General features: G+C 38.7%; 2 protein-coding genes, 1 long non-coding RNA gene and 1 pseudogene across 10 annotated transcripts; 1 reads left to right on the forward strand and 3 right to left on the reverse strand.

Annotated features, from left to right (window-relative positions):
• Window positions 1-727: 727 nt before the first annotated feature.
• Window positions 728-118,668, reverse strand: GAB1 (GRB2 associated binding protein 1). 5 transcript variants are annotated; one of them, XM_014780174.2, is made up of 12 exons: window positions 117,753-118,668; window positions 41,128-41,422; window positions 31,311-31,536; window positions 30,867-30,947; window positions 27,184-27,785; window positions 25,842-25,927; window positions 25,348-25,651; window positions 16,119-16,208; window positions 14,322-14,415; window positions 13,080-13,203; window positions 7,657-7,779; window positions 728-5,377 (listed from the first exon to the last, which is right to left on the reverse strand). In XM_014780174.2, exons 1-12 carry the CDS (start codon window positions 117,822-117,824, stop codon window positions 5,219-5,221), a joined length of 2,256 nt encoding a protein of 751 aa, XP_014635660.1. In that variant the 5' UTR covers window positions 117,825-118,668; the 3' UTR covers window positions 728-5,218. The 5 variants fall into 5 exon arrangements, with proteins under 5 accessions (XP_014635660.1, XP_087293702.1, XP_014635661.1 ...); XM_087437576.1 differs by lacking the exon at window positions 117,753-118,668 and adding an exon at window positions 61,874-61,924; XM_014780175.2 differs by lacking the exon at window positions 16,119-16,208 and having other exon boundaries at window positions 117,753-118,667.
• A 48,824-nt stretch (window positions 118,669-167,492) lies between these two features.
• LOC147915839 (uncharacterized) lies at window positions 167,493-198,099 on the forward strand. The gene is made up of 3 exons (XR_015553744.1): window positions 167,493-167,582; window positions 177,246-177,307; window positions 197,657-198,099. It is a non-coding gene; the product is annotated as an uncharacterized LOC147915839 (long non-coding RNA).
• A 17,993-nt stretch (window positions 198,100-216,092) lies between these two features.
• USP38 (ubiquitin specific peptidase 38) lies at window positions 216,093-245,585 on the reverse strand. Of its 4 annotated transcripts, none has more exons than XM_087437578.1 (10): window positions 244,400-245,585; window positions 242,690-242,801; window positions 238,991-239,120; window positions 237,138-237,239; window positions 233,217-233,375; window positions 231,132-231,325; window positions 227,684-227,777; window positions 224,983-225,089; window positions 222,177-223,539; window positions 216,093-216,926 (listed from the first exon to the last, which is right to left on the reverse strand). In XM_087437578.1, the coding sequence occupies exons 1-10, from the start codon at window positions 245,079-245,081 to the stop codon at window positions 216,765-216,767; spliced, it is 3,105 nt and encodes a 1,034-aa protein (XP_087293704.1). In that variant the 5' UTR covers window positions 245,082-245,585; the 3' UTR covers window positions 216,093-216,764. The 4 variants fall into 4 exon arrangements, with proteins under 4 accessions (XP_087293704.1, XP_087293703.1, XP_087293705.1 ...); XM_087437577.1 differs by having other exon boundaries at window positions 242,690-242,825; XM_087437579.1 differs by lacking the exon at window positions 237,138-237,239 and having other exon boundaries at window positions 242,690-242,825.
• Window positions 245,586-254,063: 8,478 nt separating this feature from the next.
• Window positions 254,064-263,996, reverse strand: LOC147915840 (uncharacterized; annotated as a pseudogene).
• Between the last annotated feature and the right edge of the window lie 19,863 nt (window positions 263,997-283,859).

The raw sequence follows: 283,859 nt of genomic DNA on the forward strand, positions 1-283,859 counted from the left end.
ATTCTCCAGTAAACTCTCCAAAAAAAACTATAATTCAAAAAGTGTTTCTATATTGGAGAAAGAAGCTTTTTCCCAGAGAAGTTATATGCAAATATCCAGAAGTTTTACCATTTACAAGGTGACAGAAAGACAGATGAGGAGAGAATGATCTCCAGGAATATAACCTTCCCCTTCCCAAACTTCCCAAATATGACTTAATGAGAGTCAGTCACGAAAAGCTGGGCTGAGCAGGCCAGAAGACTGACTGACAGTAATTCTTGAGGTTTTATGAACTAGTGGAGATGTTTGAAAACTCTCAGAGAAATGAAAAAGCCCAGCCAGTTACCATTTCCCAAGTGATGTTTTATGTATAAAACATATTTCCAACTGTAAAGGTTGCACACAGCCCCTTATTTATCGGCCTTTTATTGAACAAAAGGCTGGTAGCATGGGCTACATGGACTAACAAGGGCATATGCATACGGCAACAGTCTCAGAAGCTTTTCCTACTTAAGAGCGTGACTATTCTATTTTAGCATGATTTAGTGAGATCTTTGTTGCAGAAAATTAGTGACCCTATAAAAGCAGGGCTGGGAAGACTGGCTGGGACTGTCTTCCCACAATTGCAGAATTGGGTTTTTGACTTAGATAAAGACTCTAAGGAAGGGTTGGAAATATAAATTCATATGTCCCTATTGGTTCACAAACTCAGGATCCAAATCGACTGTTTAAGGTCTTGAAACCAAACTGTTTGAAAAGTTTTATTTGGTAGCAGAAAATGTCCACAATTGGATCTTCACAAAAGAAAATGTGCAAGAGGGGAGAAATAAATTGATAACACAAGATTTTGCTGTTGAAATTTGGGATGATGATCACCAATTGATTCAGGTTACAACAACTCACACAAAGCGATGTCTTTTTATGTAAAGGAAGCAGAAGCTGTGATAATCTCTTGACTAAACATTTTCTTGAAATTCATAATAGATATTATACCGAACCTAAAGAAAGATAAGTCTGTGGAAGAGAACACAAACTAAATTATTTCAAGCTGTAGTAATATACAAACATATTTAGTCAGACTAAAACCAATTATCTCCACAACCTGACAAGTGATTTTTCATCCCATCAAGCCCATGAGGTCAACATTCATTTACACCATAGCTTTTCATCTCATAGTTGTCAATATTTTAAATTATATACAGATTTACACATATCAAGATGTTATTGACAATAATTCTTATCTTAGGATCTCTTTGTGTTTCCACTTGATTTGGTCATATGTACAATCCCTGTCATGGACCTGATTGCTTATCTGACAGTGGAGGACAAGACCCACCGAAATGACCCAAAGATAAGAACTGGAAGTATTGGCCCACCTAATTGTTTCTAAAATTCTAAAGGCTGTGTATTCATTCAAAATACTAATACTAGTACAAAGTACTGACACAATACTTCCAATGGGCCCCATAAAGAGGCACTAAGAGTGTTTGGGAGCATCCAAGAATTATGTTCAATGTCTACGGTATAGTGTACTGACATACAATAGTTAACATTTTTAAAAAATTTATACTGTTTTCACTAAAAGGGGAAAACAGACAACTTTCCACTAGTAGGAAAAACAAAACAAAACAAACACTGGTGTTCAATTTTCACTGTAAATGCATTTATGAATATAAAGATAGTGACCCACATTAGTTAAATGTAAGAGTTCAGAAGAAATTATGACTTATGACCTTAATGTACAAGTATAGCAGTATTTCTATATCAAATTAAATTTAGTTTATGATTAAATACAATGCTATACACACACACAACACACACACACACACACACACACACTCATAGTACCTTTATGGAATTCTCTAAAATGCTCATAGTAGCTTACAAAGTATTGATTTAAAAAAGATGAAAATGTATAAACTAGAGTGTAGATAAACACAACATTCTATAGCTTACTAAATGATACCTTCTGTGGGCTAAATAGCTTAAATTATTCAAGTTTGAATTTTGATTTTTGAAAGCAGAACTGTGCTTTGGTATTCAAACCTTCATAAAATTTTACAGTTTTTCAAAATAAGGAATAAAAGGCAGAGAACATCCAACATGTGGGAGAAAAAGACTTCTAATTTATAACATAACTATCACATGCTTAACCAGTGGTTTTCGACCAAACCAGTGGTTTCTGGCCAAAACTCAGCTTCTTGGAGGTAATTAAGGTTATTAAAAGGGTTTGACTCAAATTTCGTTTCTATAAGTGCATATTTTAAATAAAACAATAAAAATACACATTCTAATGTGCTACATACCCCTTTTTTTATCATTCTGGAGACTGATTATGTATTAACTTCTACTACCAGGATCATTTATTTTTGTATGAACCTTAGACTATAACTTCAGCTATCTCTAATTAAAGAACCTCCTAAGACGTGTGTTTAAAACCTGTTATTATTTGCACTTATGTTTGTGTGAATCACAATTTTCTTAATAGTATGAAAATAAAACAAGGTATAGAAATAAATGGGTTGCTGAGGTTTTTCGCTATCTATAACCCCAATTTCACATTTGTGTTATTCAGAAATTTTATTCTTAGTAATGGACTAAGATAAGTAAACATAAGTGTGAACTCAAAGTGCATTTATACGTATAAAATGGACTTTTCAGGCTTTATGTACTGGAGTTACACAAAATTTCATTTAAAAAAGATTTTAGTGCTAAAAAATGTTTGGAAAATACTTCTCTATAAGAAACTGTCTTTAGGGCCGGCCCCGTGGCTTGGTGGTTGAGTGAGCGCGCTCCACTGCTGGCGACCCGGGTTCGGATCCCGGGCTCGCACCGACGCGCTGCTTCTCTGGCCATGCTGAGGCCGCGTCCCACATACAGCAACTAGAAGGATGTGCAGCTGTGACACACAACTATCTACTGGGGCTTTGGGGGGAAAAAATAAATAAAAATAAAATCTTTAAAAAAAAAAAAAAAAAAAAAGAAACTGTCTTTAAATTTAACTTAATATAACATTTAATGTGATTTTGTGTTCAAATGAACTGCCTAATACATTTCAATTCTTAAATTACTCTGCATAATGGGAAAATGTCTACAAATTAGAGTGTTGCCTGTCTTAAAAAATAGTAACTTGTAAAAAATTAAGGAGAAATTATACTAAAAAATTCATAATTGCCTTAGACTCTTCTGATAGGCAGCTTTAAACAAGATTTCTATATTTGAATTAATATATTTATTGTTGTGTTTTATTTTTTAATCTCAAAATTCGTGTGTCCTCCATATAACACAATTTAGCATCTTTACACATCAACTGGTTTGTGTGTTTTGGTAGTTTAGGCACATTTCAATGATTTCAGATTTTGTGGCTTCATTATAAAGCAGCTTGCACACACCAAACTCAAACAATCTTTTTTATTTAAAAATCCACCTCAAAATTCACTTCCGGGTTTTAGTTTTTGTTTAAAAAGAAGCAAACATTTAAAAGTATCAAATGTTATATGAGTGTACAATTCCTCTTGTTATGAACATGTTCAGTCTGTGGAGTGGGGAAATAAACCCATTACCCAGATTAGGCACAGCACTACGGCCAAGAGGCCAGACATCAGGGCATATCTGTGTACTCAGGCAACAGTTAGAGGTCTGAATGAGGAACTGCTGCCTCAGTGCTGGGCACTCCTATCTCTACGCCCCCTCCAACTCTGTTAGTAAGTCTCAAATCCATACATGAGAGATCGTATGTAGTTAACAAATAAACAAACACACACACAAACTACTATACCTGCTTTCTAAATTACATTGCAAAGCCGAGACAGATCAATATAATCGTAGCCTCACTATATGTAATTTGTGGTCTTGATATCCATGTCACAGGACCATGTTACAGGTGAGACAGAATTATACGATTCCTCTGGTGGTTTCAGAAATCTGGCTGGAAGAGGTCCATGACTCTAAGATTTCACATTACAGTAAGGCTCCAATATTTTCTTGAATTGGGGCAGTGAATATAAATCACAGTACAAAATTCTTAATTCTTTTACTGGAAAAGCAATAGGTGCTACATATGAGAATCATTTATATAACATCTATTTTGTTTAAAAAAGACAGATATAAAATATTAATTGCATAGGGATTTAAATATAAGGCCGAGAAGAATATGAAGTAAAGTTAAAAAAAATCATAGGGCACTATGGTGTCAAAAGATTAAATTTCATTCTGAGAGTAATAAATCTGAGTTACTGTCTAATTAAAAAATCACAGTATGTTGCTATAACTAACAGTGAATGTCAACTGTTCCATTAATTCCAAACTGGAAACCAACATTAGGACCAACAGGAAAACAACTAAAGCTTGATGTCTAAACCTGATCAGTGTATTAGCACATCAGTGCCTGGTACGTACCTGACTAGTTATATAATCTACGTTTTGCAAATAATGTAAAGTTTCATACACGTTAATAAGTGTGACAGCACATATCACCCCATGCCATCAGTTTCGTAGGCTTACTTGAGAGCATAATTATTCAGTCTTTCCAAGGTGCAAGATTCCACCTGCCAGAATCTTCATTCAATGAATCAAAAACACTGTAATTAACAAAATATAATAAAGACCCACCACTGAAAATTAAATGTACATGAATCAGAGAACTAGGTCCTGACACAAGTACACACATTATCCTCAGCACTTTGTAAGGCAATGAATCATGAGGCCAACTATATTCTCTGGTCGTAAGCTAATAGTTTCCATTCACCTGAAGTTTCAGGTAGAAAGGTAAACTGTGAATTTACTTCTCACTTTAATGTTGTTAGACTGCAGTTTAAAGAGCAATTTCCCAATCTAAAAGTAGCTTAGTTAACTTAACATTGTTATATAGAGTAGTGTGAGGAAAAAAAGAACTCCCAAAGGAATTATGTTAAGGTACATTTGGGAATACCCAAACCAATGTTGTAAATGAAAAAGTGCATAAATACAGTAATACTAACAAGTGTGTTAACTATGAAACAAATGTTTCTCTGGGAGCTAAACATTACTATTTTCCCACATTATTTACATGTTATGAATCGTTCAGATACCACAAAGCACCATTTACAGTCAGAATTGCTTGATTATGTCTGGAAGGTCCTTTGACTTCCACTCTACTCAGTTGAGGATCTACCTAGAGTAGAAGTGTCAAATTATCTTCAAACAAGGTTTATCTTTACAATTCAGTTCTCTTTTGTTCAGAGACGGCAAAACAATATTTTCATTTCACACTCTTGGTTGGTGTCTCAGACTCTGTGGACTGTCTCCCATCTGTCCAGGCTTCCCGGGTGCTCTTTAGAGCCAGGGTCTTCTGTTGGTCAACCACGACATAATCCACTCTCTCATCTGCCACACTGCTGCCTGAGCCACTGCTCTTTTGCTAAAAAGCAAAGGAAAAAAACCCATAAAGTCCCACATATAAAGAGGTGCTTTTGAGTGAAATTCAGTCAAAACACAGACACACATGCACTGTGAATAATTCTTGAAACTCTATTGGGTCACAAAAAAATAACATTAACTACCTCAGTTGAACAATACTGTCTCTCTTCTAATTATACTTTTTTTTCCCCTTAAATTAAAAATTATTATACATAAGAATGCAAACTAACATAAACTAACGCATCTCAGATGAAATTCTCATAAAATAGGGATAGCAGATGACACCTGGTTCATCTTAAGATACACAACTGGCTTCTCCCTTCAGCCTTCAGCTTAAGCTTGACTTTTCCAAGTCCTGAGAACATGTATCAGTGTTGACTTTCAGAGCTAAGAAATGTGTTTTGAAAAGCAGTATTTCAAGAATGGCCAACTACATAGGCTGATGGGCCCTCTTAACTCCTAAAATACAACTAGATAGCAGCTAACTTAAAACAAATATAATTATTAATACATTGATGGGCTCACTAGAAAGTAAGAGAAGTACCCAAGGCATGAGGGGAACAGAGGGAGCAGAGAGCTGCTAAATGGTAAAGGCAGTATTGTCTTTAGGATGAATGTCACTCTCAGCAATGCAATCAGAAGGCCCTGGGTGGGAGGTCAGGCCAAACCCAAGACCATCCTGTTAAGCTAGGGGCCCTTGAAGGCAACTGAGGTGGTCCTTGGGTGGTAGCACAGCCTGCTTCCTAGCAGAAGCAAATGCAAGTTCTTTCTGAAGGAAATTGAGGTCTGCAGGATTCCCACAGACATGCTCAGCAAAATGAATTCACAATAAAAACGTATAAAACATAGAAGGAAACAAGCCATCAAGGATGTGAGTTAGCAGAACAGTAAACACAGTTTCAGACCTCCAAGGACTTCATATATTGAAATTATTGCATAAACAGTATAAAATATATATGTATAAAATGTTTAAAGGAATTAAAAAATAAAACTAAATAAAAAGAATAAAATAACATGAAAGAAATACAAAATTATTCAAATCAGCTGGCATATTTGGAAAAAAAAGCAGAACTTCATTTTAGAAATGAAAAATAAAATAACTGAAATTAAAAATTAAACAAGTGCATTAAACGGAAGAATTGAGAATTTGTGAACTTGGTAATGGATCTTCAGAAATTATCCAAGTAAGCACAAAGAGACAATAGGATAGAAAATATGTAAGAGTGATAAGAAATATGGGAAATAGAATGAGATGTTCTAACTAAAGTTTAATCAGAAACCTCAAGGAAGAAAATAAAAAGAATAGAGGAAATGCAATATTTAGAGAGATATTGACTGAGACTTTTCTAGAATTGATTAAAAAAATAGGAATCCAGAAATGAAGACAGCACAACTTCTACCAAGCAGGATAAATAAAAAGAAATCTATGTTTAGATGTCTAGACACATTGTCATGAACCTGAAGAATACCAAAGAAACAGAAAAGACCTTAACATCAGCCAGACAGAAAAGACAGATTACCTACAAAGGAACTGCAGTTAGACTGACAGCATACTTTTCAACAGGAACAATGGAAGCTGGATGATAGCAAACAGTATCTTCTACATGTTGAGAGAAGCTTATTGTCAATCAAGAATTGTGAACTCAAAAAAACTCTTTTTCAAGGATGCAGGCAAAATAAAGACATTTCAGTTAAACAAAAACTGCAAGAATTTGCCATTAACAGACCCCACCACCCCCCCGGAAAAGGAACTTCTAAAGGATGTATTTCAGGAGGAAGGAAAATGATTATAAAGGAAGGTCTAAGATACAAGAAGGAACGATAACAAAACAAGTTGGCTAAGGAAGGAAAATGCAAATAAACACTGTCTATATAATGAGAATAGTACTACTACTAATGTTCAATTTGTGGGTTTAACAAAAGGAAAAAACTAAAATTCCGGACAAAAATAGCACAGAAGTCAGAAGGGCAGTAATTTTGAGCTAACGCAGGAAAGCGAGTGAAGACAATGATTAACATTAGAATTTGTTAAGTAAGCATTTCAATGGGAACTGCTAAAAGAGTAGAAAGTATATAACTTTCATACCATTAGAAAGGAAAAAATTAATTTATTAGTTTCCATAACTAATAAATAGTTTGTTTACTTGTGATTTATGAAACAGCATTAAGTAATAGACTTTATTCTATTTAAACATACTAATAAAATTTCCCCAAGGGAGATACGATTCTTCAGGTTTAAAATGTGAGCGAATTGTACTTATAGAATGAGGCTTCACTTACCTTACGTGGTGGTGTGGATTTCCCAGAATCTAAATCTAGATCTAGGTATTCCACTTGTTTGTCTCCTTTGGGCTTGATCATAGGACTGCTTCCTCCATCAAGACTGTTACTGCCAAAAAGATTCTGGAAGCATAAAACAACAAAATCGACTGTCAAGTATTTGCGAGACATACTGCTTATCTTGTTTGTCATCTACTGAAGCCTAAATATTTATTTCAAGAGGACATAGCTTGAAGAAATGTCTGCTTAGAAATTAAATAATCTTTTAGGATGGGGGGAAAATAAGTAATATTAAAAAAAATTGATTAAGACAGCTTAGAGCGGGGCCGGCCCCGTGGCTTGGTGGTTAAGTGCGCGTGCTCCGATGCTAGTGGCCCGGGTTCGGATCCCGGGCGTGCACCGAGGCACCGCTTCTCTGTCCATCCTGAGGCCGAGTTCCACATGCAGCAACTAGAAGGATGTGCAGCTATGACATGCAACTATCTACTGGGGCTTTGGGGGGAAAAAATAAAAATAAATAAAATCTTAAAAAAAAAAAAAGACAGCTTAGAGCAAGCTAAAAGTAGTTTCAAAAGTCAAACTTGGTTCAAACTAAGACTGGGACATCAAGCTACAGTTAGTTGCAACAGCTCAACATGAACATTACTAAAATACTATCTCAATTACATTTTTTAACTACAGGATCCTTATACTTCTTGCTTTCAAATTAAATTTTTAAAGAAGTTCTATATTTCATTTAAAGGCTTTCACACTAAAATTAGTTTGGAATAAGTACGTTAAGTAAAGGCTATGAATAATCTCTATTGGCAAAGTCTGTTTTGTTTCAACCATCTGGAATTTTTACCACTTAATTTCCTGTCTTCTCTTAGCCTTATCCGTTCTTTCCTAACAGAACTTGCACAATAGAAGGACTATTCTCTAAAAACAGATAAAGAAAAAAGGAAGATAAAGGACGGGAATAAATAACAAGAACGAAAAAGCTTGGGGCAGAAAAACGAGAAACTGGCTACTAGGAACTCGAAGATCAATGCTAAACAAAAAGGAAAGGACAACACGAACTTACATCCCTACATACACTCACTACCCTAATTATGACAATCTCCTAAATGTGTTCCAACAAATGGCTTGTTTCCATGTCTTGCTTTTTTTCTTTTTTTGGGTGAGGAAGATTGGCCCTGGGCTAACATCCATGCCCATCTTCCTCTATTTTATATGTGGGACGCCTGCCACAGCATGGCTTGATGAGTGGTGTGTAGGTCCGCGCCAGGACACACCTACCTGTGACCCTCAGGCTACCGAAGTGGAGCGTATGAACCCAACCACTATACCACCGGGCTTGCCCCTTTGCCTTGCTGCTTTTAACCTCATCTAGAAATGTTCCTGACTTCTCATAGGCAAGACTATATATTCATTAGGGACTTTCATCCTTGTGCCCTCTATTGTGAAGATGTTAATGTTCACACATTATTGCAAACTTTTGAAGAAAACCATAATAATGTAATGAACTTAAAAATTTATACTTACTATGATGATGAACAAAACAATTTGGAAACTGCGTAAGTCTGATTTGTTGATTCTTTTATATTGCTACTCCATTTCATTTTGCTCAAGTTCAACAGAGTAAGCTGTGGTTTAGGGAAAGGAGAATTGCTAGAAAAATATTGAGTTTATTCCCCCATTTGTAAGCAGGGCTGCTGAGAGCCCGTGTGAAACATTTTTGTGAATTAGAAAAAGGTGTTCCTTCCTCTTGGGTGACACAGCTCTGTGCCAGGGCCCACGGCCTGGTGAGCAGGACATGGTCTGGATTGCACATACTCACGAATGCAGTACGTGTGCAGCCTACTGTACATAGATACTGTATGCAGTATGATTATGCACTAAACGACCCACACAACTGAGTGTGATGGCCCTATTTCTAGGAACAGATTTTTAAACCAAACGTATCAACTACTGCTAACAAAACATCAAAAAAAAATTGAAAAAAAATATTGACAGAAACAAGTAGGGCACAAAAAAATGAAAGCAAGTTTTGGTGCTCAACTAGTACAAGAAGCCATTCTCAGGCCAGCCCCGTGGCTTAGCGGTTAAGTGTGTGCGCTCCGCTGCTGGCGGCCCGGGTTCGGATCCCGGGCACGCACCGACGCAATGCTTCTCCGGCCATGCTGAGGCGGCGTCCCACATACAGCAACTAGAAGGAAGTGCAGCTATGACATACAACTATCTACTGGGGCTTTGGGGGAAAAAATAAATAAAATTAAAAAAAAAAAAAGCCATTCTCCTCCCCTGCTTTTTTTCTAATTCATGAAGAAACTAAAACTTTTTCTCTGAATGACTCCATATTTCATTCTCATAAAAAAAATCAAGCAGGAGTGTATGTGTGTGTGTGTAAAATTTTGTATTTAAATGTGACCAACAAAAAGAACCCATACCTGGAATTTCCCTAATTGGAAACGCCCAGAATTGTTCATAGTATTGCAAGGCTATGAAAGGAACCCATGAGTTATATGATGTACACATTCAATCTCAATAAGTTGTTCCTAAAGAGAATTTCTCAGAATTGCTAGTTACTGTTTTCTGTTTAATTATTATTAGAATTGGAAATATTTTCATCTTTAAGTATTGTTAAAATTTGTGTCCCTACGAGGAAGTCTATTTGCTCTTGATCTAATCTCAACTGGGAACAGCCTGTCTCTGTGTTGTAGCCTTTAACCCAATGTTTTCCCAGAACAGTTCAGAAAAACCCTAAGATTCCAGGAGTTATTATAAGCGCTTTGTGAATTAAAAAAAACAAAACACTAGTGCTTTGTTTTTCTAAAATTCTTTTTAAAATATGTGAAATTATGGAACATATTTTTGTTGTTACGTCATTGTTATATAACAATATTTATGTTTTTAGTAATGATGTCCCATCACTCGAATTTCAGGTATCACATTAAGGGTTCACTTCACAAATGCTTTACTTCAGATCTCTGTGTAAAGGAATAGGCAGCATCACCAGTTCACTGTTAGACTGTGCCTACTCCATGATCACCAGTACAGGAAATGCACCATGCTTCAAAATTTCAATGCATAGAATTCAATCTTCATTGTATAAACCAGATTGGATTGGATTGGATCCTGTCTCAACTTCTCTAAGACGACTTTTTTACTGACTTCATCAATCCAAGCAGATTAGATCTTGTGAATTTCTGTGGTATTCCATTAATACACTAAGTTTCAAGAGGTGGGGAAAATATTGCTGTACCTGTCACACTCTTTTGTAAGGAAGAGTTGTCTGGACTTTGAGGAGCCCTGGCAGTTGGTAGCATGAGGAGACAGAAATGACACAGTTGACTTTTCTACTGTGAATGGTAGACGGCTATTTGCACCTAGGACATTTTTGCTTATTTCTAACACTTAATGACCTAAGTACTTTAGAAATTCACCAGCTGGTGGTTATTTAGACACCTCTACTGGCAGGTAAAAGCATCTTTCTGGCTTAATGTTATAAAGTATAAAAGAACAATTTTATATTTTTATTTCCTTTGACTTTCTGATTGTAACATTTTTCTTTCTAGTCTTTTCCCTTCACCTAACACTTACTCATGACAAATCATATGTTCAAATTTTCCTATGATACGTCCTTTCCAAAAATTTTATGGTTATTTACTATTTTGGGCAAAAGGATAGACTCTTTAGTATCTCAGAAAATAATTACTTTTGTAATAAAAGAATTTATTCAACCACCTAAAGATGAAAATTGATGACAATACATACTCTGATGTAGCACTGAGGATTTACTTAGACTCTTACTAGAGACTATTTACTGTAATGAAGAAAAAAAATAAAGTTAATAAAAATAAAACACCACTCATCAAGTTGAAAAACAGTGACTCCAAAAGCAGAAGTCAATTAATAAAAACTACCCTGCCTTGAAAAATTAGTGAAAACATTATTGATATAGTTTGTATTCTAAGTCAGGGCTGAGACAAATATTTTAAATTATCTTATTCATTTTTGAACACTTTATAAACTTGATAAGATTTTAAAGTTAAATTAGTTTAAGCACCAAATCGAGCTTTTCAAATCACTTAGTTTTGTTCCCTGACAACATATGGTTGTGAGGAATGGGTTTTTGCCTAAAGTCCATTAAACGTGTAAAATAAAGTCGTTGATAGAATTAGACTTTATATTTTGAATCTCTAAATAGGACTGTTTTAAAGAAAATAAAGTCACTAAAACGTTACTCCTTCCAAATTTTGACATTAGATACTTGCTTATCCTGGCAGACACTGCCCGGTTGTGCCCCAATATCTGTTCTCCCCACTCCCATGTGAATGGGATTTCTAGCCAGGCCCACTGTCCCTCAGAACAAAGGCTATGTTTTCCAGCCCCCTTCGTGTCTGTGTGGCCACAGAGACTAAGTTCTGGTCAACAGTTTGTATACGGCAGTTCTGAGAACCTTCTTGATGTGGAAGTTAGGCTGTACCCTTTGCTTCTTTTCCCTTTCCTCCACTCTGCAGCTTGGAATGTGAGTATGCTGGCTGGAGCATCATTTGTTCTATGAGCATGTGAGCCATACCCAGGGGACAGCAGATTGGAAAGCTGGAAGGGCCGGAATCCCTGAGGGCTCTGTAGAACAGTGCTGCCATAACAACCCTGGATTGACTCTCTCTAGACTTTTACATGAGAAAGAAAGAAAGGTCTGTCTTAGGTCGCTGCTAATTTGTTTATTTTCTGTTACTCAGAGGGTGAACCTAATCCTAACTGATATACTTATCTACTAAAATACAAATAACAGAGCAAGCATTGGATCTGATTTAAGGAAAAGTAAAAGCAAAATATTTTAAGAAATTGAAATTGGCTTGCACTCTTAAACATCTGAAGTACTTTCTGGCAACCATCTGATTTCTGGGAAACAGAATGCTTGCTACTACTATAAAATTCTTGTGCCTTGTGGTAACACAGCTAGTCTGAAACAAATTAGGTTTGTAACAGGTCTTCTTTAACCATTAAGCCTCATCTACGGGCGCATTATTGAAAGATTATCAAAAGGTCTTCCGTATATGATCATTTCACCCTAAGAGTGCCCTGACGTGGGCCTGGAGAACTGTATTATAAAATGCTTCCAGGATAAAGTATTTTCTTGAATAGTTTCAAAAATCAAGTACATCTTAAAAGAAATATAACTGGAAAACTTAGGATTTTTAACCAATTTATATCTACTTTATAAATATTGATATTACACTTTGACCCTTACTGGTTTTAGACTTTGTGGTACTATTTTTAAAAAGCATTTTAAAAAGCTGTCTTTTATCCTTTTTCCTTAAGTATATAAAGAAAGATGTAAGGGTATAATTTATGGACTGGAAGAAAGGTTCTCGCGTGAATGATTTAGGAGGGCTGCCCAGGAAGAGAGAAGTTAAGCTGAAGACGTCACATACCGAGTCTTCACTGGACAGGTTTGGGTTCATGGGAACATAATTCTCTTCACTGTCGTGCGAGTCACTGCTTGAAGTTGTGCTGTGCACTGAATCCGGCCGGGGGGACAGGGGAAACCTAGAGGAGCTAATTACAGAAATAATCATTACAAACATAAACCTTGACAAAAATTTCTAAAATCACTTCCAAAATAAAAATGAGCGATAGTTCACACTTTCAGAAATATTCAAGTTTACAGTCATTTATTGTAGACATTTATTATAAAACAATTTATTGCACACATTCAAATGTACAACTAATATTTACAGCTATATTGTAAAAGTATATTTGTGGGCATCAAATTACCTTGAGTAGAACAAAAAAAAGTATTGCTAGTGATTTGAGGGATAAGTAGAAAGTCACAGATATAAAAAGGAAGATTTAAGAATTCCTACTAATAAAAACCTAGCTATATGTATACACAAAACATGAACACATATTCAACACAGGTTTATAACTTTATATATTCTTTTCATTCCTCTATATACATATAAATAAATCTTGATTAAATAACCCCCACAAAAAACTACTATATTTTCCATATCAGTAGTTTTCAGAAATTTCTATCCTCATGAACTCTTTACATTCTTAAGAATTATTGAGAACCCCAAGGAACTTTATTTATATGAGTTATATGTGTTGATATTTACCATTATAAATAATAGAAATTTTTTAAAAACAAAAGAAACACAAATACACATTCTATTAGGTGTCACAACAATATCATGAAATATTACGTAGCCTGTGGAAAACTCCAGTGTATGCTCCTGGGAAAGGAGAATGGAAGAGGCAAATGACATCTTACTATCCTAATGAAAATAGTTTTGACTTCACAGAACTCCAAAGAGGGGGGCTCCTGAGACTATCCTTTGGGAACCAACATTGTAGATATTTTCCACTATAATGAACAATCAACCTACATTATTTTATTTATTTATTTGTTTATTTTGTGAGGAAGATTGGCCCTGAGCTAACATCTGCCAATCCTCCTCTTTTTGCTGAGGAAGACTGGCCCTGGGCTAACAACCCTGCCCATCTTCCTCCACTGTGTATGGGACGCCGCCACAGCATGGCCTGACAAGTGGTGCGTCAGTGCGCGCCCGGGATCAGAACTGGCGAACCCCGGGCCGCCACAGCAGAGCTCGCGCACTTAACCACTTGCGCCACCGGGCCGGCACCCAACCTACGTTATTTTAAAGACTTACTCTCGAGCAAAACTCCTAGTGATGGGAGATCTAACCGGGGCTTGTAATTCTTCCCATTCTGGCAAAGGTTTTATTTCTAAAGGTGCTGGCTTGGCTGAAACAAGAGAGAAAAAGAGATTTTAGCATACAGAAATTTGGAAAACAAAACAAGATCCTCTCTCTATATGTCTATTTCTATGTTACAGCCAGAGTACACCTAAGATCAGCTAACTTCACACATGAAATGAGGTTCATGGATGTTATGTGATTTGTCCAAGGTTACATAGCTAAATAATTAGCGGCAAAAGCTAAATCAGATAATGTTTCATGACTGTTGACTCAAAGTCTAAAGCTCTACTATAACATGTTGCTTCTTAATTTAAGTAAATATTTTATGAATATAAACTAAATGAGAAAAAGAAAGAGTAATATGACCCAATTCTTTTACAATTACTTGATTTACACTTTTCATTATTTCCTTATTTCCACTAATTTTATCCTCACATATGGAGATTTAATCTTCTTTTTAAAAACATTCCTATTCTTCAATATCGAAGCCTCAGTTATACAACTATACATATAAAATCATGTATGGAAAGTATTAAATGCAAAACTTTAACCAAACCAAAAACCGAAAAAAGAATTAATGACCAAATCTTTTAAATTAATTCATGCCAAGTCTGGAAACAAATAAAACAAAGCAATAAATTATCTTTAGATTCAAACTCAGTTCTGTGAAAAGGTCATAATTAAACAATTACCTCAAATTTTTAGCTTGATTTAACCAACAATATCCTTTACCAAATTAAAGAAAAATAAATGCTAATATTTTATTAGCTTTATTTAATAATGGTCTTTACTTATTTACCTCATTATTGTAGTAGACAATTACTATGCTAGTACATAACCACAGAGCTCTCAGCCCTTTTCTTAAAGTCAAGACAGACATTTTTCAGAAATTTATGAAATGTGCAAAAGAACTAAAACAATATTATTTCTTAATATTCATTATATATTAGGAGACTATTTAAATACATTAGATAAATATTTTAGTTACATTTCATCCTGCCGTTCTAAAAAATTTGTTTTCATTTTTCCAGGTTTCCTCCAAGTCTTTGTCCATATGCGTGTAATTTTAATCAACTATGTTAGAATTACCAACAAACTATAAAATAGGTAGTCATTTTAAAGGACTATGTAGATTCACTGAGGCTTATAACTATTTTTTGTCAACTCAAATACAAAAAGCTCAATGTGATTTTCTGAAGACTAGATTGATTTATTTAAGTTCGAGTTAATTTTGCCCATCTGTACACTTAAAATGGACATATATAGAATATTGTGCTGACAGAAAGTATTTCTTTATGTTTTACTTTTTTGAAACCCAAAGGCTAATGGCAGTTTAGCTGTCAAATTCTAAGTAATGGCATAAAATAATTAATCCATGGAAATGATTCTGTATTCTGTCTCAGAATAAAATACATACACTATATAAGTACAGGAGACAACTGGAACTCACAAGCAGTTCACAAGCTTAAAGAAAACAATGTATTGATGTGTAAAAGGTTAAAAGAATAATGCAAAAAGACAAGACTCAATATCACATATTATCAAATATTTAACATGCTGCTGTTAATGGGCATAACAAGCAGATTCACCATGTATTATGGAAAGCATTCACTTTAGAAATAACGTGCTGGGAAGCTTTATTCACAACAGTAGTATTTAAGACTCTTCTCCTTTACTTTTTAAGAAAAAACATCACAAAACAAATAAATTCCCAACGCCCCATCCAGCATGCGGTGCTAAAGTACATACCCTTTCTTCTTGTAGCAAAGTCACCTATGGTTTGTGAATCAGTTCGCTCTAAACCATGGGGTTTGGGTCTTAAAATTTTAGGACTTTGACCTAATTGGTAAAAAGAAGACTCTCTTAATATAATGTTATTTTTTAATTGGAAAGATGGATTCTGTAAAAAAGCAACAGAGCCCTGAGCAGAAATGTTACATTTCAAAAGCATAAACAAAAGTTCGTGGAGAATATTTCAATCCTGTTACATATCACTCATGCTCAGTACAATGGAAAGGAGGAAGCCGCATGCAACAATGTAATAAGCAAAGTGTTATAAAAGATGGTAGGGTTTTAGTGGGATAACCAGCCTGGTTAGTTGTTATCTTTATTTGGGAGAAGGGAGAAAAAACACGTGCCATGTTAATTATTCTTCTAACATGTCTTAGAAAACTGGACCAAATAAAAAATTATAAAACCCCTCAGTCAGATCTCAATTAACATCTTTTCTTTGAAGTTTGGCGTCTCAAAAGAAAGTACCAAGGCCCACTTCCTTACAATATTACTTTCTTAATTTGATAATTTGTTTTAAAAACCTTAATCAGACTATTCCCTCACCTCATAACCTAAGCCCTTCTAGAGGAGCAGGTGGATGTTACAATGTTTACTAATCCAAGACCAAAAACAGGACCAACATTTGTTTCCTCTGGATACTCAGTTGCTGCCTGGTGACATCACTTGGCAAGGATTAGATGTCTAGATTCTCAAACTGTTGACTGTCTAGTTTCAATTTAAGTATTTGAAAGCATAAATTCAGTTGGCATCATTTTCTTTTCATTTACTCTCTGCCACATACAAGTACTGCTGAAAGCCTATGAGAAGTACAGGGTTAACACCCACCAGTTGGCCTCCGACTTTTTCCCATAGGAAGCCTGGATGCCAGAGTAGCAATATCATTTGAATCAGTAATTCAAGCTACTCTACTCACAACGGCACCAAATTTTCTTTTTTCTTGGCATTTACAAAGTTGAGTCGACATCTACTAGATGGCAAAATTAGAATTTGCTGATTAAATGCTGACATCTAGCTCTTGACCCAAATCTAAAAGTTTCTTATAATGTGATTCTCCAAGTTATAAAAAAAAATGAAAATTCTCTAATTAACCAACTTTCTAAGTTAGACAATTAATACACTGAGTTTATTAAGAAGTGAGGCAGGCCTAGGTTAAAATGTCAGTGCTAAAATTTGGGGCCATGATCCTACCCTAAGGCTGACCTACCCACGGCCCATGCCGCAGGGCACTTTTCTAAAATAAAAGAGGATGTCAGCTTCTTAAACTCCTCAAAGTAGTGTACCTCCTTTTGTTTTACTATAGAAAAATACATTTATCGTAGAGGTGAAAGGTCCTTTCAGACCAAATCCAGTTCTTGGTTTTATGGATGAGAAATCCCTGGAAACAAAAAAGGTTAAGTGACTTGCTCAGGTTACAGCATCGGTCAGAGGCCAAATTAAGGCTTCCTCTTGCCTCCTACCTGCTGGTGTCATGCTCCTGTGCTATATACCACGTTACCTTACCTCTCTTTCCATTTGGGAAATAGAGAATCTTAGGAAATCAGCGTTCAGAGCTCACTTTTGAACTCCTCAGTTCACTTTGGGATCTCACATCTGCGTGAATGCCACAGACGGTTGATATGTGAGTGATGTGATATTTAATAATTGCAAACTGCTTTTATTTTTTTATATTTTTATTTTTGTGAGGAAAGTCAGCCCTGAGCTAATATCCATGCTAATCCTCCTCTTTTTGCTGAGGAAGACTGGCTCTGAGCTAACATCTATTGCCAATCCTCCTCCTTTTTTTTTTTCCCCAAAGCCCCAGTAGATAGTTGTATGTCATAGCTGCACATCCTTCTAGTTGCTGTATGTGGGACGCGGCCTCAGCATGGCTGGACAAGCAGTGCGTCGGTACGCGCCCGGGATCCGAACCCGGGCCGCCAGCAGCGGAGCGCGCGCACTCAACCGCTAAGCCACGGGGCCAGGCCGCAAACTGCTTTTAGAACTACTTTTGGTTTGCTGGTGTTTACTCAGTGTGTCCTCTGGCTTCTTCCTTTTCTGAAAGACCCACTTTCATGAGCTCTCAGCTTCCTCCTAATTTTTCACCGTGGTTACACCAGTGGTCCCTCTCGGCATTTCTCAACTTTGCGCCCTCAGTATCTTATCTGTGTTTGTGGTTAAATAACCAAGGTCACGTGACTGCTAAATCTACCTCCTTAGGAGCTAGTTCCATACTTCAGTTGTCTGACAGGTCATTTCCAATTATCCTTCCAATACTTCACAATGAACTGATCATCTTTCCTCCAAACCAATGCCATCTCTCAAGCACTCTCAAGGGGACTCCTTGGTTTTCTTAATAGAAAAATATTGTATTAAGTGAGATTTTTAAAGTGTATTTTTAAAATTTACATGTATTTTTCTACTCCATGCAAAGCTTAGGTTGATTTTTTTTTTTTTTTAAAGATTTTATTTATTTTATTTTTTCCCCCCAAAGCCCCAGTAGATAGTTGTATGTCATAGCTGCACATCCTTCTAGTTGCTGTATGTGGGACTCGGCCTCAGGATGGACGGAGAAGTGGTGCCTCAATGCGCACCCGGGATCCGAACCCGGGCCACCAGCATTGCAGCGCGCGCACTTAACCACCAAGCCACAGCGCTGGCCCTTAGGTTGATTTAAAGTTGTAACGTGGAAATGTTGCACCGAATTGTACTGAGTCACTCGGTCATTTTGTTAGCTTTATTTCTTTATATCCTTTCAAATTCAATTCGACATTTATGTTCCAGACAGAAATGAAAGTCATACCCAAATGACAGCTCAGTATTACTTAAGAGGAGAGAAAGGTGAAAAAGAAGTGCAAGGTGTAAGCACCCTTGTCTGAGCCCTGTCTTCTCCTCTACTGCCTGTAGGCAAATACTTGAACGAACGTTTTTCTGACTGTTGAAGAAAAGTGTGAAAATAAAGAGCAAGAAATAAGAATACCAAAGTAAAAGGCAAAAATGAACCAATTCTAGAGACAGACTGATTCTCAAATTCTGAGAGTAAATGAACTAACTCATTTGAGCTGTTGAAGAAAAGTGTGAAAATAAAGAGGAAGAACTAAGAATACCAAAGTAAAAGGCAAAAATGAACCAATTCTAGAGACAGACTGATTCTCAAATTCTGAGAGTAAACGAACTAACTCATCTGAGCCTCAACTTTTAAATCCAAGGTAGTTACAACTTGTTTTAGCTAGGCTAGAAAGTAACATTATTTCATTTAGCAAGGAGCTCGGACTATTGGTGAAACTCCTATTGTGCTTTAACCTTTATGCATTAAAACAATCTCACCCAGGATTGTCAATCTCTGGATCATGTGATCTGCTCCCTAATCTGGAGCACAATTTGGTAAATCTTAATCTCTGGTTCAGATCTCTCCCCTCAAACCCTAATCTACAGTCTACAAAATCACCCCACATGGATGCCCTGCAGGTGTTCACACGACATGTTCAAAATAGAATTCACCCTCTTTGACCCACCCGCTTCGTTTCCTATATTACCAGTTGCCATAGTAGATCTCCGAAATTATTCTAGATTCTACTTTCTCTCTAATCTCCCTATATAATTTTTCTTTATATTTATAATGACAATATAATAGTTTGTTTTCATTCACCCAAGAAAATAAAAAATCTGCAAGCCTGAAGTCCTTCCCTCCTTCCTTTTTTAATGTGAATGTCACTTACCTGGTTTCTTTTTTTGAGAGTGATGAACTCACACTGTATGGCTAAATGACCTCCACCTGTGCTCCAAGGGCCCTCAAAACTTCTAAAAATCACTGTAAGTCCCCAAGCTGAGGGAACAACTGAGAGCCAGGTAAGGGACTTTGGTTATGCCTTTCCCGTTTGATCACCTCTAAACCAAGGCTTCAAGAATTCTGGATTTGGAGAACAGGGCAAGGCACTCTCTCAGTAAGATGCTGAAAAAGGTTTGATTTTTAACATTTTACACTAAAGAATACAATTGTTTTTTCTATCATATCCTTAAATCTTAGAAAGAGCTTTCTAGAGGCCAACCTGATTGTCAGTGGCTTGCATAAAACCCTTAAAAAGTGTACTCAGAATAAAGCCCAAACTCATTAGCGTGGATTATAATGCCCTCAGGGTCAGGCCCTGCAAGGCATTTGGCATTGTTCCTCCATTCATACTTTCCTCCCTCCTTCCTTTCCTCATTCCTTCCTTCCCACTCACAACTCTGAGCCATCTCCTCTTTTTAAAGGATCTGGGTACGCTGTTTATTCTGACTAGATCCTCTGCCATCCTCCCCTCCTCTACCATCATGTAATTGCCACTCACCCTCTTAAGACTCTCCTCAGGGGAGTTTAGCTCATAGTGCCAAGAGCTTACCTCAACCACAGCCAATTCCATGCTAATTATGATAATGTGTTTACTTTTCTACCTCCTCCCCTGGACTGTGAGCTTCTTCAGGGAAGCCACCTTTTCTTCCTTGTGTCTGGAGACCCAAGACCTAGCAGAGGGGATATCCTACCACCGGTAGGCACTTAAATCTGTGTTGATGAACTGCAGTTCCCTTAAAGCTGGTGGTGTTTAACTGGATCAATGGCATATTTTTTTGTTCTTTAAGAGGAAACTGAATCTTGTTCCCTCTTTAAGAGGGAACTGAATCTTGTTTCAAAAGCCCATCATCTCATGGTCAATACAGTCACACAAGGGCATGTTTCAAATAAGCAGATGCAATCCTCTTTGAAAAGTCCATACACTATTAAGTATTATTTCAATAGGTACTGCTTACATAAATTCAACTCAGAGTGGAAAATTTATTTTCTGTATTATTACAGGTTTAACTTTGCCTAAATTACTTACTCTTCCAAAGTTTTAAAGATTATGCTACTATTTCCAGGAGGCATCTCAAAAATCAAGAAAGAAAAAGAATAATGCACAACATTATTATCCTCTGCTAATTCCAAAACATAATCCAGATAGCATACCGAAAAATTTTTATGCTTGTTTTAAGGTCTCATTGTATAAAGAGGAATAGAATAACGATGATTATTTTGGAAGGTCAAGAATATTTAGGGAAAAAAATCCTGCATGTAAAGGCTATGCCACAAAAATGCACTCCATGCTCGCTTCCTTTAAACTAACATTGAATCAAAAATCTGACTTGAGGTTCAAACTTTAATACTTGTTTATTAAAATCCAGTTATATTTACTGGTATCATTCATCCATATTCCAAACATTTATTACAGTATAAAAGTAGTTTTTGAAAAGCATGTTAATTTTTAAACACATTCAAACACTTCTTTAGAAGCTCTCCTGAAAAAAATGTTTAGAGCAAATGTATCACTGTGCCAAAAAAGACCCACCTAGGGAAGCTCCTCAGAATTGGCCTTCTGGATGCTTCCCACACCAAAGTGAAGACCGGACCTGAAGATGCTTGAACCAAACAAATGTACGAAAACGTCGGAGGTAACCTTGCACTGCTTTTTCAAAATCAATACAATAACTAATGGTCAGAACTACTGCAGAAAGCCATAAATGGACAAAGCCAAACAAAACAAAATATAAAGACAGCATTGGAGGCTCCAACAGCTGCCACATCATGTTAGAAGGAGACTGGATGGGGGTGGGGGCCTAGGTAAGGGCAGTGATTAAATATGGTGGATTTATGTAACGACTTACTTTAAGAGAAGCCACAACAGATATCTTATCAAAATTTCCCATACTTTATAAGATTTCTTTTCCATTAAAATATAAAAGTTAAAATTAAAGCAATCAAAACATAATTTGTCCTGCATTTCCAATGACTCATCTGCTTTCCTAATATTTAATACAATACACGTAAATTATGTTTTTCTTCTCTATTAATATACACAAAACTTGGTTCAAAACAATACTATGGTGACGGAAATAGTATGGGTGAAAATAGAGCTACCACAAGTTGGGTGATGGGCAAAGGGTCCATGAAAATGCATTAAACCTAAGTGTTTAGAACATCTATGTATTTCTGCAGCTTCAATTACTCAGAAGTATTTGAAAAACTCATCTGTACTACTAACTACAGCAGCTGACATCTATAATTGGGGGTATAAACAAGACTAGAATGTTACTCATTTATTATAGATCCTTCCAAAGACGACAACCACGGAAACCAGTTATACTGGGTGTTGAACTAGTTATACTGGGCTTTGAAACTAATCAAGTCATATTTGATAGAATTAGGTTTGCTTATTATGAAGTTTAGTTGATAAGAAATACTAGAATAATAAATGGAGTCACGTATCTGACGTCACAAAATTTGAAATTAAAATCGACTCATCTGATGCTATATACAGTAAGAAGAATTTCATGACCAAATAAGACATTTGTTTTACAGTTTAAGTCTTTCTTAAACTTTGCTCCAAGATCTGAATTTGGGTTTTAAAATGTGTGTTTCTTGAATAGTTACAAGTGAGTTGGCAAAGTTTGTCCTGCAACATTAAATACTTTCTCATGCCTCCTCTCTTGTATCATACTTATTTAAAAAGCAGAATAGTACTAAAGAAAAGCAAAAATCTTTTTTTATTACCATGATTTTAGTAACCTCTTTACTGTTTTGCTAACTATTCTCCTTGATTTTGCCAAAAACTATATGGGTATTTTATTCTGGGTGCTTTCATTTTGTATTTAAGCAAAGATATCAAATAAATTATCTGGCCAATGAGCTCAGGATTGTCTCTCAACAGTTCAGTTAATTTTTAAAAGACTGAACACAACCTCCAGAAGTAACCAAGAACCTACTTTGTTCTGTTCTACTGTAAAGTCACTGTAGGTTGGTTTAGGGGACTAGGACAATTAATCTGTCATGTACTAGAATATATAGTACTTTCACTATATACAGAGGGAGGGATAATTATACATACATGTAATATATAGTATATATACTATACATGCCATGTATTAGGATACAAACATAAAATAATATATAACATAATATGAGGTACATGAGCTCTGTCAGACATAGATGATAAAAGCATATCATTATGATCTTAAAACTTTTCAACATATAAATAGGGATCTTTTCTGATTCTGCATTACGCTTACCATGTGGAATCATTAACTGTGAAATATACTGGGAATTTTCAAACTGTTCTGCAGAGCCTGAGGGGGGAGGAAGGAGCAGGCAGGAGAACAAAGCAGGCAGGACTCAGTTTTGTACGCTTACCCAAACTACATCACCTCCACTTTTACGTGGGCCCTCAAGATATGAAACTGTTATGTATAGGGTTAAAAAGTAGAGATTTGCTGCTAACATGCACTAATTACAGGAAAATAAGGAAAGAACCAGTTTAGCATTAAAATGAATATTTCAATATTTCAAACAGTTCACAGCACTTGTATCTCAATCCTTCAGCGATATGTGAACTCAATTATAAATCTATACATGTCCAAATGTACTTTTGCATATTGCACGCAAAGAAGAAAATGACTAATAACGGCTAAATAGATTTAAAGACAAATGAGGACAAGGAGAATCAAAAGGAAAAGTTACCAAATAAAAAGCCTGTGACACTCACACCCTTTCTAAGACAACCATCCCTGATTATGGCTCTGCTGCCTGCACTGTCTGGGTGGCCGTGGGTGTTACACATGAGGACCTTTCCAGCTGTCGGACCAAGGTGGGCACTTGAACCAACAGCAGCCAATCTATGGGCTGGCCTACAGTCTATCATGTGGCCTGGTGCGAAAAGACAAATGAGACCAATCAAATTCTCTCTGCACAACCTGAAGTGAGTAAATAATGAACAAGGAGATTAGCCGAAGATCTGGAAGCTGCAAGGGCACATAAAAAGGAGCCACAAGGCAGAATCAAGGCCACAGAGGGGCGTTGTGGGCCAAAGCTCTCAGAAAGCAGAAACCACATAAAGTAGAGGATACACAGTAGAAAAAAACAGAGAAGAAGAAAAGAACATGAGAGAGAACCAAGCAGATGCAAAGACTTCCCTTAGGACAGAAATGCAGAGAGAGCAGGACAAAGTGACAGTCCCCACAGTGTGCCTCAGTTCCACACAACTTTCTCATTTCAGCGCGAGGGTATCATTACTTAAAAGCAAAACAAAACAAAACTCATTTTCTTAAGATATTGTAAGTCTCAGTCTCTGTTCCTCCCAGCTGGAACTTAATTAGAATGAATATTAATGATCCAAGCCCAGGTTGATGAGAAATTTACATGCTCTTAAAAAGCTATACACAGCACGAGACTTTTCAAATGTGCTGAATTCCCCAGAAATTGTGCTGCCCATCGCACAGCCAATATACTAACTTATTTGGTTGTGAAGATGAAATCACACTAACAGCAGGCTACAACACAGCTAGTTATCTGGGTTTTAACCACTCAAACCCAAATTTTAAAAACTTGGGTACATATTGCCAATTGGGCTGAAAAGTTTCTTTCACACGGAGTTCCTAACAAATCATGTTACCTTAGAATTTAATGTTACTTATGAAGGCCAGTGTGAAAGAATAGACTAGAAGCATTTATTTATACCCCAGCAAAGGCGGAAGCATCTTTAAGAAGTTGTTATATGGACAGAATGGAAAGATTACACAAGCAACCTCAATATCCTTCAAGAATTATGTCAAGTGCATTAATAATCTCAAGTCTGATTTGATATTATAAACTCTGGAGAAGAGGTTACAAATAGCTGCCAAAGACCACATCCAGCTTGTAGAAGTGTTTGGTTTGGTCTGCAATATTTTTTTTTAAATAATTAAATTATCTGACAGAACTTAAAAATCAAAAGATAATACATAAAAACCCTGAAATTTCTGGCTTCTCTCGACACAACAGAAGGTTTGCCTGTACAGGCCTATATCATTTTCACAAGTCAACAAAGGATTGTAGCCAAGAAGCAGTTAGTTACTCCATTTAGATGGGGCAAAGGCATTCCAGTTTCTTCTAATTCTCTCCGGTTGCCTGCCAATCCTTTTGAGTATTTCAGTTTGTAACCTCTGCTCTAGAGAAAGGAGACTTAAAAGTCTCACCTGGGCATCAACATATAATAAGTATTAATCTATAAATAGCAATACTGCTTTACTTAAAGAAGTTGATAACTAAGGTAATATGAAATACTTAAGAATTTCTAGTCCCAATTCTGTTTTGGATTTAATGACAGTTCAATGCAGATCTAAACTGGCAACCCGTGACTCTTTTGCTATGCCAGGCCCTCCTTACCTTTTCTGTCTGGCTTGAGGTTCCTATCCACGGGGGGTGGTTCACAGTCTGCAACAGGAACTGGCCTTCTGGGAGGGGTCTTTGGGCTGGACCTGAAGCCCATGTGAGCAGGAGGAGGAACTTGCATTCCAAATGAAGAAAAATCAAACGTCCCTGGAGTCATTGGCACATAATTTGCTTCCTGAATTGGTTCCGTAAAACTGCTGGAATGTTGTCGTGGCGGAGAGTTGGGATTCATTGGGACATAATTTTCATCCAGTTCTTCACTTGATACACTTCCCACTGTCAATACATTTTTGATTTTCTAAAACACACATACATTTCTTTTAATAAACAAAACTATTGTCAAACAGGAAAACACAATTGTAAGTCACACCTATTCATATGGATCTGAAGGGACTTTTATTTCATGACCTCATTTAGTCTCAGGGCACTAAGTGGGAAGATTTTGACAATGAAATACACTCGATGATACCAAGGTCAATTATACTTACAAAGTGGTTATGGAAGCCTTCAAGTGAACTAGATCTATCACTTGGAAATGTTCGTGGAATATCATAGCAGTCTTGGGAACTAGCATCTAAAATAGAGAACAAACTATCAACATTTCTTCCCATCTTTGCCAGTTCTCAGGGTAATCAGGATTGACCTATCCTCTCTCTCTCTTTACACACATGCACGCAGGTACGCATGCACACACACAGATTTCAAAAAGGATGCTCACAGAATAATATCTTGAATTGGCACATTAAACCACTAGAAAATGCAGACACTCACTCATATGCTAACAAGTACCAATAACTGATTATGACAATGAGTGAACGTCTAAGCCTGGGATGAGATAAATTATCTAAAGACAGAGAAAAGAAATACTTCTATTTTCTCATGTTTTGCATCACCTTGGGCCTAACTTATATCTCAGTAACTTATAACCAGATTATACAGCCACTTCAAGAAGGGAGTTAGAAATTGGTATTGAATGGCTTAATAAGTATTGATAAAGTACTATTTACGAAGCATTAACTCTTTATCTTCTCTAAGACAGATGGATAACTCTACCACAAAATACAGAAATGTTAGCACACAGTTTTTAGGGTATGTGCATTTTAAACTTTGGCTTTGTGTTTTTTGGACTTTAAGAATCTCAAGAGTATAAACCAGATTCAATTTTTCTCTTCTTAAGGTCTGTAACTTTTGGTGGGCTCTAGTATGGGTGTATACGGGATGGTACAGGAATAAGTGAAGTGGTTAGGGATAAAGGGAGAGAAGATTCAGAGCTTTAAAAAGAAATAAAACCAAGCAAAAAAAGGCAGAATGGCTTGACTGGAACTGAATATCACCTGTTAGACACAACATAAAAATTGCTTATCTAAGAAGGAAGGAAAGGGAGCCCAACAGATGGGACACAGAAGCGGCCATAATGGCACATATACAGGAAAAGGGAAGACTCGGAGAGGCTTTGTGGCTGGGTCCATTTCCTGCTCCTCTGCCCTATCAGAGGGTCTACCCGCCCAGGATATATAGAAAGTGGGAGAGAGGGGTACACACTTCCTGAGGCAGGAAGGTATTACTAAGGCCATACTTCTTCAGGTATGAAAACTCCAACTCTTTCTCCCTTCCAGCAGAACACGCATACAGGCACACGTTGCATGCACAAACACCCAGCCAGGGATCTACTGAGACTCTGATATCTTCGCTACATGAGTAGGTAACCGCAGAGCTGAAGAAAAAAAGGACTCTCATTTAACATCATAGTATGTTTAAAAGAACAAATATGTAGAAAAACAGATTTTCTATCATTAACCTCTAACACAGTAGGAGCCAACTAGAGCTGACCTTTTCGCAATTTGTTCAGATCCACAGTGGAGATGGTATTACTACGAGACGGTGGCACCCCTGCTGTGGGGATACAGTAACTACTGTCAGTGTCTGAGGCCGTGCGTGTGACACTACACGTTTCCACAGGAGATCGGTCATGAGCCGGATGTGGTTTTGGTGGCCGAGGTGGAGGGATATCTGGAATAGTGTCTAGCTTTGACGTCTGTCCCAAGGTTCCTTCTGGAAATGTTCGTGGAATCTGATAAGTATTACCAGGTGTTGGAGGAATGTCATAACTAATAGATACATGCCTCATTTGAGTCTCTACACTCGATGTCCCAGATGGGGTATTAAAAACATACAGTTCTCCATCTGCTTCGGTACTTGATGGAGACACCTTCGGCAAAACATCGTGGGAATAACTCCTGGGCAGGTTATAGAGGCTAGAGTCTACAGAAACAGATGCAGCACGAGGCGGTGGGGAGTCATACATCATTTGCTGCTGAAAAAAGCCATTTACTCCATGTTTGCTCTGGGAGGAAGCAGGATTTTTATGAGAAGGGACGTTATCATTGCAGTCTGTTTCAGAAGAGGTGGATTTTGCAGAATCAGCGTGTGTTCTAAATAAAAATTGTTAATGACAGAAAATAAAACATGGTAAAGACATACGACTACATTTTAATAAATATACTTATAGCTTAGCAATCAAAACACATGACTTTTTTCATTAGATTTTTTTGTGTGATCCATAAGATTTAAAGCACAAATCTTTCTTAGTCTTTATGATTATACACCAGACAACAAAACCGCCACCACAAAACCACCAAAAGTATTCTCCCTAATTCCTGTCCTGTACCTGCCCACACCCCCAACTCCACCTATTAAATCCACACATAAAACCACAATCCCTGAAGCACTGGAATTAGAAGGGTACACAACTCTGAGAAAGGTAAATGATTAAGGCATAGACACAAGGAAAAGCATTTCCTCTGAAGAGCATGCAAAACCCTCGAGCCAACACAGTTTATCACATTGATCCATTGCTCTCAAGCCCACCTGTGGCAAATGGGTTGTTCCATAAAACTAAAAGTCCAATGACTACCTGGTATTGAATAAATCCAGTGTGATCTATAAGGAGGTGGCAATTTGACAGGTTTTGTGTATCTTGCTTTCTACTAATTTTCTTTAACAAACATTTAGCCAACACTGTAAAGAGGATCAAAATACAAGCCACAGAGTAAGCCAACTCCAAACAATTAACCTTGAGAAATCTCATTAGAGTCTATTTTACGCTTTGGGTACATTTTCAGTCTCTGCATTTTGTGGTAACACAAAATTTGGCTATACGCCAAAATGAAGTTAACGATACCAGCATACTTGCACTTCCTTAATGCTAAACAAGATATCTCAACTACTACGTGTGGGTTGTCCAAAGTCCTGTAGGAACTTAATATTTTAAAAAATAACTTGTGGTGTTTTTTTTTAAGGGCTTATCTTCCCTGACTTATTAGTAACATCTGGCACTGTGTATGACATTTATTCATCGAAACTTTCCCCCTCTCGTATCAGAGAACCCATACTGCCATATCCTGACTTTCCTTTTCCCTCACGGATTATTTCCTTGTTTCATTGACTGGCTCCTTCTTCCTGCCTCTCCATCTGGGAATGGCCAACAGAATTCAGTCCTCCAATTCTTTGCCACACACACCATTAAAAAATCCTCCTTTCTCATAACCTTACCTTCCACTGAATGCTGACAACTCCCATCTTCTCACCAAACTCTCAGTCCCACATTTTCAAACGGCTGTGGGAACTACAAAAAGCCCACAAACTACTTCACTTGGCATTGAGGCTACTAATAACCTGGCCCCACCTTATAAGTCCTATGTTATGTCCTACTAGTCTCCAAAGCAAAGCCTTTACTCTGAGAAGCCTCTACTCCTCTTTTTCTTCCTCTCACCACTCTCATTCTCACCTCTCCCTTCCCTCAAGCTGTTTTTATACAAATTACTAATGATGTCTCCTTTTCTCTAACCAATCAGGTGTCTCCTCCTATGAAGCATCTCACCCTCCATCTTAAAAACACTTGCACTGTCCCTTCTCCGAATTTCTAACGCACCTACACATATTCTAAAATTTGCACTTCATGAGTCAAACAATATTAAGAGAATCTAGAAGTACGAGTAATAAGTTCCCTGCCTTTGACTATGTTATAGTTTAGTGGAGAATAAATAAAAATATCAAGCTATTTCCAATTCTGCGATAAGACAGAGACACGGAGGCACAACCAGGATGCTATGAAAACCCAGAAAGGCATTTAACCCAGGCTGGGAGTTTGGGGGGAATGTTTGCTAGAGGAGTACATGTCTGAGCTGAGTCTTGCAGGATGAACAAGAGTTTGCAAGGTAGTTCTCATATCTTGCCTTCATCTATAAACACTTAGTGCTTGCATGTTGTGACTTCCTCACAAGCTTTACTTGTAAACTCTGAAGGCGACTAGATCTGCGGGGGCTGGATCTTATGTAATTAGTTTGTACCTTCACAGCAACTGGCAAAATAGTGAGCACACAGTGGGTACTTCACAAATATTTACTTAACTGTCACTTTTGCAAAATATAGACACACAAAAATATCTGAGCAATGATTTTGAGCATAATTTCTACTACCACAGGAAAGCTGTGATACCACTGAGATCAGTGAAAAATACTATACAAAAAGAAAATGTACTGAAAACTGTCACCTAGCTGTCGGCTTTTAAAAAGTTGATACTGAAAAATAGTTGTGAATTGTTGTAAAATAAAAAGTTAGTAGCATGGGTAACAAAGTTGCGAGTGTGTAATTTTAAATACTCACAGCAAACAAGCAAAATCAAGTTAGAATTTGATATTATTAACTAGTGTTGATTTATAAAATTTTCTTTGCTCTCACAGGTAAAATCCCATTACAACAAATATACAGAAACCCATCTTTGGAATGTTTGTGAGTTGTTTTCATCATCTCAGGGAATGGTTCACAGAAACTAATTTGTGGATCTTAACACATTCTATATAAAAATTTTTGAACAAGTGCTTTGTATGATCCTAGCCCAGTAACAGTCACTTTCTACATGAAAAAAAAAAAACACTTTTTTTGTTATAAAAAATGTTTAATATCTAATAACCCTGTTTAAAAAATATCTTTCACATCTACTATGCAATTCATTCCCACTTTCAAACTGCAAATTAAGACAATAAATATACCCCAAATCACTTCTTGTTATGTAGCTGTTAATGGCAGAGAGAGGCCTCCTGATCAGCATTTTCTGGCTCCAACTCGCACTGTTACCTCAAGCCTTCCAACATCAAATGACAAGAATGATCAAATTAAAATATCCTATAGCTTAGAAGAGAGGGGTGTGAGAGCAGAGATGGAGACGACAGGAAAACTGAGGACTTGGGAAAGGCTTTTATGACACTTCAGGTGAAGCACTAACATCCATATACTTCCTTCTACTTAAAAATTTGTCAAGTCAGGCCTTGGGGTGAGCTCTACTTCACAGCTAGGTATGAAGATTCGAAAGTTTCATGGTTTTTAGCAATATATCTGATTTCATCAAATTTCACTAAAACCCAATTTGTATGTTCCATAGAATTTGCTATACTGGGATTTTACCTGTATGATTAATTTATCACACAGATCCAAAGCAACCACAACACACTCACTGCAATGGAATCGTTTTGCTTTCAAAATCTTCTAGGAGTAGATATTCCTCTCCTTCTTCAGAAACAAAAGATGACCCTTGGCTGGTTTACAATCACATAAGAAATGGAGCAAGATCACCATTTATAAATCAGTGAAATCTGTTAAGCAAGTAACACTGTGAGTCTGTAACAAAGACTATGCAACAGGAGACAGATTCCAAAAGAGCCTTGTAGGTGCAAGTGTTCTTTGCCAAAGACAGTAGGCAATGCTTTTCTTCAATAAAATCTCCTGAATATCAGAAATCATTAGTGGAGGAATATAAACCTGAAATATAAGCCTATATAGATGGTTTCTTTTAAGCTTCCAAATTTGGGTTAAAAAAGTTTAAAGGTAAAATTCCTAAATGTACATATATACACACACACACACACAGATACACACACACGCAGGCATATTCGATTTACCTGGTGGGTTCAGGCTTCTTGCTTTGACAGTTGATTAGCAAGAGGTAGTCTTGAGGATCCTCCTGGATGCCAAGAGTTTCCAGGTGTGGCGGAAGGTTAATGAGCTGATATGGAGGAGGTGGCACAGCCGAGGATGAATCCACTTGGGTGGATGGTGGTGCTGTATTTATAGCTAAAGGTAAATCAGCTGGTGCTTGTAAGGAGCTGCCAGATGGCTTCACAGGATCTGCAACACCAAAGTATAATTATCATGGTCTATCCCATTTTAAGAATTTTGTTCTTAAACAAAGCTACTTGAAAGTTTGGAGATAAATTGTTTAAATACACAAAAACAGGATAAACCATGACTGTGTCACTTAAGACAAATAGTACCTAAATGGCAACATTTATACAGGAAACAATTGGTTCTTGAGATGTGAAGAGTAGGACTCTTTCTTCCAGAGGCTCTGAATAAGTCATGGTTAACCTTGCCTTGAACAGTCTTTAGTTCTGAGGCTAATGGGAATGAAGATGTTCTATAATCTTGGCGTAAGAGGCAGATTTTTTTCCATGACAATAAACAAGTGCTTCATAAGCCAAGCCAAGCTTCCCAGGAGACCCATTTTATTACATGTCATCTGTAGGCCCATGGTGCTGGGAACACCAAAGTCAGCTCTTTATCCCATGTTTATTTCACTGTTGATTCTTTTCTTTCCATGTCTCAGCAGACTAGGGAGAAATATTTCTAATTCTGTGATTTATGTCCACAGAAAGAGCTTTTCTTTAAGGCATCACCTCTCCCCTTAGCTCATAGCCTCATTTGTCATTTATTGGATTTCTGTACTATTTTCAAGCAAAAGTGGTCATCAAGTAAAGAAGTAATTTATTAAGCACATAACTATGCTCTGAGAAGACATACCAAAATAGTAAAATTGTGTAGAATGAAGTAATTTGAAAACAAGTTGAAAACCTAGAAATAAAATCCCACTGTAATCATTGACACAACCAAGTAAATTTTTAAGGGCCCAGAAGAAAAATTCTCTGTGAGTTTGGTTAGGAATACAAGGCTATAAATCCAGGAAAAGGTAAATGCTCGTATATGAATAAACAAATTGGAACAGAAAAGGCTGGGTTGAAACTGGGGTTTTGACAACAAAACATTACCTAAAAGATGCTAAAAAATGGTAAGGGAGTTAGTATGTTCTACCAAGTGGAATCAAACACAGGACATTTGGCCTGTTAATTCACCAGGGAGGAGCTACATGTCAGCTCTGTCTTCTCTAGATACTATGGAAGAAGTTTAGGAGCTTTATTTAACATTCATACATGCACCACAGCGAAGGTTACCTAGTTCATTTTACAACTCTTTTTTCTAGGCATAGAAGTTCATATCCTAACTGTAAAACCTGAATAGTAACACACTAATATGGCTAAATATAACAGTTTATCTTTAATTGTGGGTCCCCAAAACAAACAAAAAGGATCAGAACTCCTATGCTTCACTGAGCCTTACATGTGGGAGACGCTCAAACATGTTTCATGTATCCAGCAGAAACTCACTTAGCACTTTATGTCAGATTGGAAGAAATTAAAGCAAGAGGCACTCTCACATCTGCAAGACCCATTCACCCACATGTGTGGCTTGGAATTTGCTCTTCAAGAAATTTGTGAGCCCTACTAGACGTTAATTAAATTTGAAAACTTCTTTCACCTGGAAAATCTGGCTTGAGTAAACAGCAGTTGAGCTCATTGCTAATGTTTTATTTTTGTCATGCAATGTAGAGTCTTCATACAAGCTCATCTAACAAAATCTAACACTTTATGCCAGGAGTTAATTAATTAACTCTTTCTTATTTATTGAAAGACGAGAACAGAAAATAGTGAGAATAAAAAAATGAATTTTTGGACATTTATACAACATAAATCCATAATTTCAGTGGAAACTCAAACACCTCATGTCTAATAGATGTTGATTATAAAGTGTATATAAGGTACCCTATGAAATGTTTTACTGTTTTGATTCAGTTGCAAATATACAGAGATTTATTTAAGGGGATTTAAAATGCCATAGATCAAGCAGTGACTCAGAGTAAATCTTGGTAGATTGTTAAACTTTAGAAAACTATGAAAAATATTTATCTTTTAAAGAAGAGCTTAAAAACAATATATACAACATTGAGGAAAAAAAATCAGAGAGATCAGAAAGCAGTTAATGTATCCGACAGGTTGTACTTACAAGCATACTGCATATTTTATAGACTTCTCATTTCCTCTACCATAGAGGCACTGTAAAATTGTATAATCTAGTTCAGTTTTTAGTTCTGACCAAAACAAAATGAAACTAAATAGTGGAAATATATCACTATGTAAAATAGTATAAATTCTAGTTTTCTACTCTAACTCCTAATAACTTCTCCAGGTGGTTGTTTTTAGAGATACACTTTTCCTTTAATATTTTTTCTAAACTTGATGGCAAGAACTAAATGAACTGAGCGATCCATCTTAAGTGGGAAAAAAAATCACCCAGCCAGGCAATCATGTCTGTCTGATCTTGTTTTAACACAACGGGACCATCTCATTTTAACCTTCCATTTCTCCCACCTGTGAATGGTGAAACTGTTTTACCCTCTTTATAGCTGCAAGATCCTCTCAATTTTCTCAAGAGGCCTGGGATTCAAAGCTTCTTTAAAAAAATAAAATAAAAACATCTCATTCACAATATGGGAAGAAATATGCACTTCTAAGAGGTAAGAACTAGAGAAAAATTTCCGTTATGTTCACTAGCAACCTCACGAAAGAACAGTTCTTCGAACAGCCGTGAAAAGCAAACCCAACCATTCCAAACAACACGGCACACAGAGGACTTTAAAGGGAAACGGACACTGCTTTTCCACTTTGGCTCAGGTAATGCACTTCTTCAAAGCCGCAGTCTTTGGGATTATTCTACTCATGTTAATTTGACTATATACTCAGCTCTGCATATTTTAATGCAAGTATTTGCACTGGGTCTAAATACTCTCTAACATAAAATTTCCGGCCAAAAGTTAACCAACTGTTCCACCTTATAAAGACGTGATTTGCCCCTATTCTACCCTACAAGTAGTTGAGCAGACCATGCTGGCTGCTCTCTGCCTCACTTGGGTTTCTAACTTACTGCTCTTTCTAAGTAACACTGGTATCAAGTTTCTGAGAACTCAACATCAGTTTAGGGTTTTCTTCTGTGTGTAAAATGATTTCCTGTCTCTTAATTCAGAAGGCATGAGGAGGACAATTAGCATCTATTAAAGGTCTAATGAGCTGCTGGAGCAAACTCTGAATTGAATTTTACTTAGAAAGCCAGTAAGTCCTGCTAAGGAAAGCCTTCATGATCTTTCAGTGAAGAGAAGTAGTTTATTACGAGGAGAACCACAAATAAGAAACTGGTCCACACGATCCGTAGCATCATGCCCAGTTTTATCCTATTTGGAACCATAATGCCCTGGTGGTAGTGTCCCTCACAGAAGGTGAAGTGCCCAGACGATGTCTCTAAACATTTGGAATAATTTTTTTTTTTAACCAAATGGCACAAGAGCTTAAGCGCAGGGAAGCAATTCTACTCTTTCTTATTGGTAAGGCAGAATATTTCAAAGTTGATGGGATAAGTCCTCTGATTTTGTGACTAACAACATACTGCCATCTGAGCATGTGGTAATAAAACTGTCTTATTGCTCACGTCCTTGTCAGGGGACCAGATGAGAGCCTCTTTTTTGAGGATGGGCTACATTTGCTGATAGAATATTTGTTGGTTTCTATTGCAAAAGTTTTACCTTTATGTTCACAATGAAAGGTAAATTGGTCAAGTTTATTCTGTTTCCACTGGTTACTGATTTAGCTAGTCTGTTGTAGATTTTTTTTTCTGTAATGAGAAGCATTTCAAATAGATCTATATCTAATTAATTTACCAAATAAGAGTCCGCAAAGAGTATGCGTTATCATTAATGCTAAAATAACCATCTTCTCACTTCTGAACACATCATTTTTTTATGGAAGAACATTTTATAAAGGTAAGTCTACCAAGTGGATACAAACAAGAAACAGCAGTAGTTGCAATTTTCAGTGAAGCAACCTGCACAGTTTCTTCAATTTATTTAATCAAATATCGAAGTCCTTTAATCATAGACCAATCTACTTAATGTGTTTCAAGTAGAAAATTTATCTTCTTATTTGTCATGACTATCTCTTTAACAGGCTGTGAAAATATTCTTGGAGACTTTTAAAATAAACCCTTAGGAAGTGCTGACTAATGCCTTAATTCTTATCCAGAGATGTCATAGCATCAGAATCACACCTAGAAATCTAGGTGCCTGGGCCCCACTTCAGGAGACTCAGTGAATCAAGATCTCAAGGGTAATTGCTTGAAAATGTGTAATAAAACAAAACAAAACAAAATAGAACAAATTCTCTGGTTGAACTGGTCCTCAGGAAAATGCAAATTAAAACCACAATGGGGGCCGGCTCAGTGGCTTAGTGGTTAAGTGAGCGCGCTGCGCTGCTGGCGGCCCCGGGTTCGGATCCCGGCGTTCACAGACGCACCGCTTCTCCGGCCATGCTGAGGCCGCGTCCCACATACAGCAACTAGAAGGATGTGCAACTATGACACACAACTATCTACTGGGACTTCGGGGGAAAAATAAAAAAAGGAGGAGGATTGGCAATAGATGTTAGCTCAGAGCCAGTCTTCCTCAGCAAAAAAAGAGGAGGATTGGCACGGATGTTAGCTCAGGGCTGATCTTCCTCACAAAAAAAAAAAAAAAAAACCACAATGGGATACCACTACACACTTACTAGAATGGCTAAAATTAATGACCAACCATATCAAATGTTGATGAGAATGTAGAGTAACTGGAAGTCTCATACATTGCTGGTAGGAAAGCAACTGGTACAATAACTTTGGAAAACTAAAGAGACTAAATCTACTAAAGCTAAACATATACATATATATCCTATGATTAGCAATTCCACTCATGGGTATATACCCGAAAGAACTAACTGTTCATGTCCATCAAAAGACATATAACAATGTTCACAGCAGCTTTATTTGCATTAACTAAAAACTGGAAACAACACAAATGTCCATCAGGATTCAAACAGATCAATAATTTGTGATACAGTCACACAATGGAATGCTACCTAGGATGAGGAAGAACTCTTGCTACATGCTACATGCATGAATCTCACAGACTTAATACCAAAAAAAGAAGCCAAACTCAATAGTTTTACTTATATATAAGTTCAAGTATAGGTGAAACTAATCTATGGTGACAGAAGCAAAATAATGGTTACATTTGGGCTTTTTTCTGGTTTTTTTACTAGGGAGAAGCATGAGAAAACCTTCTGGGGGACTGGAAATGTTCCATTTCTTGATTTGAGTGGCGGTTACACAGATTTCTATTTCTATGTATAGATATAGATAGATATATAAAACTATATTGAACTGTACGCTTAAGATCTGTGCCTTTCAAAATAGTAAGTTATACCTGAATTAAAAAGTAAATAAGAGAAATTTAAAAGTTCTCTAATTAAGAAGCATTTCTTTACAGGAAAGGGAGCATATGTATATTCTTACATGTTAGTTTATCTACTTTTCTAAAGGGAAGAATATCAAACACAGAATCACGATGTTTTTGTAAAGGCACTATTATCTGGGATTTTGAGAAAAGTAACTCCTCTGATGATAAGAGGCAACTTGCTAATCTTGCCTCCTGAAATTAGACCAGAAGCCTTTGCGCGAAGTCAGTCAGCTGCTACGGCCCTCAGGCTGTGCTTCCCGGCGCTTATTTAGCAAATTTAACAGCTTCCACCTCGGTGTAGAAACAAAAATAAATCTGCACATTTCCAAGAAAAACAAAAGAAATTAGTTTCTACCTTCAAATCTACTAAATAAAAGCATTCATAGGAACGGCACACAGTTCAATGAGCTAGAATTTAAAAACAGATTCCGCCTGCCAGCATTCTGAGTATTCAATAATAGCAGTGGTCACCTGGGGCAGCGGAAATAACATGGTAACGATATTTTGAGAGGTTCCTGGAATCAAAACACAGGTCAGATTTTTCCCCTTTCCTTTTGTTTTCAGGAGAAAATTAGTTATTCTCATAGGGATTGGGATAGTTATTTTCTCAGACTGCAGTATCCGATCATAGCCTATTTCTTCCTACGTCTAGCCTGACACTAGTGTAGTGAAAAATCATTTCGTGTTATTAGTTTTAAGCCAAGAGTGGGAGCACATTCAGCTCTCTGAAATGGGAAGGGCACAGGGCTCAGGGGACAGATCTAGGTAAAAACAAAAACACCTATTATTTAGTGATTGACGTGAGATCTATTTGGAAGCAAGAGAATATAAAGCAAGTAGTAAAGTTAATGGAAGAGCAAAGACTTTTTGGTATCTACCTTGTCTTATTAAACTGTATGAATGTGATCACAAAGGATAATAGCAGTTCTCTGCAGTTTAGAATTTGATGCAAATCTTTAAATGTGCAGATTTAAAAAAAGGGCATCTAACAAAGTCAGCTACTATAAGTGAATAAGCAAATACAGAGGTAGACTTCAAAGCCTTTTTGCACGTTTGTTACTATGCATCAAAAACCTAAATTACAGAGTAAAATAAAATATTTTTGTGGCTCCCTGATACTACACAATGAAGGACTGCTTATCTTTAACTGATTTATTCCAAGAAACTCAAGTCTTCGACATAGCATAGTAAGACATTTCTAACTGTGGCTATTTGGGAGATGGCCAGGATGAACTTGTGAAAAATCTAAATTGTAGAATTTAAAAAATAAACGCAGTTGCATTTAGATATAGCTCATGAACTAAATTTAGAAAGCACTGGCAAATTGAGGTCCATAGGGGCTTGCTGTAATGAACACATAAAAATGATTTGTGATTAGCATAGCTGTTCTTGGTAGCTAACTCAGATTATATATATCAAATTTGATTAACCATTCTATTAATTTTCTTACAGTCTCTCATTTTATGGATATTGTGAAGATAATAAGTTCATAAATTGAGAGTTTCACTCAAGGCAAAAACACTTCTAATCCATTTTATAAGGATTTGGGAGTTTTGCCACTGAAAAAGTCACTGTAGCTTTCAAGTTTTGAAACTTCCTCCCCTCCCTATACCAGTAACTTTATAAAGTGAAAACAGACACGGCCGGCCGATTCTGACTACCGATATCAACGAAAATGTTCTGCTAAGTATAAGAATAAAGTTCTCAGTGCATTATCAGTTATAGCCACAGAGCCATTTACTACCACCTAGGCTTTTCCTAACCCTCTTAAGACTAAATCAACTGCTATCTATGCTTATTTATCTTTTCTTTAGCCAAGCACTTATCAAGCGGTATTTGCCTGTCTCTCCTATTAGTCTGACTGTAAGCTCTAAGAACTGTATTTACAAACTCCCACAGTATCATACTTAATACATTAAAGTATGATTATTATATATGTGGATACACACACACACACATATATATAACTTGCAATCATCAACGACTGTAATGAATTATTTTGGGTGTGAATCCTCTCCCTCTAGATGCTCAGTTTCATGTCTGTAATGTTTGCCATTTGTCTCCCTACCTAGTCACCTAATATATACTGGTTGAATGAATCTCTAAAGCCTGGTAGAGTGCTGGCAAACTCAAATTTTGGTAAATTAATGAATCAATTTTCTGAAGTAGACACAACTTTTCTTCTTCCCAGAGCTGAGGAGAATGTCCACCCATTCTAAGGTGGACAAATGGACCAGACTCCATGTCTTAACATTTGCAAAATTAATCTGGGATGCTTGAGCATTAGATATTCTTACTTTGGGGGTTCTCAACTCTACCCACCCCTAAATGGGCTTCCAAAAATTAGACATTCATATTCCTTGACTGGAGAATGTGCCTCCTCTCAGAGAGCATCTCATTTCCTTTGTTAAATATATTTAGAAGAATTACAAAGAAAACAGACCGGCAGAGGAACACCTACTACTTAGTCTTTCAGATCAGTCTTTCGGATCAGCTGAAGCTATACAGGCAACCAATGGGGACAGATTATGTCCCCCCAAAACAAATTCTAAATTGAAAAGGTAGCACGCAAAAGTACATCAAGAAAAAGATTACACAGCTTATATTTTTTTAACTGAAAATCCATCACATAATGAAACTAATGTGGTGTCTAAACCCAATAATTATCATTACCGAGTGGCTGTTAAATAACCATTAAAAAGAGAGCTATCTGGTTTGTGACTTTAAAATCTTCCACTGCACTCAAATATAGACTTTATATGCAAACAAGAAAGGAAAGAAGTTTAACTGGAGTTAGAAATAATACCCCTGTGCCCACTTAAAATGTGAACATATTTAGTAACTTCACAGAAACAACTGAAGCCTTAATTCCACACATGAAGCAATTTCTTGAGGCTTTTAATCACCAGAGCTCTGTTGACAAACTCTAGCTCATTAGGCACCTCCTGTCTAAACTGGATGTCTCCTTCCCTCTTAGGCCCGCCCCCTTGGGGGCATTCTGGATTCCCTCACCAAGGGGTTTCCCCCACCCCACTGGGCCCATCCCAGCCCTGGAAGGCTCCTTCTCCTGGGCTGCTGACTGGCCAGAAAGGAAACAGCATGCTGACGTGAGCTAATTAGAGATGATTACTGTTTCACTTCAATCCAAAACTGGATGTTGATGGCTAATACAATTTTTCCACCCCTCACTGAATCGCGGGGACTCCTAAATATAGATATTTGGAAATGCACACTTGTAAACATGAGTATAACCATGAAAACAATAAGGTCAAAGACTTCAGGCTGCCTTTATTTCTGACTCTTGGCTCCACAAACCTAAATTTGTATTGGAGTGGCCTACATAGGTTCTTAGTGTTTGTTTAAAAAGGAAGAAAAGTAGAGAAGTGGACAGGGAACAGGTGGTCAGGACAGCTATATAAAAGCATCTAAAGAGGAATTCCACTTATAAAACTCTTCTGGAGACCTCTAATCACTCAGCTCTTCCCAGGATAGGCGCCCCAAATATCAGATCCTCAAGCAACTCTCCCCTTGCCTTTGTCATTCATAGCCCTCTGCTCCAGTGAAGTAGAATTCTAGTCTACCTCTGGGTCCTTTCTCTCCCTGGCCCCTAAGCCTGGAGGCTTCTGCATCCTTCCTTTCATTTGTGCAGAAGTACTACTTCTTTCAGAAGCCTGCAATTTACAATTTGTCTTCCTCCAAGAAGCTTTTCTTCACTACTTCTTATCCAAACCTTGAGCCCCCTCTTCCTCCATGCTCTTTTCAGAACTTCTATGTTAAGTAAACTCATTTGTTTGTCACTTTTTCATCACATTTCGTGACTGATTCTCATTTCTTTTCATATGTACTGATAGTTGCCTTGGCAGTTTCATGACTTCATAATCCAATATAGTTTTAAAAGTAACACCTAAAGAATTAAGTTGAGCCACATGAAAGTGCTGTTTTTCATAGGACAAAAATAGTCAAATATCAGCAGTGTTGTAAGGTTCAACTTAATATCTAGATAGGAACTCAAGAAATGCTCTTAAATAAGTATGTCTTCGTGTTACCTTCTTCTCCAGGACATTTATTCAGACATTGCCTCCTAATGGTTAAGTTTCTCTTTCTAAAACCTATAAAAAGTTTTTCCCCAAACTGATTAAAGAGTTTAGTGCTTTTTCCAAATGCTGTTACTATTATAAAAAAATAAAACAAATATTATATTGTATAACTGAAATAAAGAATTTTATAACAGGTCTAAAAAAGTAGTAATAAAGGAGAACTCGGGTTGAAAAACAAAGTCTTGAACTTACCTTCTTCCGTAGGATTAAACCCACAGATGTCACAAATACAACGAACCCACTTATTCATTTCCTCTTCACTGTCTGCTACCAAGTAGAAAATTCGGTCAATGGTGTTGATATCGAAAATGTAGCTGTTTTCAAACTCTTTTTTGTTAAATGTCAATCCAGCATCAACTTGCTGACACAAATTTAAATCAATAATACGGATGGGCTTCTTGGCATGATCATTTTTGTAATATTCCAAGACATCTGGATCTCCAGTTAAACGGCCACTGCGTAACACAAACCATCTCCTCTTCCAGGCCTAGGAACAAAACAAAAATATCTATCTAGTATTCATTTGAGAGAAATTTTTCAGGAAGATGCACATTTCTCAAACCAATTTTACAAATGCATTGTCGAGAGAAATTCACATACAATGTTTTGTTTCCATAGAATAACCTACCACTCCAGCACAGTTTACTGATGCCTCAATTAATTTAACAGTGTGTAGATATGCATATTTAGTATTTTCTATTAGATCTTGTAATAGAATATTAGAAGATATTAACTGATTATGAGAAGATATTACACTGATATGGAATATCAAGTCAGCAAACCAAAAAAGATTTAGTTTTTACTAATCATAAAAAAACAGTGGTTTCAACACACGGTGCTGGGAAAACTAGATATCCATATGCAAAAAAATGAAGTTGGACTCTGACCTCACACCGTACAAAAATTAACTCAAAATGGATCAAAGACCTCAATGTAAGAACTAAAATTACAAAACTCTTAGAAGAAAACATAGGGGAAAGCTTCATGATATTAGATTTGGCAATGATTTCTTGGATATGACAGTAAGAGCACAGGAAACAAAAGAAAAAATAGGTAAACTGGACTACATCAAAATTTAAAACTTTAATACACTGAAGGACATAATCAACAGAGTGAAAAAGCAAATCACATAATAAGAGAAAATATTGCAAATCATATATCCGATAAGACATTAATGTCCAGAATACATAAAGAACACCTACAACTCAGGAACAACAACAAAAATAAACCACCCAATTAAAAAAATGGGCAAAGGACTTGAACAGACTCTCCAAAGAAGTTAAGCACATGAAAAGATGCTCAACTTCACTATCATTAGAGAAATGCAAATTGAAACCACAATGGGATACCACTTCATATGCATTAGAATGGCTATTACCAAAAAAAGCAGAAAATAACAAGTGTTGGCCAAGATGTGAAGAAACTGGAAACTCTGTGCACTGGGAATGTAAAATGGTGCAACTGCTGTGGAAAAATGGTATGGCAGTTCCTCAAAAAATTCCAGTTGTGGATATATATTCAAAAGAATTGACAGCAAGGTCTCAAACAGGTATTTATACACCCATGTTCAGAGCAGCATTATTCACAACAGTCAAAAGGTGGAAGCAACCCAAGTGTCCACTGATGAATGAAGAGAGAAACAAAATGTGGTGTATACATACAATGGAATATTATTCAACCTTAAAAGGGAAGAAGATTCTGACACGTGCTATAACATGGATGAACCTTGAGACATTATGCTAAGCAAAATAAACCAGTCACAAAAAGGATACAAATTGTGTGATTCCACTAATATGAGGTACCTACAGTAAACAAATTCATAGAGACAGCAAGCAGAATGGTAGTTGCCAGGGGTTGGGGGAGGGGGGGTGGGGAGTCAGTATTTAAAGGGTAGAGTTTCAGTTTGGGAAGATGAAAAAGTTCTTGAGATGGATCGTAATGATGATTGCACAACAACATAAATGTACTTAATGCCACTGAACTGTACACTTAAAAATGATTAAAATGGTAAATTTTTGAGCTGGCCCCGTGGCTTAGCGGTTAAGTGCGCGTGCTCCGCTGCTAGCGGCCCGGGTTCAGATCCCGGCGCGAACCCACGCACCGCTTCTCTGGCCATGCTAAGGCCGCGTCCCACATAACAGCAAGTAGAAGGTTGTGCAACTATGACACACAACTATCTACTGGGGCTTTGGGGGAAAAAATAAATAAATAAATAAATAATTATTAAATTAAAAAAAAAAAAAAAGGTAAATTTTTTTTTTTTCGGTGAGTAAGGTTAGCCCTGAGCTAATACCTGTAGCCAATCCTCCTCTTTTTGCTGAGGAAGATTGGCCTTGGGCTAACATCCATGCCCATCTTCCTCCGTTTTATGTGGGACGCCTGCCAGAGCATGGCTTGATACGTGGTACATAGGTCCGCACCTGGGATCCGAACCTGCGAACCCCAGGCCGCCGAAGCTGAGCGAACTTAACTACTACGCCACCAGACCGGCCCCTAAAATGGTAAATTTTAGTTATGTATGTTTTACGACAATTTTTTTTAAAAGCAATGTTTTTTCACACCTTAGTATCATGCCATAAAGAATACACATAAAGTGCTTCTTCAAAAGACTCCTTTATATTTTAAGCTATAGGTTTCTCTCTCCTTTTTTTTTGGTGTGGAAGCAAGGAGTAGGGAGGAGAAACAGAGATTTAGAAGCTTTCCTGGTTTCCCATCTGGATAGTAAGCAAAGAAATGGACTGTGTCTTTCTTTTGGCCAGACTGTTGTTCAAAGACTACATGGAAAAGATCTGTATTCTTCAGTATGCGATAACTTTTTTTTAGTCTTTCTCCTTCTCTTCCCAACAAACATATATTGGCATCTGGACCTATACTCACCATGCACTCCAGAAGTTTTGGTAAATTCTGAGTTTCATACTATGCCTAAAGAAGGCTAAAATTCTTTTCCTATTACCCTCCCTAAAATCTACATTGATCAAATAATAAAAGCAGAACCAAATGACTGAACCAGTCAGCTTAGGCAGTCTTTAAATCCAACATCTCTGCTCAGAAACAAAATTAGGCCTTATTCCTCTCTGAAGTTCTTCCTCAGCTGGCAGTCAGCTAGATCGAAAAGAGGCCGATTTTAGCAAGTCTTGGTCACCTACTAAGAGACATTTTGTACTCTAGACTGAACGTGTGAAGTAAGATCACCTGGAGAACGCTCCAGGAAGTAGAAAGACTGAGAAACATGACAATTTATGATCCTCAATGGAATCAAACATTCTTTTTTTTTTTTTAATTTATTTATTTTTTCCCCCCAAAGCCCCAGTAGATCATAGCTACACATCCTTCTAGTTGCTGTATATGGGACACGGCCTCAGCATGGCCGGACAAGCAGTGCGTCGATGCGCGTCCGGCATCCGAACCCGGGGCCGCCAGCAGCGCAGCGCGCGCACTTAACCGCTAAGCCACGGGGCCGGCCCGAATCAAACATTCTTAATGGTCACTGTACACTTCTGTTCATTTGGAGACCACGATGAGCACCAGTCACAACAGCCCAATCCTTTAGTTCTGGAAAGGTATAACCTGACAAAGTATGTCTCTTTTGGAGTAATGACAGTCTTACACTTACGGTGTTTTCAGAAATGTTATAGTAGTATATGAGTTTGGTGTTCTGCATACAGTCTAATCAGACCAAGAATGCTCACGATGTTGGTACGTAACATAGGCCAATTTCCTCAAAGCATTATTTCTATGTCTTCATGAACAAACATATCAGTCTATAAAAAAAACACTACTAAATTTATAATCACCAAAAGCAATATGAATGTGATATGATGGGATCTCTACATTTTTTATGCTTTACAAAATTTGGCATATGTAACACAAAAGGCATTGTAGCGTCAACTAAAAACTGCTTCATTTTACCCTGAAAAATACATGTGAACAGAGAGAAAAGAGGATTAACTACAATCCACATATACTTCTCCAACAGATGTTTAGTCTTCACCTCCATCTTCACCAAATTTTATAATAAATTCTGACATGAATCTATATTCACTTGTATTGTTCACTGATGGAGGTGCTAGGAAACTATGACAATGGTCTGAGGAAGAGATAGAGAAAATGAAAACTAAGGGGACTGAGCGGTCCATAAACCAGCTCATTTGGTCTTTAATAACTTGGACAACTGTACCGATAACTGCATTAACTTGGGTGATAACTTTAGGTTTAATATTTTAATAGATTCTTTAAACTGTATCCGTTCAAGAAAATTTAGATACATTAAGAAGTAAACCAATGAGTTAAGCAGTCAATAAATTATTGAATATACTGTAAATACCATGCTAGGTACTTGTGGGAAGAAATACAAGTAGGTAATCCATGATTCCTACCCTCAAGGAGTTTACTAATTATGAAGAAAATACTGTAAATGAAACTATTTGAGAATATAGCAACCCTAGCAAAGTATCTGCAGAACTATTGCTAAATGGATAGGCAAAAATCACTAGGGCCTAAAAATATTATGTAGTGCTTTAATACCATCAAGATTTTAAATTAACGTCTCAGTCTGACTGCAGCTTAAAGGAAAAAAGTAAACGATTGAGGGGCTGGCTCGGGGGTATAGTGGTTAAGTTTGCACACTCTGCTTCAGTGGCCCGGGGTTTCAGGGTTCGAATCCTAGGTGCGGACCAACGCACCACTCATCAAGCCATGCTGTGGCGGCATCCCACACACAAAACAGAAGAAGATGGGCACAGATGTTAGCTCAGGGACAATCTTCCTCACCAAAAAAAAAAAAAAAGTAAACGATTGGTGTCCAGTAGAGAAGGCAGTGTAGAGTTCTGTTGATAATATTGAAAAGCCGTAAACCATTAACTTCACATTTATTTAGCACTGGTTTTTGGATTATAAAAACCCATTCAGTTAACATATAAGACATCTATTTACTTCAAAATAAATAAAGATCATCTCTTAGTAAAATTATGACTTTACAAATACCTCCCTATCAAGCAGTAAGCTTGAAAAAGTAATAAACAAGTAAAGAGAAAAGAAAAAACACTCTTCTGTCATCTATCCAGGGCCATCAAGGAATCATATCTTTTAGTAAGTGATTTCTCCAGATGGTGAAGGTTCTGTCTTTAAATACAGAAATGACTTTTTAAAACTTTAATGTCTTGCATGGAAATCTTTCTAAAATGCCTTACTACATAATTCATCAAACATAATTCATCCACTCCCCAGTGACTCAAGACCAAGTATTATAGACATCAATTTCTATACTGCACTTCAGTGAGGCTCTTAGAGGCTGTTGGGCTGCACGAAGGCTCATTTGCCCTTATACTAAATAATGCCATACTGCTGTGCTTGTATAGTTCATCTTCTTAATACAGCTTTCTGTCTTTTCTCTCTTAAATTTTATCAATTGTCACTTCTCCCTCCTAATAACATGGTTTATAGGATGCCAAACTTGTTTCCTGCCTCAGGGACTTTGCACATGCTGTTTCCTAAGTCAGGTATGTTTCTTCCCCCAGTCTTTGTCAGGCCGACTCTGACCTTCAGGCCTTCCTTTCCCTGACCACCCTCAAACCAACCACCCCTGATGTAAAGTAGGGCATAGTTTTAGGGACCCTATTTTACCTAGGTAGTGATTTTTGTAATTCTGCAATTCAATTTTTCTTTGTATTTGTTTATTTAGTATTTAACTCCCTTAGTGGACTGTCAAGTCCATGAAGATAGTGACCATGTCTGCTTTATTTGCCATTACATACTCAATGTAGCACAGTGCCTAGTACGTAGAAATATTTGTACAGTAAATAAACAGAATTTCCTTCAGTTGTAAAATTTTTGAGAATATTAGATTAGATATATGGGTGACACTGAATAGAAAGGTGTGCTTTCAAAACATCTTGCACTTGAGAAAAAGAGCTCCAATACTGAAGATATACATAATAAACATAACTAAGACAGCTTTACCAAAACACACGCACAAAACACTTTTGGAAAATGACAAAAACAGAAAAGAACAGAACGTGTCCTTTTGCTATAGTTTAAGTGTCACTCTTTGTCTTCTGGTTAACCGTGGCTCCCCAACCACTTCATTGCTTCCCTGTTGAAATGATATTGTTAAAATTTCAAAGGCCTTTGGAAACTAAAATAAAGAGCCAAGAAATGAACAGCAATGAAGTGAGGTGCACTAGATAGACTGGGCTAGCGATCACAGAGGCTGAGTAGACATTATCTAAGAGATGAACCCTTACAGCAGGAAATTACAGCATTAAAACACAGAATTTAGCCAAGCAGCACCTGCCACTTATTTATTTATTTTTAACATGATCCAAATGTGAATGTTTGTCTCAGCCACAAAATGAGTCACTCTCATTGAATCTGGCACAGATTAAACTGGAAAACAAAAGCAATTACATAAACTACACACTTTAATAAGGCAGATACAAAGGTTCTCTGGATTAGGGTACAAAGCACAATTTAGCCACAGAATAAAGCTTGATGCTCGACAAGAGAACTGACATCAGCACCCTTGCTAATCGCAGCACAAAAGCTTCTCTATGTTTTGTCAGAGCATAAAATGGGCCCAAATAAATCAGTCTTTGTTATCTGAAAATATCTGGGATTCTTAAAGTTTGTCCTATTTTTATCCCTGCTGCCTTGGTAGCCCCAGAGAAAGCTGTACACTGCCTCAGCAACCCTGCAGAGCAGCAAGAGGCAAAAAGAACAAGTTCTCTAGAAACCTTCAAAACCAAATACTCAAAGCAATTTTAAACGAAATTCTTGTGAAAAATCACTTTAACTACTGGACTCCCATTACGAGCAGGTAGGCTTGAGAAGAGCTATGCAAAATTTATTTTGTTGTCGTTTCTTATATGCACTAGTCACTTCTATTTTCAGTTGAATAAAGGATGCAGTCATAAGACTTCAGCAGCAGGTCTGCATTTTGAAGTAGCTTAAAAGCACCAGACTCTGATTCCAGTGTCTCATCTCAGGGTTTCAAGATTAACTTCGGCTCTTACATTAACACCAAAAGAGGACAGCCTGTATAGTCCCTGGATTCCAATTTAGATTAGACGCATTTAGGTTAGACTGCCAAACTAAATATCCATAATGCTTGGGGTATCTGGGTTGCCCTTTACCCATTCCCTATGTTCAGTGACTGCCTACTGCCCACAGGATAAAGCCCAAACTCTCTAGCAGGGCATTTGGGGCCCTCCAAGCCTCTCCCTATCTCTCCAGCCTCACTTCTTGCCTCTCTGCCTTCCAATTACATCCGTATCAGAAATGCTTGCAGTTCCCCTAACACTCTGCTTCTGTCCTGCCTCTGGCCCTGACACACGCTGTTTCTGGCACATAATCCACCCCCTGGGTTCAGCTCAGACCTCTTTGGGGCACCATCGCTGAGCGGGCCCCTCCAAGCTCTCCATTCCCACCTTGTTCCTAGTTACGTGCCTGACGTCTCTACAAGTGAGTTTCTTGAGGGCTGGAGCCACGTCTTTCCACCTTTCATCTTTCTTTTCCCATTGCCTGGTCCCAAGGAGGTGCTCAGTCAATGTCTGCTGAATATTCCAATCACAGGAGGCAAGGAGAAAAATATGGAAGCTCGCAAACTATTTACGTGCTATGGGGATGTTGACATGACTGCAACCTGCCCAGCCCGCTGGCAAGCTGGCTGACATGAATTGTCAGGTAAGGCAGAGGCATATAAACAATAAACCTGTTTTAAAAACTCGATAGATACGACAGATATTTTTAAACTTCCTTTCAAAAGAACTATTCTTTTAAACGCTTTCTGTATTTAAGCAAATTGCACATGTTAAATTGACGACAGACTTGTCACACTGAAGCAAGGTCTTAAGATAAAGTTTATCACACCTTATGGAGTATGGCTATGTGCATGTTGGCAAGAAGTATAGACGGAGTCCCATTATCAAGTGGGGGAAAAACATTCAATCTGGATTAGCCCTAAACCATTACCTGCAATAACATTATTAACAAATTCACAAAATATGACTAATTTGCCTAAATGGCAAACGAGCTTAGTTTTAAAGAAAACATGGCAACTGCTGCACACTTGTTTTCTGAGTCCTCTGTGGTATAACTGACAGAGTATATGCCTGATATAATGCTCCCAAGACTCCCTAATCCCTTCCCTGTACCTTTACTGGAAGAGATAACTTTTGAGGAAATAGCCAATATACAGGTGGGCAAAAGGGAAGAGGTCAGGGTGGTCCAGTGATTCTCAACCTTAAGGACACATAAGAAATATCTGGAGGGGGGGCCAGCCCGGTGGTGTAGTGGTTAAGTTCGCGTGCTCTGCTTCAGCAGCCCTGGGTTTGCAGGTTTGGATGCCGGGTGTGGACCCATGCACCACTCATCAAGCCATGCTGTGCAGGCGTCCCACATACAAAATAGAGGAAGATGGGCACAGATGTTAGCTCAGGGCCAATCTTCCTCAGCAAAAAGAGGAGGATTGGCAACGGATGTTAACTCATGGCCAAGCTTCCTCACAAAAATATTTTAAAAAATTAAAAAAAAAGAAATATCTGGAGAACTTTACTTCAAACAAAAATTGATGTCTGGGGCCTCACCTCAGACCAACTAAATCGCAGTCTGGGATGTCAGCCTTGCACTGGCATAGGTAGTTTTAAACACTCAACAGGTGATTCTAACATGCCGTCAAGACTGAGAATCACCAGTCCAACCAAGAGACAGAATTAGGTTGCTTCTTAAAATAGAATTAAAAAAAAAATCTTTCTTTTCAAGCTTATGTCTAATTCCTTATCTTCTCATGCCTTCTGCTCTTACCAATGTGGTTAAATATATCTCCCTCCTTGTTTTTGTTCACAATATTTATCCCACTGGCGAATGTTTAAACTCCTTTCTACCGTTGGAAACCTAATCCATTCTTCAAGATTCTGTCCAAACTCTCCCCTTTTCTTGCCACATCTTCCCTCTGGACTGTTGGCAACCCGACAGTTACTGTCCTGAAATTGCCATGGGACAGTTTGGAACCATCTGTAATTTTACTATGTACATTTCCAGCTGTGCCAAATGCTTGTGAATTATTTTTCCAACTAGACATCAAGTTCCTTGAAAGCCGAGACCATTCTTTAAATATTTTTGTATCCGTAACAGTGCTTTACATATTGTGAAGCCCTCAAAACCTTGATGGGATGCTCTTAAAGATTTCTGTTCATCAGAATGATTGCAGAGAGCCAGTGAACTTAAATGAAAAGATCTCAGGGAAAGAAAAAAGAAGTCTAAAGTTGTTATCCTCAGGGTCAAGTCCAAACTCCTTTCACAGGATGGCACACAAGGTTCTTCACAACCACACTTACCCGCATTGCCTCTCCAATCTCTCACCTCTACAGACAACCTCAGTGAGCACCCACACAGCTTGTTCACTCCTCTATGGCTTTACATTTTGTTGTTTTTGAGTCTAACACACCCTATCTCTCTCATTCAATGAGCTCCTACTCCTTCGAGACCTAGCTCAAGACCTCTTCTTTGAAGCTTTCCTCAACTTCCCCCCAGTTTAGGCACCTACTCATCCCGCTCCTCCGAGCTCTCAGCACAAGAGCTGAGGTCTCAAGTAGCCAGTAACAAGCTCATTCCCTTAGAGCACTTCAGAAAGAACTCTGATGACTGCATGTAGGTCTCTCGGTAGTTGCTGAATCCTCAAGTTCACCTGGACCCCAAAGCTGCAGAAGAACAGCACTTTCGACCTTCTTGAGCCAACTGCCCTTCCATCGTGAAACATCACCACTGTAATTTACTAACCCTCTATTACCCTCGAAAACTGGGGACTAAAGTGCAGTGGAACTTTCTTATTTTGAAATCTCTTACAAGGTATATCACAACTGATATTTAACGAAAGGGGATCATTACTGTGAATTCTTTGGTAGAATTCAAAATTTATGTATAATCTCAGAAATCCGTAAAATGTTTGAGTTGAAGATACGTGTATCACAAGATGAAAATGCTATTTTTCATAAGATAGGTTTTATCTAAATTTCACTGGCAAGGTAATGGTTAAATAAATTATGGGAAATCTATACAATAATAAATCTATGCGAAACATTTAAAAAGTGAGATAAATCTATATATATTTGAAAAATGCCTACAAGGTAATTGTTAAATGAAAAAAAGCAAGTTGCAGAATTGTACACATAGTATGACTGCATTTGTCCGAAATGATCATGTGTTTGTATACACACAACACACATAAACTATGTTTAGAGAACAGGTCTCTGGTCTCTGTCGGAATTTTTAACTGTTGGAATATAGGGATGGGAGGATCAGACAAGTTTCATATTTTTATTTTATATACTTTTGTATAGTCTTATTTTTTTCAAGGAACTTCCACTTATTACTCTTATAATTTAAAAAATATTACATGTTTAAAGAGCTTATGCCTAAAAATGCCCTAAAAAAGAAAGTCTATTAATTTTTTAAAAATCTAGGAATGATGCACCCAAAACAAAAAAGTGTATGGATGTATGGAAATGCATACTCTCTTCTTACTCTGCAATTAGTGAATGAATTCAACCTTTCTTTTAAATATAGAATTCCAGGATACATCTGGAAGGAGTCTTAGTCAGGAAATAGCTTAGACAAATAAAGTATAACTACTTTGTTTTAAAGACTGAAATTCTAGGGTTAAAAAAAGGAAAGTTGGGAGCACTTAAGATAGAGGAACAAATTTCACCGTCTCTTCTTCCCATGAAGTCTCATTGTTATAATATTCATACTATTTTAAATTTCTTTAAAAACATGTCAGTAAATGGTAATATACTAAGGTATTTAAATATCTAAAATAAGCACTTTGGGAATTACTTTACCTACTAAAAATATTAAATTTCTATAATACTACTACCAGGGTAAATAAAATAAAGAAAAACAAATTAACCACGAAGCAGGGACAAAAGAAAACCATTTGCTTTAAAATACTTGAGTTGTTTTCCAGGAAGCACCATCTTTTCTCATAGAGCAAAATAAGGAAAAAACAGGCTCAGTGGAAGTTTCCACTCCACTGGCTCTATCATTATGATCATCTGTTCCAAACACACACAAGCCTAAAATTTCCTGTTTTCAAACCATTGTCACCATTTTCTAGCCTAGTGCTATCTGTGCTAACTTTAGCTTAGTAATATAAACAAAAGAATACACCAAAAATAATGCAGAACAATGCCTAGATGTAGGCTAACAACTGTTCCACAAACCTTTTAAATGAGAGTTTACATACATTGCCTGGACAAAAACAAATTAGCTGGACCTGAAACAATTTCATAATAGCAAAACTAACAAAAAATCAAATTTAACTTAGAAATACTACAGTAGCTGTACAGTAGTACAATTTCATAATAGCAAAACAAACAAAAAAAATCAAATTTAACTTAGAAATACTACAGGGGATCTTAAAATATTAATTAATAGTGTATATAATTTATTTGTTGAAATCATTGCTAAACTGATGCCTACCTCAAAGCCCTGGCACAAGTCCCACATAAAACAAACAAACAGAGCAACAACAAAAACTCCTTAGTATTTAATATACACAAAGTCGTTCTTACACCTTTTCTGGGTCATAGACCTCTTTGAGAACCTGATAAAAGCACCTTTTCTTAGAAAAAGGCACATAAATAATATTGTACACAGTTTCAGGGGTTCACAGGTTTCCTGTGGCACCTGTTAAGAACACATGAAATAGGACTACACTTTAACACTTCTTACTACAAAGAACAGTCTGGTATGAGACCTTGGACCCCAACCAGGGAAATTTAGTTACTAAAGTTCCACAGGAAAGTAGGTCACCTGACGGCCTTAACTCTCAATACAGCATTATGGGGCAGGTCGAGTATATTTTTACTTGTAAATATTAGTTCATATCTCATCATATTTCCAAGTGTCAGGTCTGTGGGACACACTGTAACTCAGGGGGTTTTCAGGCTTCCTTACCCTGCCTAGGAGGAGGCTGAAGAGAGGCAAGAGTTTGGCTTGCAACATCTTGTGTGACTGGGGATGAAGGCCTGGGGTGATAGTATAGCTGAGTCTGTAATGGGAAGACCACCTGCCTTGGGTTTCATCTGATCTCACCCTTTTCTTACTACCGTGTGCAGTAAGAGTCAGTGAGTTCATATTAAGGTGTGGTCGGGGGAAATGGGGTCAGGGAGTCCACTCCATCTTTTGGAATCAGCTTTGGCCCACCTCGGGCCTGGACAAAAGGTAGTTGGAGTCATAAGCAATCTGGCCAGTTAGAGATTTAGAAGCGGAGCCCCAGCTAGTGATAGAGCAAGCATGTACGTGGCTCTGTCTTCTGCGTATCTCCCTAAGAACCCATGGAGACAGAGGTAGCACAAATGTCCAGGCAGACTCCACCAATCTAGCAGAAGACAGCGAAAGTGCAATAAAGAGCTGTGAGCGTTACCATGAGCTCCAAACATGCCCAGAATCATTGAGCCATTAATTCCATTTCTAGGAATCTCACCCAAAGAAATAATGCAAAATGCAGCTAAATACAGAGGCATCAAAATACTCCACATAGTGTTGTTTATATGAGCGAATATTTGAAACAACCTACATCTTCAATAACAGGGTGACCAACCAGCCCAGTTTTCCCAGGACTGTCCAACCAGCCCAGTTTTCCCAGGACTGTCCCAGTTTTAGAACTGCAAGTTCCACAACCTGGGAAACCCTTTAGTCCTGAGCAAACCAGGAAGGTTGGTGAGATTAGGGAATTGAGTAAAGAAATCATGATACATCTCCATAAGGGAGTCTTACATAGTCATTAAAATGACACTTTTGAATGTCATTTTTAAGATTTTTTTCCCCATGGTTTGCAAAATTTCCCAAATACTGAGAGATCTTGGCAAGCAACTAATCTTTTCCATTTGTAGTAGTGGAATCTGCTGTGAAGGAATACTGGCAACACTTTCCTTTCTACCTTTTCTGACTCCCCCATCACTTGTGCCAGGTAGAGCTGACTGCTCCAGGGTGTCCACAGCACCTGGTGCAAACTTCTAGCAGAGTCCTCTTCTCTGGCATGTCCATCAGTCCTTTGCACAGCTTCTTTTCTCCCCAAGACCCTGTCTTATTCCTCTTCTAAGAACTTAGCATAGTGCATAGCACGCAAGGACTTGGCGGCTTAAAAACCATGTCTGATAACCGTTACCTGAACAAACAAACGAATGAATGTCTCCTGGTGACCCTGATGATGTCTCTGTTCTTCACTAACTTGTTTTTCACGTAAATGAAGGATATGCCAAACCAACAGGGGGCCTCCTTATTGCTCTAAGAGTGCAGCCATAAATCCTATCAAATCTCCACCTCCACAAGGCTCAGTCCACAAAAAGTGAAACTAACTTAATCAAGGAACAAGTCAATATGAAATCATGCCAATATGCTAAAATTAGGAATCTACAACTTCAGACAGTGCCTATAGTATTATGAGAATGTCTACATATTTTAGTTATAAAACATTATTTATGTTAGTATGCTTATTCATATATACATGGTTATATTCTCTCTCTATATATATTCAACATTGTTGTGTGTATGCGTGTGTAATGACATTCCAGTCTGAGGGTAGAACGTAACGTCATTAGAGAATAAGGGCAAAATCCATGTGCTATGAAGCATAGTGTCAATGAACATGTTTACATGAAGAACAAGATGTGAGAACTTTATATTGTTGTTTAAGTAGTAGGAAATTATTTTCACATCTTAAATTAAAGTCACAGAATTTTCCAGCACAGATACAAATTCTAATTGCAGTTTTAGAGCAGTGCTGTCCTACAAAACTTTCTGCAATGGCAACGGCTGCCCTGACCCTCCCAGTAGCCACCAGCTACATGTGGCCATAGAGAACTGGAAAGGTAGCTAGTGTAACTGAGGAACTGATTTTCTAGTTCATTAATTTAATTTGGCCACATGTGGCTAGTAGCTATCCTACGGACAGTGCAGTTTTAAAGTCCATTTCATTGACTTGAGGGAGAGGCAATACCAACTGCTAAAGAGGCTGCAGCTCTAAATAATAAAACCCACAACAAATGTTTAAATTGTGTAGTGCTACTGTAAGCTGTTGTGCCTGAGATGCTAACAATTATGTGACCCTATTTCCTGATTTTACTGTGTTCCACAAACTTACTTTGTCCCACAAATGCATGTCATCTATGTTATTATTTTTTTGAAAAGAATATGCTTGCTTAAATAGAGATTTTTAAAAAAATAATAGAACACCAATAACAAACTTCATCTTCCATAAAACCAACAAATTTCTAAACTCTATTTCTTGCTTAGCTATCCAATCCAAAATAATTAGTGCTGGAATAGAGTTAGTGTTGTGAGTTTCCAGCAAAATATACAAAAACTTCCTCATTTTCTCCTCTCAGTTCCTTATTGAACAATCACAATTTATAATCAAGTCAAACACTGATACATTGCGATTTGGATCGCAGTTCAAAAACAACACTTGCACCTTAAGCACTAGAGGAAAAGCAATGAAGTGTTACAAAAACAAATTTCAAATTTTCATAATTACATTTATACGTAATAAGCCAAAATAATGGTTAGTATAATTTTCTTCTAAACATAAAACTCAAGTCTAAAGCTTTCAGAACAAGAGATGTGGCAATGAAAGGTTTCCTTAGAAAGATACTTCCAAAGAGATAAATTATGCATTCTGGAGTCACTCACTATAAAACACATTAAGTTTAAGATGCAAGGAAGAATAACCTCATCCAAAGAGGAGAATTAAGTACAAAGTTGAACATGATACAAAAATTACTCCACTGATAACGAAATCAAGATGATCTCTGATGCGAATGTGGAAGACTCAGGCCAAGTACTGTGCCCCATGACAGAGGGGGGTACGCCTTTTTGTAAAACCTGATTTTTGCGGGGAAAACACTTTTTCAACCATGTAACATGCAGATAATGATCTCATCATATAAGAAAAGCTGTTGATCATTTACCTCTTTTTGTTTTCAACCAATCAGTGCTATCTTGCCCATTCTATGGTATGTCAGCCCTAAAATGAGCCCAGCTTTCTTTTTCCTGTCAACTTTCCATCTCCCTCTACACCACCCAAGCCTCATAACCTTTGACCAACAGGAAGTAGATACAATGGACTGAAAATAACAGTGACTGTAAGGATTTGTGTATGTGTGATTTAATGCTTGAGGACTAGGAGACAAGGGTTAGGGGAAAAAGAGAAAATGTCTAGCTATTTCTGCCAGAGGAATAACAGTGGCATTTGGCAGGACCCGACTCATCTTGAACTCCAAGCAAAACTGTTACCCAAGTTATGCAGTTCAGAAAAGCTAAAAAAAAAACATGTACAGTATGTACAATAATACCTATGTAGATATACCACATGCAGTTGATGCAAGATAACTTATACTCTTATCTGCTTTAAACATGTTAGGAACCCTGTGGACAATCAGAGTCATTCACCAAGTGCTGGCATCCGAGGTAAGAGGACAACTGACTGCGTCTGACTTGCCAACTTGGAAGTTCACTTAAAGTCTGCAAGAGCTAAAAATAACCACACAAACATGTTTACAGCATTTAAAAAATACAGGATCCACACTGTCTTCTAAATATAAACCTTGAGTTTGGAGTACAGGGATTGGCTTTGGGTTTTCAAAGATGTCATCAGGACATCCCCCACTTCACCACAGAAGTTCACATTTCTGTATTTTACTTTAAATATACAATTGGTGGTATTTAGCTAGAGTGGAGGAGGAGTGGGTTTGGAATAGAGAAGGCGAGCAGGAAAGGAAAAGATGGTACCTCTTTCTCCATTTAATAAGAGGGCTTCAGAATACCACAAACCCCCTACCTCTTTGTGGTGGGACCTGACCTTCTTGAAATTCTGACAGGGATATCCTGCCTGTATTTTTCCGCTCCACACATCCACTCCCCAGTTCAGCAGTCCCCTCCCCCTGCCTCATTCCTAAATCTGTAGCCGCTGCTGCAACAGACAAATGCAGACAAGAAGTCAAGTGCAACGTATATACATATATGCAAAAGTCTCCACATCCCAACTGGTACATGAGTGTCTGAATTTTGAAGACAACAATTCTAACTCTTTTCCTGTTCCTGAAAACTGAGATAAGTCTAAGTCAAACACAGGGAAAATCTTCCAACTGAAAACCATAATGCTCATATCAGTTGGGACAGCCTGGGGCGGCTGTGGTAAGACTATTAAAGATTCTAAGGAGTATTTTATGAATGGAGAAAAAAATGTCTACTTGGTCTCTATAAGTTATGTAAATTTATTTTTTGGTATTAATTTTTGCATAGGATTGGTTTAAGTTTTATCTTCTGCCTTTAATTCTAAGAAATCTTAAAAATTTAACAGCTGTTAAAAAAAATTAAAAGAAAGAAAAACCTGCACCAACAGACTTAGCCCTATGCTTGTACGTCATAAACTTCAAATGTCTGTGTCTTTTAATTTAAAGTACTATGGTGGAATCTATATTTCTGGAGGTTATCCAATATCCAAGCAAAGTGTTCTCCAGAATAAAATCATCTAAGTCGTACGGGCATTTTCTTAACAAATTTATTCTTAATAAATTACTAGCAACAACAAATTCAACTGAAAAATTATGAAAAAATAATATATAATCCCACCATCAAAAAGTATTTTTTCCATATTTTCATCTAATTTTTATTCATATATATATACACATACTTTTTAAGTCATTAATTTTTTAAAGATGAACGAATGTATCCTTGGTTTCATGAGCTACACTTCTAATTTTCTGAGATTTAAAATTCTCAGGTTTAAAATTTTAATTCATTAATATTTCACTTATTGTGACTTTTTCGAAGTCTTACTTAGCACGCTACGATTATGCAAATGAAGGTGAAGACCTCACTGGAATGCTTTCTGAAACCCGATTAAAAAAATACATTTAATGATTGTAAAAACACAAGACATTTATTTACCATGGGCTTTCTTATTTAGCACAGCATTCCACACACATTCTAGCAATTAAGCTATTTAATTATAACTCAAAGAACGTCCTGTTAAGCCTTGTCCAATTTGGTACAGTATGCAGTTGAAGCTCTAAGCAAATAATGACTAAAACAAATATGTATAATCCTCTCGACAGAAATGCTATCACCTTGTTTACCAACAATTGCAATCTCATACTGTATAGAATGATTTACTAAATCTAAAAGATGAAAAATTTATTCCAGAAAAAGATCTTTTGATACTCCAACTTATGTTAGGCATTGTAACCTGAAGACATTCTCAGAGTAAATCTCTCTACTTCTTGGCCATTTATATGTTTATACCTTAAAAATTAAAAGATTAGGCCATCTACTTATAGATTATCTACAATGAACACAGGATAATTTGTTCCAAAAAAGGGGGAAGTTGAGGAGACATAAACTATCTCTAGTTAAAATTTAAGTTTTAAAAAAGAAATAAAAACAAAATCACTACTCTCTATTTTGTTAAATAATTGACCAAGAAAGGCAAAGCAATGAGATTTTCATTTAAAGATTAAGATTATGTAACCCCAAATTGGCTGAGGTAAATGACTTTTTGGTAACTAGATCCAATTCTTGGTGGAGCAAAGACAGAGGAAGAATAAAAAACACATCTTTAGCTAGCCTCCTAGACATGGCACAGATTAAGAGGAGGGGCTTGTTCCCCACACCAACTCCATATGGCATTCTAATCTTTACGAGAAGTTTTAAAAGAATAATCAGAAATAAAAACTAGCCAGTGCTGTGGCCACTAAGAATGCCATCTGGTTCCTCTCAGCCTAGTCCTTTCACCATGTCTTAGAGGGAACTATTAACTAACCATTCATTTATACTCAATCTTCTAGGCTCTTTCTCTTAAGTGCACTGTCCTCAAAACTTAACACACGGGGCCAGCCCAGTGGTGTAGTGGCTAAGTTCGAGTGCTCCACTTCAGCGGTCCCAGATTTGTGAATTCAGATTCCGGGCATGGACCTATACACCACTCATCAAACCATGCTGTGGCGGCATCCCACATACAAAATAGAGGAAGACTGGCACGGATGTTAGCTCAGGGACGATCTTCCTCAAGCAAAAAAGAGGAAGATTGGCAACGGATGTTAGCTCAGGGCCACTATTCCTCACCAAAAAAACCCCCAGAAAACCTTAACATACACCACGCCTGACAAAAAGTAGGGTCTGAGCAAGTAGTGACTGAGTGAATGAATGAATGAGAGTCCTGATTCACAGTGTAAGGCAAACCTTAGAGGGATCATTACAGTCATCCATAAACAATTATTAAGTGGTTAGATGGTAGAAATATGCCAGAAAAGCAAAAGAAATACTATGACAATGAATTAATTGAAAAATTACCATTAAACTTGTATAAATATGTTTACACTTTAAATGTAGAAATAAGCATACTAAAAACCACTTTTGGTGCTATTATACAAAATACAACTAAATAGAAAAACTTTCCCCCAATCTATGCAGAAGGAGAAGCAAAACATAAGGCATCAAGTTATAGTGAACGCAATGCACTGATATGGGTCTCCTTTCTTCTCCATTCTTTTGTCTGCCCCCTAGTGGAGTCCTTAAGAGCAGAGAAAACATAAAAAAGGCAGGCACTACAAAAATCAGGAAAAACAAACAAAAACAGAACAGAACAAAACAAAACACAAAGCACAAAGAGCTTACTTTGGACTTCCACAAATCAGTCACTCAAGAATAGAAAGTTAACTTACGAATTCCTATTAAACACTTTTTTCCCCACAGACAAAACTTTCTTATCAACTTAGGTAGGTTCACTATTTCCTTGTGGACCTTTGGACTTTTGCTCATTGCCTTTTAAGGAAAAGTCTGCATCTGCATCTAGGTAGTATATGGCTTTCTCGATATTTAAAAAGACAAATATTTTACTGCTAGTTTCTAAGTTGACATGCTCTGGCCACTTTATTTTTGGTTTTCAGGTGTCTTAGACATGAATAGCTAAAACAAAATCGTTTCGATAAAGAAGATTCTGGAAATCTATGGATTCATTTCCACAGTACATCAAGTCAAGGAACAGGTAAAGTGAAACGGAGACACTGGTTCAGTGATGGCAGGCGTGGTTGAGTGACTCCTTTTGGAAAGCACGCTTATCTCCATGGGGATCTTTCTGTCTAGAAAGGACTGTGGGTTTTGTCTATGATCTCATCATCAGCAACAGCCGACTCTCCTCTAAATCAGCTGCCCATTTTATACCAGAGTTTTGCACTAACATGTACAGTTCCTTAAGTACGAAGATGACAGACACTGCTAGTGACTTACGTAAACAACGAATCATGTGACACCCCCTCGCCTTGTGACTGGTGACACACATTTGCAAGACAGCCAGCCAGGGTTATACAAACTACACTCACTGAACAAAAAACATCAGAAAATGATCCCTGAAGGGGAAATACAAGTATTAGACACAGTTTCTGGGCATCAATGATTCAGTGGTTCCACTTCTTCCAGAGCAATCAGAATGCATCATAACTCACGATTATTATAAACAAAATGATTTCTAGAGAGGTGATTCTAGATTTTCACCCATATTTAAGGACTTGAACATATAAAACTCCTCCTGCATTGGTAGGAATTCTGTTTCCCAGAACTATATAAAAATCAAAGGAGAGAATCCAAACAAAAAACATTCTGAGATGAATAAAGGTACTAAAATAAACAGTTGACTTAATTACCATTTTTAACACCCTTTGTAGAAGTGCATTAGTATGATAATTCTGGCAGGTTCTAAAAGCAGTTAGTTTCCAGTGATTTATGACTACATCTTACATCTATGCAGTATCAGCTTAAAACACCCTCACCAGCTTTTTCGTGGAGGAAACAGTAGCCTATATCAGGGGAGATAAAGTGTTCAATGGTTTATTTTAATAAGCAAATGCTCAGGATATAGAACATAAGACTTAAATTTTTCTGTTCTCAGACGGTTGTGAATGCTATGAAAGGTGGGAGGGATGAGGAGACAGTTGACACTCATCTTCCTCTTCATTTATCTTTTCCTTTTGGACAAAACCCTCAGTGACAGGAAGTATCAAAGACGACAGAATAAAACTCCTATGCTTGTAATACTTTTCCCAGTTTCTCTGTTGTTGCTCAGATCTCTACTAGAAAAGCAAGGAAAGGCAAATTTTAACCAAGGACCTCAAAAGATTTATTGCAATCATCAAGGTTCATATGTCAGGAAGAAGGAAGGTGGGGGGAATTCTCCCAGCTCTCTATACTTGGACATGGATCCTGGGGTTAATTTTTAAGTCTTGTCTGTTTTACTGCCAAATTATTTATAGAGGGTAAAAGCAGCTCCAATAATTGACTTCCTTAAAATTTACTATATTTAGACAATGATATCACTACTAAGTTTTAAATACACTAACGTTATGACATAATTCTTAAAGCATGCTTATACATCTAATTTAACATTTTGGAGTCTGTTCAAATTATTCACTGAAATGAGTAACAACGGAACAAAACAACGAAGAGGCAGCTGTTTCGTTTGTGTATCTGATTTGCAGCAAGTAGCGTATTTATAGTTAAACAGAGCAAAAGAGGCTGCTCAGGAAAGAATTGTTCCCACTCCCAAAGAAGCATACGTATTTTAAAAATTAGTGCAACACCATTATTAAAGATTTAAGTTTATACAAGCAACACTAACTTTTTTGTGTGCTAAGAAATTAAACTTATAGCATTAATCACAATTTGTAATCATATTTATTATGTGGTTTTGCTGGTTTATTTAGCATCTTCTCTCTCTAAGCACACTGTAAGCAATTTCAGGGCAGAAATTCTGAGTCTCTCCTGTCCACCAGGCTCCTAGCACATTACATGGAATAACAGGTGCTGAATAAAAGTATTTATATTAAAAAGTTCTATTAAATTCCTACCTGCAGGAGGTTAAAACATTAAACTATACAGAAGAACTTACAGGCAACACGATAATCCCCACCCAAGGCATCTTCATTCCCAGTTCCACTCTAAAGAGAAGCCTGTCCTGGTTTTGGCTTGTCTTGTTGGTTATCCCCTGCTGGTTATTCTTGGTTCACCCCTCCCCTGCCCTCATCCCCTCCCATACTCTGCCTTTCTCTGGGTTTGGGGAGGGCTGAGTGTATTTATTTCCCTATCTCCTGGCTTTAACTCCCGGTTTCCAGTAGTGGCTGCCTAATTCCTGACCACAGTGCCCCTAGGTGGTCGCTCCTCACTCCTCCATTGTTTCAGGGCTCAATGGTCTTGTGTACACTTATTATTTCCTCCTGTCCTTCCAGTCCTAAGGGTGTAGGGGCCCTCATGTAAACTCAGCCCACAGCACCGTAAGTAGTCCCTTCATTAAGGTCTGCATTTCTTACCAGGACACTAAACGAGACACCTCATATTTCCAAATACTATGCTTATGCGTGACTTATCACTTTTAGATATTATCTATTCAAGTCCAGCCTTGACAGTCAGCTCACTTTCTACCTGCCTCTCCCCTCCTTCCTCCCAAGGTAGTGACACCACCCATTCCAGTCCCTCAACCAGAGGGACTTCAAGCCACATACTTAAGCACTGTTTTAGTTTATCAGTCATAGAGGGTAACTTTCTTACAGTAATTAGTTTTCATCCTCTCCCTCCATCTTCCCTCATACCCTTCCACTGCCTAATTTTCATCTGCTATACATATATACTTTTACATTGTCAAAGTTGATAACATTTACGTCCTATAACCACCTCAATTTTCTATGGTCTTTTACTCTAAAGGTTGAGTCTAAGAGTTTAAAATCAATAAAGGGGATTTACACTATCATGATCATGGATGTGTTGTTCCCCATAGTCCCAAGTAGGGGCTAGGACTGCATTGGCTTCCCTGCTTGTCCAGTGTCAGTACCACTACCCCCATGTCACCCAACAGAGAATGCTCCTAGGGTCAAGGTCTAATGGATTTTGTTTTTCACCTCACCAATTACCCTTATCAGAGCTTCAACTTTTTCTAAGCCTCCCATTATAATTCCTATTTTATCATCCTCTCCCCTTTCCTAGGTCCATTCTGCTGGAATCCTCCCCCACCTCGCCCTTCTCCTTCACCAGGAATGGGTGCTGAGAGGCCTGGTTCTGGCTTTCATCCTGCGATTTCCTGTACTGCTGTCCCAGGGTGGGTCCACCAACCCCTGCAAGACACACCTTCCTCTTTCTTCTTTTACTCCTCATTTTGTTACATTCAAATCCTAAGAAAGAGTATATGGGAGGCATGCTTTAAAGGAGGCAGCATAGCATAGTGGTTAACAATGTTTTATAATTCACTTCTTTGAAAGAACACAGTTCAAAAAAATTGGTATTTATTATGTTACTCTCTTAGAATAAAGGGAACGTTAATATTTTAAAAGCCCTCTGAAACATTTTGGGGGGTTGAGAGTTGCAGCTAAAGGCCTTAACTGCCTGAGTCATGTGCATCTCACAACCTTATCGTTCACCATTTAAGTTACAATAATATTAATCAATGGATTAATATTGATTAACATGGATTTCATGTTCAATTTCCCTTTTATGTACTCAATTGTATATCTGTTAAACAGAATTCATTCAAAATTTAAACTATTCTTGAGCCAGCTCTGATGGCCTAGTGGTTAAAGTTTGGCACGCTTACTGATTCAGTGGCCCGGTTGCAGAATCACACCACCCATCTGTCAGTTGCCATGCTGTGGTGGTGGCTCACACAGAAGAACTAGAAGGACTTACAACTAGGATATACAACCATGCACCGGGGCTTTGGGGAGGCGGGGAAAAAAAAGAGGAAGATTGGCAACAGATGTTAGCTCAGGAGAATCTTTCGCTGCAAAAAAGAAAAAAAATTTAAACTATTCTTAGCACAGAAACATCTAAAATGACATCAACTGGCAACTAGATGCATCTGAGGAGGATACTTCAGTGCAAATAATGAGTAGCTATATTTAATGTATTCATTCATTCACTCATCCAAAAATATTTATTGAGCACCTACATATGCCACTGATCTAGCTGCTGGAGGAATAGTGGTTCAAGAAACAAACATTCATCTACTTTCAGTGAACTTATAGTGGAAGACAATGAAAACAAGTAAGCAAGTAAACAAGCAGGATTGATTTTAGAATTCTGTAATTGCTACGAAGGAAAATGCAAATTGATCTGAAAGTCTTAACCTTGCCTAAACAATCCAAAGGATGTGGGGAATTGTTATAACACTCTTATAAAATGTATTTTAGTACACTAAGCCACCGCTCTTCTTAACACAGTCGCACTGGGCAGTGACAATTATCAAGCTCTTAGGATCAGGTCCTGGGAGCAGCAGGCTTGAAAGCTCTGCCATCTTGGCGTCTGAGAGGTCTCCATCAGCTAATCAGATGAGGTAATCAATGTGCGGCTTCACTGTGTAATCTCCACGCAAGGCCATTACTTCAGTCCCTTGACATCATCAAATACCAGTCCTGGAACACTCATCTCTCTAGTCCAATATCCATAAACAGAATAAACAACTTGAGTAGAAGAGAAGGAAAAAGAGAGAATGAATTACATTTCATTAAAAAAATTTTTTTTAACATTTTCTACATTTTGTAAATAACTAAGCTTGTTCTTCCCCTACTTAAAAAAGCAAGTGAAGCAAATAAAGAGGTATTAGAAACGATGAAGAAACATATTTAGGAATCCAGCAAATATTTGATGATGATGATGATGATGATGATGATGATGAAGGCGAGTGGCTAAAGGTAATAAAATTACTTGGCCTAAAAAATAAATATACAAAAAAAAATATATATATACAAAATACGATGATTTTGTATATACGTGACAGGTTTTCTGAGGGAACACACCTTACATACAACGTATGTTCAGTAAACATTACTTGACTTGATGCTGAAAACTGATTTCTGCAATGGAAAATAATAAAACAAAAAGGAGACACCCTTTCCTTCAAATGGGAGCAATTAAATTGAACACACAGAATAACTGAGGTGGGCTCTCGAGGGAAGGAGGGAGGTTAACACTGGATATCCAGGAGAAACCTCCAGCCTCCCCTTTGATCTAAATCTTTCTCCTCTTCTGCTGACTACCTTTCTTATTCTTGTTTCCTCTCTTTTCTCTTTCTGATCATTATCCTCTCTTCTCTATCTCTCATTTCCACTTTATTTCTTCTTATGCGTTATCATAAGAACATCAAAGAATTTGCATTTGCTTTAAGTGTCACATCTAATGTCCTTTTCTTAAAAAGCAAGTCTCTTTATATTTCCTTTTATGCTCTCAAGCATTTTTTTACATTTGACTATGGGTCATCTTGACTTTTCTTTTTTCATTAAAGCAGGCACTATTAAAAAGAAAACGGGCCTTCATTCTTGACGCAGAAAACAGAAAATGGTATTCGATAATTTGGACATTCACCAGTTGAAAGCAAGGACTGGTTTAGAGGATCTCTAAAGCCTTTTTCCACCACAATAACAATAATCATTAACATTTATTGAGTACTCACTAAGTACCAGGCATTGTTCTAAGCACTTTATACATTAACATAGGCCTCACCACAATCCTATGAGGCAGGCACTATAATTATTCCCATTTATAGATGAGAAAACAAGTCACAGAGAGATTAATTTACCCAAGGTCATACTCGAGGTGGTAAGGCCAGGACTGCAACCAATGCAGCCTGGCCTCAGAGCCCGTGCCGTTAACTTAACATTACACTTAACATTACACTGTCTGTGACACGGGGCAGCAAACTTTTTTGTAAGCGGCCAGATGGTAAATATTTTAGGCCTTGCAGGCTACATATGGTATCTATCTCATATTCTTCTTCTTCTTTTTTTTTTAAACAATCTTTTAAAAATGTAAAGAAACTTCTTAGACACAATCAGGTCTACAGGCTGTAGTTTGCCAAACCCTGGACTATGATTTTGTTATTTAATATGAGCCAGTCCACTTTTTTTTCATTTAGACAAATTTAGACAGAAGCAAAGGCAAAAGATTCCAGACAGGGAGGCTTACAAACCGTAGTCCATGAACGCCCAGGAGCTATCAGTTGTGGGTTGCCAATAAAACAATGAAAGAAAAGAAAATGCAAACATCAAAATCAAAGAATCTAGGTGGTTTGTAGACGCTCCTAAGGACATAAAGTTTAGAGATATGAACCAGGTGCAAATTATCACTAATGGGAATTAATAAAAACCAAAAATCTAAGAGAGCGTCAACAACCTAGTATTTCACAAGTAGAAAACTCTGGATGTTCATCTTCCTTACCTTCTCTGTTGGACAGAACAACAATTGTAATCTGCTAAGTGAAATCCAATAACAGCATCTGCGTTTTAAAGAAATGCCTTCTTTTTCAAAGTCCCTCATAAACAGTAATTTATTGCTGCATTATCATCTTCAGTGTTAGAAACTCAGTAAGAGTAGTCATTAACTACTAGCTCAAGACTCCTGAGAATTTGGAAATCATAACAACATGAACTTCATCAATCATTGTTCCTTCAATGTTTTATGTCCTACTCACATAAAACATTCACATGTCACCACAACTTACCGCCCTCTTAAGATTTCAGAATTTTTGACATAAATTTTTGTAGGCTCCATATATTTTACCACAACTTAATTTTCTTATAGAAATCAAAATCTCTATGGCAACAATGCAGCAGTCATTTTTAATGAACTCAATCAGAAAGTGGGAATTTAAGCACTTTATCTTGGCTTTCAACTCTACAAAGTCGAATGGCTCAATCTACAAATCCCAATTCTCAGCAACTCACACCTTAGAGGTAAATAAACATTTAGATCAAGTTTGGTTCAGAAAACTTACTATTAATTACTTTTGCCATTTCAGTAGGGGAAAAACAAAAATTGAGAAACACTTCTACTTTACTGTCAACTTTGCACCACCTGTTTAAAATAACAGGAGCTATTTTCAGCAGCTAGGCAATGCTTACTTATAAAAACAAAAACAGACACCTTCTCTTTAAGATCACCCCGTTACCAAACATCTGAGCATTACTTGCATACTGAAGAGTCCAGTGCACATTACTTGTCAAGCCTAAAATTGTAGATTTTTTGAAACACTATAGAGCAACTCAGGATATCATTTCATTCCTTCTAACTGTTTCTTACAATTGCTAGATACACGAGAATAAAATAACTTGAGGAGGTAATTTTTATAAGCACTTAAAAATATCTGCTGTTACTAGATCTTTACCTCCAACTTGGTCATCCTTAAGAATTTGTGCATTTCTTCTGTTGAGAAAAGTTGCTTACTTAATAGTTAATTTTTACCTGAAGTACTTTCTTCTAAATGCAGAAACTTGTGTATTTCATCTTTGTTTCTTCTTTGGCGACAGTGACAAGTCATAGATAATCTCAATGAATATTTATATAATTTTCTCCTTTACAGAGTGCAAAGTATAGCTTTTAAAGAGAAAAATCAAGATGAATGTTTTCCCTGTATAATTCCCTTCTTCTGGCCTTCTTTTCTGTGCTTTGAAATAACAACCTTACTCCTAGAAAAAGTTTCTTTAGAAGCCAGTGTACTTTGTCCTTGCCAGGTCAGATAAGGGATTAAGTTTAATTTATAAAGCAGGCCTTTCTTGTTAGTGGCTGGCTGAGAAGAAGGAAGAGCATAGCTAATCAGTGTTCACTCATTTTATTGCATTCCCACTCCTTCGACTGCTTTTTATCTACCCTTTCTATTCTCCCTCGAGGTTTACCTGGATTTGTGGTTCAATACTTAAAGGACCCCCTGCCTCCAAAACAACTAACATCTTATGGGAGACACAAATTCTGTGCTGTAGCAGCTCTTTAATTCCTCTTCCCCCAGAACAAGGATATTTAAACCTTTACTTGAAATATTATTTTTTAATAAATAAATCATGGTTGCATTTATTAAGCACTGTGGTGCTCACCCGAATCTATTCTTCTATTCTTCCACAGTGAATGAGCTGTAACTGGGTACATGGCCATCCCAGCTAGAAATTACACTTCTCAGCCTCTTTGGCAGCCAGATGTGGCCAAGTGACTTAATTTTCCCCAACGGAAAGTGAGTGGCAGGGATGTGTACCTTTTCTGGGTCTGGGTCTAAAGACACTGGACATGATGCCTCCATACTCTTTCCCCTTCCATCAAGCTTGGACACAGAAGTGCCCATGACCTTGCTTTGACTATGAAGATGGACTCCATGATGTAGGGAGGGTGGAGTAACAAGGTAGAAGGAAACTGGGTCCCTGAATTTCTGCAAGGAGCATGACTGCCTTGCAAGCGTGGAATGCCCACTTTGTTAGATGAGCAATAAAGTTTTACCTCCTTGAATTCACTGTGTTTTGGGGTTTCTTTGTTCCAGCAGCATAGGCTTTATCACAGTTGTTACAAACACTATGTAGCACTGTTCTGCATGCTTTACATGAATTATCTCATTAATGAACCTCTGAGGAAAGTAGTTATTCTTCCCATTTTTCAGATGAAGAAACACAGACTTGGAGAGTTGAGTGATTTTTCCGAAGACAAAGACTAGCAAAGAGTAGAAAGGACAGTGCAATGCTCAATTGCAAATCTATATGATGCAAAGTTCAATCACCTAACTAACCACTACACTACAGTGTCCTTAAAAGGAAACTTACTAATCACTTTGCAAATTGCCTCACTCTAATTGAGATTTTTCTTCTGTGTTCTCTCTCATATACCTAGAGCAGAAATATTATGAGCTCAAAATTAAAGGATATAAATTACATTTGGCCTGTTCATAATGCCCTTAAACCGCTGGTTGTTGAAGTTCTAAATTTGTATAAAACCCCAAAACTTCAGAGGAATCAGACAGCAGGCCAAGTTGAAACAGCTTTCTGGTTGAAACGTTTTACTCTGTTTCCAAAATTCGGTTATGTTCCACACAAAGCCTAGATCTGTACCTCAATTCAGCACTGTAAGACACAGGATTAATTCAAAACAAACTCGTTTTGGCTGTGTTTAATACTGTTTATTATGAAAGGGCCCATGAAACACTTACACAACACTGGGGCTTTCCTTTCAGTAATATGAGGCCACACACCTTCACTCCTCTCAAACTTTTTAAACTAACACCAGGGAGAGCTGCCAGAGAAGGATGTATTGGAGGGGTTTAGCAGGGTGAAGGGAGAAAGGGGGTTGGAAAGACAAGCTTCTTTTGTCTTTACATTTCACCTCTTAAAAAATATTATTTTCCTTAAGAATACACTTAATCTTCCAGAAAGCTCTTATAATTAAGTGCCAGAATCCATTTATTTATTCATTCAACAAATACATACTGGACACTCACTGTTTGTTCGGTACTGTGCCAGACAGTGCACACAGAATAGTAAGTACAAGTAGAGTTAGAAGATGGAAGTAAGCAGGAAATTCCACAAAATGGTAATGCTTTTTATCCTAACTTAAGCTTGAGTAAAAATTCTAGGATAAATTGTCCTACTCTGTAATAATTGCAAAATGCACAGACGCAAGAAAAGAAAACCCCTCTCTTTCTGTTCTTACCTGTCAGATGTCCCTCGGTCAGAGGGGGCTGTAAGCACCATTTGTATTTCTGCTTCGGGCATCAGCTATTGAACCCACAGGGGGATGCCTTACCACTTTGTCTAGGTAGCATCTCTCTTTCTAATCCTTTCAGAAGGTCTGCATAAACATTTAAAATTCATCCTTATCCATCTGCTTCTCAACATTGTCACCAACCTTAACAGGTTTTAATTAACAGGAGATGAGTGAACAACATGAATTCTTTGCCAGCATAAGCAAGTATTTTGTTCTTTAGATTGGTTTCCTCATTCTACGCTTGGTTAAAAAGACAGAGTCTTTGAAGAAAAAGGAGCTGGCACTCTATAGGGTAGACCATTTTTACACAAATGAAAGCTCTTCTTACATTTGATTATGAACTGTAGAAAGATGAAGCTGTGAAAATACTACCTTCTGTGAATATAATGTGAGTGATTTTAGATGGATCTTCTATACAGTAAGGTATTCTCTGACAGCACCGTTTAAAAAATGCTCCAATCCTGCAGCAAGAGTAGACTCCATGGCTCTTCTGCAGGTGGCTCATCTCCCGCACTCAGGGGTTCTGCCCACATGCTCCTCCTTATGCCTTACAAAAGTGCCGTCTGATTTCTGGCTCAGCCTTGGCTTTTCAAGGAACTGTTTAAAACTTCCAAATATGAATGCATTCAAATACTGCTTCAGTTGTTAAGAAAACACCTTTAATATGTAGTGTTCTTTCACTAAAAACTAGCTAAAAATTGCTCTAGGTTTTTAAGCTCTTAAGGGGCACTCATTTTCAACACAATTATTAGAGCTCTATTTTCATTTGCACCTAAATTCCTCCAGGTAGTAAGTTCCATTTTCAGTGAGAAGCATTAATTTGCAGATGGCATTGTTTGTAGACAGCATCACTATACACTGACCAACAGCTCCTAGATGGAAGTGAAGACTGCACAGCTGTCTGTTCTGGACCCGGCCTCAGAGACCTCACAGTCTCTGCAAGACTAGAAATATACACAGAATAACTCCAGTACCACACAGAAAGTAGGGAATGCCACAGAGATATAAACAAAGCACTACAAACATTCAAGGAGGGAGAGCTTACTCTTAGGTTAAGAGAAGGGGCCCAGCTTGAAAGGAAAATATAAATGTGGGAGGTACCAAAAGGAAGTCAGCACCTCCACCTGCCCCGGCTCTGGAGGTGCCTACCGTGTGCTAGGGTCCTCAGGGTCCTAGGTCCCCAAAGCCTTTCCGCAGAGTGAGGCTAAGGAGACAACTGGAGCAAATACACGACTACGGCAAAGTGCAGAGTGGGCATGAGGTGTTTCTGCGAGGCTGGAGCCCAGGGTGCATGTAAGACTATGAAGGAAAACAGGACAGGAAATGGAGATTAGGGCCAAAGAGTGGGAAGACCTGGAGTGACAAACCACAGAGCTGGGCCTTTACCGCGTAGGTAATGGGACGCAGGGGAAGTTCTCTAAAGGGGAGGAACTTAAGAGCCACACTTATTGGAGGCTACTTTGGAGGGATGGGAGGAGGCTGAGGCTCTAGGCAGGGAGACCAGTGAGAAGGCAATGGGCAAAGAGCATGTGACCTATAGCAGTGGTGATGAGACTGTAGCAAGTGTCAAATGCAAGCCAGAGTAGTGGGAAAGGTACTTGAGTAATGATGTTCCACTTTAAAGGTGGAAGCTCTCTTCAGTAAGCAATGTTCTGTACCCTCTCCCTTCACCTCCACCAGGCTACTTCATGCCTGGCTCCTTAAATCTTTCCTTAAACATTGCTTCTTCAAGAGTCACTTGCCTACCACCTCGCTCCTCTATGGGTCACTAGTCTTCATAAGAACAAACTCCTAACTCAGAATTTCCAAGGCAGTGACTCACCCTGCTTACCAGGTCCCTTACTGTGGCAGAGACTACCCGTTGCTTCCCTAATACTCATTTCCCAGTTCCCATAGCAGAGGTCAGCAAACTTCTTCTGTAAAGCTCCAGATAGTACATAAGTTAGGCTTTGCAGGCAGTATGGTCTGTTGCAACCACTCAACTCTTCCACTGTAATGTGAAAGTAGCCACAGACAATCCATAAAGGAATGGACATGGCTGCATTCCAATACAATTTTATTTACAGTGACAGGTAACTGGCTGATTTGATGCTCAGATCATTGTTTGCTGACTCCTGTTCTATAGTAACAAAGCTTTCGCAGGGTGTCTGGCTTGCTAAAGATGACATTTTCCAGCCTCCTTTACAGCTAGCTATGGTCATGTGACTGTTCCGGCTAACAGGATGTGAGTGAAAATGATCTGTACAACTTCTAGATCATCCCCCTTTTCTTGGCTGAAAAGAGATCACGGTGAGTCATCTTTGACTATGAAGATGGGGGCAACACCCTCGGGATGGCAGAGAAACAAGATGGAAGGAATTTGTCTATTGAGGTACAATAGTAGTCCTGGACTAGTATGGACCATCTGGACTGTTCTGAGACAGAAAGAGAGGGAAAAAGCCACAAAAACTGTCTAATTTGTTAAGTCAGTGTTTTGGGGGGGCATCTTTTTATAAAGCTTTGCATTTTCAAGTTTAGCTCACTGCACGAGGCTGTATTCAGAAGGGGAAATGACTCTGTTGCAGGGCTACAGAATGATCAATCACAAACCCACACAGTCGTCAGATAACTCGGCTCAAATCTATCATCATCACGGGAACTAATATCTAGTGATGCACATGCACTTATAAAACCATGCACTTATAAAATACAAGCTCACTTATCTTGAGGCAATTATTATGATGATCATTTTTTACAGATGAGGTTCAGAGAGATTAAGATATATGCCCAAGGTCACACTGCTCCTAAGTAGTCATACATATATATAAATTCAGGGACACATAACTGTTAAGCATGTTCTTTTCCCCAAATCAGCTCCCTCGTGTCAAGGACAAGCCACAGTAGTCAATTGGAGGGTGATATTTAGAGATGGTTCTGTGACTCCAGGTTTCAATTTTCAAAGTGAAAAGCGACACTAAGATCCACTGATTGACAGCTCCATTTGGTTTAATTACTACTCCCCTCTAAAAGCCAAGTAAACCAAAATGACACAAGGTTAAATGACTTACCCAGATTCCTTTGAAAGACTGTGAGAATGCCAGAACGTGGATTTCATGAGACAGCCACAGGAGCTGCCAACTCGGCCCCAGCTTTGCTACCACCTCCTCCTCCACTGCCCATTAGAAGTTTACTGCCTGGACACCTGCTACAACAGGCTGAACAAAGCCTGCAAAGTAGTTTCAAAATATGCCAGCAGAGAGGAAGAGCTTCTTTTCTCTCCAGGAAAGGGTGAGCAACGCCACTAACATTTGCTGTTGACCCTAGGCTGTCAGGTGTAGCATCTGTCTCTGCGGGGGGCTTGGCACCCATCACGGGGACCATCTGGCTCCATTTCCCTGACCGCATGCCCTTTCCTGCCCTGCACAGCCTGGAGGATCAAGGAAAGTCGAGTTCACCCCGAAATCACAGCACAGACAACAGCACCAACTGATCATGGTAGACGAACCCAAAATTCAGTTGCAAAAAATTTTAACCTTACTTCAAATTTAAAGGGAAGAACTATTTCAAAATTAGTTTGATTTTTTTTAATAGGATAAGTTGATTTTTGAGAACTTTGTTTTATCAGCTATGAATGGCTAATTAAAAATTAATTATTATAATTAGTTGTTACTATACTAAGGATTATATAAAGAAAATGTTTTATTACAGAAATGTAGCAAAGAATAAATAAGTCTATCTTGAGTAAAGCACAAAATTAACACGTTCTCAATCACTTTTTTAAACCAATTATTTTTTAAATTAGAAAGGAAGACCCCACCCCCAAAATGGGCTTTTTTATTTGGCACATCTTTAAGTATTTCCAGAGCCAAACTATAATGGATGCCAAACCATGCAGCCATTTAAACTCATATTTTCAAAGAATATTTTGGGATGTGGAAAATGTTCCCACATGTTAAAAAAAAAGGCAGGTTTCAAAAGGTTTATAGAAATTCCTACAAAAGAATAACCAAGTATCTATACAAATATGCATAGGAAATTAGTCTGGAAGTAAATACCTCAACATTTTAACAGCAATTTTTCTCTGAGTTGGTAAAATTACAAGTGATTTTTATTTTCTTCTCAGCATTTTCAAAATCTTCTATAACATATCATAAAAGTATATATTTTTAAAAGAACTAGACTATCTAAAGAACATCATGACACTAAAGGCACACTCTCCTTTCATTATGTTCTGTAAGAGGTGCAGAATGCAGTTTGGGGAATAGTGCAAGCTATTTTAGGTCCAAATCATATATAAAAATCTCAGAAACTCACATATTAAATGGCACACCAAGTCTAATGTTCTGACAGTGCACTTTTCAGAAAGATCAGAGCGGTACCACAGCACATGGAGATGCAGAGCCACTGGGGAGAGGGTACAGACTCATTACAACACACAGCTATTATCCACATTTTATCTCCACTAAGTTGACATTAAAAAGGGAACAGGGAGTATGTATGGCAATCAAACATCTGTGACATATCATTGTGGAAGAAGAATATTTCCACGAATTCTACTTCACAATTACTGCTTTCAAACTGAGAAAACAGCAGAAAACAACCGTTAAACTGAAAAGAAATACGTGCATGTCACAATTTAGTAGTAGCTAAAATCAACTAGAAATCAATTTCTATTTCACAATGGGAATTACTAAAAACCATAGAAAATCCCCACAATTAGGGAACAGAAGTCAGAATAAAGTCTAAAACTGGAGAACGTCTCTCCCATCCCAGTCACAAGGTACAACGAGGTCCGAGGCCACATATTTATTTTCAGATACTGAAAAAAAAAAATCTTAATGGCTCAAGTTAACAAATCATGGCCCCAAGTTTCACACTAAATGGTCACATGATTTCCAAGGGCTGTTTCTCAGACAAACTGTCTTCTTTTATAAAGCCCATAGACTATCAAAAAGGCCTAAACTAACCAAGCTCCTGTACTTTCTAAATGATGGAACCTCCTAACAGAGGAAAACAGGACTTTGAAAGAAATATTTCAGGAAAAGGTGAAGTTAGGGAGTTTCAGGAAAATGTCTGATAAAATTCCATTGCTTTTCCAAAATAACAGAAACATAGTTTCCCAAGCCCCAAATACAAAAGCAGAGCAGAAAATAAAAGTGTGTTCTCAAATTACACCATTCCTGAGGGAAACATACTTTCACTTGCTATTTCATGAATATTTTCCCCACAGGGTTATTTTATTTACAGATAAAAAAACACAGTATAGACTGAATAATCCCCAAATGTCATATCTATCTATCTTCTACACAAATACACAGCTTTATGCAGAAATTTTACCTGCTTTAAATAAATACTCAGTTAACTGAAGAGAAGATTTTCAACAATGAAACAATGGAGAAAGACACATTACAAAACAGCATTAGTCTGTCTAACCAGAGAACAAGCAAAATAGCCCAAAGAGATAAAGGTTGTAGGATAAGAGAGAAAAACATTAGTAAGATACTAAATGAGATTCTGATCTATCAGCAGCAATGTGATGAAGACAGCAAACACACCTTTCACGCAGGCTGCCTAAAAGGACAGCTTCCCCGTACCTCTGACTGCCATCATCCTGTTCATGACCAGAGTCTAGGAAAGTAATATATGCCCAGAGAACGCTGGCCTGGCCTGCACCCAAGTCAGTGACTTCAACTGCTCCACATCAATAACAAAAGCTGTACAGAGTGGACATGCAGGGGGAGAGGAGAGATGACTGGTGCAGACTTCTAAGAGCAAATCTATCTCCTGTTAAAGAAACTGGCCAAGTACTGTTCAGAAACAACAGCCTCCTCAATGGAAAAGATCAGCTCTCTTTAGAAAGCCTGTAGTCATTCCTTGCGATGTTTTTAAAGTTTGCATTAAACTCTGACAACAAAAGATTTTCATTGTAATAGAGTGTAGTAAACACAGAGACTTATGTGCCAGGGACTGTTCTGAGCTCTTTACAAACTAACCCACGGGATCTCCAACAACCCAATGACGTAAGTGCTATTTGCTTCAGTTTACAAATCAGGAAACTGAGGCACTGAACAGATAAATGCCTTTTCCAAGATCACAGAGCTAGTACAGTTGAAGCAAGGCTCTCTAGCTCTGGAGGCCAAGGGCTTAACCATGACACCAGGCTACCTCTACCGCATCCTGCGAGTGCTAGTGCATACAGCCCTGCTTGCCTAAGCCTCAGGGAGGCCTCAGAAACTCCTGCTCCCAGAGCTGCAATTTTGTTGCCTCTTTCTTGTTGCTCCCTGGATTGGGGGCAAAGCGCAGAGAGCTACTTTCATTAAGCGCCTACTTTATGTCACCCCCTTCTGAAAAGATAAATGCTCTCATCTATCATGTCATATCAGCATTATTATTATTATTCCCATTTTACAGATGAAAAACTGAGATTCTGAGGGGTTAGGTACCTTGGTTAACACTAGTGAGAGGTAATGCTGGCATTTGAACTGACATTTGCAAGTGTCCCTATTCCTGCTACTACAGAAAGTATCCTACCTCCCCAGCCACAGGTTCATCCCCTAAATGGGCAACTCATCCAAAAGCCAGAGATGATCTCCCATATTTGAGCTACTCATTTCACCAATGAATGCTGCCTTAACAATTCAGAGGAACATGGAGAGTAAGGGAAGAAAGGTCGGTAAAATTCCAATGCAACAGCAAAAAACCCTCTCAAACTATAGAAAATTCCCAGTTAGGTAACAGAAAGCATATTTGGTGTTCACATGCTCAGTACTGCTGCGGAGAACTATGAATTGTAAATATAACCAACTGTGTATATCTGGTGCACATAAACTAAGCTTCTGCAAATCACATTACATTTTAAACGCACCAGACGAACTCACTATTGAAAAGAATTCTGTGGCCAATCCCTTTGCAAAGTCAAAACCTCTCATAATAATCAGCCTCTAATTTACGTTCTAAGTCTGAATATTCAAAAGCAGGTACATTCTATTTTACCAACCTAGTGAAGTATATAATAATCCAAATTACTTTACATAGGTTTGGGATCTAGTTCTGCCTTAAAATTGAAGAAATTGGACCATTATATGTTTCCAGACTCTTTCTAGCCTGTGGTTCAATAAATTGCTAAGTTGCCTATCACATCAGCATATAAATTAATTAGCATCTACATGCTGGCTAAGAACTTCTTGAAATAAAAAGAATAATAGGGATCAAAAGCCTGATGATTAAAATAAAAAAGTATCATGAGACTATGACTCACAAAATATACAGATATAAGGGCTTCAGAACTCAATCTCCTCATTTTATGGATAAGAAAATTAAGGCCCAAAAACTAAATGTTCTAGGTCTTAACTAGAATCAGTGGAAGAAACAAAACTAGAACCCAGTGCACTAATATCTAATTCAACAGGTGCTACATGGCCCAGAATTTGCTCCCTCTGACGATGTAAGATAATACAGTACCAAAAGCTCTACAAGAAGAGGATCTGTGTCATATTTCTTGTTTCTACAGCTTCCACAAATTGCCTTCCTTAATAAATATTACTAATTCTCTCTGTGGTGGGAGGAGGGAATCACAAGTGGTGTAGTAGGCGATCCCTACTTCATTTGTAGACGGTTAGGCAGATCCTAGGGTCTCAGCACACAGCTGGGCAAAGTCAATGCCAACTTACACAGAGAACCTTACACAGAGAACAGAGAGGGTAGCGAGGCCCAGAGATCCGAACCCTCGAACAGCACAAAGCGGAGCAGCAAACTTAATCACTACGCCACCGGGGAGGCCCCCCAGACGTATAGTGTCTTAAGGACATCCTATAAGAGGACTCAGGATTGGAAGGCACCTGTAAATCAGTTAACCTGTTCAGCTTAAGATTCTTCCACTCCAAAATGAGTAAATTATACTTTCCGATCTCTAAGGCCTCTTCCAACATGACATGTTATTATTCTGTTTAGTCCTTAAATTTATAACTTTGACACAAAAAATAATACTTTAATAAGCCTCCTTCGATTTGCCTCTTTGTTTGGTGGGTTATTGTGAATCTTACATGTATATAAGCAGCCCTCACCCCCCATCTGCCCCAATGAATGAGGAAAGCTTTGCTCTGTGATGGCCATTGAGCCATTCCAGTGGGAGATTAGGCTCATTGCACTTCTAGTTTTACTCCTGGCATCAGGGCCCGAGGCTAGGCCTGTCACATCAAAAATACTGTTGCAAGGCCGTGGTCCCTCCAGACAGGCTGCCTCTGCTTGGTGTCTGGTGAGACCTTGAGGAGAAGAGGGCCCCTCGTCAGGGCCGGTCAACTGCAGGGTCTGTGACAGTGTGAAGCTGGTCTGAGGCCAGAAGCACAGGTCAGAGAGAGGCCAGGGCCACTGGGAGGCCAGCCTGGAGTATGAGCCCTGGTGTGTAACCTGAAACCTGAGAAGGTGATTAAGAAAGAGATACTCAGACAAGCAAAGAACAGAAGAGATTTGGAGACTAGAAAAATGAGAGCGTGAGATAGAGAGAGATTATTCTGGAAATTCCAACCCCTGTCTCAAAAAAGCAAATACTACAGTCTTCCAAATGAGTCAAAATAACATGCATTTACTGTGGCTTGTGAGCGAACTGTTGTTAAGCATAAAGAGTTTTGCTACTAACGCATGTGTGAAAAGAAAGGCCAAGTCATAGGATTTTCATAATTACGGAAAGAACCAGAACTTGTACACTGTATATTTGTTTAGAACTTTACAGAGTACAAATCACCTTCACGTGCACTTTCTCTCTGATCCTCACAACTACTTCACGACATTTGAAGAAACTGAGGCTTGAGAGGTTGATTTAATTGGTCAAGAAGCACAAACTGCTAGTAGCACACCTTAAGGTCCGCCTGGGGCTCTTCCCCCATACCACCAAGTCTCTTTAAAACTTCTTTCCCTCCAAACCCACCTTTTAAAAGAAATAAAATTTATTCCTTATTTACTTTTTTGAGTTTTCAATTTTATTTAACTTTTAGCATTGAAACAGGTTGCAAATTGAATATCATTAAACAGTGTTTTGATAAGCTACCCATCATTGTCCCTTGTACTATAAAACATGTTAGTATGTGATGGGTTAAATAAGCTTTGAGGGCCAGTCTGGAAAGTTTACCACCACATATACTATACTATTGTTTCCATGGGAAGCTCTGTTCCAAGTTCCAATCAACTGACTTAAAAGAGATCTTTTGGAACACATGAACATGCCCTAAAAATAAACACTACTGCAAACTTCAGGAATTTCTTGGATTTCACTCTTCTTTTTCATTTCATTTAAATATATACAGACATACACAGAGCCTGTTTTCACTGAGCAGCACGTACAGTACGAAACGCTAAGCATTTCAGTATAACAGAAGAAATTTCATAAAACTCCCACATGTTATGTTTGTGGATTACATAAAGAAGTGGGAAAGTCCCCTTCTGCCCCAAAACTGCGCCAAGACATCTGACATGCTCATGTCTGCCAGGACTCTACAGTTATTCAAATCAGAATGCACTTTTGAGATAAATCAGCATAATACTGTAATGATCCAAAAAGTTCAGATAGGACTTCTTCCCAGAATAATTAACTTTTTGAGGTCCTCCAAAAGATTTGTTCTGAGAAAAATGTCTCCCTGCCAAGGGATTTCAAATACTAAAAGCTGAGTTGCAGGTTTTCAGCTATGAATTTTCAACAAATCAGCAACATACATGGTTCAAAGTCTTTTCATCGAGAATCAAGGTGCCAGGTTTAAGAAGATTTAAAAAAAATTCCAGCTTATAGAAAGAGATAAATCAGAGTATGGTTGTGATCCCTGCAGCTATGAAAGGAAACAGGTGACTGGAACATTAGGATAAATTCAATTAATAAGTTCCCCTGGTGCCTTCTGATTTATTAAAAATGGATTTATCCACAATTTTTCAGAAACATTCCTGTCGTGTAAGCTCAGATGTGACTGTATTATACTTAAACCAAACCAAACAAAAACAAGAAAGAACAGATGGAATCTAAATCTGACACTCCCAACCAAAAGTTCCGACAAAAATCTGTCAGTTGGATTTTACCCTACCTCAGTACTGGGTGGACTGGTGGCTCAGTATCCTCCCATCTTCCCTATGTCCTCATTCAGGACAGTCCTTCCAGCAGACTCTCGAAAGAGAGAGACTGAGAATGATAGGGATCAAAACAAAAGGCAGCTTACGCGCATGAGAAACTCTGAATTGCCTAATTTCAGTCCCAAAGCGTCTCAGTCTGCCGATCCTCTATAATTTTTGATCAAGTACAACATAAACCTGTTTAAAGCTGTTTGTAATCAAAAGGTACAAAATGTGAGAACCAAATTCTCTTGGTTATTGAGATGAGTCTTCTAAGAACCACAAGCAGCTAATAATTAATTTGGTGTTCTTACCTTTATGTGAGAATTCTTAGTAAGATACAAAATGCCCTTATAAAACATAACTAACCTACACTAGAAACCTCTCATCAGGGAGACTATCATCTCGACTATCCAGATATAAAAAGCAAGTCATTTTCTGAAAAAGGCAAATTACTATTATTTTAAATACTCTTTGCTTTTTTTTAGATACATGCACTTAAAATAGTCTAATGTGAAGCCCTACAGCCCCACAGGGCTGTGCCAGAAAACCAGCCACATTCTAGTGAGTTGGCTCTGTTCTTTTTAATCTGAAAAATGTTCAATGTACAACGTAAATTCTTTTTTAGTGGTGCTAGCCTTCCATTTTTCTGTGACAGGAATCCTTATCCCCCCCTTATCTATTTCTATAAGCTTATGTTTTCTTATTTTGAGTTACCTGAAAGGAGACCCAATTTCATGATCTATAAACAAACTTAAATAAGCCTATAGTCTAAAATCAGTATTACTCCAAATACCTGTATTTTTTCTTCATTATGTTCACTAATTCCCCTGAGTCACAGTTTCTTCAGGCATCAAACAGGGGTGTGTGATGGAGTGGGGGTTCCAGGAGGTGACGAGCACCTGGATGCTACATGATTTCTAAGTTCCCTTCCAACTCCAAATTTCTATTCTTTGCTGGTTTCTCTGGTCCACGTTTATCCCAGACAGGAGCTCCTGTAGAGCAGTGGTTCTCAACTTTCTCAACAGTGAGGGGTTGCGGGGTCGGAGTATTTTGCTCCCCACATATTTGGCAATGTCTGGAGCGATTTTTGGTTGCCACAGCTGGGGTGGAGTGTGCTACTGGCATCTGGTGAGTAGAGACCAAAGATGCTGCTAACTACAACATGCTACAATGCACAGGCAACCCCCTACAACAAAGAATCATCCAGGTCGAGATGTCAATAGCGGTGAGGTTGAGAAGTCTTGCTGCAGAGTAACAAACTTGGGAAACTAAACGATTTGTCCTATTCAGAAAATTGTGGAGGTCATTTCCTAAAATATTTTCATATTCCTAGACAGGCAGCGGAAGCGCTTCAATTCCTAAAAGGAAGCAGAAAGCAACACGGCTCGTCCACAGCTCCGTTTCTTCCCCATCTCCCTCTTTGTCTCATCCACACCTACTGAATGATCAATACTGGGAGGCAAGATGAATAAGCCAGGGTCCCTGCCTTCCAGGCGCTCCCATCTAGTGAAAGAGACAGGAAAATGGACAGAGTGGTCACTGCTTGGATACAGCAAGATGGAACGTGGCTTACAACAGCTCACAGGTTCTTTAAAAGATCCATTAGGTATCAAAACCTCATTTAATCAGCAGATACTACTAAGAAGCCATCACTGACCAGTTTTTAAATTCAGATCAATTCAGCCAGAAAAGTTCAGTTACATTAAGAAAATGTGTTTTCAATCTACGAAATGAAGAAAGGTCTTCCTCAGCCATGAGTATCATTTCTATTTCTGCATGGATTACACTATGTTCTCATGTTCACCACCCAAATACTAATTACAACCCATCAACACACACATGTGCCTAATCATCCCTTTCGCACTCCTCCCTCCTCCCTTCCCCTCTGGTAACCACCAATCCAATCTCTGTCTCTATGTGTTTGTTTGTTGCTGTTATTATCTACTACTTAATGAGTGAGATCATATGATATTTGACCTTCTCTCTCTGACTTATTTCACTTTGCATAATACCCTCAATGTCTATCTATGTTGTCACAATGGCTAGATTTCATCGTTTCTTATGGCTGAGTAGTATTCCATTGTGTATCCTTCTAAGGGAGTATGTAATTACGTCCCTTCAAGAAGATTAACAGTATTCCAAGGATCACTGGGTTTTCTGGTCCTACAAATCATTCTGGATTCTTTTTGTAGAGAAAGGTGAGTAAGAAAGGCCCAAGAGGTGAGAGCCATGACTGCACAGTGGGAACCACTCACTTTCTAGGATACTCTGGGGCATATCCAAGGGAACCATATAATTTTTCTTCCAAATCAAGACACTTGAGAATGAGTTATGCCAGGACAATGGTATAAACCAAGACAAGTGTTCACTGAAGCCATGACTGCTATGTCAGCACTTCTGAAGCAACCTCAGGTGGGCAACGATGCTCACGTAAACCTTGTAACAGCCACAGGTACTAAACATTAGTATGACTACTACTTTTTTAATCAACTAAAAATCGGTTATAGTCAAAAGGAAAGAATTTGACACTCAGCATAAAATCAACACAGAAAATATTCAAGCAAATGCCAAATCCGGAAAACCTGAACATACTCTGTTTATGAATCTAAAGTATACAATTCCCACAATAGTGTGCACCAGATGGGATTTAGCCTTTTCTCTGCACCACATGAAAAGCAAGAAAAATTGTTAAACAGTCTCTTATTTTTAAACTTAGTTAGTAGACTCCAGTCAGTGCAAGCACATTTCTGATACGTGCAGTCAATGCAAACCCTCAGCAAGAAGTCACCTGACTTTACAGGTTTAGCATGTTTAACTGCATTCTAGTCCATGGACACTTCTGTACTAGACAAGAGATGGACAGCTTCAGTAACTCTCTCCTTTAAAGTCACACTGCCACAAGGTGTATCAATTTGTGGGCATTTGAGTGGAGTAAAGATGTTACACATTTAACCTAGAAAATCCTAGAAAACAGCATAGCAAACTCTTTGGAAACAAAAATATTCCCAGGAAGGATAAGGTCAATAGAATCAAGCATCCCACAATGATATGTCAGTCAACGACAGATGGCATATACGATGGTGGTCCTAAAAGATGAGTACCATTTGGCCTAGGTGTGCAGTAGGCTATACCATCTAGGTTTGTGTAAGTACATTCTGTGAGGTTCACACAACGATGAAAACGCCTAACGATTCATTTGTCAGAATATATCCAGGTCGTTAAGCAACACATGACTGTACTATCTTTTTTCTACCCACAAATAAGGAGGCTTCTAAAGAAGACACTGTAGTCTTACAGGGAGCTTGCAAATTAAAAACCAAACCAAAAACATGTAGTAATGCTTTGGGCACATACCTAATACTGAATATAAGAGTTCACTCCCTACGAGCGCCTCAGTAAGGCTAGAGAGACCCCAGAAAGAGCTCAGGGACAGCCAGCAGCAGCAACTGTGGCAACAAATCCATTCTCTCCCTTTCTTTTAAGCTTTATCAGAGGCAAGATAAAAATCCTGGGTAAGATGATACACACTTCACAAAAGTCCGAAGGCCGAATTATTTAACTTCTATTTTACCTCAATGTTCTAGATTTGATCAAGGAAGGGACTTTGGAAATGGTGGCCCATCCTGAAAAGAGGGAACAAAGGCCACTTTTAAATCTTAGCCTCATCTCATTCTCAGGAACCAAGGGAGTCTCTACTGGCAAGCTATCTAGAGATGAAGGAAGAGGTTCCAGAAAAGAAGGAAAGCATACATACAAAAAGGGTAAACCATAGACAGGTAAGTCTGGTTCAAGTCAAATAAAATTCTCCCTTGGGTTTTTAAGTAGATAGATTAGAAAGACTTGGGAGCAGGAGGAGCAATGGCTTATTTTATTTCCAATGTTATGTCAAATTATCCTAATGTGGTTTTTTTTTTTTTTTTAAGATTTTATTTATTTACTTTTCCCCCCAAAGCCCCAGTAGATAGTTGTGTGTCATAGCTGCACATCCTTCTAGTTGCTGTATGTGGGACGCGGCCTCAGCATGGCCGGAGAAGCAGCGCGTCGGTGCGAGCCCGGGATCCGAACCCGGGTCGCCAGCAGTGGAGCGCGCGCACCCAACCACCAAGCCACGGGGCCGGCCCCTAATGTGGTTTTTGATAAGCCTAGTATCAGAGAGAAATGCCATAAACAGAATATATCTTCATTTCTTGAAAATGTCTGGATAAAATGAAGAAATGTGAGATGGATGACACAGTTAAGAGTGTTCAGTTTTTTGAAATGCCTTATACTTAGAAATACTCCTAAAAGAGTATTACTTATCAAACAGCTGTAACCTGAAAGAATGGGCTGGTGTCATTATTCTTTTTTAATTGAACAATTAAATTAATCGCATAGATGAAGTTTGAAATATGCTTATTAATACAGTAGATGACACTAAGTTAGATGACAGACAATATTCAAAAGAATCTTAGTGCAGAATACTGCATGGACAGCAATGAGACGACATTTTAATAGAGACAGATATTGAGTCTCATATTTAGATAAACATAAACTGTACAAACAGAAATGCTGGAGACCTAGCTTACCAGTACTTTAATAGTGAGAGTCAGAAGAAACACAGCTGTTTAAAAAAAATAGGAAATTCAATCCTCAGCTGCATTACTAAAATTAAATAATCAGATCAAGGGAAGAAACAGTCTACCAGGCATTACTCAAGTTGAAACCACATCTAGAGAACCGAGTTAAATTCTAGGGGCAGCATTTTAAGAGGAAATTAATGATCTGGAGAAAGACAAGACAGTTAAGAGTACAGAAATCATACCATCTGAGAAACTGTTGACAAAACTGGGAAGGTTTGTCCTAAAGAACTCTCTATGGGGATAGGATGGCTTCCCATCCTATTTAAACTATTTAAAAAGCTATAATGGGGACATCCCCTGAACTAGTTCCAGTTTGTCAACATCCCTCTAGAATACAAATGCAATATTCCAGGTCCAGCTGGACAATAAGAAAGCAGAGGAAACACGACCTCTCTAGTGCCGGGCATTCTATTTACACAGCCCAAGATGGAATTAGGCTTTTTGGCAACTGCATTACACAGATGACTCATAATGAATTTAGACCCAACTTAAACCACAGTTTTCTCTTGCGAACCATGGTTAACAGCTGACAGTCTCAGCAGTTATCACCACTGGTCATCACATTACATATTTGTTTGTTCAATGTCTGTCTCTACTCACTAGAGTATAAGCTTCATGAATGCAGGAGTTTTGTCTTGTTCACAGCTGAATATCCAGCAACTAGAACATGTCCTGGCCCACAGTGGACATTCATTAACTGCATGCTGAATAAATGAATGACTGTTAAACAACAACAACAAAAAGGCTATAATGGGGACAAAAGACAAAGGGCAAGAGAGTAGACTTGTTGTGTGTGGCTCCAAAAGAGAGAACTAGCAAGCATTCTAAGTACAGGAAGGCAGATTTCAACTCAAGAAAAACCTTCCTAATAATTAGAGCTGTTCAACACAGAACAAGCTGCTTCTTGAAGTACCATTTTGTTCTCCATAACTGAAAATATTAAACTAAATGTTGGATGAATAGAAGTCTGTATTGTCTGGATGCTTGAAACGGGTAACCTCAAGTATTTCTGAGACTCAATGATTCTTCATAGAAAAGAGTTCTGTAGTATCAGTGGGGATGATAGGAATGTCCCCTTCAATACAGGAATCTCTTTTACAACATCTGTGCAGAGCAGTTTCCATCTACCCCTCCAGATCCACTCTCCACCTAGTTCTATCCTGCTCTGAGCCTGGGCAGGCTGAACTGTTAAGGGCTGAACCAATCCTTGTTCTCTGACGTTTGGTTACGTTTGCCCAATGGGGATAAGAGGGAGAGGAGCCTGAGGTCAGGGGCCTGATTCCCTGGCCGCATCCCTATCTGTTCTCAATGGACAGCCATGTCCCTTGACTGGAGACCTCAGCTCCTGCAAGGCAGCCATTTCTACACAGCCATCTCTCCTGGGGTTTGGTAACGTTTCCTCCTCTCTCCTCCTCAGGTGTAGGTACTGGCCCTTGCCCAGCCCTCTTGCTTGTTCTTGCATTCTTACTATACTCTATATTTTGGTAAGTAGTCTTTTTATTAAAAGTTCCTCACATTATACAACTTGAGTGTGCCGCCTGCTTCCCACCAGGCCCCTGATCAACGCCCCAGCTAAGTAGGTACTCATCCAGTTTCTGTTCAAACACTTACAGAGATGGGGAGGGAACACACTACGTTTTGGAGAGCTCCGTTGCACAGCTCTAATGGTTAGATGTGTCTCCTTTATAAAATTCAGCCAACTCTACAATTCTTATCCCTAGCTTTAGCGCTACTATGATAATAACCCTTGGCCTTTCACTTATTTGAAGCCAGTTTTGAAAACCAGCCACGACAGTGGGAAGACACGCAGCCTGCACGGTTGACAGTTAGTCTTGTGTCTCAGCACAACGGCCTGAGCAGCTTGATTTCCTGTGCATTCCGTAACAGCAGTTTCCCGGTTTAGCAAGCATTTTGGCTTCACATCCAATCATTCCTTCAGAAACAGGAAGCAATGTCGGGTTATCATGCAACAATATCAGATTTTGGACACCAGCGGCAGTTATCAGGAAATCATGTATATATTATGTTCTTTCTTCAGCTAGGACTTTGTGAAAGAGCAAATCCACCCAACTTTTCTTTTTCATCTTTTATCATTAAGGCTGACCTTTCGTGGGAATTACTAGAGCAGATGGACATTTTCACCCTGCATTGATTTTTATCTTATAAAGAATCTATCAGGTGGGAAAATATTGTCTTTTCTCATCGCCAACAGAGTGGTATAAAATGAATGAAAATGTTTGGTAAGGGTCGGTATTGCTCTATATGGCCTAGTGTCATAGCAAGCATTCAGCAAACAAAAGAGTAGGTGAGAAAAGTACACAAAAAACCAGATGAATTTAGACAAGGGAAAATAAAGACAACTTTGTAACTTATTATTACATAGAGAGAACAAAATCTTGAAAATTGCACAAAATATGAAGCAAAACCTCCAGAGTAATCTACTGCCAAGAACAACTACTCATGTATTATAATTAAAATATTTTCAATGGTTTATCTATTTATAGAAATTTGGCATATAGAAATTAGAGGGGTGGGAATGGAGAAGATAAAAATGAAATCCACTAAACTTTTATGTTATAATTCCTACTGCAACAAGTTTTCAAACTGTTTGAATATCTAAGTTTTAGACAATCATAAAATGATGGAGTAGCATCATCTACTCCAAAAACAACACAGTCCTATTTTTGGGACAACTGTTATGGGAAAAACAGAACCCCAAGTGCTTCCCTCTTCCAACACTGGGCTGCTGTCCTGCCCAGGGCTCTGTTTGTCTGATCTTTGATCACACAAAGTAATTAGCACTAAAATATAAGAAATTCTTTGCCATGCTGGCAGAAACCCATGTTTATTCATTTTTCTTCAAAAACTGGACCTACCAATAAATCTTTCTTTCTTTACAAAGCCCTGTGGATGTGGCTGAAAACATTAGGCCAGAATCAAAGCTCACACTGCACCCAAGAAGAGCACTTGTGGACGGCACCATCACCAGAACTTCAAGACACTCATCTGAATTTGCAGTTCTAGCTCGGACTTAAGGTTGGTCTAAATACGGCTTCAAAAAGGATGTAGCCTCAGCCCCTGAACTTAGAGGAGAACATATTACAGCCTGTTTTGTTAAGGCTTCAGTGAAACTTACTTCTCTGGAAGGGAAAAGACAAAAGCAAACATTTACTGACATATCCAAATATGACACGTCCAACATAGAAGTGAAAAGCAGCGGCTCTGGGGCTCTCCTGCAAAGAGGTACCCTCCAAACATTTTCCTCATTTGGCCAACACAGGCTCTCACTCGCTCCCTTTTAAACTTGGGCCCTCTAAATATATTTATTAATAAATATAGAATTTCCTCTCTGGAGACATTGAAAATTTCCCCCAGTCCTGCTACTGGATACTTGGGTCCAGTTCAAAACATTTATTGAGTTCCAACTATGTGTCAGACACTAAATTCCTGCACTGATAATGGGAAGATAGGCTTTTCCAAAAATGCTGTCTTCTTCCTTAATTCCTGAGAGTTTTTTGGCATCCCAACTAGAAATAATAACTATCAACTACAGTCTTAGTCTTATGACACCCAGACGATCTCCAATGATCTCATTAACTAATTTAAAAACTATTTATTGATTTTTGGCTATTTGCAAGGCTATTTATGATAGCAACAGAAATGTCCCTGTCTCATGGATTAGAATCTGAAATGAGAGACAAGAATATAAATAACCAAATGTCCAAGTGGAAGTTGTGGCACAGACAAAGAACTGTGACAATTTGAAGGAAGAGAAATTACTTATTAGTCAAAAGATCAAGGGAAAAAAATTGGAAAGGAAGTAGCTTTTGAGACAGTCCTCAAACAAGGAAATAGTACAGTGAAAACCAGCCATGAAAGGTGTGGGATGTAGACAGAGAGAGATAAGAGAAAGAAGCCTGGGAAAATTACAGGGGGCCTTGAGGAGCAGCAAATTTTCTTTCTTTCTTTTCTTTTCTTTCTCTCTCTCTCTCTCTAGCTCTCTCTCTCTCGTATCTTTCTTTCTTTCTTTTCTTTGCTGAGGAAGATTAGCCCTGAGCTAACATCCGTGCCAATCTTCCTCTATTTTGTATGTGGGTCACCACCACAGGATGGCTGATGAGTGGTGTATGTCCGCGCCCAGGATCCAAACCCGTGAACCTGGGCCGCCAAAGCAGAGCACACTGCACTTAACCACTATGCAACAGGGCTGGCCCCAGAGGATCGTCAAATTTTCAATTAGAAAATAAATTTAACCCATTTTGGATAAAGAAATTGTGACATATCCATACAACGGAAGATTATTCGGCAATAAAAAGGAATGAAGTTCTACTACATGCTACATGGATGAACTTTAAAAACGTTATGCCAAGTGAAAGCAGCCAGACGCAAAGGGCCACATATTATATAATTCCATTATATGAAATACCCAGAATAGTCAAATACATATAGAAAGAAAGTAGATTAGTGGTTGCCTAAGGTTGGTGGGGGGTGCATTGGGGGATATGGGGAATGACTGCTAATGCATATGGGTTTTTTTAGGGGTGATAAAAATGTTCTGGAATTCGATAGTGGTGATGGATGCATAGCTCTGTGAATACACTAAACCCACTCCATTGTACACTATAAAAGGGTGAACTTTACAGTATGTGATTTATACCTCAAAGCTATTATAAAAAAATAAAATCTACTTTAATATTCATGTTTATAAAGAATTTCAATACTTAGGCTAGTATCCTATACGTATTTTTCACTTAGACACATGTATTAACTATATATAGAGAATACCACATATGTACAGAACATAGGACATAGCAGGTTGAAATTTTTAAGAGTTTAAGATTCATTGCCTTAGAACATTCCTAGAAGAAATGAATCTGCTATCCTTTTAACCCCTAAAATCAGGTTCACTTCAGGTATTAAAAATAAATGATAAATAAACACAAGTTATATGAAGCTCAATATTTGAACACAAACTAAAGTGGTTATTACAAGAGATTAGGGTCCTTTATATGACGTCAGGTTTAATTTTCATATGGCATTTTTTTTGGAAACTTGGGGCTCTATTCCATTGTACATGTTTTCTAAGACCATACAAAAAAGTTCAATCACACATTTTCAGGCGCTAGTTTTTATTTTGCGTTGGTGGTTCATTTGTTTGTCCTTAATTATACAAAGTGGACCTGATATTAGTATTTAATTTATTCTGTCTTCCTCTGAGAAAGGGTCAAAGACTTTAGGAAGCTAACAGCGTCCTCTTCTGCATCATATTTACCATAAATTTCTGATTTTGTGCTTTGCTATACACAATGAACTTAGAAAAAGCTCAAGAATAAGCAAAACTTGACTCAGCACAAGCAAAATTTAGCTTAATTAAATGTTCATTTTAAGAGTAAAAGCAACTAAAAGTGAAAAAGATAATACAACTGCACATAAAACAATAAAAAGCTCACTGATACTGCACCACACGCACATACTTAAGGCACAAATAGAAGGAAAATGCCTTACAACATGCAGACATGTGGATTGTGAGATAGCCTGAACTTCTAAATCTAAATATTTACCTTGTCATAAGTGAAATTATTATTTATTGTGTACCTATTATGTGCCAGTTATCAAGAAAAGCATTTCCCTCATTTAAAAATTTTTTCATTGCTTTGCAATGTGACTTTCTCCTAAAATGGAAACTTCAGTTAAAAACAACCTTCTAATAAACTTGCGTAAGTGCCTCTACTTTTAATTTCTATAATGGTGAAATAATAATAAATACCGATTAAATCAAGTTAATATGAGTCCAGCGTGTTTTAATAATTCAAGATTCTGCCAACTCTAGATAATGAACTCTTTTTGCGAGTAGAAACACTGTGATGTATACCTGCATGAGTTATCATTCTGTATTAAATAGGACAGCAAAGAATACTTAAAGGATCACAGAAGCAAATTACTGAATAATTTATGAATTGTTCTTTTACTACAGCTGAACTAGTCCTCAAATGTGGGTTTCCAATTTCCCATAATTATGGGGGCCAGATTCTAGCTAAAGATTGATTTTTACATTAAAAGAAACTGCTAAAAGGATGAATAAGAAACCAATAAGGCAATAAAATATGTAGTTTATTAGTAGTTACTGCAAAGAAGAAACATAACACCCTAAAATGTATTGACAAATTCAAGTTTAAGTACTAATTCGGGGATTATCCTGTTAGCCTGCTCACTAAATGGAATTCTAGAAGCTAGATATAGTATCTGTTTCTCTCCAGGTCCTGGGAGGAAATAGTCATTAATTCATTTGCCAGAAACTGTTAATATATAACTTGAATTACAGACTTTAATTGAAAATAAAAGAGATCCACTAATCAAGAAGTCCGTGGCTCAAAATAGATTTGAAAGTAACTACTGGGTAACTTTTCCAAGTTTCAGGGCAGAATAAGTCACAACTCAGTTTAAGAAAGGCTTATTTTTTACTCCAGGGAGTTCCAAATATCTGTAGAATTTGTTATATAAACATCCATATTTCCCACATTCCAGCTCCCAGAAACTAGGTTTTGTTCATCAGTATTTATTAAGACACATGGGTAAATGATTTGGGGAAAGAAGCATACCTCACTGAAATATTTTTACTTATCTGAAGAAATACTGTGTTGTACGCATGTCATGTGTGTATGTGTGATGGTGAGAGTGGGGGATTAATATATACTTGCAGTAAAAAGTTTGAAAATTACAGAAAAGCATTCAGAAAAAACAAACAAAAATATCTGTTAATTGCAACACCCATGCATATGTCCTTGAGAAATACTCATACTTTCAAAGTAAAGCCCTTATCTTTACTTTTATATGTCAATTTCATAATGTTTCTGGCTTCATTCTTTTTATGATAAAAAGCTACAATAAAAAGAAATGGTTTGTTCCTGGAGTTTATTAAAACAAATTTAGAATTACTTAAAAGCTGTAAAGGTGGGGTTGCTGCTATTAATTGTTACTCATGAATGTTAATACGCTTTCTCCATCACCATCTAAAAATACATTGTATAATGGAACCGCATATGACAAGGGAAATGGGCGAATGAATAGAGCAATTCAAAACCAAAGAACTAATGAATTTCAGAGCTGGAAGTGACCTTGTGGGCTATAAAAGTCCACTTCCTAGTTAAATGGAAACCTGACTGTGACCTTGCCAGGATAGAGTCCCTATTTTATTCACGTGAGAATCCTTTGTACAAAGCCCAGCATGTGCCAGGCACTCTATAAATACATTTGAAATGAACTACCATGCTTGTTGGATGAATGAAATTCATTTTAATGTAATAGTTTATAATCTCAGAAGGAAAGACTTCTGGCTCTGGTTCTTCTACAAAGAAATGGCTTATTGTTCATTTATATGTTAGTAATGAATAAAAGCCTGAACGGGATCACAGGCAATGGCAGTCTCCAACTAATGGAAAGGTTGTAATCCAAAGTTTGTATGTAAGTAGATTCATTTGAACTCAGAATGCATTTTCCCATAGAAATGATGTTGTACATAACGGTTCACTTCTCCGGCCAGCCCACAAAAGCTTCCTTAAGTATATAGTTCCAACAGACTAACCACCATGCAGAAAAATGCACCACGGGAAAATGCGTCCAACACCCCACTGTGGGAACCATCCTCCTGCTGCTGCCCAGAAGGCAGGCTCCTTCGAGATTAGAGACTAGGGAGATGAGCAAAAAATTAGACCAGGGTAAAGTTGTCAAGAATGATACAGACAGAAATAATGGCTTACTCCCCTGACTCGCCTTCCATTTTCTCACTCATTCACCAAGCAAGCATATTTTGAGGTCTTCTATATGCTAGGCACTGGGGGGCACAGCAGAGACCAAAATCCCAAAATCGACATGGTTTTTCTCCTTCTGGAGCTTGTGGTCTAATAGGGAAGCCAGACATTGAAGTGTTAGAAAGGAGAACAGGGGTGAGTGGGGAGGGGGGAGAGGTATGATGAGCAGAAAAGGAAAAGAAGATTAGAAATGTTAGGTATCACTTCCCCCTCCTTCCTCCATCTGCACTCATTTCCTCAGTAGGGTAAGAGGAGATGAGGGATGGAAACAAATAACTAAAAAGCAGATGCAGGGAGAGCTTTTATTTTCATCTCCCCTACTTCCACCCCTTTTAATAGATCCCAATGCCAACTAGCGCAGGGCAGAGATGACTGGTATTGACGTAGGCTGGGAGGAATAGACTAGCAAATACTGGGGCTGTAGCAGGGACAAGAAAGGACTGAGAGGAGGGAAATCCCACCTCCCCAGAACAAAGGAGAAATGGTGCTAGCTCAGGAGTGGACAAGAGAAGCCTGCACCTAAGTCAGGAAGAGGCTGTCCTGCTCAGGGCCCATCCAAGACACACTCTGCTCTGGACATACAACTTTACAGTAGACATTAACATCTATCCCAACACCTCTCTCGTTTTCCCCATAATTTTCCATAACCCATTTAGGAATATTTTTATCTTTACTCCTACTCCCGTGAACTCTAAAGAGGTTGTCTAGGGGCTGGCCCCGTGGCGTAGCAGTTAAGTGTGCACGCTCCACTGATGGCGGCCCGGGGTTCGGATCCCAGGCATGAACCGATGCACTGCTTATCAGGCCATGCTGTGGTGGCGTCCCATATGAAGTGGAGGAAGACAGGCAGAGATGTTAGCCCAGGGCCAGTCTTCCTCAGCAAAAAGAGGAGGATTGGCATGGATCTTAGCTCAGGGCTGATCTTCCTCACAAAAAAGAGGTTCTCTAAAGAGGGAGGAATTAAATAAACTATAAATAGTTAAATTTTAATCACTCATCCTTTCTGAAGTTTAATTATAAGGATGCTTTCAGGTAACGTGAGGCTCTTTTGATTTGCAAAAAGACAAACAAATAGCATAAGTGGTTGGAAGATTTCACAAGGCCACGTGAGTAGGAAGGAAAGTGGAAGATTAGCTTCCATGTGGACAGACAGAAAATAACAGACTGAGGGGGAATCGATCTAAGTCACTCTTGAAGGACGATGGCCTCTAAATCAACAAATGTGACTCCAGAATGGGATGCAGGAAACACTGCAGTCCATCTGGACAATTCACTATATGAGTGTGGCCCCAAACACCACTGAAATCAAAGCATCATTAAAAAAGGAATTAAAAATTAAAACACAAAATAGTATACGTCCATTGAGTACATAAACCTAAAATACAGGGTGGTGTTTCTATCACTGGACTTCATGGCAGATTTACAGAGAAGGGTAAGATTCAGAGAATATAATTTCAAATTACAAAAGGTGACCATAACTTCCTGCTTGGCCAGTCCACTCCAATGGCCTATTTTCTACATCATCCTATCTTCATTCTCGAAGCACCTGGCTCCCAACCACACCACCTTCTTAAACTATGCTCTTTGGCTCCCCTAACAAGTCCCTATTCTGGTCGCCTCCTACCAAGTAAAAATCACTCTGTGTCTTTTGCTGGTTCCTCTCCTTCTGACCCACCCCCAAAACTACTGTTCTGTAAGGTCCCATCATCTCTTCTCTGACTCTACAAACTCTTCCTGGACAACTGCATGGATGCCCAAAGCACCAGGGACACTTACATTGTTATGGTTCCCAAATCTGTAGCTCTAGCCCCTCTAGCTCAGTTACTCTGCTGAGCCTAGGAGGGCCTCCCAAATCATAATAAATGATAAGTAATGGATTATTAAGGGAAACGATGCAGAAGCACCCACAAAATTTTCTGGTTTAAATCAGGAAGGTCATCTGTGATCTTTGACAAAATTTCTGTGAGGAGGAAACCGGTTATAATAGAAAGAACAGACGTTTTGAAACAGACACATACGGGTTTCAGTCTCAGCAGTGCCATATACCAGCTGTATAATTTGGGGAAGTCACTCTGAGCATCAGTTTCTTTACTTGTAAAAATAGGGGCCATAATGTCTGCTTTTCAAAGTTGTTGTGTGGATTAGAGATAAAATTAAAAACAAACAAAAACCCCACCACCCAGCACATGGCAGCTATTCAATACACAGAGTGCTTGCTCTCATGTCTGTGGAGGCTGCTCTCATGGAAATACAGAGAAATTATGGGTTTTGTTATGACATTTTTTCCCTCATACCTATTATTAGTAGACATTTATTTTAAGTACGGTAGGAGGGTAGCTGTTGTCCTTATTTTTACTCCTTCCACCTCTACCTCCAATATGCCAAGTACAGTAGTTTAGGTTGTCCAGCATCTGAACTCCCTTTCCCAGGTTTGGAAAATCATTAACCCTAACACTACAAAAGCAGAAAATTCCAGATAATTGTTTTCTTAGCTGCTCTTGCAACAGAGTGCAGGCACATGATCAGGTACACTGGCTCCACCAAACAAATTCATCTCAGATTTTGAATCTCAAGAAATCTCAAGAAACGAGAATTGTACAGAAACTTAGGTCCAGGGTTGGGGCGGTGAATGAATGCAGCTTCCAGAGGCAGCAGTGGCAGCGTTCAGTGTCTAGTGTCACTGGTGTTGGCAGTGCAAGATGCAGGGCCTATGGTCATGGCCTGTGAGGCGGCACTGACATGGTCCCTGGACAGTTCAGTGGTGGTGTTCCTGGCTGACTAGCTTCCAAGCTACGTTCTTGGGTTTTCCAGAGAGTCTGTGAGCAACCTAATATCCTTAATAACTCCTTTTCTGATGAAATTAGCTAGAGATTTCTGTTGCTTACAATTGAGAATCCTGACTGATATACCAAGTCAGGTAACATTTTATTACTTTAGGTCAAAGGCCACTGTAAGATTTACAGAGCAAACAAATACACTGAGATCCTCCCAATAAGTCTGGGAGTCAGAGTGAGCTGCCAAACAAGACGTTATTGAACATTTCTGAAATCATTTCTTAAAAGGAATGATAGGTTAACTACATCACCATGCTGTTTTAATAGCAGTATCTAAAATGTAATTTTTTTTTCCTATCACACCAAGAGATGCAAACACTGCCTATCCCCTAAAAAGCATTCAGTTACTTTCCTGTATGTTGTAAGGTATCATGTTGTTCAAGAAGTCCAATTGCTCCCTCCAAAACACTTGAATTTTTATCTCCCTGCTTAATTACTTCCAAAGAAACTGTGATGCCATTCCATTAAGCTGGCTCAGTCAGTAGCGTGATCTTGTATCAGCCTGAGAGAGAAATCTTACAAACATGCATCCTTAGGGGAAAAGACCAGGTAGCAACGGAAAAATGTAATTTTCAAAACTGGAAATAAGGACTCATACTTCATTTTAATCAGAATTGATATTTCTCCTATAACAATCGAACTTCATTCGCCTCGGATAATGCATTTAATTTCCCCTGGTCACTCTAACTAAATAGTATAGAAGTTCATATTAAATTTTCCTTTTGGCTTTTTATAACTTTTACCACTGTACTTTAAAAAAACATATTTTCAGTAAGACCCGAATTGCAGCAGAAAATCACATGAAAAACAAAACTTTGGTATGTGAAAAAAATTCTTACTAACAGTAAGCAGCAGGATTCTGAGAAAAATCAACTCACAAGAAAACTTTTTTTAGTGCAATGGCGAAGGTTTGGGAAAAAAAGAACTTACAGGAAAAAGAGTTTGTGTTGCCAGTTATCCATTCACTTTTTTTTTTATTTTGCAATGTCCAAGTAGAATTCCTTGTCCTAAACCTAATTTTATTTTCCATTTTGGCCTCTAAAGATCTCACAATCTTCTGATTATAAACTCCAACAGTTAACTGCTGAAAAGATGGTAATTCCATGGATGTACTTTTTTAACCATCAGTTCAAAAATAAAAAGTTAGAATGGAAAAAACTATTTTTGATCTCAAACAATAAAAGCAAATTTAAAGCAGCAAACATAATGTAAAAAAAAAAATCAGAAACAGAAGAATGTGAACTGTTTGAAAATTTTCCCAGCTCTGAATTCTGATTTTTTTTTTTTAATTTATGTGATATATAGGAGATTATTCTCTCCTCCATTATTTCAGACCAAGACACAGAGTGGTGAATCTACTTACACAAAGGAAGCTTCTGTCTATAAGCCAGGATTCATATGAAGTTAGACAATTTGCACAAGGTCATATAGTTTTATGCAACATTCATAAAAGAACCATTTCCTCTTCTACTCTCTAAAATCATTATTAACTAGAGATACTGAAAAATCAAGCAGGCTTCAACCTGTCTGACCTACAGAAATGAGAACCTCTTTTAAGATATTTTGAACTAAGAGTGACACATGGAGAAAAAATAAGTTGCTGTTAAACTGAGATCTTCTAAGTTAGGATTCCCCAGTCTCTTTGCTCAATGAGAAGCCCTGAGATTGGGACAGGTGAGAGTGGAAGACCGCACAGTGTAACCTGGCAGGGGAAGGTCATCACCATCACTTCAGGTTTAACAAACACCCTTTGGCACTGGGAACCCCTGCAAATCTCAGAGAGGCTCTGTATGGAGAGGACAGGCATTCCAGGAGAGACTTCCACATCCACTATTAGATCCCAATTTCCAGCTGGGGGGCTGATGATTAAGTTAATACGAGAAGTACATACACAACACTGAACAGGAGACACAGCCCTACACAGGGTTTGGAGAACTCACACATGAGACAATGCATATCTTTCATAAAGTCAAACAGATAAAGACAGAGGATGCTTTAGAAAACTCTACCATTGGGGATGAGTTAAGCACCATATGTCAGCACAACCCAGTAGTGTGAAGCCATCAGAAATGCTCATCACAAAGCACATGGAAACGTTCTCTTGTTATGCACTGAGATGGGAGAGGAACGGGACTTGCCTAGTTACCGTCCTCCTTCACTGTCTTCATAGTGGGCACAGACAGATGAAAATGGTTCTACCGGTTAGGTTTGTTGGTTTCTGCCTATGTACAAAACTCATTAACGGACATAGTTAACATCTACTTTCAGTATCAGATATTTTCAGTATCAGACATGGCATGCTGGATGTCATCTGGATAAAGGAGTGGTCCTCTGGCCAAGCGTTACTATAGTTTCAGGTTTATTTCCTGTTACTCAGAGAAAACGGAAAAGGCCCCAAGGGAGGCTGAGCCTGAGGCACCTGACAGCTGGGGCCCTCTGCTACATCACTCCTCAAGGACTGTTTACCTTCTAATGCCATTTAAAATGTTATCACACATTTACTTAGCTCTGCAGTTTATAACAAACCTACCCAACAGGACAAGCCAGTCTGGATTATATAATATGTAAATATGCCAGGGAGCCAGGGAGCGAGCAGATAGTAGGACAAGCTGGAACAATGGTTAAATGAGTTAAACCTCACTGCACCTGAAGGCAGAGTCTTCATTCACTCTCCTCTCCCAGCACTTTATAACTAACATACGGACAATACGAAAACCAAAAAAAGTTATTAAATGTATGCCCACAAATACCAAGTCACTAAAATTAATAAAAAGGGACACAAAAGTCAATATTTACATTTCATTTAGTTTTTTTAAAATCTGGTATACCTCCTGAATAACTGATATTTGGACCTAAAAATATTAACACGTTCTAAAGAGATTATCAGTAATTAGTATCTTCTTCCCACACACACATGCTATCAGCTTAAATGCAGGCCCGGTGCCAGAACTCAGGTTTCACTAGTGCTGTTGTACGACCTGAATAAATTGTTTTAGTTTCATGCATGTACTTGTTTGAGAAACAGATTTTATATCTAACACCCTCAGAGATGTTGAAGATGTACTAAATAGTGAAACTGGTAACATTCCCCAAGTATTCTTATAATACAATACACCCACAGTAGAAAAGCTCCACAAATATAATACTTAATGGTTTACAATAAAAAAGGAAAATACTGAAATGATAATCAAAGGTATTCATTAACCCTACATTGCTTCATGAAGTACATGATTACAATCACGTATAAAGTTTTTCTTTTAACAGGCTGTTATGAATCAACTGGGAAAAAAAGCTATGAAGAATCAAAGTTGTATTTATATAATTAGTTAAGAGTAGATGGTGATTGTGTAAAAATAAGAATCACACACAACACTGACAAAATGCAACTAAATCAGTGAAGTCCAACAAAAGCTATCTGAAATTTAATAACTCCAGTCTAGATATTTAAAAGCATATATGGTGTATAAATTTATATACACATGCAACTGGCACATAAAATATAAATATATTTGCTCTTTACAATACCTGTTAAAAATTTAGGGTTTGGTTTAATGTACCAGAGTTCTTTCCTAGGTTCTCATTTTTTTAAGTGTTTTTAAAAGATAGCTATGATCAAATTTGTTCTTCCCTCTTTTTGATAATCCATATTTGTGTTTTTAAAAAGCCAGTCTTAAGGACCACTTTTGAAGAGATAAAGAAAAAAAAACAAAGCTCCAATCAAGGAAAAAATAAACCTCTTTTGGCAATCCTATTAAATGCCAAAACATTTAACATTTTATTTCAAAATCTTTGATATGAATGAAAGTTGGTGTCATCAGCCTGTATCTTTTTATTCCAAAGAGTTAGCATGAGGCAGGGTTGCAAACTGGCCTAAACTATGGAAACTACCACACTGTGGCAAGCACCCACAGCCTCAACAGATTCTAGATTCAAATGCCACCTCATTACATTGTCATCCCCCTCCACCCTTCATGGCAATAGAAAAACAGGGAAAAAATCAAGGTGAATGGTTCTTGAAAAAGCTCCCTGGTGATTCTGACACTCCCTGACCTGCCCCCCAAAGCCCGAAATGAGAATTACAGAACTAAGCATATACACTACCTCATCTTCTCACCCTTAAACCTCAACATCAAAATATCTTAGAACCCCTGGCTTCAACTGACTACTCCCTTGACTAGTTTTAGAGCCCAAAGTTGTGGTTTCAGCCAGACAGGTGTCAGTGCAAAGTCAAAAAAGTATTTCTGACAGACACAGACACAGGCCCCAAAACGAGAACCTTATAAAGCCCATTTCTATACTCGAGAGTTGAGCCAGGCTGGCATCTTTATGACCTGAGCATCCACTAGGTGGGAGCTGACTCTACAGGCATCCTAGTTTATCCTGTCTGTCCTGTTCCAACTATTTGTGTTCACACAATAGGCTTGTATAAGAGGTTCTCCAGCTAGGCTCACAGAAAGAGCTTTAGGACTAATTCTGCAAAGACAAAAAACAGGCCGAGTAGGAACTCAAACTTCTCCAGAAGAGACTACCAAAAGCTACTTTTGAGACAAGTCCCATGGTACATATTCTAAAAAAATAAAAAGGTGGTGGAAAGAGAAGATATGAAGTTTTTGCAGAATTGGAAAAAAAAAAAAAAAAAGGGTTGTTCTGTTGGGAGGGTAAGGGAAATATCCTAAATAGCATAGCATCTTCTAAAACGTTCCCCCTCCAAAAAGAAAAAGCAAACATTTTACAGGCTCAAATCTCTACACTCCTCTCAGAAATTCCTATTGCTCATGTGGCAGACCTCCAGCCAGCCTAGTTTAGCTGGCAAATATTCAAATGCAGTTATTCAAAATATGTTAATGAGGCTCTCATCACATAATCCCACCCTCTCTTTCTTTGTGTGAACTGAACCTGTGCAGGTTAAAACAGGCGTGCCAAACACTAGCTAAGTGAGATTACTGACTGCTGGCTAAACAACTGCCAATTTAAAACAAGCATTTCAGGAGAACAGCTTTGCTCAAACGTATGTCATCTTTAAAAATGAATATTTTGATGTTCATGTTACTCCCACTTCCCTATTCCTCTATTGGTGTAAAAATATAAGCATTAATGATTTATATTTTTTAAGTACCACATTTAAAGTACCTTAAAGATTCCAAGGTACTTCACAAGTATTCTTTTAAAAATAATTTCCCAGTGAAATATTTTTCATTCTACAGATGAAGAAATGGAAGGAGTGGTTCCACATCGTGTAGACAACTGGAATCAAAAGCAAAACTCAGTTATTTTATCAGTTAATACACCTACTCAACAATATCTCTTTAGCCTAATATCAAGTATTTCTTTTGTGTACACAAAGAAATCACAAAGTAACTAGTGACTCAGCTTTGGTTTGTACGGATTCTAAAAATCTCAAAATTTCCCCCACAAAACCAGACTATCTTAAAATTTTCATTGCTCGCTCTGCTCTTCCTGCCTCCCAAAAAAGCATTAACTTGTTTCTTCATCCACACAGACATTCCACACATAGTCTGAATTTTAAAACTCAGGCTATGCAGCTTCATTTTTAGTGGAACAGAAAGCGCTGGTTCCAAAAAAAATCTCAACATCTCCCAGTCCCCAAACCACCAGCCCTTATGCAAGAAATCAGGATCATCCAGTATCTGAAGCTTAAAAAATGAAAGGGAGGTTGGAAGGAAGGTATAAATGGGATTACACACTCACCCAGGGTGACTCACTCTCATATGCTCAAGAGCAAACTGAGCACTGAATCTAGGATCAGGAAAGAATTTTTCCTCAGGGGCAGAAAGGGGTGTGGGATTTCCAAACGTGCACTAAAGCAGGATCTTCTGTGTGGATCAAGTGAGCAAATCCACATAATTAACTTCCTACTACAGTGAAGAAGCAAGCAGAAGTGAGGCGCACGCCTTCCCAAAAGGTGTTGGTATAAAGCCCTTTCAGATGTTTCCAATGCTAGAGATTAGACAGAGAAGCAGAAGAGACGAGGTGGCACAAGAATGTCAATAGACGTAACATCACTGAGCAGTGCGCTTAAAAACGGGGAGGATGGTAAATTTTATGTTGTGTTGTTTTTACCACAATTAAAAATAAAAATTAGAGCCAGCCCTGATGGCCTAGTGGTTAAAGTTCAGTGCGCTCTGCTTCGGTGGCCTGGGTTCGGTTCCCCGGCACGGAACCACACCTCTTGTCTGTCGGTAACCATGCTGTGCTGGCGGCTCACACAGAAGAACTAGAAGGACTTACAATAGAATATACAACTATGTACTGGGGCTTGGGGAAGTTAAAAAAAAAAAAAAAAAGAGGAAAATTGGCAACAGATGTTAGCTCAGGGCAAATCTTCCTCAGAAAAAATAAATAAATAAAAATTAAAAATAAAGGGAGATTGGGGTGAACTTACGATATTGCCACTGCTCTGAGAAGCAGCTCAAATGCTTTTAAAATGTGAAAGGGTTTGAATTTCATAAATTACACCAACCCACTGAAGATGAAGGTAGGTATGGCAGATTGGGAATGGCACTGGGCTGGGTGTTAGGAAGCTTGTGTTCATGTCCACCTCTGCCTGCTGAAACCAACTGGCCTGGGACTCAGGGTATTTCCTAGGCCTCAATTCCCTAGGGCCTCATTTTTTTCATTAAGAACGGGAAGAGTAATAAAAGTTTTTCTCCTTTCATTACTTTAAGAAGAACTGGCCATCATCTTCCTTCAGTCATTTTCTTCTCCTTAGGTGTTTCAATAAAAATCTCAAAGTTATGAAAATTTATTCTGCTTTGGAAATATGCGGCTTAGAAACACAACAGATTCTATTTGAAAATAGACATGAATGATTTCAAGGCAAGAACCTTATTTGAAAGATTAAAAATATTTCAATATCCATGTTCCCGTTTTCCTTGAGTTAGTAAGAACACGAGTTTCTCAACATACAACTATTTCTCCAACTTGAGAAAACCACGTTTGCTAAAAAATGTAGTATGCATAAAATCTACCATAAGAGTATCTTTAAGTTGTTTAAAAAAATCACTAAGTAGGGAGAAGTTAAACATTTAAAAACGTCTGAGTATTAAAATTATACCTTAAAACACAGAAATAATCAAAGTACCAACATATGAATTTTAAGTCAATCTAGGCACATTTTTCTATTCAAATATAAGTAAATATAAAAATATTATAAGGCTAAATATATATATTAAGTTTAATGATAAATCTTATATAATTATTAAAGAAATATTTCCCTTTGGCAACTTATCCAAAAGGCAATAAATCTGATTATCTAATATTTTATAACTTTTTTTTCTATATTTTAAACCAAAACCAAAAAATTTTAAGTTAAAACACTCCCACTGAAAATTTATAAGCTATATATTTTTTATGCTGCACTTGGATGACTACTTAATGTTATGGTTCTCCCTAAGAGCATTTATGCTTATTTTCAGCAAATATAAATATTCATTGGAAACATCTATCACTATGTTAAACGACACATGAGTCAGAATAAATTGGAGGAAAAAACTGAAAAAATAATTAGAAATATCAAGAGGCTCAGAAGAAAAGAGATCTACCAAGTGTATGGTTTAAAAAATACAAGAAAGTCAAGAAATAAGGTCACCTGAAAGGAAGAGAGCAAGTCCTGAGCCCAGCCTTCAATTCTTGGCGCCAGGTAGAAGTCACAGGAGTCCAGCCCTTCTCGGTTGCCAGAGAAAAAGGTAGAAGCTGGTTCTGGGTCTCCACCACCACCCAGAAACAACCCTTCTATTCACTTCGGGAGCAAAGTGATCTACTAACCAAACTTACTTGGACTCTGGGTGCAGTGAGAGGGTGTGGTAGACACTTCATATAATAACAATAATTGATACTCAAGACTTACAAAGCAGATGTGAAGATTCTATAAGATCCCGTGGGCAGACGGGCAGAGTATCTAAGAGGCTGAAGCACTCCTGAGTAAATAAATGGAGGAGAAGGGAGAGAGCATGAAAGATGATAAAAAGGAAGGGAGGGTGGAAAGATTAACAAGCTAGTCAATGACACCAGAGTGATGAAGAGTTCTCAAGCACATTCTGGGTTCCCAGCACATGTTTATGAAAAAACGCATACTTTGACACAGAGATGGTTAGGGCAGGGTAAAGTATGATGTTACAGGGGGCCGGCCCCGTGGCCGAGTGGTTGAAGTTCCAAGCGCTCTGCTTCGGCGGCCTGGGTTCACGGGTTCAGATCTCAGGCATGGACCTACACCACTCGTCATTCCACACTGTGGCAGTGACCCATATACAAAATAGAGGAAGACTGGCATGGATATTAGCTCAGGGCTAATCTTCCTCAAGCAAAAAAAGAGCAAGACTGGCAACGGATGTTAGCTCAGGGCGAATCTTCCTCACCAAAAAAAAAAAAAAAAAAGAATGATTTTACAAAAGCTATAGATAGCCATCATTTTATAAGTAACTTCCAAAATTCCTTTTTTTTGGGGGGGGTGGAGGGTTAAGATCTCTGTACAAGGTAACTGATTGGAATCATAAAGTTCCCCTAAGGAAATAATATGTCAAAAATTATTATAGCTTTCTAGAAACAGAGTAAGTTCAGTAGGTAGAAATAAAATCCTTTACTCCTCTTTCAGGATTAAATAATCATTCTCACTTGGTCCACTTCTTGACCAGTGTTCTAAAAGAGTCTGTCTTGTTCTCTTTCTCTAAAATGAACTTTAAAATCAAAGTTTAGGTTATTTATAAGAGATAGATTAGAATATATACAATGAACATACAGAGAGAGAGATTTGAAAACAAGAGAACTTCTTTAGTCAACTAGAACTAATTTGGTGCTATTTCACAAATCAACCACATCTCAACTAACCAAAAATAAGGGTGAACCAGACAAATATTACAAAGACAATGGGAAAGAATATTTGAAATTAGAGCTATTCCAGGAAATTTGGACTCTATTTTAATAATACGCTTTTAGATCCAGTAACCAGAATAACCAGCACTTCTGGTGAAAAGCTAATCCTCTTTCATCTCTCCTCTTCAGCTTTAAGCCACTCATAGACTCCTGATTCAGGAATGCACCATTCTTTTTTAAATCGATACCTACATAATACCTTCCTTGATTTAACAAGATCTTTTGAGCTTCTTGGCCACGGTTAGGTACTTTCTTATATTCTAACCTTTCTAAAAATTCCCTTTCACTTTTGTCATCCTCTAAATATGTCCTCTTTAGGGGACAGTTTGATCTAAGTCACTGCTAGAAAACACTAAGCACCTATCTATTTCAGCATCACAGTGTATTTCCCTTATCTCGCGAAGAGAACCTAAAGTTACTTTCTGAGTTTGGGTTCTTACCCTCCTATCCCACTCTCTACACCTATTTACTTCTAGTGGATTTTCTTTCTTCTCCCTTTTTTCCTCCATGCCCAATTCAGGATTTCTCCAAGCATAATTTAAGGACCACCTACATCACAATCAGTAAGGGTTTAAGTTAGAAAATGTAGCTTTCTGGACATCTACCAAGATTTACTAAAAATATCAAAAGGAGGGTAGGGCTCAAGAATCTTCATTTTAGAAGTTACCCAGGTGACTGTTATGCACACTGAAGTCTGAGGACCACTGCCCCAAACCAAGGAAACAGGGACTTGCCAAGCTGTAAATAAGTAGCTTCAGAGCATCTGAGAAGACAGAGCATGGTGGCAGTCCTCTCTTCACCTTCCTTTTACAATACAAATGGAAGAGGCAAGAAAGCATGGAGAGCGGAACATGAACTGAATGAGAGATGTCAGCATAAATGCAGACTGGTCAGCCCTGCTCTGTGGCTACTGCCAATTACAGTAGCCACACCTGCAAGAGGACTGATTACATGTAATTTATAAAAAGTAAACAAGCTGGGTGGCTTGTGACCAATGAATGGTGATATCTAAGCCAAGAGGTAATAAAAAGCATGAATATATGACTCAGCATTCCCCCCTCCCCACCCGGACAACAATTGAGTTTACTCTAGCTAGGATTAGTGAGGACAAAATGAGTATTTGAGTAATGATTTAAATGACAACAGACCTGTTTCAGAGAGTCTGTCTATCATACGAACCCTTGTGAAAGGGTTGCACAGTACCAACCTCTGATGTTCAAAAGCTCAGCCCTCTCAATGACTGTTTTTCTCAACCTTATTGAATTCATAAAAATTAATGTTTGAATCCAGTGCTACAACAATCCCGCATCTGAATAATGGCTCTTAATGGAAACAAACTAAATAAATAATACAGATGTAGGAACCAAGTTTTATGAAGGTTTCTCAACGTAAGCTCTATTGATATTTTGGACTAGATCATTCTTTGTTGTGGGGGCTGTCCTGTACAATGCCCTGCCTCTACCCACTAGCAGCCAGTAGCATCCCCAGTTGTGACAACCCAAAATGTCTCCAGACATTGCCAAATGCCCCCCATGGGGGCAAAATCACCTCCCCACCCCCACTAAAAACCACTGCTCTACACAGAAACATCATGAAGAAATGTTCATACTTGTAAAACAGCTCATAGAACATACTTTTGACATCATAAAAATCTCATGATTTTTCTCTTAAATATACCTATTAAATATATACCTTTTAAGTATATCATCTTACTTTCCCATACATTTTTCCATTACCAGGGGCTAAAATATAAAATCTTAATATTGTTTTAGTTAACTTATCCAAGCCATTAAAAAAGTGCCACGGGGGCCAGCCCCATGGCTTAGTGGTTAAGTGCGCACGCTCCGATACTGGTGACCCGGGTTCGGATCCCGGGCGTGCATTGACGCACCGCTTGTCCAGCCATGCTGAGGTGGCGTCCCACATACAGCAACTAGAAGGATGTGCAACTATGACACACAACTATCTACTGGGGCTTTGTGGGAGAAAAAAAAGGAGGAGGATTGGCAATAGATGTTAGCTCAGAGCCAGTCTTCCTCAGCAAAAAGAGGAGGATTAGCATGGATGTTAACTCAGGGCTGATCTTCCTCACAAAAAAAAAAAACAAGTGCCACGAAATGAAATAACTGAGTGGGCTCCTCACCTCTCCTGGTCACAATCAAGCAGTTGAAGTATGCTGTCACCTTCATCTCCAAAGTATTTATGTCCATTTACCAGAGCCAACATATCCACCAGGCACAGGAGGCACAGTGCTAGGGCCCATGAGACTTTTCGGAGACCACGAAAAGTGTTTTAATATTAATTTCTTTTAAAATTAGAATAAAAAAATGAATATAATAATAATGAATATATAATAATAAAACTAGCTTGGAATATATTCACCTTTATACTGACAGAATTGCAAAATATAATTTTTATTCTTTTTTTGTAGAGGAAGGAGCGCCCATGACGGTAAAAGCTCCTGGAGTTCACAAAAATCACAATGTGGCCCTGCCATCTAAAGTGGAAATAAGTAATTAAAACCAGCAAGTATAATCAGGTGTCAGAGGTGCTGTGCTATGGGAAGGGCAGAGCATCACAGGAGGACAAAACAGATGCTCCCAGCCCACTGCGTCTGTGTGTGTGAGTGATGGAGGTGGTGGGAGCTCAGGCGAGGCTCCCAGAGGGCAGAGAATGAGCAGAAGTCAGCCTGGCTGTGGAGGCAGAGAAGGGAGAGCCAAGAATTCCTGGAGGAGAGAAGAGCACGGGCAAACGGCAGAGTGAGCGATCACAAGGCCAATTTGGGACATGGAAGTTCAGTACAGCTGAAGCGGAGAGCATGAGTGAGAAGCCAGCAATAAGTACTCCGGGAGGCATGTGCAGGTGCTACATCACAAGGAGCCCTGCAAACCAAGAGAAGAGGTTTGGGTGTTCCCAAGAGCAAAGGAACGCTGCAGAACAGCTCCAAGCTGGGGAACAGTATTATCAGATTTGTGTTTGAGAAAGGCCATTCTGGCTGCCTTGATGAAGACAGCTTGGAGGGGCCAAGAATGGAAGTAGGGAGACCAACTGGCTACTGCAACAATCCAGAAGAAAGGCAAAGGTAGCTTAGGCAACACGGGTCAATAAGTCAAGAGATATTTGTGAGGTAACACTGTCAGAATTTGGTCATTGGGTGTGGAGAAAAAGGGAGGGACAACAAAGAAAACCTTCTGGCTTAAGCCACTGGACAAGGGATGGTGGTGCGACTGACTGAGAGAGGGAAACTGAGAGGACCAGGTTTAGGGAGAGGATGGTTAAGACCTGCTGTGGGCATGCTGACTCTGAGTTGCTGTGGGGTATCTAAGCAGTTAGATCCACAGATGTGGAGAGAGAAATGGGCTGAGACAGTCTTTGAATCATCAACATAGAATTCAGGGGCCTTTAAGATCCATAGATGGGCTTCAAAAGGTTAGAAAATGTGCAAGGTTATAATAACATTTGTGTGTAAATTTGTAAGAATTCTGTGAAAACTGAGAGCCCAGAGCTTTAATCAAATTTTCAAAGGAGTTCATGAATTCACAATGGATGAAGAAAAAGAAAACAGCATGAGATGGGAGAGGAGACCATCTAGTGCTAGCACTAGAACCCTTAAGAACTCCAACACTTAAGGAAACCAGAGCCTGATATCAGGAAGGCAGAGGAAACAACATAATTGAGAAGAGGGACTGGTCATCTCCATCAATGTAGTCAGGAGTTCCATGAAAAATAAGAATTAAAAAGTTCAAATCTAATTCTGCTAGATTTGGCAACCAGGAGATCAGTGGGGACCTTTGTGGGAGGTGTTTAGATAAGGGTGGTATAAAAGGACCCAGGGTGTATCCTATTATGAAATGAGTGGCAGATGAGGAAGAGGGGGCAGCCAAGTGTACAAAACTCACTCAAGAGTCTGGCTGAGAAAGAGAGGAATACAAAGAGTCTCACTCCAGCCCCATCTTTGACAACTGAATCCATCTTTTACGGTCCTGCTGAAATCTCTCTTACTACCTTCATTAAGCCTTCACAGAGTCCCTGAATTCACCTCCCTCTGCTAAATTCTTCTAGAGCCTTGTCTCACACATCATTGATCATAATATAATTTGCAGTACTGAGTGCATCCTATGCCCTAGTAGCATATAAACTCCAGAAGGGTGGAAACAGTGGCCTCTTGGTCCTCCTCTTCTGAATTCTTCGCAGTGCCTTGTTCACAGCAGGCACTCCCTCAGTGACTGAAGGATGTGACCTGAGACGTGAGAGATCTGGCCCTGCCAGAACGGCTGGTTAACTTGTATGACAAATCAATTTCAGACAAATCAATTAGTCTCCCAGAGGCTAATTTTCATTCCCTGTAAAACAAGGAAGTTGAACTCAACTAGGGGAGAAGGAGCTATGTGTAACTGGAAAAGATATACAATATAGCTTTTGTTTTGGTAATGCAAATCACAGAAAGTAAAACTGGATTAAAAACCAAAGGACATTCAAACAAAACATAAGAGAGAAATGGGTTAAAAAGGCTGAGAAACATTGGACTAGATGATTTATAATTTTAGGTTTAAAATTCTACAATTATTTGGTCATGCTGTTCAAGAGACTGTGTAAGGTACTACTACACTGCACATTTTAGACAGAGAACAAATGCCATCTTTGTCCTCTGGAAATTAATATCCTATTACAAACATCAAAGAATGATAAATGAAGACATAAGTTTCTTTGTAAACAGATTATGCGTATACACCTTCTATTGTGTATACTGTGGGTCATTATGAAAAGCATCTAGAAAAATATATTAAAATATAAAAACACATTAGGTTTGCTTTTTCTGTTTTGACTATTTGCTTAAATGAAGAGAAGGAAAAGAAGAATACTGTTCAATAGCACCAGTTTAATTTTGTGCCTTTTTCTTTGGAGATAAATGACCTATATACCCATGTAGGTTACTAGCAGGCTCTGGTTTCATGTAACAGCATCGCTAGGAACAAATGACCTTCCCAAATATTTTTGCCTTCTTACTAGTTCCGTATTTCCTCTTACCTTTTCTCAACACTTCAAACATTTAAACCTGAAATTGTCAGGGAGAATGTGTAAAATCCAATACTCCTACACAACTTTGGGGTCAATTATAACTTTGCCAGAGGGAAGGGGGTTCATATAATACCTCCCTAACTGAATGAGGCCATCATTCCCCAAGAAGCTCTACGTAACACCACTGGAATTCAAAACACTGGAGGTAGCGTTTTACCAAGTGTTTCTCTTCCAAGAGTCAAAGATGAAAGCACTTCTCTCCCGCTAATCAAGTGGTCATCCCTCCAACCAGAAGCACCTTCATCTTGGCCACTATGACTCTGGCCAAGGCAGTGACGGGAATGTGTGATGGGACGGAGTTGAGAAAGCACACACCAGGTACTTAATTCTCTAATCAGGTAGTCATCTCAGGGAGGAGTTCTGCTAGTCAGAAAGTGGCCGAACCACATTTCCCAATACAGTAGTAACTAAAAGTTGCATTTCAGGGGAGAAAAACAATCTACATGCTGGGTGAAACATTAGTATTCCCAGTCTTGACTACCACATTACAGGGACATAAACAACTCCCTGCTCTTAGAGGAAAAGTGGAAGAAGGTGTGTAAAAATTTTGACACAAATACTTTGTGATGTAGGTGGCTAGGCTTCTATTACAGAAGAAGTGGAAACAGAGGAAAGAGCAAGAGAGCAGGGATCCAAGAGTGCTTCTACCTTTCTCCCACCTAAAAAAGTGAGCCAATGAAAGTGTACAGCAACTAGCTCACTGATGCATTAAAAACAATAATAAAAACGATAACAAAAATAGACTGAGTTTTCAACCCTCTTCTGACCCTACTGTCCTGCATTTTCATTTCACAAAAGCAAGCATCTTAACTAAAATTATATTTACCTGCTTATTTCATGTATAATAGCTAAATATCTTGATGCAACAAAGACAAACATTCAATTTAACCAAGCAATGTGAAAGTAAGTTACAAAGCCTTGGTGTTGACATTTTTTTCCCCTCTTCACCCCAGAGGATGTCCTCCTCTCACTGGTGTCTTGAAATGTAAAATGCCATTTTCATGTTTTCTTTTTCCATGTGCAATGTTCTTAAAGAAGAACGTATAAAACTGTTTTCAAAAAAAATTTAAACTACATGAGTCAAAACAAAGGAAAATAAATAAAAAAGGGAAAAGAAAAACAATGAACAGGATAGTTAAAGCAAAGTTTAGTATTTTTCTTCCTTTTAAAAAAATAAACTAAGATTTTTACATTGAAAAGAAATGTTTGGACTCTCGGTATATTGTTTTTAATTCATGGAACAATGTAGCCATTTGTTTTTCTCCTTTTAGGACATTGTTTTTTTTGAACACATAGGGAATTACCTAGGCCAAGTATGAATTCAAAGTAAAAAGCTGGGAGAAAAAAAGAACACCACCATAAGAAAAACTGGTGGTAAATTTGGCATTCTTTCCAGTATCTAAAAAATAAAAGAAAACTCAGTTTAGAAATATGATAAAAATTTCTGAAACACACACAAAGGAAAGAGCAATTAAATAGTAGAAAAAAAAATTAAGATAACTCACATTTCCCCTTGCAGAAGTTCTATTTCTTTGCAACTTACATCTTCATGTGTGGTTCGTATATAGTAGCTCTGCTAAAAACAACCACATGGAAAATTTTTGTCCAGATAATACTGTAGGACGGGGCTTGGCAGCTACGAGTTGTAATCAGACTGCTTCAAGAGCTAATGTAACAGAGATAACCACCAAGCATGCATTTCAGTGCACAGTCTTAACTATTTTTTATAAAGCAGGGTATGCGAGGGTCAAAAGCTGTTAGGTTCTACTTCATATGTATTCAGCAATGAGAATTTTTCTCTTCAGTTAGGGAGAATTTTGCTCCTATGAACAAAAAAATTGCTTAAAATAGAAAAGATTCTTCCAGTGAAGACATTCTTGTATTACTTAAGGTGTTCACACATACAAGCCTGGAATGGTCAAAAACTTCCAGTTCCTAAAATGACTTTTCCAGTAACTCCACAGGCCTGAATTGCCATCTACAATTCATTCAGGCTCCCCCAGCCACTGAGTGGGCAACTGAAGAGGCTACTTATTTAATGGATATGGAAATCCATGTACAATGAGCCACTTTTCCCTAGGAGTAATCTAAAGAAGAAAAGAATGCTGATTTTATTTGTTCTAGTAGCCAAAGAGGAGACAATCAAGAGACCTGGGACTTCATAAGTTTCCTGTACTTAGTCCACAGACTGAGATAAAAGGAGTCAAAGAAATGTTGTGACTTCAATCCAAGTTCAAATGGCAAATTCAGATGGTGCTCTAACTTGGTGAAAATTAGCCACCATGTTAATGCAAGGAATGTGAAATGAGAGAAACCCCTCCATCAACAGTCAGAAGGGGTTTAATGTGATCCAATGGTGTTATTCTCTTTTCTCCAACACTAGCTGGCACTCACACAGCTGGGCTAAGATGGCTTCCAGAGTCCAAAATAAGACGGTAGCCCAAGGCAGCGCAGGCCCTCCTGCTGGAACTCAGAAGCAAAGGAATCAAAGGCTCTTTTATTCTCCCTCCCACCAGAACATGCTCCCTCTCTGTTGTAAACCAAACGCTTGCCAGAATGAATTATTTAGCTGAAAACAGACATAAAGAAATCTTAAATAACACGTCCCTTGGAATTTTAATAAGTTCAGGTGATCAAACAAGTTGTTTTGTTTGTTTGTTTCTAGTCTGATACAGAAAATTCACTCGTAGTCAGGATCCCATCAGGAGCATTATTAGGTCATGGCAGAAACAGAAACTTCTCAAGCTAGAAGTTACAGCTGACGTCCACACTCCGTGCACGAAACTGAGGTGTTCTGAAGCTGTTCTTTTCACTAGGATGTCTAAACTCAACACAAAGTCTTCATTCTTCCTTTAAAACCAGGCTTCCCTTATGATTTTGCTATTTCTGCCAGCAGTACCTCAACTCTTCCAAGAACAGAACCTGAAATTCATTTGTGAAGTTTTCCCTGGCAGCCCCCTTCCCCCTCCCCTCTCAGTCTAAACTCTTAAGCAATTATTGTCTGTATCATTCATTTGGCCATTAATCATATATCCTCTTATAAGATATGTCCTGTAATTTACAGCTTGTCTTCACAAATAGATTAGAAACTCCTTAAGGGCAGGGAGTGGCCTTTCCCTCCACTGTATTCCACACATGGCACATTACAAAAACTCCAGAAATATCTGTTTATTTATTCAGTCAACAGATACTTGGTGAGCTCTACTCTGAGCCAGGCATGCTTTGGGTGCTGGAGACACAGCACCCAGCACAGGAACCCTGCAGCCCTGTGCTCAGTGCTCTTGCATTCTGTTAAGGGGAATGTCAGAGGGTCCCCAAAGAATTCAGCTTCAGCAGTTCCTAATATCTTCACTGAACTATTTAAGATGTACAATAAACTAAGATTTATTTCCCAAAAAGGAAGCCTATTGAGAAGCCCCCCATCTGCCCCTCCCTCCCAAGGAAATGTCTGAGAAGAGGAATGTTAAACCAAGAGAGTCTGGAAAGTCTATGGAGCTGGCCTGGTGGCGTAGTGGTTAAGTTCACGCCCTCCGCTTCTGGGGTTCACGGGTTCAGATCCTGGGCACAGACCTACATACATACCACTTGTTAAGCCATGCTGTGGCGGTGTTCCATGTACAAAAAATAGAGGAAGATTGGCACAGATGTTAGCTTGGGGGCAATCTTCCTCAAGCAAAAAGAGTAAGACTCGCAACAGATGTGAGCTCAGAGCCAATGTTCCACACCAAAAAAAAAGTCTGGCACAGATGCTAGCTCAGGGCCAATCTTCCTCACCAAAAAAAAAAAAAAAAAAAGTCTATCTATTGCCCACCCCATCCCCATTTTACAGATAAGGAAACTGAGATCAGAATGGTCAAAAGATCACACGGGTAGTGGCAAAACCAAGTCGAATCCTGGGTCCTGACATTCAGTTCTGGGTTCCTTCCACCATAGCACGATTCACCCAAAACCTTCAAAATTGTAGTGGTACACCTGCTATGATGTCCCTTCTCCTGTGTTAGTTTCTGTGAGAAAATAAGGAGTACAGGCACTTAATGTTTTGAATCTATCACCTCTTAAACTTTCGCAATCTGCAAATTATCAGGACCTTGTCTACATTATTTCTTACGTCGACTCTAAAATACGGAATTTTACTTAATCATAAAAAGTGTTTTATCATTTTATTTCTTTCATATTTTTTAAGCAGACATAATGGCAAAACACACTGAAATAACCCATTCAGCTGTCAACCCAATTACCCAAGCATAACTCTTTTTTTATTATTATTATTTATTTATTTTTTTCCCCCAAAGCCCCAGTAGATAGTTGCATGTCATAGCTGCACATCCTTCTAGTTGCTGTATGTGGGACACGGCCTCAGCATGGCCGGAGAAGCGGTGCGTCGGTGCGCGCCCGGGATCCGAACCCTGGCCGCCAACAGCGGAGCGCGCGCACTTAACCGCTAAGCCACGGGGCCGGCCCTCCAAGCATAACTCTTGCCAAGCATAACTCTTGCCATATTTATTGTATTTTGTTCAAAGAGGATCTTTTTAAAAAATTTAAAAATAAATTTTTAAAACAGCAGACTAAAAACTACCCTCCAAATTGATACACCTTCTTAATGGTAATTTTGAATCCCAAAAGGCAACAATCAGATTTAGGAATTCAGGAAGTTTTACATGGAGGGTTTTGTACTCGTTAAGCCCAGACACAATGAAAGAATTAACTTTCATCAACGACCATAAAGGCTGAATGTAATTGGTAGTTGATGATCTTTGTTCCGCCACACTGGAAAAGGCAAACAGAAAACATTAGGAATTTGAATGGAATGTTTTCTAACCTGAGGACTGCAAGAAAAAAATTTCCTTCAACAGAATGATTATGCTCCTTCAGTCACTGGAAGCAGAAGCTTTGGCATCCATTGATTGCTACTGGTAATTGCCAAAAAGGGGCAGGAAGAGCTTCCACACATCACAGCCCTCTTTGTGGTAGTGACACTAGCGAGCAGGGACGTAAACTTAGCAGAGATCCCAGGTTGTCCTTGAAACATGGAGATGCTGCTATTCCTACTGCCGGTGTCCCTCTCCACCCCAGAGGAAGAGGTTATTTCTGTTTCTAGGCCCATTTTCAGAACCAGGGGTATGTTCTGGAAGTCCAGATAAGAACCATCCTTTAATTGACAGCTGAAGAGCAGAGCCCCAGCTGGGTGCAGATTACACACCCGAGAACCGGCTGAGGTCTTGCTCCCCGGCTGACTGGCAGCTAACAGGCCACCTTGCTCTGGCCTCAGAAGCAGGTTCCCCTGCTGAGATTGCACACCTGCCCAGTGCTGACAGCTGGGCCATGGAGAAGCCCAAACTTGGTGTCCAGACTCAAGGCAGGCCACAGGGAAGCTCCTCCTGCAGAGATATGGTGATAGCCAGCTGGCTTGAATCAATCCTTTGTTTTCAGACTTGTATTTTATCTCAGCTAAAATTTCAAGTCCTGATGAAAATTCCACCATTATTTCAAATGGCTGATTTGTCTTTAAACAACTCTTAAAAAATCTGAGCACCACTGCTGCGTGCACACTACCGTGAGTGTACTTGTTTTCTGTAACCCTAGCGACAGTGATCTACATATGATTCCTTAACAAAGTGAAAAAGCAGCTGTTTAATATATAACTCAGGACAAAAACAGCAACAGAGCAGTAGCAAAACTGAAAGAGAGCATGAGCATTTTCACCTCCATTTAAGAAGACTTCAAAAAATTCACACCAGGCATGAAACACATACAAGAAGTTCTCACCCTTTTGCAAATAAATATATAGAAACTATTAAGAAGAGATGAAAAGGCTAGGGAATCTGCTCACTACTCCAGTCTTTCTCGCACTTTCTTTTACATCACTTTCTCTCTCTTTAGGAAATTCAAGAAAAGCTTCCATATCAGAAGAACACACTAGTATGCAAAGAACACAATGCTGTGAGTTGACTATGGAACAGTAACATAAAATCGAGTTGTAAATGGAATGCATTGGCACCATAACTTGATATGACTTTAAAAATAAAACTAAAACAATTTTTTGTCACTTAAAAGCCTTTAAGGATCAACTTAATCAATGTTTGGACTACCCTATACATACTGTAAACAGCGAGACAACTGTCAAAAATCCCATGGGCCAAATGTTTCCCAAATGCTCAAACTCTCTGAAGTCTCATTTAACAATTACAGCACCATGCTCCCAAGATACCTTTTCACAGCAAATCCATTCATTAAACACCATTATCAAGCAATACTTTGCCTATTGGGTGGCCAACAATGTTTCCTTTCATCCACAAAATAAAGATTCTACATGAAAAGAAAACAAGCATAGGAAATGCATGCACATATGCCTATGTCCTTGTGGGTCAAAGCAGCGTTAGCAAAAACAACCTAAATTGGATACCAAAGACAAAAGATCAATAATCTGGAAATTTCAAAATCTTCTGGGCAATCAACTTGACAGTTAAAATATGAGACAAGTTTCATTGTAACGTATAACACTTCAGTCACCCTCTTGGACCCCTCAATTCTAACAGCCACCCTGCCCAGTCTTCCTGGGCCATCTCCATGGCCCAGTCACTGGTGTGTAAAGAAAAGACTAGTGTTCCTCCAGGCAAGAAAACCCCGCCTCCTCCCAGCTAGCTGTTAGGCATATTCTTCCCCCTGTTGAAAACACAATTTAGGGAGCCTGCTGTCTCTCTCAAATATTCTCATGGTTTCAGACTACATTGGATTTGTTCCTCAAAACATCTATTAAAAAAAAGAACAAACATAGCACTCAGCTTGGGCACACAATGAGAAACCACTATGAATTGCTGGCTCACTTTTTCCTGTATACTTGACCTATCTTCCCAAAGACCCAGAAAGCTGCTTGAAGGGTCTTATGTTTCTTGAGCACTGCACATCTGATCCACAGCCCACCTATTCCTCACATTCTCAACTAACATTCACAGACTTATAGAAAGTTATAATCTGAAAGGACCTTTAGAGATGATCTAGTCTGAGCTCTACCTGAAATGAACTAGATGAGAGGCATTAACCTTTTAGAGCCCAGTGAGTCAGGCAGATCTGGATTCAAATCCCACCTCTGGTACATTCTAGTTATGTAGGCTGTTTTCTCATCTGTAAAACAGAGATAACACCTACCTCATTAAACTGTTGTAACGACCAAATAAAATAATAAATACTTTTTTAAGTTAGACTTTCCTTTTTTTTTTGGTCCTTGTTATGACAATCTTTTTGGCTGATTTTCTTCTTGGTTTATATTACATTAAATTGCAAGTCCAAGAGGCAGGGCTGTTTTCCTACTGTGTTTTCTAATCCTAGGGTGCCTAGTTCAGTGCTTAGCATCTTTTGACGGAGCCACAAACCAACCACGTGAAAGAATGCAGTAATTCTCTATTATCACTACCTATTTCAGCAAACATTTTGTTCTTTAGTTCCCCCAAGAACCCAATCACTTAGATCTATGTCTTTCCTAAACTGTGCCCTCTCAAAACAAATACATCTCTCTCCCTACTCCCTCTTCTCACACACATACAACGTTCTCTTTAGAACTAAGAGCTGAAAAAAACTACTACTTCTCTCAAATTTTTGGAATAAAGTCAGCATCTTTACCATGAATATTCAGGCAAGCTGTGATAGGTGGAGAGACAGAATTTGGAAGGATGCAAAATCTCTGGAGAACTTTCTTAGGATTTGTGGCATCAAATCTTTAAATGAGAATTACTTGTCTATAACAAATTCTGGCAGAAAGTAAATCAGAACTCACTGCTGAGTTGTCAGTGAAGTTAAATATTTCACTCCATTCTACACAAGCAAACAGTGACTAATAGGATTAACCCGAGCTTTAACACTGGGTGTAGATGTCCTTCAACAAGAAACAGGTTCCATTAGAAGTGTCGGCCCCTTGATAGTAAATTTATATTTTAGAGGGCATAAATTTTGCTTTTGAAATATATTTTACTAGAAAAATATTTGCTCCAAATGCCAGGGCAAAAGCGTCAGTTCTTTCCTTTGCAGGGGGCAGCGACAAAAGCACCAATGGGGGAGAAGGGGCGAGATTTCAGACCCCTGAAGAAGACACAGATTTCCACCAAAGAAACATTGATTCTTTCAAGGAATTTTCTCCCTAACAGCTAAAACGGTTTAACACATAATCAGCATCTTGTATCAATTACACAAATACCATTTAAGCAACTCTGGTGGCCTGGGAAAGGACCGCAACAAACAGAAATCCTTACTGGCCCCAGCTGTCCCCTCCTGCAGAGCTTGACAGCGTGTCCAAGGCGCCCAAACACCAGCCACCAGGCTCCCCCCAGCGCCCTCCTCTCGCAGCAAACTGCCAAGGCTCTCGGGCCAAGCTCCAATGGCCCTCGATTCAAAACCGCGAAAATGTGAACCCTGTTAAGCAAACGGTAGAGCGCGTAATAACTTTTCTTTCCCTTCTGCGCCGATTTGAGATGCCTGTCCCTAATACCGACTTCTCAGGTCCACAGCCCGCTTTCCGCAACCCACCTCGAGGGAAAGCGAGAGGCGGCGCGGACCAGCGAGAGGGCTGGTGAGTTCTAAAATCTCCGCGGTTTTCCTAGTGCGGGAAACTGAGGACACAGCAGCCCCATAACGATGAGATGCAGCTATAAAGAAAGAATGGTCTTCTCCTCACCCCTGCTAAAAGGAAAAATAGAAACACGCAGCGGGCGTTTAGCTGGACATGCCGGGCCCTCCTATGGGCCGAGAAGGCCCGCAAAGCCGGCGTCTGGAATCCAGAGGAAGAAAGTTGCCCGGCAAAGAGGAGGCCAGGGCATGAGTGTCGACTCGGTCCCGAGCATGGGGAAGGGGTCGAGGGGGAAGAGATGGGGACTGACTTGGAGAACCAGCCCCGCGCGCGGCCGGCTGCAGCCGCCGGCGAGCCGGCCGGGGAGGGGTGCGGGCGCGGAGGCCGGCGCGGCCGAGGCCGAAGCTCTACTTACATAACGCTTCAACTTTTTCTCCGGGGGGGACTTGCGGAGCCATCCCGAGCAGACCACTTCGCCGCCGCTCATGGTGCGCGCCTCTCCGGCTCCGCGCCGGGCAGCAGACGGGCGGCCGGGCGCGCTCCCGACACGGCCGACGCCCGCCGCCGCGCAGCGCCGAGGACCTGGCTCTCCGGCGGCGCAGCCCGGGCCGACGGGGCGGGCGGGCTCTGCGGCGCGCTGGCTCTCGGCGGCCGAGCCTCTCCCGCGCAGGTCCGCGGACGTCGACAGGGGCGGGCTGCGCCACCAAGGCCGACAGCTCCGGGCAGGGGCCGCCGCCGGGCCGAGGGCGCCCGCCTCACCGCCAGGCGCGCCGTCCCGCCGGCCGCCCCAGCAGCGCTCCGGCTCCGCGGGACTCTGACCCAGCAAAGCGCCGGAGCCTCGGTCCCCTGCGCTCCGCCCTCTAGGGACAGGACCTCCCCAGAGCGTTTTCCGAAACAGACACTACGCTGCACGCGTACACACACACACACAATGCCCCCGCGCGGCGCCCACTCTGGCTCGCCCGCTCTCGGTTTCGGTGCGCCCCGGGCGATCCTCTCCTTCCCCCTCCTCGGGGGAGGCTGGGTCACTTCCCCGCGGCGCCCAAAAGCGCGGAGGGAAGGGGGAGCCGCGAGGGTCCCGTGGGCAGCGGGCGCAGGGCAGGTCCCGGGCCACGGAGGGAGCCGCAGGGTCGGCGGCCAAGCGCGGGGCGTCGCCGGGCGGCGGGCGCTGGGGAGGGCGCAGGTCCCGCCGGAGGGTGGGTTCGCTCTCGCCGCCGCCGAAGAGGGCGGGAAGCGGCGAGGGGACGAGGCGCTCGGCTGCTGGGCTCCCGGGACTGATCCCACTGTCCCGTCCCCTCTCGCTCCTCCCGCGCCGCCTCCCCCACCCTGGGGCGCGCGGCAGGTTCTGAGCGGCCCGGCCCCCGGCCCCGATCCCTCCCTCTCCCGGCCTCCCGGCGCTCTCTTCCTCCCTTTCCTCCTCCCCTTCCCACGTTCAGGCCGGCTCAGGTTTCTGTCCAGACTTTCTCTGAAACTCCGCCAGAGCGCTTCCAGCCAAAACAACAAGGGCCGGGGGAGGAGGGGACGGACGGAGGGAGGGAGCGAAGGAGGGAGGGAGCGGGAGTCCGAGAGGCACCCTGGGATCTGTAGTTCGGGAAGCTGGAGCGGGGTCCTCGGCCGCCCGGCGGCGGTGGCGGCCGGAGCCCCCAGGGGCCTCCTCGCCGGGGAACGCGGCCGAGTCCTCGGAGAAGGCAGCGCCACCGGGGCTTGGGCGCGGGGAAGAGCGACTAACGTTCTTGTTCAGTCTGCGGTTTGCCATCTTGGCTCTGGCGGGTGTCACTTCGGAGTTTGTACTGTGCACGAAATCAGGAGTTGGGAGGGAGGGGTTGGGGCATGGGGTGGGTTTCTCTACTTGACAGCCTGCAAAGCAAAACAGCCTGGGGAGCCCACGGCGCCTTGGAGAGTCCGCGACCCCGCTGATCTCTGCCGGCGAGACTGAAGCGCCAGGACCGGGAGGGCGAAGGCGAAGGGGAGTGCGCCTTAGGGACCAGCCTGGCGGGGAGGACAGCGGGGGACCCACCCAGCCTGGCGTGGACTGGTCCCCGGAGCAACCCTGCCAGAGTGGTGGGAGCGCTTATCGGGGCCAAAGGATTTGACCGAGTCTGGCTCTGGGACATTTTAGTCTCACACTGCCTCCATTTGTTGCCAGTTTCTTCCACTTGACTTCGTATTTCTTTAAAATCTACCCTTGGGATGTTGGACTAGAAAGGGAAACTTACTGGATGTCCTAGTTCTATTTGCCTATTTGTATGTGTTTTACAATTATGATCCCTGGTCCTGAGTTTAACATGATTGATCCTGTAATAGAAATATCTTTTCCACTTTTTTTTATGAAAAACAAAGCCCCAAAACAAATTTTAGAAGGTAATATAAACAATCAGATAAAAGGAGATAAGTGAACATTTCTGGGAAAAATAACCTCAGGCATTTTCTTATTAACACATCATTCGTGTTCAGGAGTTCCTCTGAGTCTGAAAATGTACAATTATAGTAGGCTGGGGGTGGTGACAAGGGTCCCTGCACTTACGGAGGTGACATTCCCGCGGTCGCATAGGATAGTAAACAAATAAAAGGTCAACATAAGTACAGATTGTGATAAATGTGGTGCCCTGAGGGAAATAAACACACAGTAAGGTGAAAGGATAACTGGAGTGGACTAGGTCAGACAGAATAAGAAGGAAGTCTTCCTTGAGGAGGCCTTTAGCCAGAGATTTAAAAGATTAAAGAGAAGAGAATCAGACTTGTTTTGTGGAAACAAGGATAACCATAAAGAGGATTGAGAGAAAGAACAAGCAAGAGGGGTTGTTGTTGTTGTTTTTCTTAAATTTAAAGGCTTTTTAGAACATGAGTGTAAATTTTATGGCAGCTAATAAACCAAAGCGATTCTCTCTAAGTATGTGAACACAGATTTTGCCTCACGTCCTCCAAATGTGTTGTTGGCTTTAAAAAATTCACCACTCCCTCCACTCCTGTTGTAAAGTCCTTTTTAATGGAAAATTGTAGTATAATGTACTATTTACCTTTGGAAGTTCCAATAACTTTTTTATTTCAAATAAGGGATCCAATTATCTCATTTCTATATAAGAAATCTTTATTTTTCCCTATCTTCGACTGTGTTGTTTTAGATTTGTATTTGTAGAGATGAAATAAGGGTTGAGGAGAGATTGAAGATAGATATGTCTCCGTGTATGTATTTTAGGAAGGAAATTTACATTATTTTTATATTATATGCCGTTTTCAGATTATCTGTTAAACCATGTTCTATATCTTTGTATTTTAAAACGTATGCTGGAAAAAGCTATATACGTGTCTTAAATTGCATTCATACAACAAATATTTATGGAACGTCCTAGTATGTGCAAGTCTCTGAGGATCTCAAATACAACAGAGAGGAAAGCCAGACCTGTTCCTGCACTCCTCAATCCTGGAGAAGTCTGTGTATGTTTTATTTTACAGATTACAGATAATTTTATTAAATTTTACAGATAATTTTATTTACAAATAGTTAGCCCCATCACTTCTTCAATATGGTTGATAAATGTTGTGAAAGAAAAAAGAGAATGTGCAGCTATGACATACAACTATCTACTGGGGCTTTGGGGGAAAAAATAAATAAATAAATAAAAGAAAAAAGAGAGTCTTATTTGGGCATATAATAGGAGGATCTACCCCTTGGGTGAAGAGTGGTTAGGTTTGGAAAGGCTTCCCTGAGGAAAAGACTTTAAACTGAGATCCTCGGGATGAGTAGAAGTTGGCCTGGCCAAGTAGTGGAGGAGAACATTCTAGACAGAAGAGAAACTACAGAGAAACTCCTAGGTATATAAGTCCTTAGGCTTGAAGGAGCTCCTGAATGAAGGCAGCAGTGAGGCAAGTGAGAGGGACATTGGGCCGAGTGAGGTTACAGAGGCAGGCAGGGGACAGATTGTGCAGCTCCTTGAAGATCATCTTTGAGTTTAGATTTTCCTTAGAGCAAATGATCATGTCATCTCCTGTGACCTTCAGATCGCCTCAAACAATCGCCCCTATGGACTTTGTCATTCACCTCCAGCATCCCACCTTAACCATGTTATCTTCCAACTTGATCTTTCAAATTCTCCTCTATAATCTTCTTTCTTCTCAACAACTGTTGTAACCTATTGACTCCTCTGCTTTCTCATGATCCATCAGACCTCTCCTTTCTTCACATCCCCGCTTATCCAGTTTAAATTTTGTGGTCCACATTTTTAATAACATGCTCCCAACTCACAAAACCCCAACTCCAGATGAACTCAACTCTTCCCTCTTTTACACCCAAGCAGCTGAGTACTGTTGGAGCAAGTCACACAACAGGATGAGTGACATCACTATAAATTCGTGTTCAATGACCTCAAATACATCCTCGACTATCTGCAAGGGCAGATCTTGGTTTTCTGGAACTTGAAGCTTCTACAGTTTGGGGAGAGTCCTTTTAAAGGAAAAGAATATACAATTACAAATACAAAATTAGGATGAATATGTATTTAGAATGAAGAAATAAATAAAAAATTACTGGAGGCTTAGAGATACAGATGCCTTTCTTTTGAGATCTCTATGATTACCAGAATCCTAACGTGGATATGCTTCCTGAGTGCTTCCTGGTTTCCCTTCTCAACTAGGACACACCACCTCTTCCAGCAGCTCCCTATTCTCATGGGGACTTGTGCAATGAGGGTCTCCAAGCTGAAGCTTATTTAACTTGATGGATGCCTCTGCTGCCTGGCAATCCCACTTCCTTTATCTGCATAGTGCAACTAGCCTATTTAATAACTTTTCTTTTTTTTTTTTAAATAACAGCTTGACTGAGATATAATTCCTATACCAGAAAATTCACATTTTTTAAAGTTACAAGTCAGTGGTCTTTAGTATATTCAAATATTTCTTCAACCTCACCAGTATCTAATTTCAGAATATTTCATCCCCCCAAAAAGAAACTCTATTTCCATTAACGATCACTCCCTATTCCTCCTTTCTTCCCCTCCTTGTAGCCCCTGACAACCAGTAATATTTCTGTTTCTATGGATTTGCCTCTTTTGGACATTTCATATAAATGGAATCAAACAATATGTGACCTTTTGTGACTGTGTCCTTTCACTTAGCGTAATGGTTTCAAAGTTCATCTATGTTGTAGTATGTATCAGTATTTCATTCCTTTCTTTTGCTAAATAATATTCCATTGTATGGATATACCACATTTTATTTATCCATCTATCAGTTGATGGACATTTGGATTGTTTCTACTTTTTGGCTATTATGAATAATGCTTGTGATAACTGAAACCTTCTTCAAACTTCTCAAATTTCCAAACCCTCCACATTTTCCATCAACTGAAGATCTTTCTTACAGCTTCACCAGAAAACCAAAGTGCTCAGATGGAAACTCCTTCAGCTTCTAGCCATTAAACATGCAAACCTACATACCATCTTCACTCCTCCTACTCTCCCTTCTTCTTATGGCAAATAGAGGACATTGCTTTCCTCCTATGATAGGCCAATCCCTCCACTTTATGCTTTGGATTTCATCCCATTGTACCTTCCCAAGAACCTTTCCCTATAAATGGTCTCTTCTCTATATATCTAAATACTCTACTCTCAATGTAATTCTTTGTGTCACCTTTTGTGTGTATGTGTGTGTTCCAATAAGACTTTATTTACAAAAACAAGTGGTGAGGGCTGGCCCTAGTGACCTAGTGGTTAAGTTCAGCATGCTCTGCTTCAGCAGCCCAGGTTCAGTTCCTGGGCACAGACCTACACCACTCATCAGTGGCCATGCTGTGGCTGTGGCTCACATACAAAATAGAGGAAGATTGGCAACAGATGTTAGCTCAGGGTAAATTTTCCTCAGCAAAAAAAGAGGAAGATTGGCAATGGATGTTAGCTCAGGGGGCGAATCTTCCTTAGCCAAAAAAAAACACACAAAAACCCAGTGGTGAGCCAGATTTGGCCAAAGGGCCATAGTTTATTAAATTTTGATTTATACCACCGTGATCCAATTGAGTGTACATTCAGACACACAAACCACATTTTTTTTTAAACGGAAGTAAACCATTACTATGATGCCTTTTTAAATAGCTATTATGAGGGGAATCTTATATGAAATTGCAGATAACACGCAGTTGCAGGTTATTTAATTTTCCCTAATGTTAGCACTATTCTTCTGAATAAACTAGCAGATAATTAGAATGAAAGTTGGTTGCATTTGACAAAAAGATTGTAGGCAATAGATTACAGTTCTCTTCAGTTTTCATTGAAATCCAAGTTAAATTATCCATCGCATTTTAAATATACTCACATCTCTTCTGTTAAAACAAAACAACGTGAAAAACCCTCTACATTCTATACTCCTTTTTAGCTACCAGCTTTTGTCTCTTCTTTCACAGCCAGACTTCTATCAATTGTTGCTATAGTTTCTCTCTCTAGTTCTTCACTTTCTATCACTCCTCAACCTACTTTGTTCTGGCTGCCATCCTAATTTGTTATACTTGCCAAGATTACCAATGACCCCCATATCACTAAATCAGACAAGAATTTTCAGTCTTCATATTCCTCGTTCATTCCTTCCTAAAACTCTCAGCACCCTCGGTCTCTGAGACCACTACAGTTTTGAACCTTCTTGTCTGCTTGCTCCATCACGGATTTGTTTGCAGGCTCTTCTTTTACTGGCCCTTGGCATTCTAAAGTCTAGCCTGCCTCTCTTCTCATTCTATACTTTCTCATGTGTGGTGGTATCCATGTCTTTACTTCAATTACTATCTATACACAGACACTTCACAAATTTCCATCCTCAGCCTAGTTTTCTCTTCTGAACAACCAACCTGTAAATCCAACTGCCTTCTGTATATGCCACATGGCTGCACAGAATCAGAAGCATGATCTCCTCCCCAGCTCTCACCAAATCTAGTCCTCTTCCAGTTATTTTTTTTTCCTCTTGGAGTCATTCTTTATATCTTTCTTTCTCGTCTTCCTTCACCAACCCACTACCCAATGTAGATGAGCTTGCCTATGGAAAATTTTTTCCGTTTCATCCATTTCTGTGTCCTACCACTCTTTTCAAACTACTTCATCTCTCACCTGGATTTTTGGTCATATACTTAATGCATCTACATCATCTTTCCCCTGATCAATAGACTCTCCGCTTTTCAGCCAGATTAATCGTTGTAAAGCACAAATATGATCACTTCAATAGATGCCCACTGATCATAGGATAAAAACCAAAATCCTTAACATGGCCTCCAAAGACGTGCATGGCCTCTCCCCTTTGCAGGTATCCAGCCTCATTTTATACCGCTCTCCCACCTCCTGTGCTGAATCACTCAGGCCTTCTTTCAGTTCCTCAAACACACTCTTCTGCCTTCCTGCTACCAGGCCTCTCTTCTTACTGTTCCCGTGCCTAGAACACTGCCATTCCCCTTGCATGACTTTCATTTAATTTTATTGGGGCTGGTTAATTCCTGCCCACACTTCAGATCTCAGGTCACCCGTCTCTCCCACAGGAAAACTTTTCCTCATGCCCTGGGTTGAGGCATATTCCCTACTCTACCCTCTTACTCTCCTTTGGTCTTCTCCTTCAGAACATGTATCATAGTTGTCGTTTTACATCTGTTTGTGAGATTATTTTATTGATATCTACTTCTCTCACTATGATACTATCGATATCTACTTTCCGTCTATGGAGGGAAAGGACCGTGACTATTTTGTTTATTCAGTTCATGTGTACCCCTGACACCTAGCAGGGTACCTGGTGTATAATAAGTACTTAACACATGTTTGTTGAATGAGCGAATGAATGAATGAAGTGATGGGCTTTGATTGGGTGGTTGACTGGCCCAGATTTGTGTTTGCTTGCTACGGATATGGTAACAAGAGGTGGTACTGGAGTCAAGGTGCCTGGGTAGTGCTACGGATGTTTGCGTCCCAGTTTAAGGTATTTTTGTTATAGTAGCCCAGAGGGACAGGTAGGAATTGTCTCCCGAATAACCAGATTCCAAAAAGTGACAAACTGTGCTTTCTGTCACTACCTAAATGTGGGATTGTTTTTCTTTTTAAATTTTTCCGTTTATCTTATGTATATTTGTTTTTGTTGTCCCCCCCCCCAAAACCCCAGTAGATAGTTGTATGTCATAGATGCACATCCTTCTAGTTGCTGTACGTGGGACGTGGCCTCAGCATGGCCGGAGAAGTGGTGCGTAGGTGCGCTCCTGGGATCCGAACCAGGCTGCCAGCAGCGGAGCACACGCACTTAACTGCTAAGCCACGGGCCGGCCCCGTATCTTATGTATATTTGATTACTTCTCTATAAGAAAAATGCATTATTTTTGTAATAGAATTTTTTTGTTTTAAAAATATTAACTTAATATTTTTAAATTAACAAATAACTTAAACTTTAAAAGTTGAAGTTTTCGCACATCTACACATTTCTAAGGAAGTTGTGTTTAAATAATCTTGGAATGAGAATATCCTTGCAATAAGATTTATATAGGAATAATGAGAAGATGGTCATTTGACAAACAAATAAAATATTGTTTGTTTTTAGAATATTTGAATTACAATTACTAGGGGCTATGATAAATTTAAACAGATTACATTAACACTGCCTGAATTGGATAATTTTAATTTTATTTCTTTTTTATTTTACTTTATTTTTTGGTGAGGAAGATTGGCCCTGAACTAACATCTGTGCCAATCTTCCTCTATTTTGTATGTGGGATGCTGTCACAACATGGCTTGATGAGTGGTGTGTAGGTCCATGCCTGGGATCTGAACCCGCAAACCCCAGTATGCCGAAACAGAGCATGTGAACTTAATCACTACACCACTGGGGCCAGTCCCTGGATAATTTTATTTCTAACCTAATATTTGAAAATTTAGGTTACTAACTGGGTAAAAGAGAGTTTTTATTTTGTAAAATGTAAACTAAAATCCCTTTGTGATTGTGACATAGAAACATTTTAATACAATATAATAGTATTAATACAGTATTAATACAATAATTTAATACAATAGTATTAGAGTTATTTAATATAATAATTACCTTTTCACATTTGTGTTTGCACTGTACTTTATTCTGGATGAGCAACAATATTCTACTAAGTCAAAACATATATACTTAAGAAAACTTAGTTTTCTTTTAAACTGAAAATTATGAAATGACTGCCTCAGATCAATGCTATTTATCAAACTGAGGTTAAAACTATGTATACAGAGAGCCAAGAAACAGACCCACACATATATGGTCATTAAATTGATGACAAAGTTGACACTGCAGTGCAGTGGGGAAATTACAGACTTTTCAATAAGTGGTGCTGTGTCAATTGGATATTCATATGGAAAAAAATGAATCTTGACCCCTGTCTCACAACATACACAAAAATCAATGCCAGATGATTTGTAGATTTAAAAATTAAAGTGAAAAAACTAAAATGTTGCTAAACAAAAACATAGAAAACTATCTTCCTAACTTTGGGGAAGGTAAACACAGAAAGCACTAACCCTACAATAAAAAAGTGATGTATTGGGCAATAGTAAAACTGAGAACATCTCTTCATCAAAAAGCGTGTTTAAGAGAGTACAAAAACAAGCCACAGAGTGGAAGAAGATATTTTGATGCGTATATATATATGTCAAAGGGCTTATAATTGGAATATATGAAATACTCCTAGAATCAATAAGAAGATGATAGGCAACCCAAGACTTCTGCTTTCAACCAAGATGGAGTAAAAGAGACTAGATTTACCTACCCTACTGAAACAACTTTTTTAAAAAGGACAAAATATATGAAACAATTTTCATGGCATTGGGCATCAGGCAATGAAGGACAGTGATACCTGCAGGCAGGAAATAAACAAAGTAACCTTTGTAAATGTCCCAGCTTACTGCCTGCAGAGACTTTCTAGGCCACAGCACAGGGAGCTTGCAGTTCTCTCTGAGTTGAAGAAGTGGATCTGGGAGTTTGGGAAGGCTAACGCAGTTAGAAGTTGCAGGACAGAGTACAAACAGGAGAGAGCTACAGAGAGAGAAAGCTCTGGAAATCCCCACTCAAGTGGTCCTCTGGAGGCTTCATCTGAATATTGATCAGCAGATACAGGTGAAGAACTGCTCGACACTAGGGAAAGAACCACTGGAAAGGATTACAGGGAAAAATCATCAGGTAATCACACAGGGTGGAAATAGTGCCTGTCCTCCTAGCCAGAGTAAGAAACATCTAATTCACAGGGCACTGTAGAGTACTCTGAAGGATTTTGTCTCCATAATGGAGAAAAATTAGCCCTAGACAAAATGGTGCTGTGGTCCCACCTAAGAAAACTTTATAGCAAGACCCATAGGATCAAACTGTTTCCAAGTAACCTAACCATGTCCCAAATCAGAGCTCAGTATAGTCATAGGAAAACAAAAATATCCAACACCCAACAAGATGAAATTTACAATGTTTGTTTACAATGTTTGTTTACAATGTTTGACATCCAATCAGAAGTTGCAAACCAAAATGAAAAATGAAAACTATAACCAAAAATGAAAAATGAAGGAAAAATGAATTTAAGCCAGCCCAGAAATGACACAGATGGTAAAACTAGTTGCCAAAAATAGAACAGTAGTTGTAACTATATCCCATATGTTCAAGAATCTAGAAGAATGACTTAACATGTTGAGTAGAGACAAGGAAGATATTATAAAGACCTAAATCAAACTTCTAGAGATAAAAAAATACAATGACTAGGGGGCCGGCCCAGTGGCGTAGTGGTTAAGTGCCTGTGCTCTGCTTCGGGGGCTCGGGGTTCACAGGTTTGGATTCTGGGCACGCACCGACGCACCGCTTGTCAAGCCATGCTGTGGCGGCGTCCCATATAAAGTAGAGGAAGATGGGCACAGATGTTAGCTCAGGGCTAATCTTCCTCACACACACATACACACAAAAAAATACAATGACTAACATGAAAAATATACTGCATGCAATTAACAGCAGATTAGATATCACAGAAGAAAAGATTGAATTTGAACACAGCAATATGCAACAGACAGAGAAAAAGATTGAAAAGAGTGAAGAGAGCACATGAAAATGGGACCGCTTCTAATGGCCTAATTTACATGTAATTGGAGTCTCCAAAGTGGGGGGCACAGAAAAATATTTGAAGACATAATGGCCAAAAATTATCTAAATTTGGTGCAATGCACAGATTCATGACACAACATTGATACTGAGATCATAAATCAAAAGACAATATTATTAAGTTATCAATTTCTCCCCAGATCGATCTATAAATTCAACCCAATCCCAATCAATACCCCAGCATCCCAGTCAGCTAGCTTTTTTTCCCCAAAATTGATAAGCTGATTCTAAAATTCATGTGGAAATGCAAAGGACCTTGAATATCTGAAACAACTTTGAAAAAGAACAAAGTTAGAGAGCTTATACTACTTGACTTCAAGACTTATATAAAGACAGTGTAGTATTGGCATCAAGCTAGACAAATGGATTAATGGCATAGAATAGAGAGTCCAGAAATAGACTCACACATATAGAGTCAATTGATTTTTGACAAAGGTGCACAGGCAGTTCAAAGAAGAAAGGATAGTGTTTTCAATAATTGATGCTGAAGCAATTGGATATCAAAAGGAAAAAAGAAACAAAAACAAACCAACTTCGATCCATACCTTGCAGCACATGCACAAATGTACTCACAATAAATCATAGACCTAAATATATAACCTGATAAAAATAAAACTTCTGGAAGAAAATATAGAAGAAAAATATGTGTGACTTTGAGTTACCCAAAGATCTCTTAGATATGACATCCAAAGCATGATCCAAGAAAAAAATTATAAATTGGATTTATTAAAATTAAGAATCTCTGCTCTTTGAAAGACACTATTGAGGGACTGAAAAGACAAGCCACAAACTGGGAGAAAATATTTTCAAATCACGTAATTGATAGAGGACTCATATCTGGAATACATAAAGAACTATCAAAACTCAGTAATAAGAAAACCTATTAAAAACATGGGCAGAAGATTTGTACAGACACTTAACCAAAAAAGACATACAGATGACAAATAAGCACATCAAAAGATGTGCTCAAAATCATTAGTCATTAGGGGAATGCAAATTAAAATCACAATGAGATACTGTTATACACCTATGTCTAAAATTAAAAAGATTGATCATATCAAGTGTTAGTGACAAGAATGAGCAACTGAAACTCTCATACACTGCTTGTGAGAATGTAAAACGGAAGATATTTTGGCAGTTTCTTATAAAGTTAAACATACACATAACACATGACCCAGACATTCCATTCCTAAATATCTACCCAAGATAAATGAAAGCATGTGTCTATTCAGAGACTTGTGCACAAATATTCATAGCAGCTTTATTTTAAACAGCCCCAAACTGGAAACAACTCAAATGCCCATCAACAGGTTAATGGATAAACAAAGTGTGGTATATCTATACAATGGGATACTACCAGCAATAAAAAGGAATGAACTGGTGATACATGTAATGACATGAATGAATTTCAAAATAATTATGCTGAGTGAAAGAAGCCAGACAAAAATAAGGGCATCTGCGTGATTCCATTTATATAAAATTCTAGAAAATACAAACAAATCTATAATGACATAAGGTGGATCAGTTGTTGGTTGGGGTTGGGTGGGATGGGTATCTTCACTATCTTGATTGTGGTGATAGTTTCATGGTGTGCACATATGCCAAGTTATCAAATTGTACACTTCAAATATGTGCACTTTATTGCATGTCAATTATACTTTAATAAAGTTGCTAAAAAAAGATAGCCAACCCGTTAGATAAAAAGGACCAGAGACTTAAACTTAGGCAGAGCTAATCAATGGATGTCAGGAGAATGGTTACTTTTGGTGTGGGGATTGGGGAGAAGGAATTGCTTCTAGTAGGGTGGTAGTGTTGATTTCTTGATCTGGGTGCTGGTTACTTTTGGAAATTTATCCAGCTGAACACTTATGATTTGTACACATTTCTGTATTTATGTTATACTTCAATTTTTAAAAAGTCTTATTTATTATAAAAAACAATTGTGTATATCTGTGATCATGGCACAGAATTTTGTGACACATTGCAGCTGTGTTTCAGGGTAAAGTCTCTGCCACTCCTATTCTGGGAGATGAATCCTCTCACTTTGCTTTTCCAGGTGGTAGAAAAATTTCCTCAGAAGTTTCTCAGAAAGCTGTTTATTATTTTTATAAGTGAAGGATGTGCCTATTTTAGCTTCAAAGAAATCAGCAACCTCTTCCAGACAGGAAATTGCTGGGGAAATGAAATTAGATTGTTCAGGATGTTAATGCAGTTAGATTCCAGTGGGGTGGTGCCTTGGCGTGCTAGCCAATTTGCCTATTCAGCTCATGTGCTTCTTCTCTGAGAACTGCTCCCTTCCCAAGCCCACCAGGGTGGATTCTTGGTCATGGTTACATTCTCTAATGCTATTGTCTCTGGTGACAGCTGATGGTACCATTTGACATATGGGAAAAGAGTTGATAAGCTGTGCCAAGACAGTCAGATTCACTCTTAAAGAATTTGGGTTTGAGACAGAGACTTTAATTAGTTAGTGATGGGCCCTGGAGCTGGGAGGTCTTGTAGCTCTCCAGTGAGGAGAAATGAGATGTCTGTTGAGGGAAAGACAAATGAATGCTCATGAAGTACCAGAAAGGCAGAGACAATCTTGGTTTCAGCCTCTCAAGGGGCCACCCAGGAGTTCTTGCCCTTGGAATTTGTGAGATTCCATGTGTTAAATTAAAACTTTCCTTTTTATTTAATGTTATCTGAGTGGTTTCTCTTCCTTGCATCCAAATGATTCCTGTCTAAGATACTTAGCAAGTAATAAATCCAAGTAAGTAAAAATCTGGATTACGGTGGCAGGAAGAGTCCTGTCATGTAGAATCTTAGGCTTGCAATGAAACTTCAAAGTTATCCAAGTCAAACTTCTTCCCCATTTCAGGAATTCCTTCTATGAGAGAGCCACTCCATCTCTGCTTGACCACTTCAAGTCTTCTTTCCTTTCTTCCCTCTTTTCATCCCTCCCTTCCTCCAACTAATGTCTATTGAGTGTCCACTATTAGCCAGTCACTGTTCTGGGTGCTTAGGATTAAGCAAACCAGACAAAAAATAAAAAAGACAAAATCTTCTGCCTTCATGGAGCTTACATTCAAGCGAGGAGAAACAGCTGGTGAACAAGAACATAAGTAATTTACATAGTATGTTAGAAGGTGATAAGTCCTATGAGAAAAAGAAAGTGAATAGGGTAAGGGGCATGGAGAGTAATAGTGGTGATAGGGTAGGGGAATGCAATTTAAATAGGGTGGGCCTGGGCCGGCCCCGTGGCTTGGTGGTTAAGTGCGCGCGCTCTGATGCTGGTGGCCCGGGTTCAGATCCCGGGCGCGCACCGAGGCACCACTTCTCCGTCCATCGTGAGGCCGAGTCCCACATACAGCAACTAGAAGGATGTGCAGCTATGACATACAACTATCTACTGGGGCTTTGGGGGGAAAAAAAATAAATAAAATCTTTAAAAAAAATAAAAATAATAAATAAATAAAAAATAAATAGGGTGGGCCTGGGGCTGGCCCGGTGGCATAGTGGTTAAGTTTGCACGTTCTGCTTTGGAGGCCCGGGGTTTGCGGGTTCAGATCCTCGGCGTGGACCTACTCACCGCTCATCAAGCCATGCTGAGGAGGCATCCCACATAGAAGAGCTACAACTCTACAACTGTAATACACAACTGTGTACTGGGGCTTTGGTGAGAAAAAAAGAAAAAGAGGAAGACTGGCAGCAGATGTTAGTGTAGGGCCAATCTTCCTCAAAAAAATAAATAAATAAATAAAACAGGGTGGGCCTCACTGAGAACATGCTGTTTGCAGAGACTTAAGGAGGTGATGGAATTTAAGGAACAAAGGAATCAGAATGAGCTGGAGGGACAGTTGTAGGAGATGAGGCAAGGTTGTATGGAGCCTTCTAGGCAAATGCAAGGACTGTGTCTTACTCTGAGTGAGCTGGGGAGCCATTGTGGGGTTCTGAGCAGAGAGACATGCTCTGACTTATGTTTTAACATAACTGGCTTCTGTTTTGAGAACAGATTTTAGGAGGGCAAGGATAGATTCAAGGACATTGTGATTATTCCTAAGGCAACCAGTACCGTTGGGTCAGATTCTATGTTCTTGTCACTTTCATCCACTATTCTAAACTCTCTCTGCAGCATTTGAAAATTTAATTACTTTTCTTTAAAAAAAATGCTGTTATCTGCTTATAAAACTAACCATATATGTTCTTGGTGGAATAATTGGGAAACGTACAAAAAAGTAAGAATTGTCCATTATACTACCTCCAGAGGGAACCACATTTTCACTGTCATAAAACATTCTAACCTTTTTAGTATGCATATATTTACATATTTTAATATTCTTCCCCAAACAATTCTTAAGCTATTTGAAGGAAGATATTCATATTTTCTCCCCTAAGTATTCCATCTCTAGACCAAGGTTTATTATTTTGGGATTCATAGATATAGCCCAAGGTTCTAGGAACCTCTTGAAAGCATAAACAAAATTGTGTGTATTTTTGTGTAGAAGAAAACATAAGTTTCTCCAATTTTTCAAAGAGGCCTGTGGCATTAAAGAAGGTTAAGAAACTGACACAAAAGTTCTTGGGTATTTGCCTACCACAGAATGATCTCATTAATCATCCGCCTCTCAATTCATAGGAGTGGGTTTCTAGCAGCCGTATTTGTCTAACATACTCCATCCACTTGGCCACAGTTGATAGGGACAGGGGTAGGCACTTGACCTATGCTATGCCAAGCAGAATCCCTTCTGTTGGGAACTTGGAGCTGAGATCGAGAGAAAGCCAGTTTCTGGCAAGTGGAGTAGGGATTGGAGAAAGCTGTCTCACATTCTGTCTCTCACAAAGAAGAATGAAGCAGAGGGGAGGAGCAGAGAGCCAATACTGCCAGCCTTCCCAGTGACATTCCATTTCCTGGCTCTAGCTCTTCCTAAAACTCAGCTGTATTCCTCCCCTTGGATTCTATGAGGCACTACTGTTTCCAGGGGTGATACTCAAAATATTTAAAGCCAGTACTCTATGGGAACCAATGAATCAGAGCAGATGCCAGAGATAAACAACTAGTTCAGCCATACCTATTCATCTCATCCGGATGGCAGTCCTGTCTACATCACTAGGATTCAAGACCCCCTCTTTGCCTAAACCAGCTGAATCTTCTGTTGACCAAAAGAATTTTAACTGATGTAGAGCCACTGCTCTGGCTAAACAATTGTCCCAACCATTCCCTATGCAATAGAAAGCCCAGACTTCTCTGTCCTGGTCCTCTTCCCCTGAGTTGTCTGTGCTTGTTAATGACCCCTTTGTAGAATGGAGGTCACAACTGAGTAGTCAGCTGTTGCCTGACCAGTTGAAGGTGAGTCTACTGAGATTATTGCCTTGCGTGATTTGGACACAATCCTATTAATGCAGCCCACAAGAGGATTAGCTTTTAGAGCAGCTAAGTCACATCACACTGAACTTATGATCAACAAAAATACCCTGGTCTTTTCATATAAAATAGTCAAGCCATTTTTTCCATCATCTGTATTTGTATTTGGAACCAAAACTCAGGGCTGTTAAATCTTATTCTGTTGCTTTTGAACCAGTCTTCCAACCTCTCAAGAGTATTTAAGTCTCCATCATATTAGCCATCTCTCCTAGCTTTGTGTCATTCACGGATTTGAAAACTTTGCTCTATGGCACCCTAGCATGATTAGGCTTGTCTGAAACCCAGTCTGGGGGCATACTCAGTCAGTGACTGGAGTCTCAATTGGGTATCAGATGTTGCCCAATATCTAGAAGGCTGGACCCTGGTCAGACAGCTGAGCTGGCAACAGGTATTCTTATGAGAGGCACTGAGATGGGTTTTAGGACATGTCAGAAATCTGTAGCCAAGGGCAAAACTGAATTGGAAGGCCAATTGGAATAACCGACGTTGGGGACAATTGCAGATATAAATTTCAGTAACCCAGGAGGGAAGGATGGGGAACCCTGTTATACTGATAAAGGGCTCATCCCAGAGCTGCTCTTGTCTATGTGAGTGAATGACCTTCACTGCCTCATTGGTCTCACTGACCTGGTGACCTGGAGCAGCCCTCTCCCTCACCTCGGCCTTCCTCCAAGTTGGTTGATAAAAGCACTGATCAGGACAGCATCAAAGACAAAGCCACTAAGACCTGGATATTGCTAGTCCTATACATCTACAAAGAACTGAGGTCAGGAAGCATAAGAGAAAAGGAGACGCCCAATCTAAATAGGAATGAGAATCCAAGATGCACATCTGAGAAGTGCCCACAGGAGGTCCTGACCGTGTTTTGCTGCAATAAGGATGCTTACAAGTGCCAGCTTTTTCACCTCAGACTTCCGAACCCTCCTGGTTTAAAAAGTGTGGTCTCCTGGCCCAAAGTCCGTGTTCATTGTAAAAATTATTTTGCACAAATTATAGCTAATGGTTTAGTCACATGTTTCACTGTGGGTTCTCTTTTCTTTTCTTTCTTTTGATGAAATGTTAAGTCCAGAGATTTCCTCATTGAAAAACGTTGATTTTTTATCTGGAAATAGTTACATCTTTGAATTCCTGGATAAGTGATTAATGACCTTCAGATTGTTAGTTGCGTGACAAAAAGTTGAAGCTGGCGACGAGCAAAGAATGAAACAAAAACCACAGTTATTATCTTATTACAATTTGAGCTGTTTTGGCTCAATAAAAAGGAAGCTAATGTGTTTAAAATGTGTACACTACTTGTGATTTCCAAAAATGGCTTTGCTTTCTAGTCAAGATTTTATTATCCTATTACGTCATACCTTAAGATTTCTCATGCAATTATTACACAAATATATGCTATTTTGTAGAGGGGTATAAAGCTATTATAACCTGTTCATACTTTCTTGGGATTTCTTTTTAAAAATGTTTCTAAGGACATTTAAACTTAAGCACTGACGTTTTCTTAATTTTTTTTTTTTTAATTTTTTTTAGATTTTATTTATTTTATTTTTTCCCCCCAAAGCCCCAGTAGATAGTTGTATGTCATAGCTGCACATCCTTCTAGTTGCTGTATGTGGGACTCGGCCTCAGGATGGACGGAGGAGTGGTGCCTCGATGCGCACCCGGGATCCGAACCCGGGCCACCAGCATTGCAGCGCGCGCACTTAACCACCAAGCCACAGGGCCGGCCCCTAGCACTGATGTTTTCAATAAAGATCTTCTTTTTTTCTATTTTCTTTTATCCCTGCACTTAGATATCTAAATAAAAATTTTCAGTAAGCTGATAGAAACTCATAGGTTACCAACAGTATAGAAAGATAGAGAACATTCAATGAAGACACTTAGTCCACTTCCTGTGGTGCCTGTGAGAGAAGTAGGAACTCTGAGGCCTTCTTGAGATGGCTGTCACTGCAAAATGCTCCATGGTCTACTGTTCATAATGAAGGCACATTCACTCATTCACCAGCTCCAGTTAAGAGTGTTTGTGATGTTCACGTCCTTGTCTGCTCAGACATATCTTGCAGACAGCTTCTCTGGGGTCTTACTGTCTCCCTGGAGCTCTGTCCAATAATCATCCTGCAGATGCCTGTTGCTTTCAGTCCCCACGGCTCTCAGAGGTCTTGCTCCCTCCCCAGGCTTCTGACCTGAAACAGATGGAGAAACACTCTCTCTGGGATCCACTGATGTCTCTTGGCTTGGCACCTCTCCTTCCTTACTCCTCTCTCCACCCCGTCTGGGGGAAACTTTTGTTAGTCTCTTTCTCTCTTTGATCTAATTTTTAAAACCACTCTGGAAATTTACTCTTATGAGACACAAAGCCCAGAGATTTCTTTTTTCCTGCTTCCTTCTCTGTGGCCAGAACTCAGGTCTGACTACATGCTTAAATGAGGCAGGGAGAGGAAAGAAGTGGGAAAACCCAGGGATAAATGGGGGTTAATATTTGAAAAATACAACCGCAAAACAAGAAGACCACGAACACTCTATGCGAAATTGCTGGTAGAAACTTTTAGTGCTCTAAGAAGTGTCCAGAGAAGGGAAAAATTAGTGTTAGCTGTAGAGTAACATGGCGGGCTCCATGAAAGAGGTGGAATCTGAGCTGGGCTTTGATGAGTGGTTACATTTTGGGCAGATAAGAGGCCAAATTCTTACATTCCGGATGGAGAGAATAATATCCTCGAGGCCCCGATGCAGGAAGGTGAGAATAGTGACCAATGGTATGGAAGGCTGGAATAAATCTCAAGATCCCTGAATCCCAGGTAAGGAGATCAGTGTTAACATGTGGAACAATATTTTCTAAAATTGCTTGGGTTAATGTAAATAAATAAACAAGTACTTCTACGGTCAAATTAATTTAAACAATTCATAAATTCTTACAAATGTTTTCTAAGTGTCTAGAATATGCTGGCTTTTTGTTGGAAGTGAGAACTACAGCAGTAAACAGAGATTGGATCCTGTTCCAGTGAAGGAGGCAGATATTAAACCAGACATTTCCAGCAATGAATGCTCTGACAGGGGATGCGTGGCCAGGAATCACAACCTGGACTCCAGCTCAGGGAACGCCCTGGTTGAGGGAAGGGAATTTTCAGCTGAGACTTGAAGGATGAGTTGGAGTTCACCAGATGAAGAGGTGGAAGCGTGTGCCAAGCAGGGGGCACAGTACATGCAAAGGCAGGGAGGAGAGATGGGGTAAAACTGTTGAAGAACTGAAAAGGTTTCCCTGTGACTGGAGTGGAGCATTATCAAGGGTTTTAGGCGAGAGACAGGGTCTGGACCAATTTAATGATTTTAGATCTTGTCTTAAGAGTTTGCACAGTGAGATGATTTACTTATTTTCAGATTGCCCTTGCTATAGCATGGAGGACAGATTAGCAGTATGGCAAGACTAGAAGCAGGTAAATCCAATTAGGTGGCTGTTACAGAAAGTCAAGTGTGACTTAAATCTGGGTGGTGGCAAGTGAGGCTGTAGAGATGACCAGAAATACGTGTGTATGGGGAGGGGAGTGGGTGAATGGCATGTCTGAAGTTTTCATTATCTTCTATTGGATGGAAAATAACACCATTTACTGAAAGAGAATATTTTAAAACATGCTAGATTAAACTACACTAAGTTCTTTGCTGTAGGATTTTAGGCACTGAGAGTAACAAGGAAGGGGTTATAATGTGCCATGTTCTCTAAAGGCGGTTGACCATTAAAGCCCCTTTTTGTTTTCTCGAGAGAATGAACAGTGGCACCAGCATCATTGTGGGATCATTATCAACATCAACATCAACTCAAAGGTGCCTGAGACAACAGGCCTACAAGAAAATAGGAGAGAGGATGCTGAACAAAATTGGAAGAGAAGGAATTCCTGGGTCTTTGCTGAGTTTGCTGACCTTTCTGGTCTTCAGTTCATTTACCCCTCTATGGGTCAGGCTCATCTTTGCCTCACTCAGGGACCCAGCTGGAGGGGATGGGAGCTGGTCCATGGAAGTGGGTAAGAGCTGAGGCCTTACCTTGGATCTGCCACTTCCTAGTTTAGTGACCCTGGGCACATTATCTCACTTCTCTGATCCTCAGTTTATTCATCTATACCCTGAGTTAAGAATATCTAACTCACTGTTATTAGGATAGAATAATATAAAGCTTCTTTAACATAGGCACTCCGTACATGTTACTTCCCTCTCCCACCTCCCTTCAGGAGGAGAGTGACTTGTTCAAAGCCCACACTGAGGGAGCGGTAGAGCCAGTTCTCAGACCTACGTCTCCTTGTCCAGAGTTTCTTTTACGTTATCTGCCTTACGAGCACTACAAAAGCATCAACTCATAATGGGCAGTGATACTGACACTTGCTCAAGTTCTATTCTCTAAAATGACAAGAACCCCTGTCAAATCAGGGCCTTCGTTTTGTCCTGGTGCTGTTCTTCCTTTGTCTCTAGGAATGACCTTCTGTGGTTAGACCAAAGAGGTCCACGCTGGTCTCCTAGAGTCAGCATTCTTTTGACCTTTCTGGGTGACTCTTCTTTTTCTCTGGACCTCAAAACCCCAGGTCCTTTATGGCTCCAAGCCTGTGTGAAGATTAAACTGGAGAAGAAAAAGGCTCTTGTTCCAGAGACCAGAGCTGCTTATCAAAATCTATGCTCCTCTTCTTTCTCAGTAAGAAAACTCTAATATTATTTGGGAAAGCAAAGTGCCCACCTAAAAAACCGCCTTTTCCAGCCCTCTGTGCAGCTCGGTGTGGTCATGTGACTATGTTCCGGCTAATGAAATGTAAACAGAAGTTTTTAAAAGACTCTGGGAATGTTCCTTAAAGGAGACAGACAGCTGCCTGTGATGCAGATGTAATGGCTGCAGCTCCATTATGTATTACAAAGTGACCTTGAGAAAGGAAGCAACAGGACAAGGAGGCCTGGATCCTCCAAGAAGTAAGGATCCTTGGTCCCTCATGACCGGGAGCCACAATACCTGCCCTGGGCTGCCCATTGCTTCTCTTGAGAGAGAGAGAGGGAGAGGAAGAGAGATGGAGAGAAAGAATATTCTATTTTGTTTAAACCACTGCTATATCAAGTCCCTGTTATCAGCAACCAAACATAGTTCCTGGCAACAGCTGGCAGCACCTCCACCTCCCACCCCATAACCACTTGGCCTAGAGCCCTGGTCTTTTTATGTAAGTCAAGGATAACCTATGGAAGGATTAGGCAGGCCTCTGCTAATCATTTTGACATGCATCAGCTCATGTAATTCTTATAATAATCCCATGATTAAGCATTATTATTTTCATTTTACAGATGAAGAGACCAAGGCTATGGAACTTGCCCAAGGTTATATAGCCAATAAGTGGTAGAGCTGTGATCTAAACCCAGTCTGTCTGCCACTAGAGCTCATGTTTTTGATCTCCATGACCAGGGTATGCTACCTGCAATTATTCTGATTTGATATTCATCAGTAATCCAGATCATAACATGGTTCGCCCTGTCTCAATGTACTTTTATTTAGAGGAGAAAAAAAAGAACTTTTCTTTAGAGATGACCTGAGTATTTCAGTATATTTGGCAATTGTACTTTATATAGGGCCCTTGGATTAGCCATTTGGTTTCAAGATCATGCTGAAAGTTTACTGTAAGGAAAGCTGGGGACCAGCCCCTCGATCTAGTGTGGACAAGCCAATGCTGAGTTAAAGAAAAAGGCCCCAGATTTTCTTCTATTTCCACCTCTTAACTGTAACACCTAGATCTTCTCGGTACTCTTTTGTGTTGAGAGTGGACAGAGGCCTGTAGGTGCAAATCTAAGCAGCAACCTAAATCCCAGGATTAAACATTATGATAGTGAAATGAAATGGAGACATTTTCTTTTCTGGAACTCCAAGAGATTTTGAGATGGCCGATGGGCCACACTTCCCGGGCAGGTTCATGTAGTGTGAGGTGTCACTGAAGGTGGAGTGTGAGGGAGAGGCTGTGGGAAGGCAGAGGCTGCAGTGTGGAGGTTGTGCAGTCACCGCTCTGGGGAACCTTAAGTGATAAACTCAGGCCTGGCGTGAGCAGATCTGTTGGGGCTCCATGGGCAAGGGGTAGAGCTTTGAGCCCAGGCCTGTAGGGCATGTGTATTAGATTCCTAGGGCTGCTGTAACGCAGTACCACAAACTAGATAGCTTACAACAACAGAAGTGTATTGTCTCACAGTTATGGAGGCCAGAAGTCTGAAATTGAAGTGTGAGGAGGGCTATTCTTCCCTTGAAGGTGCTAGGGAAGGATCCTTCCTAGCTTCCGGTAGCCTTAGGCGTTCCTTGTCTTGTAGGTGTCCGTATTCTTGTGTCTCTTCACTCCATCACCCCTCTGTGCGTGTCTATCTCTGTGTCCAAATTTTCCCTTTTTGGAAGGACATCAGTCGTATTGGATTAGGGCCCACCCTTATGACTTCATCTTAACTGACTACATCTGCAAACAGCCCTATATCCAAATTACGTCGCATTCTGAGGGACTAGAGGTTAGAATTTCAACATATCTTTCTTGTGGGATGTAATTCAACCCATAACAGGATGAAACCCAGATTACAGAAACAGATGTAGGAGCAAAGATAGAAGGAACCATGAGATTAAGAGGCCAGGAATTCTGGGGAAAATGTTAGGAGGCCCTGGACTCACACAAGTGGTAACTCTGGGAGTTCAAACCTGGTTTACCTAAATCGCTAAGGGTTAGGGAAGCTTTCTTATGAGATCTGGGCTGCAGAAGAACAGGAAGAGGCAAGGACATTGGCTCCCGGAAGGGAACACCCTCTTTGACGGAGCTGTAAGAATCCTCACTCTGTGGGGTGGGTTCATTGTCTACAGGAAGCCCAGCTCACAATGCAATTTGCAAGTGTTTTTAATATTGATGTTAAGGTGCCTTTCCAGCTGCCACCAGGAAACATTAACCTAAAATATAATCTTGCATCATGTTACAACAACATTAAAGCCAAGAGTGGGGATGGGGGATGTAGCTGATATGTTTGTACTTAACACGCATACCAAGGAATCTTGAAAAGAGAGAGTTGAAAAATAATTAGTTTTTCTTTAGTGCTATCTAAGCTAGAGGGTGGTGATTCTAGATCAACAGTATCAAGTAATCACCCACAATGAAAATAGTTAGGTTCATTCAGCTTCCCCATGTCCCTGCCTCTACTGTCCCCAGTGACTCTCAGAGAAGCTGCTGATTTCTCCCCATGTGGCTCAGTTCCCAGAATAATTCTGACTTGAAGCAGGAATCATTTCAACAGCCCCAGGTTCCCCTCAAACCAGTAAAGGATTACTAGTTAGCTCTCTTGTGGGTTTATCACAAATATAATATCCAAGCTCTGGCTCTGTGTACAAATCTGTGCTGACCACTAATTTTCCTGATTTGCAATTGCTCGTCTGTGGGGTTTGCACCCTAATTATGGGGTTGTTGCCTTCAGATTTTCGAATTTACGTTCACACACACACACACCCTTCCCCACTCCTCCCTCATTCATAAGCCCGTTTAACACAACCATGTATCTACTTTGGCTTTTGTTGTGAGTTCCCATCCAAGTCATCTGTTTAATCCTCTAGTCCTGAAGTGAGCTCTGGGATCTAGCCTTGTCCCGGCTATTGCCTTCTTTCTAGTGACCACTGCCATGTGAGTTCCCAGATGCCTATGGCCCTATAACTAGATTTTAGGGCACTTAACCTAGATTCCCTGTCACCACGCTAGCCCATCTATTGGGCTCCCTGTTAATTCCTCTGAGACTCTTCCTTGATCTGAGAATGGAGAGTGTCATCTTTTTATATTTATTCTCTTGTCACCTGGCTTTGGAGAGTTGGTCCAGCTCAGAGTTCAACCAACTTGTTCTGTGAAGGGCTACATAGCAAACGTTTAAGCTTTGCAGGCCATGTCGTCTCTGCTGCAATTACTCAACTCTACTGTTGTAGCACGCAAGCAACTGTAGACAATGTGTAAACCAATGGGCATGCCTGTGTACCAATAAATCTTTATTTATAAAAACAGGCAACAGAGTGGATTTGGCTAAAAGGCCATAGTGTGCTGACCCTCTGGTCTAATCTATAGCTTGTCTCTTTATTGCCTCATTTTCCACTATTTTACTCCCATTTCCTCCACTTTCATACTCTTCCCTTATTGCTGAGAGTAAGGCATCATGCCTTAATATCAAATCTTATGATAGACACTAATAACCACCGGTTATACCAGTAACAGTTAGTCTGTGTACCTGAGTAACAAGTCTAAATTTCAGTGTCCACAGGGGCTTCTTAGAAGAGGCACATAGATTAGAGTCTCAGAAGATTAATACTTGAGTCAGATGCCATTTAGGCATTCTCTGCTCTTCTTTCCCTAGGAATTAGGACCCTGCCTTGACTCTAATACAGTCAAGGTGGTAGTCGCCACCTTGCCTTTACCTATGCTATTCCTTCCTATTCCTTGAGTAAGAAGGCTGACTTTTGTTCAGCTCTGGCAGCAGTGTGCTCTGGGAGGATCTACCCCTCCCAAGTACAGGGAATGAGTTTTTGCCTGGAATTCATATTAGATTATGTCTCAGATCCAGTTCTGGGCAATGGTATCTGGGGAAAGTCTCCTTGGGGCTTCTAGGAAAGAATTTTTCTCCAGGATAAGAAAGAGAGACATGAGGAGAAACCCATGTCCTTCTGTCCTTGCTCTTGATTGTCGTTGTATGAGAATAATCTTGTGGTTACTGTACCTATCTTGGGACCATAAGGGAAGACATGATCAATACTTTAGTGGTGGCAGAAGGAAAAAAATGGAAAAAGTCTGTTTGATTATGCTGCCCCATCCTCTCTGAGGTGTAAAGTATATGCCTCATATTAACCTTTTCAAAATCTGAAAGATTCCAAATTCTAAAACACATCTGGCCTCAAGAGTTTTGAATAATGGATCCTGGACCTGTACTATAGTTTGTATCCTGCATACAGTAGTAAAATCCCATTTCTGGGGCTGGCCCCGTGGCATAGTGGTTCAAGTTTCAAGTTTGGCGCACTCTGCTTTGGCAGCCCGGGTTCGTGGGTTCGGATCCCAGGTGTGGACCTACATCACTTGTCAGCCATGCTGTGGCAGCGACCCACATACAAAATAGAGGAAGACTGGCACAGATGTTAGCTCAGGGTTAATCTTCCTCAGGAAAAAAAAAATCCCATTTCTAGGGTGAATAGTACTCCTACACTCCAGGAAAGCCTATTTCCATATGCTAACAAAGAAGCAGCCTTTTTGTATCCACATCTCCCCAGAGTCTTCACCTCACTGAGCTCAAGTTTACAAATGAAAATAAATTACTGGCTACTACCAGTGAGAATTCAGTGGTAGCTTCTCCCTTGATACACATTTGTTTTTATGAGGAAAATCCCTTACAAAGGTCCAACTAGCTGGGAGTCTCCTTCCTTCTTCAAGACACAGTGGTGGAATGCAGTGAAGCAATGTGGAGTCAGAGATCAAATCTTCTCTCTCCTGACCTTGTGTGCAAATCAGACTGAAATATGGAATGATAATCTGTGACTTATCATTCTCGCTGCAGCTTCTCATTTCAACAGATTTCTCCATTTTATCATAAAAAATCACTATATCTGCTTGGCTGATAAAATCTGTTTTAATAAGGCCTATGCACTTTCAGTGGCTCTCAGCAAACCTCTAAGGGCAGTAAATTGCATCTTGGAAATGCAGGCTTTTTGGAAATGTGTCTGCATCAGGACTCTGGGGGATTTAAATGCAGAGGGATTTGCAAGGTTTGCATTTTTCATTCATTAAGGCTGTGTTGCTGCCAAACTTCTCTTCCTGTTAGTCATACAGGGAGGAGGGCTCAGCACAGTGGGCTGGTCATAAATTGTTGCGCTGCTCAAGGCAGCCCAAATGTAATACCAAGGGGGCTGTAGATCTTGGCATAGGTTTCGTGAACAATTTCTGAGAATTTCAAATGTATTGAAAAATCACATGTTTACAGAGGAATGAAAGACTCAGACTATCTTTAAATCCAGCAGGCTGAGAATTAAGCTTGTCCTTTATTTAAACCAGTGTGAGAAACCCAGAATTAGATGACTGCAAAGAGTCTATTTTTGTGGAATTCTATAGAAAAATTACTATAATTAAATGATTCTTTAGTCTTGATGAGTGGTACTTAATTTTTTTTTTTTTGAATGAGAATCTGAAGAAAGTTCTGCACCTTCTGACCAGAAATTGCCCACAAATGCACACACATTGTGTATACAATTTCAGGAGATTCATGGGTCCTCTGAGGCTCATCCATAACCCTCAGGTTAAGAATCCCTGCTCTTTATACTAGAAGCTCCTTGATGGTAACAATTATGTCTAATCGTTATATCTAATTATGTCTAATCTGCATAACATCCCTCCTGTTCGTGCCTAATACCCCGTTACATACTCAGAAATTCTAGTTAGTGTTTCCTGATATGAACTTACAGTAATAAACTTCTTTTCTATTTTCACATTGTTCTTTAAAAAAACCCAAGGTGTTTATTTGATTAAAAATGCAAGTCTCTCTAGGGTTAGCCCTGTGGCCTAATGGTTAAGTTCAGCATGCTCCACTTTGGCGGCCCAGGTTCAGTTCCCAGGTGCAGACCTACACCACTTGTTGGTGGCCATGCTGTGGCAGCGACCCACATACAAAATAGAGGAAGGTTGGCACAGATGTTAGCTCAGGGTGAATCTTCCTTAGCAACAACACAAAACAAAACAATGTGAGTCTCTCTTTTAAGTAAGCTCTGCAATGTATCATTATATTCCCTTGATACAGACTAAGTATTAACAAGGAGTTACCTCTTCTCTAGCTCCAGAATTGCCCTGAACCAAATTTATACTTTGGCAAAATTGAAAATGCAATTGCTGCTGCTGAGAACCGCCCACTAGCTGTCTGACTTCTGTCTCCTGTGGACTTTTAAAGGTCCTCCTTTGTACTTACATCTTCCCTGAGCTATAGGGGAAATGTCGCTGCAGGTGTTGCACTGAGCAGTTCCAGGGAGCACCATTCACATGCATTACCATGTGGACCTGAGTCCTCACTCAGTACTGGTAATAACTGCCATTAGTGAGTTCTTACTGTGCTAAGGATGTGTATTATCTTCACAGCAGCTGGCAAGTTAGATGCTATCTCCATTATTCACTTGAGGAAAGGAAGGCAAAGAAAGCCAAAGTAATCTGCTCAAAGCCATAAAACTTGTGAATGGCAGAGTCACAATTTGAACCCAGACTTTTCTGTCTTCAAGACCCTGCCCTTTAACTACTCCACTTATCCTCTTCCTTTGTACTTGTGAATTTGCCAGTGAAAATCAGATTAGACAAATGGATGGGGAAGAGATTTGTGGTCCTTCTTTGTATCCCAGGGAAAAATTCCCAGGAGATGTGTCTGAGGAGCTTCAAGGCATTGATGCTTCCATGCATACTTTGCCAGTGTTCCCATTGATGTGTGATGTGGTGTGCATGGGATGGAACCTTTGTGAAGAGCTCTCATTGTTGGAGAAGAGTTGGAGATAAATTGTTGAAGATTATATAGGGTGGCCCTATATACAGTTTTTTTTTACAGAAAAAACTGTAAAGCAGGTAGACATTGTCTTGAGTCCCCTTGGCTTCTCTTTCATCCTTCTATCACTTGAGTAGCACCACTCTTTTCACAGGTGAAAGTGTACTGATGAGGGGAGTTTGGGTGGTTTCTCACTGACCTATAGGAAAGTGACAGCAATTTGCTGTACAGGCTTTTGTTGCCAGGTAACGAAGGTGAGGGGCACATGGGAAGAGGGATGCACAGAGAAGGATATTGAGGCTGGGAAGTTCAGAACTTGATACAGATGTGTGTGTTGGGGGATGGGGGTATGCAGGAAAGACACATGTGCAAGCTAGCTGAAAACAGACCTATTTCTCTATTCTCAGGTATGATTTGGCTAGGAAGTGCCCCTGGGGACATCTGGTTTGAGAAGGATTCATCTCCTCCAGTCTGAGAGCACTGACCATATCGTCTAGGTCTCCCAGCTCTGCTCCCTAAGCCTCTAATTGGTCTGTTCCCTGGGAAAACCAAGAGGTTGTGGGCAGTAAGAGAATCCGGACTAGTTAGTGAAGATGCCGAAGAAGAAGAAACAGGTACTATTCAGTTCTATTCTTCCAAGCTAGAACTTAGATAATGGCAATAGATTACCCTGGACTTTATGCCTTAACAAAGGGCGACTAGAAGAGAGTTACCTGCTGGAGCCAAGGTTGGCAGAGAGTGCAGGATGGAGGGGAAGGAAGAGGACGGAGGCTGTGTTGGGACACTCTACACAGAAATGTCCAGGATAGAAGCATGGGGAACAAAGGGCAACCCTCTGCTTAACCTCACATCACCCCTGGAGAGGGGCCAAAATCTCCTAGAAACTGTGCACACTGCCCCAAATGGACTTCTCCTTGTCAGCAGTTCAGGCCATTTGGGAGCACTATCCCTCTGTGTACAGAAGGCTCGGCCCTGACCCCTGATGGGCACTGGTGGTGTGGAAAGAAAAGCCTCAGCAGCAGAACTGAGTGAGGGAAATCTGAGTAGAAATGCATGGTGGGAAATCTACCCTCGCTATAACGGGAACTACTAAGTTACTTAGTACAGTTAAAGTGCCCCAAGGGGAATCGGCCACATTAAAAAACTTAACATGGAAAGTCTTTCCTGATTGCTACCTAAACAGACATTTTGATTGGGGTTAAAAAATTAGGCTGGTCTATACCATTGCCCAGAGGGGACTACAAAGCTGCAGGATACTAGAGTCTGTTGTTGGAGGTCCCCAGATATGAAAAAAGTCACAAACAAACTATAATTTTTTGGACTATATTTAAGCCTTAATACAGAGATTGACCTGCAAGGCCACCAAGTGACTCAGGGTGGAAGATGCAGAAACAATCCTGGTTGTCCAAATGCTGGTCTCCTAATACTTCTTTTTCTGCATGTGAGCACTAGCCTATGCCCACTCATATCCCTCTAGATGAGTATTCTCATCTCGGGACAGGATCACAACTAACAGAAGGGAAAGAGCAAGAACAATAACCTGAATTTCATATTCAAAGCAAGGCAGGGCGAGAGTCTTGGTAGATAGGAAGAGTTTAGAAAGTATCCTTCTTTCCTTTTTCCAAGGGAGAAAGAAGAAATATTCTGGGATTATTTTTCTTCTTTACCCTTCTACAATTTTCTTCTCAATTCCATTAAAAAAACACATTTATTGAATATCTTTTCTGCTCAAGCCATTGTGCCAAGCATCACTAAAAGTCCAAGGATGGTTCCCTTATGGTGGGAGTTATAATAGGGGAGTATGACGAGTATTCAACACCAAAAACTATGATACAAGGCCCATTTGGTAAATACAAAGATGGTGCTTGAGAGGCTCAAACAGGGAAATGTGCCCCTGTTGGGAAGGATCAGGAAAGGCATCTTGAAGAAAGGAACGTTTGAAATGGGCCTCGAGAAATGAATAACCATAGTGGGAAGAAGATTGAGGATTGGGTGAGTGTGTGCCAGCAAGAGAAAACAGCCTGAGCAAAGGCCCAAGGACAGAATGGCCTGGAGGATGACTGAGAAATAGCTGGGAGGCTAGGGGACTGAAGTATATGGTGTGTATAGAAGAGGAGCCCTGGAGCAAAAGTCTGCGATAATCTGATCTTCCGACATCACATAGCCTGCCCCCTCTAGCAGGTGCCTTAAGAGCCAGTGATTGGGCAGAATATAGACTAGGTGATAAAGAGCAGATGGCAGGGTTTTCTACAGCCTCGCCTACGTTTCCTCTTCCCACTATTCATATTTCCCCTCCTTCAATTTCCAACTATTATAGGAAGCAAGCTGGGCCTTCCACACTAGTAGAGGAGTCTCTATCCGTTCTGCTTCAGAAAATATAGCATTGGATTTTTAAATACACAGGCAATCTTTCCTTAATAATAAGTAAAAGACAGCTTTATGTAACTTTTGCTTTGAAAGTAAATATCAGGTTTAACATACCAGTTTCTCAGAATTGCTATGGCTATCGCTGTATGTGCTCTCGTGCAAAGCAAGACAGGACTTACCAGCTATTCAACAATCCTAAGCAAGTAGCATGTCTGAACAAAGAATATTTTGACTACTTTACCTAAAAATTTTTAAAGTTTTGTGACATATACTATCTAGTGAAATATTTCTGGGGAAACTATACCATTCAATTCTTCTGGAATTTGGGGAAGTCTCATGGCTGCCTTGACTCCAATGGGTTTTCTTGGCATCATTCCATTCCTAGGTAGAGATTGTTCAAGGAAAGATTCAATCTCTTTATTTGGAAGACACACCAGCAGCTGAAAGGCTCATCAGGTCAAAACTTGGTAATGTTAGATCAGACTTTGACAAGCTTTCATATGGGAGACTCTTGCATAAGCAGTTGCCTCGCTGCTTGGGGAATGACAGTGAAAAGTGGCAGTCAGGAAAGAAAACATTTAGAAAAACCTCCCAGTTCATAAAATTCCCCACATAGCATTAGAAATTCATTGAAAGCTCTAAAATGCAGATCTTTCTTTGAAGAGTCAAACCCATTTGTCATTCAAGTGGTGCAAAGTACTTTACTCAGATACATTTTACTCTCATTTCACAGGTTGAGCCCAGGCATATGGAAACGTTGGAAATATTGATAAGAGGTTGGTGGTGGGAAGGGAAGGGATCATTTTTAAGCAAGGGACGTTTGCCTTTCTACTATTGTTAGATAGATTTCTTTTTGTACTGAGGAATAGACACTAGTATAATTAAGTGGTCTTTGTGACATTGAATGGAAGACTACATCAGGGTTCTGGAAAACTCCAGGAGCTGGAGGGGAGCTCTTAGAGAGGGGATATTGCAAGCCCTGGGTGGTAGGAGAGGGAGGTTGGGAGATGGGAAGGTTGTAAACCCAATATCACCTACTTCAAAAGGTTGCCCAAGGACCTGGTGGTGGGAATCACTCCTTGACATTGATAAAAACCTGCAAACTACTTGTGACTCACTCAGTGTCTGAATGGCTTAAATAAATATTGTAGAGCCGTTTTGAATTTTTCCCATTCCTGGGGTGAATTAGAGGGATCTGGTAGACAAGATGGTTACTGAAACAGGCTCTGGTCCTTATCCTAGTTCTGTCAGTGATGTGCTGTGTGATGCTGGACATATTACTTAACCTCTCTGAGCACCCTTTCTTTTTTTCCCACGTATCGTAGAAGAGGCCATAATCCTATAATAGTCTTGCAGGGTTAACGTGAGAACTGAATAAAATAATGTGTGTCAAAAAAGCATAGCAGGATACTTTCAGTAAATACTTTTCTCATACTTCTTAACATTCTTATATATATATTTTTTCTTATAATATGCTTAAATATACTTCTTTCCCATAAAGCTTCATTCCATTTTGGAATTCTGGAAGGGCAGTCTCACAGTGACGAGCATGCCAGGCATTGGGGTTATTCATGACAGGGTCCTCCAGGTCTCCTCAGCTGCAGCCCACACCCCCAGGGCCCTGAAGCTGACTCATGCTCTCAGGGGACCTGGGAGCAGAAGAAATGGACTTTGGTTCACAGCCAACTAGAGCAGAGCCTTTCCAGAGCTGTCCTGAGCCCAAGGCGTTTCCCTGGAATTAGACCAGCCATGAATGGAAGAAGCCTGGCTTCACTGTATTTGGCTTGCATTAGAGTTTCCAAAGAACTCTGCCAGGATCCTACCAGACATGAGATGCTGTTCCCTTTTTCCTCAAAGCTATTTATGTTAATTAATCAAGGCATTTTGGAGCAGCAATTCTTCACGTAGAGGATATTTCCCACAAACATTCCAGCCTGTAACACATCTTCCAAGCTAAAAATATTTTATATGTTCTAACCCCTAAAGATTTACAAATTATCATTGAAGCTGGAGGCAGTGATGATTTGAACATGTTCCTTAATTGAATGTCATTTGAGGTGAAAGAAAAATCAATAGTTATCCCAGCAGCCATGGAATACATTATAGAATTAACTCCGGCCTCTCTAATTCGCATGGTTGAAAGCACTTTCAGAAATCATGGGTCTAAAGGGAAAAAATAATTGAGGAGTTACCATGTGTTGATGTGTTGATTTGTTTTGTGCATTTTTCTGGGGGGTGGTCAAATAAAATTTGATATTTTTACTAGGTGTGTCAATTCCTTTATTTTATGGGAAATGTCTTTGCAAAATGTAGTTCTTCTGATAGAGCGTGAGACTGTAAACCTTGTTAATGGCACATCTAAGCTTAACCCAGCTCCCTCACACAAAGGAAGATCAGTAACTGGGTCATTATGGTATTGAGTGGGGTTTCGGCAGGAGGAGCAAGGAGGTTAACGTCTTTTCTTACTGCTTTGAGTACCCTTTGGGTGGCGTAATTTATTTTGCTCTTTAGATTGTCCTTTCAGTTTTGTTTTTCTTTTTTTTTCCCCATGTGGCTGGTTCAAAGAGGTGGGACTGAGGTAGCCTGTCAGTTGGCAAGGGCCCTTGGACCTTTGGAAGTCCTAGAAGAAACTGAATAGGGCTCCGAGAAAGGGAGGCATTGGCCAACTGTTCTTGCCTTAGTGTGGAAGTGCTCTTTCCTTGAATTTGTCTTGGCTCCTCCTGCTTCTGGAAATGTAGGACCCTGGCGATAAGGTCTGATGTGGGTCTACAATAGCGATTCTCAAAATGTGGTCCCCAGTCCAGCTGTATCAGCATCTCCAGAGAACTTGTAAGAAACACAAATTCTTAGGCCCCACCCCAGATCTGCTGAATCAAAACCTCTGTGGGTGGAGCCCAGTAAACCGTGTTTTAACAAGCCCTCAAGGTGATGCTAAAGCCGGTTAAAGTTGGAGAACCTGGCCTAGGAAAGTTCAGCCCACTTCTAGGCTATGCCTTAATTAAGCTGTAGGGGCTGTTCCTAACCAGCTCAACAGAGGAGAGATTTGGTGTCAGAACGTCAGCGGGTAACAAAGTACACGGGCATGGGATGACTGTACGTGCCCTTTGGGGACCTGGCTGAGGAATCAGGATTTTGACTCAATTTTGCTTCTTGAAGACATGATTTAGACACTAGCCCTGTCTTCCAAATATATTTTCTGTACTAGCAGCTGGGCACTCAGCCCTATTACTGGTTTAACCACTGCTTTGTTGAAAGCTCTTATATAAGCCATTCTCCATGCATTGGCTTGGGAGAGCTTCTAGCCAAGGCAAGCTTATGTCCAACGTTTGGGTTGATCTTTGAGACTGAGGCCATTTGCGGCTTCTCCTGGGTATCCAATGTCCTCATGTTGCCACTTGTATACTGAGAACTCTTTTGACTGTCTCTCTCAGGACTTTTTTCCCAAGTTAATTGGTTATTGTGTTATTCATCCCAGCTTGCTCTTGAAATTAACTGGCTCTGGTCAGCAGATTGAAGTGTGAAAATTTCGAGCCCTAAGTCAGCCCAGTGGTGAAGGTTTCTCGGCACTGGACCTGTTCAGATTCCTCAGTCTAGGGACTTTCCACCATCTGATATTTATGTGGGGCTGAGAAGTCATCATATGAAGTGTTGTATATACAAACAGCTCTTTTTTATAGATGTTAGTGAAGTAGGAAGAACGTAGGTTTATAAGCAAGAAAGACCTAGGTTCAAATACAGGTTCTAGCACTTATTAGTCCAGTGGCCTCGAGCAAGTTGCTTAGTTTTAGTTTTCTCAACTTGATATAGGAATGATAATTTCTACTTTCAAAATTAGAGCTGATGTAATCAATGCTTAATGGTAATTTTTATTGCTGGCATTAATAAAATGATAGATCCAAGTTTTTTTGAAGTTGAAAAGTGTTTCTGTTTGGCTTGGAATGAATCATATATCTTGATGTTTTCCCACTTTGGTTTTATGTTTGCAGTGCTATGTTTTGGGGCTAATATTAATATTATTCTTTAGTCAAAGAGGATATACATTGACAGGGGCTTGAAAGTTACCGGATATAAGGAAAAGGCCAGAATAAAATGTAACATTCCCAGTAAGTAGCTGACAAGGTGTAAGGCTAGATAATTGCGCCAAAAGTTTTTACTATTTTTAATCATGCTTTTAAAGAGAAGGAGTGTTTCTCCTTCATTTCCCTCTGCTGTTTGTTTTACTGGGAGGAGAGTGCCTCACCAAAGGTAAGTGAGGTCGAAGAGCCTTAGTTCTGGCACCTACCAGCCGTATGGCCTGGGGCAAGTTGCTTAACCTCTGAGACTTATTTTCATCATCTATATAAATAGACTAATACCTAGTTTTCTGCGGTGGTGTAAGGTTAGAGATCCCAGGTAATTCCAATTATCTGCCTTCATGGAGGAGAGCAATAGATAATCCAAAGAGACTGAATTTCTCTTTGACTTTGCAGGCATGGTATGATTCCTTTTTTCCTACAGATTTATCTTCCTAGTTCTTTGCTTAGGCTGAAATGAAAATTCCCTTACATAATGGAACTTATTCCGTTGTATCGTGGGAATACATCTGGGTGGAAGAAGTTTGCCAAGGAGACATGGAAACATTTTGCAGATAATTGAGAGTTGGCTGTCAAACGTTGGTCAATTCAAAGGTCACAGGCTATTGGAAATACCATCAGTGCTCGTTTATGTACCAGCTGGTGTTCCCTCTGTGTGCCAGATGGAGGGTGAGTGGAGTGATGTCGAGCAGGCACATGGGAAGTGAGTCTGTGCTCAGAGAACAAAGCAAGCCTAGATGGGGCCAGAGAGGACACCCCTCCACATTGAAGGTGGCCAGTTCTCATAAAGCAACACAAATGGCTACTCCCGAGTCACCTGGGGAAAAATACCACGGTCATCGCACCTCAGTTTTCTCATCTGCAAAGTAGTGATGTAGCATGTAATTCCCATTATTGTCCTAAGGGTTAAATGAGATAGCTGTATGCAGCCAGCCCATAATAGACTACTTTGTAAAGGGGTCTCTTTAAATTCTTATCGACCTCAAATATTTTTCATGATTCTATGTCTCCCTGTTCTCTCCCAGAAAAGCAACATTTTCAATTTGTAAAGCATAAAAATAGATTGTTTCCACCTGATATGTCATACTATGACCTGCCAAAAAGAAAATGTCTTCATTTCTTGAGGAGAGCTGCCTAATTCTGTCTCTTCTTCATACTGCAGAATACAGCTATAGCCTGGTCTGTCCCTTCTTAGTAAGAGAGGCGCTGCTGGGTTCAAACATGAACTCAGAGAAGCTCCCGGGGTTCTCGGGCCTTTCTTCTGCACAGGTGTTGAAACAAAGAGAGGGTAGGACCTGGACCTCTGGCAGCATCGTCACACCTGTTTTTGATTTCAAATTCTAAGTTACTTTGTCTCATTTTCTTGAGAATCCTGTTGAGGGTAATTTGTATTTGCTCTTTTTTCCCTTGAAATATAGTAAATCAATATTTTCCTTGATGGTTGTTTTATCAATTTTCGTCGATGGTTATTTTATCAATGCCCATATGTCAAAGAGTGCCAAATTAACTTGTTTATTCAGACTTTTTGTTCTTTTATGCAAAATAGAGACTATTTGAATTGAAATAGAGACTATTGAATTGACTTATGAAATGGCAGCATGGTGATGTAGAAATTATGCATGCTGTCCAGTTCAACAGGCCTAGGTTCAATAGACTCAGCAGTCTGTTGAATGCCAGCTGTGTGACTTCAGACAAATCACTTAACCTCTCTGGCCTTCAATTTCCTTATCTATAAAAGACGGATAATGATGCTTACTTCATAGAATTATTGTGTAGGCTAGAGATAATACTGTATTCAGGGACGTTGCACAAGGTAAGCAATAAACAAAGTATAGCTATGATTAAATTCTAACACTAGAAATTGTAACATTTGTCTGAAAGTTGAACAGAAGTTATGCTCTTCACAATTACCCTCTGAGGCCCTCTTGTTCTTTTGTTGTAGACAAAGGAATGGACGCTCAGAGAGGTCAAGTCACATGTTCAGAGTTCTGCATCTAGAGAACGAAAGAACCAGGATTTAGCCCAGACTTTTTGACCCCAAATTTAGGGCTCCTTTTACTCCATACCAGCCGCCCTCTCATGATGAAAACTTAATTCTTTGTGGTATCATGGGACCAAAAATTGTGAATGCCAAAAACACACACTTTCCTATTCCTCTTTAAACCACTGATTACCTTCTGCCTCACAGTATGATTACTTATGCATATCTAATAGTTTTTCTTTTAGCGTATGTGAAAGAAAGAAAAAGAAAAATCAAAGCAGAGCCTGACTCTGGGGCAGTCTCGTATTCTCCATAGTATCAGCACAGAGTGCTGGAGCCAGCGGAACTCAATATATGTTCATTGAATAAACATAGAGCTGAGGGGTGCGGGTTTATGTCCAGTTTTGTGTAATAGTTAGACCAGTGTGCCATCCCACTTCTCTTTTATGTCTCTCAGAGTTCAAGCTTTAAAAACAATTTTTTACACCTGTCTCTATTCCTAAATTGCTTGAGGTGGTTCATTGCTCAAATTAATCTGTACTTGACTCACTTGGAGAGATCAACAAGTTCACACATTGATGTGAATGAAGAAGAGGGAGAGGCACAGGCATTTTATCATTTATTAAGAGACAAGCACTGACACCAAAAAATTTGTATGGAAATGAAATGTCGTTTAAATAAATCAATTAACAAAAGTACATGTTGCAATCATTTCCAAGCAATGCTCTGAAAAAAATTCATGCAGTTGAGGGACTTACCAAATAACAAAATCTAAAAGCCTCTAGCTGCGTGGCTCAGTCATCCTGTGGGCTCCATGTCCCACCTCATCCCGCCCACAAGCAGCTCTGGTCTTTAAGCTATAAAAGATTCTGCATGTACAGTTACGGGGTTGCTTCTGGTCCATTTTACGCTGTATGGACCTGCGCCCTTTGAGAGAGGAGTTAGTCTCAGAATTTACTTAGTGACTCCCAGGAGAATAATACCCATCAGACATAGTCAATACACTGAGCATTCAGTGCAGCGTAAGGGAAAATTTATACTGACATCTGAGTCTTAGTGGATGTGTTTTCAGAACTAACCAGCTGGGGGAATAAATTAGGGACTAAGGGAATAAATTAAGGATTCAGATGGGTTTTCACTGAGGTAGGGAGCAGTGGTGGTAAGGGTCACATAGTTGGAAATCTGGAGTCATCATTTTCCTCCTTCAGTGTAGTGACTGCTTTTTGGCTGGGCACTGTCGTATAAGTTTATTGACTGCTCTGTGCTTCAGTTTGTTCATTTAGAACAGTGGTTCCCAAATGGGGGCCATTTTGCCCCCTAAAGGACACATGGCAATGTCTGGAGACATTTTTGGTTGTCACGACCGGGGGAAGCGAAGGTGGTGCTACTGGCATCTCGTGGGTGGAGGTCAGGGATGCTGCTAAACATCCTCCGTTGCACGGGATGGCTCCCCACACCAAAGAATTGTCTAGCTCAAAATGTCAATAGTGCCAAGGCTGAGAAACCCTGATTTAGAGAGACAATGGTAATATCCTGAATCTACCCCCTCCGATGGAATGTTAGGCGACTTACTTTTGTAGAATGCTTTGAGTTCCTTGGATAAAAGTTGCCGTGTAAGTTTAAAAAAAAAAATCATGTCACTGCATGTCCCCGGGCCTCAGTGAAGCTTGCTGACAGGGTCTGACTCAGCTCCTTCCCACATTTTAAAAGGTTATCTTTGCTCTTATTAGGGTTTGTCTTTTTTTAAAAGCTTGTTTTTCTTCCCAAAGTACTTTAAATTTTAAAGGTTTGGTCCTGAACCACCTAGTTATCTAAGTCATTTCTGGCATAGTTATCAAGATTTTTAGAGAGGACTTTTCAAACTGGTCTTGGTTCTGGACTAAAGGATACTTCTTTTCCTGAGGTCAAGGAACCAGGTGAGCCTTTAACAATGGTGCCATTGCTGGCTGACCTGACAGCTCACCCACAAGTGAAAAAGAGTGAAGTTAATAAGAGCAGACTGGGCCTGTCCCGTGGCTTAGCAGTTAAGTGCGCGCGCTCCGCTGCTGGCGGCCCGGGGTTCGATCCCGGGCGCGCACCCACGTCAGCGCTTCTCCGGCCATGCTGAGGCCGCGTCCCCCATACAGCAACTAGAAGGATGTGTAGCTATGACCTACAACTATCTGCTGGGGCTTTGGGGGAAAAAATAAATAAATAAAATTAAAAAAAAAAAATAAGAGCAGACTGAGTCTTTCACTGGCTCTTCCCTTCCTTTTGCTCCTGGAAAATTCTCTTCAGCAGCCCCTTGGGATTCACCCAGAGAATGACAAAGAAGGGAAAAAACAATTTCCAAAGTAGACACTCACAAGAATTGTATTTATTTTTTCTGGAACCATCTAGGAAAAAAGAAAACAACCACACAGACAAGACAATTTTGAGCCAAGCTTGCTTCTGATTTAAGTCATTTCCTTTCTGCTAGTCTGTCAAAACTCAACTGCATCATATCAAGTTGTCTGAACACTAGATTGATGCAGGAGGTATTTTTGGAACTCTTGTGACTTTGGCAGACTCTAGAAAATATCAAATGTGTCAGAAATCTGGGAGGCCAGGGGAATGGAGAAATGGAGTTTATTTTCATGGAAAGTTGGTTGTGTACTTAGGTTGCTGGGAATATTTTCCCTATGAGAAGATGATTTAACTAAGGCTGAAGGTTAGGGGAAAAAAAAATGAAACCGCTGAAGATCAGACAAAGAAATAGAATTTCTACCCGAGGAAATTTATTTTGGTATAGAAACCTCTACCCCATTATCCAAGGAAGAGTGTTCTACCAGTCCTGTTAATAATATTTCATATTCATTCAATGAATTCCTTTAGTGGATGGCAAGAGTCATAAAAGATATTGTTGAGCTGGAGGTACCACTGGACAGCACTGAAGGAACATCCAAGAACGGTGCTCTGAGAGTTGGGAAGTGACAGCTAGAGAAATAGGCAACAACAGTTGTAAACTGCAGTATTGCTCTCAGCCTCACCTTTGACATCGCTGGGATAGACATTTCTCTAATTTTCTCCCTTACACTGTTTGAAGGGCATTATGGGAATACAGTTGGCTCATGGTGATGACATTAGCATTATGAATAATGCTTGGGGGCTAGACCTAGGATGCTGAGAACTGACTATTGGTTTCCCAGAACATTTTGCACAATAATGTCTGGGATGCCAGGTCAGCAGAGTGGCTGTCAGAGGAAATGCAGGCAGCAGAAATCCACTGGAAGGAGATGTTAAAAACTAGACATTTAAACAGAGAATTTTGCAATAGCTTCTTCATTTTGTTTGCACTGTGGTGTGGTGGTGTTTACCTTGACATAATTCTGTTATTCTTTATTCATCGAATTATATAGCTTGAAAAAATATTCTTTTGCTGCTACGTAAGTGTGATCTCTCTTGGCTTCATATGATTCCTGTAATCAGTCATGGGATTGGCAGAAATTCATGACTTACCAAGAAAGCAGCAGTGTGCTTGTTTAGGTTTTTCTCTTCCATATAGACTGGAATTACATTAAAGAAGAAAGTAGCTTGATCTGATGGGTAGAACATTATGGTAGGAATGAGATTTCCCTTGTAGGCTGGAGGTGTAAGCAGGGAGATTTAACTCTTGTAGGAGAAGAGCAAAGAGATGTGATTCAGGAGTATTGGTTATATCTACAGTGGGGAAAGAAAGCCTGCTAGTGCTGGAAGTTGTTTTTTTAATGACATTAAAAAAAATTGCTACTACTAAATTAGGATGCAAGGTGGTATAGAGCAGGGATTGGCAATGTTACCTTAAAAGGCCTGACAGTAAATATTTTAGGCTGTAGACTGTAAGGTCTCTGTAGGAACTACTCAACTCTGCCATTGTAGTGTGAACGCAGCACAGATAGTAAGGAAAGAAATGGGCGTGGCTGTGTTCCAACAAAGCTTTATTTATGGACACTGAAATTTGAATTTCATGTAATTTTCACGTCTCAAAACAACATTCGTTTGATTTTTATCAACCATTTATTTTTTAAAATTTTATTTATTTATTTATTTTTCCCCCAAAGCCCCAGTAGATAGTTGTATGTCATAGTTGCACATCCTTCTAGTTGCTGTATGTGGGACGCGGCCTCAGCATAGCCGGAGAAGCGGTGCGTCGGTGCGCGCCCAGGATCGGAACATGGGCCGCGAGCATCGGAGTGCGAGCACTTAACCGATAAGCCACGGGGACGGCCCCCATCAACCATTTAAAGATGTAAAAGTCGTTCTTAGTTTGCAGACCGTGAGGTGACATAGAAGACTTGGCATGTGGTCTGTAGTCTGCAGACCCCTGGTTTAGAGGAAAGCACGGTGATTTTGGAATTAGATAGACTCAGGTTAAAAATTTGGCCAAGGTCTAACAAACTGCTGGATTTGGCTGGTGGCAAATCACTTTTCTAAGCTTCAGTTTCCTCATATGGAAAATGGGGATAGTAAAGTTTCCCATTCATGGTTATTATGAGTATTAAAAAAGATAACATGAGTAAAATGCCTAGTACTCTGTCTGCTCTCCCTTAACAAATGGTAACAAGATAATAAAAACTATTATTGTTAACTACATGTACCAAATTTCAGAGTCACCCGCATTTGCGATATGAACACACCTTTGTACATTTCTTTGAAAGGTAACATTAGATCAGATTTTCTCGAGTTGGTCACTTTAATTTTATTCCACAAGGATTTTCTTCATCCAAATGCATTTCTATAGTCTCCTGCTGGAGTCTACAGATCCAGACTTAACATGTATGAACCTAATCTGTATATCCTTTCCTACATGAACAGATAAATTAACATTCAAATTATGTTTTTCCTACACCTTCTTACATTGCTCCAGGGAGAAGCTTGTCAGGGTCAAATTACAAGTTAAACCTGTGAGTTGCTGTGTTCCTGGTTTGCCCTTCTCAGACTTGGCAGCGCAAGAGTCTTTGGTTTCACTTTAGGCCCTTATGTCTGTGACAGAGCAAGAGATAACCATGAGAATATTGTTTGCATTGCTTTAGCTAGATGATATAAACGAGCACTTGTAAGAAACTTGATTCAGAATAAGTCTTCACATCTAATTCTTCAAGATACAAGCATTTCTCCAACCCTATAATTTGTGAAAATAGCTTCTCAAGAGAGCTTCCAGCCTCAAAATCTATGTTCAGCTGAACCTAGAGTCTTAATTAGATTTTCCATGTGAAAGAAATAACTCTGTTTCTCCATCTCTTATTCTGACAGTACCAAATGAAATTTTGAAGAACAGTATGATCTATGCAGCCAGGACAAGGGTGAGTCAAGTGAGATATTTGTTTTGGGTGCAAAATTTAAGGCGTGCCCAAAAACTCAGTAATCAAGATAAATGATATTTTAATGCAATATTTTTAAAAAATTAAAATCCATAATGAACAAAATTTTGAAATTTAAAGACAGAATCAGTAACAGTGCTGGCCAAGCCATATTGGAGCCTAGGGCAAAAGAAAAAAATCAGTAATACTGATCCAATAGATCTTATTTAGGCTCCTTCATAACTATTTCTCCCTTGGAGGCTGTGCCTAGACTTATTACTGTAATTAAAAACATTGACTTAGAAACTGAGTTGGTTCTGTTGCACTGTTTTCCCCTCTTCACTGCCTATTCTTTCCACATTCTCTTCTTTGACTATTCTTTTCCCTCTCTTTATTCTGTTATCACTCACTCACATTTCTTTTTGCTACTTTCTTTCTGTACATCAACTTTGATCCATTTACTCTTCCTCAGATTTTGCAAGGAAAACGGTCAAAGAGCTCTTTTATTTATAATAACTGAGTGGTTTCGTATAAGTTAGTATTAACTCTAAAGCTAAAATGCCTTTCATTGATGGTGTTTTATATTCTCTTGGCTGGAAGCCAACATGGTGACCTCTTTAAGGATTCTCATGGTTCCCTGGGGTATGGAAGCCTCCCATCTGGGAAACATGGCGCTATGAGACAGCTGATAAACCACAGTACGGTCTAGGGATTTCCCTTCATTCTATCAGTGGCAATCTTAGAGTAAGTGTTCATGAATGTAGTGGGCCACTCTTCTGTGACTCCTGACAGTTACCAGCACATTCTTTAGAGAGGAGAGTTTGAAAACCAAATGTTCAAAGTAAGCACCATTGGGATGTGTAGGACTATTAACGTGGCAGCATCTGGCGTTTGTAATCTGAACAAAAGCTCTCTTCCTCTTTCTTAATCTTTATCCCAGATGGGAGCATGGCTCAGTACCAAGTAAATTTTCAGTTTTTCTTCCCAGGGAAAGCTAAGCCAGAAGAACAGAATGCCACAGGGAGTGACCATGGGAATAGGAGTCAGAGCTTTCATATATTCCGTGCAGTAGATAGAGCACCATGGGGACATAATCTCTGATAAACAATTTTAAATGCAAGCAGTTACATTAACACTGATTAAATCCAGCCCTGTGATTCTATAGCAGATAATTGGGCAGAATCATGATTTGGGGATATTTTTCTTATTATCCAATGTTTAAAAATGTATTTGGCTCCTCTGTTGCCCAAGAGTATATATATACATATATATATGTTATAGTTCCTTTAGTCTGGAAGTCTAACCTCTAAAACAGTAAAATAAACATGTCAATGTTTATTCACATATTGTGCAAACACACACCAAGTGCTTTTTGTGGTTGGTTTGAAGTTTTGATTCTGGTTTTCTGTATTTATTTATTTTTCTTTTAAGAAAAAATATGAATATCCTCTGCTAGGATAGGGTGGGAGTTGGGGGAGGTGGCTCTTTGCAGATGATGGGAGAAACTGAATTTAGTTCCTCCAGGCTTGGAAAGCTTCCTGCATTATGTAGAATTAGAGATGAGCTTGAACAAGACAAAAAAAGGGAGTTCTCTGAGGAGATGAGGGGAAGCTCTTCCTGGCCAGATGGGAATACTGGCTTTCTGAAGTAAATCCAAGGGAAGTATGGAGCAGTGTTCTTGAACTTGTGCATGCATCAGAATAGCCTGAAGGGCTCGTTACAACTCGAATTGCTGGACCCCACCCCGAGAGTTTCTGATTCCAAAGGTCCAGGTGAGACTTGAGCGCTGGCATTTTTAACAAGATTCCAGTTGTTGCTACTGCTGCCGGTCCAGAGACCTCACCTTGAGAACTACTACTATTGAGTAAAAGTTTCTTATCTTTACTGGGTAATAGACTCCTTTGGGAGTCCAAAGAAAGCGTTTAGATTCTGCCTGGAAAACTGCACAAACAAAAATGTGAAATTTTGGATCTAGTTTCAGGATCCGGATTAATCCAGATCCTTTTGTATTGCTCAGTTTGAGATGGCTCACATTATCCCCACCTCCATGATTCTTCACTCAGGGACTTCATTCATTCTACCAAACCTTGTAAGATGTTATGGGGTGCTGACTTCAGGGATGACTTAATTAAGGCGCCTGGATTTTACTAACATTCTTGAAGATGGAAAAGGTTTTGTAGGAAAAAATCATTAAAAAAACCCTCCAAATATTTAAAACTCTGTGTGAATATTTTTACAAAGTTTGTTCTGATGCACTGTAGGTACTCATTCATTTTTTTTTTAATTTTTTGTTTATTGCAGTAACATTGGTTTATAACATTGTAAAAATTTCAGGTGTACATCATTATACTTCTATTTCTGCATAGATTACATCATGTTCACCACCAAAATACTAATTACAACCCATCACCACACACATGTACCGAATTATCCCTTTCACCCTCCTCCCTCCCCCCTTCCCCTCTGGTAACCACCAGTCCAATCTCTGTCCCTATGTGTTTGTTTATTGTTGTTATTATCTACTACTTAATGAAGGAAATCATACGGTATTTGACCTTCTCCCTCTGACTTATTTCACTTTGCATTATACCCTCAATGTCCATCCATGTTGTCACAAATGGCTGGATTTCATCGTTTCTTATGGCTGAGTAGTATTCCATTGTGTATATATACCACAGCTTCTTTATCCATTCGTCACTTGATGGGCACTTAGGTTGTTTCCAAGTCTTGGCTATTGTAAATAACGCTGCAATGAACACAGGAGTGCATGTACCTTTACAAATTGGTGTTTTCAAGTTCTTTGGATAAATACCCAACAGTGGAATAGCTGGATCATATGGTAGTTCTATCCTTGATTTTTTGAGGAATCTCCATACTGTTTTCCATAGTGGCTGCACCAGTTTGCACTCCCACCAGCAGTGTATGAGAGTTCCCTTCTCTCCACATCCTCTCCAACACATGTTGTTTCCTGTCTTGTTAATTATAGCCATTCTGATGGGCGTGAGGTGATATCTCATTGTAGTTTTGATTTGCATTTCCCTGATAGTTAGTGATTTTGAACATCTTTTCATGTGTCTGTTGGCCATCTGTATTTCTTCTTTGGAGAAATGTCTGTTCACGTCTTTTGCCCATTTTTTAATTGGGTTGGTAGTTTTCTTGTTGTTGAGATGCATGAGTTCTTTATATATTTTGGAGATTAAGCCCTTATCAGATGTATGGTTTGCAAATATCTTCTCCCAATTGTTAGGTTGTCTTTTCGTTTTGTTGATGGTTTCCTTTGCTGTGCAGAAGCTTTTTAGTTTGATGTAGTCCCATTTGTTTATTTTTTCTATTGTTTCTCTTGCCCGGTCAGACATGGTGTTTGAAAAGATGTTGCTAAGACTGATGTCAAAGAGCGTACTGCCTATGTTTTCTTCTAGAAGTTTCATAGTTTCAGGTCTTACATTCAAGTCATTAATCCATTTGGAGTTAATTTTTGTGTATGGTGTAAGGTAAGGGTCTACTTTCATTTTTTTGCATGTGGCTATCCAGTTTTCCCAACACCATTTGTTGAAGAGACTTTCTTTTCCCCATTGTATGTTCTTGGCTCCTTTGTCAAAGATTAGCTGTCCATAGATGTGTGGGTTTATTTCTGGGCTTTCGATTCTATTCCATTGATCTGTGTGTCTGTTTTTGTGCCAGTACCATGCTGTTTTGGTTACTATAGCTTTATAGTATATTTTGAAATCAGGGAGTGTGATACCTCCAGCTTTGTTCTTTTTTCTCAGGATTCCTTTAGCTATTCGGGGTCTTTTGTTGTTCCATATAAATTTTAGGATGCTTTGTTCTATTTCTGTGAAAAATGTTGTTGGAACTTTGATAGGGATTGCATTGAATCTATAGATGGCTTTAGGAAGTATGGACATCTTAACTATGTTAATTCTTCCAATCCAAGAGCACGGAATATCTTTCCATTTCTTTGTGTCTTCTTCAATTTCTTTCAGAAATGTTTTATAGTTTTCTGTATACAGATCTTTCACCTCTTTGGTTAAGTTTATTCCTAGGTATTTTATTCTTTTTGTTGCAATTGTAAATGGGATGGTATTCTTAATTTCTCTTTCTGCTACTTTGTTGTTAGTGTACAGAAATGCAACAGATTTTTGTATGTTGATTTTGTATCCTGCAACTTTACCATATTCGTTTATTACTTCTAAAAGTTTTCTGGTGGATTCTTTAGGGTTTTCTATATATAAAATCATGTCATCTGCAAATAGTGACAGTTTCACTTCTTCCTTTCCAATTTGGATCCCTTTTATTTCTTTCTCTTGCCTGATTGCTCTGGCTAGGACTTCCAGTACTATGTTAAATAGGAGTGGTGAGAGTGGGCATCCTTGTCTGGTTCCTGTTCTTAGAGAGATAGCTTTCAGTTTTTCACCATTGAGGATGATATTAGCTGTGGGTTTCTCATATATGGCCTTTATTATGTTGAGGTACTTTCCTTCTATACCCATTTTATTCAGAGTTTTTATCATAAATGGATGCTGGATCTTGTCAAATGCTTTCTCTGCATCTATTGAGATGATCATGTGATTTTTATTCTTCATTTTATTAATGTGGTGTATTACGTTGATTGATTTGCGAATGTTAAACCATCCCTGCATCCCTGGAATAAATCCCACTTGATCATGGTGTATAATCTTTTTAACGTATTGTTGTATGCGATTTGCTAGTATTTTGTTGAGGATTTTTGCGTCGATGTCCATCAGTGATATTGGCCTGTAATTTTCTTTTTTTGTGTTGTCCTTGTCTGGTTTTGGTATCAGGGTAATGTCAGCTTCGTAGAATGAGTTAGGGAGCTTCCCCCCCTCCTCAATTTTTTGGAAGAGTTTGAGAAGAATAGGTATTAAGTCTTCTTTGAATGTTTGATAGAATTCACCAGGGAAGCCGTCTGGTCCTGGACTTTTATTTTTGGGGAGGTTTTTGATTACTGTTTCGATCTCCTTACTGGTGATTGGTCTATTCAAATTCTCTACTTCTTCTTGATCCAGTTTTGGAAGGTTGTATGATTCTAAGAATTTATCCATTTCTTCCAGCTTGTCGAATTGGTTGGCATATAGCTTTTCATAGTATTCTCTTATAATCTTTTGTATTTCTGAGGTGTCTGTTGTAATTTCTCCTCTTTCATTTCTGATTTTACTTATTTGTGCCTTCTCTCTTTTTTTCTTGGTGAGTCTTGCTAAAGGTTTGTCAATTTTGTTGATCTTTTCAAAGAACCAGCTCTTGGTTTTATTAATTTTTTCTATTGATTTTTTAGTCTCTATTTCATTTATTTCTGCTCTGATTTTTATTATTTCCCTTCTTCTACTGATTTTGGGCTTTGTTTGTTCTTCTTTTTCCAGTTCCTTTAGGTGCATTGTTAGATTGTTTATTTGCGATTTTTCTTGTTTGTTGAGATAGGTCTGTATCGCTATAAACTTCCCTCTTAGAACCGCTTTTGCTGTATCCCATAAATTCTGGCATGTCGTATGTTCATTTTCATTTGTCTCCCGGTATTTTTTGATTTCTTCTTTGATTTCTTTGTTAACCCAGTCATTGTACAGTAGCATTTTGTTTAATCTCCATGTATTTGTGGCTTTTCTGATTTTCTTCCTATAGTTGATTTCTAGTTTCATACCGTTGTGGTCAGAAAAGATGCTTGGTATTATCTCAATCTTCCTAAATTTATGGAGACTTGTTTTGTGGCCTAATATGTGATCAATCCTGGAGAATGTTCCATGTGCATTTGAAAAGAATGTGTATTCTTCGGTTTTTGGATGGAATGCTCTGTATATATCTACTAGGTCCATCTGTTCTAGTGTGTCATTTAAGGCCAATGTTTCCTTATTGATCTTCTGTTTGGATGATCTATCCATTGGTGTAAGTGGAGTGTTAAAGTCCCCTACTATTATTGTGTTACTGTCTATTTCTGTTTTTATGTCTGTTAATAATTGTTTTATATATTTAGGTGCACCTACATTGGGTGCGTAGATATTTACAAGTGTTATATCCTCTTGTTGGATTGTTCCCTTGATCATTATGTAATGCCCTTCTTTGTCTCTTTTTACAGTTTTTGTTTTAAAGTCTATTTTGTCTGATATGAGTACTGCTACCCCAGCTTTCTTTTCATTGCCATTTGCGTGGAGTATCTTTTTCCATCCCTTCACTTTCAGTTTGTGAGTGTCTTTAGGTCTGAAGTGTGTCTCCTGTATGCAGCATATATATGGGTCTTGTTTCTTTATCCAGTCAGCCACCCTATGCCTTTTAATTGGAGCATTTAGTCCATTGACGTTTAAAGTAGCTATTGATAAGTATGTGCTTACTGCCATTTTTTAACTTTTTTTTTTTTCTCAGTGTTTTAGTAGTCCTTCTCTGTTCCTTTCTTCTTCTATACGGAATTGATGGTCACTTTAGTTTGACCTCTGTCTGAAAGCTCTACTCTTTAACTCCCCTCCTCCCTCCTTTTATGTTTTTGATATCATATCTAACCTCTTTTTTGTGCATTTGTATCCATTACGTTATCATCATGGAAATAGATAATTTTTCCTATTTGTGGTCTTCTCTTTTCCCCTTAAATCAGTCCCTTTAACATTTCTTGTAGCACTGGTTTCTTGGTGACAAATTCCTTTAAGTTTTGCTTGTCTGGGAAAGTTTTGATCTCTCCTTCCATTTTGAATGATAACCTTGCTGGGTAGAGTATTCTTGGTTGTAAGTTTTTTCCTTTTAGCACTTTAAATATATCGTGCCATTCTCTTCTAGCCTGTAAGGTTTCTGCTGAGAAGTCAGCTGATAGCCTTATGGGGTTTCCTTTGTATGTAACTTGACATTCTCTTGCAGCTTTTAGGATTCTCTCTTTATCTTTAATTCTAGACATTTTAATTATGATGTGTCTTGGTGTGGGCCTCTTTGGGTTTATCTTGTTTGGGGCTCTCTGTGCTTCCTGTACCTGGATGTCTGTTTCCTTCCTTAGGTTAGGGAAGTTTTCATCTATTATTTCTTCAAATAGATTCTCTGCCCCCTTGTCTCACTCTACTCCTTCCGGGACACCTATAACACGGATGTTAGTGTGCTTGATGTTGTCCCAGAGCTCCCTTAGACTGTCCTCACTCTTTTTAATTCTTTTCTCTTTTACCTGTTCACCTTGGGTAATTTCTTCTAGTCTTTCGTCCAGCTCACAGATCCGTTCTTCTGTATCCTGTACTCTGCTTTTGAGTCCCTGTAATGAATTTTTCATTTCCAGTATGTATTCTTCATTTCTGATTGGTTCTTTTTTATATCTTCCATTTCTTTGTTGACATTCTCACTGAGTTCATCTATTCTTCTCCCCAGATCAGTGAGCAGCCTTAACACTCTTAGTTTGAACTCTCTGTCGGGTAGGTTGCTCATTTCTGTTTCACTTAGTTCCTTTTCTGGGGTTTTGTCCTGTTCCCTTACTTGGAATGTATTCTTTTGCCTCCTCATTTTGCCTCTTTCCCTATGCTTGTGTCTACGTATTAGGTAGGTCAGCTATGTCTCCTGCTCTTGGATAGGTGACCTTATGTAAGTGATGCCTTAGGAGGCTTCCAGTGTGCTTCCCTCAGTTATCAATGTTCCAGGGGTGTCCCCTATGTGGGCTACGTGTGTCCTTCTGTTGTGGCCTGTTTGCTCTCCCTGTAGGCACCTAGGGAGGCCGAGTTATGCTCCTGGCCAGCTGTTGTAATGCTCAGCTGCTTGTAATTGTTGTGGGCCCTTCAGTCTCTTTATCAGGTGTGGGGAGCCCCAGCACAGTTGGCTGCAAGTTCTAATACCACATTTGTGTTGCAGTATTTCTTTTAAGTGAGTAGGCCCCCAGTGTGGCAGGTTGTTAGGCTCAGGGCCTTACAATTGTTGTAAGCCTCTAGCCTATTAGGTCTCTTGTCAGCTCTCTGAGGATTGCAGCTGGGTGGGGCTGGCCTCAGGCACAGGAGCACCCAATGGTTTCAGGCTTTGGAAGGTGGGGCAAACCCCCTATGTGGGTCTTTGACAAGCACAAGTCTTCTGCAGCTGACAAGCCCTGCTGCCCACAGGTCCACACACACAGTCAACACAGTCCTGGCCCGTGTGTGTGCCCCCACCTCCCGATGCGGACCCAGTCTCTCCACAGCAGGAGCCCCACACACTCTGCCACCGCCCCACACTCTCCACCCGCTCCTTGTGCACACTCTGCCCCGCTAAAGTCGGCTCAGTTGCCAGGCTGCAGAGAATCCAGTCACCAATCTATGCAGGCCCACACGTTGCCTGAGGGCTTGTTGTTGGGTGGGGCCAGTCTCTAGGGTGGGCTGCCTGCCCTGGCTGAGCTGGATTAAATCAGTGCTCTAGCAGGTGGGGCAGACCTGGGCTAGCAGGCCTCAGGGAGAACTCCAATGGCGTCTGTGTCAGCACGCTCACACCAGGCCACAACAATGGCCGCCGCCAATGTCCCAGTCCCTGGAGAGGTCTCACCCCTCACTGAGATGCACTCAGGACCTATTAGGTGAGTCTCTTTTCACCACAGCACTGTGCACCTTTCTTTCTGGTGATTTTAGGATGCTTTCTGAAGCGGGTGAGTTTGCGCGCGGGCCTTTAAGAGCCGGTTTTAGTTTCTTTGTGAACCGGGTTTTCTGGGGGTACTCCCCAAGGTTTTAGTAGCAGGCAAAGTCAGATATTCTGCCGCTGGTCTCGATTGTGCTGGGTCCACAAAATGCCCACAGCGGGGGCGCTCCCCGGCTCAGGACCCCGCGTCTCCTGGGAGGCTGCGTACCTGTGAGCTGCTCCCGGCGGCTGTGAAGCTGGCGGCTTGTGCAGGCGGCGTTTTTCCTCTCCAGAAGGGAGTCTCTGCCTCTTCCACCTCAGTTAGCGTTGTCCGTTGTTGCAGGAGTTCCTCTTATCCAGTTTTCAGTTCTGTCTCAGGGGTACTTTTTCCACGAGTAGTTGTAAATTGGCTGTGTCCACGGGAGGAGGTGAGTTCCGAGTCTGCTTACACCGCTATCTTGACTCGAGATCCTCACTCATTCATTTTTAAATGAACCAAATAAAACTATAACCCTGCTCTAAAAAAAGTTGACCTTGAATTAAAGGACGCAGGATAGCTGTAGCATTCATAAAATATGTTGAGTACATACATGTTAAGTGTTGTGTGCGAGTGTCAGACAATTGTTTGTTAAGGAAAGGAGGAGCTCTCCACCAAGTAAGTAAGTAAATAAAGAAAAGCTAATTCTCTCCGAATTTTGTTAATCTGTAGTGTAAGGAGAGAGAGAACTGAGAACTGCAAAGGACATGTGTTTTTTGGTCAGAAAACTTAACCCTGAATCCAGGAACTGATGTTTACGAGCTGTGTAGGCCTGCAAAAGCTGTGACCATCTGGAACCCCAGCTTCCTTTTCTGTAAAATGAGGCTATTATCTTACAGGTCATTGTGAAGATAAGATACACATGATAACCTGCCTGGCATGTAGGAGCCACTCAATAAATATCCCAGGGAGTAACTTCTCCCGTGGCTCAGTACTGTCCCCTTTCATATTTTCAGGTGATTCGTCCCTCAGACTTGGATGGTTTCTTCACTTGCATGTGCTCCTCAGAACTCTGCTGAATTCTTAAAGGGGACTCTGCAGATCTCGAGAGTTCTCTCTCCATGCAGCTGTTCTATCTCTGGTACTCGGGCCTGTGAATTCTAGCCACGTTGGGCTCCCGGGACTTTCGTACATCTCCTCAACTCAGAGAGTCTCCTGGGCTCTGCTTAAGTTCCCACTCTGCTCCTCTGGCCAGAAACTCGCTCAAAGCAGGAGCTGAGCCAATCGTAGGCCTCCCCTCATTTGTTTCCTGGCTCTCAGGATCATTATCCTTCAATGCCTGATGCTCAGTGTTTTGAAACCGTTGTTTCATACATTTTGTCCGTTTTTTGGGTGGTTGTTGTTTCAGGCAGTAGAATAAATCTGGTCTCTGTCACTCCATCTTGGCTGGAAGTGAAGATTCATTATTTTTTTAACATTTTTTCTTTTGTATTTTGAAATCTATCATACATACATAAAAGCATTTAAAGTACATATGTGCTTTTAACATAATAAAACAAAGACCCTTTTACACATCAACCAAGTTATAAATTAGAACATTGGGAGTGGATTAGAATTTTTCTCTGTGCCTCTCCCCAGTTCCATTCCCTTCTTTTCTCCCCAGAGAAAACAATTCCCCTGAATTTTATGTCTATCATTCACTTTTTTCTTTATATTTTTGCCGCCAATGTGCACATGCTTAAATAATATCTTTTTAGTCTTGCTTGTTTTTGTACTGTCTATAAATGAAACCATAGTGTAGGTATACTTTTATGACTCGGTTCTTTATTCTACATTATGTTTGTGATCTTCAACCATGTAGATGTAGTTCCTTCCTTTTCCTTGCTGGTTAGTGTCCACGTCTTATTTATCCATTCTGCTGTTTGTAGGCTTTGGGGTGGTTTTAAGTTTGGAGCTATTGTGAAAATGCTGCTATTGATTATTTGATTATTTCATTCTTAAACTTGTCCCCAGGAGCTCATGCTCCTGAATTGATCTAGGGTGTATATGTTAGAGTAAAATCAGTGATACTGCAGTGTATGTACAAGTTTAAACTTACTATTGATGAAACATTGTTTTTAAAAATTGTCATACCAGTTTAGACCCCTCACAAAATGCATGAGAATTCCCATTGATTCACTTCTTCAGCACTTGGTATTGCCAGACTTTTTAAATTTTGCAAAACTGGTGGGTGTGTAATGGTATCTTATTATGGTTTTTGTTTGCACTTCCCTAATTATTAATGAGGTTGAGTATTTTAATGTGTTTGTCATTTGAGTTTCTTCTTTAGTGGCAATGTGAACTAGATTTGGCTTTCGTTCTTGTTCCCTTCAGTGCACCACAAGGCTGACATGCATCCAGCAGTGGGCTGCAGTTACTTTGTGCTTAGCATGTGACCTGGCAGTGTTCCTTTTCTCCTCGGAGCTTTCAGGAGTCCCCTCACATTTGCACCAAAGAGGTAGTCGCTTTCTTTTCAGTGCTAGATTGCTATTGATCATTACTAATGGCAGGCTCCCAGTGGCAGTGGTGGGGACAGAGCTGGTTGTTAATTATCCTGGTCTAGCCTTAGTAGTAGGCAAGACTGTAACCCTGAAACTGGAAGGGTGCGGCTTTCTTGGCATTTCTGCCCATATTCCCCTCTGGTAGCCAAACTCTGCATTGTATTTATGGTGGTCTTATCCCTCCTCTCGTGGCAGCAGACCTCTGGTTTATATCAGTGCAGGAATCTGAGCCCAAGAGGTATTCCTGTGCTTTCTCAGGAGTAGAGGCCTTTTAGTTCTACCCTTCCTTCAAGCAGTGGATCTTTTCATAAAGGTTTGCTGTCCCTCTCCAAGTAGTACAAAGCTTTCACTTTATTTGAAAGAAGAGTCTAGGGATGCAGGTCGTGTTTCTTGCCTTTTCGTCCAGCATCAATTACCATTGCACACCTCTTCCTCCAACAGGGACTTTCTTGAGTCTTCTGCCCTGTGCTTAGTCTTTCCTGTGAACACCTAGTGGAAGCCTGAAGAAAAGAACTTGCAAGTGAGTGCAGATCCTTTTGTGCCTGGAGCTCCCAGTTATTCTAAATTGATACACTAGCCTGTACTCAGCCTTTATGAATTTGTTAAGTAATCTTAGCTGATTTCTTCGTATCCACCTTTATGGCAGTCACCTCTTCTACTCACACCCTCTTGTAGGCAGCGGTTCTGCTTCTCTATGGAGAGGATTGTCACTCCTTGGAATTCAACTTTTTTGTCTTGTGACCTCGCCTCTCTGATGGGTTCAAGAAAAGTTACAATTTTATTGATTATCCAGTTTTTTCTCATTATTAGAATGGCAGCAACCTTCTCTAGCAGCATTTTACAACCTAAGCATAAGCTCAACACCCTCATATTTCTTTAAACATATTAACATGGTCATTTTATAATCTGTGTCTGATAACGTGTCAGTCAAGTTTCGAACAAACGTAAATCCCCTGCTAGGAAATACATACACACCCACACATGCAGATTTGCTACAGGAAATTGGCTTATGCAATTTGGGGAGCCGTTAAGCAGTCTGTGTAAGGCTCTTTGCTTTTGAATCTGGAGCTTTACGTCTGTAGGGCAAGAATGGAAGATCATAAGCAGATTGGAACTCACCAGCATGAGCTGGAATCCCGCAAGGGTGAACTGAAACACGGGTCCGTTCTTGTTGCCTCTGACATTAGTGATAAGGGAATGCTGCAGAAGCTGGGGTCCTTTCTCACAGAACTATATACACATGCTGCACCCAGAAAACAGAAAAGCTAAAGAAGAATGGGGGGAAAGGAGAGCAATTGCAGGCCTAACTGATGCTTCACATCAAGAGCTAAGTCAGCCAAGCAACATCGTGTGTGCACTACAAAATGGGTGCTGCTTCCTTCCTGCCTTCCCAATCCCAAGGACCTCTCTGTAGCCTCTGCTAACAGGAAACATTCAAGAAAGGGAATTCTGGGAAAAGCACTTCAACCTAGCCAAACTGACATATTACAAAGCCACCAGAGATAGCTCCACAGACTGAATTTATTATAGGACTGTTTTACAAACCATATTGTTCCATTAGTTCTTACTCTTGGTACTTTTTCCCTTATGTATTTTGTTATTTTTGACAGTGGACTGTTCATTTTCCTTAGAATTTTATTTGTGGGAATTCTTATAGGCTTGGTTGGAAGTTTAATTTTTGCAGAGTGTATTTTTATTCGCTTCTTCCAGGAACCCGGGATATTACTGGGAAGGGATTATTCTCCGCTGAATTCTTGGCTTGAGATTTTTGGATTACACATGTTATGTGATTTCAGGTGCAAACCCATAATGAGGACTGAGTTGTGGATCCAAATTCTTTGCATCTTCCCCACCTTTTTTTCAGTGCCACTTTTGACAAATTTGATTTTTCTAGCAGTTCTTTGGGGTTGAGAACAGATCGACATTCAGTCGACCTTTACACTAAGAGTATAGCTTTTTAGCCAGCCCTGGTGGTCTAGTGGCTAAGATTCAGTGCCCTCTCTTCTGCGGCCCAGGTTCATTTCTGGTCAGGGAACCACACCACCCCCCTGTCAGTTGTCATACTGTGGTGGCTGCGTGTTGCTGTGATGCTGAAAGCTATGTCACTGGTATTTCAAATACCAGCAGGGCCACCCATGGTGGACAGGTTTCAGCAGAGCTTCCAGACTAAGACAGACTAGGAAGAAGGACCTGGCCACCCACTTCTGAAAAAATTGGCCATGAAAACCCTATGAATAGCAGTGGAGCATTGTCTGATACAGTACGAGAAGGTGAGAGGATGGTGCAAAAAGACCAGGCAGGGTTCCGCTCTGCTGTTCACAGGGTCACTGGGAGTCGGAATCAACTTGACAGCACTAACAACAAATAGCCTTCTAGGTCCCAGAGTCATGTTGGGGAAGGGAGGAAATATATTTTGTTAAGATCCATACATTAGCTTGTCCCTGGGTTTTATTTCAGTTCCCCATTTTGATATTCACAGAAAGAAAAGTCTTAAAGGAAATATTTTTAAAAGCATAATTGAGAGTAAAAATATACTATACCTTAGCTATGCAGATCTCAGGAAATGAGCAATTTGATACAATCTTATTTCTAGATATTTCAGGGTTAACTTGTAACTTAAATATTAAAATTTGAACTATTTTAAGTGAAAATATTTCTAAAATATTTCCCTGTCATCTTTAACAGAAAATACCAAGCATAATTCAACTTTTTTTGCTTACTCAGAATAATCATTGTAAGTATTCTTGAACTTCTAATCATAACAATAATCCTACAAGGCAGGTAATATTAAAATTACTTGTAAAAAACCCAAGGAACACTAAATTGAAGTTCTGAGAGCACTAGGGAGTAAGAAATGATGAAAATATTCCCAGAGGATCATTTTGATTATGCGTAAGGTCCACAATTATTATGTTTTGGATATGTTCTCTTATTGGTGTCTTTTGACGATAGTCAGTCTTGACTTTAGTGATCACTGAAGTGAAATGCTAACAGCTTATATTTATTGAGTGCTTATATTTGCCTGCGTAATTCTAACTGCTATAATCCTCACAAAAACTTTATGTGGTTGGTGCTATTTTTATTCCCATTGTATAGTTAAACTGAGGTACAGGGAAGTTAAGTAACTTGTTCAAGACCACACAGTTAATATGTAAAAATGTTGAAATATGAGACCAGGAAGTTATGACTCTGGAGCCTGCACTTTTAATAGCACACTATGCTGCCCTTCACAGTGAGTAGATGAATGGACGTGGGAGCTATTCGCCACTTCTGGAGGCAGAGCACCTGTATTGTTTTCTTTTCATTACCTTTCTATTTGCAAAGATTTTAAGAAAATTTGCAAGATGAGGACAGTGAACAACTATATATATTCTTCATCTAGACTCACTATTTTTTAATCCTTTGCTTCTCTATTTCTTTCTCTTTGAGCAATTTGCAGACATCATAATCATTCAAATCTGTTTGTTGTGTCTCCTAAGAACAAAGATACTCTCTTATCTTATGTATGGCCCCTTATCAGATTTCTATAGTTATCTGAAGAGTAGCCTTTATAGCCTTATGTTTTTTTAAAACTGGGATCCGATGAAGGATAACTCACTGCATTTAGATGTTGTACTTTATTAGTCCCTAATCTAGAGCAGGTTCCTATCCCTTTTTTCTTTCATGACATTGACTTGTTTTTAGTGCAGGCCAGTTATTTTTGCGGATTGTCCCTCAATTTGAATTTGTTGGATTGCTTGCTCCTGATTAGATGCAGGTAAAACATTTTTGAAAGGAGCCCTAGGGGCCGGCCTGGTGGCGCCGTGGTGAAGTGTGCGCGCTCCACTTCGGCAGCCTGGGTTTTGTGGGTTTGGGTCCCGGGCACGCATCAACGCACTGCTTGTCAAGCCATGCTGTAGCGGCGTTCCATATAAAGTAGAGGAAGATGGGCTCGGCCAATCTTCCTCAGCAAAAAAAAAAAAAAAAAATCCTCCAGTGGCATCCCACTGCACACAGAATAAAAACAAAATTTCTTCCTAAGGCTTCTATGTATTTCTCCAATCTTACCTCCCACCACTGTCTTTCTTGCTGCCGTGCTTTAGCCTTTGTCCACCAACGCACTAAGGTTATTTGTATCTTAGAGCCCTTGCTCTTGGAATTTTCTCTCCCTAGGATGCTTGTCCTTGGATATTTGTATAGAGGATTCCTTCTCATCTTCCAGATCTTAGCTTGAAGTTCTTCCGTGTTCGCCCCTCCAAACAAGCCCACTCACTCTTCATAATATCTTTCTGTCTTAGTTTTCTTCACAGCATTATTATCAATCTTCCCCACCACCCCTGAAACATAGAGTCTGTAAGATTGGAGGCCTTGACTGTCTTATTTACTGCCATTCCCTCAACCCTTGAACAGACCTCATTATAGATGGTAAATAAGTGTTTGTTGAATGAATCGAGAAATGAATGAATGAATAAATCATATACAGCACAGCAGAATATCAGGTGTGATATATATGCATCGAGGGATTTTTTTGTTTTTGCCACATGTCCAGGTACTATCACTATTATTGTTTTTTAATTTTATTTTTTGTGCGTGTGAGAATGGAGGGGTCAGTGTTACTTCCAGGTTCAAATTCCTTTTGAAAACATTAGGATTCTGGAAGACTGTCTTTCAATAGCTAAATTTTTATTGTTTTTGTAGATAAAATTAGTTATACCTATGGAGAGTCTGGATGGTTGTGGAGGCTATAAACAAGATGAGTGCTCACTCTGAAAGCACTGGTGAAGGCTTCCTCTAACATCGGGTCATGTGCCTTGAAGGAGATACCGAATGGGAGATATGGAGCTAGAAGACGGCCTTGCCTTGTGCTGCTGGTTACTCAAAGGCTACTTTTCTACTTGTGAGACCAGTTTTGAAGAGAGGACTGTGTTACTTAATAATACTACTCATGCCTCTAAAAAGTTTAGATATTAAACAAGAATCTGTTTTAGTTATACTTACGTCTTCCATTTTCTGTGAAACAGGCTTAAAGCAGAGAGTTGTCCAAAAATAACACAATACAGGTCCCAAGAAAAATATTCTCTGAATTATTCATGTATAATTTAATTCAAATCAATAGTAAATAGGATCAAGAACCCTGCATCTTTCAAGTGAAAAAAACTACATATAATAAAGCCTAGTATCCATATGGTAGTGGACACAGAAGACAGGTAATAAAATGGGATTCAGTCAGTCTTTTGCCTTTGTTTACATATTTGGTCATTTTCTATCATGTGGACAAATATTATCTGAGTTTTTAAATTTGTTTTAGATGTTTAGGCTTCCCCTAGAATGTTTTGTTTGGCAAATCAGTTTTCTTTTTAGCCCTCCACGTTCTTAGTTATAAATAAGTCTAGACATAATCCTGAAAATTTTTATTACTTCTTCAAATTTCAGTAATGGTTAAGGAAAAGAAGCTAATTTAAAATTTTTCTGAATTAAAAAAAATGGCTGCTGTGGAAAATGTCATCACTAAACACTACAGAATATTTCTGACTCTTTTCACAGTACTGAGATAATTAAGAAAGAACTACTTACCTAAAAATAAAAAGTTAAAAAACAATAAAAATAATTGTCAACTAAAGCTACCACAGGCAAAATGTAATATAGATATGTGTGTATATATACATATATGTATATATAATATATACATATATAATGTGTATATATATATAATTATAATATATACGTATGTGTATATATATATCTTTTTCTCTGAATCCTAGGTTCATGACAGAATGCTATTAATTTTGTGGCAAATTGGTTATGAGTATTATTGTGAGAACCACATTCCTACTCTATTTCCCTGAGTAAGTGTTTGGAAAGCCAAAAAGGTTGACTCAGCTAGGGCTGGATGCAACCATCATCAACTCATCAAATTCACTAATAAATGGGCATTTAAAATAGTCCAGACATGTTAAGTACTTTTGGCCTAAGTACTAATGAGCTAGATCATCCTCTGCCTATACCACTCCCGGGTGTTAGGCTAGACATTTACAGAGTTGTCAGAGGTCACAGTGTGCTCCCTCTGTGATGACAGCCCTAGTGGCCTACTCTTGGGGGGGCATGAGCCTTGGGTGTCTTTCTAGCTGTGAAGAGGGTCAACTTTCTTAGGTCAACCCCCTTTGGGATAAATACCACGTATTTGTGAGGCAGAGGTAGTGGTCAGGGAGAAATTTTTTTCCTTGTAAACCTAACTGGCCTAATATTGAATACAGAGAAATATGTGCACAGATTTTAAGAAAATAACCTTTGAGATATGTCAATGTGGATCCCCCCAAATCATCTTTCTTTCTACGCAGAGAATCTAACATAATGAAATATTGTCAACACGTTTCCGCAGTTTCACAGTTTTATTCTCTTTCTTCTCCAACATTCTATTTTAAAAATTGTCAATCCCACAGAAAAGTTGAAACAATAGGATAGTGGACACTTGTATATCCTCTGTCTATGTTAAAAATTGATAAATTTTGCCACATTGGACTATTTTAAAGTAAGTTTCAGACATCATGACTATTATACTTGAAGATGCACCTCCTGGGAATTAAGGACATCCTTCCATTGTACCATTATCACGCCTAAGACAATTAACAGTAGCTCCATATTTTAATCTAACATCTAGTTCATATTCAAATTTCCTCAGTTGCCACCCCAAAACATCTTTTATAGCATTTTTTGTTTTTTAATCAGGATCCAATCAAGGTTTATGAGTTGAAATAGGTGGTTAATCTTCAATCTTTTAAAATCTAGAAGAGTACCCACCCCCAGTCCTTTTACTCATAACATTTATTTTTAATACCTGTCCAAAAAGTGTATCTTGCTGGCAAAAAGATTTGTAGTGCCCATGCTATTTTTTAAAAAAATTTTTCACTCAAATGTATATCTACTAGGGCCTTTTAACCCATGGTATTTATCTTTGTCTATACTATGTTATTTTGTATTTTTCATAAGTAGCTATATAATAGCCTCTACTTGTTTTATGCATATGTTTTCTTTCCCTAAATAGATTCTGAATGCTGTATAGGGAGTAGGTTTTGATATCTTTTTATAGATAAACTATTTTATGACTCTGTTTTAAAACCTTATTTTTCAGGTATTCTCATAGACAGTTGATATTATATGTTGAAGTCATCTTTTTGGAGGGCAATTTCAAAGGTATCTATCAAAATTTAAAATATATACATATTTATATACCCTTTGACTAACAATTTTGTACTTAGGAATTTTTCCAACAGAAATATTTGTCAAAATCAATAAGGATATATAGATAGTGATTGTAACATTATTATAATAGTCAAAAATTATTAATAATCTAAAGGTAGATTCATAGGTGGCTGATTAAATCACAGTAAATCTACAAAATGGAAAACTGTGCAGTTGAGAAAAATGAGGAAGATTTCAAAATACCCACAAAAAAAGATATTCATGAAATATTAAGTGGCATATTGCCTAATCCCATTTTGTTTAAAATGTTTTAGACGTGCATATATATTTTTTATATGTTTAATGGGTGCATAGATATGCTTTTACATACATTACATACATTTGTATATGCATGGGAAAATGTCTTAAAGGTAAAAGTTTTAATAGAAGTAATTGTGTGTACTTAAGATTAAGTTTTCTTAATTTAAGAAATTTAAGATTTATTTTCTACAGCTGACAATTTTGGAAGATGGGGAGAGAAGAATTCTTTCCTTTTTACTTTGTAAACTTCATGTTTTATATTTTTCAATGAGGTCATATTGCTTTTATAACTAAAAAATCTAACAAAGATTTTAACATTTGTCGTATCAAAATAAATTATATCATATGTCAACCTACTAAAACAGAAATGAGTTTAAGAGGCAAAGCGTTTATTTGGGATCAAAGAATTGCAATTCTAGGAGCACAGATTCAGGTAGAAACCCAAACAGTGTCCTGCTAGGGAGTAAAAGTCGGAGGCTTTTAAAGGCAAAGAAGGGAGGTTATATTACAAAGAATTTTAATTTTAATTGGAGTTGGAGGCAGAAGCTAGTCTTGGCTAAACATTGATTGACTATTGATTCTATCTTCAGAAAGTCCACAATCCTCAGTCTTGGTGATCAGGATGTTCGTTCTGCTGATTTCTCAAACAATTGCTCGTAAAACAATTGCCATTTTGGTCCAGTCCAGAGGTTTGGCCCAGTCCAAGGCTCAAGACAGCAAGGCAATTTCTCTGGAAAGGCAGCTCTAACTCCATTTTAAAATGGCTCCACTTAAGTCAATTTTGACACATATATCAAAATTATTTCCGGAGAATTTAGAGATAATGTAAAAGTCCAATCTTTTAAAGAAAATAGAAATAAGTAATTTAAAGGAAAAAATAAAGAAGAGACTTTTACAAATGTTATATTTCCATATGTAAACCAATAACCACCCTAATTAAAAACTTTGTGCTTATTTATATATAGTTTTTAATGTTTGGTTAGGAAGTTTTGCTAAAGCAAATTAAGCAATAGTTAGCTTTTCAAAGAGTTTCAAAAACAAAATGGAAAAGTGCTGGGGACCTGTTGCATCCTAAGAACTTCTTTGCTTATGTTTTTAAAAAGTCAGAAAGAAGGAAAGGAGGCCCCTGGCCGATGGTTCTCCGGCTAGAACATGGTAAAACAGGAAATGTTTAGAAGAGGGCCAGCGTCAGGGAGACTGGGGCTATGAGGGACAAGGCAGGAGGAAATATCTGGAAGGCAGGTTATTGTGCTACCAAGTAGTCTCTTCCTCTTTCTGTCTGGATACATGCAAGAGCCTTAGAAAAGAAAGAACCAGAGCAGCCATTTGAAAAGGAACATCTGGTAGACCAGCTACCTTCTCAGGCCTTTGGTGGGTGTCCCTGTTAAGGGGGAAAGCACTGTGGCTTTTGACACCAACCTGGCACCAAAAGCCCTGGGAGGGCCTAAGATAGAAAGAAGACTCGGGGTTAATTGGGGAGAAACCAAGCTTGGAGAAGCCAATTAGATTTCAACCAAGAGGTCATTATTAACAGGGAAGAAAAACTGAGAAAAGAACTTAGTTGCTCATATTTCTTTAACTGTTATGCTAATTTTGCTTTCAATGTAAACTTAGCATTTAGAAATACCAGTTAATCTTTTCATGTAGATTTTTTTTTCCCTAAATGAGGAGCTCTATTTTGTCGTGATGATGGTTTTTAGAAGCATAATTGAATGGAATAATATGCTAACATCTTCACTCCAGTAAACCACACCTGTGAATGGCCTCATCTTGAAAACCATGAGGTCACACTCCAACCATAACTCCTATTACAGAAGGCCTGGTTTAGGATGGGTCAAGGACATTCCCTCTGATTTCTAATTTCCTCTTCAACTGTACCAGGCTGAGCAAATTAAGCAGCCAACGCCCAAACTGTTCTCATCACACCTATATTTTAGCAGCAATAAAAAGAATTGTGGATTACCCTCCCATCCTATTTCTTCCAGTTCTCCTGGGCCCCACGTGGGGTACACTTATAATCAGGACTCTCCCCCTGCAGTGAGGTAGCAGGAGATGGAATGGTTAGGGGAGGCTCTGAATCAATGCGCAGCAGAGCTGGGCCTAGTCTGGTTGCTATTTGCATGAAGGCTGAGGAGCACAGTTAATTCTAGGCATTGCCCTAAACAGGCAAGATTGCCATGTGCAGAGGCTGGTGTATCAAGTCAGCCTGCGACTTGCTTGGCCACCACAGTGTGTGTTCTTTATTTGTGTGTGTGTGTGTGTATACGATTATTTTAACCTTGAGAATGAGGAAATCACAGAGTATTCATCATTTACAAATAGAGATTGTATAAGGTAGACTTGGTTTTTCACTGCATCTTTTACTTTTTAAAGTTTGGACCAGCCTTCCTCAGGTCAGCCTTCTGCTAGTTTGCTGCAGTTTCCCAAAGGTTGGCTGCTGTTGTGCATGTTGTCCAGTTCAAACTGTAGAAGTCCCTCATTCTATCTAGGCGCTCAGTGTCCAGCTGACCTCTGACCTAGGCTATGTATTCTGTTCCAAGGTGGTACCTCCCGCCCCCTCTGCCTGAGAGTGTGGTGCTAGCTCTTAGGTTGTGTTGGATTTGAACAGGTTCAGAACTCACTTGCTGTATTCTGGGCCCTTTTTTTTCAATCTGTTTCTGTTTTAAGGTATTTCCTGCACACTTGAACAGCTTTTTGTACTTGCAGTGATACTTGGTTAAGGAAAGGTGGCACCCTTTAACTTTATTCTCTCCTTGCTGGCTGACAGGAACAGTAGAAAATGAATTGCTGCTTCCTCTTGTTCACCAGCATTTTTTTTCCTGCAGCTAGGGCTACTAATCAGCGTATTAACAATACTTGCTAAATTTACATAGTGTGTGAGTGATCCAGTTTCTCTACATCCTCGCCAGCATTTGGTATTGTCACTATTTTTTTATTTTAGTTGTTTGTTTGTTTTTTTTTGTGAGGAAGATCAGCCCTGAGCTAACATCCATGCTAATCCTCCTCTTTTTGCTGAGGAAGACTGGCTCTGAGCTAACATCTATTGCCAATCCTCCTCCTTTTTTTTTTTCCCCCAAAGCCTCAGTAGATAGTTGTATGTCATAGTTGCACATCCTTCTAGTTGCTGTATGTGGGACGCGGCCTCAGCATGGCTGGAGAAGCAGTGAGTCGGTGCACACCCGGGATCCGAACCCGGGCCACCAGTAGCGGAGCGCACACACTCAACCGCTAAGCCACGGGGCCGGCCCTATTTTAGTTGTTTTGACAGGTATGTAGTGATATCTCACTGTGTTTTAATTTGCATTCCCTAACAGCTAATGATGCTGAACATCTTTTCATGTGCCTATCTGCCATCTATATATCCTCTTCAGTGAAGTGTCTGTTCATGTCTTTTGCCCATTTCTTAGTTGGATGTTTTTGTGTTTTTTTCCTGTTGAGTTTAGAGAATTCTTTATGTATCTAGATACTACTCCTTGGCTGCGTATGTGCTTTGCAAATGTTTTCTCCCACTCTGTAGCTTGTCTATTCATCCTCTTCACTGGGTTTTCACAGAACAAAAGTTTTAAATTTCATGAGGCCCAGTTTATCAATTTTTTCCTTTTATGGATTGTGCTTTTGGTGTCAAGTCTAAGAATTCTTGGCCTAGCCCTACATCCTAAAGATTTTTGTCTGTGTGTAGACTTACATTTTTCACCAAATTTGGAAGTTTTCAGATATGATTTCTTCAAATGCTCTTTCAGCTCCACTGTCTTTCTCTGATCCTTGTGCAACTACAATGATATGAATGTTGAATCTTGTTATTGTCCCACAAGTACTGTTACTGTCTCAAGTTCCCTGCTTCTGTCCTCTGTCTTCTTCGTTCTACTATTGAGCCCATCCAGTGAGCTTTTTATTTCTGTTATTGTATTTTTCAGTTCTATAATTTCTATTTGGTTCTTTTTATATAACTCCTGTTTCTTTGCAGGGATTTTCTATTTTTTCATTTGTTTCAGAGAATTTGTTATTGATGAAGCATTTTTTATGATTCTTGCTTTAAAATCCTTCTCAGATAATTCCTGCCTTTGATTTTTCTTGGGGTTGATGTCAGTTGATTGTCTTTTCTTATTCAAATTGTGACTTTCTTGGTTCTTGGTATGGTGGTGATTTTCAATTGTATCCTAGGCAATTTGCCAATTATGTTAGGATCCTCTGGGTCCCATTGAAATCTTTTATTTTAGCAGGCATTCACCCTGTTTAGGTTTAGTATGCAGATCCCAGTTCTGATGGCAGTTTAGTTCCTAGAGCCTTTGTGGTGTTATTTTAGTTGGCTTGGATTGTCAGTGTCTGGGGTTCCCAATGCTCCCTGCTGGCACTGGCTGAGGGGATAGAAGGGTTGTCAGCAGGACTGGATGCTGAGTGACTCTTGGTGAGGAGGGATATGGTAGGATGCTCCTGTCAGTGCCCCCTGGATGCTTCGATGTCTCTGGGCAAAAGAGAGTCTTGGGCCCATGGGAATAAAGAGGCTTCTTGGACCAGGCTGCTTGCTGTAGCCAGGTCTCTCCTGCCAGTTCTGCCCACCCACTTCAGATTCTCTTGGCAGAAAAGGGAAGTCTCAGGTCCTGCAGGGAAGGAAAGTACCTCCCCTAGCTCAGGGCTCCCAATTGATCCCCCTTGCCTGTGGAGTTGGGCTTGCCTGATGTTGTCAGAGGAACTCCTGTCCAATATGGAGGAGGAATGAGCCTACCTGTTCTGACTTCCATTGCTAGGTTGGGAGTTGGGAAACGATGTGTCTGGCTGGCCTTCTTCTGTTGGGGGGGTGGGGGATGCAAGATGCCCTGCCACTGTGCTGTTCCTCTCATCCTGGAGTTCCAAACCAGCTTGCCTTCTTCTTACCACTTTTCAGAGTTCTCCATTAGTTGTATCTCACGCCATTTCCAGAGTTTATAATTGAGCAGGAAAAAATGATTCTACGGCATCTTGTCCAGACTGGAGTCTCTGTGTGTGTTTTCTGTCTTATATTGTCTCTTTTCAAGATGTTGGGCTGGGACATAGAGAGACAGAAAGCTGTTTATGTAGCAGGCACACATTAGTTAAAGTAAGGGAAGAGTTACTTCTCATTGGTTTAGAATTTGATAATTTACCTCTTGTAAGTTTATTTCCTGAAGATTGTCCCTGCATTTTCCTCAAAACATTATTTTCCCCAAGCAACCCTTTTTGCCCTTGCACAAGTTTGTACAACGGTTTCTGCTCACAGTACTCTGGAAGACCACAGGATGCGCTGAACAGTGAGAATTATCCTTTCTATCTTGTCCCACTTCACCTTCACCTGCACTTAGCCAAGCTGTGGGCAAAGTTTCTAGAAAGCAACAGCAACCTCAGTACTTACCAGGTTTAACAATCCCCAAACTTTAAAGTAACTACAGATCTCATAGTTGTAAAATAACATAGACATAACAGGTAATCAATAATTATCAGTTGAATGAATGAATCATAATTCTCATTTCCATTTTTATTTTCTTAGCGTATCTAAATCCCTGTTTTTCTCAAGTTTAGATAATCATTTATTCATAATTCAATTGACTGTATGTTGGAACTAGGTCATGTGCTCTGTCTGTGTGTTTTCCCGGCTTCCTTTACTTCCCTTCATGCAAGGGACATCTACCAGTCCGTTTCATTGAACTCCTTGTGAATGATGAAGCTCGCACATGTGTAAGCATAAGCAAGCAATTGGCTTTAGGAATATGGAGAAAGACATTCATTAAAAGGAACAATCAGCAAAGCTGGGGAGTTGGAGGAGCTAGATTTCCCTCCTCCCCACTCCAAAGCCTAAGGATGCTCTCAGGGACCCTTTCAGTTTAGTGTGTGTACAGTCTGGGTGTGATGCTCACGTGATTCTTATCAAAGACTCAGAGACTAGGAATTGACATCTGAACTTCAGCTTCCCAAGAATTCATATTCAACCTCAAATGGAATGTTACTGAACACACCACACTTCATTTTACCTGTGGGATACTGCCCTTGAGGCACTCATAATGCAGTCATGCCATCAAAATGAACCCTCACTGAACACCCCAACTCCTATCACAGGATGCCTGGCATTTTGTTGTTATTGCTTATTCAATCATATCTCTTACCCATTCTAGACTGTAAGCAATGGGTGAAGAGAACTGCACTAATTATCCTATCCATTTCCTTTCCAGTAACTAACACAGTGTCTGATACAGAATAGGTGTTGTTATTTAATAATTAACCTTTCCAGACACTGGTGGGGGTGAAAAGGAGTAAAAAAATGTGCAAGAACAGGTTGTTTCCCCAAGAACTTACAACTTTGGTGAAGAATATTAATGAGGAAATAACTAACAGTAGTGTAAGTCATTAAACTAGATGCTAGGAAGAGATTAAAATTATCAGCCCTGGTAGTCTCCAACACAGGGAAGTTAATTGCTAATTTATGGGATCAAGGAAAGCTTTATAAAGGAAGCGGTTTTCAGCTGCATCTGGAAATAATGCATTCTAGTATACGGTAGATTCTGTCTCTAGAGTGCATCCCCCTTTTCCGGACTTCTATTCTTTTTCCTGAAAGGAGAAATTTTTACAAAGTCTTCCTGTTACTAAGGGTCTGCTTCCTGCGGAAAGTCCTGAATAGCGTTCAATGATTTAAAAACAAGAACCTCTATATGATAATAATGGATCCAGATCTGGGTGTTTAAGTCTGGGAGGAAAATATTAACCAAATTTTCAACCCAAATACTCTTCCAGGACCTTTGGGAGTCTCTCTGTTTTGGTTTAAACAGTTTGTTTTTGGCTCATAAGTAATCTCAGATGGTAGCAGCATTTCTAATTAGATCTTAGTCCTGCTGACTGTATTTCATTTAGGGGTGTGAACATTTTCTTTCTTAATTGGATTCATAGTGTTTTTGAATTTGCCAATGACCAAGAGAAATGATATAGACTTCAGTAATTGGATTTTCCAACTGAAGGGTTATTAACTCTCTCAAGAAGAGAGAATATATAGCAAATCCATTTAAACTCTATTATTTTCTTATAATGGGACTGCACATTTTCATAAAATATTTTGCTAAAATATCACATGTTTTTGGGCTATCTCACTGATCTTCGCTAGGAACCTGGTTGAAAAGGTGGGAAAGAGGGAAATCATGTTATTTTTATTTAAATGATTTCTTCAGCCCAGAAAGGTTAAGCGACTTGCTGTTTATCACATAGCAGACCAGGAACAGAATCATTAACTGTATCCTGTCTTATGTGCTTGTTTTGTGGCTGTAAAGAGGTTTAGGGGCTGGCCCACTAGCATAGTGGTTAAGTTCGCACGCTCCTCTTTGGTTGCCTGGAGTTCGCAGGATTGGATCCCTGGTGCGGACGTACGCGCTGCTTATCAAGCCGGGCTGTGGCAGGCCTCCCACATATAAACTAGAGGAAGATGGGCACAGATGTTAGCCCAGGGCCAATCTTCCTCAGCAAAAAGAGGAAGATTAGCAACAGATGTTAGCTCAGGGCTAATCTTCCTCACCAAAAAACAAATGAACAAACGAAAAAACCTTTGCTCCTAATAATGGAGTTTTCACTAACCACTCAGAAAAGAGGGTGTGGAGGTGGGGATGAAGGAGTTAAACAAATGTCCTGAAAAAGGCAAGAGACGATGGGGAAGATGAAGGCTGTCTGAGGGAAGCAGGATTTCTTGGGGCAATCTCTAAGCCCATACATACTATTGGCCCATGCTACCAAAATGGTGGGCTGTGACCCTGGGGTGAGGGATAACTAAGAAAGAGCTGTAGCGTAGCTGACTACATGATGGTTGGTTGAATGAATTAAGCATTTCCAGGCCTTTTCTCCCTCCACATGAAGTAGTTAATGTCCCATTATCTTCAACCCAACTTGTTAGGGTCAAAACGTTTGTTGTCTGTACCTCATAATTAGCTCTCATCTACTCCTCGTAGTGCTATTTACACTGGCTTCTCCTCAAATAGATTGCAGTCTAGGGGCAAGGACCAAAGCTTGTAGATTTTATCTCTGTAGGATCTGGTACAATTCCTTCTACAGGTTAGAAAGTCAATAAGTACATTTGATGGTATTTCATTTAACTTAGATGTAAGGGATGTCCTTTGTGTTTATCTTCAGCTCAAGACAATTCCCATTTTTGAGGACTGATGCTCTCCCCTTTCCCACCTGTGAATCACTGGAAGAGGCACCAATAGCTATGCTTTCACTTTGAGATTCTCCCTGAAAGACCAAGTGGAGCCAATAAGATTCTCTGTCTTAGAGATTTGGAGTTTTGACCTAATTAAAAAAAGACATTTGAGTTTCTTGCAAATGGAAACCCATTAATAGAAGAGAAGAAGGTCCACAGACTCCCTGGTTCCCTAATGTGGCACACACTCGGGCTGTCTACCAAGAGGCATAGCTTCCTTTCTTATCCACCATGAAACACCACAATTTCCTTCCAGTATCAGCTGAAGACTCCTTAATCTCAAGGAAAATGGGCCCCACTTCTAGTTTAGGGATGGTCATAAACCTATAACCCAGCTCTATCTAATGGTAATCATAAACCCAGTTCTATCTAGGAGACATAGGAAGTCTGCTGAGGGTCGACTGAGAAACATTTATTGTTTCTTGAAAAAAAAAAGGAAAGAATAATAAGTTTCTCTCTGTCCTAGCCACCATCCCCACCCCCTGCTTCCTGCCTTTGAATGAAATGCCTCGTGTTAAGGCAGCCGTCTTGTGACCACAAGGCAACCAAGAGTGACTGACCCGCTGAGGCTGCTGAAATGAAAGGATGGAAAGAGTCTGGCTCCTTGATGACATTGTTAAGTGGAAGAACCAGCCCTGGATATCTCGAATGTTATTTTGCCAGACAATTAAATCTCTTTATTTCTAAAGCCACTCTTAGTCAGATTTTTGGTAAATAACCAAAAATTGATAATAAATGAAATAAAATATATCCTAAAGAATAGACCATATGACCCAGATCTTCCTTATATTCTATTAGATTCACTAATATACTTCCTATAGATTCTTTTTCCCCTTAGGGTAACTAGAGTAAATTTCTATTTTGTGCCATCCAGGAAACATTAACTTACTATTCGGGCTTTTCACAAAATATTTGAGGTTTTTCTTTATGTCTTAGGAGGTAATCAGGAAAATGTTCATCCAAATACAGAGAGTAAATGATACCTCCTCTGTCTTCCTTGAGTGTTTTCCTCTGCAATTTGTCTTAACTCTGGATAAAAACAACAATAAGCTCATAAACTGCTATTGCTGGTGTACTCTCAGCTTTGAGAAAGAATTGCAAAAAAGAGATGAGAGAATTCGAACATAGCTTAATCAGATAGGTAACCAAAGAAACGCAATTCAGAGTTACCATTTTATGTCACCTGAGGTGAGGGTAGAGTTGAGATATACAAACATCTAGCAAAGAGTTTTTTAAATCAGCATCTCTCTTTTCTAAAGGGATAAGGGATAAAGATATTCATGTCCTTTGACCAAGTAAGCCTATGCTAGAGAATTTTTCCTAAGGAAATATTTTGACAGATGTCGGACAAATGCTTCTATCTGTAATAGGAAAAAAAAAAAAAAAAAACTGAAAAGTGAAAAACATGAAATATTCAACAATAAAAGAATAATGCAGTTAATTACAGTATATCAACAAGAAGGACTATGATACAACCATTAAATATAATAATTATGTAAACAAGGTAAGAATATAGAAAATGTTTGTGATATGGTATTTTTTTTAAAGCACAATACATAATGATGTATAAACTGTGATTGCAATTATAGATTAGATCTGGAAGTTATATGAAAACAATAAAAAATAGTTTTTGGAGCTAGGTGGAATTGAGGTTGATTTCTTTCATTTTTTCAATGTTATTTCAATGTTTTATTGTTCTTGCCAAGCTTTGTGTCACGCCAAGATCATCACGTATGCACAGAAAGAAAAGTTTTCTCTCTCTCCAAACATCATGGAGACTTAAGAATTTGCTTATTTTATATTCTTATGATGAATAATCTGAGCGATGGAAAACTCTTGAGGAGTATGTAGCTGAGAACTGACAGGACCACAGGAGACACCAATGTTCAAAACAAAGTTCTTCAAGGCGTTAGCAGGATTGATGAGATGTGGTTTTAATGGCATCAAGGTGGCTTACATTCTTCCTAATCCACAATTTCTCCCTGTCATTACCAGGCAGCTATTTATCTCTTGTGCTTGGAAAGGTCTCTGAGCCTAGGAAGTCCCTCCTTGGCCTTCTGAAGCTCCCTCATGGGGCTAAGGTTGTGTTCAAGGGCACACCACATACATTGCCAGGAAAATATCTCAGTGAATAAAAGTAGTTCCTCCTAATAGGACTGATAGTCCTTTTCTTGAAGAGAATGTAATTAGTACAATAGCAACATCTGGAAAATACGTTTATTTGTCCTTTCAGATGAGGAAGTACTGAAATATGATGAATGTGGGCAGGGCTGAGCTGAGACAACCTGGGAGTGAACTCCTAGGTGAAGCAAACACATTAAATTCTACTTCCATATTTGTTTGTGTCCTTAAATAAGACAAGAAAACACTAAATAACAACAGTCATGTTTAATGGTAAGAATGGACTCATGTTTGGAAGGAACCATGCTTTCAACAGAGATGAATACAACCCTGAAGACAACTTCTGCTCTATGAGTAAGAAATCTAGTGTCCCAGCCACAAGAAGTATAAATTGCCTTTTGGGGCCGAGAAAGATAGAAGTTGTCATACAGAAACATACATTTGAGGGACAGTGGTTCTCAGCCACATGAGTACGTGGGCATTTGGAAATGTGGGAAAGAATTTGTGATGTCAGAATGACTCAGTTTAGTGAGCAAGGGCTAATACTAATCACCTACAATGTTGTACACTCTCCCGCACAGTGAAGAATCATCCCTTATCAAATTCCAACAATGCCCCTATAGGAAAACACTGAAAAATCAAAGCTGGGAATAATCATGAAATAATCATTAAAAATGGAAGGAGTAGGGGACTACAGAAGAAAAACAGTTTTCTGAATGTTGAGTTTTGTTTTGATGGGAATGATTCAAAAATTTAGGAATGCATGTAGTATATTAGGAAAGGCTCTTTGGGAGAGCCTTATACAATATTATCCCAGGAAAAAACAGCTGCTTTGGAATTCTCCAGTTAGATGCTTTCTGAAAGTGGTGACATTGAGAGATTTATTTCAGAGAGGAGCTTGCAAAAATCAAGTTTTAAAAATATAACTGCTGGAATTTATATCAGCCTTTATAACTTTTCTAGGCTTTGTAATTTCATCTAGGTGTCTGCGATGGTCAATCTGATGACAGAGAATAACAGTCAAAGAGACAAAGAAATAACACTTTTCATATACATTTTTCATTTTGAGCCTAATTCTTACTCAAAATCATCCAATAGTTTTTTGGCCTCGTATATACATATTTTTTCCAATTTGGTGATAGTTTGTACTAATATGTTTAGCCATGCAGCACAATAGATTTTTAATAAAAACCATTGCATGATGAACTGATTGAACATAAGGGAGTCTCTGTAACACATATTCATCTATTAGCTTCTTGCAAAGGCATTCCTGTAATCACACAACTGCAGTTACGTTTGCTCAACCTGTAGTTTTAGGGTTTGACTAAGCCTTTTAATTTTAATCTCCTTTTCACTATGACTGATTATTCATTATTATAGAGGATTAATGTAAGAGATGGATTAGTCTAGTCATGATGCTTTCTTAATTGCATTCTACACTATATAATGGGGAAAAACATAAATTGAAGCACAATACCCATCAGGCTGAGGGCAAGTGAACACACTGAGAAGAGAAATATTATCAACTTATTTTCAGTCTTTTCTATATGCTACGAATGTATTGGAAAGTGTTTGCAACCCTAAATCCAAGCTTCCTCATATTAAAGATTTTAGTTTCCCTTAAAGAAATATTAAAATCACCCCTGCTCACCTACTTCTCTTGTAAAAAGGATCCTAGTGCTTTGGCTAGTTCTGAATATATTTTTATTCTCCACGTGCTTTATCTTTCCCATTTTGAGTAATGGAACCCAGCGAAGAAGAAGTAACTTTAAAATCTTAATGCACTTACTCACCCCTTCACTTCTCTCCTTGCACAACTTGTGCCATGTTGCTTTTGGCTAAGTCTTCCGGTCCAGTTATTGTTAAGTTACTGGAGAGAAGGGGTGTGGCTCTTGGACTGGCTGTGGGTCATCTTCCTAGGTGGCTTTTTGGAGCCTGAACTTCCACTGCACTTATAGGAGAAAAACTCTCTAGGGACTGGAGGGAAAAAGATAAAAGAGTGTTTTTCTTGGTTTGCAGATCAAAACAGGAACCTGATACTTGGTCTTGTTTTTCAGCACTCCCTAACCCAAGGAAAACGGTCAGAAGAGGGAGGGCGGGCACGTCCCTCCACTTAGGAGGCCATAATCCTGTTCCCAGAGGCATTCCCTCCAGAGCAGATGGCTTACAGCCTGGGTGGCCAGGGAAGCTCCCTGCAGGAGAGATGAACTGAGAGCGAGGGAGTGGCTAGAGCAAGGGGGAAGGTGAGCACTCTGTGTGGATTCTTCCTTACACTGCCCAGGGCCTCAATTGGGAGCTCAAGTTGGGAGGGCTGATGGAAACAATTTTTTGGTTTTGTGTTGTTTTAAATGAGGGGAATATGACTATACTATTCCACTCTTTATCTTCTCTTTAGTTCTACTTCTAGAGTATGGAATTTTTTTTCCCCAACAGCTATCACGTAAAAAGGGTTTGGAATGAAGGTTTTTTGAGTGGATATGAGAAAACATGCCAGGTAGTCAAGAGAGACACATTTTTTCCCTCCTGTTAAATTCCAGCAGAGGCTTATCACATGCACTTTCTGTTGCCTTCAATGTCCACTGCTTTCTTGTCTGTTCGGAGGACTGCTACTAAAATTTCAACCCTCCCCTGTAAAACCTTCCCTGAGAGCATCCACCCTTTCCTTCCCAGCATGTGTGCCCTCCCAGGGCATCCACCACACTCTGGTGGAAACAAAGCTTTATTAAAACTTCATTCTCTAAGCAGTCCACAGGCAAGCTGCTTACCAGGTTTTGTCCCTTCTAGGGACAAAGTAGTCAGTAGGGTCTACCCAGTCCATATATCTTTCTGTGATGGTACCTAGAGGGATTCTTGAACTTGAGATTTTTAGGAAGACCACATGTTATGAGAGGTTCGGGGATTCGATCGGAGACGTAAAAGACACTTTCCACTCCAAACAAATGGACTGAAGGTATATTTTATTATATAGAGGATAGTAAAGGCGATAGTCTGCAAACAGATCTAGATAGGTCAAATATTAAGAGGGAAAAAAATCAGCCCGACTGGAAAGGGAAAACACCCACATCGGCTGAAGAGAAATGACACAAATCAACCGGAAAGAGAAACACCAGGTTGACCGAAAAGAGAACACATCAAATCAATTACTTCATATCAAATCAATTACTTCACATCAAATCAGTTACTCACAACATCCACGCCCCACTGCCGGGAGAGCCCTGTCAATCGACGCGGCTGGGCAAGGATCACACGTCCTGGGCAAGGTGTCCCTTCCACAGGTGGAACTCTCACCAGGTCTCAGCTTCCAGCAGTTTTTATACCATCAGTGATTTTCAGAGTAAGCAATTACAGAGTTTGCAGAGCAAGCATTTAGTGTTTCCATGCACAAAATGGTTATCAGTGGCGTATGTGCACTGAGCCCCCTGGCTAACGTCCCAGCCCAGTAGTTGTGTACGTGCATTGTTCTCTTTGGTTATCGTCCTAGCCCGGCACAGATGGCCAGTCTATCCCGTGCTACGGCGCTCCAAGAGCCTTGAAATGTTACAACTTGCAACTCTCTCTGTGGGGGAAGGGCCAGTTCCCACCACACAGAAAGCAGCTTGGTATTTCTGTTTGTGCTGGTGGCTGTAGGTCAATGGAGCGGCCAAACATGGCTGTACTCATGTCAAGACACCACAACAACAAAACTATAAAAGGAGAATGACTGAATCCACATGATGAATGAAAACCGTTTACATTTGACTATTGACGTAAATCTTTGTGCTGGATTTGCTGTTGGGATCTTGGCAACATTCCAACTCCCATCTATCTCCCTCTGTATTGTAGGTTCTGGAAGCCTGGAAACTACATTTTCCAGACTGCTTTGTCGTCAGGTTTCTGGTTTAGATTCCATGAATGGGAGGCACTCCTTGAGATTTAGAGCAAAACAGAAGGAAAAAGAGAAAGAGAAGCCATCACTGACTCAGTGGCTATGGGCAAGCACGTAAGCTTTAGCAAAAGGCAGACATGAGGCTTTGTCATAAGTTTCTAGGTATTCTTCTGGAAATCACCCACTTTAGTGCTGCAAGAAGCTGAGATCATTGGCAGAGGTTTCTTCTGATCCCTGAACTTCCTGATTTCCTGAATGCAAGAAGGAGCTTCCCTGACCTTTAGTCTCCTCACCCTTCCAGTGGTTTTGTGTAAGGGCTCCGATTCTCTGTTTTAATCCTTTCCTGCTTGGAATATCTTGGAATCCTTACTCTGACTGATACAATCCATATAACCAAGTAGAAGAGATATTAAGGGCTAAAGGGTAGATTTTTGATATGAGCTTTTAGGTACTACTCAACAAGGCTCAGATGACTAAGAGAAGAGTCATTTTTTTCTCACACTATCCACACTCTGCTCATCCTCTTTTGTGGGTTCTACTCCTGTTTTGTCTCATACCTGTATTGTGATTTGCTTTTCATGTAATTGCTCTTACTTTTATATGTTACAACGGTTTGCACACAGTAGGTCCATGATTGTTGCATTTTTTTTTTTAAACGAACTATGCTTATGCCCTAGCTTTAAAATCATTTTAGATATAATACTTGGTAGCTGAATAGCAAACAAAGGAGGCTACTCCACCTCCACAACATTTTGTAAAATGTCTGATGTTTATATATACCAAGGAATGGTTCATCCCTCAGTGTGAAAAATGTTGAAACATTGCCTATTCATTCATGCATCTAATCATTCACTCTGTAAATATTCAGTGATCACCTACTATGTGTCAAGAATCATGATAAGTGCTTGGGACACATCAGGAACCAAACAGGTGGCAATCCCTGCCCTATTCATCTCACTGCTTTGATGTGGTCTTGAAACCTAAGACTAGAGGCTGCTTCCTTTGTTCCTTTGTGTTAAGTGCTTCATTGTGACTAAGGCATAGTAAGTGTCCTGAATGCAGATCCAAATGGACACTGCTTCTCCATATTAGGAAGAAGCATAGAGTCCAAGGCCCTGCTATGAACCTCATCTTCCTGGGATCCTTAATACAGAGATGACACTCTGACTTCCTTGCTACTCGATGTCACGTATATATATGTGGATAAAATTTCTTCCTGTGTGAAAATCCAAACTTCCTCCTCTTTATTAGTAACAGTAGAAGTTAGGCAGTTTCTCCTCAAATCTTGGCAAGTTGTTGTTCTACGGGGCTGAATAATATTTGGTAGTCCTCTCATTCAAGTTCTTTCTTGCCTATGGTATATGATATTGCTCTATTGCTTATATTTAGATATAGAATAGACTGGAGTGGTTTCCTATTCTATATATTGTTTTTTGGCATAGTTCCATGAGGAAGTCCTCATTATCTTTGCTCATATGCCCCTTCTGAGTGATTTCTGGGATAAGACTGACTCATTGCTTGTGACTAAGTTTGGTAGATTTCTTGTGAAAAAGATAACTCTATAGTTAATCTTAATACATAATAATTCTGAAATGTTAAATAATATAACTGTGGGTAAATGATGTAAATGTATTGACTTCCTGTATATATTTTGTCCTTCTTAGTAAATTTAATATATGGGAAGGAGAATTTACCCCAATATCATCAAGGATAATTTTACTTCTATTCATGAATAAAGGAGGCTGAAGTGGTCACTGTACTCCTGGTGGTCCCCAAGTGTGGCCAGAAGGCAATGAGGGACCATTAGTGGTTTTGGTTGATGAAGAGTCTCAGGCCCCAGAAAGAGCACCATTGTCGTTTTTCCTTATTTATGCTTTACTTCCTGCCTCACACCAAAGGGGTGACGCTCTGACCAGTGCTGAGAACAGCAGGACTGGGAATGGGTATGGTTGGAGCTGCTGATCCAGGACAGAAGAGCAGTGCAGATCCAGGCAATAGCACTGCCTATTTCCAGCCTAAAAGACGTTTGGGCAGCTGGGATTTGGCTCTATTCAAAAGAACCTGTGGGGCCGGCCCTGTGGCTTAGCAGTTAAGTGCGTGCGCTCCGCTGCTGGCGGCCCGGGTTCGAATCCCGGGTGGGCACCGACGCACCGCTTCTCCGGCCATGCTGAGGCCGCGTCCCACATACAGCGGCTGGAAGGGTGTGCAACTATGACATGCAACTATCTACTGGGGCTTTGGGGAAAAAAAATAAATAAAAATTAAAAAAAAAAAAAAAGAACCTGTGATTAAAGTCATAATATCGGCCAACTGAACTTGGATTTTTAAGATTTAGGCCAATCAGTGCAGCATGGATTATTTTTTTCAGAAGATGGAAAACCTATGCTTCCAGATTCTTATTCTCTATGTCCCAACACGAAGACAGAAAACAGCAAGTCAGGCCAAATGTATTTTACAGTGTGTAGCCCGTTGGCTGCCTGCATATAGAAGCAGAATGAGCTAGGTAGAAGAAAGACTAAAAAATTGTGAAGGGAGTGGGCAGAGAAAAAAAGAGCAAGATAGTGGGGAAGACTTTTAAATCAGTTATGGAAAAAAATACAAGGAAAGGAAATGCTGGAGGCCTACTTTTAAATAATGCCTAAGAATTGTCTTTAATCAACAAAAAAACTAGGAAATTAAGAGCTAATTTTAATATCTTTTCCACCCAAGCCTATTTAAGTATTCCAAAAACAAACACACAAACAAATCTCACAGGACAGCACACCAATAGAAAAGTTAATTTTACTGAAGTTCAAATAAAAATAATAATAATGAACAATTTTTTAAAACCCAGGGGAAAAAAATGTTCCAAGCCTGGGGCAGAGCTGGGGAGAAGCAGAAAGATGAGGCTTAATGGTTGCTCTCTCTATTGTGGGGTATTTCCACTTTAATCCAGTCTATTAACATTCTGCATGTTATTTATTTAAATAGAGGAAGGTATATAAATACACTAAATATAGGAAGGCCTAGCCAGAGATGTTCTAGCTTTGAAAACGTGGTAGGTAAAATGGCGGTAGAGTCCCTTGGCCAGTACATTCCAGTTCTATTGGCTGACCAAGGAACGGTTCTGCAAAGAAATCCTAAGCAAATATTTTTTCAGTTAATGGGCACAATTACTGAAATTTCATACAACAATCTTGCTCTTCAGTTCAATATCCCTTCCACATTCAATATCCAGCTTTTGAAAATATACATTTACAGACCTAAATTTGCTTTAGCAAGTTTTGAAAGGTCCTACCAAATGGGTGGAAACATGCTTTGACCTGGTTCAGGCTGTGAATCTCTTCTCTTTTCCATTTCTTTTTTCTCCAGATTTGCCTTTCCTAGGGAATGTGTTGAGGGCAGGGGAGGAGGTGGCATCTGAAGGCAGGAATAGGGATGGGGGTTCATCTATACTATCTGGAGTATATTTTCTTAGGATGAAATCTCCTCAGGGAGCAGCCACAGCTTTTTACATACCAGTTGACATAGCTTTAATATCTTTATTAAATTATCTTCTTTATTTCCTCCAAGATTATTTCTACCAAAATTATTTCTACCAAGAAAGATTTGAGGAGATTATAACTAAAACAATTTACAATGAATGGGATAACACAATTAGGAAGTAAATTTAAAAGCCATGTAGTGCAGGCAAAGAAAATATAAGGGACCATCAATTATATTCAGAGTTTTATAGTAACCAAAACCAAAAAATGAAATATAAGCATATATTTATTGAGTGAGAACTTGCAATGTGCCCAGCTTTGTATCTGAACAAGAAAAGCACTCATTATAATGCATAACAAGGTCCAACTGTAGCATCTTCGATGTCTTCACCCTGGAGAAAATTTGGTGATAATTAGCTTTATTCTGGTGATAGTTAACTGTGATAATCAGAATATGCATCAAGCAAAAGTCATGTCTAGGGAGCTATAGACTGTTTGTAAGCATGTCTAGGGACGTGAAAAGGTGCTGTTACCATATGTAATTGAGGAGTCTGGCTCCAGGTCAAAATCCTGTGTGCAATCTTTCAAGCCAGACCATAGGCAATTACAAAGACTTTATCTGGCAGACCTCTTGGGGGAAAGCTGCCCTCCCACACTTGGTACACAGTCTGGAAGGAGTTATAGTCAAAGACTCAGCCCCATGCAGGCTGGCCATGCTCTTACGCGTAGCTACATTTCCAGTCCAAAGGCCTCCATTCAGAGGCCTCCTTATCAAGGGGCTTTCAAGTCACTTTTCTACACTCTGACTGTGTTCAGTATGTTTCCACTCCTTGCTCTCCCCCACCATCCCAGGGCCTCCTGGCAGTGAAATAATCCCCCTTTCTGGGCTGATACGTCTGACCCCCCTGGTGCTGATGGGGGGGCCCTGAGGGAGCCAGAGCTTTTTCCTGTTTTGCCTTTTGGTTATACTCTTGCAGTCAGTGAATACAGGCTTAACTGTTACTTTCAGTTTGGCTTGTTGTCTCAACTGACCACCTCACACCTGGCAGCTCAGCTTTCTCCGTTTCAGCTCTTGACAGTAATTAGATACTAAACTTTGGAATAGAGACACAATTTACAGTTCTGATTCATGGTTGAATGGATATTTATCCATGACAATCAGGCAGCTTCTGTGATTTCCAGAGACACTCTGCACATCGAGGGGAATTGAAAAGTATCGTGGTTTCATGGAGAGGACACAGAATGAAATGTCAGGAGTCTTGGGTTCTAATATACCTTGCTGTGTAATTGGGCATAAAATATCATTCAGATTTTCTGGGTTTCAGTTTTCTCAATTATAAAATGAGGAACTTGGGACAAGTGGATATCTAAGATGCCTTTTACTCTATGGTTTCATGAAGACAGTGATGACCTGGGTCATCGCCTCTTCATTCCAGATGTAAGTCAGAGTATCACTCAACTTTATGAGCATGTGGGAGTGGTAGAGAGAGGAGGTTGGGGCAGACTGCATAGTCCTCAGTGCCTTCAGGAACAACTGCCCAGTCTTAGATCATCTAATGGGGAGCTCTAGGCCCCAGATAAGAATTTGAGTTTTCTCTAACACAAGGACAAGAGTAATTTGGCCTGGGAATTTTACAACTTTACGCATATTTTCCAGAGCCCATGGTTTAGTTTTAGGGCATCGTCAGGTTAGTTTATAGATACTTGGTAAATGATTTGTTGTTGTTAGTGCTGGTGAGTTGATTCCAACTCCTAGCAACCCTCTGTCCAGCAAGTGGAGCCCTGCCTGGTCTTTTTGCACCATCCTTTCACCTCCTGAAGCTATATCAGACAATACTCTGCTACTATTCATACGGTTTTCATGGCCAATTTTTTCAGAAATATGTGGCCAGGTCCTTCTTCCTAGTGTGTCTTAGTCTGGAAGCTCTGCTGAAACCTGTCTACCATGAGCAACCCTGCTGGTATTTGAAATAGGGTTGGCATAGCTTTTAGCATCACAGCAACATGGAGCCGACAACCAACAGATGGATGGTGTGGTTCCCTGACCCAGAAATGAACCCAGGCTGCGGTAGTGAGAGTGCCAAATCTTAACCACTAGACCACCAGGGCTGGCTTGGTAAATGATACGTTCTCTATTTATGGACATAGGGGAATACCTATTCTAGTATTTATTAAATGTGTAGATTTTAAACAAACATGAGTGTTATGGACTGAATTGTGTCTTTCCAAAATTCATGTGTTGAAACTCTAACCCTCGATGTGATTGTATTTGGAAAATAGGGCCTTTAGGGAGGTAATTAAGGTTAAATGAGATCATAAGGTGGGATCCTAATCCTGTAGGACTGGTGTCCTTATAAGAAGAGGAAGATCTCACCAGAGATCTTTTTCTCTCCACCCATGTACAGAGGAAAGACCACGTGAAGACACAATGAGAAGGCGGCCATCTACAAGCCAGGTAGAGAGGACTCACCAGAAACCAATCCTGCTGACACCTTGATCTTGGATTTCCAGTATCCAGAACTGTAAGAAAATAAATGTCTGTTGTTTAAGCCACCCAGTCTGTAGTATTTTATGGAACCCCAAGCCAGACTAATACAATGGGGGAAAACTATTATCTGTATAGAACTCATTGTCTAAATATGAAGCAAACAAAAAATGTGGTATGATATTGAGTGACTGACGGAATGTAAGAAAAGAATATTCATTTGACCCTGACATTGGAAAAGATTCCTTCAAGCAGAACAGGTTTATTGGTATAGGATTATGTTTCTGTCTTTGTGGGCCCAACCACACCGTTTGCTCTGCTCAGAATAGCATTTCTTTGGTCATATTTTAAATATTTATAATTTTTTTCAGTTTTCATAATTCAGCCTTTAGGCAGTTTACAACATTTAATTATAATAATTGCATTTATGTATATCTACATGAAATAAAAATATTATAAACTTTAATATTGTAAAAAATTAAAAAGCAGAGCTGATAAGCTGGAAGATGGTGTAGGAGGAGAGTTGGAGCATAATGTAAGGAGCTAATTCCTCATTTTAGAAATTGGAGAGTTGAGAAATACTATCTCAGGTAGATGGATTAAGAGATGGAAGATGCAGTTCTTTAAAGTTACAAAGATTACCGTAGTAGAGCTAAAAATAAAAAATGTTAAAAGGTTATTGGAGGAAAAGGAACTAGTTAGTGAGCTAGATCCCTCATTATTTACAAAGATCAACAGCTGACACATCAAGAAATTGAAATGTAGGTGTACTGTTTTGAAGTAAAATCCCAAACAGTTGATAAGTGGGTGGTGTTGGAGCACCATTCAATGGAGCTCTTCTTTCCCATCCAGTTTCTGAACAAATTGGGGAATAGACGAGGAGTAAGGTTGATGGGAGATGCAAATGTTACTTTATTATTAATAAAGGATAAGCTGGAGCACATGGCTTGCTGTGAGAGCTAAAAGGCTTGTTTAACGCATTCTAGGAAGAGGAACTTGATCCATGCAGTTATGAAAGTGCTGGACTGGGGCAGCCCTTCCCCCATTGTGGGAACAGCCCACACCTGGAAAAGCAGCAGAGAATGCCTGCCCCTGGGGCTCCAGCTCCCAGCGAAAGAAAGAAAGGAGCTAAGCTAGGCACACACGGTTTATCCTTCTCAAATGTACCACTCAGGTTACGCCCTTTTTAAAGTGAATTCCATGGTGGCATGGAAAGTGGCCAGGATTGACGCATCTCCACGTGGAAGGAAACATTAACAGTTTTCCCCTTTACAGTGCCTCTGGGGAGTGGAACCTGTACAGGGTGTGGGGTGGATGGGAGAAGAATTTCACTTTTCATTTTCTACCCTTTTGTACTCTTTACGCCTGAATAACTCATAATAATATAAAAAGAACTTGGGAAGAATGGCAATAGGAGGTAGGAGGTGAATGAGTGTTTGGTCTGTGCCTTACCTTCACTTTGGTCTGTTTTTGTTCTTATTTTGCCTCTCCTCCACCACCCTGGAGATTTAGGTTGGGCCTACTGAGAGGAGGAGATGATGAAAAGATTAAAGTAAGAAGAAAGCAATAAATGCCAGCTCATTACCATAAGTCAATTCTCCTGAATATATATCTTCAACTCACATCATTTCTAATGTAGAAGCTACACCTCAATGTACTTCCATAGAATTGTCTTTATTTTGTTTCCTAAGACACAGGCCTGAGGTGATACCTTAGCCACCCTGTCCTGTTTGTTTTGGATGCTCAATAGCCTTGTTTTATTTTCTTCCTTGTGAATAAATTCCAACAAGAATGAGAATTCAGGGAGGACCCTCAGGTCCTTTGAACAGATTGAGGTGGGCTCCTCCCAACAATACTTGTTTGACCCTTGTTTATCAATCTTCCTTCCCCATACTCCTCTCACACTATTACATGAAGGACAAATTTCTCTAACCCTCAGAACTAAACATGCTGTCTTCCTCCATTTGCCAGGTGCTCAAGAACCTTGCATTCACACTATCTTGATCCGGGTGGTAGTTACGTGGGAAATGTGTGAGAATTTACTGAGCTGTATACTTAAGACTAGTGCACTTTATTCAATTTATGATATGTATGTTACACATCAATTAAAAAAGGGCCTAGTCTTCAATTTCTTGACAGTTTCTATCCCTGCCCAAATCTGGCACAAGAATAGGTGTGGCGCTTCCAACTAAACCTTTATTATGGCAACACTTTGAAGGTGAGGCTTTCTGAACTCTCCATAATCTGCCAGTGTTTCTCAGTCTTTTAAATATTTCTTTTCCTCGAGTTTTACTAAACATTTTCAATGCACAATTAAATTTTTTCTTCACCAGGTTTTTTTAATTGAGACACAAACTCCTCAAGCCATAAAAAAAATATTGTTATGGTTTGCTGCATTAAAAAAAGAACAACTTCTGCATGACAAAAACATCATGAGTAAAATAAAAATATGGATGAAAAGATTAAATTGGGAAAAAGTATTCACAACTCAAATCACAGGCAAAGGACTATGTTCCTAATATAGAATTCTGGCCAGTTTATAAAGAACCCAATAGAAAAATGGGCAAAGGATATGAATGAAAAATTCCATAATATGTAAAACCCCAAACACGTGAAGAGATGCTTCATCTCACTCACAATAAGAGAAATGAAAATGGAAACTATACCAAGATACCATTTTTCAAGCTATCACACTGGATAAAATTCAAAAGTTAGATACCATATGGTGTTGGCAAGGCTGAGGGAAACAGGCCTTGCCATCCATTGCTTGGGGAGGCAAATGTCCAGCTTTCACTGTGGGCAGTTTAACAGTACCTATTACAATTATAAATGCGTATCCCTGTGAGCTAGCAGTTCCATTTTTAGGAATTTAGATGGCAGATATTCTTTCTTTTATTTTTTGGTGAGGAAGATTAGCCCTAAGCTAACATTTGTTGCCAATCTTCTCCTATTTACTGAGGAAGATTGGCTCTGAGCTAACATCCATGCCCATCTTCCTCCATTTTGTACGTGGGATGCCTCCACAGCATGGCGTGATCAATGGTGCCTTGGTCTGCACCCAGGACTTGAACCTGTGAGCCCTGGGCCACCGAAGCGGAGCGTGCTGAACTTAACCACTATGCCACCTGGCTGGCCCTGGCAGATATACTTTCGACAGGCAAAATGATGCCTGTTCAAGGTAACATCATTGTTTGTAAGAGTAGAATATTGAAAATAACCTAAATGTTAATGAATAGAGGCCTAGTTAAATAAATTATGATACGTACTTTCAATAGAATACTAGGCATCTATAAAAAATGGAAAGTTTTTTTTTTTTTTGAGTAAGATTGGCCCTGAGCTAACATCTGTTGCCAATCTTCTTCCTTTTTTCTCCCCAGAGCCCCAGTAGATAGTTGTATGTCATAGTTGTACATCCTTCTAGTTGCTGTATGTGGGACGCCGCCTCAGCATGGCCTCATGAGTGGTGCGTACGCAGGTCCATGCCCAGGATCCGAATGGGCGAACCCCAGGCCACTGAAGCAGAAGGCACGAGCCTAACCATCACACCACCAGGCGGCCCCTATACACATGCTTTAAAAAAAACGACAGGAAGATAAACTACAAAATGACACAAAATGGTTACTAATGGAGGAGGAAGTACAATTGTGAGAGGGATTAAAGTTGATCTTCTTTGGATATACTTTGTTTTGTAGTTTTGATTTTGGAATTATGCATATGTTTTACATAATTATAGAATAAAAATTAAATTAAAAAACAATTCCTAAAAATCAAAATTAAGAAAAAAGACAAATGAATCTAACTCTATATCAAGTTAGAGGCATAACCATACAGTAAGTAATTATTCTAAGTGCCTTTCAAGCAGTAATTTTTTATTGTTTTTTTTTATAATTTTATTTATTTATTTATTTTTCCCCCAAAGCCCCAGTAGATAGTTGTATGTCATAGTTGCACATTCTTCTAGTTGCTGTATGTGGGACGCGGCCTCAGCGTGGCCGGAGAAGCAGTGTGTCAGTGTGCGCCCGGGATCCGAACCCGGGCCGCCAGCATCAGAGCGCACACACTTAACCGCCAAGCCAGGGGGCCGGCCCTCAAACAGTAATTTGATTGTAATCCCTAGAGAGATATTCTCTATGGGAAACTACAGAACAAAGAAACTGGTTTATTCAACGATGACAATAACACAATTTGCAAGGAAAGTAAAAGAGGGAGAGATAGAGAGAAAAACCTGTAGACTTAAAAAGTCTGAGGAGGCGTATCTAAAGCAGTTGCAATGTATGGACCATATTTGGATTCTGATTCAAACTAAAACATTCTAAGACAAAACATTCTAAGACAGTTGGGGAAATCTGGATACTGACTGGAAATTTCATGATGTTAAGAAACTATTATTAATTTTTAGGTATAAACATTTTATTATGGTTAAGTTTTATTTTAAAAAAATTCTTAGGATTTAGTGATACAAATGGAAATGTTTAAAGACAAAATGATGCTGGGATTGCTTCAAAATAATCCCAGGGGAGGGAAAGTGGGTGATAGGTACATGGAGGCTCATTACACATCTTATCTTTTTATATCTTTGAAATCTTCCAGTCTAAAAAATAAGTTATAAACAGGGCAGCGGAAAAATAAAATTCTCATTGAATTGTACATTAGCAAATTCTATTGGTAAGGTCTTCTTCGCACAACTGAGGTCTTTTAGTTAGACTTGGGTATCTGTGTTCTCTCCCATGAGATTCAAACCCCTAGAGACAATGTCCTCTTTCAGGCCACAAGAGAATGATAAAGCCTTTGAGGACATCAGAATTCAGAGGGTTCATGGGGCCAGCTGATTTTAAAACTGGCTCCAAAACTTTTTTTCCCTCATTTGTCTCTTTTTTTTTTCCTGCTGCTTCCAATTCCAATTCAGCCTGATTCCATCCTTTTGCCAATTCACACCTAGGCTATTACAGTAACTACCTCATTATTTCTTCCCGTAGCATAAGGCTAATAGAATAGAATCATCTCTATAGTAAACAGACTTAAGATCTCCTAAACAGACATTTTAAAAAAGTCTAACCAAAAAGTCATAGAATAGAGAGGCACTATTGTTTAAAAACATTTTCTACCAATGATCAGAATTTATTTAGGCTTATGGTTTAGTTAGGTAAATGGTGATTTCTTTAGAATAAGTTGAAAAATAGAATTCCATACACTTGATATAAAATTCAAAAAGTACAAAAAAATATACCGTATAAAACAAATCTCCCTTGTAGCCTCCTGGTTCTCTCCCTGGAAGCATTAATACTAACTGTTTGCATATTCCTCCAGAGATATTCTAAATACATGTGCAGAAAATATAATTATGTATCACAAATGGAAGTAAATTATATATAATTATTGAATAATATTTAACTTTCCCCAATCTGTGATTTTTTAGGTCTCCTTTTTACTTCTGGACTGTCATTTTTACAGCCAGCATAGAAAAACAATTCTGAAAAACCTTTCTTCACATTTATTTGTTTCTTTGGTTTTGAAAAATTATTTCTGATTTTGACAACTCAAGCAATTTCATATTTTCCAGATGAATAGTCACAGCACTGCGTAAATAAAAATTTAAACTAGTATGTGTATGAATCCACTGACGGATTTCAGAGAACATCTTGCTTTGGCTTTTAGCAGTGTCCTAAAATTGACATTTAAAAACATTAATAAAACTAGACAATCCTGCTTTTGCCTCTTGTCTCCCTACTTTCAGAATTGTGAGTTTTTATGAAGACTAAAACCATGGGGATTTTTAATACAAGGTATCTTGACTTAAGTGACAGTGCATTGCAAGATGGGACAGGAAGGAGGCAGAGATTGGGGAACGGGAAGGAGAGAGACAATGCGGGAGGGCATCACTCCCTTTGCAAGCCCCTTCATACCACGTGCATAATATAAGATAATTATATCAATCCACAACTATGTATGTAACTTGATCAATTATCAAAAGATATATATATTAAAATTGTTAAATAATATTTTACACAAAACTGTACTTTAAGGTATGAAGTAAAATCGTAAAAATCCAGCAGCAGTTCTCAAGCCTGCCACCCCTATCTGTGGCCCTTTTTTTCCCTCTTTATTTCCTTTTCCTCTCCCCACTCCCTTTCTCTTTCTTCTGGGCAGTTCAACTATTTCCTAAGAAACCCTGGTCATTCCATCCTCAATGATAGGTCACATCTAAAGCTGGCTTTAGGCCCTGCCTACTTCATGTTGTCTCCTTCTGTGATAAAGCCCAGGTCATACTTACTAAAGAAAGTAGATGAATCTACTTGGAAAAATCATGGGCTGAACAGCTAACTAATGAAACAGAGGATACAAAAATGCATCATTCTAAAGGTCAAAGAGTCCAAGAACTAAATAAATGCCAAACAGAATCCACAGGAGTTTAAAGATCACTAAAATTGCTAAACAAAATAATCTTTCCCTATGGTTTTTGACTCTGCCTATAATTAAATAGATTAAGGAATAATTGAGCCAAATATTTTTCCTCATTCAATCAAAAGTCTAGTGCCTACTCTCTCCAAAATGAAATTTTCACACATTATCTTATTCTGACATTTCCAAATGTTATAGTCTTATAAATTCTAATATAATATTATGAGTATACATTACTTTAGTATAGAATTACTATTATCCAGAAGTCCTAATTCCAAATTTCTAGAAAGTAAATCTAATTTGTTCATCTTCCCTCATTTGTCTCCTTTTTTTAAATAAAGATCCATTTAATCAAAATTACTAATACTCTTTCATTGTTCTTCCTCAAAACCAAGCCTCCAGTGTACTAGGTGGTGTTAACTGACACCGGGTTGCCTAGAAAATGGACATATATATTGTTTAAGGCACTTAATTCTGAGTCAATAGTAGATCTGGGAAGATAACTTCTTTGCCAGTGAAATGTCAATTCTTGGCCCAGTTATGACCAGGGTTCTTGGTTGGGCACACATACTTCCATCCAATTATCCTAATCCATGTTTTTTTCTTGACGTACTATCCAGACACTTCTTGACCAATTATGTTTATCAACTTAAGACTTTTATAGTTCTGACCTCCAGGAAAACGATCCTGCCTAACACAACCTTGTGTTCAGTCCACTTCCATATGTACCTATTAAGTACCTACTAAATGTCAGGTCTATGGTAGACATTGGGATGCAAAGGTGAAGAAGGCATTCCTTCAGAGGGAATTCAATCTAATTGCAGACAGCCATATTCCCAAATAGACAGAATTAACAGTAGACTTCCTCACGTACACGACACTTTAATGAAGATTGTATTAAATATCCTTTTTTGGAAACTGTAATGGCAAAAATATCATATTAGTCAATTTATTTAAAGTATGAAAATTAAAAACATACTCCCCACTTGGAAATGGTGTATCGGGGCTGGCCCTGTGGAGTAATGGTTTAGTGCGTGCGCTCTGCTGCTGGCGGCCTGGGTTCGGATCCCAGGCGCGCACGGATGCACTGCTTGTCAGGCCATGCTGTGGTGGCGTCCCATGTAAAGTAGAGGAGGATAGGCACGGATGTTAGCCCAGGGCCAGTCTTCCTCAGCAAAAGGAGGAGGATTGTTATGGATGTTAGCTCAGAGCTGATCTTCCTTACCAAAAAAAAAAAAAAAAAAGAAAGAAAGAAATGGTGTATCACAAGAGAATGTTTACAAATAGCTCAGTACATTAATGATTAGTGTTTAAAGTTATCTGACAACCATAAAAACAACTCCTCTACTTGTTGCAGATTTTCCTAGTGATGGAGAAAACCAGCTCACTCTTTTATGTGCCTGATTATTGGTAGATGATTCAGATCCTTAATTTTTCCATTTTTCTGTTCCCTACTTTTGGGGCACTTTATTTTTTAATTAAAATCTCTCTTAAAGATGACTGGGAGGGGGGCAGGAAATGAAGGTTAGAGCAATGCTCAAGTATACTCAAGTTAGTCATGTGGCTCCTTGTTAGCTGCTCTGTTAACACATAGAGACAGAGATTGGATTGGTGGTTACCAGAGGGGAAGGGGGGAGGGAGGGGGGCGAAAGGGATAATTCGGCACATGTGTGTGGTGATGGGTTGTAATTAGTATTTTGGTGGTGAACATGATGTAATCTATGCAGAAATAGAAGTATAATGATGTACACCTGAAATTTATACAATGTTATAAACCAATCTTACTGCAATAAACAAAAATTAAAAAAAAAAAGTTTCTATGGAGAGAGTAAGTCATTGACTAATGTGAGCCTTTGGGGTTATCACTGAAGTCTTGCCGGATGTGATCATGCATGTTTTTAATAAAGATCCTCTTAATAAAAATTACTATTACTCTTTCATTGTTCTTTCTCAAAACCAAGCCTCCAGTGTACTAGGTGGTGTTAACTAACACTGGGTTGCCTAGAAAATGGAGATATGTATTGTTTAAGGCGCTTAATTCTGAGTCAATAGTAGATCTGGAAAGATAACTTCTTTGCCAGATGGCAGCCAATCTATTATTTTGTCTCTAGTATTTAACATACACTTAGCACTTTAGATACTTTATATACTTATAAGTGTCTAATCATGATGTTCCAACAAAGGATAGTGGAATATTCATTAACTGTTCCAGACAATTGCTGACCTGTTTATATTGGCAACCAGTGTCCTTGCTGAAGACACAATAGAATATCCTGGGCAATACTTCCCAAAGCAAGATTCTTAGTTTAGCTTGGAATGTTTTCTCTATTACTATTTGTCAGGATTTAGGGGAGCGCACTTACAAAAATAAGTTTTGTATTATTATCATTATTATTATTTTACTTCTAGTTTTGTGTTCTTCTTAGCCATGGGCGAGGAAAGTAATAAACTTGTCTCTGACCATTGGCTAATTTGATTATGCAATTTCTTCTGCTGTTACTGAAAGCCAAGAGGGTGGAAATTATCCAAGGCAAGAAATTATTCTGCAGAAACTTACAGAGGTGTACCATCAATTACAAAAGCAATTTACTTTTCCATGTTTTGAACATGGATTTCAATATTTTCCTCATTAACTCTGGACCATGTTTGAGGACAAACTGCTCAGACAGAACCAAATTAAGGTCAAGCCTGTCCTTCACACCTGAAAATGATGAAGTTCTCTGGAAATGTAAGCTGTCAAAAATACAGCATGAATAACATTTATAAACATAGCCTTGGGCTTAGCCAAGTGTAGATCATTCTGGAGAAATTGAATGGCAGCAGTGCTCTCTACTGGAATGTTGTGATTTTGATATTAATGTCACATACCGCAAGGCAGACATCCTGAAAAATACCCACCTCTGTTATTGTCTGTTTAAAGAAACTAGGGTCAGTTCTAGGAAGGGGAGGACAGTGTATAACCCCAAGCCCAAGGAATAAAAATAAACTTAAAAAGAAGACAAGATGTTCTAATAGGGCAAGCAAACATTATGAGTTATTTCCTTTCTTATAGCCATGGACAGACTGGTTAATAAGTGGTCAACAGGAGCAGCATTAAAATAAGTCTATTGCTCTGTTGCCTTAGTAATGGGGAAGTCATTAGTATTGTTGTAAGTTCCTCTTTCAGAAGTCATATATGATATATCCTCTAAATAGGACTGAGCCTGAAATTTCCAGGAAGATGGATACCCAGAATTTTTTCCTTAAGCATTTTCGTTTATTTCATAATTAGAGAATAGATAAGTATTTAATTTTTTAAAAAGGTACCCAGGTAATGGGTACCCAGTATGAGAAAGAGGCGTTATATTACAAAATATATTTTACCACCACTATGGTTCATCATCACTATTTAGAGTTGTGCTGTCCATTATGATATCCATGAGCTACATGGGGCCATTGACCACTTAAAAGGTGGCTAGTTCACTTGAGGAATTGACCTTTTAATTTAAAAATTAAAAACAGATGGGGCCAGCCCTGTGGCGTAGTGATTAAGTGCACGCGCTCCGCTGTGGTGGCCCAGGGTTTGCAGGTTCGGATCCCGGGCGCGCACCAACGCACCGCTTGTCAAGCCATGCTGTGGCGGCGTCCCATATAAAGTAGAGGAAGATGGGCATGAATGTTAGCACAGGGCCAATCTTCCTCAGCAAAAGGAAAAGAAAAGAGGAGGATTGGCATCAGATGTTAGCTCAGGGCTAATCTTCCTCACAGGAAAAAAAAAATTGAAAACAGACACTCAATTTAGATATATGTAAACAATTCATTTTCATCCTCAACAATTTTCGGCAACTCTCTTAGTTTAAGCCCATCATCCATCATTGAGGCTTTTGCAGTATCTTAATTGCTTTCTGGCCTCTAGTCTTAACACTTTGCCAGGCCAGTCTCAAAAGAACTGCCACTTATAATTAAATTTTTAAACTTTTTTTTTGAAGTATAAAAGACATACAAAAAAGTACAAAATTATAAGTATACAGTTCGATATGTTACCATAAAGTGAACATAACTGGTAAATGAACAACCAGGTAAAAAATAGAACATTAATCACACTGCAGAAGTCTCCCAGTCATGATCCTTTCTGATCACGTCTCCCTTCCTTTTCTCCAAAGGTAACATCCTTATTTCTTACATTCACACACTGCCCTTTTTATATAAATGGAATCATAAGAGTATGCATTCCTTTGTGTCTGGTTTGTTTTCCTCAATATTATGCTTGTGGAGTTCATCCATCTTGTGATGTGTATCTGGAGTTCATTCATTTTCACTGCTATATAGGAATTTAATATATGAATATACCACAATTTATCTATTCTACTTTTTATAGACACTTTGTTATTTCAAGTTTTAGGCTACTGTGAATAATACTACTTTGAACATTTTTAAATGTGTTTTGTGCACACATTTCTGCAGCATCTATTCCTAGCAGTGAGTTACTGGGTGGTAAAGTATGCCTCTGTCCAGTTTTAGAAGGTACTGCCAGTTTTCCAAAGTAGTTTTATCAATCCACACTCCTGTTAAGTAGTGTGTGAGAGTTTACATTCTACATCCTCATCAATATTTGATATTGTCAATCTTTTTAAGTTTACTCATTTTATGAGCATTTAGTGGTGTGGTTTTATTTACATTTCTTGATGATTAATGATCAACAACTTTTTGTACGTTTATTAGAAATTTATTGTCTTTTGAAGTGCCTGCTTCTCTTTTCCTCATTTTTCTATGGATTATCTTTTTTTGTAATTGACTTGTAGCAGTTCTTTATATATTCACTTATAAGTTGCAAGTATCTTCTACTCCATGGCTTTCTTTTTCATTCCGAATGGTGTCTTTGATGAACAGAAGTTTTTCATTTTGTGTCATCCATTTTATCATTGTTTTCCTTCATGACAAAGTCTTTTTGGGTCCTATCTAAGAAATCTTTCCATATTCCTAGGTTTTGAAGATATTCTATGAAGTAATCTTTTAGAAGTGTTATTTTGCCTTTCAGTTTAGATTTACAATTCACTTGAAATATATTTCTGTATATAATGTGAGGTAAGGACAATGTTTCCTTTATTTTACGTGATTATCCAATTGCCCCACTATAATTTATTGAAAAGAGCATCCTTTCCTCAGTGCTCTGAAGTGCCAACTTGTCTAGGGTGACCAACTCATCTCAATTTTCCGGGAACTTTCCTGGTTTTAGCTCTGAAAGTTCTGTGTTCTGAGAACAGCCTCAGTCTCATGCAACCCAGCATGGATGGTCATCTTACTTTTGTCACAAATTATGTGTGCATCAAGTCTATTTCTGGATTCTTCCTTCTAAACAGGATAATAAGCCCACTCTGTCTTATTTATTTTAGCTTTATAACAAGCCTTGTTAACCTGTAAAGAAAGTCATCCTACTTTGTTCTTCATTTCCAAGAGTCTTGGCTATTTTTAGAATTTTTCCATTTCCATTTTATTTTATTCTTTTTTTGTGAGGAGACCAGCCCTGTGCTAACATCTGCCAATCCTCCTCTTTTTCTGCTGGGGAAGACTGGCCCCGGGCTAACATCCGTGCCCATCTTCCTCTACTTTATATGGGACGCTGCCACAGCATGGCTTGCCGAGCAGTGCGTTGGGGCGCGCCCAGGATCCGAACTGGTGAACCCCGGGCTGCCGCAGTGGAGCACGCACACTTAACCACTTGTGCCACCGGGCCGGCCCCTCCATTTCCATTTTAGAATCAACTTCTCAATTAATACAAATAAGAATTCCAAGATTGGGAATGCGTTGATTCTATAGGTTAGTTTGAAGAAAATTAGATATTTATATATTGAGCTTTCTAAGCCGTGATTTATTTGGGTCTTCTTTAATTTTGTAAATAATGTTTTGTAGCATTCTATGTGGAGCTCTTGTGCATCAATTGTTAGGTTTCCAAAAGACAGATTTTTTAGTATTATTGTTTCATTATTAAGTTTTATATTCTAATACTTGTTCCAGGTATATAGATATACACTTGAATTTTGTATGTTAGCTTTATATTTGTGGAACTCGCTGAACTCAGTTATTAATTCGAAATGTTTATATGTAAGCTAAACACTTATGTTAATCTGTATTTTCTACATAGATAAACAGGTGGCTAGCTCATAGGCTGTAGTTTGCCAAACTCTGCTTTAATCCATGTTTATACTTCTTTTCCTGGAAGGGAGTCTCTTGTCTGTATGGTGTACTGGATGCATGGTGGACGCAGCAGGAGGTCCAAATTGCTGCTCATGGGCACAGTGTGAGTCTTGAGCTTTCCAAAGCTGTCCCTCCTTTCCTGGATAGTCTGTAAATTTAGTCAATGGTGCCAAGTCCATTTCCAGCACTCTTCATTTCTTTGTGTAGATCCAAGTTTCCATCTGTTGTCATTTTCCTTCAGTCTGAAAAATTTTCTTTAACATATCATGAAGTGAAATATTCAAGAAAAAAATTCTCTCAGCTTTTGTCTAAAAATATCTATCTCACTTTTATTTTGAATGACATTTTCACTGGTATAATATAGTGAATATTCACTAGGTTGACAAGTTTTTTCTTTCTGAACTTTTTAGATGTCATTCCCTTGCCTTCTAGCTTGCATATTTTCTAAGAAGAAGACTACTGTCTTTCTTCTGTTTCTCTATATCAGGGACCACAAGCTTTTTCTGTAGAGTATTCTAGTAAATATTTTTGGCTTTGCAGCCATACAGTCTCTGTAACAATGACTGAACTCTGCCATTGTAGTATGAAAACAGCCATAACCAATAGGTAAACAAATAGGTGTGGCAGCATTCCAATAAAACTTTATGAAAAAACAGGAGCAGGATAGATTTGACTTCAGGGCTTCGTATATTTTGCTGACCTCTGTTCAATATGTATTTTTTTTTCTCTAGTTACTTTTAAGAGTTTCTCCTTATCACTGTTTTAAACTAATTTGATTATGATGTGCCTTGGTGTGGTTTTGTTTATTCTGCTAGGGGATTGTTGAGCTTCTTGGATTTTGCATTTCTTTATTCATGTTTTTCTTCACATTATTTTAAGCTCCTAGTTTGTCAATTCCTTCCTTTCCATAATTTCTGAATCTAATTCTATTGATTGGTTTTTCTCCTGGGTTTCCTCCTTTGAATGCCTGATAAATTTTGGTTAGATGCTGGATATTGTGAATTTTCCTTTCTTAAATGCTGGGTTTATTGTATTCCTTTAAAGAGTTTTGGACTTTGTTCCACAAGTGGTTAAATTACTTACAGATGAGTCTGATCCTTTGAAGGTCTGCTTTTAATCCTTGTTGGGTGTAAGGATCAGCCTTTACTCTAGGGCTAATTTAGCTCCAGTACTAAGCCAGAGTAGAAGCACAAGACACAACCCAAGATAAAAGGTGAGACTAATCAGTTTGGGAGGTTAGTATGAGAAGACTTGAACATACTGAACAGTGAGCAGAATTAGTCAATTGAAAGCAGGGAGGAAAAAGGGGAGTGAGGAGAATGGTATAATACAGTGAGACTTGCATGTGCAAAAGCCTAGAGGTGGCAAGTACATGATGTTGTCTAAATAAGAACCATACAAGATCCAATACGACTGAGGGAGGACAGAAAGGAAAGAATGGAAGAGATAAGGCTAGTAAAGCAAGCAGGTTAAACAGGTGTAGCAAGTGAGTTTGCTAAGAACCATGTTCCTCAACCATCTTTATTTTCTTTATCCATAAAGGCATAAGGGAAGGCAAAGGTATGAACCCAGTTATAGGGCGGGTATAAGATAAAAGACATATCAATATCTACCAGTGTCCAGCACATGGTAGACACTCAACATGTTAGTCTCCTTGGATAAAAGCCCGAGGAAAAGAAACCTTTTCTAGCCCAGAAGTTCTCAACCCAGGCTGCATATTAAAATCACATGCAGAACTTAAAAAAATATTGATGCTTAGTTCCCATGTAATTTAATTGGTCTTGGGTAGGGGTCAGGGGTCAGGGGTTGGACATGGTATTATTTTTAAAAAGCTCTCCAAGTGATTCTAATACAAATGCAAGGTTGAAAACCACTTAACTAGCCAGGGAAGGCTAACCTTTTCATCCCTCCAAAATCAAGATGTGTGTGTGTGTAGCACACAAAGCAAAACAGAAAAACATGAGATCTATTTAAAAGAAAAACAAGTGCAGGCCATAACTGACTCTTATGAGAGCTGGCAACACAGTTGGCTGACTTCTTAGATTCTATTTTTAATGTTAAATCCACACTAGTTATGTAACATTGGGGCTAAAGGTTTTATACAACAAATCCCTTTGATCTTGTAAAACCCAGATTGTTGATTTTATAAAAATCTTTATTTCATTTCTTTAAAAGTTATTTCTATAGCAAAATTTCTTTTTATTTCTTTATAAGCTAGATTTTTTTAAAGCACTGTTTACTTTGAATCTTTGTTTTTTAAAATTCTTCATTCATTTTGAGGTTCATTCACTTCCAAAAAGGACTCTATAAGAAAATTAACTTAGTAAAACAAAATAAGGCTAACACCATGATGATATATGACAGTTAAATGCTTAAGAATACATGTATACATATATATATATGGCACGCTTATATTTGACTTATTTTTTAAGCTTCATTGGGATAAATTTCAATTCAAATTTCCTTGCTGTTGCACTTTAACCTCTTAGTTACAGGATCACATTATCCAAGGTTTAACCTTACTCCTCTAGATGATGTTACCGGGTTATGAATAACAGTTAACATTTCCTAATGAGTTTTCAGAAAATGTGAACTTATCCTTCTCTACTTCAGAAATATTTAGTTTTAGAAATCTAAACTCATAAGAAAACAACAGAGGATGAAATGATACACAAAGTAAAGCATTCTTATGAGAAAAAATACCATATATAAATGTACAATACTATTTCCTCTGAAATGTTCATTTAAAAAGCTCTCTTTGTATAGAGTTTACTATGTGAAATAAACAATATTAGGAAAAGATACACTGAGAATTAAGAACTAGACCAAAACACACATCAAAATGGTGATTTCCATTAAGATCTGGGCACTGGACAGACTACGTCAATTACGTTTTCCTTAAACTGTGCTAGGCACACAATAAGTATTCAACCCCCTCTTATCAGAGGGTAGCAACAAGCTTTTAAAGAGGTAGTATATCGAAAGACAACTATTTTCGTAAACGACATTATAAAAAGAACAGAACTAAATGAGAAAGAACATTATAGATTTGAGCTTAAGACTTACTTTTGTTCATCCAAATGTGAGTTAAAAATATAACAGACCTTTTGGACCTGTCACAAGGTTCCCCAATATCTCTAGACATTATGAGGAATCTTTATGTCTACATCCAAAGGATTCTTCTGGAACCTTAAGGTATGGAGGCAAAGGTCAGGGATCTCTAGCCCAATGCTGCCCCGCTTCTCTGATTATTCATCTGGAAGAGAGGTGGTGGGAAGATACTTGAACGGAGAATGAGCTAGATTCCCTTTCTCCAACTTGAACCATGTAAATGTCATGAGTTAGAGTTGCAAAGACATAAGGGCTTGCATGGCTGACCACATCACATATATTTTGTTCTTTGCATATCTCTCTGGAAAAAAATTCTACTTTTTTTCAATGTGTCAATAAAGATCTTTGAAAGGAACAGACTCAGATTTCCAGTTTTTCATTGTGTTAGTAGTGAGGCCTAAGGTGCTCTTTTTAGCAACAATGAGCAGCTTCATTTAAACTGATTACTTTGGGCTGAATTAAAGAGAAATAGCAATAGTACTCTAGCCAGCCTTCAGATTCAGACCTTACAACATTTGCAAGAGGCAGAGAAAAGTACAAGGACTAGGAATAGGGGAGAAAAAAAAAGACCTAATATGACAAATAAAGCTGCAAGTTAGTAACAGGGATGCTAATTACTGACTGAAGAATAAAGTGATCAGAGCAATCCTAAGTATTAGCTTTTTAAAAAAGTTCAGTTGGATGGATTTTTGAATGAAGCTTCTGATTATTCTGGTTCCAAGTCTTCCACAGATATGAATGCTTTAAATTCAGCAAATAATCAATGGTACTGTATCTTTTTTTTTTTGTGAGGAAGATCAGCCCTGAGCTAACATCCAGGCTAATCCTCCTCTTTTTGCTGAGGAAGACCGGCTCTGAGCTAACATCTGTTGCCAATCCTCCTCCTTTTTTTCCCCCCAAAGCCCCAGTAGATAGGTGTATGTCATAGTTGCACATCCTTCTAGTTGCTCTATGTGGGACGTGGCTTCGCATGGCCGGAGAAACAGTGCATCTGTGCGTGCCCAGGATCCGAACCCCGGCCGCCAGTAGCGGAGCGCGTGCACTTAACCGCTAAGCCATGGGGCCGGCCCAATGGCACTGTATCTTAATCTTAAAAAGAAGTCTTGAATTACAAGTCTTTGGTACTGGTATGAAGTTATTATCTAAATAGTCTCAGTATTATTACATAACTAGAATGTCATCTTTTTATCTTGAAAATTCAATACATATTACCTTGACACATAAAATTCTTGAATGACTTGATATTCATAGATAAAACTGTGTGTAGGTCTAATTGTCTTTATGGAAGTTCCCAGAAGCAGCTGAGCCCAATATCAATCCACCAAGTAGTAAATGACTTTACCAATTTCAATAAAATGCTAAGACTGATATAATCTGATTATAAATCACTATGTAGCAGTGGATAACTGAACACACAGCGTAGCTTAGAAATTTGCTAGCAGAACAAGAGAAAGCCCACAGGAAAGAGTGTAATGAAAATCCTTCTGGTTCATTCATTTATAGGGAAGAGAAATCTCGATCAATTCTGCAAGGAATTTGCAGTTTTTAACTAATCCAATCAGTTTTTCTAATCTTCCTGGTGACTAGAAACAGGTTAGGAGTGAGGTAGTGGAATGAAGGTGAGGAGTTCTGTTTGTAACTGCTGACACTAAAAGCCTGGGAAAAAGATAAACCCCAAATCAACCAAGAACATTCTTTCCTTAAAATGTTTTCAAAATAAATATGAGACCAATCTTCAGAACAATGTACAACCATGGATAAGTCAAAACCTTTAGGAAAGGGGACATTTGGGATAACTCTTGAATCTTGTATAATCAAGCCCAGGAGAACTGACTTGTTTCCAGTTTTCTGGCAAAAGAAAATGCAGGAACGTAGGATCTGACATTTCAACGTTTTATCTGAAACTATGAAATAGAAACAACTGTGCAAAACATATGACTCAAATGAAAAAAACTCCAAATGTACAACTCTAAAAATATGTGATCAATGTTTAATATGCCGAGGATTAAGTAACAAAATCAAAAAAGTTTTTTTACTTGACTAGGTTCATTTCTTCCGAATTCTTCTAAGAGTTAAAAACAAACTATCACACTTATTGATTTAGAACCATCAGATTTTACTTCAGGAAAATCTAATACCTTTCAAAAAGTTATAATTTTAATGTTAACACAAAAAATTACTTCCTAACATTTCATTTTAAAAAAACTTTTCTGCAGCCAAAGATTCCTATTTTTGAATTACAGTACTGCAAGGCACATACAGAACTCACCTCCTTCAAAACACACAGAAGATATACTCCCTGAAATATAATTTTAAAATCCTTAAACAATTAGAAATACTACAAATTTAGCAATTTTTAGGTAAAAATGTTGCCTGTATAGGATCATGCACCTTTCTTAAAATCAATTCAGCACATATGTATAAATAATCCTTTTTTAAAAACATTTGTATTTGATATGCAGATACAGTGATGCTGAAGACAGCTCTAAACAAACCTGAAAAGTACTATAGCTTGATAAATTTTATGTTATTGCCTTCATTAGAGACTGTGTCATCTCTAGTATTTTCAAATACTTGAATTTAATAATGGGATAACTGCACAGGAAATAAAGGATTTTTTTTTTTTAAACAATATTTCCTTCACCTCTAACATCAATTCTTTTTTATAAAGGATGCTAAATGAATTACATTTTTTCTTAATAGGACCATTTAAATGCCTCTACTAAATTTTTTTTTTTTTTTTTGGTGAGGGAGATCAGCCCTGAGCTAACATTCGTGCTAATCCTCCTCTTTTTTTTTTTTGCTGAGGAAGACCGGCTCTGAGCTAACATCTATTGCCAATCCTCCTCCTTTTTCTCCCCAAAGCCCCAGTAGACAGTTGTATGTCATAGCTGCACATCCTTCTAGTTGCTGTATGTGGGACGCGGCCTCAGCGTGGCTGGAGAAGCGGTGCATCGGTGCACGCCCAGGATCCCAACCCAGGCCACCAGTAGCGGAGCCCGCACACTTAACCCCTAAGCCACGGGGCCGGTCCTCCTCTACTAAATTTAATGAAGCTTAATTAGGGACCAGGTACATATTTTCCTCTGAAAATTTTTGGTCAAGTATGTCTAACCATAAAAGCAAATGGAATTTTAAGAGGTAGATTTTTTTCCCATGATGCATTTTGTTAATAAATGTATTGTCAAGAAAATTAAATCAAGCACTGAGTGTGTTTTCTTAAAGTATAAGGGTCTAATGAAAAGAAAAATAAAAGATATGATATGATATTTGTTATAGTTTGACATTTTAACAGTCACAGTATCGGATGTTTTGTGACCAGTGCATTTTGGACTCTCTCAGGATCAAAATACGAGTCTGCTGACTGTATTAAATCCTCCTCCGCCCCCTCCCCCAGTTGGTCCACAGCTTCCTGGTGGATCATTGTCGTCAAATCCATTGGGCCGAAATGAACAGGAGGCAGATGCAGCTTGTAGGGCCCGGGCTCGAGCATTCAACTCTTGTTCCTAAAATTAAAAATAATTTTTATAAAATTAAAATCCTAAATACAATGGATGGGTATATCACCTATATAAATATTTTAAAACTGCCTTAATCCTTAATAAGCATCCTTCAAATCTCAGTAAAATATTATTGACTATACTAATCCTTACTAAATCTTACTAAAGTAAGTATGTAAACACAGATGGAACAAACAAGATAGAGAGCAAAACCCTGGTGTAACTCTACAGAATGACACATCTTAAAGGCTGTTCTGTTTCAATACCTTAATTTACAGAAGAAGAAAGTGAAGCCCTACAGTCCTAAAATTTCTCTACAGCAATACTATAATTCTTGCAACACTCATCAACACATATAGGAATAGATTTCTTTTCTAATACACAGAATGTAGAATTCAACAGTTATGACAATGGATTATCTATTCTCTATCAAGTGGGGCTATTTTGGAAGTGGGTGATTACAGTAAAAGGTATAAATAACGAAAGAAGGCTGAAGTTTTTCTACCCTTTTCTTAGAATATTTCTCAGTAAATAAAAGTAAGACAGATCTCAAAAACACTGCTAAGGAAAATGGAGCCTATCTCCTTATAGTATTAATTAAAATTTTTCACCACCAGATTTTTACAATTTTTATGAGGAACCATATTCATCATGTGCCAGACACATATTAGGTGCTCAATAAATGTTAACAATCTCATATTAGAACACTATTAGGTACTTAGCCACAAAAAGAGCAAATGTGAATAAAAAATGGCAAATTCATTTGGCAAGGTGTAAAACTGGAATCTAAAACTGGCACAAACTCCTTGGAAGCATATGCAAAATATTCTGGCATGTGCTCATTTTTCTGAGAAAGGGTCTATAACTTCAAATGAGGTAGATGTCAACAAGGTCTAAAAGCCACTGGTAACAGTATAACCATTAACTTGTTAGGCGTAATCATCCTGAAGAACTTTCAAATACAGTTAACATTAATAACAGAAACTGTACTATTTCCAATTTTCAACTACAAGTCCATTTACTTCGTTCCATCTGGCAAGGTAATATTATAATTTCTAGCTAAATTTTTTTATTTAACTATTCTCCCCCTTTTATAAGATGCCCAATTTTTTTATTATGGAGAAAAAAACCCAGACTTATCCTGACACCTGTCCCTCATATTATAGACACCTTGTTTCTCAGTAGCATACAGTGACTTCTGTGTGATTCCCAATACACAAACCATCAAGAATCACGTATTTTTATGGCTGAATGTGACCTTACATAAGAAATCCTCGTAACAAAATGACCTAATTAACCAGTCTCTGACAGGGCTTAGAGAGGCTTTTAAAATTTAATTTGCAGGATATTTCTCAAAAACTTTTTTTTTTTCATTTACTCTGTCATTTACAACGTTTATAATTGCTGGCTCCCCTGTCTAAGGTCTAACCACACAATATTTTTCAAGAGATATGTTAATTTATTCTTCAATCTGTAAAATTAAAGTAAGAATTACAAGTATTTTACAGATAGAAAAAAAAAGCCATAGATACATCAGAAATAGACACAAAAATAAGAAACAAAATCTTCTGCTCTAGCTCTATAATCTATTAAACTATCTAAACAAGCAATGAAAATAAAACTCTGTACCTAAGAAATAGTATCTGGTTTCAGATATAGATCATGTTACCTAATGAAATAAACAAAACTGAATGAATAGGCAAGGTAGAGCTCAAGAAGTTCTGCTCTCGAAAGATATGGCAAATTTTGCCCGGACTCTGTTAAAAAGTTATTTCCCCCAAGCAGCTATTTTGAAGGACACACAAAACACAAAATTAAGTGAATAACTCTGCTGCTTCTGAGATACCTGAAACCTGTATTTCAAGACATAGAGCTTCCCAAGAAAGTAATTTTCCTCTTTTTCTTATCTATTTATATAAATCATGGCTGACAGAGAAAAATGTATGATATTCTGTTTCAGAAGATAAGCTTAAACAATGGATAAAAGTAGGGAAAATTTCTTTCCATTTTATTTCTTTTAATTTTATTTATTTATTTTTTTCCCCCAAAGCCCCAGTATATAGCTGTATGTCATAGCTGCACATCCTTCTAGTTGCTGTATGTGGGACGCGGCCTCAGCATGGCCGGAGAAGTGGTGCGTCGGTGCGCGCCCGGTATCCGAACCTGGGCCGCCAGCAGCGGAACACGCGCACTTAACCACTAAGCCACGGGGCCGGCCCTTATTTCTTTTAATATAGAATGAGAACACTGTATATAATGTCAAAAATTATGAGTCTCATAGCATATGTAATTTATATCCCAATTTTATGTCAAGTATTAAAATTAATTCTTATTTCAGTAGTGGACTATAGGTCTAGTTACAGAAAGGAGTTTCTATTGCTTTGGGACAAATAACTTTCAGTATATTTTGATCTCTCATTTAAGTAAATCTGTTAACATTAAATTAATCCATCCTTTTTCTTTAAACTGTACAGATTTAATGTATACTCTGTATGTACAATAAAGAAAAAAATTAAGAAATAAAACTACCACCTCCTCCAAAGAAACAAGGAAAAGAAACCTAACAAGAAAGGAGGGAATCAGGAGATGATCTTCACAGTGCAGTGGCAGTGCAACTCACACAATCTTTCTGTCACTGGATCCTAACCAAAAGCATAATTTTTGTAGTACAGACACTAAAATAATGGAAGTTGGACTGAGGTGAAAGAAATATATGGAGAGTAAAGCCCTTTCCAAAATTTACTTTGAGGTCCACAATTTGCTTTGCTCTCCTGTGTGTCAGGCTATGATACAAAGTAGAAAGTGGTTTGTTGTACAGGATTTTTTGCCCAGGGTTTTCAAAACCATGAATCCTGCCAACACTAGAAAGAGTAAGAGTTTCTAACACTTGTAAATCTAGTGGTGACTTTAGTAAAATTTAAAACTGGAATCCTAAAAAAAGCTTGTTAAAATTCTACAAGGTGTGGGGGCTGGCCCAGTGGCCCCAGCAGTTAAGTGCGCGTGCTCCGCTGTGGTGGCCCGGGGTTCGCCGGTTCGGATCTTGGGCACGCACCGACGTACCACTTGGCAAGCCATGCCGTGGCGGCGTCCCATATAAAGAGGAGGATGGGCATGGATGTTAGCCTAGGGCCAGTCTTCCTCAGCAAAAAGAGGATTGGCAGATGTTAGCTCAGGGCCGATCTTCCTCACCAAAAAAAAATTATACAAGGTGAATTTCTAATGTGAAGTATTAAAAAAGTAGCTACCCTGATATGTAATAAGATGGTAAATTCATCTGCAGTACTGCTCAAGAGTAAAGGAACTCAAAATGTTCAACTCCACATCCTTACTTTTATTAAGATTCAATTAAATTTTTATGACTGTTATAACACTATTTTTTAAAGCTGCAGTTGTATTCTAGACTTAGCAATCTACTATTAACCATTTTTACTATTAAATGGGCACAAACTTTGAACTATACCTAAAAAAATGAATGTAAAAACAAAAATGAGAATAAGAACAAAAACATATATATATACACACTCCCTGTGCTCAAAATGAAAAAATTATAGCTGAAAACTGCTGTATACAAAATCTCAACATCGCACACTCCCACTGCCTGGCAATTATGAGAACGTGTTTATCAGTAACAGAAGAAACAACACAGTCTCTTAACACAAACTTAAAATACCAGAATGGTTTGTATGAGAGTTGTGAAAATGAATAGTATGAGAAAAATCACAATTCAAACCTTATCAATTACATTATTGTATTTAAAAGTAAATAATACAAAGTCTAAATATATTTAAGTTTCTAATTAAGAGTTGAGTATTTATTATTGTAAGTTGCTTTTAAAAGGCACTTCGAGGGGCTGGCCCAGTGGCATAATGGTTAAGTTCGTGCACTCTGCTTTCGCGGCCCTGGGTTTGCTGGTTCAGATGCTGGGTGCCGACCTACATACCACTCATCAAGCCATGATTGGCAGCATCACACATACAAAATAGAGGAAGACTGCCACAGATGTTAGCTCAGGGACAACGGACTGGCAACGGATGTTAGTTCAGGGCCGATCTTCCTCACCAAAAAAAGAGTTAAAAAAAAAGAGTTGCCACGTGCTGTTCTGAAGTTACTTTAAATAATTAAAAAGAAAAGGCACTTTGATAACTCAGCTTTGATTTAATAGCCTGTCTTAATACAAGTAAATAAATACTTTAATGTAAAAGTTTGCAATATCTTTTTTGCATTAACCTCCAATCTGAGACTTAAGATGGAATTTAGAACAACTGCATAACACTGAAAAACTGAATTAACAAAATACATAATGCTTTTACTTTATAGTGACATAAGGGCCTTAAAACAATAATAAAAAGAATGACTCATTACAATCAGATATTGTAAAATCAGGATGCAATGGGGTAAGTGGCAAGATAGAGAAAATCATTCAGAGCTAGGCTGCAACACAAGTAGTTGTTATGGTTATAAGAGCTTTCGGCATTCCAATCACAGAGATTAGTTTACAGTAGATTTTCATATTTTTAAAACCCATGTCTCTCCTTTGATAAACATTTCACCCAATCACTGATATACAAATAATCTGCATATTTCCAAAAGTCAAGACTGCACTAGGCTTTATTTTCTATATTTTATAGTATGGAAAATTTCTATTTCAACCTAACCTTCTTACCCTCACTCTACCTCTGCAATCTTCAAGAATCATAATGATTAATATCTAGTTCTTATTTGATATCTAGCAAGAAGGACATGGTTGAATACATTCCATTACCTTGATCATAAGCCTTCTGATTGGATGTTAGACTCTTTGGTAGTGAATAAGTTCTAACAAATATTCTGAGTTTCTAATTTTTTTCTGTAAAGTTTATTGTTTTTGTCACTCTAAAATACCACCAGATTCCTTTAAAAATGTATCATTGAACATTTTATAATACAGTAAATTTGAAAGCTTCCTTCTAAAAATATTTCTGTATGGAATGATTTTTATAATGATCCCATCTTTTGCAATTAAAAACAAGGTCTTTTATACTGCATCTAATTGCGACTTTTCATAATTAACTCACAACATTAGAAAGTAAGAAAATTTAGTTATATAGGTTGAACCCATTTCACATAAACTCAGACTCAAATTTCAAAATTACCACTCTGTAAATTCCTTGAAAACGTAGAAGTTAAGCTGGATTTCAAAACTAGGGCACTCATTTAACCACCTGTCAATTGTTTAAATATTTTCTACAAATGATGAAGCTTATACTTACAACTTACCTGTAAATACAGTTTATTGTCTTTTGTTATAGCATCCATAAGTTCTTTCTGTAGAGGTGGGTCTCCATTTACCCAGAGTCCACTGGTTGAATTATTAGCACTTAACCCATTAGTGCTGTTCTGTTTTTTATACAAAAGCACATAAGCTGTGTCCTTTGGAAACCTACTTGTAATTTTTTGGACTGACTGAAATGAAGTAAACGTCACTCTGCTATCATTAAATAAAAACCATTCTTTTGACATTTCCTTATTTTCCAAATCCTGTTCAATAACTGCACTGGGACTCTCTCTCTCTAGTAAATGACTCCGGGAGGATGCTAATGCCAGAGTTTCAGACTGGTGGCACATCTGGTATGAGGACTCTGAACTTGTGATATTTCTGGCATAAGAATAGTAATGCCCACTTTCAGAGGATATACCAGAGTGAACGACAACAGAACTTAATAAATAGGGCACCAGTTTGGGGCAGCAAACTTCTTCAGTTCCAGAAGGCTTTAATTTTTTAGCTAAGTTCTCACTAATATCAGTGAAGTCAACATCTATAGACCAACTTTCTGACAATGAAGAGAAAGAAGTAGTTCTTTTAACTGGCAACTCCAAAACCAGTGGCAGTGACACATCGTCTAAAATTTTTCTTCTCACATGATACTTCTGATCATATGAAAATCTCAGGAGAGTAAGAATAAGGTATTCAGGTTCCTCCGTGATTTGCATAGTTTTCTCAGCATTCTGCAGAGAGGCACAGTTTTCACAATAATATTGGTTGTCACCAGTAAGAATCTCTGGAGCCAAAAAATAATTTAGTAAGTCAGTTACTGAAGGTGTGGTTTCACCTCCTGGTTTCTGAGGTACATCTTTATTAACAAGAAACTTGCTAGATTCATTAGGGACAGAAGTGTTTTCAGTACAGTGACACTCATCAGGAGGACTGCCTAGCATTCTTTCATTCACAGCTGAGTCACAGACAAAGGCAGCCGTTGCTGGATTATAAACTCCTGGTTCTTCCGAAGGACTAGGTACACTGGCTCGCATTAGACCACCATCTTGTGTACTGGGTGATGCTGCTGGATCTTGAAAAGACAAGTTTTCCAAAGAAGAGGAAGGACAAAAGGCAAGTGAAAGATCTGTAAAGGCTTCCACTTTTTGTGAGGTACTCCTGCAGTTCAAACAACATATGTGAGTTCGTAGTTTTCCTCCAAACATTTTTTCTATTAAAGTTTTCTCACCATCACTGGTGCAAGGGGTCTCGGTCAGTAAAGCTGCCTTACTGGCTACTTTCTGTAAAGAAGTTTCACTGCACCCCAGACTTTCAGAAGGCTTGTATGAGGACTGAACTTTCAAGATCTTTTCTTCTTCATGGAGCCTGCAGGACAGTATATCATTATATAGCTATTTCACTTAAGTTTAAATGTCATTTCTATTTAAAAATATTGATGGCTTATATAAACAAATTATTTTTTATCAAATATAATGCTTAATTTAAAAAATCAAGTTTCTCCTTTTTTAATCAAGAGGAACATTGAACAGCTGGAGAATGCAGATTAGAAGAGAAGCTAGGGGCTATTATTACCCTATATTCTCATTACATTTTCTTCATACTGCTATTTTATAGCACTTATTACATTACAGTTAATTACATATGTCATTAATTGTCTTATCTTATCTCTGTCTGCCTGGCATCTCATAGAAAGCTCGGCACAAAGAAACCACTCAACATATCCTTAGCCAAATGGAAGGAAGGTTGCACATGTTGAGCTCAACTAACTTTACTCGTCATTCATGTAACAGAAGGGAGGCAAAGATAAGGAGATACAAGATAACAGGTTTTATTAACTGAGTGATAAAGAGACAATAAAATATACCAAACCCACCCAATTATAAACTGGTCTAAAGAAGCACCTACTAAATTTTTTGGTCTCAGGACCCTTTTATATTCTTAAAAATAATTGAGGAACCCAAGAGCTTTCATTTATGTGGTTATATCTATCAATATTTACTGTATTCAAAAACTGAGAATAAAAGTAATAAAATAATACATTTAAAAACAATAATAAACTCATTACATGTTAATATAAACAACATTTTTTAACGAAAAAGTTATATTTTCTAAAACTAAAAAAATTTAGTGAGGGGCTGGCCTGGTGGCATAGTGGTTAAGTTCGTGTGTTCTGCTTCAACGGCCTAGGGTTCAGCGGTTGGATCCTGGGCGTGGACCTACTCACTGCTCATCAAGCTGTGCTGAGGCGGCATCCCATACAGAAGAGCTACAATTCTACAGCTATGATACACAACTATGCACTGGGGCTTTGGGGAGAAAAAAGAGGAAGATTGGCAACAGATGTTAGCGCAGGGCCAATCTTCCTCAAAAAAAAAAAAAATTTAGTGAGAGGAATGGCACCGTTTCATATTTTGCAAATATTTCAAGTATCTGGCTTAGAAGACAGCTGTATCTTCACAGCTGCTCTGCATTCAATCTATTGTGATACGTTGTTTTGGATGAAGTATACGGAGAAAATCCGGCCTCAACTACATACACACAGATATGTAGTTTGAAAAGGGAAGACCCCCGAAAGTGTTTTGGAAACCCCTAGGGGTCCTTGTACCACACTATGAGAACTGCTGGTCTAAAGTAAAAAAATCAAAAAGACCAAATTAAAAACAAAAGAACACTTAAAAAAAGACGAATGCAAGGTATTTTAAAGACTAACACTTGAAATATGTTTTTAAAGGTAAAAAAAAAATTCTGTAGAAATCATCTGTTACGAAAGAACACAATTCAAATCATAACTTTAAAAATACTTTTTACCTGTCTAGCAGAAATCTGAGGTATTCAGAACAGTCTTGTTGAGATCTAGGGGTAAACCACGGAGGTCTGGAAGCCTCAAAAAATATCCGAGGTGCATATGCTTCTCTCTGTTCATATTAGTGGAGAAAATACAAGGAAGCGAGTCACATACCATGAACCAAATAACTGAAATCTTAATATATGTTTAATAAAGATTACTTAAAATTATATTGTGCTTAACCTTTATTACAAAGGGCCAAATGTGAAGGCAGATAAAATTAGTTAGAAATAAATTTAGGTAACCTTCAGTCACAACTTTTCATTCTACATATGAGAATTAAGATCTAGAGAAACTATGTGACTTGCCCAAAGTCACAGCTAAATTAGTGGCAGAGGAGATTACATCAGAACCCAGGTCTCTCTAACTCCTAATATAATGCTCTCAGCATTATCCCTCTACGGATAGAGGAAGGGGTGGGGCTGCAGACTGCATCAGCGGACAGCAGACGTGTGCAGAAATGAGAAATGGTCACGCCCCTGGAAGTACATCACCGGAAGTGGAAACATCATACCCCTCTTCCTGCTGTCAGGGAGCCGCCCCGTCCCTGCTCCTTCCTGTCATCTGGACCCAATGAACGAATCAACTAGTGAAACACTCAAACACAACATAAAATCTTCCATTACTCAGCACAGTACAGGTCAAGTTACTGTGGAGATGGAATGGGAGCTGCAAACAGAAAACAGTAGGAGATGGAGTCCAGAAATCCAGTATACAGACAACTTCAATGGTTCTACTGTTGGTGCTATGGATTTTGCCCTCGACCCAAGCGGGTCCTCTGTACCCTCCTGTATTATTGGTACCTGCTACCTTACAAAAGCATCTTTAATAAAATTGAGTTGTATCAGATTTTTGTTGATTATAACTTGAAACAAGTTATTATATTGTTATTATAGCTTATAAATTTAGAATTTTCTCTACATTTTGAATATCTGTGGTATATAACAGACTCCTCAGTTAAGGATAATTTTATCAAAATAGACGTGTTTATAGTACTCTGAAGGAAGGAAGTTTAGTATACTGGTTGAGAATGGGCTCCTGAGTCATTTGGTTCATATCCCAATCTTGCCACTTGTTTGTATGACCCTGAAAGAAGGTGATATAAGGCCAGTTTTTTCATGTGTAAAATGGGGATACTACCTTATTACCTCATAGATTGATTTTGAGGATTAAGAGATAACACAAGTAAACCACCTGGCACAGGAGCCAGACACATTTAAATGCTCAATAAATGTTAGCTTTATTAATTATAAGAAAAAAGCCTTTTCAATTATATAGGGAAATCTACTTACATAGAATAATCCTTTTGGCCTGCTATCAGATAGGGTCTTAACTGTGATAGACCCTTAATTAGGTTCTCTTGCTAATTCCTTTCTTTTTTCTTGGGAGCATGGAAACCTCCTAAGGTTTGTTCCTAATAATTCTGATTTAATAAGTTAATATAGTATATATAATGTATTTATATCTACATGTATACACATAGATGCATATATACATATATATTATATATAGTATACAGTAAATATAGACTAGTGATAAAGCAAGTGCAGAAGTCAATTTACTAGGAAAGAATGTTAGGGAGTTGGAGGGAAGATTTCATCTCCCTTGGTCCTAAGATGCTAAATTTAATTTGTGAACATACTTCCTCCAGATAGAGAACAATAAAATTATCCCTTTGAGTATATTACTACTCACAGGCCATCACTATCATCTCATACATCAATCCAGTCTTGATTCTTTCCATTTAACAAGTTATACCTGAGATATTTCTCAACTTATAGATAGGAAACAAGGCATTCCTATCAACTCAATCCCATCAATTCTGAATCCATCTTCTCTTCTGGCTCTAATGACTTACTCCTTTAGACCTCTGTGAAACTAAGACAATCAGAGTAAAACCAGAAAATAATAATATATATTATTTATAAATGATATATATTATTCATATGCATTGCTCAAAACTTAAACTGTAAGTTCCTTACAGCATAAGGATTCCTCTTTGAATGCTTATCAGACTGCATATTGTGTCTCTCAATGTCTGTTGAATGAATGAATATGTACTATATGTGACTTTCTTGCCACTAGCATAAATTCATTTCCTTGGATTAATTTGTGGACATAAAAGATCATCACAAAATTTTAAGCTCTAGAACTTAATGGATACACAATTCTTATAGGAAATAAAATTAATTCTGTTTATCTGTTAAGTTATAGAGCTTAAAATTGTAGTCATAATGAAAAGGTATATATATGAGAAATGAGACAAAAAGAAGGCAGTGTGCAACAAAATTATTTTAATTGTTCATTATTGTGAAAATCTATCAGTTTAGTATCTATAAACTGATTAAAGATGCATTTAAAAAGATTTCTTCATGAAGAAGCTTACTCGGATAAAAATCAGATTTTATCTATAATAATTAGAACAATGGGTCAGCATAATATTCATATATAAGAATGAAAAGTAGGAGGAAGAAATAAAAACTGAGGGCATATCCTGATTTTAGGCAGTATCTCACTTTAGCATTTCTAAGTGGATTTGTTGTGCTGGGTGAGATATATACTATTTTATCAGTTGAAAAGGTTCACCAAGTTTGGTCTACTGTGAAATTTAAAGAAGATTATCAATGATGTTAATATATGCATACTACACACACTTACACTTACCTGTGTATGAGCCAAAAAGGCAAAAAGATGCTGTAATTTTTTCATTAATGAATTGCACCCATTTAGATTTAAAGATAATACTTGTCTCCTAAAACTGAAAGAGAATAAAATATAATGCTTTTTGTACACGTGTTCATACACATGCATTTTTTTAAGGCTAAAAGGCAGATAGTTCAAGAACATATTATCCTCAAAGTAAAACTTCAGTTACCTGATGGCCCTTTACCTAGCAAAGTTACTACCTATAATGCAGTGAAGAAGGAAGGGGAGAATGATGATAAAATAAACACTTACTATGTGGCCTGGCAATGGCCTATGTGCTGTCACATATTATTCCTGTTTTCTGGATTAGCAAATAGAAATAGATTAAGCTATTAATTAATAACCTAAGAAATAGATTAAGCTATTAATTAATAACCTAATTAAGCTATTAATTAATAAGCAGATTTAAAATTCTTTCAAATTTGTATGAAATAAAAAAAATGCTGTCATCAAAACATACTGTAAAGTTAGTGATTTAAAGAGTCTGTTACTCGTACAGGATCGGAAAAAGATAAATTATTCAAAACTAGTATGTATAGGAACAACTGGGTATCTATTTGGAAAAAAATGGAGTTAGATAAGATTTTATATCATTACAAATGCCACATAGGAGTAATGAGTTAAAGTACGAAACTACTGAAGTATTTTTTTAAAAAAAGAGAGGGGAAATTTAGAGGGGGAAGGCTTCCTAAATGTCAGACACTATAAATGAAAACTAGCAGATATGACTACATAAAATAAACAACTGCAAATGAAACACTCTACAAATCTGGATCACACTGACTAGAAGAAAGCATGTAACAAAGGATTATCATCTAGAGTATATTTAAACCAATATGAAAAAGAAAAGACCCAACAGCAAGGTGTACAAAGAAAAGAACAGGTTATTCAGAAAAGAAACACAAATGAACAAAGAAAAACCTTAGAGAGGCAAAACTCTGTAATGGTCAGCAATATGCAAATTAAAAAAAAAGGACATTTTCCCCCAGACTGGAAAAAATTCTGAAGACTGATTATATCAAGTACTACTAAAGGTTTGAGGTCATAGGTACAATCATATACAGTCGTGCATCACTTAACAATGAGGATCCATTCTGAGAAATGCGTCGTTGGGTGATTTTGTCATTGTGTGGACATCATAGAGTGTACTTACATAAACCTAGATGCTATATGCCCTACTACACACCTAGGCTACATGGTACCGAGCTTATGGGACCACTGTAGTTGTATATGAGGTCTGTAGTTGACCAAAATATTGTTATGTGGCACATGACTGTATTAGTATGCAAATTCAAATGCTACAGCCTTTCTGGCAACCAGTTTGGCATACCCCATTCAAAGAACATCCTCTACATCTGCATATGGGCAGAGAGATGTTAATTATGAGCAAAACAACCTAATACTTATCAATAAGAGTATGGTTAAATAAATTATGGTACATCCATCTACTCAGAATGACATAGTTCTTTCATTGCCCTCACATGAGAATATTTCCAACACAAATCATTAAAAGATAAAAGCAAGTGGATGGAAAAGATATAAATAAGATTCTCTAGGGCCGGCCCTGTGGCTTGGTGGTTAAGTGCGCACGCTGCGATGCTGGTGGCCCAGGTTCGGATCCCGGGTGCGCATCGAGGCACCGCTTCTCCGTTCATCCTGAGGCCGAGTCCCACATACAGCAACTAGAAGGATGTGCAGCTACGACATACAACTATCCACTGGGGCTTTGGGGGGAAAAAATAAAATAAATAAAATCTTTAAAAAAAAAAAGATTCTCTAAAAATATTTTCTTAAAAAACAATGCATTTGTTTTTGTACTAGACAAATCTTATAAAAAAGGTCTGGAACAACGCACACAAAACTGTTAACAAATTACCATTGGGAGTGGGAATGTATGAATTGTTTTTGTATTTAAAAAATTTTTTAGACCTGATTTTTATTTTATATACTTCTGGAATTAATTTTTTTAAACCACGAAGAATTCATATATTACCAAAGAAATAAAATATGCTGTCCGCCTATTCTGAGATAGTATTATTGGCTACTGTACAGTAAGATGTGATCTTTGATGTGCTATTGCCAGTTATAATCGCTTTGGGTCTCTGCTTTCCCTATCATCTGTAAAATGAGACGGCTGGATTAGATGACCTCTAGTGGTAAGATACGGATTCTTTCAGTTTTATGCCTAGTATCACTTGTGTCTAAGAGTACACATTCTCTTAAAAAACAAAAAAAATCTCAAATACAGACAAACCAAAAAACAAAAGAAAATACTAAACCAAACAAAAAACACCTTAGTGTTGACAGTATTTTCTGGGGCCAAGAAATAAAATAAAGCTAACTCTTCATCTTTTAGTTTATGATTCCTCTATGTAGGCATAAAACCTTAAAAAGGCTTGGAACTCAATTTATAAACATCTTTGCTCAAGTTCTATGAATATAGTCGGCCCTCCATATCCATGGGTTCCACAGTCTGAATATGTACAGACTTTTTTTCTTGTCATTACTCCCTAAACAATATAGTATAATAACTGTTTACATAGTATTTACATTGTCTTAGGTGTTATAAGTAATCTATAGATGATTTAAAGTATACAGGAGGATATGCATAGGTTGTATGCAAATACACCACCACTTTATATAAGGGACTTTAGCATCTGAGGATTTTGGTATCTGCAGGGGATCCTGGAATCAATCCTCTCAGATACGAGGAACAACTGTACTCTTTTGGTATTGAAGAGAAAAATTCAACCATGTTTTTGCCTTTAGGAAAAGTTTATCATCATTTTGTACCTTTACAGATAGTATTCATACAGCTAACAACCTCTGATTTCCTATTTGCTTGCTGCAAAAGAAAACGAATTTGAAAGTAAATCTATAAGAGGGCAAAGGAACATGTCTGTTAATACATTTGTTCAGTATCTATCAACTTGGAGTGGGGAGCAGAGCTTAAACTTTTTTAACAGCAACAAAGAAGTTATTGATCTCATAAACAACCAAATATCTACAAGCAGAAAAATCTAAACATGACCCCCTCAAGAGATATACATGTTAAAAAAAATACACTGTCTTATAGGATAATAACAAATTAGTACTTGAGGACACTTAAAACTCTTTGGAATAAGCTCTATCAATCCCTCTGTTATACTAATAAATATCAAGTCACAGTAATTCAAAAGATTCTACATGCAATCCATAATATAAAGTAGAATTTATATAAGTTAACATTTAAAAATTCCTGAGCACTAAAAGCAGTTTCATTTCTGAATAAGGCAATTATATGAAAATATTAATATCTCTGCCATTTATAATAATGTGAAGACAATCCCACCATCTTACATTTCATCAGGACATATCAATTTCTATAATTAGAACAACAAAAAAAAAGGTTCAAATTTAAACTTACTCTGTGGCCATAAACAATGCCTGTATAACACTGTTCATATAACATGTATTTCCCAGATTAATAAGACCAGTTTTCCCAGTTTCAGATTTTCCAGAAAGTCTAGACAAGCAAGACGCCAAAGAATTGGATTGAGAAGTCCAGGCACTTTGACTGAGAATCAATTTAATCTTCTCTTCACTGGGCTTAGGAAAATCCTGTAGGTCATAAAAAGGAAAAATAGTTAAAAAATATAAACTATTCTTGTAATTAACTAACACCACAAAGAAGATTCTTCCATTGACATTTAACCTTTCTCTTCTCCCACTTAGTTTTGAAATCACTGATAGTACTTGACCAATCATCAAAAAATCAAATTATACTACATGGCAAAAATACTTGTCTCCTAAAATAAATAAATATCTCCTAAAGGTAGAGTTTATCAAGTTGAGGAATACTCAACAACCAGGAATTCAAGTCACCTTTGAACTCCTTATGCTTCCTATTTGCTAGTAAAATGTTTTCAAAACGAAACTTTGAGATCAGAGAATATACTGCAGCGCTACTCAAAGGCAATAGAATGATGACTTAAATTAGCACACAATTGAATAAGCTCAACAAATAATTTGCTTTCAAATTGTGTAATGAAAATAAGAAATACCACCTTTTCATTCACTACTAATATTTATCCAGTATTAACCCTTAGAAACAAAAACTCAAAGTAATCAGGGGATGAAAAATGAAAGCATCTAAGCACAATGACCTCTGACTTTGAAAAATAAAACTCAATTTCATGTTTAACCATACAGAAAATTATTACAACAGATTCTTCTTAAGTGCTTTGTGACATACGAGATAAAATTTTCAAGTGTTAAGTGATTTCAAGCATGAGCATTGGAGAATAAGGAAAGTTGGTAAAATCATTAAGGCTTTTTTGGACTGCTTTTACCATCCAGTAATTAACCCTTAGAAAACACTTTCTGAAGGAATTTTAGTCTCCTGATTTTTGGTTGTTGTTGACAGCTAACAGAAAGTGCTTCCCTTGGGTTAAGAGTTAGATCCTTGCTTCTTCTGAGCCTATTTCAGTTATGAGAATTTTCAACATGTAAAGCACTGAAGAATAACAGCAATAGCTTTCATCTATGGACACAGTGACACCAAAGAAAGAGATTAACATTACTATCAAATCCACGACAAAAAGCTCCTATACGCACAGACATTTACTTCTGAAGTGTCAAAATGTCATACCAGTGGTACTCATTAACTGCTGAACAGTCTTGTATTCTGGGCTCAACCAAAACCAATTTGATTTAGCTAAATATATAGCAAGAAGAATATGTTCTGTATTCATTCCAGATACAAAAGAAGTAAAGATAGTGAAACCTTATATTGTACTTCAGACCTCAAAAAGGAACATTATTAATAGACTGATTTCTAAAAACTTCTGATTGAGTCTGAGTGAGGCAGGTTCTCCAAATCTTTTGCTATATCCTAATTACGCAGTAAGTTTACGAGAAGAAAGTGTGCTTATTGTGACCCAATCTTCAAGACAAACAGAATCAGTGCTTTTTTCGATCCAATATCTGTACAAAGTTGGAAAACAGAGTAATTTCACAAACAATTCAAATAAAGATTCGATGAAATATGGACATTCATGAACAGTTCATAGCAAAAATGGAATAAAAAACAGGGAAGGCACCAAAGTCAAATATCTTATTAAACTGCCTTTCCTTGATTCTAAGGTGTATCTTAAATATTTTAATACTTCTGATACTGGGCTGCAACTCTAGATGTATGTATTCACTTAATGTAGCATTTCTTTTTTAACAAATTTCCCCAAAGGTGTTATAAATTTAAAGACATGCCTTATAATTGATGGCCCTGCAGAACCAAAGAAATATGGTTATTAATTTAGATTAGTTATAGCAAATAAGAAAGAGATTACCCCCTAAATATTAGTGAACCCTGATTCCAATTGCATTTTTCAAATAAAAAGCATAGTACCATAAAACAGTAAATTGAATAGCTGGTTATAGGAATGTTTCACCACATTCATCTATTACATCTTGGGCTGCAGCTCCACAAATACTGGTGCAACTATCACCATACCTTTATTGCTTCCAGAATAGGTTCATAGAGATCTGGAAATCCAGAATAATGATACATCATACAGTGTATCAGTTCTGTTAATTGCACTAAGAAGGCTGTACTGGAAGGCAGACCATCACTTTTGAAGGAGAGAACCAAATTAACTACATGAGGAACAATCTAAAGAGGAAAAAAGACAAACATTCTTCTATTTATACAAATTGGCAACAAATTCTCTAGTCTACAAATAGAATGCAAATGTTGCATGATCAGCAAATACTTTTCTGTATGTTCAGTCACACCCTTTTTCTAAAAAAGTCATGCAGTTAAACATTTCTAGAATACCAAGGTAAATCTAGTTTTCAAAGTTACATATAATTGTAATTCCTTGTAAGACCCCTCTCCTCATCCTTATACTCCATCTAAAACACAAACTAAGGTACAAAATAGGAGCCTTAGTCACTGCTGCCATTCTAAAAAGTGCCTTAAGCTGAAAAATGTTAGAGCTATTATATTTACCAGATTGTTCAACAGGAACAAACTTTTAAAAGATAAACCTAGAATTAGCTTAAGAGCTCCATCTAGAGTGAATTTTAGATTTTCACTTGAAAGAATCACACATACTTTGCTCATTAAAGTCTACTTCAAGAAAGTCTTTGAAATAACTTATGCATGTAACTAAAATTACAGCTCAGGCTACAGGATTCCCTTTCTTTTGGATAAGCATAGGGATGATGTCCTATGTTAGCATGGTTATCCTTACTAATCACCCCCACTCCCCACCTCCAAAAAGAGGAGATGCTTCTAAAAATAAAGGGAATCAGAAACTTCTATTATTTTTAAGGAACTGAGGTTAAAAATAAAAGGGAAATCTAAAATGCTCATTGCTCATAAACATGTAGAAAACTATTAGTATTGATAATAAGCACAACAATGTCCTTTCATTATAAAATTAGACTAAAAACTCAATACAGAGCCAATCATATATTTACGAGGTTATTAACAAAATAAAACAAGCTCTATTTTGCAGAAATGGCTCATTCCATCAGTACAGTTCTATACTTGCTCCAACTAATTGTTAATGATAATCTGATACTACATATTTACCCTTCATATGTAAAAGGAAGGCTTATTATATTCTATTTGTAGAACATTTTTTTGGTTGCTAACTTGTGATAAAAGCAAAGTTATAGCTCTACAGCCTTATCCTCAAACGGCAATAACAACAACTATAGTAATGTCCCAATCAACTTCCTTTCCCTTCCCCTAAAAAGAACACTCATGTTCTTAAATTAACATTGCTATTCTCATTCTGCTCTGTCTGGTTTTACTCTTATGCTTGAGGTCCTAAATCACATTTTAGCTTTTACACTATCTTCTTTAATCTTACCTCCATCAAAGGTATTAATTTGACCATGAAACTACCAGTTCCTAATAAGTTCACTCCATTGCTATCATCTCTATATTTCTAAGCAAATGTGAATTATAATTTTGCTCCATAAAGCCATATCTATCAGGTACTCTCTTGCTAAAATAGTCAGAAATCCAAAATTATTTTGTTTCCTCAGAGGTGAAGAGAGAGAGACGCAAGAGAAGAAGGGGAAAGAATTTTTTAAATGATTATTTAATTTACAATTCCAAATCTTCCAAAAGCTTTTCTACTGTAGATTTGGTCTTTGCAATCAGGTAATATAGCTGTCTACTATTATATCTTATATGGTCAAAATTATCACTGACACAGAAATAAGACTAAGTTCTTCACAGGCATGTGGATATATATCCAAACAGGCCAACCTTCTAAATGCTTGAAAATTGACTTTTTTTGAACGAGCAAATCTAAATATTTGTAGATATTATTGTAATACTCATCAAACATAAGTTGCTATTTGAGAAAATGTGTATAACTTATTTAATTAGAAGCCTTTATATTTTTTCTTCTGTTTCAAATAATTTTTTCCCCACCTATAAAAAGCATATGAAAAGTAACTTGGTCTGTAATAACATATAACATGAATCTTGGTTTGCTCTAAAATACTCTAAACATATAATAAAATGAATAATGATGCTGGTGATTCCAGATTATTACTCATACTAGCAGCTCCTAAACTCAAGTCCTTCGCTGAGTTATTTAGAGTTAGAGGTGACTTAACTACCACATGACCCACTACTAGATGCCCAAGTTAATTTTAGTTGAGTAGCAAGTAAGGCTACACACAGTATGTAGGCAGTAATTAGGTATTTGTTTATAGGCTTTACTAAACCAGATCATAATTTTCAATTTCAGATCTAACTGTTCCTTAAATGAATGATTTCATATTTGCTTATTACAATAAGCCAAATATTTCAAAGTCAACTATTTGTTATTTCAACTACTTTTTTTCAGAAAAAAACCAATACAAGAAAAGGAGATATCTTCCTTCGTTTAAAAAATTGTGAGCAAAGAAACAGGTTTAGAATATAGCATAAGTGACTAATCAGAGAGATAAGAAATGTCCTCAGTGTAAAGAGCAATAAGCACTAGAATGGGGCCACATTAGAATGGGACCGGCCCCCTGGTGTAGCGGTTAAGTGCACGCGCTCCGCTGCTGGCGGCCCAGTTCGGATCCCGGGGCGCACCGATGCACCGCTTGTCCAGCCATGCTGAGGCGGCCTCCCATATAAAGTGGAGGAAGATGGACACAGATGTTAGCCCAGGGCCAGTCTTCCTCAGCAAAAAGAGGAGGATTGGCATGGATGTTAGCTCAGGGCTGATAAAAAACATTAGAATGGAAAATTAAGATATGTTAGAGAATCTCCTTCCCAGAAATTCTGAAAATAAACTTTTACTCAAATGGCCTATACATACTTGTACCTGAAGACAGGCACAAATAATTGATATCTTTTTTCCTTGTAAGACTTTGCTAGTACACCTACTATATTAGCTTAAGTTTGAGTTTTGTTTGTATAACAAAGAGATATAAGGATATTGATTGATCATCAAGGCATTAGGGCAGTTAACTGCAGAAATCACTCATCCTAAGTGATAACGTATAATGTAATTACTAGTTAGTAAGGTTTACTTACTACAAAGCCTGCAGATTTTCCTTCAGTGGAAAGGAGGCACTGAGCAGCCTACGTGTGTAATATAGTACTCTGAGGCTAGTTATATTTCTAGCTAACAATCAACAATTGGAATTCTGCACTTCATCAGTCTCCTTTGAATTCGTTTGTGGTGGCTCAGTATTCCTAAGATTTTTACATTGCAGGTGTATTGAATGAGTTTCTAGGCTTGCAAAACTGAGGATCAGACCCTGGAGGAAGTGAATAATCACATAAAGCACTGCTTTCCTCTGATGTCCTAGATAGATACATGGACAGGTTCCCAAAATAACATTTTGTTATTTCTCACCTGTAATAACTGATAATCAAATAACTGAAATCAAATCAAATCAAATCAAAATCAGTGATGCAGCTGGTCAAAAGTGGTAGGATTCTGGATATATTTTAAAGGTGGAGTCAACAGAATCTGTAGGATATGAGTTGAGAGTGAATGAAAAGCCGTAATTCTGGGGCTATAAAACAAAGACTGATGTTTTCATGCTTTTGAAATTCTAAAGCAGTCAGTGGTTTTCAATCATTTTTCTCCTTCTACACTGTTCACATGTGCAACAGACAACCATTAGTGACACTGACATGTGACATCTCTCATGTAGAGCAGTAACTTGCAATTGCTCGTAGTGACTAAAGTGGAGCAGTTTCGGTGAGACCCAAAACATTCTGAAAATATATTCTTTGGAGAGAAATCCCACAATCTCAATTATCTATAATATCATAAAGCTACATGAAAACAGACGGATTTAGGACTAACCTATAATCTTTTCACTATATACAAATGTAGCTCAATATTAAACTAAAATTTTAAAACAAGGTTTTTCAATGTAGAAAGCTTGTGTCATAACATACCAAATGGAACGCCTCTGGAGAATGCTGAAAACTGAGCAGCATGTGAGAAAGAACTCCAAGAGCACCAGGTCTCACAAGAGGAAACCAAAGTCGATTAAAAACCTTCAAAGAAGACAAGACACCCATCTCAAGAGTTTGTAGGGAAATCATTAACCCAATCAGTGGTTATTTTCCTAGGGCCAAAAATTATTCATGTGACTATATCCCCCTTCCAGGAAAGTTCTATCATAAGATATGTTATTAAACTTTGGGAGATGGAGAAAGTTGGGAAATAACAACATGACAGAGATCAAGGGATTATAATGGCCTAACCAACTCTTAAAACCCCCTGATCAAATAAAAATCTTCATGTTTACATGTGTACAAGGTGATAGCTCCCTGGTCTAGTACTCATTCAATTCACTCAACAAATATTTATTGAGCACCTACTATTGCTTGGCACTGTTCTAGGCACTGGGGATATAACTGGGGATCAAAAAAAAAAAATCTCTGATCTTATAGGGCTTACTGTCTAGAGGGTGGGTAGAGACAATAAAAACTAACATGGATATAAGTGCTATGAAACCAGGGTATGATATACAGGGAATGCTGAGTGGCAAAGGCAAAGGCATTTTATACAGGGTATTTAAAAAATGTCTCATGAAAAAGGTGACATCTGACCATAAAAAAACTGAAGGGAATGAGAGTAAAACTGGCAGATACCTGAGAGAAGAGCATGATAAGCAGGGCAAAGGCCCAGCACTGCAAAGGCCCTGAGGCCTCCAGCCTGGTGTACTAGAGATATAGCAAGGAGGGCAGTGTAAGTTAAAGCACAGAGACTGAGCTAATAGTAGTGGGAGATGAGATGAGAGAAGCAGCAGTAGGCCAGACCATGTGACACTTTATGTCACACTTGTAGGGGACAAAGGGCAGGAGCAGGGAGGCACCACAAACAATGCAGTAAGGGATGATGATGACTTTGGATGAGAGTGGTAGTGATGTAGCTGGTTAAAAGTGGTAGGATTCCGGATGTATCTTAAAAGTAGAGTCAATAGGATTTGTAGGATATGGGCAGAGAGAGAATGAAAAGACACAAAGATAGCTTCAAGGTTTTTGGCCTGAGCAAGTGGAACGATGGAGTAGACATTTAAGATGGGGAAGACCAGGTCTGGGAGGGAAAAATCAGGGGTTAGATTGCAGATAAATTAAATTTGAGATCCAAGTATAGACAGTTGAATACATGAATATGGAGTTCATGGGAGAATAACGGACTAGAAATACAAACTTTGCAGTCATTAACTTAGAGATGTTACTTAAAGCCATGGGACACATATACTGTGTGTATGAACTGAGAAGAAAGTGGACCAAAGACGAAACTCTGAGGCACTCTAAAGTTAAAAAGATCCACTAAAGGAGAATGAGATTCCAGTGAACTAGGACAAAAACCAGGAGAGTATAATGTCCTGGAAACTAAGTGAGGAGACTGTTTCAAGGAGTGATCAACTGTGTCAAATGCCACTGACAGGTCAAAGGAGAGGAGGTGAGAAATAACTCCTGGGTTTAGCAACATTGGAAAGCACTGGTGTCAAAGACAGTTTTGGCAGAATAATGGTAGTAAAAGCTTGATTAGTTGGATTAAAGAGATAATGGGAAGAATATGTTTTCATATTAGATATGTGAAAACAGCAAGATTATTTTAATTACCTATACTTAAAAAGCATTTTTAATTTCTAAAACCTATTGAAAATTATTCAAAACAAAACCAAAACCAAGAATGTATTCAAAATTAGATACTTTAAACGGGATAACCCAAAGACAAAAAGATTGATTATACAAGTCCATACATTCTAATAGATTTATACACTCCCACTTACCAGTTCTATTTTGAGTAAAGTAACATCTATCAAAATAGTAAACTTCTGGACAGCTGCTAGTCCTTTCAGGAGTGCAATCACCCAGGTATCCACATGCTGAGCCAACGGCCAGGACAGCCAGTCAATCATTCTGAAAATTGAAGGAAACAAAACTATCAGTGTTGAAAATATTTTCAACATTATTTAATTAGGAATAACAAGACTTACAGTAGATAACCACCCACTTTGTGACTCAATATTTATTGAGCTTGCTTGTGAAAAGCACTGTTCAAGATGTAGAAATGAGTATAAAGGGTGTTTGTACTCAAGAAGTTTCCAATCTTGTAAGCTGACAGTTTCTTATATAACATATTTCCATAAAAAGAATTTCTGATAAATTATCATTTCACATAAATGCAGAGTTTTAAATTTATGCTATAGAGTGGTATCAAGAATTTATTAGGCAAATTTACTCTAAAAAGAATAGTTCAAATATAGCTATCTGAACTAAGACATATGGATATGAACCAAAACTTTTCCTTCCAGGTGATTAAGGTCTAAATATGAAATGCATTGTTAAAAAAAACTGTATTTTTGAATTGTGAAACAGGTTTCTTTGTCCCTTTCAAAATCCTACAATGCAAAGACAACAGAAGGAAACTTCAAATAGATAGAACAGTACTGAATTTGTAAATATCCTAAATGGCCTCATTTTGCATTAATGAGTATTTCTCTTCTTGCATACCAACCCAGTTTAATGGAAATAAAGACAAAGTAATGTGGGGTCTGATGCAAACTGTTCCTAATGTTAGTTAGACATCAACCAATCAACCACAACGAAGACTGGTACAACTCTTTTGGAAAGCAATTGGGCCAAATGTTCATATTATTTAATTCAGTAATCCAAAATGGGGGATTATATAAGAAAATAGCAGTCAAAAAAACCAAGTTTTGAAAGTCAGAGTGATCTTGTTTAAAAATCTCATTTTGCCATTTATTAGCTGGGTAACCCTAAATACTTATGGAAATTATTTAACCTCGTGTCTCAGTTTTGTCATTTGTAGATTACAGATAAACATGCTTATTTTACAGAGCTGATATGAAGATTAAATGAGTTAATATATGACACTGGACATACTCATTGTGAATGCCTCCCACCAAATATTAACACATAGCAATAAATAAATAAATACCTTGATTGTACAAAATGTCAAATATAAATAATAAGTATGTAAAAACACATGACCAAAAGAGCAACTGACATTAAAAGGACTGACTTCTAAACTGATATGGTTATTTTCACAACAGCTGTGTTATAATTATCTACATAAACACTCAAGTGTGACCTTTATTAATATTTTGCTCTTAAGTTCAAAACGTTCCATCAAACATTAAGAGGGGCCCCAAGTCCAAACGCATGTTAACTACAAGTATCTGTATGTTCCCTCTGTTTCCTACACATATTTTATTTCCCTTCTTGTTTTTTGGTCGTCTTCTTCCAACAATGATGGTTATAAGTCATTACAGTAGTCCCTGACAGCTGCTCTACATCTTCCAACTGTTGTTAGGCTGATATTCATAAAAGTCTGTGGCCACTCTATGTACATGGAGTAGAAAGTAGAGAGACCTGCATTTGTGTACAAAGAGTATATTCACTGTAGCACTATTTATATGATATGGAAAAAATGCAAACAAAATGCAAGCATTTTCACAAATCTATAGAAATCAAAGAGGGAATGACATAAGAAATTGGAAGTAAAAGTTACAGGTAAATTGATTCAATTAAGTTTAAGAGCACAAGGAAGAAAGAAGAAAAGCTAGAAGAGAAAAAGCCTTTTTAAATACTAGACAAAAAGGGAAGAAGTTGGAGAAATTAAAGTCCTCAAAGTTTGTGTTACAGAGAGTGAGATTTGTACACATGTAGCTTTATGAGACCCAACATAAATACTTAAGCTTATATGTTACCTCATGATTGAAATTTTATAATAGGTGCACAGAAACCATTTTGTTCCAAATCCTTATATTTTATTTAAATGTGCTACACATACACACGAACATGAAAAAAAAATAGAAAATAATTACAAAACAAAAATAGGCAGATATGAAACAAGAATAGGTAGATAGGAAAAGCTCAAATATAGTCATTTAAATAAACAAACTCGGTAGCTAGAATAATCTCTATATATTGGTACCTTTGAAGAGAAAATTAGTGAATTGTAAGACAGTATTGATGATCTTCCCTTTAGATCTCCTCAAGGTTTGCTCCCTCATTTCCTTCATGTCTTTACTTCATGGTCACCTTCTCAGTGTGGCCTTCCTCATCCATCTTATTTAAAATTGCAAACCACTTCCCCATACTCTATCACCTTCCTGTATACTTTTTTTCCAAAAACACTCATCACTATCCAACATACTAAATTATTTTACTTATAATATTAAATCAAATCTAAAACAAAATCAATTTTAGCATGTATAATTACTTTATGTACCACTAAGGCAGAAAAAGTCCTGCCAATTTAAACTAGAACACCAATGACTATGCGTTTTGACATTTTACCGTCTCTGAAATCAGGATGCATGTTGGAATCAATGAAATATGTTATTAGTTTACTCTCTGCCTCCCTAACTAGAAAGATGGCCAGGAGGACAGATATTTTTATCCATTTGTTCAAAGAGGTTTTGAAATAATGCCTGGCACTCATGGTAAACGCCTAAGAAACGTGATTTTAATAAATGAATGAATGATTGAATAAAAGCAAAAAAGTGCTGAGAAGGAAAAATAATATTAAGTTCACACCTAGAAATACAAGAATAAAACTGCAACACATCAAGGATAAAGAGAAAAACATAAATGTTACTGGAAAAGCCTAACTACTCACAAAAGAATGACAATTGCATTGATAGCAGACTCCACATCAGCAACAATAGGGGCCAGCCCGGTGGTGCAAGCGGTTAAGTGTGCGTGCTCCGCTGCGGCGGCCGGTTCGGATCCTGGGCGCGCACCGACGCACTGCTTGGCAAGCCATGCTGTGGCGGCAACCCATATACAGTGGAGGAAGATGGGCATGGATGTTAGCCCAGGGCCAGTCTTCCTCAGCAAAAAGAGGAGGATTGGCAGATGTTAGCTCAGGGCCGATCTTCCTCACAAAAGAAAAAAAAAAAGCAACAATAGATGCCAGAAGACAATGCAGTATTATTTTCAAAATGCTAAGATAAAATGACTATCAAATTAGAATTCTGTATCTTACCAAATCATATATTTAAGGATAAGGAAGAAAAAACACATTTCAAACAGACAAAGGCTAAGAGTGTATTGTTTCCTGGTTGAAAGAGGAAGTAAAAGTATGTACTTAGCTAGAAAAAAAAAAAAGATTCCAGAGGGAAGAAATAGGCTGCAGGAACAATAATGAGCAAAGAAATTAGTAAAATATATTGATAATCCAACCAACTCCTGACTGTACAGTAAGTGTATATGTGTGTATGTTTCTGGAATTTAAAAAAGTTTTGAATTGAAAACAGATTTGTGAATTACTGGGATGCCTGTCAAGCCTATAGTAAGGTAAACAATTCATTCCAATTAATTTGGAGAATCATTATACATTTGATTCCATGATTTCAGTTTTAAACATTTCTCTAAGTTTTTCACTACCTACAAAATACAACAAAATATCTCCTCCTCCGAAATCTACAATTACCATCTATAGTGTCATGAAGAAGTACCTGCAAAGAGCTTGGGTCATACTTGCATCTTTCACATTTGGATCCGTAGTAAGGCTCCTGATGAGAACTGTAATCATCTGAAGAGGAATATGCTGCACAAGGCTTGCCAATGCTACAGAAGGTTCAAATGACACATCTATTTTTTAATTAAAAAGAAAAAGGAATATGGCAAGAAGGTTCAAGTGAAGTATTTGAAGACAACAACAATTTACCAAAAAAAAAAAAAAAAAAGTAATTGCAGCAAAGGTGTTAATCAGGAAGCAGTTGTTACGCTCCACCTCATGGGTAGACTAACATATAAGGAATGTTAAATTACAGACCTGAGAGAGAAAGAGTGAGTAGCAATGATCGCTCGCTCATTCTATAGACACAGCTACCGCAATATAACAACTACTGTTCACTCTCACCATATTTAGTCCATAAATTATTTTATTTTCTTGCATTCTTTAATACTAACTTGCTGTTGTGCTAAAATATTCATTTGTAAAGCAGTAATCAGAAAAGAAATGCAAGGTATCATTTAAATTCCCAATTTAGACCCTCCATAGTAACTTATAACTATTAATTATGGTAGTCATTATATTGCTCTAAGGCAGATTTTAAAAATCTCTTAAGTAGTAATTAAGAGATTTTGGGGGGACTTTGCTTAAACTATATAAAAATTAAGCAAGTCCAAGGTGAGCATCTTTAATGTCGCAGTTGAAAAGTTCTGGGGAAATCTAACAGTTCTAGCAACATAGGCAATGCAAAAAAAAATTACAATTAAAAAAATCAACTCAGATACTGCAAATATATAGTTGGTAATTATTTCATAAATGTATTTAATTCATCAGAACGCATGGAGCTTATTAAAACTCTACTCTTAATTCTTGATTCTTAAGATAAAAGGAGGACACCTCCTTCACAAGTTTAATTTCGAATAATAGCCAGGGAGAATGGTCGTAGCAAGCAGGGAGGAAGTGAACATAGTTTTGGATCTACTGTTTCACAACTTACAGAGCTGGAAGCTCCAAGTCCCAACAAGGAATGTAAATGCACAGCTAAAATTCCTGGTTGAGAAAGCATTTTCTTGCCAAGTATCACTTGACTCCTTCCTGCTTTCTAAGGATGCAGTTTGTGGGCTATACCCTGAGCCCAATAACACCTATTTAAGCCCTCATACTCTTTTTCCTTTCCGTCATTCTACCTGTATCCTCTCTCACAAACACTACTGTAGACAGAAAATGTCAGTATTCAAAAACTATGTTAGTTAACTGAGATAATCCAGTAATAAAACAAACTGCACAGCCCATGAATAAAAAAATGGGAAAACTCAAAAATGGGGGGAAAACTCATTACAACAAGATGATAGGGTCACAGTACAATAACAACATGATACACAACACTACGCTACCATTAGTCACTAACGAATAGAAGCTTTATATAATAGCTGTCACCCTCAAAGCATTCCATAACTTGAGCAGAGGCTGGGTAATTAAGCAACTTGTTTGGTCTCAAAGGTCCTAGACCTCGACGTTCTGAACCTTCGAAATAGGAACACTGCCTGTTTTTTAAGGTATAAAGTGACAGCCTGAATAGGGCAGTGGGTGGGAATAAAATTTTGGATAAGGGTATTACAGTCTGCTCTCCACTAAGAATGCGTTCAGGGTGTGTGGGAGAGAGACATAATGAATTTCAAGCGAGCTTTTCTTGGAATATAACGACACTTACCTGTGGACGAAATGCTTGCAAAAACTTCTTGCAGGGAAGGCAGCAGTGTGGAGGGCTCGGCCTTCCAGATGTTCTGTAGCAAGTTACTCACTTTTGTCACCTGAGAGACATATTCCCGCAGCTCTTTCTCCTGGGTGGACACGCACTGGAAGTGGCCTATGGTTCGAACCAGCTGTTGGCAGAAGGTGATGGACAATTTCCCCTTGGGGATGCACTGCACGAAGTCGGTCAGGAGGTCGCTCAGTCGGGCACAGAGCTGCGGCTCCGGCCTCTCGCACACCATCCGTAGCACCTCCACCTGCAGCAGGCTGAAGAGGTCCAGCACCGACGGGCAGCTCATGATCAGCTTGAGGCCGTTGTGAATGTAGCCCAGTATGGCTACGTCCTTCCTGTCCACCGAGTGGTAGCCCTGCTGGAGGAGGCCCAAGACGAACGTCTTGTTGAAGAAGGACTCGAACTCTGGCCGGTGGTACCGTGCGTAGGCCTCCAGCACCTTGTGCCCCACCTGCCGCTGGAAGGGGTCCTGGCCCTCCAGGATGAGCCGGGTCGTCAGGTCAAACATGGCCTCGCACTGCGCCTCGTCTAGCCAGTGCTCCGCCGATTCCACCACCTTCCGCACAATCATCCGCTTTAGGGGCAGCGGGTGCGAAGAACTCACCAGGCCCTCCAGGATCTTGTCCATTGTCGCCACGCTGCAAGGCCAGGGCCACGGGGTAAAGAGAGAGAGGCGACAGCCCCGAGGTGGAGGAGAGCCCTGCGGCGGAGGTGAATTTCGAGCGCAGCAGCAGCGGGACGGACCACCGCCACCGCCGCCTCAGCAGCCACATTTATCAGGCAGGGGGGCCCATCCAAGCCCGGGCGGCAGCTGGCAAGCCTGGGGCGCGTAACAACCGGCACCGCCCGCGAAGGGCCTAAGGAGCCCGAGGTCCGCACTCCGCCGCCGCCCCGGGCCCGCGGTCCCTCTCAGCATCAGCGCAGAGAGGGCAGCGGGGCCCCCCGGCGGCGGGCGCTCAGGTCCCGGGGCTGCGAGCCGGCCGGTGGAGGAAGCGCACCTCCGCGGCAGGTGTGGGCGTCCGGGCTCCAGCAGGTCGTGAGATCAAACCGGCCCTGGCTCGAGGCAGGAGCCGCTGTCACGGAGGGAGTCGGATCAGCCGGGGAGAAGAGAAGGAGGTAAACCCCCTTGACCCGGATTCAGAAAGTCCCGCAAACAGGAAGTGAAGGACGTAGGAATCTCAGGAAAGGCCCGCCCCTCCGCCCCTCCGCCCCTCCGCCCCTCCGCCCCTCCGCCCCTCCGCCCCTCCGCCCCTCCGCCTGCTCCCCTCCTCCGCCCCAACTCGCGGACTCCCTCCCGGCTGCGCTCGAACCCCCTCCCCGCCCCGCCCCGCCCCTTCGCTGCTGCGCAGGCGCGGCCGCCTCCAGTGGAGTCGCGCGGCGACGCGTGCGTCGTTGGGAATCGTGTGTCGAGTCACAGGCGGCTTTTTGGGAGGAGGAGCGGAGGCGTTGGAGATGGTCGCGACTCTGGGATGGATACTGTCCGATCTCTGTCGGTTCTCTCTGGGTCAGGTTGCTCGTGAAAGCCCGAAAAGGTCTATTTATGTAAAATCTTGTGAATGCGAAAGTTTTGGAAACGCAGGCGGAAGAGCATTTGGGGAGAAAGTAAAGGAAAAGAACTCAAAACTCGGATTGAGGAGAGATCGTTTCAAGGTCTTGCCTCGTTCGTGGAGAAATGAGCTCGAGTTCCTAAATGCCAGTGCCTTTCTCCTACGTTGTGGTTATTAAAGTAAGGACTGTACTGGCGGCGGCAAACATTTAACGACGGTTAGTATCAGCAGAGGTTAGTTTCATCACACCTCGAGCAAATATTTTTCTAGTGAGTTTTTGTGGCATATTGAAAATTTATAAGCTGTCCAAAAAATGGGTGGAGAGTAACAAAAATGACAGCTGAGAAAGAGTGGAAGACATATATGCCTGTGTCATATTAAAAAGTATGAAAATAGAAAACCAGGTGAAGATTTCACAGTACATTTAATATATGTGTAGGCTGACATTGAAGATGGCTTACAATAAAGGACAGATGTAGTCGTCATACCTGTACTCTTTCAAGTTAAATTCCAAAGATTCGCAATAAGAATTTAGGCTTTAATCAGAGGCCTTTAAATTGGAAAATATTGTCAAATTATAGTCCCGTTCAGTCATGGCTAATATCGTTGTGAAATCAGACATTAATGGCCTGTAGTACAGACAGAACTTTAAAGAAATGGTTCATTTAAAATGTCCAATAGAAAAATGAACGAAATTGTAAGTCGTTTACTTTCCTAGTGTTTTATTTTTTACCAATTTACACAGTTACACCAATGTATTTAACACATCAAGTAGAGTAACCTTAAGAAGAATAGCAGTTTAGAGGAGATAGGAGCTGAGCAGAGGAAACTTGAGATGAGTTTGAGGAAGAGATTGAAGATAAAAGAGAAATGAGGTGATTGATAGACCTAAAGGACCATCATACTAGAGCACAGGAATAGTTTTAGAACTTCTCAAATAGCTCGAAAATAAAACTACAGAGAAAAGTTTGACATTACTGGGAATGGTGCCCCCTTGGAAGACAAGAATAACATAGAATGCAAAGCATTGAGAGGAATGAATGATAGGATTGTGGATTTGAGATGTAGCAGAGAAGATTTGGAATTAGCATTTGTGGAGGATTTGCTAGGGAGCCAATTAAGGATGAATGAAGATTGCTGAACAACAGTAGTGAACTGATTACTCCAAAGAAGGCAGGAAAAAAATATTGGTTAGTTAAAAGCTGGACAAATTACTTTGAATCATCAATAACATTTCTCCCTTTCTGTTAATATTATGTCTTGAGAAATTGAATGTTGTAAAATAAAGATGTGTGAGAGAAGATAGTGCAAAAGACAGATAAGAGTTTCATCTTGTCAGGCTTTCAAAAGCACCATGACTCAGTATTTTTAAAGTACTTCTTGAGTGATAGATGCATGAAATAAGACATTTAGTAGGTTTTTACGCCAAAGTATTCAAAGCGTGTTTCCTTCTTTTGCCATTGGTAAAGGGTACGTGATATGCTCTTCTATGGTTATAAGATTTCAATTGAAAGTAGCTAACTTTAAGTAATTTATTTTATAACATAACTAAAAGTTATGACATTACCATGTTCATGTTCAACATTTTAAAATATTTTCAGAAGTCTGTGCAAAGGTTTTGTTGCAGTGTGCCATGCCACTAATCATTGGGTTAGTAGGTGCTGTTGCCATAGGCTTTAAGATTTTGTGTGAAGATTTAGTCTAAGGCTCCAATTGCTAATTAAATGGTTTCATAAATATCTTAGATCTGGGCATGGGAGTTAAGTGATGGAATGGGGAATTATCCTTTATTAAGCACCCTCTATTTGCCCGGGGCTTGATATATTATATGTTATCCTTAGTTCTCAAAACAGGCTTTTGGAAGTAGATAGTAATAGCTGCATTTTCTAGATGAGGTAATAAAGTCATGAGAGATTAAATAAATAGCTCTTAGGTGAAAATTGTATGTGTGTGTGTTTGTGCTAAGAAAAAAGAAAAGGCATTTCCAAAGGCAATGGTTAGAATTGGCCAACTGCAACAGCTCTACTCTAAGGTTAACTTCCTCCCAGGACATTTATATCACCCTATAGAATTAAAAGCGAACTCAGTGTTTAGATTAGAAAGAGCTGTGATTAATAAACATATGAAGTAATTACAAATCCGTTATTTTAAACAATGCAGTTTATGTTCATGTAGAGTTTTGTGTGTGTGTGTGTGTGTGTGTGTGAGGAAGACTGGCCCTGAGCTAACATCTGTTGCCAATCTTCCTCTTTTTGCTTGAGGAAGATTGTCCCTGAGCTAATATCTATGCCAATCTTCCTCTACTTTGTATGTGGGATGCTGCCACAGCATGGCTTGATGAGCAGTGTAGGCCCGCACCCAGGATCTGAACCTGTGAACCCTGGGCCACTGAAGCAGAGCACGTGAACTTAACCACTGTGCCACTGGGTGAGCCCTATGTACAGTTTTTAAATTATAAGAAAAAACAACTGGAAAGAAATATACCAACCACTTTGGTATAGTGGGATAGTATTTTTTTATGATTTATATAATGCGCACTAAGTTAATCTCACTACCCTATTTTAAATCCTCCATTGTTTCCCATCTTATTTAGAATAAAATTCAAGTGCCTACTGTTGACTACAAAGCCCTATGTGAAGCAGCTCTTGAGTCTTTCCTCCCACTCTCCTCCTTACTATGTGAACCACACTGGCCTTTTGGTTCTCCCTCAGGTCAAACTCTTTCAGGTCTTTGGGCTTTGGTACTTTCTGAAACTTTCTTCTCTGGCTTCTATAATTTAAGTCTGTTCAGAAATCATCTCCTCATGGATCCAGTTATAGGTTATCTACCACGCTATTATGTTACTCTACTTATTTCTTTATGGTACTTAACCACATTGTGAAATTAACTTATTTGTTATTTATTTGATTACTTACAGCCCTTTTCTGTCCTCTACAATCTAAGTTCCATGAGGTCAAGAAACTCTAATTGTCTTAATATCCCCCATATCTAGTAGTTAGAATAGTACCTGGCACAAAGTAAACAATCTAACAATTTGTTGAATGAATGAACATTTTATTTTTTTAATGAAATGAAATGCATGTTTAAAAAATCTCAAAGAATTTACAGAATAACTTCTAGAACTAATAAGTGAATTCAGCAAGGTCTCAGATACAAGATAATACACAGAAATCAATTGTACTTTTATGTACTAACAATGAACACATGTAAACCAAAATACAAAAGGTAATACCATTTTACAATCATTCAGAAACTAAACAACTTAGGTATAAATCTTACGAAACATATACAGGAGTTATATACTAAATTTGACAAAACACTGATGAAAGAAATCAAAGAAGATCTAAATATGTAAAGATAAATATTGTGTTCATGGATTGGAAGACTCACTATAGTATAGATGTTAATTATCCCCAAATTGATATACATGTTTAGCATAATTCCTCGTAAAATCCCAGCAAGATTTTTTTTGTAGATACAGACAAGATTATTCTAAAATTTATATAGAAAGGCAAAGAAACCAGAATAGTGACAACAATTTTGAAGAAGAAGAATTAAGTGGGAGGAATCACTCTAATACTACAGTAATCAAGACACTGTGGTATTGGCAGAGGGATAAACACGTAGATTGATGGAACAGATTAGATTACCCAGAAATAGATACAAACAAATATGCTCAACTGAATTTTGACAAAGGTGCAAAAGCTATTCAGTGGAGAAAGCACAGCCTTTTCAACAAGTAGTGCTGGAGCAACTGGGTCTCCATAGGCAAAAAAACAAACCTTCACCTAACCTCACACCCTATACAAAAATTAACTCAAAATGGGTCATAGATTTAAATGTAAAACAAAACCATAACACTTTAAAAGAAAACATAGGAACATATATTTGTGATCTAGGACTTGGTAAGTGTACTTAGACATGACACCAAAAGTAAATCGATAAATTAGACTTCATCAAAATTAAAAACTTTTCCCCAGTGAAAGACCCTTTTAAGAGAATGAAAAGACAAGTTACAGACTGGGAGAAAATATTTGTAAAACCAGATACCTGACGAAAAACTTGTATCTAGACTAAGAATCTCTCAAAATTGAACAGGAAAAGATTTTTGTGTATCAAAGGACCCTATGAAGAGAGTGAAAAGACATGCACAAAATGGGAGAAAATATTTGCAAAGTTTATAGCTGGTAAGGAATCAATATCCAGAGTATATAAAGAACTCCTATAACTCAACAACAACAAAACAACCCAGTTAAGAAATGGGCAAAGGACTTGAATATTTCTCCAAAGAAGATATACAGATATACAAATGGCCAGTGAGCACATGAAGAAATGGCCAACATCACTAGCCATTAGGAGATGCAAGTCAAAGCCCCAATGAGATACCACTTCATACCCATTATGATGGCTATTGTTAAAAAAAAAAAAAAGAAAATAACAAGTGTTGGTGAGGATGTGGAGAAATTGTGCATTGCTAATGGGAATGTAAAATGGTATAGCTGTTGTGGAAAACAATTTGGTGCGTCCTCAAAAAGTTAAACATAGAATTACCATGTGATCTGATCTAGCAATTCCGCTTCTAGGTATATACCCCAAAGAATGGAAAGCAGGGACTCAAACGGATACTTGTACACCAATGTTCATAGCAGCATAATTCACAATATCCAAAAGGTGGAAACAACCCAAATGTTCATCAACAGATGAAGGGATAAACAAAATATAGTATATATATATAAAATATAGTATATATATATAAAATATAGTGTATATATATATATACACAATATAGTATATATATATATATAAAATATAGTATATATATATAAAATATAGTGTATATATATATACACAATATAGTATATATATATATATATACAATATAGTATATATATATATATACACACACAAAAGAATACTATTCAGCCTTAAAAAGGAAGGAAATACATGTTACAACATGGATGAACTTTGAAAACATTGTGCTAAGTGAAATATGCCAGACACAAAAGGACAAATATTATATGATTCCACTTATATGAGGTACCTAGAACAGTCAAATTCATAGAGAGAAGAAGTTGAATGGAGGTCACCAGAGGCTGGGGGAAGGAGGAAATGGGGAGTTATTGCTTAATGAGTACAGTTTCAGTTTGGGAGGATAAAAAATTTTGGAAATGGATAGTGGTGATGATTGCACAACATTATGAAAGTAGTTGATGTCGTTGAACTGGACACTTAAAAATTGTTGAAATGGTAAGTTTTATGTATATTTTACCACAATAAAATTTTTTAGAAAATCAATAGTAAAAAAATCAAGTAATCCCATTAAAAATAAGCAAAAGACCTGAAGACACATTTCAATGAAGAGGATATACAGATGGCAAATAAGCACAGAAAAAGATGGTCAACATTACTAGCCACCAGGGAAATACAAATTAAGACCACAAGACATCATTACACTCCTATTAGAGCAGCTAAAATAAAAAATAATGACAATACTAATTGTGATACTGTGATTTATAAGAAATATATATATTTGGTCATTCAGATGACCAAAATATGTTTCTCAGATATATTTGGTCTTCATCCACAGTTTGTGGCTCACAGCAACCAAAACACTTGGAATTTCCTGGGGGATAAGCCCCACCCAATGGTGGGGGCTGGTTGCCAGAAGAACTAGCCGTGTGATCAGAGGATTGCACCTTTCAGTCCCACCTCCTGATTTCTGGGGAGGGGAAGGGGCTTGAGATCGAATCAATTGCCAATGGCCAATGACTTAGTCCATCATGACTATGTGATAAAGCTTCCGTAAAAATCCAAGAGGACAGCTTGCCTGCCCTTTTTCAGAGAGCTTCCATGTTGGGAAGCCAGAATGTTTCCACATGCCACTGTGCTGGGCCCCAAGCTCCAGGAGGCCAGAAGCTCTTTTGTTCGGGACCTCACCTTATGTATTTCTTCATCTGGCTGTTGATTCGTATCCTTTAATATCCTTTGTAGTAAATTGGTAATCTGGTGAGTGAACAGCTTTTTTTGACTTCTGTGAGCTGTTCTAGCTAATTAACTGAACCCAAGGAGGGGGTCTTGGGAACCTCTGATTTATAGCCAGTTGGTCAGAAGTACAGGTAACAACCCGGACTTGTGACTCGCATCTGGAGGGTGGTCTTGTGAGACTGAGCCCTTTGCTTGTGGAAACTGATTCTATCTCCAGGTAGATAGTGTTAGAATTGAGTTGAATTCTTGGACACTCTGCTGGCATCTGAGAACTGCTTGTTGGGGTGGGGAAGCCTACGCACACACACATTGGCATTGGGTCCAGGAACCCTTTGTACCAATGCTGGCAAGCGTGCAGAGAAACTGGATCTCTCATACACTGCTGATAGGAATGCAAAATGGTTCAGCTACTCTGGAAAATTGTTTGGCAGTTTCTTAAAAATTAAATATGTAACTGCTATATGACCAAGTAATTGAACTAGGTTTTTATTCCAGAGGAATGAGAACTTATGTTTGTACAAAAGCATGTACACAAATGTTCATAGCAGCTTTATTTGTAATAGTCAATAACTAGAAACAACCAAAATGTTTGTCAGTAGGTGAATGGCTAAAACAACTGTGGTACATCCATACCGTGGAATACTACTCAAAATAAAAAGGAACAAACTCCAGATAGACACAATAACTTGGATGGATCTCAAGTACATTATGTTAGGTGAAAAAAGCCAATGTGAAATGTCGTATAATACATGATTCCATTTGTGTAATATTTTCAAAATTAGAAAATTTTAGAGATGAAGAACAGATTAGTGGTTGCCAGGGGTTAGGGATGGTGGGGTTGAAGAGGAGGATGGGTATGACTATAAAGGGATAGCATGAGGGTGGTCTTTGTGGCAATGGAATAGCTTTATACTGTATTAGTGTGGGTTCTCCAGAGAAGCAGAACCATATGAGATTATAAGGAATTAGTTCACATAGTTATGGAGGCTGAGAAGTACCAGGATCTGCAGTTGGCAAGCTGGAGTCCCAGGAGAGTTGATGGTATAGCTCCAGTCTAAGTCTGAAGGGAGGCAGAGAGAATGAATTCCCTCTTACTCTGCCTTTTTGTTCTATTCAGGCCTTTAATGGATTGGATGAGGCCTGCCCATGCTGGGTAGGGCAACCTGCTTTACTCAGTCTGCTGAACTGAATGTTAATCTCATCCAGAAACATCCTTACAGACATAACAGATAATATTTAACCAAATATCTGGGCACCCCATGGCCCAGTCAAGGTGACACAAAATTAACTATCACATGTCTACCCCTTGTCAGCTTGGCACCCATATACATCTCCTTAAACCATGTTTAATCTCCAAATAAAGACAATAACAAGATCATAATTCCAGCTAACTATCCTGCATACTACGAGAAACACTAATCCCTTCCACAGAAGAGGAAGTAAAGTCCTTGAGTGATGTTTACTCTTCTCCTTGATATCCTGTAACTTAAATGCTATGATGTAAAATTTGCAATACTTAAATACTGTAAGTTATATCTTATGTTACACGATAAAGGAATAAGAGAGGAAAGAAAAGAAATTGCTGTATATAATCAAATTTTTCTTATATATACTAAGCAAATATATTACACATAAACATATTCATAACAAAATAAGGAGGAAATACTTATGATAATTACAGTCCTCATTTCTATAACTGGTCATGTGGTTATAGCTGGTATTTATTACAATCTTTCCCCACTATGCATTCTGTATTCCCTTTGCCTTCAGCAAGCACCTCAGCTGGTTGTGGTTCTTTGCCCGGTGGAGTGACCCAAACTTTCATTCCTGACGAGTCTGGGCCATTAGTAGTCCTGCCTGGATTGGATTGCTGTAGATTTCTGTTGACTTTAACCATGGTAATACTAAGAGATGCGCTAAGGGATCAATCACCCCAGCCAGCACAGTAACACCCTTCTTTGCCTGTTGATTCCTAAGTATGAGGAGTCCAAAGTGGCCTAGCTGCGTTCTTAACTCACAGTTCAATGGAATCGTTGTGTCTCCTGGTGGAAGTATTCCTCCCTTTTGAACTAAGACTTCTAAGCAGAGCATAAAGTCACAGGAACAGGGAGCAAAAATTTTGCTAGTAGGTCACTAGGGGTGTTAGTGAATGGTGCCACTCCTATTTCTATCCTTTGACTTTTGGACCTGTGAACTCTGGCTACGAGAGAAACAGTGCCATATATTGGATGCTGATTCGGAGCATATGCAGCCTTCTGAAAATCTTTGCTCCCGCCCTGAAAGTTATTGTCACCTAGCTGTCACCATAACTGAGCCTTCAAAAGGCTCTTTTACTGTTCTATCAAGCCAGCTGTTTCAGGAAGGTGGGAAGCGTGGTAAGACAAGTGAATTCCATGAGCATGGGTCCATTGCCGCACTTCATTTGCTATTAAATGAATTCTTTGATCAGAAGCAATGTTGTGTAGAATACTATGATAGTGGACAAGGTATTCTGTAAGTCCATGAATGGTAGTTTTGGCAGAAGCATTGTATGCAGGGATAGCAAATCCGTATCCAGAGTAAATGCCTATTTCAGTAAGAACAAAACACTGCCCCTTCCATGATGGAAGCAGTCCAATGTAATCAACCTGCCACATATGGTGCCATATCGGGGACTCAGTGTTGGTCTCTGCTGTTGGCAGAATGGGCACTCAGCAGTGGCCATAGCCAGGTTGGCCTTGGTGAGTGGAAGTCCACGTTGCTGAAAATGTCTTACCAATAGATCTAGGGTAGTTGCTACATTTCGCTTACCAAGTCCAATGAGCATAATGTCATCAATATAATGGACCAGTGTGCTGTCATGTGGAAGGGAAAGGTGATCAAGATACCTGCAAATTAAATTATGACCCCTAAGTTAGGATCGGAGAGTTAATAGTCTCCTGAGGTGGGAGAGTGAAGGTTTATTGCTGGCCTTGCTAGCTGGAAGCAAACTGCTTCTGGTGGTCTTTTCCAACAGGTATCAAGAAAAAAGCGTTTGCCAGATCAATAGCTGCATACTATGTACCAGGGGATGTGTTAATTTGATCAAGCAATAAAACCACATCTGGTAGAGCAACTGCAATTGGAGTCTCCACCTGGTTAAGCTTGTGATAATCCACTGTCATTCTCCAAGCTCCAACCATCTTCTGCACTGGTTAAATAAGTGAGTTGAATGGGAATGTAGTGCGACTCATCACTCCTGCATCTTTATAGTACTTGATTATGGCACTAATCTCCGCAGTCTTTCCAGGAATATGGTAGTGCTTTAGGTTTACTGTTTAGGTAGAGGCAGTTCGAATGGATTCTACTTGGCCTTACCCACTTTAATAGCCCTCATTCCACAGGTCAGGGAACCAATGTAGGGATTCTGCTAGCTGCTGAGTATATCTGTTCCAATGATGAGTTCTGGAACTGGGGAAATAACCATAGAATGGGGTAGGGACCCCACTGGGCCCACTGTGAGACAGACTTGAGCTAAAATTCCATTGATCGCTTGACCTCCATAAGCTTCTACTCTGCTGGATCACAATAATTCAGATCTCCTAAAATTCGTGTTGATTCTGAGTCAGTGTCCAGTAGTCCCTGAAAGCTCTGATTATTTCCTTTTCCCTAATGCACAGTTACCCTGGCAAAAGGCTGTAGGTCACTTTGGGGAAGGCTGGGAGAAAGATTAATAATATAAATATTTTGCAGTGCACTGGGGTCTTTCCTCAGGGGCACCCAGCCTCTCTTTCATTCAAGGGGTTCTGGGTCTGTAAACTGGCTCAAGTCTAGGAATTGATTGAGGTGCCATGATTCTATCTTTCTGTAATTCAGGTTAGATTTTTGTTCACTTGACGTAGAAATTTCTTCTTAAAAAGATCAAGTAAGAATTTAGGAGACTTCCTATCTATTTCACTTCTAGGAGCACCAGGATCAACTAGCCAATTCCATAGGTCTATGCAAGTCAGACTATTCTGATTGCTGCTTTGACTCTGCTGTCCCTTATGGTAACCACATCCACCTTGCCTCTGGTAGTTGAGGGCTGCCATATGACCCCTGCCACCCCAGGGATCCTATGACTCCCATTGCATTTAGGTTTTCCAATTCAGTGACTGCAGTCTCCACTGTAAGGTCTGGCCTATAAAGAAGAGCAATCACTGAGCTCTTCAAAGATGTTGGGGTCCCCTCACAAGCTTATTTCTCACAATAGTGGTGAAAGGCCTGTTTTCTGGACACTCCCAATGTGGGTAAGTAGGTCTTAAATGACAAATCCACACTAACATTTCAATCTCCCTACGCTTTTGAATCCCTTCCTCTACATTAAACCAAGGCAGGTCTGGCATTTCTAATTTGCTCGCTGTGGGGTGATTGAGATGACAAAGGGAATTAGTGTAAATAGGAGAAGAGAAATAGCTCTAAGCTGGGCACTCCAACATTAAGATATTTGGAAGACTAGGAGAAAACAACAAAAGAAGCTAATGGAAAAAATCTAGGAAAGAGGGAAAATTATTAATACTGGAGAGAGAAGGAAGAATTGCTGAGACAATGCCCTTAAGTAGATGGGAAAAGATCTAGTACACAAATGGAGGGGTTTCCCTTTGCTAGGAGCATGAACAAGTTCACTCAGTGACAGGAGAGACAATTGCAGGTAGGTGAGTGAATGTGGTTGTAGGAGTTTGCAGAAGTTGTTGTCTGATTGCATTGATTTTATCAGTGAAATAGAAAGCAAGGTTGTCAGTTGAGAGTAAGACTGAAAAAAGAGTTGGAGATTTTAGGAGACAGGTGAAGCTATGTAATAGTTGTTTAGGAGAATGGAAATACAGTATGATTCCTAGGCAGCATTAAGGGCTCATTTGAAGTTGGAGATCATGAATATAATTGGGACCAATCAATTTGCTTATTTGTTTCCTCCAGCCATGTTTACATGCACAGGTGCAAGCATGGACTGGACAGAGAGTTGGACATACCAGGGTTGTGGTTTAGCCAAGTACAAGGAGACAAGAAAAAGGCAGGAGAGTTGAGTATATGCAGGGAAGTTATTATGATTGACCATGCAATTTAAGGATAGAAGTTAAAGAATGATGGGTGAGAGACAACAAAAAGATGTTACAATCAAGGAATTGTAGGTTCTGATGGTGGAAGAGGGTTGTTGGAATTTTCCAGATTCCAAATAAAGGTAGTGAGCTGGAACAACAGGAGATGGTGTCACCGACTAGTGCCCCGGGGAACTCATGGGTGGGTTTGGAAGCATTTACCTGTTGTTATGTTAAGGAGACAACCGGTAGCCATACTGAAGCTAACCAAGCCTCCCTACAAGAGCTGCGCCCATGACTTTACCTTATTTTTAGTGCAAAGATCTCTTCAATAGGAGATTAGGGGGCTGCCCCGTGGCTTAGTGGTTAAGTGCGTGCGCTCCACTACTGGTGGCCCGGGTTCGGATCCCAGGCGCGCACCGACGCACCGTTTGTCCGGCCATGCTGAGGCGGCGTCCCACATACAGCAACTAGAAGGATGTGCAACTATGACATACAACTATCTACTGGGGCTTTGGGAGAAAAAGGGAAAAAAAAGGAGGAGGATTGGTAATAGATGTTAGCTCAGGGCCGGTCTTCCTCAGCAAAAAAAGGAGGATTGGCATGGATGTTAGCTCAGGGCTGACCTTCCTCACACATACAAAAAAGAGGAGATTAAGCTTTATTACCATAATCTGCAGCGTACCTGCCTCTCCCTTTTGAATATTCATTCCCTAGCCAAATAAAAGTTCCTCCTTCCCTTTGTTCGGCAAGCCATGACTTTGGAAATGATTCCTCATGGCCTCCTATTTGCTGCAAATACACTTTACTTTGTGAGACAACTTCCACTGGTTAGTCTTATTTAACTCACCAGGAGGCAAGCCCACTTGGTTTGGTAACAATGGTGGTCAGAAAGTGGAATGCCTCAAATTGAAAGGATTGAGAGGCAATAGTTATTGGGAACGGCAAGGACTGAGGTGTGGCCATGTGAGTCAGTAGCTGGAGTAGGGTGGAAGAAAAAAATCATTGAAAGAGAGGAGGTAAGGCACTGAGTGACAATGTAGTGGATGGATCATCTATGTGGACTTGGAAGTCAACTGAGAATTATGGCAGGAATAGGGTTTGAGACAGTGTCAGGGAGCTAGGTACTAAAATCTCCAAAGCATAGGATGAAGGGAGACTGGCCTGGGGATTGTCTGAGTACTGCAGCAGGGAAAGAGAGTGCTGTAGTTTGATGTCATAAAATTTAAATGAGCGTGTTTATGGAGGAAGGAGGAAGAATGGTCTGGAAGGAGCAACAAAGAGCAAGAATGTCATCTTCTCCACCTCTGGGCCTAGTAGTAGTGGAGTTGGAGAGTTTGGGCTGCAGAGGAGAGGGCTGCAGGGTTGATCAGGTTTTAAAGCAAGAAGTGAATGGAATGTTCAGAGAAGGTGATTTTTGCTGATGACTGAGTCTCAGAGGGCACAGAGGAAAGATTTCAGGTGTTGGACAGGGATAAGAAATGGGTCAGAAAAGGGATGTTCTGAGTCTTATGGGAAATAGAGTCCTGAAGATAAGGTTGATTTTGGCTTTTTGTAACAACAAAAATCAACAGGCATAAAGGGCATAATGAGATTAATCTTGATGAAAGTCTTTGATAAAAGCTTTAAGTTCAGAATTGAAGCCATAATGAAACAAATGTACAACTCAATGCCTATTCAAGGACAGGTTTGGGCTGAGATTAGTCATGAGTGAAACGCATGCTGGCAAAATGTCTGCTTTGTAAAGTGCACAGGGTGGTATTTGAGGTTATAAAGGAATCTGAAGACCTTGAAGATAATCAAAGCTTACCACTCATTACCTTCAATTTACATGATACAGCGATTATTGCTGCTCTCTCAAACACCTTCATTACCATAAGAGGATCTTTCTCAAAAGCTAGACAGTAAGTTTCTGCCCTCTTGCCTGAGAGGCGTTTGAATAGTGGTAGTGTGTAGTTGATTTAGAGACATTTTACCTATTGTTACATTCAAACAAAATTTGAAACTGGAAATTTGATTTTAAAAAATCCCAAAAGATCAAAACAGTCATAACTGGCTGAAGATGAATTCAAAATAAAGAAATGGTAGGGGGACTCCAAACCTAAAAATTGGATGTAAATGTTTATAGGCATGTGAAAAACTATATCGGTTCTCCCTTTGCTGCCTAAAATAATCAACATGTGATACAGGAAGAAACAGTGGGTGGGAATATTAATTTTTGTCTAATTCTTGTTTTGGTCAACATACTTGTCTTCTCCCTAAGACTAGATCTGTGTGTCTCCTCTTCACTTATTTATAACAGAAACTCAGAACTATCATTGCTACTTTTGAATATTGAGAGGCGAAAAATTTTCTGGTTGAGGACAACCAAGGCTTTGACTGGCCTGGAGAGGGGTGTAACCACAGGACGGTGTAAGTAGGAGTGAGAAGGAGAGCAGGAAAGCAGGTGGCTGTGGTGTGATTGCAAGTTTTACTTGTTATGTGATTGGGCTGTTTGTACAGTCTGAAAACTCGTGTTTGCTATGAGCGGGGAGAGGACTGGAATGGATAATTGTATAATGCTTACATACGGGTTTTGAAGATTTAGATGGAAGGCAGGACTGAGAAATTTATCATTTACTGTTTAGGTTCTTTTTCAGTTTCTGCTGTGACAATTCGTGTACAAGACACACTTCGGCATGGGAAATTATAAAGAGAATAAAATAGCTACCTTATAGTTTTGTTGTAAAAAAGTAAATTACATAAAACATGCAAGGTACATAGCCCAATGCCTGGCTTAAGTTGCATTGTCTTTCTTAAAAGTTTTCTAGGAATTATCCTATTAGTTTTGGAATGTTTTACAGAAATAAAATAATGACTTCTGGTTGCAATAAACCTCTAGTTATTTAGATAAACTCTTTAATGTTGTGCTAGCTATACATATATATTTAGTCATAGTGGATCTTCCTTGTCATGGTCCCTTTTCTCAAGTCTCACTAACTCTTTCTTTTGGATATCAACTTAAATGTTCCATCTTCAGGGGAAGCCTTACCTAATTTCACCAAATAGGTCAAGTATTCTATAAAATATCCTCAGAGCATCCTGTAATTCTCACTAGCACTTATCACAATTGTAATTATTTTTTCTGTAATTCTCGAATATCTCCTACCCTAAGAGGTAAGTTCCATGAGGACAGGGATCATGTTTATTTTCCTTCCTGCTCCTTTCCAGCACCCAGCACAGTATCTCCCAGTACTTAGCCCTCAATAATTATTAAATAATGAATCTTGGTTTTAGTTAAAATCCTTTTGGTGATATGCTCATTTGGCATATATCAATATTTTTAAAACCAGATTTGATAGCAAATAAATTTTTTAGTGGTGTTGTAAATCTTTAGGAATTATGCACGTTAGCTTCCTTTACTGTAACTAGTATATATATGTTGAAGAGTTTTCTTAAGATGGTGTGGACATTGCCAACACATAGGTTATTATATGTTTCAAATAATGTTTTATAGCCTTATTTCTGAGGCTTTGTACATACTTTTTCTCAGAGATGTATCACCAGGGAGCTTTATTTCTTTGATAAAACAAGATGTGATAGACTGTTTTGGTGTCAATGTAGAAGAAAATATTTGTATTTTAGGAAGATAGTGCTTGAGTCAGCTTTAGTTATAAAGCACTTTCATGTAAAGAGCAATCCAGAGTGTTTATTTGAATCTCTATTTCTAGCTCTAAAAAGTAGACTGTGGTGGTGACAAACAAAGAACCAGAGAAGTGGGAACAAAGCAGGTCAAATTATCTTTCTGTTTTTTAATATGTTGTATACTTTTTTTACTTTTGGTTGCAGGTTAGTGAAGAAGAAATATTACTGTTTTTCAAAAACAGACCTAAGTGAATTGACTCTAGTCCCTCTTTTATGTTGTGGCTGTGGAGTAGTTACGTACTTGGACCTCAGCTTCCTCATCTGCAAAATAAGGATAGTACCACCTTATTCCCAGGGATGTTCTATGGATTAAATAATCTGATGTACTTCAAGTGTCTGACACATAATGGCACACAACAAATATTTCTTTCCTCTCTTTTATCAGTTGGTGGTTAGTCTGGGAAAAAACAGCAATGTAGGATTTTATTGAACCATATCTTTTGACATTTCAGACCAGGTCCTTCCTTCCCTCTCTCCCTACTTTCCTTCCTCCCTTCCTCTCTCCCTCCCTTCCTCCCTCCCTCCTTCCCTTCCTACCTTCCTTCCTGCCTCCCTTCCTTCCTTCCTGCCTTCCCTCCCTCCTTCCTTCCTTCCCTCCTTCTTTTTTCTGCCTATCTTAAAAGGTAAAGGTTGTAGTTTGGATTGTCATTTGTTATTATGAGGAAGGTCATTAGGGAATGAGGAAAATGGAGGGTAAATACTTTCTCAACTATCCATGTCTGGATCTTGGATTGGTTTAGAAAGCGTAGAAAACTGGGAAGTTGTGATAAGTTTATTGGGAAGAAATGTCTAATAAAAGCATTGAAGGAAAAAAACTAAAGGATTATTAAATATGTTTATTATTCTTGACTTAATAATATAGATGTAAGTGCTCATTACAGAGTTTTTGTATTACAAATGGGGCCCATGAAAAGAGAGGAGCGGGATTGGTGGGAAAGCTAGAAATTGTGTTTTTTTGCTTGTTTATTGGTTTGTCTGAGATAAAAGGATAATGAGGCAGTTTTTTCCTAAGTTTGTAATGGGAACTTTGATTGTAATCCACAAGTATATTGTCCCAAAGGTAAAGAAAGCCTGTCTCCTTTTAATGACATTTATAGGGTAAAGTGAGTGCTACTGTATTTATCTAACCAAAAATTCTTCTGTCTTCATGTATCCATAATTAGGTTCCATGTTATGGTTCTGGTCAAATCATTTGGACATGACATGATGGATCACAAGGATAAATTAACCAATCTATTCAATTTACCTTCAGCAGATGCAAATTCTAGTTGTTTAAATGATTCATTTATTCTACTCCAGGGTTTTCTGATTCTTACCAATGATATGTATCACAATTGCTTTAACTCTCTATAGATTATTATAAGATTAATAAAAAAATCATCCTTATAGAAAGGAAAGAGTTTCAACTAATCAGTAGTCACAGGCCACAGACATTACCTAATTCAGTTAAATTTTTCTAGTTGGATTCAAATGCTGGGTCAACCCTATAATTCAATTCTCCTACTCCAGTTTCTTGATTGCTGAAATATTATTGAGTCAGGAAGCCAAACTAATTGATTACACTGCTAATTCATGTTATCCACTCTCAGTGGTGCCCTCATTGCTGTTAAACATTTTATTTTCATCTCTAAATATTTCATATCCTCCCAGCACCCAAGTATCCTATCCCTGTCTCTGTTTGGTAACATCCTTCATTCTGACTCTGTTGGAAAGATGGAGGACTATCACATCAACTCCCTTAATTTCTCTCTTCAATGGAAAAAAAACAGGTTTTTGTATTTTAACACACACTTCCCATCTTCCTTCTAATCTCAAAGAAGAAAATGTCTTCCTCCTTTTTGTTAATTCTAATGCTTGTGCTTTCCATCCCTTCTCACCTTTTTGTGATATTTTGCTTCATCAATTACATCCTTGTATCATCAATCTGTCTCCACTCTCCTTGCCTTCCCTCAACAGACAGACATGTTCCTTTCCTCAATCTTGTTATCATCTTATCTATTTGCCCTTTAGAAGCTCACAGTGTTTTAACAAAACTTTATAAAGCAACAGATACCTTACAGTGTCTAAACTGTATGAAAAAGGATGTTCACTTGATTCTCATAGCTCAGGAGTCGTGCCTTAGTGAGCCTCAGAGAGAGTTACCAGTGAAACTAGCCTTAACCATGTGGTTCACTTAGGCCTGTACACTTTTAAATTATTGTAAAAAGGTTTTATTAATTACTTATATGACTAGAAATATAATCTCATTTTAGTAATTAGACATCAAAATTATTTTCCTATGTTCATATTTGACTCAGGAGTGATCTCAAGACAAAGAATAATATCTTTTACCAGAAAAAAATTGGATATCATTATTCTTGCTGGGAGAACTGCCCCCTCTTGGGTACTTTTTTACCTCTCTGGGTTTATAATTTTCTACCCTTAAAATTTCACTCATTATTTCAGTGACTATTTGGCAGTTATATATCTACTGAGATACTTTCCTGTCCCAGGAACTAATCAAGGCCAACCCTACCCACCAAACCTAGAAATAAAAGCCATATAAACTTATGAAAACCAGTTTAAAAAAAATCCTTAAATTGCTCATATCACTTTTAAATACCACTGTGCCATAATGAAGTAGCCAAATAACTATGTTTTTATCATATGGCAAAAAGTATCTGTCTCATGAGGTTATGTTTGTTTGTTTAATAGAACAGTTATGATTGAAATACATCATTAAAACAGTCAACAAAGTATTATTACCAAGGGCCACCTGTTGATATATGGAAACAGCTTCAGTATATAGAACCTGATAAAAAAATTATATTTGTACCTAAATCTATACTTTCAAAACTTAGAGAAACAAATGCACAAAAGATATATAGTAATAAAATTCAAAGGAACTACATGAATGTTAGGTTTTTAATGCAATTTATATTATTATTGGAGACATTTTTGTGATAAAAAAGTTTATAAAATTATTAAATGCTAAAAACACATTTTAGGAGACATAATCATGGTGGCACAAGAGGGTCCTTTTGTCTCTCCCCTTCAATATATAGTGAGTAAAGCATCTATTACCCAACAAAGGCTACATTGCACAAAACACCAGGAAACCAGAGAGATCCACACATCGGTACATACAAAGGTGGGTGGATTGGAGAATATTGAGGAGGCTAGATGGGGGACCTGCAGAGGCAGAGCCCAGGATCCTGGATCCCTGGCCACGGCAGCTGGGCCAGCCACCAGTGGCCCCAGAGAACTTGGTCGGAAGGAGTAGAGGCATGTGTGCAACTCCAGCCAGCCAGCCATAGTGGCACCTGTGGCCACAGAAAGTGTAGCAGCAGTGGAGGAGGAACCATGTGAACCCAGGCCCCCTGGCTGTGGCTTGGAGCCTGGTACCAGTGGTGGAAGTGCACATGGGACTTTTACATCCCAACCACAGTGGTGCCTGTGACCTTCCCCCCACCACAGTGGAAGAGCTTCTGACCCAGGTGATCCTGGACTTGGCTGAGGCATCAGCCATCCCTGTGCCCCCTGTGGCAGTCAGGGACCTCAGTGACATCAGCAATAGCAAGGCATTAGTGACCCCTAGGAGCATAGGTGGCGATGATGAGAGTACTGGTGACACCCTAAAGACAAGCAGTGGAGGGTGGAAGGTACAGCTCCTCGAATATAGCCAAGGCAGCTCAGGTAAGAGAAACCAAAAATTAGTGCTATAGAACCACCTAGTGAAAAACAAAAGAAAGCCTTCTAATCTACAAGCAGTTGAAAAGTTTGAATCGAAACAAACAAAGCTATACCTGAATAGAAAATGTGTTTGCTCCAACAAATGCACCAGCAGAGGAATAACTCAGAAGCACCACAGAAAGCCACAGTACCATGGTATCAGAAAAAAACCCCACAATTCTACAGAAAGCAAACATAAAGTCATGGAAGATTGTGATCTAACCAATAAAGAATTCAATATAGCTGACATGAAGAAACTCAATGAGCTACAAGAAAACTCAAGCAGTTCAGTGAGCTCAGGAATAAAATCAATGAACAGAAGGAGTACATTACCAAAAAAATTGAAACTCTAAAAAAGAAGCAAACAGAAATTCTGGAGCTGAAGAATTCAATAAATGAGATGAAGAATGCATTAGAAAGCACTGGAAATAGAGCAGATCATATGGAAGACAGAATTAGTGAGATTGAAGATAGAAACCTAGAAATGATGCAAATAGGAGAGGAGAGAGAGCTAAGACTTAAAAAGAAATGTAGAAATTATATAAGAATTATCTGACTCCATTAGAAAAGGCAACGTAAAGATAATGGGTATCGCAGAAGGAGAAGAGAAAGAGAAGTGAGCAGAGAGCTTATTTAAAGAAGTAATAGCTGAGTACTTCCAAAACGTGGAGAAAGAACTGGATAAACAAATCCATGAGGTTAATAAAACATCTAATTATCTCAATGCAAAAAGACCTTCTCCAAGCCACATGATAATAAACTCAAAAATCAGTGACAAAGAATATTAAAAGCAGCCAGGGAGAAAAAGACAATAACCTACAAGGGAATCTCCATTAGGCTACCAGCAGATTTCTCAGCAGAAACCCTACAGGCCAGGAGAGAATGGAAAGATATATTCAAAATATTGAAAGACAAAAACTGCCAGCCAAGAATACTCCACCCAGCAAAATTATCTTTCAGATACAAAGGAGAAATAAAGGCTTTTCCCAGACAAACAAAAGCTGAGGGAATTCACTACCACTACACCTGCCCCACAAGAAATGTTGAAAGGAGCTCTCCTACCTGAAATGAAAAGGCAAAGGTATACAAAGCATTGAGCAAAGTGATAAGTAGATAGACAGAATCAGAAATTCGCAATTCTGTATCAGAATAGGATAGTATACACTTAATTATAACATAAAGGTTAAAGGGAAAGGAAGCATTAAAAATAACTATAACCACTGCAATTTGGTAACAAACTCACAATACAAAAAGGGATAATTTGTGACACCAAAAACATAGAAGAGGAAGAGGAAAAGGATGAAATCTGCATAGGCAAATGAAGATAAGAAAAAGAACTCTCTTCTTAATGAGACCTATTATACAAACCACATAGCAACCACAAAACAAAATTTCAGAGCAAAGTCACAAAATAATAAAAAAGAGGAAACTGAGAAAACCATATCACTGAAAACCACCAAACTGAAATGGCAGAAAGAAACACAAGGAAAAAGAAACAATGGAAATATAGAGCAACCAGAAGACAAAAGATAAAATGGCAATATTAAGTCTTCATATACCAATAATCACCTTAAATTAAAATGAATTGAATTCAATGAAACTAAGAGCTGATTCTTTGAAAAGATAAACAAAACTGACAAACATTTAGCTAGACTCACTAAGAAAAAAAGAGACAAGGCTCAAATAAATAAAATCAGAAACAAAAGAGGAGAAATTACAACGGATACCACAGAAATATGAAGGATTATAAGAAAATATTATGAAAAGCTATATACCAACAAATTGGATAGTCTAGAAGAAATGGATAAATTCTTAGAATCATACAACCTTCCAAAACTGAATCAAGAAATAGAGAATCAGAATAGACCAATCACTAGTAAGGAGATTGAAACCATAATCAAAAACCTCCCAAAAAACAAAAGTGCAGGACCAGGCTGCTTCTCTGGTGGATTCTACCAAACATTCAAAGAAGATTTAAGACCTGTCCTTTTCAAACTCTTCCAAAAAATTGAAGAGGGGATGCTTCCTAACTCTTTTATGAAGCCAACATTACCCTGATACAAAACCAGACAAAGACAATATGAAAAAAGAAAATTATAGGCCAATTTGCTATGAACATAGATGCAAAAATCCTCAACAAAATATTAGCAAGTCAAATATAACAATATATTAAAAGAATCATTTGCCACGATAAGTGGAATTTATTCCAGGGATGCAAAGATGGTACAACATCCACAAATTAATCAATGTGATACACAAGATTAAAGAAATGAGGAATAAAAATCACATGACAATCTCAGTAGATGCAGAGAAACATTTTGACAAGATTCAGCATCCATTTATGATAAAAACTCTGAATAAAATGGTAGGGATGGAACATACCTCAACATAATAAAGGTCATATATGACAAACCCACAGCTAACATTATACTCAATGGTGAAAAACTGAAAGCCATCCCCTAAGAATAGGAAGAAGACAAGTCTGCACACTTTTGCTACTCTTGTTCATTATAGTATTGGAAGTCCTAGCCACAGCAATTAAGTAAGAAAAAGAAATAAAACATATCAAAGTTGGAAAGGAAGAAGTAAAACTGTCACTATTTGCAGATGACATGATTTTACATATAGAAAACCTTAAAGACTCCACCAAAACACCATCAGAAATTATAAATGAACACAGTAAAGATACAGCATACAAAATCAACATACAAAAATCAGTTGCTTTTCTGTACAGTAACAATAAACTAGCAGAAAAAGAAATCAAGAATACATTCTCATTTCCAATCACAATAAAAAGAATGAAATACCTACGAATAAACTTAACCCAGGAGGTGAAAGACTTGTATAGTGAAAACTATAGGCCATTGTTGAAAGAAATTGAAGACGACACAAAGAAATGGAAAGATGTTCTGTGCTCATGGATTGAAAGAATTAACATAGTCAAAATGTTACCTAAAGCAATTTACAAATTGAATGCAATCCCTATCAAAATCTCAATGACATTTTTCACAGAAATAGAGAAAGAATCCCAAAATTTATATGGAACAACAAAAGAGCCCATATAGCCAAAGCAAACCTGAGAAATAAGAACAAAGCTGGAGGTATCACATTTCGTGATTTCAAAATATACTACAAAGCTATAGTAATCAAAACAGCATAGTACTAGTAGAAAAACAGACACACAGATCAATGGAACAGAACTGAGAGCCCAGAAATAAACCCACACATCTATGGACAGCCAATTTTTGACACAGGAGCCAAGAACATGCAATGGAGAGAGGAAAATCTCTTCAGTAAATGGTGCTGGGAAAACTGGATAGCCACATGCAAAAGAATGAAAGTAGACTGTTATTGCACACCATATTAGTTTTTGAGTTAACAAAAATTAACTCAAAATGGATTAAAGACTTGAATGTAAGACCTGAAACCATAAAACTCCTAGAAGAAAACATAGGTAGTATGCACTTTGACATCGGTCTTAGCAATATGTTTTTGAATATGTCTCCTTAGGCAAGGGAAACAAAAGAAAAGATAAACAAACAGGACCACATCAAACTAAAAAGCTTCTTCACAGCAAAGGAAACCATTAAAAAATTATTTATTTATTTATTTATTTTTTTGTGAGGAAGATCAGCCCTGAGCTAACATCCATGCTAATCCTCCTCTTTTTGCTAAGGAAGACCGGCTCTGAGCTAACATCTATTGCCAATCCTCCTCCTTTCTTTCTTTTTCCCCAAAGCCCCAGTAGATAGCTGTATGTCATAGTTGCACATCCTTCTAGCTGCTGCACATGGGACGCGGCCTCAGCATGGCCGGAGAAGTGGTGCGTCAGTGCGCACCCGGGATACAAACCCGGGCCACCAGTAGTGGAGCGTGTGCACCCAACCACTAAGCCACGGGGCCGGCCCTTTTTTTTTTTTAAGGCGGGCTTTTTTTTTTTTAATTTTATTTATTTATTTATTTAGATAGTTGTATGTCATAGTTGCACATCCTTCTAGTTGCTGTATGTGGGACGCGGCCTCAGCATGGCCAGAGAAGTGGTGCGGCGGTGCGCGCCTGGGATCCGAACCCGGGCTGCCAGCAGCGGAGTGCATGCACTCAACTGCTAAGCCACGGGGCTGGCCCAAAACCATTAACAAAATTAAAAGACAACCTATCAATTGGGAGAAGATATCTGCAAATCATATATCTGATAAGGGATTAATATCCAAAATATATAAAGAACTCATACAAAATAACAATTCAATTAAAAAATGGACAGAGCATATGAATAGATATTTTTTCCAAAGAAGATATACAGATGGCCAATAGGCATATGAAAAGGTGTTCGACATCATTAATTATTAGGGAAATACAAATTAAGAGCACAATGAGATATCACCTCATGCCCTTTAGAATGGCTGTTATAAGAGACAAGAAATAACAAGAATTGGAGGGGATGTGAAGAAAAGAGAACCCTCATACACTGCTGGTGGGAATATAAATTTGTGTAGCCACTGTGGAAAACAGTATGAAGATTCCTCAAGAAATTAAAAATAGAAATACTATACTACACAGCTATTCCACTTCTGGGTATTTATCCAAAGTACACAAAAGCACTAATTTGGAAAGATATATGCTCCCCTATGTTTATTGCAGCATTATTCACAATAGTCAAGACTTGGAAACATCCTAAGTGCCCACTGATAAATGAATAGATAAAGAAGATGTGGTCTATATGTTTATAATAGAATACTACTCAGCCATAAACAAGATGAAACCTTGCCATTTGCAGCAACATGGATGGACCTTGAGGGTATTATGCTAAGTGAAATAAGTCAGATGGAGAAAGATAATTACCATATGATTTCACTTATACGTAGAAGATAAACACATAGATACAGAGAGCAGATTGGTGATTATCAGAGGGGAAGGGATGGTAGGAGGAGAGCAAAAGGAGTAAAGGGCCACATTTGTACTGTGACAGATGGCAACTAGACTTTTGGTGGGGAAGATGATGTAGTCAGTAAAGAAGCTGAAATACACTTGATGTATTTCAGTAAAGAAGCTGATGTACACTTGAAATTTATACGAGGTTATAAGTCAATGTTACCTCAATTAAAAAACCACGCATTTTAGAGAATTCTGGGAAGATGTTGGAGTAGGAAGCACCAGGAATCTGTCTCTCCATCTAGACAACAATTGCACTGGCAGAATCTGTCCGATGTAACTATTTTGGAACTCTAGAGTCTTTTGAAGGCTTGGATGGTAAATTGCTGTTAATTTCAGCTCTTAGCACAGTAGCAGCTACTCATTTCCCCCTCCTAGCCATGTGACAGGCAGCTGTGCACACGTTCCTGGAGCACATTGCATGCAGCTTGTGGGATCCAAGGCGGGCAAAAAAGAGAGACTCTGTCCTCCAGATATCGAGATCTGAGTGCGGAGATGCAGACAAAAAAGCAGGTGGCTGTTGTTGCACCTCCTCCCGTTGCTGTAAGCCCCTCTCCCTTCAGCAGAAGTAGCTTCCTGAATATTTGAGCAGCTGGTGCCCTTTTCCTCTCCCCTTCATTTCTCTCTTTCCCCCCTTTTGGGAGCCAGATATTAAAGACTAGGACATTCAAAAACAACTGCATATGTGGGCAAAATTAAAAAGTGATTATGCATGCTCAGAAAAGACCTAGGAAGACCTTAAGTTTACATCTCAGGCTGATCTTTGGCACAGAGACTGCCTACAACAATCCAAAAAACAAAAACAGCAATAAAAAACAATAACAAAAACACCAAACCTTGGGGAAAGGGGAGAATCTGATTTCCAGAGTTACAACATTATTAGATTAAAATATTCAGTTTTTAATTTAAAAAATCACAAGGTATACAAAGAAATTGGAAAATGTGGCCCAAAGAAAAAAAATAAATCAATAGAAACTGTCCCTGAAAAACTTTAAAAAACTGTCTTAAAGATGTTCAAGGAACTAAAGGAAGATGTGGAGAAAGTCAAGAAAATTATGTATGAACAAAATGGAAAAAATCAATAAAGAGATAGAAAACCTAAAAAGAAAACTCTGGAGCTGAAAATTACAATAATTAAATGAAAAAAAATCACTAGAGAGACTCAAAGGCAGATTTGAGCAGGCAGAAGAAAAAATTAGTGAACTTGAAGATAGGACAATGGAAATCAATAAGACTGAGGAATAGAAGGAAAAAGATTGAAGAAAAGTGAGCAGAACCTAAGGAGACTGTAGGATATGATCAAGTGGATCAAAATATGCAGTAGAATCCCAGATGGAGAAGAGAGAAAGGGGCAGAGAGAATATTTAAAGAAATAATGACTAGGGGCCGGCCCGGTGGCGCAAGTGGTTAAGTGTGCGCGCTCCGCTGCAGCGACCCGGGGTTCGCCGGTACGGATCCTGGGCATGCACCGACGCACTGCTTGTCAAGCCATGCTGTGGCGGCATCCCATATAAAGTAGAGGAAAATGGGCACAGATGTTAGCTCAGGGCCAGTCTTCCTCAGAAAAAAGAGGAGGATTGGCATCAGATGTTAGCTCAGGGCTGATCTTCCTCACAAAAAGAAAAAAAAAGAAATAATGACTAAAAATGTCCCAAATTCGATGAAAGAAATGAATATAAACATGCAAGAAGCTCTGTGAACTCCTTCTGCAAACAGACATAGACCAATGGAATATAGAATCAAGAGCCCAGAAATAAACCCCTGCATATATGATCAACCAATATTTGACAAGGGAGCCAAGAATGCTTAATGGGGAAAGGACAGTTTCTTCAATGAATGATGTTGGGGAAACTGGATATTCACATGCAAAAGAATAATACTAAATCCCTATTTTACACCATTCACAAAAATTAACTCAAAATGGATTAAGGACTTCAATATAAGACCTGAAACTGTAAAACACCTAGAAGAAAACAAGGAAAAAGTTCCTTGACACTGGTTGTGACAGTTCTTTTTGGATATGATCCCCAAAACACATTCAATAAAAGCAAAAATCAGGGGCCGGCCCCGTGGCATAGTGGTTAAGTGCGTGCACTCCGTTGCTGGCGGCCTAGGTTCAGATCCCGGGCGCGCACCGACCCACAGCTTGTCAGGCCATGCTGTGGTGGCATTCCATGTAAAGTGGAGGAAGATGGGCATGGATGTTAGCTCAGGGCCAGCCTTCCTCAGCAAAAAAAGAGGAGGATTGACATGGCTGTTAGCTCAGGGCTGATCTTCCTCACACACGCAAAAAAATAAAATTAAAAGAAAAATAAAAGCAAAATCAACAAGTGGGACTACATCAAACTAAAAAGCTTCTGCACAGCAGAAGAAACAATCAACAAAATGAAAAGACAACCTACAGAATGGGAGAAAATATTTGCTAACCATACATCTGATAAGGGATTAGTATCCAAAATATATAAGGAACTCATATAACTCAATAGCAAAAAAACAAACAATCCAATTAAAAAATGGGCAAAGGACTTGAATAGACTTTTTTTTCCAAAGAAGACATACAAATAGCCAACAAGTGCATAAAAAGGTGCTCAACGTCACTAATCATCAGGGAAATGCAAATCAAAACCACAAGGAGATATCGCCTCACGTCTGTTAGGCTGTCTATTCACAAAAAGACAAAAGATAACAAATGCTAGCAAGGATGTGGAGAAAAGGAAATCTTGGTGCACTGTTGGTGGGAATGTAAATTGGTACAACCACTGTGTAAAAAGCATAGAAGTTTATTAAAAAGTTAAAAATACAGCTACCATATGATCCAGCAGTCCCACTTATAGGTATATACCCAAAGGAAAGGAAATCACTATCTCAAAGAGATATCTGCACTCTCATGTTCACTGTGACATTATTCACAGCAGCAAAGCTGTGGAAACAACCTAAGTGTCCACTGATTGATGAATGGATAAAGAAAATGAGGTATATGTGTATAATGGGATATTATTCATCCATAAGAAGAAGGAAATCTTGCCATTTGTGACAACATGAATGGACCTTGAAGGCATTTTGCTAAGTGAAATAAGCCAGACAGAGAAAGACAAATACTTTATGATCTCACTTACATGTGGTATCTAAACATATCAAACTCATAGAAAGAGAGAGTAGAATGGTGGTTGCCAGGGGCTGATGGATGAGGAAGGGGGGAGATGTTGGTCAAATAGTACAAACTTTCAATTAGAAGATGAGTAAGCTCTGGGGATCAGAGGTACTGCATGGTGACTATAGGTAACAATACTGTATTGTACACTAGAAAGTTGCTATGAGAGTAGAGCTTTAATGTTGTCACCATAACAACAACAACAACAAAATGGTAATTATGTGAGATGAAGAATGTGTTACTAATCTTGTGGTAAAGATAAGTAAGGAAATAGAAGACTTAAATAGCGCAATATAATAACCAGATCTAACAGACATATACAGATCACTCTACCTGACAACAACAGCATACATATTCTTCTCCAGTGCACATGGGACATTTTCTAGGGTAGAATCTATGTTACATGACATATTAAGTCTCAATAGTTTTAAAAAGTTATATATCATACAAATATCTTCTCTTGACCACAAAGGGATGAAGTTAAAAAGAAATGAGCTATCAAGCCATGAACACACAGGGAGGAAACTTAAATGCATATTGCTATGTGAAAGAAGCCAGCCTGAAAAGGCTACATATTTTATGATCTCCACTATATGACATTCTGGAAAAGTCAAAATTATGGAGAGAGTAAAAAGATCAGTGGCAGGGCCGGTCCGGTGGCACAAGTGGTTAAGTGTGTGTGCTCCACTGCGGTGGCCCGGGGTTCGCCGTTTAGTATTCCGGGCGCGCACCAACGCACCGCTTGTCAGGCCATGCTGTGGCGGCGTCCCATATAAAGTGGAGGAAGATGAGCACGGATGTTAGCCCAGGGCCAGTCTTCCTCAGCAAAAAAGAGGATTGGCAGATGTTAGCACAGGGCTGATCTCCCCACACATACAAAAAAAATATCTGTGGTTGCCAGGGATTAGGGGGAGGGGAAGGATGAATAGATGGAGCACAGGAGATTTTTATGTTGGTGAAACTATTCTATATGATACTGTAATGATGGACACATGAATTATGCATTTGTTAAACCCATAGAATGTACAACACAAAGAGTAAACCCTAATGTAAACTGTGGACTTTAGTTAATAATATACTGTGTCAATATTGGTCTGCCAACTGTAACAAATGTACCACACGATTACAAGTTGTTAATAATAGGGGAAAATTGGAGGTGAGGAAGTATGAAAACCCTTTAAACTTTCTGGGGAATTTTTCTGTAAACCTAAAGCTGCTCTAAAAAAGAAAACCTATTGAAAAAAAAACCAAACATATTATGAAAGATGATATTTACCTCATTTATCTATTCTGGACCTTGAACTCTTTATTATAGAGTGGAGCAGGGTTTGCCGGTTCTGGGATTTGATTTTATAATGCTTGCAAGCTAATAAGTTAGCCTGTTACTGTTTCATAATCATCAGTATATTTGCATTGGTTCCTCTTGCCCCTCTTTCACGTGGGGGTACACAGAGGGCCTAGTTGAGAGCCTGCACATGCAGTCAGTTATATTATAGGAGAGGAACACCGAACTTGGGAATCCACTGATTTTATAGCAAGCAGTAAGCAAGCCTGCTCTTTGTTTGGGATGGATGTACTACCTTATCTCTCAAGATTGCTCTCTGCAAACACAACCTTGAGAAATGACCTGGGCAAAGAGTGGTCAGGGCTTTGCATTCTTGGCCCACACTGCAAGAACGTGCAGTCTTCTAACTGCCCATAGCAGATTGCCTCTCCCAAGAGGTTCTTTCAGTTCTGATATCTCTTTCTAACAATACTTAGGGAAAGAAATTCTTCACATTAGGATTCCTAAAAGTAATAAATATACATTTTCACGTACAGTTGACTTATGTATAGGTACATAAAATTAAATAAAAATTCTTCACAAATGGGAGACTGACGTCAATTTCCAATTTCTCCTCAATAAGCATTCTTTGTTCTGGTCTAATCTAGATTTATTTTCTTCCAAGTCCTCCTAATCTTCCTTTGGAGAGTTCCATGCAAATCTGCCATGGAATGGTGGCATTTTTTGTATCAAAGTCCTTATTATTATTTGCAGCAATTTCTTTACTTATGCATCTGCAGTTCCTAGAGATTACTTTACATGTGGTCTTTTTCTTGTGTGACTGCCGTGCACCTTGTTTTCTTTGCCATACCCTGTTTTCTGCAATGGCAAAGGCAATGGTCTACTCCCTTTGGCAGGAAAAATTGCTTCCTGTTTGGTATCCAGACTTAAAACAGCAACCACAATGGGCAGAAACATGGCCGTCATAAGGCTTCCTGGGTAACATTACTAGATGATTATCCTTTGACTTACCTGTATTAGTGCTGGGGATATTGTTGTTTAATCATTTTATTCTCACTATTGTGTGGGTTGTAAAAATCCATGCCTATACGATTTAATATCCAATCTACAGATGTTTTATAAAAAATGAATGTCCTTAATGAATAATATGGGATAAGACTAAATTGAGTGCCTATAGCTTATAACTATCATTTATGTAATAATTGCTGTGGAATACCTATGTCATTACTAAATATAATTTTAGATAAAACCAACACTCTTTTATCCTCCAAAATAATATTTTAGTCATATACATTGATCTAATTATTGCTGCTAGCAAAGTTGATAAAGTTGACATATCTCTTTTTCTTTGCTTATCTCTATCGTTTCTAAGAAAGCAATGAGAAGATGAAATAGCTTGCATAATCTGTGAGCACAGAGAGAAAAAAGAAACTCACCAAACCTCTTGCTAATTTTCCCAAAAGTCCAGTTTTATTTTATTGTTTTAGATTGACCAGCCTATGACCTTTTTGGGGCAGCACAGGGGGTTCTGCTCAGTGGAATAACAAAAGGTCATTACGTTTTGAGAAAAGGAGTAAAAACAATGGATAGTTTTCTCTATTTTTACTTCTCCTGACATTAGTAACTCCCTGGTGGAAATCACCTATGTTTAGAAATTGCATTAAAATTTTAAGGCCATTTTGGTGCTAGTTAATAAATTATACTTTCATCATACTGAAATAGCACCTGGATGGACATTCCAATGGGCTTTCAGAGACAGGATAATATAGTGTTATTTGGCAGTATTACTTGGAATTAGGAACAAGAGCTCAACTGGGGGGTTCGACTGCCAGGGTTTAAAACCTGGTGCCACAATTTACTAGCTATATGACCTTGGGAAAATTAATTAATCTCCAGGCTTTAGGCTTCTTATATAATGGTAAAAAACATAGAACATAGAGCTTTTTAGATGATTAAATGAGATAATCCGTGGAAAGCACTTAGCTTAAGTGCCTGTCACATAATATTCATTCTATAAATGATAGCTCTTATTATTTCTTGGGATAAAATATATTAATAATAGCAATACTTAATGAATGTTTACTATGAGCTTAGCACTGCATTGTCAAAAGCATTGACTCATTTAATCTTCACCACTATCCTCTGAGGTAGTGATCCTAACACAAAGGATTGCGTTATCAAATCAAACACACAAGAATCAGAGATCTTACCCTGCATCAAGCCTTACTAGTATTCATTATAAGTAATCTTGAGGCACAGGCTTAGCAGGGAGAGGTCTGAGACCACCAAAACAGATCCCCACGTACTTTCTTACTGCATCAAGATTCGCTCTGGCACTGATTAACATATGAAGTCTCTAAATAAGTAATGCAAGTTGCTATGTTACTTATACAAAAGGGAGTTTTTCACTAATGACACATTTCCATTTTATATTCAAATAGTTACTAGCTTATATGACATTTTCCAGTACTGTGGCCCATAAATTCCTAGATTCCAGATTTGTCTACGGTAAGTAATCAAAACAGACGAGGTGTATCCTGCTAAAGTCTTTCCACAGATAAGGACTGTGTTAGTCTTCTAGGATTGCCATAACAAAATATTGCAAATTGAGCGGCTTATGCAGCAGAAATTTATTTTCTCAGTTCTTGTGGCAAGAAGTCCAAGATTAAGGTGCAATCAGAGTTGGTTTCTTTTTTTTTTTTTTTAATTTTTTATTTATTGCAGTAACATTGGTTTATAACATTGTATAAATTTCAGGTGTACATCATTATACTTCTATTTCTGCATAGATTACATCATGTTCACCACCCAAATACTAATTACAACCCATCACCACACACGTGCCGAATTATTCCTTTTGCCCTCCCCCCTCCCCCTTCCCCTCTTCTGATGCGATCTGTCTTCCTGGCTTTTAGATTGCAACCTTCTCACTGTGTTCTCATGTGGCCTTTCCCTTGTGCACATGCACAGAGCGAGAGAGCTCTCTTGTTTCTCTTCCTCTTCTTACAAGGACAACAGTCCTATCAGATTTAGGTCCCACCCTATGGCCTAACTTAATCTTTATTACCTCCTTATAGGCCCTATCTCCAAATATAGTCACAATTGGGGGTTGAGGCATCAACATATGAATTTTGGGGAGACACAATTCAGTCCATAACAAGAACTCTCTCATTATCTTCATTTGGTGAAATGGTGATGTGGCATAATTGACTTTGCTCCAAGTTTGCCAGGAGGTTTGTCATTAGCATGTTCATAAGGAGATTTAACTAGTTATCCTCCTTCTTTCCTGGGGGCCTGCCTTTAGTAAAGGAAAAGAATGGGTTGCAGGCATTATTATTATTCCCATTTTAAGGTTGAAGAAACTGGGGTACAAAGAGGTTAAGTTAACTGCATCAAGTCAACCAACTAGTAAACAATGGAGCCTGGATCAAAAAGATTATGGCTTATTGAATACCCGCATACACAGGCACTAAATTGCATAAAAATCCTCAAACAAATTCACATTTAATTTTTCAATAACTGAAAATTTGAAAGAAGATATTCTGATAGATACATAAAATATACAAACATGTAGTAATACATTGAGATAGAATATTATACAAACCTGGTCTTCTATTTTCCCTTTCTTAGGAACGGCACTACCATCTAGTTATTCAAACTAGAAGTCTAGGAGTTGTCCAAGACACTTTCCTCTTCTTTACCCCTATATTCAATACCCCATAACAAATTCTGTTGTTTCAACCTCCTAGATAACTCTGTAAGTGATTTACTTTAATCCACTTTTTCCCCATCTCCTGGTCTAAGTACTATCTTCTCTCTCCTGAACTATGCAATAATAAATTTCCAGGTAAGAAAATAGCCTATACCAGCATGCTCTTAAAATATGGTCTCTAAACCACTTACACAACGATCTTTCTTTCTCTCTTTTTTTTTTTGTGAGGAAGATCAGCCCTGAGCTAACATCTGCCAATCCTCCTCTTTTTGCTGAGGAAGACTGGCCCTGGGCTAACACCCGTGTCCATCTTCCTCCACTTTATATGGGATGCTGCCACAGCATGGCTTCACAAGCAATGCGTCAGGGCACGCCCGGGATCCGAACTCAGGGCTGCTGCAGTGGAACACGCACGCTTAACCGCTATGCCACGGGGCCGGCCCCACACAACGATCTTTCAAAATGCAAATCTGGTCTTGTCATTCCTCTACTTAAAATATATTAAGGATCCTCATTCTTAAAATGAGAAGAGAAGACTTCATTATGGTCTATGAGGTGCAACACGGTCTAGCTCCCCACTATATTTCTAGCCTTGATTCACGCTATGCTCCCACATATTCTCTGTACTCCAGCCATACTGGCTATTTTGCATCTCTTATAATTTCGGTGCTTCCTCCTTTCAAATAGTTTTTGCCTATGGTGTTTTCTTTGTTCCCTCCCCCTTTTGCTTGTTTTTTTTTTTTTTTTTTTAATTTTTTATTGCAGTAACATTGGTTTATAACATTGTAAAAATTTCAGGTGTACATCATTATACTTCTATTTCTGCATAGATTACATCATGTTCACCACCAAAATACTAATTACAACCCATCACCACACACATGTACCGAATTATCCCTTTCACCCTCCTCCCTCCCCCCTTCCCCTCTGGTAACCACCAATCCAATCTCTGTCCCTATGTGTTTGTTTATTGTTGTTATTATCTACTACATAATGAAGGAAATCATACGGTATTTGACCTTCTCCCTCTGACTTATTTCACTTTGCATAATACCCTCAATGTCCATCCATGTTGTCACAAATGGCTGGATTTCATCATTTCTTATGGCTGAGTAGTATTCCATTGTGTATATATACCACATCTTCTTTATCCATTTGTCCCTTGATGGGCACTTAGGTTGCTTCCAAGTCTTGGCTAATGTGAATAACACTGCAATGAACACAGGGGTGCATGTACCTTTACAAATTGGTGTTTTCAAGTTCTTTGGATAAATACCCAACAGTGGAATAGCTGGATCATATGGTAGTTCTATCCTTGATTTTTTGAGGAATCTCCATACTGTTTTCCATAGTGGCTGCACCAGTTTGCACTCCCACCAGCAGTGTATGAGAGTTCCCTTCTCTCCACATCCTCTCCAACACATGTTGTTTCCTGTCTTGTTAATTATAGCCATTCTGATGGGCGTGAGGTGATATCTCATTGTAGTTTTGATTTGCATTTCCCTGATAGTTAGTGATTTTGAACATCTTTTCATGTGTCTGTTGGCCATCTGTATTTCTTCTTTGGAGAAATGTCTGTTCAGGTCTTTTGCCCATTTTTTAATTGGGTTGGTAGTTTTTTTGTTGTTGAGATGCATGAGTTCTTTATATATTTTGGAGATTAAGCCCTTATCAGATGTATGGTTTGCAAATATCTTCTCCCAATTGTTAGGTTGTCTTTTCATTTTGTTGATGTTTTCCTTTGCTGTGCAGAACCTTTTTAGTTTGTTGTAGTCCCATTTGTTTATTTTTTCTATTGTTTCTCTTGCCCAGTCAGACATGGTGTTTGAAAAGATGTTGCTAAGACCGATGTCGAAGAGCGTACTGCCTATGTTTTCTTCTAGAAGTTTCACAGTTTCAGGTCTTACATTCAAGTCTTTAATCCATTTGGAGTTAATTTTTGTGTATGGTGTAAGGTAAGGGTCTACTTTCATTTTTTTGCATGTGGCTATCCAGTTTTCCCAACACCATTTGTTGAAGAGACTTTCTTTTCCCTATTGTATGTTCTTGGCTCCTTTGTCAAAGATTAGCTGTCCATAGATGTGTGGGTTTATTTCTGGACTTTTGATTCTATTCCATTGATCTGTGTGTCTGTTTTTGTGCCAGTACCATGCTGTTTTGGTTACTATAGCTTTGTAGTATATTTTGAAATCAGGGAGTGTGATACCTCCAGCTTTGTTTTTTTTTCTCAGGATTCCTTCAGCTATTCTGGGTCTTTTGTTGTTCCATATAAATTTTAGGACTCTTTGTTCTATTTCTGTGAAAAATGTTGTTGGAACTTTGATAGGGATTGCATTGAATCTATAGACGGCTTTAGGAAGTATGGACATCTTAACTATGTTAATTCTTCCCATCCAAGAGCACGGAATATCTTTCCATTTCTTTGTGTCTTCTTCAATTTCTTTCAGAAATGTTTTATAGTTTTCGGTGTACAGATCTTTCACCTCTTTGGTTAAGTTTATTCCTAGGTGTTTTGTTCTTTTTGTTGCAATTGTAAATGGGATGGTATTCTTAATTTCTCTTTCTGCTACTTCGTTGTTAGTGTACAGAAATGCAACTGATTTTTGTATGTTGATTTTGTATCCTGCAACTTTACCATATTCGTTTATTACTTCTAAAAGTTTTCTGGTGGATTCTTTAGGGTTTTCTATATATAAAATCATGTCATCTGCAAATAGTGACAGTTTCACTTCTTCCTTTCCAATTTGGATCCCTTTTATTTCTTTCTCTTGCCTGATTGCTCTGGCTAGGACTTCCAGTATATGTTAAATAGGAGTGGTGACAGTGGGCATCCTTGTCTGGTTCCTGTTCTTAGAGGGATAGCTTTCGGTTTTTCACCATTGAGGATGATATTAGCTGTGGGTTTCTCATATATGGTCTTTATTATGTTGAGGTACTTTCCTTCTATGCCCATTTTATTCAGAGTTTTTATCATAAATGGATGCTGTATCTTGTCAAATGCTTTCTCTGCATCTATTGAGATGATCATGTGATTTTTATTCTTCATTTTATTAATGTGGTGTATTACGTTGATTGATTTGCGAATGTTAAACCATCCCTGCATACCTGGAATAAATCCCACTTGATCATGGTGTATAATCTTTTTAACATATTGTTGTATGCGATTTGCTAGTATTTTGTTGAGGATTTTTGCATCGATGTTCATCAGTGATATTGGCCTGTAATTTTCTTTTTTTGTGTTGTCCTTGTCTGGTTTTGGTATCAGGGTAATGTCAGCTTCGTAGAATGAGTTAGGGAGCTTCCCCCCCCCCAATTTTTTGGAAGAGTTTGAGAAGGATAGGTATTAAGTCTTCTTTGAATGTTTGGTAGAATTCACCAGGGAAGCCGTCTAGTCCTGGACTTTTATTTTTGGGGAGGTTTTTGATTACTGTTTTGATCTCCTTACTGGTGATTGGTCTATTCAAATTCTCTACTTCTTCTTGATCCAGTTTAGGTTGTATGATTCCAACCTTGATCCAGGAAGGTTGTATGATTCTAAGAATTTATCCATTTCTCCCAGATTGTCGAATTGGTTGGCATATAGCTTTTCATAGTATTCTATTATAATCTTTTGTATTTCTGAGGTGTCTGTTGTAATTTCTCCTCTTTCATTTCTGATTTTACTTATTTGTGCCTTCTCTCTTTTTTTCTTGGTGAGTCTTGCTAAAGGTTTGTCAATTTTGTTGATCTTTTCAAAGAACCAGTTCTTGGTTTTATTAATTTTTTCTATTGTTTTTTTGGTCTCTATTTCATTTATTTCTGCTCTGATTTTTATTATTTCCCTTCTTCTACTGATTTGGTGCTTTGTTTGTTCTTCTTTTTCCAGTTCCTTTAGGTGCATTGTTAGATTGTTTATTTGAGATTTTTCTTGTTTGTTGAGATAGGCCTGTATTGCTATAAACTTCCGTCTTAGAACCGCTTTTGCTGTATCCCATAAATTCTGGCATGTTGTATGTTCATTTTCATTTGTCTCCCGGTATTTTTTGATTTATTCTTTGATTTCTTTGTTAACCCAGTCATTGTACAGTAGCATTTTGTTTAATCTCCACGTATTTCTGGCTTTTCTGATTTTCCTTCTATAGTTGATTTCTAGTTTCATACCGTTGTGGTCAGAAAAGATGCTTGGTATTGTTTCAATCTTCTTAAATTTATGGAGACTTGTTTTGTGGCCTAATATGTGATCAATCCTGGAGAATGTTCCATGTGCATTTGAAAAGAATGTGTATTCTTCGGTTTTCGGATGGAATGCTCTGTATATGTCTACTAGGTCCATCTGTTCTAGTGTGTCGTTTAAGGCCAACATTTCCTTATTGATCTTCTGTTTGGATGATCCGTTGGTGTAAGTGGAGTGTTAAAGTCCCCTACTATTATTGTGTTGCTGTCTATTTCTGTTTTTATGTCTGTTAATAATTGCTTTATATATTTAGGTGCACCTACATTGGGTGCGTAGATATTTACAAGTGTTATATCCTCTTGTTGGATTGTTCCCTTGATCATTATGTAATGCCCTTCTTTGTCTCTTTTTACAGTTTTTGTTTTAAAGTCTATTTTGTCTGATATGAGTACTGCTACCCCAGCTTTGTTTTCATTGCCATTTGTGTGGAGTATCTTTTCCCATTCTTTCACTTTCAGTTTGTGAGTGTCTTTAGGTCTGAAGTGTATCTCTTGTATGCAGCATATATATGGGTCTTGCTTTTTTTATCCAGTCAGCCACCCTATGCCTTTTAATTGGAGCATTTAGTCCATTGACGTTTAAAGTAGCTATTGATAAGTATGTACTTACTGCCATTTTTTAACTTTTGTTTTTCTCAGTGTTTTAGTAGTCCTTCTCTGTTCCTTTCTTCTTCTATACAGAATTGATGGTCACTTTAGTTTGACCTCTGTCTGAAAGCTCTACTCTTTAACTCCCCTCCTCCCTCCTTTTATGTTTTTGATATCATATCTAACCTCTTTTTTGTGCATTTGTATTCATTAAGTTCTTATCATGGAAATAGATAATTTTTCCTATTTGTGGTCTTCTCTTTTCCCCTTAAATCAGTCCCTTTAACATTTCTTGTAGCACTGGTTTCTTGGTGACAAACTCCTTTAATTTTTGCTTGTCTGGGAAATTTTTGATCTCTCCTTCCATTTTGAATGATAACCTTGCTGGGTAGAGTATTCTTGGCTGTAAGTTTTTTCCTTTTAGCACTTTAAATATATCATGCCATTCTCTTCTAGCCTGTAAGATTTCTGCTGAGTAGTCAGCTGATAGCCTTATGGGGTTTCCTTTGTACGTAACTTGACATTCTCTTGCGGCTTTTAGGATTCTCTCTTTAATTCTGGACATTTTGATTACGATGTGTCTTGGTGTGGGCCTCTTTGGGTTTATCTTGTTTGGGGCTCTCTGTGCTTCCTGTACCTGGATGTCTGTTTCCTTCCTTAGGTTAGGGAAGTTTTCATCTATTATTTCTTCAAATAGATTCTCTGCCCCCTTGTCTCGCTCTACTCCTTCCGGGACACCTATAACATGGATGTTAGCGCGCTTGATGTTGTCCCAGAGGTCCCTTAGACTGTCCTCAGTCTTTTTAATTCTTTTCTCTTTTACCTGTTCACCTCGGGTAATTTCTTCTAGTCTTTCTTCCAGCTCACAGATCCGTTCTTCTGTATCCTCTACTCTGCTTTTGAGTCCCTCTAATGAATTTTTCATTTCCAGTATTGTATTCTTCATTTCTGATTGGTTCTTTTTTATATCTTCCATTTCTTTGTTGACATTCTCACTGAGTTCATCTATTCTTCTCCCCAGATCAGTGAGCAGCCTTAACACTCTTTGTTTGAACTCTCTGTCGGGTAGGTTGCTCATTTCTGTTTCACTTAGTTCCTTTTCTGGGGTTTTGTCCTGTTCCCTTACTTGGAATGTATTCTTTTGCCTCTTCATTTTGCCTCTTTCCCTGTGCTTGTGTCTACGTATTAGGTAGGTCAGCTACGTCTCCTGCTCTTGGATAGGTGACCTTATGTAAGTGATGGCTTAGGAGGCTTCCAGTGTGCTTCCCTCAGTTCTCAATGTTCCAGGGGTGTCCCCTATGTGGGCTACGTGTATCCTTCTGCTGTGGCCTGTTTGCTCTCCCTCTAGGTGCCCAGGGAGGCTGAGTTATGCTCCTGGCCAGCTGTTGTAATGCTCAGCTGCTTGTAGTTGTTGTGGGCCCTTCAGTCTCTTTATCAGGTGTGGGGAGCCCCAGCACAGTTGGCTGTAAGTTCTAATACCACATTTGTGTTGCAGTATTTCTTTTAAGTGAGTAGGCCCCCAGTGTGGCAGGTTGTTAGGCTCAGGGCCTTACAATTGCTGTAAGCCTC

The sequence above is a fragment of the Ceratotherium simum genome, chromosome 12, assembly GCF_057802395.1.
Source record: "Ceratotherium simum simum isolate JZ-2026a chromosome 12, ASM5780239v1, whole genome shotgun sequence".
In the NCBI taxonomy this organism is placed as follows: domain Eukaryota; kingdom Metazoa; phylum Chordata; class Mammalia; order Perissodactyla; family Rhinocerotidae; genus Ceratotherium; species Ceratotherium simum.

Excerpts from the sequence above, each read along its gene's own strand:
- USP38 (XM_087437577.1), bottom strand. The coding sequence starts at position 245,081 with ATGGACAAGATCCTGGAGGGCCTGGTGAGTTCTTCGCACCCGCTGCCC. Across the intron at positions 227,778-231,131 it reads GCATTGTTTATGGCCACAGA|TTTTAGGAGACAAGTATTAT; the intron begins GTAAGTTTAAAT and ends ATTCTCTTTCAG. Across the intron at positions 225,090-227,683 it reads CCTTTTTGGCTCATACACAG|AGAGAAGCATATGCACCTCG; the intron begins GTAAGTGTAAGT and ends TAATATGAACAG.
- GAB1 (XM_014780174.2), bottom strand. The coding sequence starts at position 117,824 with ATGAGCGGCGGCGAAGTGGTCTGCTCGGGATGGCTCCGCAAGTCCCCC. Across the intron at positions 14,416-16,118 it reads CTTTGCTACAAGAAGAAAGG|CCAAGCCAGCACCTTTAGAA; the intron begins GTATGTACTTTA and ends CTCTTGTTTCAG. Across the intron at positions 7,780-13,079 it reads ACCTGTCCAGTGAAGACTCG|AATCTTTTTGGCAGTAACAG; the intron begins GTATGTGACGTC and ends TTATGCTTCCAG.